The sequence below is a fragment of the Kogia breviceps genome, chromosome 4 (assembly GCF_026419965.1).
Source record: "Kogia breviceps isolate mKogBre1 chromosome 4, mKogBre1 haplotype 1, whole genome shotgun sequence".
NCBI classification, from domain to species: domain Eukaryota; kingdom Metazoa; phylum Chordata; class Mammalia; order Artiodactyla; family Physeteridae; genus Kogia; species Kogia breviceps.
In genome coordinates, this window is record NC_081313.1 from 178,694,745 (window position 1) to 178,967,730 (window position 272,986).

The 272,986-nt window shown below is 55.9% G+C and overlaps 5 protein-coding genes and 1 non-coding gene across 24 annotated transcripts; 4 read left to right on the forward strand and 2 right to left on the reverse strand.

The window, feature by feature from the left end:
- Nucleotides 1-2,299: 2,299 nt before the first annotated feature.
- KDM4B (lysine demethylase 4B) lies at nt 2,300-145,381 on the reverse strand. 9 transcript variants are annotated; one of them, XM_067032973.1, is made up of 25 exons: nt 145,263-145,379; nt 114,798-114,900; nt 103,811-103,976; nt 97,704-97,879; nt 96,680-96,794; nt 88,774-88,967; nt 66,235-66,284; nt 62,266-62,369; nt 57,746-57,883; nt 35,762-35,958; nt 27,740-27,841; nt 27,192-27,391; nt 18,773-19,215; nt 18,185-18,305; nt 16,011-16,189; nt 13,541-13,763; nt 11,792-11,868; nt 11,445-11,500; nt 11,154-11,262; nt 6,623-6,808; nt 6,377-6,541; nt 5,784-5,903; nt 5,184-5,276; nt 4,251-4,635; nt 3,623-4,153 (listed from the first exon to the last, which is right to left on the reverse strand). In XM_067032973.1, exons 3-24 carry the CDS (start codon nt 103,949-103,951, stop codon nt 4,255-4,257), a joined length of 3,570 nt encoding a protein of 1,189 aa, XP_066889074.1. In that variant the 5' UTR covers nt 103,952-103,976; nt 114,798-114,900; nt 145,263-145,379; the 3' UTR covers nt 3,623-4,153; nt 4,251-4,254. The 9 variants fall into 9 exon arrangements, with proteins under 9 accessions (XP_058918013.1, XP_058918009.1, XP_066889076.1 ...); XM_059062026.2 differs by lacking the exon at nt 4,251-4,635 and having other exon boundaries at nt 3,547-4,153; XM_067032975.1 differs by lacking the exon at nt 4,251-4,635 and having other exon boundaries at nt 3,547-4,153; nt 114,794-114,900.
- Nucleotides 145,382-154,491: 9,110 nt separating this feature from the next.
- UHRF1 (ubiquitin like with PHD and ring finger domains 1) lies at nt 154,492-185,492 on the reverse strand. 5 transcript variants are annotated; one of them, XM_067033460.1, is made up of 17 exons: nt 185,349-185,492; nt 183,874-184,040; nt 174,931-175,206; nt 174,164-174,324; nt 171,566-171,781; nt 167,334-167,434; nt 167,054-167,240; nt 166,359-166,482; nt 166,151-166,258; nt 165,764-165,868; nt 164,817-164,923; nt 162,295-162,457; nt 162,085-162,222; nt 160,128-160,269; nt 159,901-160,046; nt 158,258-158,356; nt 154,492-154,769 (listed from the first exon to the last, which is right to left on the reverse strand). In XM_067033460.1, the coding sequence occupies exons 2-17, from the start codon at nt 184,024-184,026 to the stop codon at nt 154,623-154,625; spliced, it is 2,373 nt and encodes a 790-aa protein (XP_066889561.1). In that variant the 5' UTR covers nt 184,027-184,040; nt 185,349-185,492; the 3' UTR covers nt 154,492-154,622. The 5 variants fall into 5 exon arrangements, with proteins under 5 accessions (XP_066889561.1, XP_066889560.1, XP_066889562.1 ...); XM_067033459.1 differs by lacking the exon at nt 185,349-185,492 and adding an exon at nt 184,689-184,796; XM_067033461.1 differs by lacking the exons at nt 183,874-184,040; nt 185,349-185,492 and adding an exon at nt 181,181-181,296.
- Nucleotides 185,493-188,876: 3,384 nt separating this feature from the next.
- On the forward strand, nt 188,877-202,192 carry ARRDC5 (arrestin domain containing 5). Its single transcript, XM_059062078.2, has 3 exons — nt 188,877-189,129; nt 190,581-190,789; nt 201,665-202,192. Exons 1-3 carry the CDS (start codon nt 188,877-188,879, stop codon nt 202,190-202,192), a joined length of 990 nt encoding a protein of 329 aa, XP_058918061.1.
- A 16,018-nt stretch (nt 202,193-218,210) lies between these two features.
- On the forward strand, nt 218,211-243,101 carry PLIN3 (perilipin 3). 3 transcript variants are annotated; one of them, XM_059062070.2, is made up of 8 exons: nt 218,211-218,321; nt 220,918-220,999; nt 224,536-224,734; nt 224,913-224,995; nt 231,023-231,320; nt 237,487-237,686; nt 239,753-239,878; nt 242,305-243,101. In XM_059062070.2, exons 2-8 carry the CDS (start codon nt 220,934-220,936, stop codon nt 242,647-242,649), a joined length of 1,317 nt encoding a protein of 438 aa, XP_058918053.1. In that variant the 5' UTR covers nt 218,211-218,321; nt 220,918-220,933; the 3' UTR covers nt 242,650-243,101. The 3 variants fall into 3 exon arrangements, with proteins under 3 accessions (XP_058918053.1, XP_066889142.1, XP_058918055.1); XM_067033041.1 differs by having other exon boundaries at nt 218,236-218,321; nt 242,350-243,101; XM_059062072.2 differs by having other exon boundaries at nt 218,266-218,321; nt 224,487-224,734.
- A 7,452-nt stretch (nt 243,102-250,553) lies between these two features.
- On the forward strand, nt 250,554-250,626 carry TRNAV-UAC (transfer RNA valine (anticodon UAC)). The gene has a single exon. It is a non-coding gene; the product is annotated as a tRNA-Val (tRNA).
- A 374-nt stretch (nt 250,627-251,000) lies between these two features.
- TICAM1 (TIR domain containing adaptor molecule 1) lies at nt 251,001-266,442 on the forward strand. Of its 5 annotated transcripts, none has more exons than XM_067033027.1 (3): nt 251,001-251,155; nt 253,611-253,789; nt 263,619-266,442. In XM_067033027.1, the coding sequence occupies exon 3, from the start codon at nt 263,761-263,763 to the stop codon at nt 265,945-265,947; it is 2,187 nt and encodes a 728-aa protein (XP_066889128.1). In that variant the 5' UTR covers nt 251,001-251,155; nt 253,611-253,789; nt 263,619-263,760; the 3' UTR covers nt 265,948-266,442. The 5 variants fall into 5 exon arrangements, with proteins under 5 accessions (XP_066889128.1, XP_066889126.1, XP_066889129.1 ...); XM_067033025.1 differs by having other exon boundaries at nt 251,001-251,151; XM_067033028.1 differs by lacking the exon at nt 253,611-253,789.
- Nucleotides 266,443-272,986: the final 6,544 nt, after the last annotated feature.

A 272,986-nucleotide genomic window follows, 5' to 3' on the forward strand; every position in this document is an offset into this window, starting at 1 on the left:
GGAGTGCTTCTGCCGTAGGAACAGAGCGGGTATGTGGAGGCTGTCACCTCTCAGCGGCTCTAAGTCTGAAACGAGCACAATTTTTTTCTGTAATGGGCCAAATACGTCTAGCTTTCGGGCTGCCCGGTGGTCTCTGCCACTGCTCAGCCCTCCCTTGTAGGGCAAAAGCCACCATGGATGGTACTCCGTGAATGGGCGTGCCTGTGCCAATAAAACTTTATTTACAAAAACAAGTGGCGCACCGGATCTGGACTGAGGGCTGTAGGTTGCTGGGGCCTTGCCCTACGAGGCTGCGGTATCCAACGCCACGCACCCCTGGCCCAAATCTGATCGACCTCCCTTGAGGGTCTAAACATCACCTCTTTAGGATCCTGACATCCCACCTGACAGGTCTCTGAGACCACGGCTTACCCTCTCTGTCTCTGCCCTCCTTCTTGTCCTTTAGGACACGTGTCAAAGCTGTATAGACGGTCCCTTACATTTTTGCTTTCCTGAACTCTAAATTCCAGAGAAGCAGAGACCGTGTGCCTCTCTTCCTCAGCCACCTTCCAGGTCCTGGCACAGGGCGGTTGATATGTGCCACCTGATAAATGACTCAAATTCCAGGGCTGGGCACAGAGCCCAGCCCCTGGGGTGCCACCGACCCCACCGCTCCGTGTGGCCGCACGCTTGGGGATCCAGCCTGGTGTCTTAGCCCTGGCCTCAGTCCACAACGGCCTGTCCCAAACTGCCTCCCCATTTTATGACGTTTCAGATAGTGCTGGGAACAGCGGGCCACCTATAGCCTTGCTGAGATCACCGGGGTCAGCCACTTGCACTGCTGTTGTCCGTGGCCCCCTCCTTGGGGCTGAGGACCGGCCGTGTCCGCCAGGCCCCAGGCAGACTCAGAGGATGCGGACCCACCTGGTCAATGTCACAGAGAATCCCCCGTAGCAGTGGGGAAACTGAGTCCCGGTGGCTCTGTTGAGGGCGCTGGAAGCAGCATCTCTACGAAACGGGGTCTGGGAAGTGGGGTGATGGTGGCAATGACTGGATGGAGATTTCAGGACACAGCACCCTGAAGGACACCCGTCCTGCAGAAGAGACACCGAGGCCCAAGGGGGCGCCCTGTCCACAGCCCCGTGCCCCTGACTTCCCCCACGACACCGTCTTGCACAGACACTCCAGGGCCCACCTGTCCAGTAGGTATATCCCCTGGGTGCTGATGTCTCCTAAAGGCCCTCCTCTGGCCCTTGGCCCCATGTCCAGCCACGTACTTTTCATATGGGGGGGGATCGTGCTCAAAGCTGAGCTCCTGGCCTCTCCCCACCCCGAGCCTACCCATCCCAGGTCACGGCAAAAGCCATCTATCCAGATGCTCAGCGCAGCCTCCTCTGCCCTGGTCCCCAGGTCCCACCTCACCCCACGGTCTGTCCTCCTCTCAGTAGCCAGAGGGCACCTGCGAGCGACTAAGTCAGGCCCCGCCGCCCCCCTCGGCCCACAGCCCTCCAGGGCTCCCACCTCCCTGGTGGTAAAAACCACAAGTCCTCCCCGCCTGCCCCGTCCCCTCCCTGCCCTTCCCTCCTCCCTCTCCACCCCCCCGCCCCCCCCCCTCCCCACTCACTCTGCTCCAGACACTCGGGCCTCCTGGCTGTCCCTCCAAAAAGTCAGGCACGGTGCTGCCCCAGGGCCTCTGCACGGGCTGTGCCCCAAGAAGTCCCCACGGCTCAACCTCTCATCTCCTTCAGGACTCCCGGTTCTTCATATCACAGCTGACAGCCCATTTTACGCACTGTTTGACTCTCCCACTGGTGACACACCTACTGCTGTATCCCCAGTATAGGCTGGACGAGCGATACGGTCCTGAATACGGGGGTTCCAGCCTCACCCCACCGTGGGAGACCCCACTGTCTCGCATATGCCCAGCGGCCGCCCTCCACGAGGTGCGCTCCCCGGCTCAGATGTCACAAGAACTGGGTTGAGGCTGGGAGGGCCGGGGGAGAGGGTGGCCGCAGGCCCCTGACAAGCAAGGGGCGGGTCAGACGGAGAGGGTCCCTGACTGCCTCTGATGCGGGGGTTGTGTGCGGAGCTAAGCTTCAGACGTCCGGCTCAGGAAGGAAACTTCTTCCACCCTGGAGGCGGGGAGCAGGGGCTGCGGTGCTGGGCCACGTGCCGCACCCCCTCCCCCGCCCCCCGCCTCCGGGGAGGCTCCACGCCTGTTCCGTCCTGGAGGGGGCGACCGGAGCCCACGCCTGCCAGAGACCGCCGACCGCCCTCCCGGCGCCCACTCAGAAAAGAAGACACTGCAACGACCTGGAGCTGTAATTCGCACTGCTCACGAGCCTTTAATTCATTATGAACCTAGAGGCAGAGGAATTAGGCAAAAATACAGCGCACATCCTTAATCTCGGGTGGGAAAAAAAAAAAACAGGGTGGGCGGGTTCGTTTTTTGCTTTCGCACACAGACACGGATGTATCTTCGCGGGGGAAGTGTGCGTTCCCCTTTGCTGTGAGACCCCTCTGTGTGCGCGAGTTGTCTGGGAACCCACGACCGACGGACAGGGTGCGACCCGGAGGGACCAGCCACGGGGGCCGGCCCACTGCCCAACCCAGGGCCGCAGGGGCTTCTGCCCGCTTCTGTTTATTCTCTTTACAATATAAATAGCATTTTCAAACTACATATGAACATAGTGACAGCGCCCCGGGGCAGGGGCTGCTGCATGCAGAGGAAACCCCGACATTCCGCCGACTCCCCTGGCACCTCCCCCCCCCCCGCCCCTCCAGGGCACCTGCCCCCTCCCCATCAAGGAAGTTGCTGTCCGCTTCCCTTACACGGTTCTCTCTGGCCTGGCAACCGTTAGAGCCTCTTTTTTTAAATTAAAAAAATTCTATACAAGCAAATGACGCCCTCAATCCCTCTACAGGGGACAGCGGGGCAGCTGAGAGGCGGGGGGGGCTAAGAAGCACGTTTTTTGCCTGGAAACTCAACCCACAACCCTTACGAGGCAGATTTCCTCTGAGCTGAAAGCGATTCCCTCTCGTGCTCTCTCTCTCCTGGACACACAAATCCACGCGTCACGGAGAGGATACAGGATGTGCCAGCCCCTCGGGTTCCGGGGAAGACCCCCCTGCACACCTGGGCCGCAGCCGGACCCCCGGAGGGCCGCCCACCCGAGGCCTCAGCTGGGGGATGGGTCTCCCTAGGGGAAGAAGCAAAAGATGGAGCCACCAGAGGAGAGAGCGTTTATTTTGCAAAAGGCCACGCGGACAAGGGGCAGGCCACCCAGGGAGCTGCCGGTCTCCTCCCACTGGGCACTGGCGGCGGTGCCAGCCACCCGGACCTTCTCGATCTCACGATCGGGGAGAGGGTGAGTGACCAGGCGCCACCGTCTGGGATCCCTGGGCGCCCCCAGGCCTCACCGCAGCTACAGTGCATCCCCGCCACTCACAGACCAGCGAGACCAGAAAACACAACAAACGAAAAGACGAGCTGCTTTCACCTCCCGCAGCAATCTTGGTTGGTGCTGAGAAAAAGGACGTTTTGTTTTGTTTTGTTTTGTCGTTTTTAAAGCCACAAATCTAGAAAACAACTTTGGGGCTTGTTTTTCCTTTTCTTTCCTTTTTTTCTTGCATTTTTTTTTTAAAACAATAGGTATTTATAGAAAGAACCTCACAAAGGTGATTTATGTACAGAAGTCACAATCTCAAAGGCTGCTCAGGAGGCAGGCAATGCAGTAGCACCTTTTCGAGAAGAAGAGCTTACGTGGTTTACGAATCTGGGTCGAGGGGGTGGCGCGTGCCCCCGCCGGCCCCCCAGAGCCCACGTGGCCCTGCTCCCTGAGTCCGGGGGCGCGTGTGGCGTCCTGCTTGCTCCTGTCGCCGAGGTAGCCTCTCGGGCCACGGAGGCGAGGACAGGGATTCACAGCAAGCGAACGCCTGGGCCCGCCGCGCCCGCCTTGCTGGGCCAAGGGGTCGCCGGCTGTCTAGGCCGGCTGTCCTAGAACGGGGCTCCGGGCCAGCACTGCGCCTGCAGCAGGCTCTCCATGAAGGCCGGGTAGTCCGGGTTCCGCCCCGAGTCCTCCGCAGCGCGAGGGGTGCCCACCCGCGGGCGTTTGGCGGCCTTTACCTCTTCTCCCGAGAAGACGTTTTCCTGTGGGGCCCCCGTGCTGACCGACTGCAGGAGATCAGACGGCACTGGGGTTAGTGCGGATGGGGTGCTGCGGCCTCAAGGTCTGTGTCCCGCCCCCCAGAGTCCTGTGTTGAAGGCCTACCCTGCTACAGTGTGATGGTATCAGGAGGTGATGAGGTCATGAGGGTGCAGCCCTTGCGAATGGGATCAGTGCCCTTATAAAGGGATCCCAGAGAGCTCTCGCTCGCTCGCTCTCTCCACCATGTGAGCACACCAGAAGGTAGGTGTCTGTAAGCCAGGATCCGGCCCTCACCAGGCGCCGAATCTGCTGATACCTTGATCTTGGACTTCCAGCCTCCGGGACTGTGAGAGGTGGTTTGCTGTGTAAGTTCCCATCTGTGATATTTTGTTATTGCAGCCGGAACAGACTGAAATACAGGCTCAGCTCGGGGGCCTGGCTGGAGGAGATGCCTGCCCTGCTGGGGGTCGAGGGCCCTGGGCTGCTGACCCTCAGCCAATGACAGTGTCTGAGAAACAAACAACGCTCACTGGGGATGGCCCCTCCTGCCTCTGCCTGGACCCCCACCCTGTGAGTGAGCGCCCCATCAGGCAGAGGAGGGGCCCTAAGCTCCCAGTCACTGGCCCCGTAGCAGGACGGGCACCCTGCCATCCACAGAGGGCAGGAGGCAAGGCCAGGCTGCACACAGGCCACTCGTCTGCCTGGCAGCTCCTGTCTGTCCCCCAAGGGAACCTGGCATCTGGGACGCCCCCCCCCCCCACCAGCTCTGACTCAGCTCTTCCACCCATAGCCACGGCCCCCAATCCTCAAAACCTTGGATTAAACACAAAAGAAAGAAGACAGTGAAAGGCTGTGAGAAGAGGCCAGTCTCCCCTGTTCCTTTGTGCATCGCTGATCTGCAGCTCAGATCCACGTGCAGGCGCTTCTGTCTCCTCTTCGCCGGCCGGGCTGACCCTCACGCCCCAGAACGGGCAAAGGCCGAGGCAGGAGGTCAAGGCCACCTGGACGGGTCACTCTCCCAGGCAGCAGCGCTCACCCCCACCCCCAGCCACTTACCAGCCGGGACCGGACCCTCTTGGGGAGCTCCTCGTCCAGGGTGAAGATGTCACCACGCTTCACCGTCAGCTGGGACCCATCCTCGAACTCCACCTGCCAAGGGGACACAGTTGAGCTTGCTGGCTGCTCAGCCTGGCCTGGCTGGGGCCCGACACCTGCACTCTCGCGGCCTGCTTGCCAGACAAGCCGCGGGAAACAGCACAGGGTCAGCAGCTGTCATCTTCCTCGCTGGGATACGGGTGGTTTCTCTTCAAAGATTCCACCCTTTTCAATAATTTCTTTTCCACAATCATGGTGAGAAACTCACAACCGACTTGGTTTTTAAAAAAAACAAGGGCACTGAACTGTACGCTTAGAAATTGGTTAAAACAGTAAGTTTTACGTTATGTATGTTCTACCACACGCACGCACACACACACACACACACACACACACAAATCGGGAAGACACCTCCAAAGGGGATAATACTGGACAGCTGGACAACCTTCCAGCTTGTGCCGACCTTCTCAGTTAGCGGGCAAACGCCAGCATTCCCAGCAGGATCTCGTCGAGGGCCCCGCCCCAGCCCATCCCTGTACCTGGTAAACAGGAGCCCCTCACCTGGTAAATGTGACTGGTCACAGAGGAAATGAACTTGGCCCTGTAGATGTTGCCATCGGTCCACCGGAGCTCAACAAACTCGCCCTCGGGCGGGGGACCCAGCCGGGCACAGTCTCTACTCTGTGGAAGGAAGGACGGGGTGGGGGAGTGGGGCGGTAAGGGGCGCCCTCGGCCTTGGTCACCGCGCTCGCCTGGTCTAAGAAAGGTCTCATTTGGTAGATTTTGCCGCCAGGAGGAAGGCAGTGCTCTCAGCTTGAACTATCAAGGTGAGCTGTGGGCAGGTGCCCAGGCCGGGGGTGCGGGGGCCACCCCAGCCCTGGGGAATCGCCCGCCTGCAGGCGTATCTAGACTGGCCCGGCTCTCTGCTGTTTCTACAGAAACAGGCGGCGCTTTCCAGCAGGGGCCCTACAGCCTGGTCCTGTCCAGCAGGGACAATGGTGACCCTGGATGCAGGGGACCGCTGTGAGGGATCCGGCCGCCTCCCTTCCTAAGGGTAAGGCTTGCCCTGCGCCTGCGCCTGCAACTGCGCCTGCGCCCGCCCTGGCCCCACCCACCGCCCCTGGCCCTGCCCCCTTCGGCCCATCGCTGCTCACGGTGATGCTCTCGGGGTACAGGTTATCGCTGTAGGACCCGTCGTCAAAGTTCACTTCGTAGAAGGTCTGCGTGGTGGTGCCGATGACGCGGCACCGGTAGTAAAGCCCGTTGCGGTTCTTGGTGATGACCACCTGCCCTAAGGACACGGCCCTCAGGATCTGGACCTGGAGGCGGAGCGGGTGTCAGGACACAGCGGGGCGGGTGGGCGGGCACGGGAACAGGGCGGAGGGCAGGCGGGCACTCACAGTGTGACCCCCCGACTTGTGCTTGAAGCAGGTGATGGAAACAACGTAGGGCCAGTCGTCTGGCTCCATGAGGACGCCAGCGGCGTGGGCGCAGGTCACGTGGAAGGAGGTGGAGCAGTGCTCGCAGGAGCATTGGATGCAGGCGCCCGACACCTTCTTCATCCGCTTCCGGCAGTACACACATTTCTGCGGGGACACGGCGGTGGGAATGGGGCTCTGGCCGCTGCCTCTGCCCCCGCCCCCTGGGGCTGGGAGGCCTCCTACTGGGCCCCCAGGTCTGTCTCCTGGGAGTGACTCTGAGACCCAGGGCTGGAGTGCGGAGGCCCGGCAGCCGGCCTTGAGTGGAGGCATCCTGGGAGAGTCTTGACTGCGATGTAGAGCCCCCGCGAACCACCCCAGGCCCACCAAACCGGCCTGCAGCTGCCCCCCAGGAGCACTTCCAAGACTGGAATAGGCACCAACAATCACAAACGTGATTCATCCATGAAAAGGAGAGAAGCACTGACACTTGCTACACCGTGGCTGGACCCCGAGAACACGACGCTCAGTGAGAGAAGCCAGACACAGAAGGACCCACACGTCCAGAACAGGCACATCTACAGACACAGCCAGTGCGTTAGGGGCTGTCAGGGGCTGAGGGAGGGAGATGGCAGTCACTCAATAGGGAGGGGGTTTCTTTCTGGGGTGATGGAATGTTCTGGAACTAGACAGAGGTGATGGTTGCCTAACTCTGTGAATGCACTAAAAGGAAAATGTTCCCTTTAAAATGGGGGATTTTTTTTTTAAGAAAATAAATAAATAAAATGGGGGATTTTATCTTAATTTTGAATGAAAGGCGCTGCAGTGTAGCCCAGCCCTCCAGAAGGAGGGGCAGAGGGCCCACACCGTGGGAACGCCCTGCCTGGGCGACCTGCTCTGCTCGGCGTCAGCCCCCAGGCCGCGAATGCTGCACCCACGCCCACGCCCTGCCACCACTGAGCAACCACCAGCCCGGCACCCTGGGCATTTAACAAGCGGGCCTTTACCGCTCTGTAAAACGCATGCAAAAGCCAGAGAAGCCCCACAGCAAAGGCGCTGCAGGAGTGCTGCCCGGTGCCGATCGATGGCAATGATATCTCATCATTAAGCCGTCGATGCCCGACTCTCCGGCCGGCCCACGGGGAAAGGGCTCCGCATGGCTCCACGGGGAGCGGAAGGTGGAGCACAGCCGCCCTGGAGGCCAGGCCGCGACCCCACAGCCGAGGCCCGGGAGAGACCCGACAGCCCGGCCTGACACGCGGCTCATTCAATCCAGCCTCCGGTGGCAGCTCGTTATTCCGAGTTTCCACGTCACGAGGAATACAGGCCAGGCCCCCATCGGGCCATCTGTCAAGGGCTGAGCTCAGGGCTGCCTTAAGGGTGAGTCCTGTGTCTGGGACTCCCTCTCTGGAGGCAGTGAGGCGGGCGTGGGGATGGGGGGGTGGTACAGGGTGGGGTGTGGAATCGGTGGAGAACCGTGGCCAGGAGGAGGCCAAGGGCTACGGCTGGGTGTGCCATCAGCCATGGAGGCCACAAGGCACCATGTCCTATGTCTCTGGCCTCCCCTCTTCCCCACCGGCCCCTGCCGTCATCCCTCAGCGCCTGCCTGCCAGCCCACCCTCCTTCCCATCAGGATGTGACACCAGCCTCTACACCTCAAGGCAGGGCTGGTTCAAGGCCCCCGCCCCGGCAGCCTCACCTCCACCGGCCCTCACAACCTGACCTGGCCCGGTGAGCGGGCAGCTCGAGGCTCAGGCCGCCAGCAGGCTGGGGCCAGCCCCGCTCACCAGGACCAGTGGCCAGGGAGTCACGGGGACAGAAAGTTGGGCGGATGACCAGGTGTGACCGTTCCCGGGCCTGCGGCCTGCACATGGCCCTGGGAAGGCAGGCGGGCGGCCGGGCACGCAGGAGTTAACCGCTGGCTTCCTTGCGAGGCTCCATTAGGCAATACAAGCGAGCCTCGTGTAAAAGGATTTTTAATTCATCGTTACAAGTGCTGGTAATGAAGAGGCTGCAAGCTGGAAATGTCAGATGATCCATAAAGCGTCTGGGAGGGAGGATCTATCACGGCACAGCGCACCACGCCATCACTCCACCTGAATAATGAGGCCTTTTCCGCCCGCGCTCCTGGAGGAATCACCCGCAGGCACCAGCCTCTTCCTAACGCGCGTCCTCGCTGGGCGGGGCTGGAGCTGGCCCCAGTGCCCCCTGTTTCCTGACCAAGCCCCATCCGTCCCCTCCCCACACGACTCCAGCTGGCTGCCCACTCAGCCCTGCCCGGGGGGCCCCACACCTGTGGGCTCCGCGGTCGGCGTCTCTGTGCCTTCACTGGGACTCCCCGCTGGGTTCAGTGCCCACAGCCCCATTTCTTTGCCTCCTGCCCACTACAGGCCTGGAGGAGCGTCACTAGCCAGGCCTGCTCCAGGCAGCTGGGAAATAAACCAGGCAGGAAAAGCAGCCAGGATGCTGTCCATACCCCTGGGCCAAGGACCTAGCTCCCAGATGCCACAAGACACATCCCATCACCCACATGTCCCCCACACGGCCACCTGCAAACTCACAGGTGATGACCTGAGAGCACATGCTGGTGCTCAGATGGCATGATTAGCGCTTTCTGTTGTGGCCCAGTTGATGTTCCCCACAGAGGGGACTGTTAGCAGCCCCATTTTATGGAGGGGAAGGCTGAGGCACAGAGAGGTCAAGGAATCTGTCCAGAGTCACACAGCTGACTGGTGGCCGAGCTGGGAAGGGAAGCCAGTGTTTGCTCACTGTCTGCCTACTGCCCACTGAGCCAAAGGCTCTCCCAGATGGGGGAGGGGTGTGTGTGTTACTAGCAAGAGCAGGAGGCATGAGCCTTGCAAGACCACACCTGCCCAAGGATGGCCGTGCTCCTCAGAGGGGCCAGTGATGGTACCCCTACAACTCAGGAGCAAAAAAGCCACCAGCCCAGTTCAAAAATGGGCAAAGGACTCGAACAGACATTTCCCTAAAGAAAACACACAGATGGGGCTTCCCTGGTGGCGCAGTGGTTAAGAATCTGCCTGCCACACTGCTTCAAGCGCTGTCCGGGAAGATCCCACATGCCGTGGAGCAACTAAGCCCGTGAGCCACAACTACTGAGCCTGCCCTCTAGAGCCCGTGAGCCACAACTACTGAGCTCGCATGCCACAACTGCTGAAGCCCACGCACCTAGAGCCCGTGCTCCGCAACGAGAAGCCCGCGCACCACAGTGAAGAGCAGCCCCTGCTTGCTGCAGCTAGAGAAAGCCCGTGGGCAGCAATGAAGACCCAACGCAGCCAAAAATAAATAAATAATTTTTTTTAAAAAAGAAGGAAAACATACAGATGGCCAACAGGTACATGAACAGATGTCAACATCACTAATCATCAGGGAAATGCAAATCAAAACCACCTGTTAGAACGTCTATCATCAAGAAGACAAGAGGTATTGTTGAGGACAGGAAGAAAAGGGAACGCACATACGCACTGTTGGTGGGAATGTCACTTGGTGCAGCTGCTATGGAGAACAGTGTGGTGGTTCCTCAAAAAGTTAAAAACAGAACCACCATATCATCTGGCTATTTCACTCCTGGGTTTTTGAAGGAAACAAAATCACTATCTTGAAAAGACACCTGCACCCCCAGGTTCACTGCAGCATCGTTTACAATAGCCAAGACCTGGAAGCAACCTAAGTGTCCCTCGACAGGAAATGGATAAAGAAGACGTGGTGTAGAAATACAATGGAGTATTACTCAGCTATGAAAAAGAAGGAAATCCTGCCATTTGCAGCAGTATGGATGGATGTTGAGGACATTATGCTCAGTGAAAAAGGCCAGACACAGAAGGACCCATGCTGTGTGACTCCACTTCCACGAGGCACAGAAACCAAACTCACAGAAGCAGAGAGCAGAAGTGATGGTTGCAAGGGTGGGGGAGGGGAAATAGGGAGCTGCCATGTAACGTGTGTCAAGTTTCAGTTAGGCATATGATGAAGACATTCTAGAGCCCTGCTCTGTGACCACTGCAACTGGACCGGGTACTTAAAATTCTGTTTGGCGGCATATCGCGGGTTAGGCAAGAAAGAACTGGGCAGAGTGCGGGTGGCTTCCTCTGTGTGAAAAGCAGCTGGAAATAGAGACGGGGAGCGGACCCCTGCTTTTCTCCGGGTACCCCCATGGCTATTCAAAGAGTAACTGCTGGCCAAACTGAAATCATGACTTCTTCTTTTTTTTTTTTTTTTTTTTTTTTTGCAGTACGCGGGCCTCTCGCTGTTGTGGCCTCTCCCTTTGCGGAGCACACAGGCTCCGGACGCGCAGGCTCAGCGGCCACGGCTCACGGGCCCAGCCGCTCCGCGGCACGTGGGATCTTCCCGGTCCGGGGCACGAACCCGAGTCCCCTGCATCGGCAGGCGGACTCTCAACCACTGCGCCACCAGGGAAGCCCTGAAATCATGACTTCTGGCTCCCTGGCAGCTACCCTGCATCCCTGGGGCGTAGGGACTCCAGGGCCCCTACCAGCTTCCACCGCTGCTCGGGGATGGCGCTGATGTCCACGGGGTGGCGCTCCATCACGTTCAGGAACCGCACTTCCGGGACGGCGATGGCGCAGATCACGTGGATCCACCTGGGGCGGGGTGGAGTGGGTGGGGTCAGGGGTCACAGGTGCGTTCCGTCGCCTTGGGGTCATCTCACAATTGTGCGCACCGACTGGCCTGGCCGAGGGGACCTCATCTGCTCCTGCCGGTCCTGCCCCCGCCCCGAATCGCCCCTCAGGACCCCCCAGGAGGAGAGTCCCTTCTAACCCACCTCCTGTCAGTCGTCATCTGCAGGGCGCCTCCCCGGAGGTTGCACAGGCAGCACTCCTACAGGGACCAGACAACAGCTAGGTGAGGGGTGTGCAGGGCAGCGCCGCCTGCCTGCTGCTCCGGGACCTGCTCCGTCCCCCGCCCACGGTCCTTACGTTTCAAACTAGCGGCCACAGGAAGCGATGGGCCAGAGAGTGCGTTGGGCTCCACCCGAGACCCAGGGAGGTGAGGCCGCCAGCCCAAGGTCACCCTGCGGGATCGGGCGAGCCCGGGGCCCAGGACCGGCTCGGCTCCCCCACGGGCCGCGCCAGCTTTCAGCGCACCACCCCAGCTGCAGGGGCGAGTTACCGCAGTCCAGGCGTGGGCCGCGCACCGGGAACACGTCCAGCCCTCGTTGACCAGCTCTGGGCGGATGCCGTAGCAACCTGGAAGACAGGGGCCAGCGCATCTGTCACCGCGGCTGCCCGCGGGCGGCACGGGGGCCCCCGCCGGCGGGGTGAAGGGCGGCTGCGGCATCGAGGGTAAGTGTGCTCAGCAACCGCTCTACCTCAATCCGGGCCACTGCACACAGAGCCGGAGGAAGTCTGGAAACTGACGCGGGGAAGGAGAGCTGGCCCCCAAGAGGGAGCCCTGCCGGGTCTGGAGACTCAGCCTGGCCCTCGCCCCCCACCCCAGCCTGGGAGGCTCGCCCAGGCTCTTCTGAGCTGAGAGAGAGGAAGGTGGCCGAGTGGTGGTGTGAGATGCAAGGTGGGCCTCGGGGAGCCCGGAGTTCAGAGCAGCAGAGCTGGGCCCAGAGTCCACTGTTTCCGAAAGCGCAGTCAGAGGCTCTGGGTTACCAAGGTGTTGGCTTTGGGATGTGGTCCGGGTTTACAGTCGTGGAGGGGGCACGGGGGGAGGGGGCGTGGAGGAGGGGCGGAGGACCACGCCCCGGAGCGCGGGCAGAAGGCACAGCCTGCCCCACGACCCTGCCCCACCCGGGGTCACTGCCCAGCAGTCCTGCGGGGACCCTGAGCCCGCCAGGGCTCGCTGCCCACCAAATGGGCTCTGTGGGCTAGAGGGATCATTGGCCGGGGCTGAGAGGTCCCTGGGGGAAGGACAGGAAGAAAGCAAGACAGCAGGAAGGGGGCGCCCCGAGGGACAGCAAGGCACCCGAGAGCCCGCACCTGGCCCCCTGCTCCAGCCCCTGGGGCCCTCAGCCAAGGTCAGGCCTGGGGGCGTCCCCCTCTGTCTGGTGCCAGGGCTCAAGCAAGATGCCTGTGCTGAGGATTCTGCCTCCCAAGGGCAACAAGGGAGGCTCCTCTCCCCCTGCACGGCTGGACCTCAGGCCCCTCAGGCCCCTTGAGAGCAGCAGGGTGGTGGGCTTGGCTGCTGCCCACCCCCTCCCCCCGCCCAACCCTGACCCCGGGGGGCCCGTCTGCTCAGGAGCACGCCTCACAGCCGGGCCGGGCCGGGCAGAGCAGACGGGCTCCCAGCCAAGAGACAGAGTGAGCTCCGGGCAGGTCTCTGCAGGGCGGGCGCCAGACAGAGATGTACACACGCAAAATTAAGCAGCTTCAGGAAGCTTTCTCCCTGTCCTGGGAGCTTAATCTCACATTCGCTGCCCCCTCCCACCCGAGGAGGGGGACAGACATCCGTCTCCCCGTCTCAGGCTATGGTCGGGCCTTCAGGCTTTGTGGGGGGGGGGGGTAGTCACCGACGGCAGAGATAAGTGAGACCCCTGGACCACTCTAGAATCTCAGCTCTACCACCAGTTCCAACTCCGGCCCCAAAGTGCGGAGTTTAAAAGCGTCACGGCCCCTGACGGGTACCTGATCTCCTGCTGCCTCCCGGGCCCTGGGCGGGGAGGGCAGGCCTCGGTGGAACCTCCCAGAAGGAGGCTGACCAGGCAGTCCTGCCTTGGCCAGGGGGAAGGGCAGGACACCTGCTCCCAAAGGTCAAGACCCCCACCCCATGACGCCAGGTCCCGCTATAGGCCCAAAGCAGCAGCCAGAGGAAGGGGCTTCCGTGCCCCGCAGACGCGAGGGTGGCCGTCTTGGGAGGGTGAAGCGGGGCTGTGTGTGTGGCGGACCCCTCGGCTCCCCCCGCCCCAGCACTCACTGGCATGGACCTGCAGGCAGCACTTGGCACAGGAGATCAGCAGGCTGGTCCCGTCATCGCCGATGTAGGAATTGGCGGGGAGCGGCTCTGTGTTCTCCCCGCTGGAGGTGAAGCACATCTCAGGGATCAGCGGCCGCGTCTTCTGACCGCTTTTGGAAGGCGGTGTGGCCGAGGGGCCCTCCCCGAGGGAGGCCTGGGGAGTCTCCTTCTCGGTCTGTAGGGACTGCAGGAGGGGGGCCGCCATCAGTGGAGAGCCGAGCATGGGGCGGGCGGGGACCCCTGACATCCTTGACTCTATCCTCCACCCCTCCGTCCCCAAGCAGCACACCCCGGGCTGCTCTTTGCCGCACTAGCACCCCTACCAGGACACCTGCAACTGCCCCACCGTGGGTGTCCCTGACGTACCCTCCCAGCCCCCAACCCTGCTTCAGAAGCCCCCGAGAGATCCTCCCCAAAGGCAGTCAGACCCTGTCCCACCCACCCACAAGCCCTCCCACTTAGGGTTACTTGCAGACACAGCACAGACGCTGCCCTGCTGCCCTCATCCCTCTCGCCCTCACCCACTGCCCCCGGCTTGCTCTGCTCCGGCCACGGGGGCCCCCTCACTGTTCCTACCAAACGCCAGGCATGGTCCTGCCCCGGGGCCTTTGCATGTGCCGTTCCCACTGCCTGGGGCACTCAGATCTCTGCTCACGTAACCAGCGGCCCCCAGGCCTTCCTTGCTCTGTCTGTCCTCGTGGTCCTGACCATCACCTGATGCCGTGTTATCTGTGTATCTACGTGGGGCGTTCTCCCCACCTGTGACTCGCACGCGCCCCATGACGGCTGTACCCCCAGTCCCCCCAAATCCAATCAGATGAAGAGACTGTGATGAAAACATCCTGCCCATGGCACCGGGATCCAGCAACCCTGGGCCTGTCACAGGGTGGTGGGGCTCCCAGACGAGCCTCCCCAGCACCCAGAGTGATGGAAGGACTCTGACCGGCTCAGGGCATAAGGAAAGAGGCCACCAGAGACCACTGGCCTGATGCACTGTGTGTGTGGGTGGGGGGGGGGGGCCCTGGGGCGCCCCACCTGGCAACTTGGATTAGGGGACCGGCTGGTTTCCAAACAGGCAGAATGTCCAGCCACAGCCCTTCCCATGATACGGGACAAGCGAAGCCTGGTCCCCAACTCTGAGGGCTCCGGACTGCGGAAGCGGCAGCCCCGCAAGGCCCGCTGATACCCTGGACGTGATTAAGCCGAGTCACAACGCTTCACTTAGCAACCGGGATTAAGGAGATTCGCCTCTTAAGCCAGTGTTCCCAGCGCTGACTTCCAGCAGCGCTGAGGAGGGGCGTGCCTAGAGAAGACATCTGGACGTTTCGTCTGACTTGTTTCCACGACCAGATGTTGGCTCACTTAGGGACCACAGGTCCTGGCAGCTCTGAGCGGCAGGGCCCTCGAGATGGGTGTGCCACCCTCGGCACGGGGCACAGAGCTCGGCTAGCTCAGCTAGTATGTGGAAGATGCCAGGCACTAGGCTGGAAGCCGGGGACCCCGAAACAAGTGAGACCCGGCCCTGTCCTCCAAGGGCTGATAAACAGAGGGCAGGAGCAAGAGCAGAGGAGGGTGGGGGAAGCTGGGGGGCATGCCAGAGTCCACTTGGGATAGCAGGTCCAGGAAGGCTTCCTGGAAGAGATGGCAGCTGGGTGGAATCAAAGAGTGAACAGAAATCCATCTGGCAAGGGAGAGGCCTGGGTGGGTGTGTGGGAGATGCTGGGGGACAGCACGGAGCGTGCTATGTGTGCGTGCAGGGGCAGATATCACAGGAGAGGATGGCCGTGGGGCCTGTGGAGAGGCCAGGGGCCGTGGTGAGCCTGGCGGGCTTTCCAGCCGGGCCGTGTGTGGCCGTGGTGAGGTGCTAACAGGAAGGGCAGGAGGCGGGCAGTGGTCGGGGCTGAGGGAGGGGGACACGGCAGGAAAACAGGTTAAGGGAGAAACCGGGAGGAGCTGGTGGTGGACGGTACGGGGCAGAGTGCGGGGAAAGGCGCCACGATCACAACTTGGAAACTCGGGACAGAGCTGGGGGCCACGTGGCGCCAGGCCCAGCCCCCCATCGCCAGCCCCCATTCACCACGCAGGCGCCTACCTGGACCCACCCCCCGGGCCCCCTGCCTGCGCTGCCCCCGGGGCGGGGCTGGGGGCCTCTCGGAGGACAGCCACCTGAGATGCCTCCGTGCACTCTCATCCTCTTTGAGGCACGTTGATAAATTACCTTCCGGTGAAACGCAGACCCTGGGCTCTCTCCCCACAGCCCTCACAGGGGCCTTCCGTCGGGCTTGCCACCGAGCCCGCTGTGGCTCCAACGGCAAACGGGTTCTTGGTCCCCATCACCCTCCCTTCAGGCGGAGCGAGCCCTGGCGCCACCGGGAGCAGGCAGACGCTGCCTGGCCCGGCGTGGCCCGGGGGCCCCTCAGCACCGGCTCACCTGGCTGTACGGGTAGAAGAGGGTGCAGATGGCACAGTAGGGCTCCGTCAGGGCGGCCGCCGCGTTGAACCTCCTCTCGGCCTGGAAGCTGGCCGCCTTGTTCTTCCACTGCAGGGACAGCAAAGACCTCAAGGCCTCGGGGTCACCCACGTCCTCGTCCCCGGAGAAAGGGAAGGCTTCTGGAGTAAAGTGGGAGGGGGAGGAGCTTCAGCACCCAGGACCCCACCCCACCCAGTGCGCGCTCGAGGGGATGGGTCCCCACTTCTCGGCCCCTGAGCCCCTCCGCAGGGAGGTGCCCTGGTCCCCCTCAGCTCAGGGCTGATCCCATCTGGGGACAGGAGACGGGACGGTCAGGCCTTGGCAGGTCGGGTACAGACTCCCCTGGGAGTCGGGCGGGGGCACTGTTGCCCCCGTGTCCTGTAAGACGGAGGCCACTGACAGATGTCCCTCCCGTCGCCTGTCACCGGGCTGGCCTCCGCCGGCCTCGACTCCCAGCTCACTGTCCCCAGTCCACCACATCCCATTCCTGCACTTCCTGAGGACACAGGGGCGCCACCTGCCCTGGCATCGGCGTCAGCGGTCCCCAGGAACCTGCCCAAGGAGTGGGGTCCTCATCCCTGGGGCCCCAACCTTCCCAGCAGCTGGGCCAGCATGGCTGGTACCACAGCCGTCCCAGCTGTAAGGCCAGAGACTGCCTCGATGCACAGGGACCCTGGGGCCGCATCTGATCTCCAGAGAGGCCCCTCCTGCTCCCAGAGCTCCAGCCCGAGACCCGCTTCTAGAACCCTCCGCGTCCTTGCCCTCAAATTAGTTTCAGAATCAAAGAAGCCACCCAGGCGCTTTTTACATTCCACGTGCGTCTTAAATGGAAGGCTGAAGCGGAAGATGATAAACGGGCTTAGCAGGATTTCTGCACATAAGACAGTCACTCCGACTTTCAGCCGAGTGTTAAATAGAAGCTTCTCCGTCTCTGCCCCTCCAGCTCCAGTGCCACCGCCTCTTATTCCAGCTTCTCCCAGGCGCACGCAGGGTTCACGCAGCAAGGGTCACTTCTGTTGGGACTGGCCGCTCCCCAGTCCGGCGCTGACTTTCCCTGAGGGCGGCTTGGCCGCAGGTCAGAGATCAGAGCCCAGAGCATCGTGAGTCACAGGGGTCTGCGGGGTGACGGCCAAGGGCAAGGTTTCCTCTGTTCTCGAAGCAGCTTCTCCCACTTCAGGGCCACGCAGCCCTGTCTCCAAGGACGGGTGCGGGGAGCGCAAGGCCAGGACGTCTCTGCTGGAAATGGACTTGGAAACGGCCCAGTTCCAGGCCCCATGCTGCTCCGTGGTCCTCTAACCCTGAATCCATTTCTCAAGTCTCTCCCTGGGGGATGCAGCCAGCACCTCTACCATCGCTCGTTGCTGCCCTCTGGAAACGCTCTGCGCCAGGCATCCGAACAGATCCCGAGGCTGTGAGAGGATGAGGTGTGGTCCTCGCTCACCTGGAGGGCCAGGAAGGGACACAAACGCACAAGGGCCACGGCAAGTGTGCTGGGGGTCGTGGGCAAGAGCCTCTGCTGACGGCATCTTCTCAGTTCTCACAGGATAAGGAGGGGGCAGAGGTTACCACGGAGACTGTGAAGGCATCGCACCAGGAGCTCTGGGTGACAACTGGCCTCGGCGTTCCTGGCATTCCCAGCACCCACCGTGTGCCTGGCACCAGGCCACACGCTTTACAGGCCTCAGCCCCGTGCACCTCCCTGGCAGGACCCCTTGAGGGGGCCAGAAGACCCCATTTTTACAGATGGGAAAACCGAGTCACAGAAAGGCAAATGGCACCATGGTCCCCGGCTCTGGGCAGTGGGCCGGGGTGTGAGCCCAGGTGGCTGCACCTGCCCCTCAGAGGCCCCACTGGACATCTGAGGCCCTGGGCCCAGTAGAGCAAGCGCCCCCAGGGAAATGGAGCAAACAAGGGCAGGGCAGAGGCCTGGGGGCAGCCGGGCCTGACCTCGGGAGCTGTGGGCTGGGCAGGGGGCACCCCGGCCGCACGGCACTGGGGGAAAGGGTCTGAGGCTGTGCCGGGGCTGGGTCTGCAGGCCCGACCTCGGCTGGGGGTGGCGGGAGTGGGCAGGCTGGGTGGGTGGGAGAGGGAGACAAGGGCAGGGGCACAGCAGAGCCAGGGGCACCCTCGCTCACCCTCGTCACTTGAGGCCTCCTGCTTGACCACAGACAGCGGGGACCGGGTGGGTGGCCTGCCCAGAGGGTGGCGCCGGCTCTTCTTGATCTCCATCTTCAACTTGGAAAAGGTCGACGGAGCCTAAAACGGCACAGGAGGCCTCTGTGGGAGCAGCCCGATGGGGCCGGAAGCAGAGGCAGTGGAGCCCAGCTCAGAGGGACCCCAGTGCCCTCAGTCGGGGGCAAAAGACCCCGGGAAGGGAGCAGCCAACATCCACAGTGGTTTCTTTTCTTTCTTTCTTTCTTTCTTTTTTTTTTTTTTTTAATATTCGTTTGTTTATTTGGCTGTGCCGGGTCCTCGCTGTGGCCCGTGGGATCTAGTTCCCTGACCAGGGATCCAACCCGGTCCCCCTGCATTGGGAGCGCAGAGTCTTAACCACTGGACCGCCAGGGAAGTCTCCCCACGGTGGTTTCTAAGCCACGTACGTGCCGCTGGCCCCCGGGACGGGATCCACAGGGGCCCTCTGGGACGAGCGGGGCCGTGCCCAGCACGTGGGGCAGGGGGACCCCCGGCCCCAGGGACCCTCGCCGGCACCCACTGCCCCCTACCTGCACCTCGCCGGCTCCGCTCTCCTCCTCGGGCCCCGTCAGCTCCATGGGGGCCGCCTGCTCCTTCCAGGTGGGGCCCTTCTGGCCGAAGTGCTCAGAGGCCTGCTGGCAGGACACGCGGCCCTTGTCGCCTGCCGCCGGGCCGGGCCGCGGCAACACGAACAGCATGGGGATGATGGGGCGCGGCTTCACCTCTGGCTCCTCGCTGGGTGCTTCGGGGGGCACCACGTTGAGGGGCGGTGGCGGGGGGTTCTCCTCGGCGGCCTCAGGGCCGGAGGCCAGTGCCGGGATCTCCAGCAGGGGCACCTCCTCGGAGGGGAACTGGGTGGGCGGGGGCGGCGGCAGCTGGGGCATGAGCGGGTGCTGGAGGTGCGGAGGGCCGTAGCTCTTCTTCTTCCGGTCGCTCTTGGCCTTGGCCGGCCGCAGCTTGCCCCTCCCGTCCTCTGTGGGGACAGAAGAGAGATGAGTCAGAGGCGGGGGCCGGGGCACCCCGGGGGCCAGTGGCCAGGCACCCCCTTCGAGCCCCCCAGCCCGAGAGTGCAGCCGGCTGCACCAGTTGAGGGCGCCCTCTGGCCCAGAGAGGCCTTGCCCCAAGGAAGCCAGGCTTCGGGCAGTCGTCACCGCTGCCAGGGCCCCCTGCCAGGCGGCCGAGCCCTGGAGCAGCAGCGCCCTGGCCTCAGAGTCCTGCCACACGCTCAGAGCACCTTCTGCAATGAGCACGGGGTGCCGGGGCAAGCTGTCCAAAAGCAGCTGGGAAGAGACCGGCTCTGAACATCCTTTCTGAGGGGAGCGGGGAGGAGGCGGGATGCATTTTCTTTTCACGTGTCTGAGTTTCCTCTATTTCTACAGTAAACGCACACGGTTTGTGGGATTTTTAAAAAGCAAAACCTTAAACAACGAACCATAAACAAGTGGTTCTACTCGTGTGAAACAGAAGTGCCAGAGGGGCCTGCGGGGCCCGGAAGACGCGAGGGCTGGCGCTGGGAGGTTTCCTGACAGGTGACGGGGTGGGGAGGGAGGTGGGCAGGGAGTGTCTTCAGCAGCAGTTTAACTCAGGACCACAGTGGGCGTGCAGCTCGTCAAATAAACTGGGATGGGCGGTGTGGCTCGAGGGGTCATGGCCCCCAAAGACGCCCACACTGTAGCCCCGGGACCTGTGCACGCGGAGCCTGACATGGCAATGGGGACCCTGCAGATGAGGCTGAGCTGAGGACCCCAAGGCGGACCCCACGCACTAACAGGGATCCTTAAAAGCAGGGGATCCAGCTGGGGCCAGGGGAGCCGTGACTACAGAAGAAGCCAGAGAGATGTTGCACTGCTGGCTGTAAGGATGGAGGATGGGGCCGAGAGCCAGGGATGTGGCGCCTCTAGAAGCTGGAAAAGGCAGGGAATGATTCCCTCCTGGAGCCTCCAGAGGAGCCAGCCCTGCCTGTGCCTGGATTTTAGTCCAGTGGGACCCATGTTGGACTCCTGACCCCTAGAAATGTCGGAGAATGAGACTGTTGCTTTCAGCCACCGGGTCTGTGGTCACACATCACACGGCCACTGGGGATGCATGCGCGGGGTGGGGGGGGCGCTCCACGAGGCCTGCTGTGCTCAGGGCGAGGTGTGCACGGCCTCAGGGACGCCCGCCCGCAAGGACCAGCGGCGCAGAGCACAGCCCTGGGGCCTTCCCTGCCCAGCTGGAGAATGGGCACACGAGCCCAGGCCCTCACTGCCCGTCCCGGGTCCCCACAGGCTCAGGACGTGTCGCATGAGGTGAGGCAGCAGCTGATACCCGGGGACGGACTGGTCATCCTGCTGAGGGTACCCGTGCACCGCCGGTTCCAAAGCGTCACAGTCTGGGTCCCTGGGGGCCGGGAAAGTAAGGACAGCTCGCAGAAAAGCAGCGGTCCCTCTCCCGGCTAAACCTGTTACAGCGTGACACGTGACAGGCTCTGATGGGCCCCGCGGCATCCACCTTGACCTCTTGCTACGAAAAACTGTCCGTGTCTCACCCCCGTCCCTCAGCCAAAGATAACGACACAGGTGGGATGGTGCTCCGGAGAGCAAGGCCATCTCTTAGTCCTTGACCGGCCCTGACCCAGGAAGGGCTCAGGCAAGGGCCCGCCCTCCCTCCCTTCCTCCAGGCAGACCCCCGGCCCTGAGCGCTAGGAGGGAGACGACTCCCCCCTCCCCGCGGCCCCCACTGGGCGAGCCGCAGAGGCTTGAGCCAGCCTGGCCTTCGTGGAGGTGCCCCCCTGGCCGCTGCTCCCTGCAGCCCACAGGGTCCCGAGCAGGCAGCGGAGCTTTTCAAGAGAGGCTCAGAGGAGGGAGCGCTTGCCAGCGCCCCCCATGCCCTCTGGCCCTGAGCCTTCCAAGGGCAGGGGCGCAGTCAGGATCCCTCCTGTGCCTTTGCCCACCTGGAGGAGCCCAGCACGCTCCCCAGGACCCCCCAACTGCCAGCACCCCAGGAACAGTTATCCGGCCAAGGAAAGGAAACGGGCATTCCACAGACAAAGCTGCTTCTCCCCTACAGATGCTGGACTTGGACGGTCCCGGCCGCTAAAGGTCACCTCCCTGTCCCAGGAGACGTGGGAGAGGGGAGATGGGGGGGGCATTGAAAGGTGGGGGGCAGATGGGGGGCGGGGAGAGGTGTGGGGGGAACACTGCTCGTAAGGTTTGGTGACAGCAGCCCAGCCCCAGGAGGTGACCAAGGGCCCAGGAGATCAGGCTCTTTCCTGCCGCTTCTACTGACATATAGAAATGGCGCCGGGGCAGCCCAGAGCCCTGTTCTGACATGGCAGCAGGGACTTCCAGAGAAATGGCTTTGTTCTCTAAGGAAATCCACCATGCCCTCCTCCCTGACGGCGCGGCCACCCGAATGGAAGTCCAACGACGGCCTCCTGGGCCTCAGGTCAGCAGAGCCTGCGAGCTGCCCCGGCTCCAGATGCTGCTGGGGAAGGACACGTCCCCGGCTCCTTCCTCACGGCCACTAGGCCCTGGGAAGCTGATGGGGGCACACCCAGGGGATCCTGTTAGGGGCCAAGCCCAAGGGCACTAGGGACGCTGCGGGGCCCGGACCCTGTCTGTCCTCCCGCCGTGGGGACCGCCGCAGGCCTAGGGCAGGCAGGCCGCACTTGGAAAGCCCCTTGGTCGGCCCGCCTGAAGGAGCCTCGAAATGGAGCTGGAACGGTGGCTCAGACCCGAGCCGGGTCCCTCCCCAGCACGCAGGGCCTCTCACCGCCCCCGGTGTGCAAGGGGGCGCGGAATGGCAGGGACCCCCTCTGCCCCAGCAGGGTTGCTGAGGCCCGTCTGGCGCTTGTTTTTTTGCGGGGAGGCACAGCCAAGAATCCCCCCCACCGCCGATGGATGTTACAGCCGTGCCAGCTTCCGGGGCCCCCATGCCTCCCTCTCCGACCAAAGTTCTCCCAGGGGAGAGCAGGGGGCGCAGGGCTGCTGCCTGGCTTTGGGACCCTGCTCTGCCTGGCCCAGCCAGCCCGCATCCCTCCTGAGCGGAGCCCAGGCCAGGGGACTGTGGCGTGAGTGTCAATGCCCCGGCCAGCCTGCTGCTCACCGCTGGGTGCGGCCGCCCCCGGGGTCTTGTCCTAACGCCTGTCCAGAAAGGCACCCGAGGGAAGGGGAAGTGACCCAGGGCGGCTGCACACCCATCCCCAGCCCTGCCCTGCCCTGCGGGGGACCACGTGCTCCGGGACCAGCCCTCCTGGGCCCCGCCGCCCCTGGCTCCAGGGCTGCGAGAAAGGACCGTGGCTGTGCTTGGCCAGAGCTGGCCAGGGCCAGGCAGGAGGAGGGAGCCCCTGCGGTCCCAGCGAGCCAGGTGGACACGGGCTGCCTTCCCGCTGGGACCAGGCCTTGCCGTGCTGGAGGCTGCTGGTCCTGTCCTGGGCCAGGCCACGGGGCAGCTGCTCTTGCAGACCCCCGGCAGCGGGAGCCGGAAGGACCCGACAGCCAGGAGGGGAAGCAGCCCCCCTCCCCAGGCCAAGGGGCCCGCAGCCAGCCGGGCCCCCTCCTGCCCCTGTAGAGTCCAGGCCCCTCCATCCTGCCCGCCTCCGCCTACTCCAGTCCGGGAGCTTCCTACGTGAGCAGCAGGCACACACCCCGCCGGCGCAAACTGTCCTGGCGCCGGGACGGGACGCCGCCCCTACTCACAGCCCTGAGGGGCGAGAAGCCGGCATTAGAGGAAGGCTAGAGACCACCGTAACACCTTCCACGTGCTCCCTGGGCGCGGCTGCCGTCACCCCCGACCGTGGGCACTTATTTATTTGATGCCTTCAGAGCGATCTTCCTCCAAGGGCTCCAGCGACAGCCCCCAACTGGGGCGCATGGCTCCCCAGCTGTGGCAGCCTCCTTCTGTCCCCCGAAGGGACCCCTTCCTCTCTAGAGGGGCTGGGGTTCCAGGAGACGTCCCAACACCCCAACTCCTCCTTCCTGGGAACCAGGCTCTGGAGTGGCACAGAGACGGGGTGTCTGGGAGAAGGAAGCAGCCGGCCCCGAGCAGAGACACCTCCCTGGGAAGGTCCCCGCTCTGCGTGGGGTCCACAGCCACGTGACCCTGAGCCCACCACAGAGCCCGGAGCCTGCAGCCCCTTTGGAGGAGCCCTGGGGGTCCTGGGCTGAGGCCCTGGAAGGGGGACAGAGTGGCTGCAGATGCCAGGAAGGAGCGCACATATCCTGCAGGGTTTGGTCTACAGCAGCATGTTTTACTCTCAGCGGACACAGAGACCACCCCCCACCCCGCCCCGTTTTGGTTTAACAATCTGCTTAGAAAAGAGAAAACCGGAGAGGAACCGGGCCTTCGCCGTGAGTGAGCCTGAGGCCAGCTCTTGGGATCCCGAGACACCGAAGCACAGTGTCCCTGTGACGGGGCCGGGTCCAAGCAGGAGGTGACGGGGCATGGGGGGGTGCGGCTGTCTCCATAAACAGTCGATGGGTTTGGGCGAAGGTTCATTTTAACTCAATTCAGTTAATGAAAAGAGAACCATTTTTCCTTTGCTAAGCAGCTGGGTAAACGGTGCGTCTACTCTCGCTGGCTGCCCTGCACCCAGCCTCAGGCCGGCGGCCCCTTGCGCCTGCTCGAGAGGGAGGAGAGATGCCCGTGGTCGCAAGGCATCCTTCCCACCCTTCCCAGGAGGGGTCCCACTAAAACCCTTGTCTCTCGGGACCATCTGAACTCGTCGGCCCAGGAGACCCCACCCTGGCTGGCCACCGACGGGCTGACTCCACTCCTAGAAAAAGTCGCTTCGGGCTGAAGCCAAGACCCTCGGGACGGCGTCCTCCCACAGGCCCCGAGCGGGGTGTGCGTCCTCTCCTTTTACCCTCCAACATCCCCACTGGCCTGCCGAGGCGGCGTCCAGGGCCTGGGTCCCCAAATTTCAACCTGGACTCTTTATTTCCACCTGCTTTTTCTCCCACTTACCCCGCCCCCGTGAGAGCACCGATGCCCCCTGGCAACTTTGCAAGGTGCCACCTGGGGTGGCCCGGGTGCAAAGCCCAGCCTGCTCCTGCCCCGCCCCACGCAGCCCGCCCTGGGGGCAGGGCTGTCACCACCCCAGTCTTCGCCAGTCACACCAGGGACACCCGCCGAGTCTCCCAACCTCTTGGGCCAGAACCCCAACCTAGCCGTGTCAACCACTGTCCTAACCTCCCTACAGCTCAGCTCCATGGCCCCCGGAGTCAGATGCAAACGCCTCACCTGTTGATGGGACTCGGGGGCCCCGGATCCCGGAGCCCACGGCAGAGGGTCCATCATTCACCCACCACGGCCCACGCTCCGACTCGCCCCACGGAACTGGGGCCCGGAGCACTCGCGACACAGGCACAGAGCCGGAAGGACCACGCGCCCCTCCCAGCTGCAGACCACCTGCTCCGAGGGAGCCCCTCTTGGTTTTGGCACGTTTACTCTGTTACAGGCTAAACCGCGTCCCCCAGATTCCTATGTGGAAGTCCCAACCGCGGGGCCTCAGAATGCAGCCGCGTTTGGAAATAGTCATTGCTGATGTCATGAGTTAATAAGATGAGGTCATTAGGGTGGGCCCTCATCCAATGCGGCCGGTGTCCTTCTGAAAGGCAAAATGCAGACAGACTGGCACACAGGGAGAGGCCGTGTGAGCCTGAAGGGGGCCGTTTACGAGCCAAGGAGGGAAGCCTGGACAGACCCTCCCCCTCGCGGTCTCAGAAGGAACCAGCCTCGCCCACACCCTGACCTCGGACTTCCGGCCTCCAGACCGAGAGACAATGAACCTCGGTTCCTGAAGCCGTGTCGGGTGCTTTGTCACACGGCAGCCCCAGCAGACTCGGATGCTTCCCTAAACAGTCCAGTGTCTGCCTGGCGTGTTTTCTGAACTTTAAGTTTTGTTTTTTGTTTTTTTTTTTTGCAGTACGCGGGCCTCTCATTGTTGTGGCCTCTCCCATTGCAGAGCACAGGCTCCGGACGTGCAGGCGCAGCGGCCGTGGCTCACGGGCCCGGCTGCTCCGCGGCACGTGGGATCTTCCCGGACCGGGGCACGAACCCGTGCCCCCTGCATCGGCAGGCGGACTCTCAACCACTGCGCCACCAGGGAAGCCCCTGAACTTTAAGTAAACGGGACACGGGGCGTGGGTGCCAGTGTGACAATTGGGGCTGCATGTGAGGGTCGCCCCGGGGAAGAGGCAGTGGCCTTCACTGCAGCCCAGGACAGTGTCCTTGCTCCTGCCTGCAAGCCGCTGGCCGGTCACGTAGCCCTGACCTCTCCTGACCCCTCTTCCTCGGGCCTTGTTCCCTGCGGTTGCATCGAAATCAACATCCCCCAAGGCCGCTGGCCAGCACCTGTGCAGGGAGTCCCCCTAACACGTGCAGCCCCGTGTATGTTACGGCTCCTCCTTGTCTTTCAAAAATGTCTCTTAATTTTCTCCATAAAGGTCTTTTATTCTCTGTTAGATCTGTTCCAGCCTGCATCACCCTCTGGATGATTTCATTACAGGTAGGCTTTTCTTCAAAACCATGTGTTCTGTGAACGCCCAAGTGTGACAGGTGTGGTGCGGCTCCGTGTGTCCGGCCCGTTCCTGGCAACTCCGCTGGCTCCCTGCGTCACCAGGCCTCCGCCTCTGGGTCCACACTTCCACGGGGCGATCGTGCCTGCGCGCAGACTGTGCCGACGCACACCCCCTCCCCGCCCCCGGCCGCCCGTGTCTTGCCTCCCCGGACTGTCCAGACCCTCCCGTGTGGAGTGGGCTGTTTCGTGATGCCCACCAGGCAAGCGGCATGCCAGGCTGTCGGGGACAGGCCAGCATGCAATTTACCCAGGAAACTTTCCAATCTTCCCTGCCTCCAGCTCCTGGGGCCCCCCCCCCCGCAGGGACACTCCCCCTTCCAGCCCGTGGGAACAGCAGGGGCATGCGCCCGCCCCTCCCGGTGCCTGGTGGACGGTCACCTCGAACGCCACATCATCTGTGACACCGGCCACGAGCGCCCCGGGGAGGGCCTGACCCCAAGCCCGGCAGAGCTGTGCTGGCTCACCTGCTCCAAGACACAATCCCACAGAGGAACCCTCCAGCGACCTATATGGCCTGTGATGGGGGCCTGAGGCACTGCCGCCTGGCAATCTGCCACCAGCCCCCCAGCCCCGCCTGGCCCCTCCTTTACACCTTGGGGGCAGCTGCTAGGTGCAAACGTGTGAGCAGCTGAAGCTGCAAATTAGGCAAATGAGACCAGCCGTGGAAAAGAAAAAGGAGACCATAAAACATGGGAGTGGGGAATGTTCAGACGCTCACGGAGTGATATTCCACGACTAACGAACGGGCCCCGGGCAGCGTAAAGGGTACGGTTCTGAGACACACCCACCATGGTGTCCAGATACATTTTTTTGTTGTTCAACGCCAGCCTGCAGGTGGGGCATCCCCACTGCAGGCACGTCCAGCATCTGGCTGCAAACAGCAGGCCATCCCCTTTCCCAAATCAGCAGAGAACACCTCTGTTACAGACTCATTGCCTGTGTCCCCCTAAGTTCATGCTGAACCCCACCCCTCAGTGGGCTGGTTGGGAGGTGACTGGGTCATGAGGGTGGGGCCCTGGCTAAGGATCAGTGACCTTAGAGGCCAGAGGGCTCACTGGCTCTCTCTTCCCCCTGAGGACACAGCGACAGAGGGTCACATGCAAACCGGGAGGTGGGCCCTCGCCAGCACCAGGCCACACTGGCACCCTGATCTCCCAGCCTCCAGCACCGAGGAATAAAGCCCGCTGTTTCAAGCTGTCCACCTGTGGATTCTGCTTCAGCAGCTGGATGGACTGGGACAGCCTCTCTTCAGTTTCTGGGAGAAGAGGGGCTTTTCACAGCACTCCCAGAAGGCACATTTTTAGAAAACGCCCTCCCTGCCCACACGGCACATGGATCGATTCTGAAAGTGCGGGGCCTGGCCAGCACAGGCGCCAAGCAGGACTGACCTTCGGAGCCCTCGGCCTCCCGGCCCTGCGGCAGCGGCTGGGATTCCTCCTCCTCCTCCTCGGGGTCGGCCTCGGGTGTGGCCTCCTCCTTCATGCCGCCACTGGCCTCCTCCAAGAGGGCCGTCCCAGCTGCCCCCTCACCAGGAGACTTGGGGTCGTCTGGCTTGGACTTCTTGGGCTGGCTCCGCTTCCGGTGAGACCTGGAGAGGGAAGCTCATCAGACGGGAGGCGAAACAACAGAGGGGAGAAGCCCTGGGCTGCGCACCCTGTCCAGCGGACAGAGCCCCCCGGGAGGCCCGGGGAAGCGGGGGCCCTGGGTGGGGTTGGCTCCTGGGGACAGGGGCGGTGGAGGGAGAGAGGCCTGGGGGAGGTGGGGGACGGCAAGGGGGGTGTCAAGCGCGTGCCGATGGCAGCTGGAGATGGGATGGCGGGACGGACGGGCTCCAGGAGCCTCTGTGTGGTGGGGCGGGAGACACGGGGAGCGTGGGCTCAGATGGAAACAGCAGCTCGTGGAAAATGCCTGCGCGACAGACAAAAGGTGCACTTACGACAGCCCCGGCCTCCTGGTCTGCTCTTTCTTCCTCTCTAGACTTGGTTTCCTCTCCTCCTCAGTCTTTTTCCAGTGTCTGTTTTCTTTCAGACTAATTTGTCTAGAACGTAAACGTCAGGGGGTTTTTCTCTAGGACTCGTGTTAACTCCCTAGACGCCGCAGGGCCTCGCGGGGCCCCGGGCTCTCCCTGCATCCTCTCCACCTGCAGGAGCTCCGAGCCCAGAGCCCGCGGCGGCCCCTTCTCTAAGCTGCGCCCCGGCCCCCCTCACCTCCTGCCCACGCCGGCCTCCAGGGCGGGGCCCCGGGCTCAGGGGCTGCGACAGTCCCCGGACGGGATGGAGGGCGGTCCTCGGGCCCCAAGTGAGAATCCCAGCTGAGGCTGAGCTGTGGCTTCTTAGTGAAAACGAGGGGGAATTGGGGTTAAAAAGGAAGAAAGGAAAGCGACAAAGGGAGGGGGGGCTGCAGGTTAGTGGCCAGGACACCCCTGCCGGGTCCTGGGGGGACGTCCTTGCCAGTTCCTGGAAACTTTCCAGGGAGGGGACAGTGCAGCTTTGAGACCTCAGGAGGTGTGTGACCGGCCCGGGAGCCGATGCGGGGGCCAGGGCAGTGGAGAGGCTCAGCCTTGGGCAGGGGACACCAGGACAGCCACAGGCTCCGGGTCTCACAGCCGAGGGGTTGTTTTGGAGAGAGCTGTTGGCGCTGGCCACGGCTTCCCTCCCCCAGGGAGCTCTCCATGTGGCCCCAGCGGGGTCAGACACCAAGACCTTATAGGAGACCCTACAGGGTCCCTGGCAGCCGCACCTCCAAGGACCAAGCGCTTACCAAGGGAAAGCAGGGCTGTCTGACTGGGGACGGGTGGGCAGGGAGGCCCCGAGGGCTCCAGATGCCAGGACCCCCATCTCCTCCCGGGGGCGTCTGTAGCAGGACGCTGGGGCCTCACGGCTTCCTTGCTGCCTCCCTGCCCGATGCTGCTGACCCCTGGGGTGCCTCCTTCTAACTGTCCCCTAACGCTAACCGCTAACCACTGCTGCCGGTCCCTTGCTGCTCAGCTGCCTAACTCGAGGGCCCCTGGCTCTGTGCCCTGAGCCCAGGCAATGCCTGGCACACGACAAGCCCTACTTGATGTCTGCAGCATGAACCACCCTGATGACCAAAGGTGGAAAGCAGGGAGCATTCCGGGGAGGGCGCATCATGGGCAGAGGCATGGCATCACACACAGCATGGCGTGCAAGGGCGCACTGCGAGGGGGAGGGGTGCAGGAGGACAGGCGGGCGGGGACAGGGCGGGGGAGTCGGCAACAGATGGGGGCGGGAGGGGCATGAAAGACTCAGGCCTCCCCGGGTACACTCTCCACACCGAGCGAGTTTGGGAAATGCCAGGTGCAGCCCCGACGCGGACACAGGCGGGAAGCTCCAGGCTTTTCCCCAGCTGTCATCCAGAGGCTTCTCTCGGGGTCTGGGAATGCTGCAGGGCCGGATGCCCACAAGCGAACCCCCATGCTGGCCCCAGCACCCAGCAGAGGGGCACCCTCCTACCGCCAACTCACCTGGCCTCGGTTTCCTGCAGCTGTCCCGCTCCTCACCCCCTCTCCGGCCCTCCCCCACCCCCACCCCCACCAGCCCGGAACTGGCCCGGAGGCCACTTCTGCCCCTGCCTGCCTCAGGGTCCCCAGAGAGCCCAGGCCTTCCTCGGCCCCCGACACACCAGTGGGCTCAGAGCTCTGCCCCCAGCACCAAACCCCCAGCAGCCACCGGGCTGCACTAATGCAGGGATCCCCAGCCCCACCCCCCCGAACGGGTGGAACTAGGTGCAGAGACGTAGGCGAAGGGACAGGCCCTACTGCAGAGGGGAAAGAGAGGTGAACGTCGGCAGGCAAAGGAGAATCTGTTTTGTGAGAACATAAGCTGGGAAATAACACCGGGGGAATCTGGGGTTGACTTGCTGACAGCTGTGGGGAGCTGTGCGCACACCCTAATCGCAGTCTGGCCGTAACAGCATCCCCTGGGTCCACTCCCCAGATGCGATGCCTTCCCCTCTTTTAGCCATTTCTTCTTTTTTTTTTTTTTTTTTTTTGTGCTACGCGGGCCTCTCACTGTTGTGGCCTCTCCCGTTGCGGAGCACAGGCTCCGGACGCACAGGCTCAACGGCCATGGCTCACGGACCCAGCCGCTCCGCTCCACTGCATGTGGGATCTTCCTGGACCGGGGCACGAACCCGTGTCCCCTGCATCGGCAGGCGGATTCTCAACCACTGCGCCACCAGGGAAGCCCAGCCATTTCTTCTTGTACTGACTTCCATGTGTCTCCTCACGCTGCTGCTGTTTTTTGGTTCTGGCTTCTCTGCTGAGTTGCCAGCACAGACACTTAGGCTGTGGCCATCCTGCCCACCTCAGCCCCTCCTGGATTCTCTCCCATTTTGGTTGTGGTGAGATTCTATATTACATTTTTCTGATCCTGTAAATATAGTTCATCCCTGAGCAACAGAGATGCCCGCACTGCATTCTTTGCTCGCTCCTTCTGGAGTCAGTAACCGGCCCCCTCTCTTAGACGCTTAGCTTTCCTGGTTATCTCCAAGATCTTGGCGTGGCCTCCTAGGCAGGGTTCATATGCTCCTCAATGACACCCCGAGGCCCTCCTCTTATCTTGAGACTGCCTTGGACTCTCCTGAGTTGGATCTGGTTTCCTTGATCCCATGTCTTCCTTGGTTGATGCCCTCGTTTAGCTGGAGCACATCCTCCAGCAGCTTTCTCAGAAAGGAGGGGGAACCTGGGACTTTGCTTGTCTAAAAAGATCTTTATTCCCTTCCCACACGAAGTTGGTAATTTGGCTGGGTATTTCTGGGCTTAAATGATTGCTCTCCTGACCTTTAAGACCCTTGTCCTTTGTCTATTAGCTTGTAGCATCATGATCGCCAAGTCCAGGGCTGTTTGGGCCCTGTTGACCTGTTTGTTTGTTCCAGAGGCTTTGCGATCTTCTGTTTAACCTGAGTTGTGAAAAGTCTGCATTCTAGATTTCCTCAAGCTGGCTCCCAACCCACCTCTCACATTTCTTTGCTCTCTTTAAAAATTATTATTATTTTTTTTAGTTGTGTTGGGTCTTCATTGCTGTGCATGGGCTCCCTCTAGTTGCAGCAAGTGGGGGCCACTTGTCGCCACAGTGCACGGGCCTCTCTCACCGCGGTGGCCCCCCCTTGTTGTGGAACACAGGCTCCAGGCATGTGGATCTCAGCAGTTGTGGCTTGCAGGCTCCAGGGCACAGGCTCAGTAGTTGTGGCACACAACAAGGCACAGCCTCAACAGTTGTGGCTCAGCTGTTCCACGGCATGTGGGATCCTCCCGGACCAGGGAACGAACACTTGCCCCCTGCATTGGCAGGCAGACTTCCAACCACTGTGCCACCAGGGAAGTCTTTTGCTCCCTTTTAAATGTCCCAGAGCCATCTCTTTCCTAAAAGCCTTTATGTTTATACAGCAGGTTCTTCCATAAATGCCAAGTCACCTGCCCTCTCGGAGAAGTTAGTTTTCTTCTGCTCACTGCATGGCCTCTCCTGTGGGGTCCCGCTTTTCTTTTTTTTGTTTGAGACTCTTTCACATTGAGTTTCCTCAGGGGTTTAGGGACCACTGGCTGTGATGTACAAGGGACTAAGATGTTTGCTGGTAGCTGTGTGTGAGCAGGGCTCCTAGAAGGGGAGCGGGCAGGTGGGAGCCCTGTCCCTTCACAGGGGACCCCTGATATCACACGTGTGGCTTTGTTCTGTTGAGCCACTCTGACCCGGCCCTGCGGTTGGGGATATGTGAGGCTGGCGGGTCCGATCTCCCCAGCAGTAGGGCCAGCGCCTTCTGCTGGCGGATGAGGCAGAGGAGGAAGCCCTGAGCTCAGCGATGCCTCCAGCACACCACGGTCCCCGCCCCAGCAGGCGCCATGCCTGAGTCCCGGGCCTTGTGGCGTGAACCAGCCCGCTCCCCGTCTGCAGGTCCACGGACTCGAGTTTTCTCTGTGCTGCAAAGTCAGGTGTCACTTGCCCCTCTTGTCCTTCCTTCAGAGTCTGCCGGTGCTGCTCGTCCCCTCTCCTCCTCCCTGTCCCTCCTTTACAGTCGTCGTTTTCATGGCGTTTCAGAGGAGGGTGGACACAAACGTGCACTTTACCTGCCAGGCTTAGCGGGATGTCACTTGGCGAAAATGATAAGAATCAAGTATTGGTACCGAGTCCAAATCCCTACACTGATATTTCCAAGGTGGGAGCAGGTGTCCTTGGACCTCAGGTGGCAGGAGAGGCAGAGTGAGGGGGCTCACTGAGGGGCCCAGGGCACACAGCCCCTTGGGCACCCCAAGGCGGCTGTTGCCCAGAACTTCTGACTCCCCAGGGAGGACTTGGGGCTTCCTGGCCAGGAGTCGCAGCCCCTTCCTCCAGCGTTCCCTGACCCGCGGCGAGTAGGTGTGGCGTTCAGTGGGTTTTCTGGTGAAGGCGCAGGGACAACGAGCTCCAGGGGCCGCAGGGGCTGGCAGGCCCCGTGGTCATGGCCCCTTCTGAGCGGACAGGAGCTGCACTGGGGGAAAGGGCTCAGGAGCGCGGCAGGGTCAGCGTGGCCGCTGACCACCTCCAGTGGGTCGGAGGTGCAGTCGTGTACAGCCTGGCCAGGGCATCAGGCACAGGGGGAGAGGGGAGACCAGACTGGCTCCTCACGGGTCTGGGGGTAGCAGAGGGGGCAGGGATGTGTTCCCTGGCTCCTTGTTTCCATGGTGACCGAGGATGGGAGGTGGAGAGGCGGTGGGCGGGAGCTGCCAGGCTGGGCAAGCGGGGCTAGCGGGCTCTAGCCTCCCGCGTGGGCAGCTGGAGGTCCCGCCAGGGGAGCGGGAAGGGACGGGGTAGGGGGGTCCCGTGGGTCCGGAGGGGAGCACGCTTCCCCTCCCCCACTTCCCTCCAGGCCCGGCTGCTCAGACGCTCTGCACAGAGTGCGTGTGAGTGTCCAGCAGAGTGCACACCTGCTGGAACACGTGGGCGACGCGGAGCATTCCTTGAAGCTCTCCTTGAAAATAATCAGGAGCCGAGAAGAAAACACAGTCTGCGTATGGAGGAAGGCCGCTCAGGCGGGCAGGAGCGGGGGAGGGGAGCAAGGCGAAGACGCCAGCTGGGCAGGGGTCCCACCTGGCGGCAATGGCGAGGGGGCCACACAGCACGGACAAGAAGGTCACAGGTTACGTGACCCCCGCACGGGGCGGGGTCAGTTCACCTGACAAGATTTAGGCGTGGAAGGTAAATCCACGGGAGGGCATCCTTTTCTCCCAAAGGAGCCGACATCTGGGGCGGGGTGCAGGGGGCTGTCGGGAAGGCTGGGCCCTCGAGGGGCGGGGTCCTGGCTGAGCCCGTCTGAGTGAGGACCAAGGAACGGATGCAGCATCCCAGAGAAGGCAAGGCTGCACAGGGATGGGGGCGTGGGAGGGTGCCGACAGCAGGCAAACGAGGAGCCCACCCCAATGCCAAGCCCTCGGGAAGGGACACTGGGAGATGTCTGGGGACATCTGTGGTCGTCTCACTGGGGGGCTGCTCCTGGCATCAAGTGGGTGGGGGTGGGGATGCTGCTCAACCCCCCACAGTGCCTGGCACAGCTGCCCACAGAGGATGCCAGCAGTGCCGAGGGGAGACCCTGGTCTAGGGACAGAGCCAGATTTGCTCTCATCCCCTATCCGGCAGGAGTCAAGGATGCTCGGGTGGTGCCGCCCCTCCCCCCAAACCAACTCTCTTAACAAGGGGAGGCTGAGGGGAGCCGGCAGCCCTGGAGACAAGGCACAGCTGGGCGAGGACAGGGTGGCCACGTGGCCAGGAGAGGAAGTCACAGGGGACTCCTGAGGGCCACTGCCACCGGGGGTGGGAAGGGGGCAGCGGCCTCCAGCTTGGCACTGGGCCTCCAAATGTGAGTCCCCAATCAGCCTCTTAAGAGAAAGCCCCCCAACCAATGACTTTTTAAAAAGGTGGGGGAAAAAATAAAAATAAAATAAAATAAAAATGAAAAGGTGGGGGAATCAGCCTTATTTTACATACTAAAGGCTTTAAAGAGAATTGCATCCTTGGGAACACGACTTAATTTGTTATTCAGTCCCAGGTCGGCACACAGGGAGGGGCGGTGGGAGAGAGGGACGTTCCAGAAAGGACAGTGTGCTGTGCAACATGACGAGGGGACAGGGAGGGGGCACGGGGCTCTTTGTGCACGGAAGTTTCCGGCCAAGGCCCGGCGGCTGGGTCCCCGTCCTCTGGGCAGGCTCCTCTGACAGCCTCTAATCCCATTCCATCCTGGAATGAGGCCCCAGTCCTTGGCTGTCACTCTGTTGACCAATCAGTCTGAGCCATCGCCAGTCAACCATCATGCAAATGCAGGGTCGCTCCGCTCGCTCGCTCGCTCCCTCCCTCCCGCGAGAAAGAGCGGAAAGAGCGGGAGCTGCAGCAGATCAGCCTCACCAAGAAGGTGCTTTTCGGAGAGCAGAGCGGAAAATCAAAAGGAGAGACAACAAAGGAGATCAGAAAAGAGAGACACCTTCACGCGGGCTGTCAGGAGCAGATGGGAAAGCATCCCGGAGCTGAGAGAACATTCTCAGAGAGGGGCCTCGGGTGGGGAAAACACGCGGATGAGGGCGCGTAGAAAGGAGAACAGGCCCCGCGGGGAGAAGGTTCTGGGCTGGGCGTGACCGCTCGGCCAGGATGCTTTCTCCCAGTTTCTGCAGAGCGCTGGGGTGCCACCAAGGATGCCCTGTCCGAGGAACACACTGGCCAAGGCCCCGCCCCTCAGGGACCAGGTCCTGGGGGAGGCGCTGTCCTTGACCAGTGGGGACGAGACCCGCCAGCAGTGACCAAGGGCTACAGGTGGAAACCTCACCCGAGGCCCAGATCCGACTGCAGCCTGTGTGTGCCGCCCACAAGCTAAGCATGATGTTTACGTTTTTAAATGGTTCAAAAGTTAAAAGAATAATAACATTTTGTGGCATGTGAAAATGATATGAAATTCCCACTCCAGTGTCCGTAGGTAAAGTTTTATTGAGACCCGCCACACTCATTGTTTACGGAATGTCTTACTGTCCAGGGCGACCGCCGTGGAGCCAAGTGGTCAAGGGAGAGCCTGCTGAGCCCTTGGAGCCCTAACACCACCACGAAGACGCTCTGGGCCGCCCCGCCCGCCCCAGCCATACCCCAGGCCCAGCGACGACCTGCCAACCGTTCCTTGGGCACGAAGAAGGAATCTGTTTGAACCCTGTTCACAGACAGCTCAGGCCCTGAGAGCCTGGACGTCTCCCAGAGAAAGCACGATGGAGTCGGACGCTTCCGAGGCCGCACGGCACTGCCCCTCGCTCCCCAGCTCCGCCACCCACATCCCGGTGGCCTCGGCGCAGATGCCAAGAGGGGGCGGCCACTCTGCCCTCTCCTTCCCCGCTGGACACCAGGCAGCGGCCGGGCAGGGACCACGCTGGGTGCAAGGTGGGTTGGGAGGGGGGCCTCTGAGATGGAACGGGGTGGCAGAGGGCGTCCGGGGGCAGGTCTCTGTCGTCACCTCCGCGTCCGCGATTCAAGCAACACGCTACCTGAGGCACCAGAACGAGCATCTACAGACGCAAAGGGGCAGGGGCGTGGCTCTCACGGAGGGAGCGCGGGGCCTGTGCCCCACGGCTCCTGCCACAGCTCCGAGTCAAGAAGGGCCACGCGGCCCTGACGCAGAAACGGAGCTCTCGCACCGGGGATGGCGGGATAGTGAGCCGGAAGCCTGAGAGGGACAGTGTGTGGGGTCCTGAGAGGGCTAAAAGGGCCCACCTCCCAGGAGCTGGCAGACAAGGAGTGGGTGGGAGCCTGAGTCCCCTGACAACACAGGCAGCGACGGCGGTGAGTCCCCAACAGCCCGCGGAGGAAGTCAGGCCCGAGAAACACTCTGCCTCTGCAAGAGGGAGAAATGGAGGAGGGAGAGAGGGAAGGGGAGAAGGAAGGAGGAAGTGGAGGGGGGGAGGGGGAGGGAGCGGGTGGGGGGCCGCTGGGTGGCTCACCTGCGGAGCAGCCTGGCCTTGAGCGAGGCCCGGGAGGCGCTCCAGGTGCTCAGCTCGGGGCTGCTCAGGGCCGTGGGCCGCGTGTGGTCCAGCACCGGGAGGTCCTTGCCCTGCTTCCACAGCTCGTAGCGCTCCGGCTGCAGGATGCGCACAAAGACGTCCATGGAGATCTTGACCATGTCCTTCCGGCATGTGCACTGCGTGCGGGCAGGAGAGAGACCACTGAGCCCGCGGGCCAGTCACCCCACACCATGCGGGGCGCCCCGAGCCTACCCCGTCCCTCCCTAGAAATTCTCTCACGAGACAGGAAAGGGGGTCCTCTCATCCCGACGCGGGGGAAGGTGAGGCTGCTGCATGCCCCCAGTGGGAGCCTCTGGCCTTCCCCACGGAGTCGCAGCCCCCCACCTGACCGTGGTCCACCACGGCGCCCCCAGCCGCTCAGGAGCCGAGGCCCCATGCTCTGAGCTTCGGCCGCCTCGAGTCAGTTCAAACCAAAATCTCCCTCCTGTCAGACATGCGTACCCCCGACCAGGTGAAATGCACATGGAATGTCTTATAACAGCGGTAATTCCAAAGGTTAGTTATGAAGAGGGAAAAAGCTGTCGGCCCCCGAAGAGCAAACAAGGAAACACACGTGATCTGGAGAAGGTGCCCCCCTGCCCCCGTGTCCCTGCCTTGGGCTTCACGGGAGGAGGCTGGGGACCCAGGAGACTCAGCACCTGGCCCCAGGGCGGCCGGAACTCGCCTCAAGCCAATGCTGGCCTGGCTAGTAGAGTCCCTGGTGGCTGGGAGCTTCAAGCGCAGGACAAACAAGCATAATGAGGACGGGCTGAAAAGGGGTCCTCCTTCCCCCTCCTCTGCGATCTAGACCCTGAAGACGTCTCCACACGCAAACCCCATGCTCCGGGAGCCTGTCCCTCTATGCCACGGGGTCACGCTGGCCCCCAGGACCGGGCCCCGTGCAGGAGGCGCTGCAGCCGTCCCAGAGGAGTTGGGGGCCGGAGAAGCCAGGCAAGGATTGCAGAAGCCAGGCTCGGGACGGCGAGCCCTCGGTCAAGGGGAGGAAATCAGACAGCCCTGGTGTCCTAGCTACCTGCGGGCTAAGGCCAGGAGCGAGAGGGAAGGAGAGACCGTGGGGACCGCTGGTCTAGGGCAGGGCTGGCGAGCTGCCCACAAAGGACTAAGCAGTATAGATGCTTCCAGCTGTGCGGCTCGCTGATCTCTGTTAACAATCTCTCAGCTCTGTCGTCACTTGGGAGCAGCAAGACCGACTCGACTCGTAGACAAACGGGTGTAGACGAGTGCAGATAAAACTTTATTTACAAAAAAGGCAGAGGGTCTAGACTCTAGAGGACAAAGCAGCACCTGGCGGTGGGCAGCCACCTTCCGGGAGATGAGCTTCCCCGGGGATGGCTCCACGGGGGACCTCGGGGTGGGCCTGACCCTGCGGGGCCGAGCTCGCCTCCCTCTGCAGGGGCACCGTCCTTGCCTCCTTAGGGGGACGAACCTGTCCTGAGCATCGCGACAGGAGGCCGCGGGGCAGTCGCCCCTCGGGGACACCCACACTGCAGCCCCTGCAGCTCTGACTCTAAACGCCCCGCTGTCAGATAAACAGGCTTATCCCTTTTTAAGCCATTCCCCAAACCACAGCTTAAAAAGTGTACTTGGATTTTGTTTTCCCCAGGCTGCGTGTGTGTGTGTGTGTGTGTGTGTGTGTGTTTGCGTGCGCGCGTGCATGCATGCATTTAGAATTGTGTATGCATTCATTTTTCATCCCATGCAATTTCAAAGGACATTATGAACGTGTCTCCGTTTTAAATGCACATCTCGCCTCTGTTTACAACCACCCGTCACTGCCACTTTCTCAAAGGAAATGAAGGAAGCGGAAGGAAAAGACTTAATCGAATGCAGGGATTATGTATCCTGCCCCCGACTAGCCCCTCCCGACTTCCCTCAATTGGCTCAGAAACAGCGAGATATTTATGACCGGGAGCCTGAGGCTGCTGGGGGCGGGTCCCTTGGCATCTCCCGCAGCCCCAGCGCCCCCATCCTGCCCACTCCCAGGCCACATCTGGGAGCTCCGCTTGGGGACAGCAAATAGCCTGACCACACCAAGTGGGAGGGAATATTTATGACCCACCAACTCCCCGCAAACTCAATTCAGTTAATGAGAAACCGCACAGCAGAGAAAGGCTGGTGGTGTGATTTGGCTGTGGAGTGGCGAGAGCACAGATGGCGCCTGGGTTCCAGATTCCTGGCCGGCCGCGGCCTCCCGTCAGCACCGACAGCAGCTTAAGGGATGTGTATCAAGCGGCCTTGCAATTGCTTTTCCTTAAGTAATTAAAGAAAGCACCTGTGTGCACCGTGGAGGGGACGGAGGGGACCCGGAGCACGCTGCCTGTGTCCCGGAGCCCAGCCAGGGTGCAGGGCTGGGAACACTCAGCCTCACGTCTCCTCCGCGGTGGGGTTTGTCGCCGGCGGGGACCGCGGTGTGGGGGGCGTGGGCACCAGGGAGGAAACGGTGGGAAGAAGGCAAGGCCCCTTGGGTCGTGGGGGACAGGAGCGACAGCCCCCGGTTCAGGACACAGCAAAAGTCACCTCCGCAGGCTCAGCAGCTGAGCACCACAGACCCATCGCCTTGTTTCAGCTCACAGTTTGGCAAAAGAATCTGCTAAGTCCAGCGAAGAGATCCGGCTACTTGAAAGCAACTGCCAGGGGCTGAGCGCGCCAGACCCCCCGCAACGGCCCAGCGGACCCTGCACCGTCTTCTGATTTGTGGTCTCTGCCCAGCAGAACTGCCCACACCGCCGTTTCACCTCGGGCCTGCGAGTAAGCACGGGGTCTCCGAGCGGCAGGGCCGTCCTGGAAATGGGGTTCAGGAAGGGCGGGAGGCCGGAGGCTTGGGGCACAACCCTCAGGGCAGCACCCAGGGAGGGGCTGCGTCCTCCCCTCCAGCCCGGCGGGCTCCCAGACCTTCCTGAGGACCTGCTGGAGTCACTATGGCCGAGCGTCTGCCGCTTGCTCTCCAGCTCCTGAGCTCAGCAGCCCCATCAGCCGGAGACCAGCCGGAGCGTGCTCTCCCCGGGACCCGGCCTGGCCATTCGTTCTGATGGGGAAACTGGGCTCGAAGGGGAGGGAGGAGGCCAGAATCGCGTGGGGCGGGGCGCCCGCTCCACGGGCAGCTAGGTAACGGGGACGCTGAGCGTCCTGCTCACACCGGCCAAGGCGGGGGGCGGCTGGTGATCCCATTAGTGCCGAGGGGCCATCTGGGGACAGGAGGAGTAAAGGAAGAGGCGGGGGGCTGGGGGGGACACGCGCTGCGCGTGGCCTGGGTCTCCGCACCAGCCTCTGTGGATGCGAGACAGGCTGCGCTCTCTGTGGGTGCCCACCCTGGGCCTGCCCGCCTGGCTGGGGGTCGGCCTCCCGCCCACAGGGCTCTTGGCCCCCACTGGCTCAGCCCCACCCCCAGATCCTGGGCCTGGAACATTGGTCTCCCCAGGTGATGCGAGCAGAGAGAGGCGGCACCCCGACGCTCAGAGCAGAACTGGCTCTCTGATGAGCGAGCCTTGGGGGGCCTGACAGCCCCGAAAAGTGCACCTCAAAGAGCCCTTGATGGGGGGCCCCCCCGGGAGAGCTGCTGGCACCAAGTTAATTAACACAGAAAGAGCTGTTTAAAGTGACAGTGGAGAAGAGACACGAGCTCCGCCCCCACACCCCTCACAAGAGGTCCCCCCCAGAAGCAGACACCAGCTGCCTGCCGAGCAAAAGGCTGGCAAGGACACAGCCCTGACAAGCCACGGGCGAGCCAGCGAGGCCCTTTCCTCCCCTCCCAGGGACCTCACCCAAGGATGCGAAAAATCCAGACAAAGACCGTCTCTGCTCCATCACAGAGAGAAAATGTGCGCATGCACACACACATGCACCGGCCTGGGGGAAAACTCCAACCACAGATCAACGTCTGTGGACCCCCTGGGTAGGCATCAGAGCCACCCGAGGGCCCCCGCACGGACTGGCGAACCTTGGTCCTAAGAACCGATTCAACTACAGAAACGGTCTTACAATGGATCTGTTGTCAGAAGAAATACAAAACTCAGTCAAGAACACTTTAAAGCCCCAACTGCGACCAAAAACCTTTAGGGAAAGTCAAGGGCATTCATCAGAACCAACCATGGTTCTTTCAGAGGGGGGAGGGGGACTGTCAAACAATTTTGTAGTATTTGTTTTTCTAAATCTCTTTACTGAGCAAGTATATCATTTAAGTTGGTTGGGGGTGGGCAGATTAATGAAATCTGGCCCGCCACCTGTTTTTGTAAATAAAGTTTTATTGGCACACAGCCCGGCACACGGCCCTGCCCACGGCCACACTGGTGCTGCTAGAGCAGAGCTGAGCAATTACACAGCAATTGGATGGCCCCCAAATCCACAAATATCCACTATCTTGTCCTTTACAGAGTTTGCCAAACCTTGATGAGTCACAGAATCATTTTCACAAGGTATCTTGAAGCCCTGACCCCCGCAGCGTGTCTGCATCTGCAGAGAAGGACTTAGGAGGTGATGAAGGTTAAATGAGGTCATAAGGGTGGGGCCCTAATCCTACAGGACTAGTGTCCTTTTCAGAAGAGTAACAGAGACAGATCTGACCCCTGCCCCCCCCGCTGCCCCCAGGTGAGGACACGGCAGGAAGCTGGAGGTCCACATACCAGGACTAGAGTCCTCACAGGAAGCTGACCCCAGTGGCACCCTGATCTCAGGCTCCCAGCCTCCAGAAGTGTGAGGAATAAATGCCTGTTGTTTAAGCCACCCAGTCCCCGGTACCATATTTCTGCAGCCTGAGCCTACAGAAGACAGATGTCTGTCTGGAAACTTACTGCAGTCCCGCTTTTCACTGAGCATAGCAAGCTGCTGCCAGAATCCGACTCTCACCAGGTGCCAGGAAGCACCTAGAACCTGGCACACGGAGGCCTGGCCTCGGGCTCCACCTCCTCAAGGCTGCACCTGCTTTCACACCTGCAGCCCGAGCCGACCACTCTCAGGGGAACGTGCCCCCCACCAGAGCCCCTGGGGACCTGAGCAGTAGGCCTGGGCCAGCTATGCACACCCCCAGCCAGGCCGGGCCCGGACCCCACTTCAGAGGGGACCCGGGGGCCCATAAAAGGGACCAGCCCCATGCTGTCCGGGGTCGCCAAGTCTCCTTCCTACAGAGGCACCAGCTCCTAACCCCGAGCCACAGATCTCACACGTTGTGCCGGGGACGGCCGTAGGTCTTCTGGTTTGTTTTGTTCTGTTTTGGCCGCGCCGCAGCATGCGAGATCTTAGTTCCCCGACCAGGGATCGAACCCATGCCCCCTGCAGTGGAAGCGTGGAGTCTTAACCACTGGACTGCCAGGGAAGTCCCGGTTTTCCATTTTAATGAACTCAGGCGCTCATAAATGGAGGAGGAACGCGGTAATGAAGTTCCCTGAAATGACACCTAAGGAATGAAGGGGTCAGATCCTTGGTCACCTCGCCAGGGCCTATGGCAGGAGATGCAAAAGGGCCAGGCTTGGGGGTGACTTTCTCTTCTATTTTTCATGGTGGTAGGTGTGCAGGTGGGCCCTTTTTCTTACTGAACCCATCCCAATACGCTACATCTACCAGCAGTCACATTCTGTACACAGCTCAGAGACACGTCTAAGATGTGGCCCAAGTTCCAGGCAGGATGGAGACATAAGACTTCCTAGAGCTTCCGAACAGTCTGGCCCACAGTGGAAGCACACTTTAAAGGCTTCAATTTCCCAAGGTTTTGGTTGTTTAAAAAGAAAGGCACTGATCTTAGATTAGATCCAGCAATTGAAGCCATAAAATCCCAGAGCAAAATGGTTTCTCACTTTTAGCTCACAGAGTCTGTCTTCCACGTCTGAACCATTACATGCTCCGAACTAAGCAGGCTGAAGGGCTGTGGCCTCACGGCCCAGCGCCGGGCCCGGCCCTGCAGCAGCTGACAGTGAGATGGGGAGAAATAAACGCACGCAAGGGGGCAGGAATACGGGGGCAAAGAAGGGCCACGTCCCCCCAGCGTCCGCCCGAGCCTTCCTCTCGGCTGCCAGGAACAAGCACCTACTGTGTGCTCTTCTGGTCCTGCCCCTCCAGCCCCAGGCGCTCTCTACCCAGCCAAGGCCCTGGGAGGGTGGGCCCTCCTCCTGCCTCCTCACACCCCCGCAACTGACCCTCATGGACTCGCCAGGGTCCCCAAGGACCCCGGTGTGCACATGGCTGTCCTACTCCAGTTCTGCACGAGGAGGGGGTGCAGAGAGGGAAAGGGGGAGAATACGGGGGGTGCGGGGGGAGAGAACAGACAGAGGGAGGTGGGAAGGAGGGGGCAGGGAGGGGTCGGGGGCAGCAGGAGCCTCACAGGGCAGCACCCCGGCCGCTGGGGCCTGGCCCGTTACCCAGGGAGCCTCCTGTGACATAAATGCCAGCTTATGTGAGGCCCCACCCATGGCCTCATCCCATCACAGCCCCGTACAGAAGGCTGAGGGTCCTGACAGCACCCGCCAGAGGCCCAGTAAGACGCACACTTGTCACTTCCAAACGACGAACGCCGAGAGTTACGACCGTGGAGCTCAGGGACTCTGGGCCTAGTCTGAGCACCCGGCCAGGAGCCGGGAGGCTGTCGCCCGTGTTGGAAGACTGACACATCAAACCGGCGACATTCATGCCTGGGTCTCCCAGGACCCGATTCTAAGTTTGAGGAAAATGAGAAAACAGGGTAGGGCGGAGGCTTGTCTCTGGTTATCAAAGCAGGGGCCCCACACAAAGACAAACAGATTTTTTTTCTCACCGAAGCATGAAAAAATAGAAATTAGAATGTCATGGGGCTCAGGGCGGGTGGCCCCTGGGCCCAGGAGCGCTTGGCTCGAGCTGGGGGGCCCACGGCAACCAGTGGACGGGCACCGGGTGCCCCACACCAAGGGTATGGGGCAGTGGCACCTCCCAGGGACTCCCAAATCCTCTGGGGAAGGAGCCTCGCAGCCTCTGAGCCCCTGGGCCCGAGGGGAGCCGGGCCTCAGGTGGAAGAGGGCAGCGGGGGCCCCCGGTCCCGTTCCTCTGTTCCCCTCGCCCACCCCCACTCATCCCCGGCCTTGATCCTTGGTGACATCCACCTCCACCTGCTGACCCTTCCAGGGGCCCATGAAGGCCTCACCCTTGAGCCACCCCACACCCATGGCTGCAGGGCGGGAGGACGGCACCGTGGGGACAGGTAAGCACCACAGGCCAGCTGTTCGGGGTCTAAATGGGGCTGTGCACAGCTGCCATCTCCTCTTCTCCTGAAACCACAGCTCAGGGACTCGTAAGAAAGGCGCATCGTCAGGCACAGGGAGAGGGAAAGGAAACAAAGAAATGCTCCCAGGCTGGACAGGGGTGAGCGGCCAGGCCAGCGAGGGGTGGGATGCAGGCGCAGGGGAGCTGGACCAGCAGAGAAACTGGCCACCACAGCCAACGCACACCCGGGCCCTCTGGAAATGGGGGGGTAGGGGGCACTAAACGACGGAGGTCAGGGCGAGGGCCACGGGAGGATGCTAACTCCTGCTCCCCTACCCACCTTGCCCACGTGGGGACGCCAGGCAGGGGGAGGATGTGGGCGCCACCCCCGGAACCAGGGGGAAGGGACCACGTCCCTACTGAACCTGGTGGCACAGGCTCCGGCCGCCCTCTGCACCCCCTTCCACATCCTCCCCCGAGGCAGGAGGCCGGGAAGCCCTTCCCTGCACAACCTGGCCAGTCCAAGGGGAGGGACCCAAAGATGCTGGTATTGGGAGACCCCAGCCCCACCCCGGTCACTCCACGGCATAGCCTCAAGCGAAAAAGACCTGCCCCGTGTCCAGAGCTGCCACCAGCTTCAGAGTCCCAACCCACCATCACCCCCGCCAAGTGTCACAGTCCCCACTCACAATCATTGCTGCCAAGCCCCATGGCCCCCACTCATAATTATTAGTGCCAAGCACCTACTGTGGTCTGTGGAGACTGAAACAAATGGAAAATATAATGGGAAAGAAAAGACAGAGAAGTCAATTTCCAGAAGAGTTTAAAATACTCATTGATATCCTCAGAAATGAAAGACACACGGCCTCGGGACTTCCCTGGTGGTCCAGTGGTTAAGACTCTGCGCATCCACCGCAGGGGGTGTGGGTTTGACCCCTGGTCAGGAACTAAGATCCCACATGCCGCACAGCGGGGGCCAAATAAATGAATCAAAAAAAAAAAAAATTAAAGGAAAAAAAAGACATGGCCTCATGAAACAAGAACAGAGCCTACAAAAAAAGAACATACAGAAGACAAAAAAGGGCAGCCATTAAAAACACCAACCCCCCAAAAAAAGCACTGATAGAAAATTTGAGTGAGAAAGTCAAGGAATTCCCTCAGGAAACAGATAAAAAAGACAAGACGGGGAATTCCCTGGTGGTCCAGCGGTTAGAACTCGCCGCTTCCACTGCCGGGGGGCCTGGGTTCAACTCCTGGTCAGGGAACTAAGATCCTGTGGCAAAACAAAGCAAAAAACAAAACAAAACAAGACAAAGTAGAAAAGAGGGAGGAAAAGATAAAGAAAGGGGATCGGGCTTCCCTGGTGGCGCAGTGGTTGAGAATCCGCCTGCCGATGCAGGGGACACGGGTTCGTGCCCCGGTCCGGGAAGATCCCACGTGCCGCGGAGCGGCTGGGCCCGTGAGCCATGGCCGCTGAGCCTGCGCGTCCGGAGCCTGTGCTCCGCAACGGGAGAGGCCACGACGGTGAGAGGCCCGCGTACCACAAAAAAAAAAAAAAAAGAAAGAAAGGGGATCATGAGATCTGAAAATCCACCTAAATGACAGGAGTTTGAAACAGAAGAGAGACTGAAAAGAAAGCCACCTATGAAGTAATTTAGGAAAACTTCCCGGAATCGTTAGTTTCCAGGCCGAAAGGGCCCAAGCAATAGCAGGCGGCTGAAATCAGGCTCACACCAAGTACATAATAAAGAAACTTCAGTACACAAAGAGAGGATCTGAGAAGCTTCTTGAAGGGTGAAATGCACGTCACCTGCCCGGGGTCGGGAATCGGGAAAACGAGCTGGCTTTCTGCCACAGCAGGGAATGAAGACCACAGGCGGGCCAGGCCCTCTAAGTTCTGAGGGAAAACCATCACCCGAGGAGATGTCGATACCCAGCCAAACTGTCAGCCCCTGTCCGCAGCAGAGATTTCTGGGAGAGCGCCGCAAATTCCAGGGTCAGCCTTTCCATTGAGGTGTTTTTCTCTTTTTTTTGTTCCCTCTTTTCAGACGTGGAAAGTCCCAGAAAACGTCACTGCCCCGCTCTTTTCTTGGAAGTCCCCAGAGGATGCGTCCCCCCAACACAAGGTCAGGGCGGGGCGTTTAAAGAGAAAGGGGCCCAATGCTCTTTCCATCACCCCACCATCTTCTTCGCTTCTCAGGACGCGCCCAGCTGCTGATGGCGCTGGAGTTGGTCCCACTGGATCCAGGGGCCCCTCGGCAAGCAATCTGCTACCCGTAAAGAAACCATCAACCCACTGGCTCAGACACGAGCCCTGCGTCTTCCCTGGGAGGCTGGCGCAGTCTTGCCTACGGAAGCAGGGCTGGGGCAAGACGTGAGGAAGTCATCATTAACAGACCCTTCTAGGGGAAGGGGTCCAGCCTCATGCAATCAGGGTTTGAAATGAGATAACGCCCCGAAAGCTCCCAGTCCTGGACCATCCCGATCCTAAAGCAAGACCCCTCCCTCCTATTTCTCCGGCCCCTTCCCCTCCCACTCACCAGACAGTGAAAGCCAACAGGGCTGTTCTCTGTGTCTCATTCCCCAGCCTCTTACTCTATTCTCAATGCCTAAGGAACTATGCTTTGCAAACCATAATAATCCCATGCAAAACTGAAATCACATAAAACGGTGTGCTTTGGGAAAGTGTAATGAGAGACGAAATGAGAACCACGTTGAAAGCCAGACCTTCCTTTAACATCTCAGCTCAGAAGGAAAGCTCGCCCAAATTCCAAGCCCAAACAGTGGGGAAAGGGGACTCCACTGACCACCCCGCCTCTCCCCGTGCAACCCTCCCACCCCCCACCCCCACCCCAGCCTGTCCCCAGTGACCTTGAGGGCTCAGTCTGCGTGTCTCCCTGGATGGAGCTTCAGACAAGATCCTCCGAAGGCACGGCTGGGGGGCTCTTTGGGGAACAAACATACAAAAACCTTCCACAGAGCCTAACAACTCCAGACTGACATCTGGGCCCCCCAGTGCCTGAGATCTAAAGAACGTGGAGGCCCTGGGAGTTGGGCGGACCCTCACCAGAGGAGAGCGAGGGCTCCCATACCCCAGCAGCTGTTCACACACCCCCGCCCCGGGGCCACACACAGAGACAGAGCTCAGGACACACAGCGCGCAGAGTCTGGGAAACAAAGGGCAGCAGACGCCCCCTCCCCTCCCACCCCCGCTGTTCCCACTTTCTGGAGCCTCCTCCCCGGGCAGGCGCAGACTCTGCACCCCAACACACAATGCAGATGTCTTTTCCTCTCCAGAGAAGAGCCGCTCCAGTCGCTGTTTACATGGTGCCTTCCCCCGAGACGCAGGGCGTAACCAGTCCCCGCACGCCTCTCGGGGGTGCACGGCGTTCCAGCGTCCCGAGGGCCCATCCCGCACGTGGGCATTTAGGTTGTTTCCAATCTCCTACTACCTGTTTAAGCACCCACATACATTAGGTTAATACAAAGCTGGCTGCAGTGACAGTTAACTTCGCTTCCCTCGGTTCCCGATGGACGTGACCCGCTTTTACCTTTTCGTTCTACTTTCCTGACTGTTGAGTCCACCGTCTTCAAGACACCAACTCTGACAGAAAACCCCTCAACATCCTTATGGGCCTCCCCGCCACAGGCTATGTGCGCTCGGCTCAGGGTTCCCTCGGCCACTGGGCTGCAGGAGCCATCACGGAAGGGAGAGGAACTTCGATGGCTTCGCTGACGACCGAAGTCACCCCCGACGCCAGCTACGGGAATGCCCCGTCTCACGGAGGTGGAGAACTGGGGTCTGGGGCTGCAGCAGGAGCAGGAAGCCGGCAGCCCCAGGTCCCCCCAGATCCTCCGTTCGGGGTAAGACCCCTCTGTGCTGCCGGAAGCCGGGCGGGAAGGACCCTGGGGGCACTCTGTCAAGACTCACTGTGCCGAACGCTTACCGACACGGGCGTTTCAGGAGGTATCCTCTGCTTCGATAGATTGTTTACCGGCCCCTACACAAAGCTCGCTGGGGACCGCTCCACGCAGCCCGGAAGGGAAGCCTGCCTCTGCAGGCACCTGCCCTGCCCTCTTCCGCCAGGGGCCAGTGGCTAGGGGTCTGGGGAACCTGCTGGAACCTGATTCCTAGGGGGATGCACACATGCTACGGTTCCTCTGTCGGGGGCCACCAGGCCCCCAGGCCCCCAGGAGCCCCAGGTCGAGAAGTCCTGCTGCAGGCTGAGCAGGGCCGGTAGCTTCCTTGGAGTGCCCGTGTCACATCCCTGCTTCTCTGCGCAGCCCCCAACCCCTCCATCCCCAGGCCCCCTTCCCTCCCAGCAGGGCGCTGCCACGCCCGTCGGGCCCCTCCTGCTCTGATCTGAGCTGAGGCACGCGGCACTGACGGCTGGCCACCCCGGCAAAGGTGGAAGTGTCACTGCCGGACCAACAGCAACGCCCGGAGCACCCCCGCTGCCCCCCTCGGGAGCTGCGCTCTGCCCGGGGCTGCTCGGCTCACACAGGCAGCTGGGTACAGAGTACAAGGCCGGGCGGACCCGGGGCCTGGGGGGCTCATCTGCCACATTTCCCCTGATTTAAACAGCACCAAGCTTTAGGAGACCACCTCTTCCTAAAAGGTGGAATAGACACTAGAGTTGGCTCATGTCAGACGGCAAAGCGGGAGAGAGGAGGCCCAGCAACCAGCCTGAAGACTATTGAACGTGGTTCACTGAGATCACCCCTGACAGCTTTGAGGTTGGTGAGGCCGCGGCGCCCGACTCCCTGCCCTCGGGGCTCCTGCCTGCCCTGCTGTGTGCGTGAGGCCGGCCCAGGCCGGAGAGGCCTCAGACCCGACGTGGGGAGGCCGCGCTGGGCGCGGTGCGGCTGGGCCCCGAGCTGCAGACCCCCAAACGTTCGCTGCCCGAGGCACCTCCACGAGGGGCCTCCTCGCACGTTGGAAATGTCCCGTCTGTGTTGTGCCCGAGATCACCACCAGCCCACGTGGCTATGAACGAGCACTTGCTGGTGTGACCGAGGTACAGGACACGTAACTACTTCACTTTAACCAACTTTACGGTTAAAGGGCTGCGCGGGCCGGCGGCTCCGTGCTGGACAGCGCGGCCGGGCAGCCCCGCGTCCCTTCTACTGCCAGCCCCGCAGGCACTGCGCCTAAAACCCCGACCCAGACTGTCCCTCCCGTCCACCCCGCTCCTCCCCCACTGCTCCCCAGGGGACAGGGCTCCACAGTGTCCCCCCATGCATGTCCCCCAGGGACCTCAGAATGAGGCCTTATTCGGGGAAAGAGGGTCTTTTCAGACAAGTTGGCCCAGGTGAGGTCACGCTGGAGCAGGGTGGGTTCTAAATCCATTGACCGAGAGGCCCTTATAAGAAGAGGGGAAGTTGGACCCGGACACGGGGACAGGGTCCCAGGAAGATGGACAGAGACTGGAGTGACGTGTCTACAAACCAGGGACACCAAGGATTACCGGCCACACCAGAGGCTGGAAGGGGCAGGAAGGACCATCCGCTGGAGCCTTCAGCCATGCCACACCTCCATCTCAGACTCCGGGCCGCCAGGGCAGGGCGGGGACATCTTCCCGTTGCTTTCAGCACCCCTCCCCCGTTGATGGCATTTTCCGACCTGAATACACCAGGTCTACAAACTGCCCCGCCCCCCAAGGAGCCCCTGCTGGTTGACGCGCCCCCCGCCCCCCGCCCGCCAGCCGTGCCCTTCGCGGTCTCCCTGGGTCGGAGCACTCCTGGGCGCCCTGTCCCTCATCCGTGTCCTCCTCTGCCACCTCGCCAACTTGCTCCCACGTCCCAGCAACTTGCCGATGACCGGTGCTGAGCGGATGCTGATGTGGGAGCGGCAGGCATGCTTCCCAGGGAACAATCCCGGGGCCAGGGGGCACTGCAGCCCACACGGTAAGTGTTAAGCACCCAGAGGCGGGGCAGAAACCACCCTCCCAGGAGCCTGCATCTGTCAGGACCAGAGCCGGCCCCCTGCTTCTGATGTAATTACCCGCACTGCAGCGGGCGGCGCGGTAACAAACCAGTTCATTAGGAAATCCACTGGAAGCCCTCGGAAGCGCTTCATAAGCAAAACCATTAGGCACAGGGCTCCCGGGGCTCCCCCATCCTCGGCGGGCGGGGCTGCTCCCCAGGGCTGGGCCGGGTCACAGGCCTTTGATCTGCGGGAGGCTGCCCGCCTCCCCGCCAAGGTCGCTCTCTTTCTTCCTCCACATAAAGGAAGCCTCTTCCGTGCGTGCGTGGGGCACTGCGGCTGCAGCCCGGCAGCCTAGACAGTTCTCCCGCCTGCTGTGAAGGGCCCTCCCGCCTCCCCCTCTGCGCGGATGATGATGAACCCAGGCCCTAGGTGCCAGGCACTCCCCAAAGGTGCTCTGCCCGAGGGCCCCGCCAGCCCCTCAGCTCTCTCCCTTCACCCACAGCCCATCCCACTGACCAGGACCCATGGACTCCCTCTCCCTCTGTTCTCCAGGCTCCGAGGGGAGCCAGCCCGCCTGACCTCTGTAACAATCTCGTCATCCAAAGCCGCAAGGCGTTTACTGCGGCCAAGCAACAAACTCCATTCACAGCAGGACGGCAGAAAAGCCCAGATTGAGACTGTAGACTCAATACATGTGGTGTAAGGCAAGTAGAAGGAAAAGGAAAAAGCAGGTCACTGTCCTCTGGAGCGGACCTGCAGGTGGCATCCCCGGGCGACAGGCGCTGGAGACTGTGGCAGGGTGAAGGTGACCCTCGAGGAACCTCGCCAGCCCAAGGCTCTCACCCAGGGGGAAGCCGTTCCAGGGGACACTGCGCGATGTCTGGGAACACCTGTGGCTGTCACGCGGGGGGGGGGGGAGCTCCTGGCACTGAGTGGGTGGGACAGGGAGGCTGCTCCACACCCCACAGCGCCCAGGACGGCCCCCAGAGATGGTTCAGCGCCAGGGTCCACAGTGCCGAGGGAGACAAACTCTGATCTGTGGATCTGAATCACAAGCTCCCAGTTCCACCAGGAAAAGCAGCAAAGCCACGCGACAAGGAGCAGCGGGCCCATCGGCGTGAGCGAGCCCAGCAGCGGCCAGCACCCTTCTCCCGGAGCTGTGCGGTCACGTGTCTGCCAGCGGGGGCCACCCAGAGCTGGGAACCCACCAGGGAGGCGGCCGGCGGAAGCTGTACCGTGATGAGCGGGCAGCACCCCCTCCAGAGAGACTGAGGTGCGAGCACTCGTGTGCATTTCCAGCACCCGCCCTCTGAGCGGGAAGCCTGAACACAGATAGCTGCCTGCAACCCAGGCAGACAACGCCAGGCGCGGGGACAGGAGGGGAAGTAGGAAGGAAGAGACAGGGGCTTTGGGCCGAGGGGGCTGGGATGCCCGCCCATCGCCCACCTGGGGAGAGCCGAGGTCGGCCACGTGCTGAGCCACCTGGCTCTCCCAGAACGACAGCTCAGAACCCCGTGAAGCCAGGGGAGCAGGGAAGGAGCAGGGAAGACGTGAGGGGCTGGTGTGTTCAATTGGGGGGAGGGGGAGGCCTGCAACTACGCTTGAGATTCTTTGCAAGCGTTTCCCAAAGAGACAAACAGGAGGCTCATCAGCTGCAAAGCTGTATTGGAGCGGCTTGGGCCACGGGCAACTCCCACCAGCCCTCCCAGCCACAGCAGCGGGGAGCAGGGTGGCCTCTGAACCCCGGCCCGGGGGAAGTCCCTCCCCAAGGGGGCCCACCAAGCACTCAAGTCCTGCCCACGTCTGAGCTGGCGGGGGCCCCTCTCTCTGCCCCCAAGGCTGCTCCCCTAGACCCGTCCTCTGGGGCGTTTTCACTCGGGGGACACTGCCCCTAAGGGGGTGAAAACTCCTTCTTGGGGGCAGAAAAGCCTCACTGTCTTTGAACAGACATGTGGTGTATCCACGGTGTTAGAATCTCACGGAGGGGCAATGAGGAAGAAAGTGTAAAAGTGTTCTGTTGAGGGGCGTGGGGTGGTGACAGTGAAAAAGAAGGCGGAAGAACGGCCCGCGACCCCGCCCTCGTTAGACCAGGCTCTCATCCAGGACCTGCCCCCGGGGGCACCAGGCCACGACTGGGGAAGCGAAGGGGCTCCTGGCATTGGGAGGGGGTGGGCCGGGGGATGCCAACGCCCAGGCCGCACGAGGTTGCTGTGCCGTGAGGAGACCTTGCTTGAGACCTGTCCTTCCAGATCCAGTGGCACCTGTTCTAGATGGTCAGAGTTTAAGCCAACACAAAACTGAGCCGGAAGCCAGAGCGATGGCACCGCGCTCTCCGCTCCGACCCTCCCCACTATGCTACTGTGCGCATCTGGGCTTGAAGCCGCTGCCAGGGACAGAGTGACAGGAAGCTCTGCGGGAGGCTCCAGGGGAAGCACATTTTATACAGCAATCGACTGCGAACCCCACGCACCGGCCCCCCCCAGCGCCATAAATCAGGGAGCCGGCGAGGCGCAGCAGTGCGCAGGCCGGCACCGCGGAGGTGGGCGGGCCCGAGGAGCGTCCGGGCTGCAGCTCTGTTCCTGCCCTCCTCCGCCCGGCCCCCACCGTCACCCCACCTTCTGTCACCTCCCCTTGGGCTCCAAGTTAATCGCCCAGAGCAGGCGGCAGGCAGCGTTACTGAACAGAAGGCACGCGTTCTGGAGCAGCGGAAACAGTTTGGTTCACGTTTCACAGCAGTGAAGTTCAAGGTGGCCCAGGCTGGGGGGGAGGGGGGGCGGGTTTCAGGAGAGGGGGAGTGGGGGGACGTGGGGGCCGCCCCTGGAAGCGGTGCATCTGGGGACGGGCCTCCCCGCCTTCCGCCTTCCACGTTCAGCAGAAGCCGTGGGGCGCAGACTTTCCCAGGGGCTGAGGGCTGGCAGGCGGCGGCCCAGACAGCTGGTGGAAAACCAGCTAAGTGCACCGGGCTCCCGGCCATTCAAGCCGGCTTCTAAATCTCTCTCGCTCTGTTTAATCCAAAGTCATCTCCTGTACCTTGCGGGGTGGCCGGGACGCCAGTGCGCCCTCGGTGGAGGAAAGAGGCCCTTGTCAGGCTTCACCCGGCGCCACCCACCGGGGGAGCTGGGAGGGCCTCGTGAGCTAATCCAACGTGGCGTGCAGTCTTATAGGACTAATTCGAGCTCAGACCTAAAAAGGCTGATGTGTGCACACTTTATGTTCTCCAGTGAAGCCGGAGCATCCCTCTGATCTCTCTGGTTAGTAATCACACTACAAAGCCTGCCCGGCTGAGCACGTGCCCGGGGAATTCTGTTCTTGGAAACGGAGCATCGACCTCCGGAGGTGGCCCCTGCAGCCACAGCCGAGCCCCGGACACCCGCCTGGGGGAGGCCGCCAGCCTGCGAGACACGCGCGGACGGAGAGAGCGTCTCCCAGAACCCCCGGTGGATGCACTTAACCTCTCTCTGGTCCTTGCAAGGTCATGAGGCCCAGAGTCAGAGCCTGATGCAGGCAGGAGCCATCACTAAAGCCAGAGAGAGACGGAGCGGGGTTGGGGGAGCCCAGGGAGCGGGGATAGAGGGAAGGGACCGCTCAAAACAAAAGCAGCAGCATGTGACCAGAGGCAGGCGTGAGCCTCTGGTCGGGGACTTGCCCACTGCCGGCTCTGATCTCAGGCCCTGTAGAGTCCTTGTTTTTAAGGTATCCCAAATTCCACCCCACAGACCTAATACTGACCAACATTTGGGCAAATCCCCCACCACACACACACACACACACACACACACACACACACACAATGGGATTATACAATAAATAGTGAAACCATTTTTGTGGCTGCGTAATACTACACAGTTCACCCAAACCCCCAGCCACGGGTATAAATTTTTCCACTGTGAAAAGCAACGATGCAATGACTGTCCCCGTATGCGGAAGGCCTGAGGGCCGGAGGAGAGAGACGCACGTGTCCCCCTGACGGCAGACACCCTCCGGGAGCTGCCCCCACGGGTCCCCCCAGTGGCCCACAAAGGGGCCTCCCGGTTCCCAAACCCCTTTCCCAACGCTGTCTCCCGCTTCACAGGCTCCCTAGTGTTTGTGGACCAAGGAAGGGAGGTCTGCTTGGTGAGCACGGCATCCCCCGTGCACCCCGTGGACCCCCCCCACACACCCTGTGCGCTGCTAATCTGGTAATCCAGGCGGTAGGATTTCTTTAACAGCTTCACTGAGCTATAATTCGCATGCCCTACAATCCACCTCCACTCACAGAGCTGTGCATCCAACGCCAAAATCAATTTTCGAACCTTTTCATCACCCCAAAGAGAAACCCCGTACCACTTAGCAGTTCTCCCCAGCGCCTGGCAACCACTAACCCAGTCTCTGTGGGTCTGCCTGTGGCGGACAATTCCCGTCGGTGGAATCACACACGACGTGGCCTTTTGTGTCTGCTTCTCTCACTGAGCATCATGTGTTCAAGGTCCATCCGCGGGGCAGCACCGCTCTGGACCAAGGGGGTGGGAACGGAAGGCCAAGCCGTGTGTGTTCTTCCTCCCACATCTCCCAAACTGGAGGACGAAGCCAGCAGGAAGTCCCCGCCCCCTCCTAGAGTCTGTAAAAGCCTCCATCTGCCATCCTGTCCCTATGGCTACCGCCTCCTCCTCTGGGGCCCAGAGCAGCCCTGCAGCCTCGCCCCTCGCCCTCCCCCCAGGGACTGGGGCGGTCTCTGCCTGCCCCGGCCCCACGGGCTTGGGTTCTAATTCCTTCCACCGACCTCCACTCCGCATGGAGGCCCAGCCCCAGCTCCACTACCAGCTCCGCCATGTGTCCAGAAGCCCAGGAAGCAAGGGGTTTATCCACGTGCCACAGGGCTAGGGCCATGTGGTCCAGAACCCTCGGCGGGAGTCCAGGAGGAAGAAACGGGCAGCCCTGTCATCAGGGAGCGCTTTCCCAGGAGCTGCCGGGCGCTGGTTCGGGTGTGAGCGTGGGTGCCGCCCAGCCCCGAGGATGCTCAGGGTCCCCTCGGGACACGGCGCCCCCTCCTACCCATGGGGGCAGGGGCCCGGCTCCCTCATACCCCGAACGACCCCAAGATAGGGGGCCTCTCTGCCCACGGGCTTGGTAGAGAGCTTCAGATTCCTCGGGGGGCAGTCACCTCTCCAACATCTAGTTCCCGAAAGAGGACCGGTTGCAACAGAGCAGATGCGTCGAAGCCCTGCAGAGTCCTGGTCCCCACAGCCCTGCTGTCGGCCCAGCCCCCCAGCCCGTCCCGGAGAAGAGAGGCACAGGGGGATAACGCACCCACCGCCCCAGAGGTCCGTCCCTCGCTCCCTGTTAAGCGTGGTTCCGTGGCTCTGGCAATAGCTAGCATCTGTCGTGCTTAAGGGACTCCAAACCCCGAGGCTGCGGACCACGGCCACGAAAACTGCCTTTCAGTAGGAAAAGGTGCCGGGCAGATGCGAGGTCTCGCACACGTGCCCGAGGGAGAGGAGCTAAACTGAGCTGACGAAGCCTCACTACCAGAGTCCAAAAAGTACCACCGTACTAACCACCCCCTGCGCCAAAGAGAGAAAGGTCAGCCGGGGCCCTCAGCTGGGCCGGGCACCCTGCCCGCAGTGGGGAAGTTGGGTGGGCTCTGCAGGGGGCCGGCAGTGGCACATCGGCATTTGGCCTGGCCTTTTGGGCACCAAAGCCACCAGTGCCCTCACTGGACCCTCTGGAACCTCCAGAGGCAGTGCCTGGGAACCAACCTGCTGGAGGGAACAGCCCCTCTGATGCCGGAGGCTCTGTGGGCTGCAAAGAAAAGAGCAAAGGAGGCGACCTTCAGCCCTGACTGGCTGCAGCCAGGGCGCCTGCACCCTCGATCCTCTAGACCAGGGACCGCAAACTTCCTAGTAAGGACCAAACGGCAAACATTTTCCGCTTTGCAGGCCGGACGGTCCTGTTACAACTACTCAGTTCCACCGCTGTCGGCAAGCAGCCCTGCAGGGCACATTAATTAATGGGCGCATCTGTGCCAATAAAACTACTTATCAACGTGAAATGTGAGTTTCATCTAGTTTTCAATTGTCACACACTCTTCCTTTGATTTTTTTCTCCCCCAGCTCTTTAAACATCTAAAAATCATTGTTTGCAGACCATACAAAAATAGTCGACCTGCCAGGTTTGGCATGTGGGCCCCCCGTTTGCCAGCCCTGCTCTAGAAGGAAGAACAGGAACACCTGAAATTCACACAGGCTGGTGAGCGTGAGAGCTTAGCCTTTAATGCGTCAGCAGAGGGAGAATGACAGAAACGGACGGTGCGGGGAGTGAGGGGCTCACTGGGTGCCTGAAGAGGTAACGAACCAACAAGTACAGAAGTCTCTAGAATCTGGGAAGTGGACGTTCTCCCCCTTGGCTGCATTCCAAGGAATGTGCTGGAAGGGGACGCAGACGGGACAGGGCACTCAGGCTGCAGGGAGAGGCCCCTGCTCAGCGGGAAGGGGCCCTGGGTCCCCCCGTTGCCCACCCCACCCCCCCTCCCTTAAGTCCACAGGCCCAGCACCCCGGGACCCGAACAGTCCCCTGCCGCCAATGCCCTCAGCTTGTCACCTGCGAGGCCAGGAGCCCGGGCGGCCTCTCCAGCCCAGACTCGTTACAGGGGCAGCGGAGCTTGGAGGGTCGGGACCTGCTGTCCCGTTCCACCACCAAAAGGCCTGGAGGCTGACATCAGGTGGCCACGGAGGGGTGCCCTGTGGCCAGTGGCCACTGCCGGCAGAAGCCGCCGGGCACCCCGGAACCCAGGCCGGCTCGGGGCAACGCTCGTCACTTGTTCAGTAATTTCACGCTCCGCCGCCTGGCGATGTGAGCGCGGAGCCCCATCTAAGGCTGCGCTTCCCAAGTGCCACTTGTTTGTGAACACATGGCTGAACCCCAAATTGCTTTTAATATCCGGGCAATCCCCGCCGGCCCCGCAGCCGGGTCGGCTCCAGCAGCGCCTCCGGGACCAGCCCCGGGCCAGGCTGATAACTCAATCACAGCCGCGGCCGGGCGGTGTCCGCGCACACAGAACCCCCTGCAAACATACCCCGGCAGGTGTAATTACCCCTGTGGATCTAAAGGGACAATCCTGACGACCCCGTCTCTCCTCTTGCAGCGAAGCCAGAGGCTCTGCCAAAGACAATCCCCCCAACAGTTTCCTGAATTAAGTATAAAAAACCCAGCACTTTAAATCCCGGGGCGCCTCTCCAGTCTTCCTGGCTACAAAGCCCGTTTCTTTTTCTCAACTGCACTGACACAGCGAAGTTAGAGAAACAGATCATTAGAAAGACAGAGACGAGCCAGCCCGTCTAGACCGTGCTGCCCAGCGGAGACGTGACGCAAAGCCACCCGTGAAGCTTAATTTTCTTCATCTTAATTTTTCACCCCATCCAAACGTGGAAAGAAGCAGGCGACATTTGCTTTAAGGATGGATCTTGTTTAAGCCCACCTGTTCAAAAGCATCAGTCTGTAACCCCCCTGAACACCCCTGGTGCGGGGTTTCCTGCTCTTTGCCAGGTGCCCTGCCGTGGACTCGGGGTGTTGCACGCCACCGGCTCCCCTCCACTCCATCTGGCCACGTCTCCAGGCTGTGACACCCGATCGTCACGGCCTAGAGCCTCTTCTGCAAGGGTCCAAGGTCTGGGAAACGCTGAACGAATCAGGATCCGGGCTCCAAGTCCTCCGGGTCCAAACTGCCCCCACTCCCGGGCCTGGGAGAAACCCACCATCTGTCCCAACCCTGGGTCCTGACTCATAATGGCTGAGAAATTCCGCGGAGGAACCCCAGGGCTCTGGTTTGGGAGGCTGGTAGGAAGCCCAGCAGGAGAGGCCCCTCCTGTCCCCTGACCCAAGTACCAGAGTGGATGCTTGTGAACAGCCGGGCCCCCTTTTGCAGTGGAGAGAAGGTTAAAGGGGCTGAAACCTGAGAGCCGGGGCCGCTTGGTCTGAGCCCAGCTCAGAGCTGGGCCGAGCTCGCCGGCTTCCTCTGCGGCACCCGCGGTACCAGTCCTGGGTAGGAGGCCCCTGGTCCCGGCAGCCAAGGAAGGGCTGGGCCTGCTGCCTGCCCGACAGCCCTCCCAGCAGCTTCTCCCTCCCAGGGCCCTGCCCGAGCTCAGCCGCTCCCTGGACTCGCCACCACGGGGCCTCGTGCCCCCAAAGCTGGCAAGCAAGACCACAGACAGGTGAGTGCGGGGAAAAGGAATGTGAGAGCAAGCGCTTGGCTCAGATGTCAAAGCTGTTGGCCGATAATCAGCCCTCTGGGACCAGAACGGCAAATGACTGAGGAAAACCAAAGGAGTCTTCCGGCCTTTCAGTGACCTCTGAATGTGGATGGCGAGGCGGCAGCAGGCCCTCGGGCTCGAGCGCAGGGTCTGCCCTGCCAGGGTTCTGCTCTCTCTCTCTCTCTCTCCCCCTGTCTTTCTTGCACCCCGCAGCAGAAAAGCCCAGATGGGGAGGCTGGAGCGGGGCAGAGGCGCTGGGGCCCAAGCAGACCCCACGCCCGGCCAGGTGGCCTCCAAGGGGTCAACTAACAAGGAACAAAATCTTCCCTGATCCCCAGATGATGGGGAACACACCTGGGGTCTGCCAGGAGGAGGGGAGACCCGACCCCAGGCCTGCCCAGACCCCCTCCCCCTGCCTCCAGGTGAGGAACAGTCCGGGAACAAGTTTGCTGAGGACCCAGAAACAGACCCTGACGGAGAGTCGAGCCTCCGGGTGAGGGTAAACGGCTGGCGCCCAGGCCCCGGGCTGCGTGAGCAGGTGGGGGCCGGCCCCGTTTAGACCCTTCCCCAGGGCCTGCGGGCACTCACCTGGGTGGCCACCTTGCCGTAATCAATCCACCGCAGGGTGGCAAAGTTGGTAGACTCCGCGCAGTTGAATCCGTGGTTGAACCCGGCGTGGTAGCCGTAGGGGAACGTGATCATGAACTCCCCAGCCTCCTGCGTGATCTGAGGAGCGAGAGGCCAACAGGTGAGGGGCAAGGCCCGATCAGAAGCAACGCCCGACACAGGGCACCACGGGCTGATGGCAAAGCCACAAGAAGCCACCGAGGAGCACAGCAGGGGGACGTGGGCTCGAGGACGTCCCAGCAAGTGCCAGGGAGCCTGACTTTAGGAGCCGAAGGAGTCGGCCGAGTGACAGGCTGTGGCCTGGTGCTCACATGGCTTGGAAGGTAGGTGAGGCGAGCGGCCAGGGCGGCAGCTGGGCTCCCAGCCCCGCCGCTCACTGAGACCCCGCCGGGCCCCAAGGGGACAGACAGTCTGCACTCTCCAGACGGGTGAGCAGCAATGCTAGGATTCTAGGTATTTCCCGATTGGCGGGGACGGGGGGGGTGTCTCCTGCTTTGGGGGTAGGTGGCCTGTCAAGCCTCCATCCACTGTGAGATGTTCCCACACAGCACCGGGGCTGGCGAGGAGGGCCGGTCGGCACTGGTGGAGCTCGGAGCCCTTGGAGCCCAGGGCAGGTCTGAGCTGGCAGCACGGCGCCCAGCCCTCGTGTGAGGAAGGAGCAGGCCCACCCCCAAAACGTCCCCAGAAGCTGGCCTAAGTGGCCCCACCACCGTGAGCAGGGAATCTGTCCGCTACATCCCAAGACACGGGTCCTTCCAAGCGGGGGCAAAGAGACCGAAGCAACACGTAGGTGGGCTGGGAGGACAAGTGTCAAGGTCACGACACCGCAGGACGAGCGCGTGTTTCCAGGCCTATTCAAAATGGTCTGGACGGCCAACACTCTGGTCCGGCCTCTGCGACAGAGACCCCAAACCAAGAAGTTGGGCGTGAGGGACCGGGGTGGGAGACCCACAGTGACGCCAGACAGAGGCTTCCAGAGGTGCCAGCCCGAGGCCTGGAGAAGGAGGCTGCAGCCTGCTCTCCGGGGCCCTCCCCACCGTGCACTGACTACCCCCGGCCATCGGCAAGCACTCCGACAGACCAGTGTTCCGAAAGACGGGTGACAAAGAGCAGCGGCCACCATCCCCACTCGCTGTGTCCCGGGACGTGACGCGGGGCTGTTGGAACAGAGGCTGTGACGCGGCAGTGACCCTCTGGGGTCAGGAGGGCCAGTCTTCTCCTAGACTGAGCACGTGGTGCACGTCAGGTTGTCTGGAGTTCTGAGGACGGGGCCCCAAACGCACCCGCCCCCCAGCCCCCGACGACGTGTCTCTCTAGGGTTTCACAGGCACGGACCGCGCCGCCCACGCTCTGCGTCTGGCCTCTCCCGCTAGGCGCGTCCCCGGGGTTTATCCGTCCCGCTGGGCACATCAGTCGTCTGCTCCTTTTCGTTCCTAAAGGGGTCTCCTGCTATGAGGATGTGTCACTGTTTGCTCATCTAGCCTCCTGTTCACAGGCCTGTGGCTGTTCCTGGTCTGAGGCTCTATGAGCAGAGCTGGGGGCACCGGTGGACTCATCTTCTCCCGGCGGTTGCTTGCATTTCTCTGGAGTAAACAGACTCCGGAGGGGGCACTGTGGGGTCCCGGGAAACTGCCCAGCGGCTCTTTGCAGTGGCTGCCCGTTTTGCACCCACGTGGTGGGAAGGGCGAGCTCCCCCTGCCCCCTCGGCAGCCTACGGGGTACGGGGTATTCGCACGCACGCAGCGGCCCTGCGGGGTGGGTGCGATGCTCCGGGCCCCTCCCTGAGGTCTGCGGACGCCGCCCACCGCGTCCTGCCGGCGCCTGCGCACGCCTCCTTCTGCAAAGTGTGTCTGCTCAAGCCTTCTGCCCCACTTGGAGGCTCTTCACCACTCTGTCGCTGATTTGTAGTTTTCGGGGCCTGCTGATAACCCCAGAGAGAGGAGCAGGAATCGCAGGATTCATCTAAGTAACCAACGAGGAGTCAAACCCTGGCAGGGGAGGGTGGGTGGCGGGAGGTGGCGACCGGGGGTGGCGGGCGGGGGGAGACTTCCAGAAGCCAACCACAGAGTCAGAAATCAATCAAAACTGACGAAGCCTGGAGAAAAGCCAGTCCTTAAGAACACGGAGATATTTTTCTTTTCAAATAATGAATTGTACCCATCAAGGGAAGTCAGTGTGCATTAAGTTATATTTTTAAATTCCTGTCCAAGTGACAGCCGCATGCGGGGATGAAGCGACGCCAGAAGATGGGAGAGGAGGGGACATGTAGTATCCCCAGGGCCCAGCGGCCAGCATCCTCATTCTCAGGAAGGGTCCCCTGGGCCGGCTTCTGCTGCAGGACTCGGAGCCTCGCCAAGTGAGATAAATAAACTTCAGGTTTGGGGATGTGCTTTTAAATGCAATTACTGGTGTTCTTATCCTACTTGAGCTGATTCTGTAAAGCGCTGTCTCGCTTTCCAGAACGCCTCCGTGCGTGCACTGGCCCGCCTGAGCCTCAGGGATGCAGCAGGGGCCCCGCCACCGAGCTGGAGCCCCCGTGGGGAGAGGCACACTGAGGGCCTGGTCCCCCGCCCGATCCCGCCCATAAATCAAGGCCCAGAACAGAAGATGTGCTCACTCAGAGCAACAAGAAGATTACGTTCCTGTCAGAAACTCTACATCCTGGTGGCTCCATTTCAAACCCACGGTGTCTGTCCTCCGTGACGCCACCGTCACCACTATCCCGACAATAAATTAGAGGGCGCTTGGGATGACGGATAGGCCGTGACGCAAAGCAATCAGTAGCGGAGGGAGCGCAGCCCCAGAGGAAGCCCGCGGTCGGCTGCTGGTGCGAGCTCTCCAAGAATAAATGAGGAAATCTGTGGCAGATCACAGAAATACACACTTTTAATTATTAAAAAGCTCTGCTGCCGACCTGCTTTTTCTTCTAGAAGTAAATACCATTACGAAGATTTATAAGCGGAGCGCGGGGCGCCACTCTGAAGGCCGCCAGGAATTCAAATGAGGGGCTGCGTGTGGAGCCTGACGCCGCAGGGCCCGGAGCCCGGTCCTGAGGCCGGCGGCCCACGGAGGGCTCCCTGCTGCTGGACAAGGGCCTTGGGACGCAGCTGTGTCTGGGCCCTGTGGGCAGCCGCTGTGGCTGCGGAGCCCGGCCTCTCTCCAGTCCCCAGCAGCCCCTCCGGGCCAGGAGGCCGCCGCCGCCTGTGGGTCACGCTCAGGCGTTTCGCATACAGGCCGCAGGGCCACACTGGCCCTGACCCAGGAGAACAGGGGTGCCTGCCAGCTGGCTCCTGCGACCAGCAGCCCTCTCCGGGAAGCGTCACCCTGGAGAACGTCCGCGACAAAGGGATGGGAGAGCAAGTACCTCTCAGTTCCGTTGGCAATGCCGTGATCTGTCTGCGAGGTTCCTGGCAAAGAATGACGTTCCAACCAGGAGCCGGGGGTGGGGGGGGTGGGCGGGAAGAGGGAAGCGTGGAAAGCTGCGTTTCTCAGAGCGGAATGTCCCACCACCTAATGAACGTGAGCAGCAGCTGCGGCCCCGATAGAAAGGCGAATCCCCAACCTGTGTGCTGATGCTGCAGGCGGTTTGACTGAAACGTCAGAACAGCTTCTGACCTGCTGACACCCTTGGCCAGAGAGGCACGAAGGTCCGCCCCCAGAACTCGCTCCTGCAGCCGACGAAGCGCTCTTCGGGGAAACCTGCAGAAGCCGGGTTCCCGGACAGTCCCCTCGGCCCCCTGCCCTCGGTGCCACGGCCCACACGCCTGTCCGCTAAGGTCCGGGCACAGGCCTCTGCCTGGACCCACGCAGGGACCGGGGCGTAGACTCCCCCGTCCAGGAGGGCTGTCTGCGGCGAAGGAACGGCCTGGAGTGACGACAGCTGGGCCCACTCCCGGGGCAGAGGCCGCCTGGCCCCGGTGCCCAGCCCTGCCCGCCACCCTCCACAGGCAGTGGGGTCCCTGCCAACCCGGCTCCCAGCGTGGCCTCACTCCTCACAGCCCCACACGGACCAGAGGAGCAGCCTCCGGAGCAGGAAACTGCGGGAGCACACAGCCTTCGCGCTGTGGGGGGCCAGGTGTTCCATTTCTGAACGGGTATTTGCTCTCTCGAAGGCGTCTGCCCAGGCGGGTGGGCGGGACGGGACCCACTCCCACGAGGAGCGCCGGCTCCTCAGCGCCTCCTGCAGGGTCAGCAGGGGCTGCCCCGGCCGTCCACTCCCCAGCCCGGCCCACAGGACCTGCCCACATTTGCGTTTGGGTTTGGGTGTGAAGGAAAGTCAAGGCCCCTCCTGACTGCCCCTCTTCCATCCTCACTCCCCACCCTGGAAGAGCTGGAGGCCTACGGCCCTGCCCCGGCTTGCCACCGTCCTAGAACCTTCTCCAGGGTTAAGACGCCAGCTTCCTGGGGCACTCGTGGTCACTAGGGCACGGGCCCCAGAAGCCGCTCCACGAGCAGGTGGTCTGTACCCAGCCCCTACGTACCCGGCTGAATGGGATCCCGTACTTCTTGAGGATGATGGGCGAGATGAGGGTCATCTTGTGCCGAAGGAAAGCATCGCAGCCCTGGGAGCTCCCGGGGAAGAAGCCTAGAGCAGAGAAGACCAGCATCAGCCTGGCAGGACGGGGCGGCGGGGCAGCCGGGACACCTCTCTCCGGGCAGCCCTTTCCTCCGAGGCCCCGAGGGAACGAAACACACAGGGGACCGCGGGACGGGGTCCTGGGTGACGAGGTGCGCGCCCACAGCACACACCCGCGGTCGCAGGCAGGGTGCGGCTGCCCAGAGACCGCCGCCCACCCCGAGCTCTCCCCAGACAGAAGCCACCGCGTTGCTTCCACACGGTCACTCGGCCACGTGAGAGCGCGGCCCGGAGACAGGACAGGGGAGCTGCTGCTCTTGACCAGACACACGGTGACCACGAGGAGCGAGTGGGGTCCCCCGCCGCCCCCCAACACCGATGAGTCCGCAACAAAGAGCGGGGCCGCCTGAGTGGCGCAGGCTCTCCACCCACATGGTCCCACCGCCAACAGGCAGGTGAGGACACGGAGGCCCGGGAGACAGCCCGCCTACCCTCGGCCCCAGACGCACGGGGCCGACGCAGGCCGCGCTCACAGCGCCTACGCTCTCTGCCCCACGATGCGCCACGTAACTAGTTTAAGACAGGGATGGGCTCCGCGAGCCTACGGAAAGCCCACCATCAGCTCTACCTGCCCAGAAACCATGCTTCGCTAGCACAGTTCAGGGACGTTCCCACATCCCCCGTTGGCTGAAACTCAAGTCAATGACACGTGCGTCTCGTGGTTAAGGAAAAGCCTGTCCCAGGTTCTGACCGTGGCGGCCAGCCTCCTCAGCACAAACCCGCACAGAGAGCGGGCACAGGAGGGCTGCCACACGGCTCCTCGAGGTGTGGGATGAGTGCCCACAGCAGCGGCACCAGCACACGCTCCCGAGCGTCCACCTCCCTCTGGGACTGATCCCCAGACACAGGCAGCCCCAGGACCCTTCTGGAAGCCGATCCAGACCGGGCCCAGCTTCCAGGCCAGCGCACACCCTAGGCAGGCTGCTGTTTAAAGAGGGCACGTGTGTGTGTGTATGTGTGCGCGTGTGCGTGCGTGTGTGTGTGTGTGTGTACGCACGTGCGCGCCCGCGTGGCCCCAGCCACACGCCAAGGCTGGGGGAGGCTCCTAACCGCAAGGACACAATGGCAAGGCTCTGGAAGGTGCCAGGGATGACTGAATCCAGCAACTCTGCTCTGCACTAAAAGCATTTCAATTAGAGTTACGGGCTGCCTGCCGCCCGGCCCGCCGGCCTCTCTGCAGTTCCTCTTTTTAATGCACAGTTTAAGTGGCTCTCATTAAAGCTCTAATAAAGGAGCACATTTTAAGTGATTAGCACCAATAACGCGCCAACACATTAATGCTCTCCCCGTGGGCCGCACAACTCTCCCAGCAAGCCCATTCGGAGCACGGCTATTCATTTTCCATATTAATCGCAAACCCATTCCACCCATCTCGGTAATGGAGCCCGGGACGCACATCCCCGAAAAGTCTGGAAGGGACGCCTAGGAGGGCAGTGAGTCACTTGCCCTGGAACCTCCCCCATCCTTCCTCCGAGGAGGGGAGAGCAGTCCTGAGTGAGGGGCTGCAGAGGAAGCAGGAGGCTCCCGCCCCTCCTCCGGAGCTGACAGCCCCTTTCCTGAATTCCAGGAGCCGCTTGACATAATGAGTCTGGATTTTTCGAGGAGTAAGGATGGGGTGGCCTCCCTGCTAGCCGGCTCTTCCTCTCCCAGCCCCGGCCACCGAGCCTCCCTCAGACGCCCAGGAAGCGAGCCAGCATCCAGGTCCGGAAGGACGTGGCATCAGAAAGGAGCCGGCAGCAGCCCCGGCTGCGGGGAGTTGGAATTGGTGCTCCAATCACCCAAAACGTCTCTGGTAGGAAACGCGTGCTGAGCGGGGACAGCCAGGCACGGCTAAGTGCGACCCCCTCTGAACAGGAGGAACAGAGAAGCTGCACGCAAGGCCCGGCGGGGTCACCGACGTGGTCCCCAGAGAGCGCCCGCACTGACCCCCGTGGCTCTGCAGGTATGCGGGGCTGAACAGTGGCCCCCAAGATGTCCACGTCCCGATCCCTGCAACCTGTGGCAGGTCCCCTTGGTGGTAAGAGGAACTCTGCAGACGGGATAAAGTTCAGGCCCCCGAGACGGGGATGGGCCTGGATCACCCAGGGGGCCGGTGTCATCCGGAGGGTCCTTGTAAGAGGGGGGCAGAGGGAGACTCGACCACAGACCAGGGAGACAGAAATGAGAGCGACGCAGCCCCACGCCCAGGATGCAGCGCCTCCAAAAGCCATAGAAGCCAGGAATCTACGGGGCTTCCTGAAGGAGCCAGCCCTGCTGATGCCTTGATTTTAGCCCCTAGAGGCTCACTGTGGACTTCTGACCTCCAGAAGTGTAAGAAAATAAATCTGTGGGGTTTTTTAATTAGGTTTCTTTGAGTAGTTTAAGGTTCACAGCAAAACCGAGGGGGGATCTGTGTTGTTTTAAGCCACTGAGTTTGTGGTAACTTCTTACATCAACAGGAAGCTAATACAACAGGAAAAGACATTTTTAATTTGCATTTTAAAAAAATATAATGGGAAAAAAATTAATTCGGTTTTACTTTTGAGCTCAGTAAGTAAGTTAAATCGGCCTTTGCCATGCCCGCCTGCACTGGAATTTCTCCCGGGAGAAGCACGTTCCTGAGAGCGGCTCCAGCCCTGTCCATGAGGTCAAGGTCCAAGTTTCCAACATAAAAGGTGACATGACGATGGTCTCTGCATAGGAACTGGGCCCGGGGGCGCCTGCCCAACTCACCCGAGGGCCTCCCTCCCGCCCGGGACCCCGTCGACCCCTCCAAGCCCGCGGCGAGACTCCGCTGGGCAGAAAGATGGGCCGCGCCCACGCCCAAGTCAAGTGCAGGCAGGGAGGCGGCCACAGAGGCCGGCACAAGGAGCCTCATCAGCGCCAGGCCATGGCTTCCGAAGGTTCCGCGGCCTCCTGGGGGTGCCGGCTGCCCACTGCCGCCACGGGGGTCGGGGTGGCCCGAGGCCCTGTGCTGTCTGCGCGGCAGACTCTCACCCTCAACCGGGTGCTGCCTGAGACGGAGGGGCTGTTCTTGGCTGCACAGCGAGGGCCTGCCCGCCGGGCCAGTGGGGTCTGTGAACGTCCGTCCAGGCATTGACAGCCGTCCGCGCTCAGGACACGAGTCTCCGTGGGGACAGGACAGGTGCGAGACGAGAGCGATGGGGTGGCCGTGGCCCAGCCCCCCACCGGGGCACACAGAGGCCTCCACCCCCCCCAGCCCGGGTGTGCAGCTTGTCTCTAAGGATCCCATGCCCTGAGGGCCGGCCTTTACCCAGATGGTCAGAGCCCCGGACGCAGCCCGGGACCCTCTCCCACAAATCCTGTCAGCCCAAGAGACACTAGCGAGAGTCTCCATCCAGGTGGTGGAGGGAGCCCGGGTGACCCGGCCCTGCACGAGATGAGCAGGTGGCCCTGCAGTGCCCGCACGGGACAGGTGAGGGCCTCCAAACTGGACTTCTCGTGTTCTAGACTGACGAAAGACTCCACAAAGACGGGAAAGTGTGGACGTAGCACCAGGTGCTGAGGGGCGGGGGGGGGGGGGAGCACGGGCTGCCCCCAGGTGGCAAAGCCTGCGGTCCCGTCCCGAACTCTGGGCCAAGGGGCCAGAAAACAAGAGTGCTGAAGCGACGGCATCCGTGTGGCTTTTGTGAAGCGACAGACCCACAGCGGGGGTCCACGACCTGACCGCCAGGGAAGGGAGTGGAACACAGCCAGGATACCTGGAGCACGTCACCCTCTGGGACACCGACCCCCAGACAATAGTGTGAGGCTGGGGAGGGAGAGGCTGCCAGCCCACCGCCCACCCTGGCCCCAGCGGGCCCCAGGCACCTACCGATTGCCAGACGCTCCAGGCGCTTGCCATGCTCTGGGGGGATGGCGTACCTACGAGAGAAGGGAGGCACGTCAGAGGGGAGAGTGTGCGGCCCCTGCACGGCCGAGGGCCCCAGGAGACACGCGGGCCCTGCACAGGGCAGAGCCGGGCGGCTGCGGTCGGCGGAGGGGAGGGGCCGTCGGGGTCGGGGGATGCCACACGGATGGGAGGAGAGGTGAGGTGGAGCTCCAGGACCCAGGACTTGGGGGGCGGTGACACACCCTCGGAATGCCAGGAGCGGAGACATTCCCAGTTAAGCAGCACTAAACCTCAACGAGGCTTAGAAAGCAAAACATAAAGTAAACAGCACTGGATCGGAACCAAGGAGGAGGACGGAAGCATCCCGGCTGTCCCCCCAGCCCCAGGAGCCGAGAGGAAAGAAGCTTCAAGAAGGAGCAAGAATTCATTCGTCACCCGCTTTCATAAGTTGTGTTTTCACACGTTTTTACAACTGAAAGATGATTGCGGTTCTGTCATAAATTTTTTTAAAAATGAAAGGTGAAAGTCTGCAAACAGATGAAGCAGAGTGTCACCCGCTGATGCGAGCCAGCGTGTCGGGATACCGGGACACTTTCCTGGCAGAGGGCAGTGCCAGGAGGGACAGCCAGGGGCCCAGAAGCCCCAACCCAACCGACGTGCCGCCCCCAGACCACCCGAGGGCACCTGGGCAAGATGGAAACCTCCATTTTCTTTTCTTTCTTTCTTTTTTTTGGCCGCACCACGAGGTATGCGGGGAACTTAGTTCCCCGACCAGGGATCGAACCCTCGCCCCCTGCAGCGGAAGCACAGAGTCTTAACCACTGGACCGCCAAGGAAGTCCGGGAAACCTCCATTTTCAAGCAAAGGCGGGGCATGGTAGGGCCACTGTCCAGAGGAGGAGGGAGGGTGGTAAAGTGTCCAACAGTAGAGCTACTAGAGCATCCGAGTCCCGTCCCACCCGGGAGAAACCCCAGGATCCGGCAATCCTGCCCCCTGGGAACACTGGGCCACGTCTGACACATTTCTAGTTGTCATGACTGGGGGAGTGGTCCTGGCATCGAGGGGGTGGGGGAGGGACGCTGCTCCATACCCCACAGCGCCCAGGATGCGCCCTAGTGGAGAATGACCCACCCGATGTCAGCAGCGCTGCAGGGGGCGGGGGCCATGCTCCAGAATAACAACGGCAATCTCTGGAATTCTAGAACGAGTCCACAGGAGGATGTACCCCATCCTGTGAGGAGGGAGGCTGCTCCCTGCTCCCCCACAGGGCAGGAAGCCAAACGGGGAGTGACACGGAACGCGGAAGATCGCCCAGACTCGGTAGCCGGCTGGGTCCACTCCAGCTGCAAGGTTTATTGTTACTTTTAATAAAATAAAAGGGGGCAAGGGTAGGAGATAAGGTGAACATTGTGCTGTCTCTAATCTAACAGGATAAAAATGATTAATTTCTGGGTATGTTTCAGGGCCCTGGAGGTGGCCGTGGCACCTTTAATTCTGCTGTCGTCAGAGAATTGCCCATTATCTGGACAAAGAGGAGGTGACTCTTTTTTAAATGGCCTTTTATCACTTACGTAAAGATGATAAAAATTAATCCCAATCCAAAGCACCTCTGTGGGATTAACGGCCCCCCCCCACCCCACCAAACAGGGAAATGAAACATTCCGTCCCTTCTGGGAAGATGCCCGAGGATGGCTCCCAGGCTGTGATGATTAATGCAATATCGCCAGTCTACAATGCTGCTTTCACTTAATTACCGCCTGTAATTGGGAGTTGTAAAGATAAGATTAATTGAATCTGGTGGATGTTAAAAGTTTAATACATCGGAACGTGGCTCCTCTGTTATCGGAAAGTACAAGCTGCAGGACGCTGGGCCGAGTGTTCAGAGGAGCAGCCCCTGGAGAGATCAGAAAGGACTCGAGGACGGGAAGCCGGCAGCCACGGGGGACGCCTGGGCTCCGACGGCCAAGAGCATGCTGCGCCTCCCACGGCTTGAAAAGACCCGGCGACAGCCTGGGAGGTGCTGAGAAGCCCCTGTGCTCCCCCAGCCCACACCCAGGGATTCAGCAAGCTGAAAGCCTCAGTCTTCGGGGGAAGGCGGGCAGAAGTGGGGTCCTGGTCCTTAATGAAACAAGCGCTGAGCGTAGGCCGTCCATTCAAAGGAGGCAGGGAGGGCGGTAGAGGCTCCATCTGTGCAGCTGTAACGGCTCCCCGACTTCCGCTGGCCTGCCAGCGATGCAGGCGGCAGGTGCCCACAGGGCCCCCTCCCTGCCACGGCCCTCCCCTCCAGGGCCCCAGGCAAGCCCGGAGCAATGGAGGCCCGGGTGAGCCAGCCTGCCAGCACGGCCAACATTCACCACTGAAGGAAAGTCCCCAGACCGAGGGCCCCCGTGGCAGAGCCTTGCATAGTCTCCAGCCTGGGGCGGGGGCGCGTTAACCTTGTTACAGCCCCGCCTGGCCTCACGCCACTGGGTCGGGGCATCCCTGACTCTCAGGCTTGGCTCTGGGAGGACAAAAAAAGAAGGCAAAGCCGCTCTTTGGGCTGAGCAGGGCTGCTCGCTAACTCCCGAAGTAGGCAAGCATCTGTCCGGCCATTAGCGAGCAGGTTCTGGGGCCGTAAAACAGGGTCGGTTCTACTGGTCGCCAATATGCGGGCAGTCTGTCTTGCTCCCTGGGAACTCCGTCCCCATCACAAGGTCAAACCCCACAGGCAAAATCAATCTGCTTTGCCCACCTGCGACCCCAGGCAGCTGCTCTCTGGACGTGGCAGCCCGGGTTGCCTGGGCGGCAAAGGGTGCTGCGTGTTTCCTTGGACAGACGGCCCGCCTGGGTCCACGTCCCCCTCACCACTGGGCCGCTGCGAGGTTTCCCAGCCGGCGGCCAGCCCTGCCCGAGCCCACACAGAGCCCCCCTGGCTCCCCCATCCCGCTCTCCGCCAGCACGAGGCTGGTTTCCCACGTGTCCCGCTACACGGTGGCCGTCTCCTTGGTCCACCAGCCCCCGCCTCCTCCTGGGCTGACCACATCCCCCCCCAGACGGCCCCCGTCACCATGCTCCTCCCCGGGGACCGGGCTGCGGCTGGGTGCCTCCTGGTGGTCAACCCACTCCAGGCCAGCGCAGAAGTCACGGCAGAAGAATCTGGACGTGTCGGGATACAGGAACGGGCAGAGCCACTCCCAGAATCCGGGGAGGGATGGGAGGGACAACAGACCAGAGGCTTCAGGGGGCAGAGTCAGAAATGGGGGAAACCCCTTGGGGGAGTCTGCAGAGGGTCGGGCTGCCCACGCGGGGCCACGCAGGTCCCTCCGGCCACAGCGCAAGAGCCCCGGTCCTGAGACCAGCCAGGCAGGCCCCTCTGGACCTTCTCCACGTATTTTACCAGCCCATCCTGTGCGCCCCTCCCCCTGCCCTTTCTCTCCTCTGGTCAATGTTTACACAAAGCACTTCTGGATGACGCTCAACCAGAAAGTCGTGGAAAATTCGGCGCTGTCAGCTCGGTGTCCCTGGCAACTGCTCCAGGTGACCCCGTGGAGGTTGCTGCAGGACTGGACAGGCTCCATAACTCCGGCTTTAATGTTGTGGAATCGCCGAGAAGGCCGAGAGAGACGAATTCAGGCATCGTTTGCCAGACGTCTTTTTCAGAAAGGTAGTCGTCTGCAAATACCAGCGGCTTCAGCGAAAATATAAAGCAGTTTTAGATCCGCTATACAGCCCAGGAGGTGACGGCAGAGGACACGAGACACATGCAAAGCCACACAATGGTGAAGAGACCGTCCCAGTCCAGCAGTTTCACTGTTCAAACGACCAGCTGATGGGGAAGGCTTCCGGCGGTGACCAGAGTCCAGAGGCCACATTCTGGAAGGAAGTGACCCCCTGGTCTGGGGAGAGATGGGCGGGCTGGCCCTGCCAGGTGGGCATCCCCCAGCGTCTCCTTTCCAGGTTTCTTCTTTTACACTTGACGTCTGGAGTAGTGGATGCACCCCCTCCAATCACGGCCGCCCCCAAAAAGGCAACGCGGAAACCCGCACACCCGGCATAGGCCAAGAGGGAGGCCTGGGGCCGGAGCGGCCAGCGAGCACGTCCAAGACCTGCATCCGGACACGTGTGCAGGGGTTGGACGTGCTTACGGGGGGCCAGAGACAGACCGAGGCTGGGCGCTGGAGGGGTGCACCCCTGGCCAGAGGTGGGTGTCCCGCGGGCCCTGCTGAGGCCAGGCCGGAGTCCAGTCAAGAAGCTCTAGAAGCCAGGGGGCCGTGGGTGCTGGTTGGGCAGAGGCCTCAGTCCAGTGGGAGGGCAGTTCTTGGGCCCAGCAGCAGAGGTATTTGAAAGGAAACACATCCTCTGCGGGCAGGCTCTTGCCTTGGGCAGGGGACAGGCTGCGTCCATCCTCCCAGGACGCTGGCCCGGGAAGGGCTTCCTGTCTGCAGTGGAGGATGCTACTAATGGTGTCATTTGCTTGGTGTTTTGTTTATTCCCCTGGAATGGCTTGATGGATGTGAATAATTATCAGACTATAAAAGCCAGCAAATGTGCTATTTTCTATTGCTCTAAATCATCAAACAAATAAAGTGTGAAACAGCATTTTTGAATATAATTTTCCCCTCTAATGGCTCAGAATTATTATCAAGAACAATGAAAATAAATAAGCAAATGCCTTGTGAGTTAAAAATTAAATGAGTGTGTCAGGAAGAGGAACACGGGCCACCGTGGAGAGCAGGGACCTGCGCGGGGCCGTCGGCTCTGCAGAAGCAGCAAGGGGCTTCAGGTCATGCGGGAGCCCGGGCCTCGGGGTGTGGACTCCCACCGCCCAGTGCCCTCTGGCCCAGGGAGTGGGTGTCTGGGACCACCTCCCGGGGGGAGGGCTGTGCTGAGTGAGGGGTGTGCACCATGGTACCTTGTGCCCAGCTGACCCCCGGGAGGTCCAGGGAGCCCATGTACCGTTGCCCTGGGACGGCCACATGAGACCTCGGGTGGCAAGGTGGGTGGGGCTGGCCGCTGCCCTGCCTCTCCCGGGCCAGGGACAGACAATGCCAGGCGGGCCCGCTGCCTCTCAGGCCAGCAAGAAAACCTGTGGTCCCGGGGCAAGTTGTCAAGACGAGGAACGGGACGCTCCAGTGGAATGGCATCGCACGCCCCCATGGGGCCTGGTTGCTCGGCTGGCCGGCTACCCTGGGCTACAGGACCCGTCAGAGTGGATGGAGTTCCCTGTGAAGAGGGCGTGTTGCCACGGTAACGAGGTAATTCCCACACTCTCCCGCCAGCTGCAAGGGTAACGAGAGTTGATGGGATCCTGACTCTCAAACCCTGCTGCCCATCCCCGAGAGGCCCCCTTGGCCTCTGCCAGGGCCCTGCAGAACCGTTTTGCTCGGAGCCAGGTATGAAGTGTTATAATATGGACTGTATCTTTTCCCCGAGATGCGTGTGACCCTCCTCCGGGTGACAAGAGCACTCAGGATCTCTTCCATCGCCCAGCCTGACAGCTTCCACCGGCGCGAGGCTCGGCTCCCCGCCCTTCCTCTCTGCCGAGGAGAGCATGCCAAGAGCAGGGGTCCAGCCGGGAGCCCTCTGGAAATGTCAGTTCAGCCCGACGCGAGTTGGAGCGTGAGGAAGTTAATTTCACAGAGTCTGCACAAGGCCAGGGCAGACAGGCCCCTCGCCGTTTAACATGCTACAATGACAGCAACGGAAACAAGAAGGCAGAGTCCACGGGAAGTGCCGAGACCACATGTCACGCTGGAGGCCACCTGGCACGAGTGAGCCGCCTGCACGGGCCCAGGAGGCCATGGCAGCTCCGAATGCCAGCGGCCCCCAGCGCCCCGTGTGCTGGGCATAGGGAAAAGCCATTTTTACTGCAATCCTCAAACACACGCCCTGTCTAGCCATGCATCAGTGGGACGGTCCTGGCGCGCTGCCCCGTGGTCTGGGCGGCCAAGCAGAATGAGCTGGTCACAGAGCAGGCTTCCTCTCGCCCCCGAGTTGCCCAGGTACCATCTCTGCGCTGGTTAGAGATGAGCTGGGCCAGAGCGGCCTCTTGCTCTGCTCCTCCGCAGTGAGGAGTGAAAGGGCCCAGAGAAGCACAGTCACAGGCGGTCTCCCCTAATGTGATCACCATGGAGACGAGCCATGACACGTCCAAGCACTGCAGGTGACTTTTACGTGCAGCATTTACATTAAATTCCAAACTATTCTGTATAAAAAATTCTTAGGACTGCCCTGGTGGCGTGGTGGTTGGGAGTCCACCTGCCAATGCAAGGGACATGGGTTTGAGCCCTGGTCCAGGAAGATCCTACACGCTATGGAGCAACTAAGCCCGTGTGCCACAGCTATTGAGCCTGCGAGCCACAACTACTGAGCCCGCGTGCCTCAACTACTGAAGCCTGTGTGCCTAGAGCCCATGCTCCACAACAAGAGAAACCACCACGGTGAGAAGCCTGCACACCACAACAAAGAGTAGCCCCTGTTCGCTGCAACTAGAGAAAGCCCATGCACAGCAATGAAGACCCAAAGCAGTCAAAGATAATAAATTTAAAAAACAAACAAAAAAATTTTTTTTAAAGAAATACGTTAAAAAAAAAATCTTAACCATCCAGGATTAGGAGGGACCTTCCCACAGTCACGGTTCAAGGTGAGGCAGGAGAGGTACTCCAGAAAGTTGGGGGCAAGGCAATCCACAGCAGCGCACTGAAGACGCTAGCCAGTGTAATAAGTCAAGAAAAAGATATAAGGGGAGTAACAATCAAAAGGGAGGAGACAAACTTTTTCATGTCAAGTAATATAACCTTCTACCAGGGAAAACTAAGAGAACGAGCTGGTGAATTAAGAACTAAACAGTCCAGCGAGGATGCAAAATAAAAAAATTAAAAAAAAAAAAAAACCCAACAGACAGCCAGGCTTCCTCTGCATCAGAAAGACATTCACAGAAGACTATAAAACCCACTAAGGTGAACCCTATCCCTTGTCTAGCAGTCCAGAGGCAGGAATTCCTCACCACAAACACAGGCAAACATAAACCTGGGCGTGCACTGGCCACTGACAGAATCGCAGAGTCTGGTCCAGGAGACGGAAGCGCTCTCTGGGAGGCTGACACCGCCAGGAGATACAGCCCCTCGGTGTCTCTGTTTGGAGTAGGACAGGGCAACAAACACACAGGCAGGCCTGGGAGTTGCAGCGGGCTCGGTTCCAGACCACCGCAATAAAGCGAATACCACAATAAAGCTAGTCACACGAAGTTTCTGGTTTCCCAGTGCATAAAAAAAGTTACGTTCACAGTACTGTACAGTACCATAGTCTAACAGTGTGCAATAACAGCATTATGTCTAAAAAAATAGTGCATATACCTTAATTTTAAAATGCTTTACTGCTATAAAGTGCTAACCATCATCTGACAATGCAGGGTTGCCACAAACCTTCAATTTGTAAAAACTGAAGCATCTAAGAAGCACAATAAAACAAGGCGTACCTGTACAGCAAAAAGCCCCCTTGCCCCTGCCCACATCTTTCAGTAAAGGAGGTAACAGGTGTGACCGTGACATCGCCGGGCGACTCCAGGTACACACGTGGCAGGACTAGTTTGTCAGGTACGAGCAGGCCTCATCGTGACAGTTCAAACGCGAAAGACGCACTACTAACAGTCACGCTGACGGCAGGGTTAAAGGGGGACAAGTGGTCACCCGGTACCAGGCTGGAGAAATAAAAGATGTTAGAAAAAGCAGACAGGCTCGCCCTTGAAACACGAGGGAGCAGGTCCAAAGGCCGGGCAAGACAGCCCTGGGACCACCGAGATACCCCGCAGTCCCCTGCCCCACTGGGAGGGGAGGAAGAAGAGCTGTCACCTGCCCAGTTTGCCCGGGAGGGGAGGCTGCAGGGCACCTGGCCCGCGGGAAGGAGGGGAGACTGAGCCCTTTCCTAAATACTCAGGAGAGCAATCCAGCCTGGTGGGGTGGGTCCCCTCCGCATCTCCCCCACCCTGTGCACCCCCATCTGGCCACCATTGCACAAAGGAGCTCGACCTGGGTGGCATGGCTCCCTCCCTGAGAGCGACTAAAACTGCCTGACAGCAAAAGGATGCCTGCCCTGTTTCTATCAGGAAATCCCATCTCACCCTCCGAGGAGGCTGTTCCGCGGGGTGCCGCCTCCCTCATTTGTCCAAGTGCCGGGGCCCTTTATTGGACAGATACGAACACTTGCTGGGGAGATAGGATCAGCCCAAGCCATCAGACAGGGTGGCTTGTCTCCAGGATAGAACCTTATTGAGCTGCGGTGGTTTTATCGTTAATAGATCGTTTTACGGGACAATAAGTGATGGAATTTGGTATCTCACACCAACAGTGTCAATGATTTCAAGTAATGACATTTTTATTGAAACGTGCAAGAGATAAACAGAGTCCAGGGAGCATCCACTCAGAGAAAATGGGGCATCTCAGATGGGGATGCCGGCTGACAGGGATGCCAAAGGACGAGCCTGCTGGCAGGACCAGGTGCTCTGCAGCCAGAGGGGCCGCCCAGGCTTCTCAGGGGGCTGAGGAATGGGGGACGCGCCCTGGTCTCCACGCTCGCTCGCTCGCAGACCGCCCCACCTCCCCGAGGTTCCCAGGGAAACGGAGTGGGTCAGCATCCTGAAGGCCCCCCAGCTCCAGGCCCCGGTTCACGGGAGCCCATAAGCCCACTTTAATTAAGGAACAGACTTGACAAGGTGAGCGGTGTTGAGCTGCAATTAAATGCTGAAGTGGAGGTACCTGATCCCTGGCCCGGGTTTATTTCAGGCCCGTGAATTCTTTTTGTTATAGACAGGACGGAAAATGCCAAGTCACTTACGGGCTGGGTTTTGACGTTGCTTTGGAAGCTGTGGGAGGCCCTTCTCAGGTGAGGTTTTAAAAGGCAAGGCAGGGGCTTCCCTGGTGGCACAGAGGTTGGGAACCCGCCTGCCAACACGGGGGACACGGGTTCGAGCCCCGGTCTGGGAAGATCCCACATGCTGCGGAGCAACTAAGCCCGCAAGCCACAACTACTGAGCCTGCGCTCTAGAGCCCGTGAGCCACAACTACTGAACGCCTAGAGCCTATGCTCTGCAACAAGAGAAGCCACCGCAATGAGAAGCCTGTGTACCACAACAAAGAGTAGCCCCCGCTCGCCGCAACTAGAGAAAGCCCGCGCACAGCAACGAGGACCCAATGCAGCCAAAAATAAAGAAATAAATGAATAAATTTTTTGTTAAAGGCAGGCGCCCATCAACACAATCAACGCACCCTCTAGTGGGAGCTGGGCAAGAGCCTTGTGCTGCCAGCGAAGGGTGGGGGTGGTGTGTGCAGGGTGTCCATTTGCGGGGATGCAGTGCCGGTGAGCGCCCGGTGCTGCTGGTAAAGCCACCACTACCTCCCCCTCGTCGAACTGGCCTCAATTTCCACCTGTAAACTGATGGGCAGGCAGCTCCCATTTCGCCCAGGGCCCACGGCCTGTTTATGCCCCCACCCCCACCCCCGATTTATTTCTGCTGAAACACACAGGAGGGCGGGAATAGGAAAGAACAGAGGGTGGTCCGCTGAGAGTGCACGAGCAGAAACAGTACGGGCCACGCCGGGCTTTGGGGGCTAGCTGCGGGGAGCCGGGGAGGGTGGCTGGGAGTCCAGGTCTGCCCTCGCTCGGGCTGAGAGAGCCGGGCAGCTTCAATGCGGGGAGGCGCCGGGCCCGCTAAATCACTTCCCGCGTGCTCGGTGCTTTTGTGCTCATCAGCAGGCACACCCACAGATGCGTGAGGCCGCCGAACCTCGCTTGGACACACGTTGACAGTGGAGGCCCCCGGCGACTGGGAGGACAGGCCCGGAACTCTCCCTGCCCCACCAGAGGCGGCCCTGGGTGACCGTGACTTGCCCCCTTCGCTACGGGACTGGCTCTGGAGAGCATTCAGGTGACGGTATCTTTACAAGCAGGTCCCGTGACCAGCAGTTCCAGTCTCCGCGTGGAAGACCATCAGGGTCTCGGCTGACTGCCCAGAAGGTGAAGGGCACAGGGCTCTCGGGGTCACTCTCGGGGTGGCTCTGGGCCCTGGTGCTTTGAGGAGGGTTAAGCAGGGGAGAGCAAGGAGACCAAGCCGAGGGGAGCTGCTGAAAGAGGGCCTCCAGCACGCCTCATCCCGGCCATGAGCCTGCTGGTCCCCGCTCCCCAGCTCCCTCTGCTGGGCCCACGCGAGGGGAAAACACACCCTTAGCCAGATTTTGAAGCAAAGCTAACAAAGACTCCCTCAACTCACAGATCTGCAGGAATCTCCCTTCTGGGGAGCTGAAATCGGCCGACAGCAACCTCTCCAATATGGGAAAGATCTGCCACGGAAACCAGACGCTGCACACAGAGCAGGAATCCACAGAACGGATGGGGAGGGTGAGTGACTCCAGGCCAGGACAGCATCGGCCACAGACCCCCGACGCTTCAAGCAGCCCCTCATCCAAACACAGCCAGTGGGAGGACCTCAAGACGGGAACAATGCCCGCCGAAGCCGCTTCTCTCAGAAGAACTGACGGTTTCTTAGAGTGGCGGGATGGGGAAGGATTCTGGCGACTGGCCTGGCGCTCCAGACTGGAGCCAGGAACGCCGGGTGGGCTGGTTTGGCTCCTGCTGCCCTAAAGCAAAAGTCCTGCGGTCTCACAAGCGGCCTGAGCCAGCACAGCGCTATATCGTTCCAACCCCAAAGCGCCCACTTTGAACAAAAGACTCCAAAATGAAGGGCCATCTGCTCCTGCCAGACCAAGCCAGCAGGCTGTGTGACGGGCCAGCCACGCCTGCGGCCACGAGTAACACACAGACAGGAGATGACTGTGCCCACAGAGGCAGGCCGGCCTGCCCAGGAAGCAAGGGCTACCCCGACCTGCCTGCCCAGGGCTCCCACACCCATGCCCTGGACCTTCCCTCTCGCGGCTAACATGCCCCTGGAACGGTGGAGTAACTCGCGCCTCCCTGCGACTGGCCTGGCCACCTGCCCTCCAGCTGAGCCCCTCCACGGGCTGCCCTGCTGCCTCTCCTCCCACAGGTCTCAGCCCAGCGCCTTCCCTGCCTCCATCTCGGGTGTTCCGCTGCCGCGTGCCACCCACCTGGCCCTCCATGCCCACTCGGGGGGGAGTCGGGGGGCACACCACAAGCTCCTGCCCTGACACACGGTGTCTGCCCTGGAGTGGTTCACGCTGGGTCCAGAGCGGGCACTTGGCCAGGGTTTGAGCTGACCCATCTCCTTCTACAACCCTGAAGCCACCTTCATCCAGCACAAGCACGGTAGCAGAGCTAGGGCTCACCTGCCCCTTTCCAGCCCCCTACCTCCGTACACGCAGTCAGACTATGTTTCCTAGGCTCCCGTGCTGGAAGGTGTGGCCACGTGACCTGGCGCTGGCCAATGAGATGTGGGCAGAAGCCACGGGCCTGCCTCCCTGGCCCGCCCATCAGAGTTTCAGGAACACAGCCTCCCCCTGCCCCACCTGGACGCCTATGCCCAGGGTGACCTCAGAAGCCGTGCGCTGAAGGTGGCAGAGCCTCTGGTAGCCTGGGTCCCTGGGTTTCTGCAGCATCTCCTCCATCTCCCACAAGAACCTGCCGGCTTTGATTTCAGCTCAGCAGGGCTTCGTTCAGTGACGTTTTGGGGACTCTAGGAAAAGGGTCCACCCTCTCCCACGCCTGCAAGCTCAGGCCACCTTTCCCAACTGGGACGCCCCCTGTCCCCACGGGGGGGCGCCTGCCCGGGCACGCACTCCCAGAACCCGCCCCCGCTTCTGATTCGCAGGAGGACACTCGGAGGGGCAGGGCGGAGCAGCGGTTAGGAATGCGGGCTCGCACCCGAAGCCCGGGCCCAGCCCTACCACTCCCCAGCTCTGCGGTCTCAAACCGCAGTCTCGCCAATCCGGTCCCACGTGTGAAGGAGGACGGCGTGGGGCAGTGCGTGAGACCAGGAGTCACTCCCAGCAGAGCCTGGCACACAGAAGCATCGGAACGCGGCCACTGCTACCACTATGTCTTCTCACGTTGTCACACTGTCACGTACAGTGACAGATTCTCACACGAGCAGCAGGTAGAAGATGACACGACATCTGCCCCAGCCCCAAACTGGATACAGCCCAAATCTCCACCAACAGTGGAACAGATAACCAGGTGGAGGCGCGGTCACACAACAGAAAACGCTGCAGCATGAAAATGGATAAACTATCACCACACGCGGCGGGAACGAATCCTCCTCGCAGACAGAGCAGAAACGCAAGAGACAAATCAGTCCGTGTGCGTGGGGTTCAAACTCAGCCAGCACTCAGCCACGTCTCCCAGGGACACAGACACACAAAGAAAACGGCCCAGGACAGAGAACAAGGGGGTTCATTTCCCAGCAGCGTTGACTGGGGAGTCAACGCTGTATGACTGTATGTATGTATCCATCTTTCGACCAAGTATAATATTTCACGTATCTTTCTGTACCACGTAACATCTTAGGATAAAAACATGTACCGAAAAGGGAACACACCATGACAGACATAGTCCTCAGGTGCCCCTGAGGCTCACATCCCTGTTCTCGGTCATTCCAACATCCCTCTCGGTGCTGCCGGGAGGGAATTTGGCTGTTATAATTAAGGCCCTAAGTCAGCAGATCCTATAATTGGGAGGTTACCTTGGGTGGGCCTGATCTAACCTGGTGGGCCCTGGAAAGGCATCGGTCCCTAAGTCAGAGGGGCCAAGTGTGAGGGGACCCTCGGTACCAAATGGACCTTCCCCAGAGACCCAGGGAGGGGTCCGTCCCGCCGACACTCGATTCTGCCTCTGAGGCCCTAAACCGAGGCCCCGGCAGGCCCAGGCCTGGGCGCTGAGAGCCAGTCACCTCAAGCCGTCTGTCTACGGGATCAGCTATGCAGTTGTGGAGAACTAAGACTGCCCAGCTGGAGGGAGGAGCAATGAGATCAAAACTATCTGACAGGGCTTCCCTGGTGGCGCAGTGGTTGAGAGTCCACCTGCCGATGCAGGGGACGCGGGTTCGTGCCCCGGTCCAGGAGGATACCCCATGACACAGAGCGGCTGGGCCCGTGAGCCATGGCCGCTGAGCCTGCGCGTCCGGAGCCTGTGCTCCGCAACGGGAGAGGCCACAGCAGTGAGAGGCCCGTGTACTGCCAAAAAAACAAAAACCAAAAAACAAAACTATCTGACAGGAGGACGCCAGATCGTCCACATCTGTCCAATTTGGGTACTGGGCACGAGGCTGTTCTGTTAATTATTCTCTTTCCTTTTCCGAAATTTGAAGTATTAAAAAAGAAAGAAAGAAAGAAAGAGTACACTCTAAAGAGGACAGTACGGAAAGGGGGGAGGTGTGACTTTCCAGTAGAGACACCTGAGCAGCACGACCTCAGCCAGGGGACCGAGGTCGACACCCAGCAGTGATGAGTCACGTGGACGGCAGCCACCCCGAGGGGAAGGGTGAGACGGCCCTTCACAGGTGGCCCTCCTCCCAGCACCCAGCGCCCCAGTGTAACCATGAGAAAAACACCAGACAAGTTCCCACCGAGGGAGATTCTACAAAATCTCTGGCCACAGTCCTCCTCAAACCCGTCAAGGGCTTCGAGAACAAGGCAAGTCTGGGGACCCTCCTACACAGTTGGTGGGAATGTAAACTGGTGCAGTCACTATGGAAAACAGTATGGAGGTTCCTCAAAAAACTAAAAGTAGAGCTACCATATGATCCTGCCATCCCACTCCTGGGCGTATATCCAGAGAAAACTCTAATTAAAAAAGATCCATGCACCCCTATGCTCACAGCAGCACTGTTCACAATAGCCGGGACATGGAAACAATCTGAATATCCATCGACAGATGAATGGATAAAGAAGACGTGGTACATATACACAACGGAATATTACTCAGCCATACAAAAGAATGAAATAATGTCATTTTCAGCAACATGGAAGCAACTAGACATTATCATACCAAGTAAGTCAGAAAGAGAAAGACATACCATATGCTATCACTTATATGTGGAATCTAAAATACAAGACAAATGAACTGATCTGTGAAACAAAAACAGACTCACAGACATAGAGAACAGACTGGTGGCTGCCGGGGTGGGGGGTGGGGGGTGGGGAGGGAAAGATTGGGAGTTTGGGGTTAGCAGTTGCAAGCTATTACATATAGGATGGATAAACAACAAGGTCCTACTGTACAGCACAGAGAACTGTATTCAGTACCCTGTGATACACCACAATGGAAACGAATATGAGAAAGAACATATATATGTATAACTGAATCACTCTGCTGTACAGCAGAAATCAACACAACATTGTAAATCAACCACACTTCAATAAAATAAATTTTAAAAAATTAAAAAGAACAAGGAAAGTCTGAGGAACCATCACAGCCCAGAGGAGCCTGAGGAGACGAGACACCTGAATGTCACAGGGGTCCCAGACGGGGTCCTGGGACAGAAGGGGACACCAGGGACAAACAAGGCAAACTGAATGAAGCAGGACCCTAGTCAACGAGAAGGTACCCATAAGGTTCACTGACTGCAACAAACGTACCCGCCTCATGTAAACTAATAAGGAGGCTGGGTGTGGGGGTGCATGGGAACTCTGTACTGTCTTCTCAGTTTTGCTGTAAAATCTAAAACAGTTCTGAAGAATAAACTCTTTCAAAAAGAGAGAGAGTACACCACCAGAACAGTGGATAAACAGACCAGCCTGTGACAAACACAGAAGGAACAAGGAAACAGTGGACCGTCTGCAGCGGGCACCCTCCGTCATGAACCCTCCCACCCCTGCCCACCTGCCCACCAAGAAGCCAATTTCCAAATCCATCCGCTGTGCTGCTGCCCGGCTGCCCGGGCTCACGGCAAGGCACCAGATCATGGGGAATATCGGCAGACGCCCCCACTCACAGCCCCATCGGCTCTGGAGGAGAGCATATGGTGAGATTTTCCTTCGCAGAAGGCTGACCTTCCGCTGCCGAGCGTGATGTTAAAGTCACTCTGCTTTCCCCGAACAAACACCAACTGCGCCCGTCCCCGCCAGCACTGCGAGATGCAAGGAGGCAGCCTGCGGGAACGGACCCCACTGCCCGGTGAGCGGGAGCCCCTGGGGGAGCACTGGGATCCCCAGGTCCAGGATCTGCCCCGAGCGGCACGCAGCACAGGCTGTCACCTGACGCAGCTGTCCGGCTTTGCTGGGGCAGCACCAGGCTACTGAGTTCAGTGCGGGCGAGGCTTGCAAGAAGCAGTCAGACGTCTGGGCTGATCTGTGATTCAAACCATGCCGTGTCACGCTGCACAAAGATCCTCTGAAGTTGCCCGTTGTCGCACCCGCCAGGTTAATTAATGATGCAATCCTACCCTCACAGCCTGATGACATGACGCCCCAATTTGAGACTCCAGCATCAGGAGTTAATTTTCAAATGCCAAAGCCAGCTTCCGGTTTCACATTTCCGGCACAATCCTGACAAGCAGAAAGGCTGGGCTGTTGGCATCGGGGACGACAGTGTGGTCCCGACAAGAGCAGACCGCGGGCTCTACGAGGAGGGCGGGGAGGGGTACCGGGGTGGGGGGTTAGTAACACGGCTGTGCTTCCCATAAGCCCCCGGGTGCGCAGGCCCTCCTGGGCACGTGCTAAACCACTTCTCCCAGCGCTGCGCCAGCGTCCCCGTGCTGCTGAGCCCCAGGGTGTGTGCGCAGCTGCAAAGCCCAGCTGGAAGCGACAGCTCCAGCAGGGGCTCTCGGTCACCCCGCAGAACGCCGGGTCTCCAGTCTTCTGGGCATGGTCCCCGGGGGTGGCGAGTGGAACCCTGGAGGCTAGACTCACGAACTGCCTGAGTGAGGAGACACACTGTCCTTTCCTGACTAGATGCATGCATGCGTGCTGCCACACACGCAACCCGAGTGCACACGCGTGCACACTCTGGGGTGACCAAGTACCGAGGTCCCCCCGGGTCTGAGAGGGTTTCTAGGACGCGAGACTTTCGGCTCCGAAGCCAGGAAAGTCACACTGGTCACCCTAACGCCAAGGTCACCGTGCACCTTGGAAGGAGGCAGTGGGCACACGGGTCAGGCACACAGGGAATAAACGACAACCAGGCCTGCGGCTGTGGCCAGAGCCACTGTCAAAAGAGGTGACGGAGAAGACGCCCCCTGCTGCCCACAGCCCTTTGCGTCACACAGGGAGTGCACAGCGAGCTCCGGACCAAGGACCCACGAGCCGGGAAGACGGGCCTCGGTCGGTCGTGCTGTTTAGGACCACAGCCATCTTCTCTCAGAATGAGGACCCTTCTGCAGAGACGCGACCCCCCCCCCCCCCATCATAAAGCCTCCGACGTGCAGCTTCAGGCAAGGCTGCATGGACTGAGGACAGGCTCAGCCAGGGCTGCTGGGTCCCGTGTCTCCACAAACAGACTCAAGAAAGCTCAGGGCCTTGGACAGCACGACCCTGCCACCTTATCTGTTGTCTTTTAATAAACAGAGCTCTCTGCTCAAAAACATTCTTTTTGTTGCTGGATTTCTGGTCACCGCAGCCCAGGAGGTAGGGCAGAGGAAGGAGGAGCCTGCTGGTTTCCCCCGCGTGTTTACAAGGTACACACCGAGCCTCCCTGCATCACCCCGGTGCCTCTGTTGCCCTGGCCCCCCAGGTGCTGCGGCCATATAGAGCTGCTGAGCAAAGCTGCTTGGCTGAGCTGTGGCGCCTCTCTCCCCAGAGACCCAGGAGGAAAGGAGGCAGTGCCTCTATCTCGCTCTGGCATCCTGTACGGGGACGGGGCGCAGTGCTGGGAAGCTAAGTTACCAAAGCCAATCTGTGCAGTCATCACACTCCTACCAATCTCCACTCCAGATGGTGCCCAGCCAGCCCTCCCGCCACCGTGGGGCAAGGCAGGGCCGTGCCCGAGTCAGGGAATGAATGGCCCCTGCTGCCCGCCGTGCCAGGCTCTCAGAAGCCACGAGGTCACCCAGGGACCTCCTCCGGGAGTCACCAGCGCTCTCCACCACGGGCCTTCGGAGCTGCTGCCTCCGGTTGCTTTGCTCGGCTCCATCAATCACCAGAATTCCCAATTCTGCCACCAGGGACAAAGCAGAGGCCCTGGCGGCCGCCTGGCATTGTGGTCCAGCAGTGTCACCTGTAGCCAGAGCCAGGGAGCCTGCGGCCAGGAGGCGCCTGTCCCCTAGGGCTCACTGGGGTGATTAATCATCGCCCGCAGGGAGCACGTCTGGGCAATGGGCTGAAGCCGCCTGGGGTGGGCCTGCAGGGAGGTCCCGAGGGGCCGGGAGGGCGCCCGTCAAGGGGGAAGGGAGCAGCCCAGCAGCCCCACCCCGCGCCCGAAGGAGCAACAGACCCCTGAATCCTGAGCCCAGCACGTCCAGCCTCTCTCCCAAGCTGCAGCCAGAGAGAGAGCAGGAAACACAGGAGCTGGGCCACATCTGCACACCAGCTCACGCCCCTCCTGTGCCCCACGGCAGGGAGCACATGCCCTCAAACGTGCACGTGCGCACACACACACACACACACACACAACCATGCCCACGCATGCACACACACTCACACACGTGCAGGCACACCTCCGGAGTACCAAGTATAGGCCGAGATGACTGCCTGCTGGGTGTCAAGTTTCCTGGCAGCAAAAGAAAGGCTGCCCGTTCCCTCTCCTGTGAAAGTCCCTGAGTGAAATGCCGAAGAAAAACTGTAGGTGCGATGGAGTCAAAAGGAGAAATTCTCAACGCACCCTGTGCGGCGCTCAGGCTTCTTAAAGGTCAGGGAGGGAGCGAAGCTCCGGGAAAGGCTCCCCGGCCCCCTCACCAGCAGCCCCTCTACCGACTGCCCTCAGGGACCCGCCCATCACACCCCAGGCCCGTCTACGAGCCAGGGGGGCTCTGTGCCCTTTGTGGGGGCACAATCCAAGAGGCCCTCTCCCCGGCCCCCGCCTTGGGGCACCTGACACCCAGGCCAACAGAAGCCAGAGGGCGGGAGGGAAGCCGAGAGAAAACCAACCGCAGGACCTGCCCAATGGCCAAGGTCACGGCCCAGACAATCCCCGCGGAGAACGCTGTCTGTCCCGTCCTGGGGCCCTCTGGTGGCACGTCCTCCACCCACCCGCCTGTGGGCACACGGCAGTTGCTGCGTGTGGATATGGAGCCCTGCGTCTGGGCAACAGCGTGAAACGACCCCGGGTGGGTGTGTCACACACTCATCTACGGATACAGTTCCTGGTGACGTGCTGCCCACAGGGACCCAGAGGGGCCGTACCAGGGGTGGGTATCCAGGGAGGCCCGGCAGACGGAGCAGCCCCGGGACCGGCTGACCCAGCGCCACCCACGGGCTCCTGGGGGTCCTCTGGATGCTGAGCCCGGGGCCCTGCACCCAGGCCCAGCCCTCCAGGAGGGGGCACCCTGAACCAGGCGGAGCTGCTCTGCCTGCCCCCCCAGGCCCACGACCTCCTGGCCTCGATGACCAACTGTCCCGGCCGCTGCAAGGCTGGGTCTATTTTAAATCCCCGTCTCTAAAGGGATCTGAAGCGCTCACGTGCTGCGGATATTCTTAGCCTCGCTGCCAGAGAGCGCCGCACAATGCCGGCCTTTTGGAGCAAATTCCACGCTTTTATCGACACCAGGCTGTGCGCGTCACTCTGACACACAAATCACACCACCAAAGTAGCAACAGACCCAGAAAGGCTCCAGAAGACGCCGTAAACCTGAGTAAGTTGACACTTTCAAAAAAAAAAGTGCTACTGAAATACCCTGAAACGGTTGCGATCAAGCTACTGCAGACGCAAGAGCACGGTGTGATGCGGGAGACAGACGTGGGAACGGATCTGCCAGAGAACCCCGCCCCACAGGGCCCAGCGGAAGGCAGGGAGCAGGGGCACCACCTTCCAGGGGATCCTGAGTGGCCCCCTGCACCCCCAGCCCAGGGGCAAGAAGGCACCTCACCAGCCCCCACACCTCACCCCTGCGGAGGTCCACGTTGACCCAAGAGGGAGTGCGGTCTCCACACGACGTAAACCTCCATGCACGGGGGCTCCCGGGGGCTATGGGGTCGCTGTGCTCCCAGAACCCTGGTCTCCTGACAGCGTCCATCCCCGCCCCGTGCCAGGCCCCTGCTGGGGATGGGGACATTGTGTTGGGGGGAGGGACACCGAGGGCCCTGCCCCCATGGGGTCCGAGTCTAGCAGGGAGAGGCTGACACCAACCTCAAGCATGGCCAGCACGTGGTCACTCTGAAGGACGAGTATGGGGCGTCCTGCCAACATCTGGGGTCCCCACCCCAGTCCCGGGGAGAGAGCAGGAAGGGCTCCAGCACGGTGTCTCAGCTGAGCTGGCTGGGCACTGGGGGTGGGACAACAGGGCAGGTGGCGCGGAGCCCCTGCGGCCTCACTGGGCAGCATGAGGGACACCCACGTGCAATCCCACCCCTTCAGGACCAGAAACCGAGATCCAGGTCAAGTGCCTTCCGGAATGTTCTTCCCGTAAGGGAAGGACACCCCTGCTGTGGGGCAGCGGGAGGCGGGCGGTGGGTGGACAGCGGGGGCCACCCGAGCAAACCAGGGGTGCAGCTCAGGGGGCTGGGGTGCTGTCCTGGGGGACAGGCAAGCGAGGGGAGCAAGGGGCCAGCCCTGTCACCTGGGGGCCGCTGGCCCTCATGTTCCCAGCATCCTCTCTCTGGGAGACATTCCTCAAACCCAGTCCCACTTCTATCACCCTCGATCCCAGCCGCTTCTCAGAGGCCCCCAGCCGCTCACTCCTCTCTGCGCCCCCAGGCCACGTGTCCCCAGAGAACACACTAGGGCTCCAGTCTCCCGAGGCCTCCCCATCCCCAGGCAGGCCTGCGTCTGAAAGCTCAACCTTCCTTGCCCAGCAAGTGCGGGGACCCAGCAGCAGCTGCTTGCTTACTTTTTCTTTTTTCTTTCTTTCTTTCTTTTTTTTTTTTTTTTTTAAGGAAAAGGTGGGTTTTCTCCCCTTCAGACCCCTCTGGCTGGGAGACCCTGACCAAACCCAGGGCTGAGTTCCCACCGCCCAAGGGCAGAGGCTCCCTCTCCTCCTGCTGCTGTTTCCAGGGGGCCTTCCGAATATCACTGCCACTGCCAGTCCGAGGAGTCCATAAAAGGATGAAAGAACCTGGGAAATTTCCAGCAGCGCACAGAGCCAAGCCAGAGGGAAGGGCGGGAGCGCCATCTAGCGGCCTTCGGGGGAGCCACGCTGCGGCAGGACTGGGACACGGCCACTCAGAGACCCGGGCGGACGTCCCTCCCGCCACCACCCCCACCCCCATGAGACACAGCCCAGGCCGGCGAGCTGGGCCCAGCCGTGCGCGCATGCCCGCGCGCGCGCGCACACGCACACACACACACACACACACACACACAGATAGCTGACACTCGTCGCACATTGGTACCTGATCCACACATATACACAGACTTACATACACAATACAGACGTATAGGTACCTGACAAACATACACACACAGATACCCAACAAACACACTCACATACACACACATAGGTACCTGAGACACATATACACACGCTCATATGCATACTCTCACTGACACACACGTGTATACACTCACACATACACACACTCATATACACTGACACACTCATGTGTATACGCATATACACACTCACAAACACAAATATACACACAAACACACACACACATACTCACAGAAACATACACTCACACACCCCGTTGGACACACACGGACGGACACACACACACGGACACACACACACACACACACACACGCACCCATGCAGCCCCAGCCCGCGGATCTACATGCACGGGGAGCCCGAAGGCCGCTCACCTGCACTCAGCCCGCCAGGCCCACGGGGAGGATGTTGCTGTGCGGAGCGGCGGGCAGAGCCCCCAGGGAAGGGGCAGGTCCACTGCACCACGCAGGTGTGGGCCTGGCGCAGAGCAAGGGCCTCTCCCGCCAGGTCTGGACTGGGGCCTCCGTGCAGTCCTGGCCCAGCCTTGCCGTGGGGAGTCGGGGGGACGGGGCGGCCACGCAGTCGCTGAGGCCCCCTAGGCAGCTCGGGGACAGCACCCTGACCAGGAAAGCCCTCCACTCGGTGCACAGGACCACACTGCAGGCGTGAGGCTCAGGCCTGTGTTCAACCACCATCACCAAACACATCAATCTCTCTCCAAATCTTTCCCCAAAGGCAAATACCTTCCCATGATCAAGGGCTCACGTAAAGCCACAGAAGGCCACAAAAGGAGAGGAGTGGATTGAAAACAGGAAGCCCATGGAATTGTAACAGGATCCCAGCAAACGCACAAAGCAGCACCACGACAGGCCAGAGACCTGGCCTGCGGAGAGACCAGCCCCGCCCACACCTGGATTTAGCCCCGTGAGGCAGAGTCAGCCTCCTGGCTCCAGAACTGTCAGAGAACAAATGTGAGCTGAGTTAAAGCCACCAGATCTGCAGTCCTTTGTTACAGCAGCCCCGGGAAACTCACACGTGTCCCCAGCCTTCCCTGCCCATCTGAGCGGGAACCGCTGCCAGACAGCGGGGCAGGCAGGGGCTTCACTCGGTCCCCGGCAGAGGCGAGGAGAGGGTGGTCACACGGCCGATGGCCGACAGGGAGACCTGGCTTCCCACCTGGGTCCGCTCCTCCGAGGGCCTGCTCCCGCCCCTCAGCACAGGGCCCCAGAATGTCCCTGTTGACTTAAGGGGGTAGGGGGCCCTCCCCCAGGCCGGCAGGCACAGGCTCAGCCACGTGGGGCTCAGCTCTCTGTTGGGACAAGGCAGGGGCGCCTTGGCCAGGGTCCGCCTGGGTCCCTGCTGGGTGGCCCCCCCAATACAAAGGTGAGGGTTCACTGGCTGAGCTCCTGAGCGCCTCTCTCTGCTCCCCAGCTCCTGCTTCCCCTCCTGCTCCCCCGAGCCGCGATGATTATTGTGACAACAGAACCTTCTAACAGCTGGGGAGAGGCAGGGCGATGCGAAGCCCCCAGCTCAGAAGTCTCCGCTGGAAACACAGCGAACAAAGATGGCCTCCTGCCGGCCCCCCGGCAGAGGCTGCGTGTCAGGGGAGTGCTCAGCTGGGAGATTCCTGAACACGACCGCGCTGGCAATCTGACCCAGCCTGGGGGGCCCGTTGCTCACAGAGTGCCCTGCAGGGCCCGGCATGCCCGCCCACACTCTGCAAACAGCTAACCCCACCCCCCAATCTGGAGGCCAAGAGGGAGGCGAGGGGAGGCTCGGGCACAAGGCCGCCCGCTCCCCAGGCCCGCGGCCCCAAGGCCCCCAGCACAGCGCGGCCCTGGGAAGCACTACCGGAAGCCTGGCAGCAGCCATGTTCAGAGTAAGGTGCTCTGAGTGCAAACCACAAGCTCCGGGGATCTGGCAGCACGTTTCCGGGGGGCGTGCACGCCCTCACCTAGCGTGGGCTGGGCCGGCGGAGCCCCTGACCCCGACTTCTGCCCGACAGCCCCAGGTGCAGCCCCGGGAACCGTGTGCAAGGCCTCCCCCCACCACCCCCGCCCATCGGGCATCCCCGCCTCCCTCAGCAGCGGCCCGGCGGGGCTGCGGCCGCCCCTCACCAGGACTTGGGCTCCCCGAAGTGCAGGTAGTTGATGCTATACAGGTCCATGTCCTCCGTGTGCCAGGCGAAGGTGGTCTTCCACATGCCGAAGTACAGGTAGGGGGTGTTGACGCCCTCGATGATGGTGCCGCACTCGCGCTCCACCATGTCCAGGATGGTCCGCAGGTTCCCGATGTTCCACTGGGCCACGTCCTGCATGGCGGCGAGCACACGGTCAGCCTGCCGGCCACCCAGCCTGCCCCACCGTCACTCGCCCTCAGACGCCGGCAGTGAGACACCTGCGTCATTCCCTCCGAGCCCGGGCCGCGGCGTGACCCCTGCCCAGGGCCCAGACAGCATCCTGCCCCACACCTGACGGCTGCCGAGCCTCGCCCACCCCAGGGTCCAAAACCCACCCTGGGCTGCGCGCACCCCACAGTCCCAGGCCCCCTGCCCCGGGCCAGGAGGTCGGGCGAGGCTTCCCCTGGATCCCACGTCGAGCCGTGCGTGAATCACGGGCGGGGAAGGCCACGCTGCGGCCACAGTTGGTGGTGAATAATTCACGTGCCTTGAAGTCAGTGAGACAGAAGGAGGAAGACCATGCAGAGCGGGGCTCCCAGCAACGTGCCAGACAGGCCTTCCCGCACCTTCCCACCGCAGAGACGGGCGCGGCACTCAGAGCCAGGAAAACGAGGGAGGGATCCCCACCCACCAGGCTCATCTATTCCTAACGCCACAAGCAAACAAACCCCGTCTTGTCATAAGAGCTTGTAAAACATGCTTTCATTGACTTCCAGCCCCCGGGGAAGCCTCGGGGCTGCCGAGATGCTGAGTGCACGGCAGCGTTCCTTCATGCCCCAGATCCACCCAGTGCCACCCGCCGCGTCCACGTTTTAGGCCCGACTTGGCAGGTCGGCCTTCGCAAGGTGAGCTGTGGCCAGAGCCCAGGACACGGAGGAGGGCCACGATCAGACCCCCATCGCGATCGCGAGCATGAGAAGCCCAGGGCCGCCTCAAGAGGAAGATGCCCGAGACTGGCGGCACCAGCAACCAGTCACCTCCCCAAAGTCCTGTCACCTGCCACCCGCCCCCATCCAGCCCACACGGACAGGGGAGCCGGGGTCTAGACTCAGCTGGGCAACAACTCATCACGGGCCAAGTCACTCTCTGCTCCAGGCCTCAGTTTCCCCTCAGCACAAGGAGACTGTTGTACTAGGTCAGGAACGGCACACACATGGCGCCAAAGCCCCCAATCCTCGTCCAGAACCCAGGGCAGGCTCACCCACCGAGCTCTGCCTCGGCCCCGCTGAGCCTGCACCGGGCCTCGGAGCCCTCTGAGGGGCCATCACTACAAACGTCAGCAGCACCTCAGAGCAAACCCAGAGGTTCTCAAGGGACAAGCCTCCAATTTTTGAATTTTTATTTAAAAACAAAATTTTGGGGCTTCCCTGGTGGCGCAGTGGTTGGGGGTCCGCCTGCCGATGCAGGGGACACGGGTTCGTGCCCGGGTCCGGGAGGATCCCACGTGCCGCGGAGCGGCTGGGCCCGTGAGCCATGGCCGCTGAGCCTGCGCGTCCGGAGCCTGTGCTCTGCAACGGGAGAGGCCACAGCAGTGAGAGGCCCGCGTACCACACCCACACACACCCCCCCCCCACACACACACACACACAAATTAAAAAATTTAAAAATAAAAACAAAATTTTGGGTCCTCAAGAGAATGAGAACAAAAGCCACAGACTTGGAGAAAATATTTGTAAAACATAAACAACTGTTATCCAAAATATACAAAGAACTCTTAAAACTCAACAATGAGAAAGCAAATAATCCACATAAAAACTGGGCCAAAGACCTGAAGAGACACTTCACCCAAGAAGATACACTGCTGGTAAATCAGCACACGAAAAGATGCTCCACATCATCAGGGAAATGCATATCGAAACCACAATGAGGTGCCACCACACACAGATAAGAACGGCCAAAATCCAGAACACTGACAACGCCAAACGCTGGCGAGGAGGTGGAGCAACAGGAACGCTCATTCATTGCTGGTGGGAATGCAGAATGCTCCAGCCACTCCGGAAGGCAGGTTACAAAACTAAACGTACTCTTACCATACACTGCGGCAATTACGCTCCTTGGTATTTACCCAAAGGAGTCGAACGAAAACTTATGTCCACACAAAAATCTGCAAGGGCCGTTTACAGCAGCCTTATTCGTAACTGCCCAATCTTGGAAGCAACCAAGATATCCTTCAGTAGGTGAACGGTTAGATAAACCATGATATATCCCAACAATGGAATGTTATTCAGATCTAAAAAGACATGCGCTGTCAAGCCATGACAAGACACGGAGGACCCGTAAATATTGGGTTGGCCAAAAAGTTCGTTCGGGTTTTTCCATAAGATGTTACATACAACTAAGTGGAAAAAGCCAGTTTGGAAAGATTATACACTGTATGATTCCAATTATAAGACATTCTGGAAAAAGGCAAAACTATGGAGACAGTAAAAAGATCAGTGGCTGCCAGGGCTTTGGGGGAAGTGGAGTGATGAAGAGCCAGAGCACAGAGGCTTTTTAGGGCAGTGACACTATTCTGTGTGACACCACAGTGGCGGATACTTGCCATTATACACTGGTCCAAGGCCATAGAAGGCATGACACCAAGAGTGAACCTGAATGTCAACTACGGACCCTGGGATCAGAGTCCCAGACGAGGGACTCAATGTAACAAATGCACCGACAAGGCAGCAACGTAGCAAACGCACGGCTCTGGTGGGAATGCTGACAGAGAGCGCAGCTGAGGGTGTAGGGGAGCAAAGCACGTATGGGGACTCCCTGTACCCTTCTCTCGATTGTGCTGTGAATCTGAAACTGCCCTAAAAGAGATACCTATTTAAAACAGTAACAACAATTATTATTAACACTATTATTATTCAGGATCCCACCTAGCACCAAGACTACACAGTGGGGGAAAGAATAGTCTTTTCAATAAATAGTGTTAGGGGCTTCCCAGGTGGCGCAGTGGCTGAGAATCCGCCTGCCGATGCAGGGGACACGGGTTCGTACCCCGGTCCGGGAGGATCCCACATGCTGCGGAGCAACTAAGCCCGTGCGCCACAACTACTGAGCCCGCGCGTCTGGAGCCTGTGCTCCGCGACAAGAGAGGCCGTGATAGCGAGAGGCCCGTGCACCGCGATGAAGAGTGGCCCCCGCTTGCCACAACTAGAGAAAGCCCTCGCACAGCAACGAAGACCCAACACAGCCAAAAATTAAAAATATACATTAAAAAATAAAAAAATAAAAAATAAATAGTGTTAGAACAACTGGTTGTCCACATGCAAAAGAATGAATTTGGACTCCCTCTTCATACCACATAAAAAAACTAACTCAAAATGGATCATAGACCTAAATGTAAGAGCCAAAATTATAAAATTCTTCAAGGAAAACGTAGGGGCAAATCTTCACAACCTTGGAATTGGCAAAGGATTCTTAAATAAGACACCCAAAGCACAAGAAATAAAAGAAAAAATAACAGAAAAATTGGACTTTATTAAAATAAAAACTGCCGTGCTTCAAAGAACACAACCAAGAAGGTAAAAAGACAACCCACAGAACAGGTGAAAATACTCACAAATCATTTATCAAGTGAGGGACTTGTATCCTGAATGCATGAAGAATTCTTACAACTCAATAATGAGAAGACAAATAACCCAATTAAATATGGGCAAAAGATCTGAATAGACATTTCTCCAAAGAAGATATACAAATGGTCAATCAGCATATGAAAAGATCCTCAACATCATTACCACCAGGAAACGCAAATCAAAGCTACAATGAGGGCTTCCCTGGTGGCGCAGTGGTTGAGAATCCGCCTGCCGATGCAGGAGACACGGGTTCGTGCCCTGGTCCGGGAAGATCCCACATGCCGCGGAGCAACTAAGCCCGTGAGCCATGGCCGCTGGGCCTGCGCGTCCGGAGCCTGTGCTCCGCAGCGGGAGAGGCCACAACAGTGAGAGGCCCGCATACCACAAAAAAAAAAAAAAAAAAAAAAAAAGCTACAATGAGATACTACTTCACACTCGCCAGGATGGGTAAAATAAAAAATACAGAAGATAACAAGTGTGGGTGGGGATATGGAAAAATCAGAACCCTCATGCTCGCCTGGTGGAAATGGAAAATGGGGCAGCTGCTTTGGAAAAAAGTCTGGCAGGTCCTCTAAAAGTTAAACACGGGGGCTTCCCTGGTGGCACAGTGGTTGAGAGTCCGCCTGCTGATGCAGGGGACACGGGTTCATGCCCGGGTCCGGGAAGATCCCACGTGCCGCGGAGCGGCTGGGCCCGTGAGCCATGGCTGCTGAGCCTGCGCGTCCGGAGCCTGTGCTCCGCAACGGGAGAGGCCGCGACAGTGAGAGGCCCGCGTACCGCAAAAAAAAAAAAAAAAAAAAAAAAAGGTTAAACATGGAGTTACCATGTGACCTGCAATTCACCCCTCTGTAGCTGTCCAAGAGAAATGAAAACACATGTCCACACACAGACCTGTATGTGAATATTCAGAGCAACATGATTCCTAATAGCTAAAAAGTGGAAACGATCCAAATGTCCATCAACTGGTGAATGGATAAAGAATATATGGTCCATCCATACAGTGGCATATTATTTGGCCATGAAAAGAAGAGAAGCACTGACACTCGCGACAACGTGGACGGACCCTGAGAACACGACGCTCAGCGAGAGAAGCCAGGCGGAGGAGGACCCACAGGGTGTCATTCCATTCATATGAGACGTCCAGGACAGGCACATCCACAGAGACAGACAGTGGGCTCGTCACTGTCGGGGGCTGACGAGGGGGCGGGGAGTGACTGCTAATGGGGGTGGGGCTTCTTTTGGGGGTGATAAGAATGTTCTAAAATTGACTGGTGATGGCTGCACAACTCCGTGAATATACAAAAAAAACACTGAATTACACGCTTTAAATGGGCAAATTGTGTAGTATGTGAATTATATCTCAATAAGGCTTAAAAAAAACCCAGTAAGTCTGATAACCAACAAATAAATAAACCAATCCAACTAGCACTAACTTTCCAAAACTGTACATGGAAAAGGACAGGTCGTTTGACAATCAGGCGTCTGACTCCACGCCCACCTGTACACGAGCACGTGAACTTCAGTTATTCCATCCCATCAGGCTGCTGGGGTCTAATTCCCTTCCAAGAAGTCACGATCCATAAACCGAGCAGCAGAGCCACAAGCTGGGATCGGGCTGGCGCGAGAAGATGCGCAACACCAACCCCCAGGCACCAAGGTCCACACTGTGGCCAAGTCAAGAGGACAGCTGGCCGAGGCCACAGGGCATAGCCAGCTGGGGTCACTGGTCAGACAGCCTAGATTCTAACACCTGCTTGGGACTGGACACAGAGAGTGGGGCTCGGCAACTTTCCCAGCCATGGAGCCTCGACGTCCCCACCTGGAGTTGCGGGGAAATCGAAATCGCCCGGTTGCTCTAAGGACTAAACGTGGTGTTTAAATAACAGAGGCGCAGGACTTCCCTGGTGGCGCAGGGGTTAAGAATCCGCCTGAAAATGCAGGAGACATGGGTTCAAGCCCTGGTCTGGGAAGATCCCACAAGCCTCGGGGGCAACTAAGCCAGTACACCACAACTACTGAGCCTGTGCTCTAGAGCCCGCGAGCCGCAACTACTGAGCCTGCAAGCCACAACTACTGAGCCTGTGTGCTGCAGCTACTGAGCCCACACGCTGCAACTGCTGAAGCCTGTGCACCTAGAGCCCGTGCTCCACAACAAGAGAAGCCACCGCAACGAGAAGCCCACGCACCACAACCAAGAGTAGCCCCCGCTCAACGCAACTAGAGAAAGCCTGTGCACAGCAACAAAGACCCAATGCAGCCAAAAATAAATAAATAAAATTAAATTTAAAAAAAAAAAGAACAGAGGTGCCTTCCTGCCCGGGACCGTGCCAGGCCCTGCCTGCAGAGGCCCAGGGGAAACAGCCCTCCTTGTGTTCAGAGACCAGATGTGTCCCCAGGGACACCCACGGCAGTCCTCCTACCCGAGGAGCTTCCAGGAGGAGCCGCGAACACAATGAAACCGGAGAGGGTTGGAGACCCAGCACTGATCCAGGGCTGCCAGGGAGGGTGGTCCGGGCCTCGGCGGCCTGGCATGGGAAATGGGGGCCCTGGAGGTTGGCCCCTCTCCCGGGGCCTGGACGCCCTCGAAGAAAGCAGAGAAGCAGGGGAGCAGTGGACAGGCCCCACAAGGCCCCGGTCAACCCGACCCACGAACTTCTGCACTGGCCCAAGGGCGAGCTGGCCCACGGTGCTAAAACACACCTGTGTAACCACAAAACCCGCCACGAACAAGGTGACCAATCCTGGCATCCAGAGGTGCACAGCCGGGAGACGGGCGAGGCGCGCCGGGTGCCGGCGGGAGTCGACGGTTAGGGACCCGGGCTGCAGCGCGTGCGACAGGGCCTCTGGGGCCGCATCCTCCGAGCAGGTGCAGCCCTGCTCCTGGGGGCTGCATGCTCGCTGGGAGAAGGCCTGGCCTTGCAGGTCATCTGACCCTTTGGGACCAAGGTCAAGAGTGTGAGCTCAGGGTCCGGGACACGCCCACTGAAGGACTGCCATGCACCCGCCAGGCCCCATGTTACTGATGGGGAAACCGAGGCCCAGGGAGGAGGAAGCAGGACAGGGGCAAACTCGGTCTGGACCCCCGGGGCAAGGGCGTCTCCCTGTGGTTCTGGGGGCAGTGGGTGAGCTCACTTCGAGCTTGACCTGCATCTTCCAGGTAACAAACTAACGCCCTCGGCACCATACACCACAAAGCGGACCCACTAGTGGAAGGTCCGGGCCCAAGTCAGCTGGGCTCCGTGAAGCCGGAGAAGTGAAACACTGGCAGCGATTCGTGTTGGGACCTGAGCGGCAGTCGTTGTGTTTCCCACGCCTTTTGGGAATCACAAGCCACCTGTTCTAACAGGCTCCTCCCCCTGGGTGCCAAGGAGGGTCCCAACCCTTCTCAGGAGGGGACTTTATTCCTGCCCCCACCTCCCCGCTACCCAAGCACAGGTGGCAGCTTCCCTCAGGGGAGAAGGGCTGAGTGGACAAGAGTCCTCCCCCCAGATGACCTTCAGAGGAACGACCGGGGGGAGCACGCAGGGAGGCGGGGGGGGGGGCCCTGGGAGTGGAGAGAGCCAGATCCTAGCCCAGGGCACCCCACGCAGAACACACCCAGGAGAGAGCCAGCCTTCGGAGCGGTGAAATGAACCCTGGTAGATCCATCCCAGGGTTACCCGAGGTCCCATAAATATTTATAAATTGTCCCCCCCAAAACACAATCCCACGCAAACCTCCCTCTGCTTGACACCAGCACCCTCAAGGACCTCGGCATCAAGCCTGGACCAGGGCCTGTCTCGCCCTTGGACAGGCCGCGGGCAGCAGAGGCCCAAAGGCCAAGGAGCAGGGCCCTCCCAGCTCAGCACAGGGACTAGACGTGAGCGGACCCAGGGGTGGCCTGGACGGCTGAGAACTCGGGCTCCCAGGCTTCCAGGAAGATGGAGTGATAGAAACTTGAGAAGAAAAGCACTCAAACAACGGAGAATTTAGAGAGGCCCCTGGGAGAAGGGACGGAACGCTCGATGTCCTCTTTTTAGAACGGCTTTGTGGCCGGGCCGCTAGGTCAGCGGCCGAGCGTGGGATCAGGGCAGGGGCAGCACTACGACCTGGCAGGGAAGATCCTGCGAAACTCTGGCTTCTTCCTTTCACCCTAAGCTGGCACGTGCCTGCAACCAGAGCCCAAACAGAAGGCCCCGGGCGCTTTCCGTGGCATCCAGCCTCTGTGGTCCAAGGTGGCGCCCGCTCGCCCCCCTCCACACCTCCACATCCACCGGGACGCCTGGGGGCCTCGGTACTTACGTCATCGTACAAGGAGCCACTGATGTCGGCCCCATAGATGGGCGACACGAAGGTGAGGTTCTTCCAGTACTTGCGCTCCAGGTCATCGAAGTCCTGGTGCCGGGGGGTGCAGTACCTGGGGACAAACCGGGCGTGTGGGGCTCAGGGCACCTGCCGGACACACCGAGGGAGGGGCTCTGTTCAAATACCCACCCTCCCGGCAAGGGCACGGCCCCGGAGCCCACGGGTGAGCTGTGGTGACTGCCAGGCGGTGAGGTGGATGGAGGGCGAGGGGGCAGCCCTGCCTGGAACGGTGCCCAGGGCTCCCGTCCCGCCAGCTGTTGGGGCCCGGGGCCCCCAGGTCAGACCACACGCCAGGGCCACGGGAGCCGGAGGAGGGACCTGGGTTTTGATGGTTCTTGCCCTCCTACCACCCTGCAGACACCGACAGGCACCGTGGTGGCCAGGGACAGCGCATGAGGGGACAGACGACGCCTGCCCCCATAGGACGGTTGTTTGAGAGCAAAGAGACTGGCAGAGACGCACAGACGATTTCAGCGACTGAGGGGGGCTGGGAGCTGCGCAGAACAGGGGGAGTGGACAGCGGTGCCGTGCGCCAGGGAGCGCGCCCGCACGCCATGAGTGCCCACGGCACGCCCGGAGCTCCCGGGAGCGTGTGTGCATGCCCGAGTGTGCCATGGAGAACCAGGCACTTGGGGAGATGTGCCAGGGAACCCCTCTCTGGGGAGGTGCTGTCAGAGCCGAGACGTCCTGGGGGAGGGGGGAGGTGCTCTGGGGACAGGGGACACGGGCAGGCCCTGAAGGGCCGGCCCCGCAGCCAGCGCTGAGGGCAGCGTGAGGTGGACAGCACGGCCCTGGGTCGGGTAAGGGTCTGGATTTTGCCCCTAAGTACCGGGGGACTGTGAACCGGGGATGCTGAGGCCCACCGAGGGCACACAGAGCGGGCTCTGCGGGGTCTGCGTGTGCGCCGCCCTCTGCACCCCGAGCTGGCGTTTTGCCCGCCACGCCGCCCAGGCCCGCGTACTTCTCGCTGTTGGCCAGGCGCCGGTACTCCCCAACCGTCATGGCCTTCTTCTGGATGTTATACTGCGTGAAGAGGCCCGACTGGCCCGTCACCACCTGCTGGATGGGCGCCGGGATGACCACGTCGTCAATGTCGTCGTACGTCTGCCGCGGCTTCCACTCCTTCGGGGGGATGATCTGCGAGATGGAGCGGGAGGGTGGTCAGCGGCGCCTCCCCTGGGCTCGGCCACTCGGGACTGGGTGCGGGGCAGGGAGAGCCTGGGGGCACCTAGCACCCCCTGTCCGTGTCACCGAGCTCCCAGGAGACCCAGGGCCAGGCCTATATGGGCACCGCCCGGCAGGGTGGGGGGCTGTACCTGCCTCTGCACGGGGCCGGGGCCTGGAGAGGTGGGAGCGGCCCCAGAGGACGTGCGCGATCACAGAGTGAGCAGACATGGGCGGGCTGGGCTGTGTGCGCCCCTCGGCCTGGGATGCACTCGCTGTGTCCCGGGGGCTCTGCTACCGCACCCTCTGGCCACCGCGTGCCCGGCTTGGGACCCCGTGTGGATGAGGCCCCAGAGCAGAGGCCCCGGTGCCACACTGCACACTCATTGCAGCGCCCTCGCTCCAGTGACACCTACCGGGGGCAATCGCAGCTCTAGGTGCTGGGGAGACATGGGGACACAAAGGACTCAGGCAAGGGCCTGAGTCCTGACTGGAGGGCACAGGTGATAAATCCCGGTGAGAAGAAGGAAATTGTACGACAGTAATAAGGGTAAAGCGGGGCTGGGGGAGCTGCCCAGAGGCAGGAGGTGGGGGGCGGGCAGTGGGGGGTGACAATTCCAAGTGGGAGGAGGCCTGAGAAGGTCACACTGCAGCCCCTGCCCCAGCAGGCGTCACCACACCCCTCCCCTAGCAGGTGGCGGCACCCCGGCCCACCCCAGGAGGGGACACGGAGGGCGCCACGGACGGGGATGGACCTCCCCCTCCACGTTTCCTCTCCGCCGGTCAGGGGTGACCACTGAGCAAGCTCCACGGGCCCGGGTGGGAGTTTGCAAGCCCTGAACCTCCTTCCAGGGCATCCAGTGGGCCACCCACCCAACAGCTCTGGAAAAAGGAACTAAACCAACCCGTTTTTGGTGCATCAGCCACGCACCCTGGGGTGGCCAAACCCTCTCCCGGCTCAGGGCCACCAGGGAAGCACAGGGCGCTGAGGCCCGAGTTTGCCGACAGCTCAGGAGCGGCCAAGTCCACTCACCATCCCCGGGATCCCGCTGTCACATGGGTGCAAAGAAATGTTTTGCTTGGCGACGAAAACACTTGACTCTCCAGCTGCCTGCTAAAGAGGGTGCTGCCCACCTACGACTAGCACGCATGGGGGTGTCCACCCACGTAAATCAGTAACGACGACAGCAGCGACGGTGAGAAAGTCAGCGCTCCTCACCCGGGCAGTCCCGCCCCACGGGGGACACTGGGCCACATCTGGGGACGTCTGTGGTTGTCAGGACTTGGGGGGCTCCTGGCATTGAGGGGGTGGGAGCAGGGAGGCTGCTCCACACCCCACAGCGCCCAGGACGGCCCCCCAGAGAGTGACCTGGCCCCCATGTCAGCAGTGCCAGCAGGACCCTCACTTAGAGTTAGATGGGGACGAGCCCCCGCCCGGAAGACACAGCTGCTCAGTCACAATGCCATGGACGCCGGGCGTGACAACAGGGTGCCGGGCTCAGCCTGCCCGTTGACAGTTTTGTTAGATTCCCAGTGAGAAACCCGAGGAGTCAGGTGATGAACTAAAACGCTCAAGGCTAGAAATGCAAAAAATAAAAAGAAGAGAGGGTGACTTGCCTGGTGGCACAGTGGTTAAGACTCCACGCTCCCAATGCAGGGGGACTGGGTTCAATTCCTGATCGGGGAACTAAGATCCCACATGCACGCTGCAACTAAGCGTTTGCACGCCACAACTAAGGAGCCCGCCTGTTGCAACTAAGACCCGGCGCAACCAAATAAATGAATATTTAAAAAAAAAAAAAAAAGAAAAGGAGACGAGGGCCCATGCCTCCAGGATACGGGATGTTCTTGCAGGGAAACGGGTTGTGGGGTGAGGGATCTGGGACCCCGAACTGCTCTTTAACTACGTGGCTGATGCCTCCTCGTTGCAGAAGAGCCCGAGTTTCCTCCTGGGGGAAAGCGCAGCGACCCTGGACCGGCTCCCCCGCCCCAAGTCTGTTGGAGAACCGCCTCCCTAACCAGGCTACGGGGTGAACGGACCACTCCTCAGCCCTCCGCTCTCAGGGGAGAGCCTCGGGCTCAGTCCTGTCCCCACGGGCTCTGCTGTGTGGCATCTGGACACTGGGGAGGAGCTGGCAGACGCTCCCGACACCTGGCTCACGTGTGTGAACCGCACTTTCCCAGGCACATGCTAAGCGGGTTCTGGAAAGGCGCATGAACAGAAGGCCACTGGTCTGGAACCCGAAGCTTCTGGAAAAATCCCTCAGCAAAGCACCACGGCCTAATACCCTCAAGTCTCTGCAGAGCAGGATTTGAAAGGAGGCTCTCCAAGCAGAGGACACCTAAAGGATGTCCCCTAAAGGCCCATGAGCATCCCGACTGCGTGGCCCTGGACGGACCCTGACTCGAAGCTCCTGGGGGGCAAGACTCAGCCAAGGCCAGGAGGATGGAGAGGCCACACACCCAAGCGAACGGCGTGACACCAGGGAGGTGGCCAAGCTGGGAGCGCCGGGCAGCTGGGGCAGGTATGGGAGACCCTTCGAGAGGGAAGGAAGTGAGGGGCCAGCCTCTGCCCCCCAGAACCAGCTGGACCCAAAGTCATTCTGCTGGCAGCAGGCCTGGAGGCTAAGAAGGGCCAGGGCACCACCTGGCAGCAGGGCACTGAGGGCACTGATGCCCCTTGACCCCTCCCCCAGGACCCAAAGCCATGCCCCTTCCTGGCTCCCGCCCTCCCCCAGCCCTTCCCAAGCAGCCTGAGGGGGAAGGAGCCCAGTTGGACACGGGTCCCAGAGCACACTCAGGGTGGGTGAGGAATGTGACCCGCCACCCCGATGGCCCCAGGGTGGGAGCCCCCGTACCCAGAGTCCCCTCAGCTCTGGGCCCCGGCCCAGACGTGCCTGCTGAGTGCCCACCCCGACCTAGCTGCCCCGGGCCCGACAGAGCTTTTGTCGGGGGGCCATCAAATGTAGCTTTGATGGAAAAAGAAACCTCAACACCACACACTCACACACACACACACACACACACACACACACACACACACACACACACAGAAGGGCGGTCAAGGCTGATGAGACCAGGGTGAGGGGGACCCGGGCGACTACAGAACTCATTCAGGCCAGCAGGACACTGTGTCCCTTCTCCAAAGAGGCTGGCAGCCCTCAGGGCTGATGGCCCGCATCGGAAGGAATTGGGGACACTGAGGGCCGTGGCACGTGCCTCCCTGGACCCGTCTGTCCCCGCAGTGGCAGGGAGGCCCCAAGGGGCTAGAGGCACCTGCACACCGTCCCTGCCTGATGGGAGCAGGGATGCGGGTGCACACGTGTGTGTCCGCGTCACTGTCCCCACAGGATCTCTCAGCGACAGCGGGGGAGCTGCTCCCAGCAGCCCCTGCCCGCCCTCACCGTGCCCTTCCAGAGAGAATTGCCCTTGCCAGAGAGAAAACAGCCAAGAAAATACCACTTAAGAAGAGTGGAAAGGAACATGCAAACAAAGGGCAGAGGGGGACTTCCCTGGTGGCGCAGCGGTTGAGAGGGACACGGGGGGACACGGGTTCGAGCTGGTCCGGGAAGATCCCACATGCTGCGGAGCAACTAAGCTCATGCGCCACAACTACTGAGCCCTCGTGCTACAACTACTGAAGCCCACATGCCTGTGCTCCACAATAAGAGGAGCCACTGCTACGAGAAGCCCGCGCACCGCAACGAAGAGTAGCCCCCGTTCGCCACAACTAGAGAAAGCCCGCGCTCAGCAACGAAGACCCAACACAGCCAAAAAAAAAACCCCAAAAAAAACCAAAGGGCAGAGTGAAAATGTGCCCTGAAAACACCTGTCTCACAAAAACATCCAGTCCGAACGGCTTCCTGTTGATTCAAGTAAGTTAGCGGAAAACTGGTCCACGGGAATTAAAGGCTTAAGAGCAGAGGCATGGGGCTCAAAGGAAAGGCAGGAGCCAGCAAAGGAGAAGAAAAGGGAAGGAGCAGAGCCGGGGTGAGGACGTGCAGGGGAGACTCAGTCACGCCACATGAGGCTGCACCCAAAGCAGCCCCGGGACAGAAGGTGCTGGAAACAACCCGGAAGCCGGAGCCGGAGATGACGGAGGAGGAAGGAAAGGAGAGGGGCCGGGGGAAGTGGCAGGTGCTGCCAACGGAGCACTCCAAGAGGTTACCAAGATTCCTGGCACAGGGAACAACTTGGATCCAAAAACAGAACTGGCGCTGCGTCCCGGCAAACACGGAACGAGGTGAGGGACAGGACATGTTCCAGATGAAGGGGGGGCCACCGCATGCCCAGCCCCATGGGCACCAGGCCTCAGAGTCCCCCCCACCGTCCCCAGCTGGGGCATCTGAGGGAAAGGGGCACCTGACAACAGACCCCAGCCAATCGGTCCAGCCCAGAGGGAGGCTCCGAACGTGCAAGAACCCAGGCCCGGGGCTTTCAGAGCCACAGACCCCGATGAGAAGGTTCTGCTGGGTGTGTGCCGTCATGGGGCCCAAGGAACGAAAACCAAGGAGAGGGGAGAGGAGGGAAGATGTCGCAGGCCCACCTCGCTCCTCATCGGCGCGGCTGAGATTAAAGGCATGGATGTCACACAGCCCACCAAACCTGGCAGGGGAGGTGGGCAGAGGGAACGCAGCACACCTGTCCCCTCGCTGCAGACACCGTCTGGCGGACAGGCCACGGTGACCCGCGGCCCAATACCACCCACCACCTGCTTCCGTCCAGCCACGGAGCTGACGCCGGCATTCTTTCTGTTTTTTTTTTTTTTTTTTTTTCATTTTTTGAAAAGAGATTTTTTAATTCTTTTTTTACTTTAAAAAATTTTACTTATTTATTTATTGGCCACCCCATGCGGTTTGTGGGATCCTAGTTCCCCGACCAGGGATCAAACCCAGGCCCTGGGTAGTGAAAGCGCAGAGCCCTCACCAATAGACCGCCAGGGAATTCCCTTTTGTAAAAGGTTTTAAATGGTTGAGGAAAAATAACAAACGAAGACTGTTTCAGGACAGGTGAAAATTCTACGAAATGCACATTTCAGTGTCTATAAATCAGGTTTCCTGTGCTCACAGCCATGCTTGTGGGGCTGTGGGTCATCCCCGGCCGCGGAGCTGAGTGGTGGCCACAGACAGTCCAGCCCAAGAAGCTGAAAATATTTACTATCTGGCTCTTTGCAGAAAAGGCTTAGCGACCCCCAGCTTAAATAATAGAGGGCTGGGTATTAGATAAAGTGCAGGTCATACAGGAAGCAACTAGAAAAACCCAAATCAGGTGACGAATCTCCCAGATTATGTGGTGAGCAGACCCTCACACACAAGTTCACGTGCACATGAAGAAACTCAGCACCCATCCCCAAGGTCTGTTCCCTGCACAGAAGAGGCGTGGGCAGGCACGCTATCTGCCGGTGTGCACACACGCACACACGCACGTGCGCGTCCGCGTGTGATGCTCCGTGGAAAGAGACACGAGGAATCAGTGCCGTGCCGCTCCAGGCAGAGGAGCCGGGGTCAGGGTGGGTGGAGGGGGCACTCATTCTCCCTCCTACCCTGTCGCAATGCTTGAACTCACTTCACACGTGTGTTACGGTCTCAAAAAAAATGTGTTTAAGTAGGAATATAAAGGCAAAAAGTAAGCCCTCCCCGACACCGACTCCCCTGGGACCCCCGTGATGGGGTGAAACGGCTGCGGGTCCCACCATGATGCTCTGTGTCCCACCCAGCATCAGCGCCCTCAGGGACCCCGGTGCCCAGAACGTGCCTGACTTGGGGAAAGAACAAATGTTCATGGATAAACTAGGTCAGAGGGGCTCAGTGAGCAGATTAACAGGTGCCTCTCGGGCCCCTTGCCCCGGGGGGGCACAGGGCAGGGGCTGGGGAGAGGTGCACGGGGGCCTGGGGCATCACCCACCTTGGCCAGGCCCGCCCGGTGGGCCCCCTGGGACTCGATGTAGGCCACGTATTTGTTGAAGTCCTTAAACTCCTCCATGGTTGGGCGAAACGTCATGATTTTACAACTCGGGTTCTGGGCCCCGTGATCCTCGGACCCCATGGCTGCAGCGGAGACACAGCCACACCTACAAGGGAGACAAGAGAGCGTCAGCACCTCCATCACCGCCACGGGCCGGTTCCCTTCTCCCCGGGAGGCACCCAAACCAGCCGGCCCCGAGGACGGAGGCTGTGCAGCCGAGCAGGGCCAAGGGGAGCCTGGGGCCCACTTCATCACTCACTCTGGCACAAAAGACCAAATGACTGCAACGAACTACTAACAGAGGTAGCCCGTTCTAAGAGCCCATGTGATTCTGGAGGCCAGGGCACCTATTTCAAACAAGGGGCCTCAGAAAGAAAACCTTCTCTTATCAGGGCCTCATCCAGGTTCACTGGCATTGACCTCACAGCTGGAATCCAGAGGCAGCAGCACGGGAGGGGCTGGGAAGGTGAGTGAGGTCCTGTGTGTTTCACTAGCAGGGAACCCCCTCCTCGGGCGGGGCCGTGAGCAGGGGAGCAGTGTGTGGGTCCCGTCCCTCCAGCACTGGCCCGGCTGCTGGCAGCGAGCCCAGGCCCCAGTGACCCACGGGCTGCCCGAGGCCGGGACCTGGAACCAGGTAAGCAGGAGGTCCGGCCAGAGAGGCTCGTTTCCCGCCGCGTCTCTCTGGGCTATAACCACGCCTGGCCCATCCAGCCCAGAGCGTGGCACAGGGCAGGGCGGGGGTCGGGCTCCTCTAGGGGACAAGGCTGCAGGCTGGAGAGGCCCCCGCCTGTCCCAAGAGTTACAAGAGTTAGGGGGGCCCAGCAGGGTGGCTGGTGACCCACCCCAATGAGGAAGAGGCTTGGGGGACAGACTCTGAGGAAAGGTCCCTGCTGGGACAAGAGAAGACCAGACTCCCTCCAGGACTGGAAAGAGGTCAGAAGCCAAGTGCACGCAGACCCAGAACTTGGAGGACAATTAACCAAGTCCACCTCCCCCCACCCCAAAGTGAGCTGGGGAGTGAGAAAGGCAGGAAGCCCGCCAGTCCAGGAAGTAGAGAGTGGGGGGGGGGGCGGTCCATGTCGTCAAGACGCAGCCACTGGTTCCCCAAAGACGCTCCCCCGGCAGGCGCTAGAGGGCAGTGCGAGCCTGGGAACGGGAGCCGAGGTGCGCAGCTCCCTGGGACAGACCTGGAGGCCCAGGCGGATACCAGAGCAGGCCCAGGTCCTGCCCTCAACCACCCCCCGCCTGGGCGCACAGGGCAGTGGGTCGGCAGCTGAGGCTGCGCTCTGAAGGTCACACTCACGGCTGGACGGCTGAGGACCCCGGAGGTCCTGGCGCACACGGGGTCACCACTGCATCTGGGCTGGGACCCCTGGGCCCCTCCGCCCCGCGTGCACAGGAACCTCTGTGCAGGGAGCGCCTCCTTGCAGGGCAGCCGGAGCTGCGGTCCACAGGGCAGGCCACAGGTGCCCGGGACCGTGTGACAACAGCTCTGAGGGGGATCACAGGGAACCACCGAGGTCGCACGGGTTTATAAAGGGGAAGCGTCAGCACAAACCTCCCTGTGGACCAGCAGGCACCAGGGGGCCCAGGCCGCGGCCAGGCTGACCGGCCCTCGGGACGGACCACCATGCCGTCCACCTCCTGCTCCCCACCCCACAGCCGGGTCTTGGCACCTGACTCTCCACCTGAGCCCCCAGAAGCCAGCTGCCCTCTCCCCTCCAGCCCGGACCCAGCCACACGGGGCTCACCCTGTCCCGAGGGAGCTGAAGGAGCTCAAGGCCCCGGGGGGACAGGCCCGACCCCGATGATCTGGGAACGTGGGTGTGGACCTGAGTTGGGCTAAGGGCTGCGGAGGGAGGCACAGGGGCGTAGGGAGGGAGGCCTCCCGGGGCAGGGACCCGGGACAGGACACAGCGGAGACAGGACAGACGACCGGCCACAGCCATCGCTCGCTGGCCTTCGTCGTGTGCCCGCCACCCGAGCCGCCCCGTCCTGTCAACCCCACCTCCCCACCCGCCCAGATTCCCTGCACCCACCGCCCCTGCCCGCACAGAGCAGCAGGCTCCCGGCGGAGGGGGTCCCTGCCGCCCACCCATCTTGCGTGGCCATCAAATCCATCCTCTGAGGCCAGCAGCCGGAACACGATCACCCGGGTCTCAGTCCCTCGTCCGCAAAGCCCCCAACGGCCGGGCAAAGGGCCAGAGGCCGGCTCCGCAGCCCGCCGCGGATGGTGCCCAGGTTCAGAAGCAGCGGACACATCAGCACTTAACAGCCCCGGCCTTGTTCTCCACACTTTATGCGGGTGTGTGTCCACTCTGCACAGTTCACGAGGGGGGGTCACGTGCCTGGAAGCCCGACTCTGCTGCGACCACCCCAGTCTCCCAACACACCGCCACCCACCGTGGGCGACGGGCACCAGGACCACCCGCGACAGCAGCTCTCCTCTTGGCCAGGCCGGTCCCAGCAGGGGAGGAGGACACAGGCTCCCCCGCCCAAGGCCAGCTGTGTCACCACGAGAGAAGCCCACCCTGCCACGGATGCTGCCACCTGCCCTCCCGCAAGGCATTGTTGGTGGGAAATGGGGTGGGGCAGGACACCCATCTTCCCCCAGGACCAGCCTGTCCTGGGCAGAGGGGGGAAGCCCCGGGGTCCTGCCCACACGAGTTCTCTCGCCCGTTAAACATAACCACAGGAGCGCTTTTTCCATGGGGGGGAGGGGGAGCGAGCAGGTGACGTGACAGCAGGTAGAGTTTCCTGCACTGCACCTGGCAAGGTACGCTTCTCCAGCCACCGCTGTCATCCAGATTCAGCTCAGCAGTGGATCATGTGCGGTTTTCTTTTTTTTTTGTCTTATTCCTGCCGGTTGCAGTAAAGTTTTTAGCAGGTAAATATAAAGAAGAAAATTAAAATGGTTTATAATCCCAACACTCCATAACCCTTGATGCGTTTCTTGAAGGAGGGCAAGTAAAAATCAGACGTGCACATACTTAAAAAAAAACAAAAGGAATGTGCTCTTTACCAGACGGTGCCACGCCCCAAATGCAAGGTTATAACAACTTCATCGTAAAAAGACAAGCAGCTCAATTAAGAAGTGGGCCAGGGCTTCCCTGGTGGCGCAGTGGTTGAGAGTCCGCCTGCCGATGCGGGGGACGCGGGTTCGTGCCCCGGTCCGGGAAGATCCCACGTGCCGCGGAGCGGCTGGGCCCGTGAGCCGTGGCCGCTGAGCCTGCGCGTCCGGAGCCCGTGCTCCGCAACCGGAGAGGCCACAGCAGTGAGAGGCCTGCGTAACGCAAAACAAAACAAAACAAACAAACAAAAAGAAGTGGGCCAAGGACTTGAACAGACATTTCGCCAAAGAGGAGACTCAAACGGCCAGTAAGCACACGACAAGATGCTTGAGGTGATCAGCCATCAGAGGAATGCAAATCTACACTACAGTGACACACACCTGCCCCGACTGGGGCGGCTAGAGTGAAAAGGCAGATAACAACAAGTGTTGGTGAGAAACTGGAACCCGGACTCCCAGCTGGTGGGAACGTAAAATGGGGCAGCCCCCCCAAAAGTTAAACGTGGAATTGACCACACAAGCCAGCAATCCCACTCCTAGGTAAACACCCAAGAGAAATGAAGACATACGTCCACACAAAAACTTGTGCACAGATGTTCACAGCAGCGTGATTCACAACAGCCAAAAGGTGGAAACAACCCGAGCGCCCGTCAACAGACGACGGTACACAAACTGGTCCCTCCACACACGGGAGCACCACGCAGCCACGAAAGGGAGAGAAGCCCCGACACTCGCCACAAGGTGGACGGACCCTGAGAACACGGTGCTCAGCGAGAGAAGCCAGGCACAGAAGGCCACCGTAGGCTAAGAGGTCTGGGTTTCTTTATGGAGTGATGGAAATGTTCCAAAGTTGACTGTGGTGAAAGCTGCAGGGACTCTGAATTTGCTAAAAACTTTGGAATCGTGTGCTGTAAGTGGGAGAACTGGTTGGCGGGTGGATTCTATCTCAATACAGCTGCTACCCCCAGAAAAGAAACAGAGATTAGGGTAGGGGAGAAGGAAAGAAGAAAGTTCTGCACTTGCCAAAAAAAAATAATAAATAAACATAACCTCTGGCTGCCTGGCAGCGTGGGCGCCTGGAGCCTTCAACTCCTCAGCCAGCAGAAGGGCTCCCCCAGAGCCAAGCCCCCACCCCATGAGAGATGGAGGACACCCCGTAGCCCGGCCACGGAGGAGGCGTCTGCTGGGTTCCTTCTCTAACAGGAAGTGCGGCCTCCAGAGACACTTGGTGGGTCCCTGTCCCCACCCCCGCCCCGGCCCAGCCCTTGAAGCCTCTAACAGGAAAGATAGCGTCCCTTTCTTCCCGCCCCTGATTCTGAGGCTGAGAGCAGGCATGCCTACACATTCTAAATGGATGGAACTGTCTGCTTTGTGAATTACCTCTCAATAAGGCGATGATTTTTCTTAAGTCCTGTGTTCGGGGAGACCCTGCACGCCGTGGCCTTCCTGGCCTGATGCTCGCCCAGCCCTTGCAGCCCGCCGCCTGGGACCGATGAGCGTGATCACGTGTGGAGGGGCGGTTCCCCAGCTGCCCTGGACGGCTCCTCCTCACCCAGAGACAGGTGACAGGAGGGGTCCACCCGCTCCCTGGGTCCCAACGAATGAGTCCAGCCCAGAGAAGCCCTCCCGGGCTGCTGCACCAGCACCTCCCTCAGAGGCCTTCAAACTGGGGGACTCACGGGCCGGGCCGTGGGGGACACTCGGGCCACCCTCGTGGAGGCTACCACCCCACCTGTGCTGCAGCACGGTGACCAGGTGGGGGGTCTTTCCTACCCCACCCTGACAGCTGCCCCTCTTGGGGACAGAAGGCTCTCCAGATCTGGACTCCAGCCTGGGGCTGATGCCCCCCCGCCAGGAGCCCGACAGAGCGGGGTGTGCTGAGCCTGAGAGCCTCAGGAGAGGGGGTGTGAGAGACACCCCAAGGCGTGGGTCTCCCACAGCCGGGTGCACTCTGTCTGTCCGTCTGTGAGCCAGAATTCAGAAAGAAGGTGACTGGTAGAGGACGCCATTTCCCCAACAGGCAGCCTCATCTTCCTGACTGAGGGGCTCTGGGGACTAAGGGTTTCTGAGGCCCAATGGCAGATGTTTCCCAGAAACTGGATGGCTGGAATCTGCAACTCTGGGGTTTTGACAAGAATACAGTATTCAATATGCGGGAAGGTTCGTCCTCTGAAAAAAATGTCACCCTACTAAAAGCTCTACTCCGAGGGGTGCACTGTTTTTGAAAAGGATTCGGGGGCTCTCTGAGCACGAAGTGCCCCAGTTCTTCTCTGCGGGGCCTGTGCCCCAGCCCCGGGGGGCGTCTCTCCCCCAGCTCTCTCCTCCCGGGCCCTCCCCTCCACCTGCCATCAGGTGAAGCCCCAAGCCTCCCCGTGACTCCCAGCCAGCCCCAGGCCCTGCTTCCATCTCGGCCCAGTTCCTGCCACCACAGCCCAGTTCCCAACAGAAGACGATGACTGAGGGGCCCCTGAGCAGGCTCAGGCCCCCGTAGGAGCCAGCACCCCTCCACCGAGACTCAAGAGGAAACCCACCCTGAAGGCAGCACGGGAGGCCCCCAGCCCCCGTCCCCCGCCCCCGGGTGTGGGCCTGGCACTCCATCACCGTGTCCCGAGAGCAGCTCATCAGGTGCCCTCATACAGTGAAAAGCTTGGCGGTAGAACGTCCTCCATTACATCCTTCTCTGCTGGGAGCACCCCCTACGTCCCAGGTTCCCTGCAAGCTGGGCATGCTCCCTCATCACACAGAGCCTGAAGCCCAGGGGGCACTCGGGGCAACCAGTGCTGCCCCACCGTACCCGCCAGCCCCAGTGTCAGAGGACCCTTCGTCCCCCCTGCCCCCTGGCCTGTGGAGCCAGATCGGCATTGGGGGGTCATCGTGCTGGCCCCACGGAGCAGGGGAGCCCGGGATGGGGGGATCACAGGCTCCAGGAGCAGCCCACGAAGGACACAAGGATGCCAGCGTTGATCTGGCTCTACCCCGTGGAACTGGCTGGACTGAAACACAGTGACGAGAGGGACAAAGCAGGCAGAGAGCCCAGAGCCAGGAAGGCGGGAGGCCAAGGTCAGAAGGGCCAACTGAGAAATGTGAGGACAAGAGGCGTGAGGAAGGCAGCTTGACCGGAGGGGGCTGTGTGGACACGGGGCGGGGGCAGATGGGCAGCCCCGCACACAAGGCCAGGACCACCCTAACATTTATCCGAGCGACGCCAACTCCGAAAGGCACAAAGAAAGAATCGCCCGCAGCCCTGCGTGTTCATTCCCTACGGCTGCCAAACGAATCTCCACAAACCTAGTGGCTGAAACAGCACAACTTTATCTTCGAGTTCTGGAGGCCAGGAGTCCCTCCCGGATCTCAAGTGGGCTGTGCTCTTTCCGGAGGCTTCCTGCCTTTTCCAGCTTCTAGAGGCACCGCATCCCTGGCTCGAGGTCCCTTCCCGCATACTCATAGCACCTCCCGGATCTCAAATGGGCTGTGCTCTTTCTGGAGGCTTCCTGCCTTTTCCAGCTTCTAGAGGCACCGCATCCCTGGCTCGAGGCCCCTTCCTGCATACTCACAGCATCTCTGGTCTCTCTCTGCCTCTCCCCTCTGACCACTGCTTCCGTCACCACGCCCCCTTCTCTGACTCTGACCCCCCTGCCTCCCGCTTAGAAGGACCCCCGTGATGACACTGGACAGCCTGGCTAACCCAGGGTGAGCGCCCATCTCCAGATCTTTAACCTCATCCCAGCTGCAGAGTCCCTCTCACGTCAGGGAGCACCTGCACAGGCTCCACAACTAGGGTGTGGGCACCTCAAGGAGCGCTGTTCCCTCTGCCTCAAAAGCCACGTGAAAAACCCATCACACAAAGAGATAAGTAACAGTCGCCATGCCCCTCCCACCAGGGACCGCGGCTGTGAGATGCGTCCTGGAAAGACAAGCACATCAGCCTACTCGCTCAGACAAAAGCAGAGTTTCGAGAAGAGGACGGAGGGGACCGAGCGATACCCAGCGGGCTGCAACGTGACCCCCGCGTCCTCCCCACGACTCAGACGTGCACAGCGCCCCACAGCACAGAGCCTGCAGCCACCCTCTGGCCGCAGAGCTGACTCACGGACACAGCCAGAGGCCCCAGTAATGCCGAAGGAGCCCTTTCTGGCCGCTCGCACCCCAGACAACTTGGCCTGCATCTTCCCGTCGGTGCCAGTGCTCCCACGGGCTGACTCCCAGGTTAAGAGGCTCACACCCCGTCAGCCCCCAGACACTCGGCCGAGCTGTGGGGAGGAGCCAGGAGGCGTGAACTCCAAGCTGGGTTGCATGATGGCCTGGGGAACCCCCGGGAGCCCCACGCCCGGGAGGTCTGAGCATGGGAAGGGCAGGCCCTGGGAATCCCCAGGGGCCCGGCTCGGCCCCAATTCCCTCACATTGCCAGAGCCCCTTCGCCAGTCCCAGAGCAAGCGTGCGACCCCTGGGGACCGCGACGATCAGGGCCACGCTTTCGGAAGATGCTGCAGGGCCAAAAGCGCTGGCCACGGAAGCCTCAAGAAGCCACATGGGGCAAAGTCCCGTGAATATTGCGGTCTGAGTCACAACCTCGCGTGACTCTAAAATGACAGTGTCCTGGTTCAACACCCCATCTTTCCACCTGGGTACCCCCCAAACTGCAGAGGGAAGATGAATGAATGAACAGCAACACGTCGTCCTCAGACGGGGGCAAACGAGGAACGTTCCTCATGCCGCTCCTCCTGAAACCCGGCGCCAAGGCCACCTCCTGCTCTTGATCTTTGGCATACCTTTGAACTTTAAAGAAAAAAAGCTCTCTGTGTCACAACCCTCCCGGAGGAAGTGCCCACGGCAGGGCCGCCCACAGCCCATGACAGGGGCATCTTTTATTAGCCTGGAGACGTCACCTGTCTGTGCCCACGGACGCAAAACTGGGTGTTTTTTTCACACACACACAAAAAAAAGCAGGAAAAAGCTACCAGACCCGAGAAAACAGGCCAAGCAATATGTTGAGGAGGAAGAAATCCTTACAATGAAGTAAATGAGCAAAAAAGCAAAGAACCAGGAGGGCGGTGAGGGGAGGGGGGGCAGGAAGAAGGCTGGGTGAGAAGCCCACCCACGGCCTGCGGCGGCCTGCACTCTCCTTCCCGCCTGGAGCTATTCTGCTTGGAACTGAACCCGCGTGTCTCCAGCTCAGATCCTGCTCCTAACGAGACAGGGTGGAGCAGGATCTGCTGGGAGAGGCTTCTTCACACTCACAGGAACCCAACCACGGTGGCCAGGAGCATGAAAGGCGAAGAAGCATGGAGCCACCATCCGACCCAGCCATCCCACCCACCAGGTGTCGACCCAAGGGAAACAAAAACACACGCCCACCAAGACACCTGAACATTCACAGCAGCATCGTTCATAAAATCCCCAAAGCGGAAACAACACGAGCGCCCATCAACGGATGACAGATACACCAAATGTGGTCCCTCCACACACGGGCACATCACTCCGCCATGAAAAGGGGAGAAGCACTGACACTCGCTGCAACGTGGATGGAGCCTGAGAACGCGATGCTCGGCGAGAGAAGCCAGACGGAGGAGGCCACACAGGGTGTGATTCCAATGATGGGAAACGTCCAGGACAGGCCGATCCACAGACACAGAGAGTGGGTTCCTGGCTGTCAGGGGCTGAGGGAGAGGGAGTGCCTGCTTAATGTACAGTGGTTTGGGGGAGTTGATAACGATGTTCTGGAGTTAGACGGTGGGGTGGCGGCACAGCTCTGTGAACGTACTAAAAACCACTATATTGCATACTTCATTTTAATTAATTTGTCCGCTCCACTGTGCGGCTTGTGAGATCTTAGTTCCCTGACCAGGGATTGAACCTGTGCCCATGGCAGTGAAGGTGTGCAGTCCTAAACACTGGACCGCCAGGGAATTCCCTGAATTGTATACTTTGCGGTGTGACCATTATGGCGTGTAATTACATCTCTATAAAACTTAATTTTTTTCAAGTCCAAGGCAGCCTGTTTGGGACCTGCCAGACCGCAGTCAGCCTGTCCTGTCTGTCCCGAGCACTCTGACCTCCGCGAACGCCTGAGGCCTTTTGGGGAAGGTGCCCGTGACCCCACTCATTTCTGTCTCCCACTCTTCCCCCACCCCAGAACATTCTCACACCTTCCAGGGCTGGCGCTCAGTTTCTCCAGCTATAAAATGGGTTGATAGAGGGAGACGATTAACATCCTTGAGAGGGATTACTAAAAAGTTAACCGCACGGGGCGAGCTACGTACGCAGAACGTGTCATGCAGATGGGGATACAAAGAGGATAACCGAGTTTCAGGGACTTGACAGTCTTGTAAGAAAGCGTGAACTTTAAGGATAAAACAACGCTTTGGGACACACAGTCAGAACTGACCATTTCTAAACCAGTCGACGAGGGCCTGGTCCACCCAGCCCCAGACAGTGACAAGCTGGCAGGGACTGCAGACGGCCCACCTTCTCTGTGCAGGACCACACGGTAAACGTTTGCAGCTCTGCAGGCACGCGGCCTCTGTCACAACCACGCAATTCCACCACCGTGAGGAGGAAGGCTCAAGTGAACAGAAGCAGCTGTGCACCGATAAGGCTTTATTTACAAGAACACACAATGGGCTGAGTGGGCCAAGTGGTCCTCGGGCCGCAGTTTGCCGGCCCCAGACCCAGATGCCTGAAATCTCCCCTTTAAGGAACAAAACCTACACTCACCGCTTGTAAAGGGGAACCTGAGCTCCACGGCCCAATTCCTGGGTTCCTAAATCGTGGCAGAACAGACAAGGCCACGTTCTAGTCCACACTGAGCCCTCATTAGCCATGTGGCCTTGGGAGGAGGCTTCGTCCAAGGTCAACAGCGAACACGAGCCTTTCTCGCTCAGCCAAATTTCCTCGCTGTGGCCAGGAGCACGGGAACCGCTCGCCCCACGCTGAACGCCCCTCCACCCGGGTGCCAGCCAGTAAGGGCTCAGGCTGCTCCCTCTTTTCTGACCAGTGACCCCCTTTGGGCCACCTCCAGAGGCCACCTCTGTGAACCCTCTGTCCCTGGTTAATTAGAAAAGTCCAGGAGAAGGGGGACACCTTGGAGCTGAAACCCAGAAGCAGCTGGGTCATGGGATTCTTTTCAAAGCATTTAAAAATAATCCTGCAGGGTTTCCCTGGTGACTCAGTGGTTAAGAACCTGCCTGCCAATGCAGGGGACACGGGTTCAAACCCTGGTCCGGGAAGATCTCACATGCCGCGGAGCAACTAAGCCCATGCGCCACAACTACTGGAGCCCGCGAGCCACAACTACTGAAGCCCGTGTGCCTAGAGCCTGTACTCCACAACAAGAGAAGCCACCGCAACGAGAAGCCCGCGCACCACAACAAAGAGTAGTCCCCGCTCGCCTCAACTAGAGAAAGCCCGCTCGCAGCAACAGAGACCCAATGCAACCAAAAATAATTAACATTAAAAATAATAATAATAATCCTCCAGTTTTGAAGACTCTCCCCTCTCCTTGTGACTGGTCATCATCTCCCGCAGGGTGTGAGGTGGGGTGAATATGCCCCCAGGTGAAGCCAGAAGTGGTGTCCTGCCCAGGGACACGACACAGATAGGGCAGCTCATCCTGGGCCATCCTGGAGTCCCCCCAAACCCACTATGGTTCTCAGGGCTTCTAGACGTGAGGGATAGGTGTTCAGATGCTGAGGGGCCAGAGTGCAGACGCGGAGAGAAGGCACATCCAGCAGAACCACGCTGAGGGGTCCAGGGTCCTCTAGGGGCATCTGGCCCCTGGACACCCCAGGAACTCAGAACCAAACAGGGCTGCCTTCTCCACCAGCAGCCCTGGGGCCGGGGGCCCACCCACGTACTCACTGCAAAGTTCCTAGTACGCAGTGGGGAGCGAGGGTGCAGGGAGACGGTCCAATAACTGGCTTCTGTTAGGGTTTCTGTCAGGTTCCAGCAATGGCGATGGTTCCTAAAATGTGCAAAACAAAAGCACAATTAACTAAAACGATGGCCTGATTAAGTCTTAACTCCAAATTACACTCCCAGCAGCAGCGTGCAGCCCAGGGATGCCTGCCTCTGTACAGACGTTCCCAAATCCTCGCCACTTTCCAAGAACATGAAAATCCACGACCATGAGCACCTGCCCCACTAAAGCCTTCCAGTGACGGCCCATTTTAAGCTCAGCTCCTAAACATCAGTAGCTGAGGAAGCAGGAGCCTCCAAAAAAACAATCACATCAGACCAATGATGCTTCTGGAAACCTTAAGGTACAGGCCGTCCTGGGAGGTTTACAAGAAGTTCTGCCTCTTTCAAACCCCCGCAGGCAGGGAAGGTGCCCCTCCAAGGAGGACAGTCGGAGAGGAACTGCCGCGTGGTGACCGCCCTCTACACCCCCGGGGGGCAGAGAGCACAGGGCAGAGCGTGGCAGGCGCCGTGCAGCTGAGACCCCACGGGGTGCAGGGTCCCCACCACGGCATTCACAGCCAGGCTCAGGGTCACTTGCCGAATGGACACAGGACAAGACTCTAAACATGGGGTGTGGCCCCAGGGCCTCTGACAATCTGGGCTCCAGCTGCCCCGACTCACTGGGCTCCCCGCCCCTACCTCCTGGACACCTGAGCTGACGGCTCGGCGTCTTCCGGACCCCTCCCTGCCCCTGTGCCTTTGCACATGCTGCCCGAAGCTGGACTAGCTGCTGGGGGCCGACTTGGCTGCAGGGCAGCTCACCCGGGGTGCCCTGGGGGTGTGGAACTCAGTTCTGCACACCTTCCCTAACTCACCAGGAGCTTTAAAAAGCACAAGTCCCACAAACACCCTTTCAACAGGCAACGTGTGCTGACCTTTTCTTTTTTTTAAATCAGTTTTTTAAAATTATTGGGCACAACCCACTGTATTGATTTTACTGTCCTCTAACAGGTGCCAGCCCTGGGCTGAGAGGCCGCACCGAGACATGAAATGACCGGCCCTCGGGCATTCGCCTCTTCCTCTGGACCAGCTAAGCCGACCGGGGCCACGTGTAGTCCCAAGGGCTCCTTGGCCGCTGCCACCTGCCCCGCTCCGCAGCCCCGCCAGCCCCTGACAGGGACAAGAGCGGAAGTCCGGGGGTTCGATCACTCTGGCATGTCTCCTCATGGCTGTGCCTGGTGGAACAATGGCCCCCAAGGATGTCCCCATCCTGATCCCCGGGAGCTGTGACTATGCTCTCCTTGGTAGCAAGAGACTGCAGATGGGGTGAAGTTAAGGATCTCAGCTTCCCGGCCAGGGATGGAACCCGGGCCCCCTGCATTGGGAGCGCGGAGTCTTATCCACTGGACCGCCGGGAAGTCCAAGTTAAGGACCTTGAGATGGAAGATGATCCTGGGTTGTCCGGGGGCTCGGTGCCATCCCCAGAGCCCTTCTAAGAGGGAGGTGAGAGGGTGAGAGTCAGAGAAGAGCTGATGACAGAGGCAGAGGTCAGAGCGATGTGCTCTGACGACGGAGGAGGGGCCCCCAGCCAAGGATGCGGCGCCTCTAGAAGCTGGAAATGGCGAAGAACCGATCCTTGCCTGGCGCCTCCGGGAGGATCAATCAGCCCTGCCCACACCTTGATCCTAGCCCAGTGAGACCCATGTCAGGCTTCTGGCCGCCAGGGCGGTGAGACGATAAACGCACATTGTTTTAAGTCACTGGGTCTGTGGTCACTTGTTACCGCAGCAAAGGGAGACTGATCCGGCGGCTTCCACGTACATCTCCCCGATGACAGAGGAGAGGGACCCTCTCACCCCCACTGCCCGCAGGCCTCCCTGCTGAGAAGAGCCGGCCTGACTTTCACTCACATCTGATGGGGTCACGTATCTCCCCGGTCACCTGTCACTACGTCTTTGCGTACTATCTCCCCAGACGGACGACAGGCTACCCCACGCACAGCACGTGGGCTGCAAGGCGAAGACCACCTAAGCCTGTGGTCCTCGGCTGGACAGACCCCAGTCTGCTGCTGCCAGTGGCCGCGGGGTCCTCCTACCCTCGTGCTCTGGGGGATGACAGCATTGACTGTCATCCCCAAATAGGGGGCTGGAAGCTCTGGGGCTGAGGTTAAGGCTCAGCCCTCAGGCCACAGCCAAGGCAAGGCCTCTGTCCACCCTGACCTACGTCCACGTGGGGCTAGGCTCACCCGCCTCCCCTGCTCCCGCAAGGACTGAGGGCCCCCACAGGCAGCCTGTCACCACCCTGGACGCCCTGAGACACCAGGGGCCTGGCCACAGCCCACTCGGCACAGGGCAGCCAGGGCTGAGGGCATCAGGGGGCCCTTAAGTGTGGGCTGGGCACAGTGACTTCCTCCCAAGAGGGACAGTACGGAAAGGGGGGAGGTGTGACCTTCCAGTGGAGACACCTGAGCAGCACGACCTCAGCCAAGGGACCGAGGTCAACACCCAGCAGTGATGAGTCACGTGGACGGCAGCCACCCCGAGGTGAAGGGTGAGACGGCCCTTCACAGGTGGCCCTCCTCCCAGCACCCAGCACCCCAGTGTAACCATGAGAAAAACACCAGACAAGTTCCCACCGAGGGAGATTCTACAAAATCTCTGGCCACAGTCCTCCTCAAACCCGCCAAGGGCATCGAGGACAAGGAAAGTCTGAGGAACCGTCACAGCCCAGAGGAGCCTGAGGAGACGAGACACCTGAATGTCACAGGGGTCCCAGACGGGGTCCTGGGACAGAAGAGGACAACAGGGGCAAACAAGGCAAATTGAATGAAGCAGGACCCTAGTCAACGAGAATGTACCCATAAGGTTCACTGACTGCAACAAACGTACCCGCCTCATGTAAAACGGAATAATGGGAGACTGGGTGTCGGGGTCAGGGGTGTAGGGAACTCTCCCTAGAGCTCTCAATTTCTCTATAAATCTACAACTGTTTAAATGATAAAGTCTATGTAATTTTTAAAAGGAAAACAAAACAGAAAGGCCCTGGTGCCTCCTGCTGCCCAGGCTGGGCCGCTGGCCTGGTAGCGGTTCCCGGGAAAGCCGGGTGCTGAGAAGAGAACTAAGGGTGGGCAGGGGGTGTCCGGCTGCAGTGAGGAGACAGACTGAAGGGCGGCCCAAGGCCTCAGACACCACCACCCCGAAGAAGCACACTCTGACCATTTATTTCTCCTTTAAAAAGGCGCCGCCTGACGATGGGATGATGTCGCTCTTCCGAGGTGCCCGCCCCGCAGTCGCTGATGGCTCCTCCACCCGCTGCCAAGGGCAGGCAGGTGGGCCGGGAAGCAGCAGCAGGAACGGGGGAAGAGCCAGCTGTCTCCACACGCTGAGGCACCAGGAACTGCCACAGGCTGCTGGCGCCTCTGGGACCCCACAGGCCTGGCCTCCCCACCCCGGGCAGGGGTAGCGGGGCCCCTGGTCCTATCAGCTCCGGGCCACCTAGGGCTGGCCCTCGGGATGGGTCCACCCACACCGCCCACGGTGGCCCGGGAGCTGGGCCCAGGGTCCGGGAGGCAGAGAGCTGACGGGCATCTTCCGCCCACCAAGGCAGGGAGCCCTCGCCTGTGCGTGTTATCTGATCCAGGAGGGCTCAGCGCCCACCTCGGCCTGCTCCCCGCTGCTCCCAAGGTGAGCTGGAGCCCCTCGTGGGAGCAGGGAGGGCGGAAACACTCACAGAAGACGGGGACGGGACTCCCAGGAGAACATGAGCGCCGTGAAGGGGCACCAGACGACCAAAGCGAGGACAGCGAGGACAAGATGAGCAGCGACGGTCCCGACGATACACCCCCAGAGTACTGTAAACACATGCCGGTCCTTACTGGTATGAAGTTCAAATGTAATGTAAATAGGGGAGGAGGGATAGCTCTCTTCTACAAAAAATTCTAGATCATAATGCAGAAGGAGTGAAGGCAACATGAATGCACCGTGAGATCCATACGGTAATCACTGCTGCAGGCGAGATCCACCGCAGACGCTGAAATTGACAGGCAAATGTTTATGAGAAGCAGGTGTGCTGTCGCGAGGTCCCAGGGGAAGAACCTGCAACCTTCTGGCAGAGACTTCAAGCAGGTGCCACCTTAACCGAGGGGTGAAGGTTGACCCCACAGGCAAAGAGACATATCAGCACATCGCCCTGGGGCAGCCTCCCTCAAATGCATAACCTTCGTGTCACCATGAGAAACAAAGCCAAGGAGAGGGACACTACAAAATCCCCCACCGGTGCTCTCTGGCAGTGTCAAGGTCACGACACACAAGGAAAGACTGAGACATGGCCCCAGTCCGGAGGAGCCTGACACCTGCACCGTGTGGTCCCGGGTTGGGTCCTGGGCAGAAAAGGGGCGGAGAGGGACAACCGGCGGGATCCTAATAAAATCTGTTATGACTTCAGGTCATCCTTCCGCAGTTACGCTACGTGTTAGTATCAGGGGAACATGGCTGAAAGGTACATGGGAACTCTTTGTACTGTCTCGGCAACATTTCAATGCCTCTTAAATTATTTCAAAATAAAATATCAAAAGCAAAAAAAAAAAAAACTAAAATAAAACAAACATAAAAATACAACAATCAGGGCTTCCCTGGTGGCGCAGTGGTTGAGAGTCCGCCTGCCGATGCAGGGGATGCGGGTTCGTGCCCCGGTCCGGGAGGATCCCACGTGCCGCGGAGCGGCCGGGCCCGTGAGCCATGGCCGCTGAGCCTGCGCGTCCGGAGCCTGTGCTCCGCAACAGGAGAGGCCACAACAGTGAGAGGCCCGCATACAGGAAAAAAAAAAAAAACAAACACGCACACAACAACCTCTATTTCCGTCCTCTGAAGTTCACTGCACAGCAGGTTTTAGCTGGAAGAGGAGAGACTGGCTGTAAAAAGATCCAAACTGATAAGAAAAGAAAAAGCAAGTTGACGCCAGCCTGCAATCCAGTTTCAAGACTGATTAAAGACCCAACCTGCTGAACACAGGTTTCAGATGCTTCCTGTTTGAGAGACCTGAAGAGCTGACATTTTCATCAGTCTTTACGGACTGGGAAAAGAGCCTCTCGTTTACAAATATCTCACCAAATCCTCTGTATCCTCACAGACAACAAAATCCAACTGCGGAGGTGGCAACGGCTCAGCTAGCGAGGTGGCAGGCACCCTTGGTTGCCTGGATCCCAACCCCAGGAAGGCTCTGATCTCATCTCCTGGAAATGTAAGAACCATATCATTTTTCTTTAACGTCCACCCCAGAGACTAGATATAAAATAACTCGGGGGGACAAAGCTACAGTGATCAAGCCAATGTGGTCCTGGCCTCAGGATGTACAGAGAGCTCAATGGACAAGAGTGCGCAGTCCAGAAATAGACCTGCACATTTAAAGTTAGTTGGTTTTCAGTGAGGTTGCCAAGACCGTCCAAGGGGTAGAGAGCAGTCTTTACCACAACGGTGCTGGCACAACTGGATGTCCACGTGCAAAAGAATGAAGCTGGACCCCTACCTCACGCCAGACAGAAATTAACTCAAAATTAACTCACATAGCTAAACTTTAGAGCTAAACCTCTAAAACTCCTAGAAGAAAACACATGAATTAATCTTTGTGGCCTGGGATTAGGCAACGGTTTCTTGTATCCAGAATAGATAAAGAACTCTTAAGGGTCAACAACAAAGACAACCTAATTCACAAGTGGGTAAAGGAACCGAATGGACACCTCCCTGCAGGAGATATACAAACAGCCAGCAAGCACCTGAGAAGACGCTCGACGTTAGAGCAATGGAGTGAGGGACAAAAAGAGGCTAAACCCCAGAGAGGGGGCCTCCCGAGCCTGCTCCCCAGGGGCAGAGCCTCACACACAGTTCTGTGATCACATTTCCCATGGTACGTCCCACTCCATCCTCTGGAGACTATGGCGGGGCTGCAGAGACCAGCTCAGATGCCCCCGAGGGGTCCCAGCCGGCCGTGTGACCTGGGGCAAGTTCCTAACCTCTGCACCTCCGTTTCTTCATCTGTCAAGTGGGGGTCACCATGCCCTCTTGTGGGGTTGCAGGAGGTTAAACAAGGCCACAGACAAAAGCACGGGAAGGAGACCCTGGCACACGGTAAACCCTCGTAAATGGCAGCTGTCGTGGGCTTTGTCATTTAAGCGCTTCACTCAGGCAAGGAAGGCAGATCTGGTGACATGCCCCCAGTGGCCACCCGGGACTGCTCCCAAGGGCAGTCTGGCAATGTCTCTTTTTAAAAAAATACCCGTCTTCTTCCGCCGGCTGTTCTTAGGCCTTTATGCTCTGGACACACGGCCCACCCGTCCACCCCAACTCCTCTGTAGGACCTGCCTCTGCAGGGTTGGGAGCGCGGGACGGGAAGTTTCCAGCTGGATCTTGAGAACCTGAGATGCCTGGAAGCGATCAACCATGTCCTGCAAGGCACACCCAGCACGGTGCAAAGGAAAGCGCGTGCACGTATCTTTCTAGAGCCTGACCTCCTCCAGGAGCTGGGGGAATCACAGATCAGGGAGTGGGGGGAGAAAAGGGTGGCATCTCAAAACACTGGGTAAGCGTGGAATTGAATCAATGAGGAAACATCAAAAGTCCAACTGAAGGGGCTTCCCTGGTGGCGCAGTGGTTGAGAATCCGCCTGCCAATGCAGGGGACGTGGGTTCGAGCCCTGGCCTGGGAGGATCCCATATGCCGTGGAGCAACTAAGCCCGTGAGCCACAACTACTGAGCCTGCGTGTCTGGAGCCTGTGCTCCGCAACAAGAGAGGCCACGATAGTGAGAGGCCCGCGCACCGCGATGAAGAATGGCCCCTGATTGCCACAACTAGAGAAAGCCCTCGCACAGAAACAAAGACCCAACACAGCAAAAATAAATAAATTAATTTTTTAAAAAAATCCAACTGAAAAGCATAAACAGACTACTCACAGAAAAGATATCAAACTGGCTTTTAACACATGAAATGATGCTCGACCTCACCCCTAATTTCAGAAATGCTCATTGAAACTACACTGAGACCCCGGGACCACCCTGGTGGCACAGTGGTTAAGAATCCACCTGCCAATGCAGGGGACACGGGTTCGAGCCCTGGTCCGGGAAGATCCCACATGCCGCGAACAACTAAGCCCGTGTGCCACAACTACTGATCCTGTGCTCTAGAGCCCACGAGCCACAACTACTGAGCCTGTGTGCCACAACTACTGAAGCCCGCGTGCCCAGAGTCCATGCTCCACAACAAGAGAAGCCACCACGATGAGAAGCCCGCGCACCGCAACGAGGGGCAGCCAGCGCACAGCAATGAAGACCCAATGCAGCCAAAAATAAATTTTTTTTAAAAAGTAAATAAAAAGGAAAAGTAACTATACTGAGGCCCCATCTCTCACGGCTCAGATCCGCAAGTATGTTTCCACTGGAACAGCACACCCTGCTAGTGAGCCTGTGGGACCAGACCCTCTCGGTGCTAGTGAGAGTAAACCCAAACCCATCTGCCCCCACAGGATGGAACGTGCCAGAAACTAACACACATCTTGGCACTTGTCTTTTGAGCCAGCAATCCCACTTCTAGAAATCGACCCTGAAGATACTCTTCCAAGAATATGAAAATACCTCTAGGCCAGGGCATTCACTGCTGCACCGTTTGTACCAGCAGGATACTGGAAACAAGCCCAATGCACGTACAGGGGAGAGGCTGGGTTAACTGTGCTGCAGCCCCCAGTGGATACCACGCAGCTGGGCAGGAGGGCGGGCACAACTCCAAGGCCAGATGAAGCTGTTTCCAGGACACGCCACACAGTGAAAAGAGAAAAGTGCAAGAGTAATCCCCACGGTGCCACCTTCCACGTATAAGAAAATATACTTGGGACTTCCGTGGCAGTCCAGTGGTTAGGACTCCGCGCTTTCACTGCCGGGGACATGGTTTCAATCCCTGGTTGGGGAACTAAGATCCACAAGCCGCAAGGCGTGGCCAAAAAATTTTTTTAAATATATATATATATATGTATACACACACACACACACACACACACACACACACACACACACACACACACTTCTGCATCTGTGAGACATGAGCTCATTCCCTGCAGGAGGGACGGCGAGGAAGGGTGATGGCGCATCTCTCCAGACACCCTTCTGACCCTTGAACCAGGCTAATGTCCCACATACTAAATGAATGAGGGAATGAATGAAATCAGTAAGAATTGGGGGCGGGGGGGCGGGCGGGGAAGAATCCTACCATGAAATATAAACAGAAACAAACCAAAAGGTATTTCAAGTACACAATACAACCACAATAAAGAGGAAAAGAAAGAACTAAGCCATGTCACGTTTAAGCACGGTTTTGGAACTATGTGCCTTTGAGGTAAAGATAAAGCAAATATTGGCTTACTCCAGGGGCTTCTTTTACTGTGGGTGACGCAGGGCTCGCACTGACAGAGACAGAGTTACCGGAAAGGGAAGGGGAGGCCGGCGAGCAGCCTGCACGAACAAAGGGCTGGAAGTGGAGGTGTCGGTGTGAACTCGTGGGCACTAGTGTGTATAGGTAGTAGCAGAAACGGATGTGTGTGTCTGTGCGATACACGTACACACAGACACACTAATGTGTACGCACATGTGTATTTATTTACACACCTATTTCCCGGGCAAAAGGGCCCAGAGGCAAAGACACCCCGTTGGCAACGAGCAAGTGAACACCCAGATCTTGGTTTCTGAACGCGCTGTCCGCAAGAAAAACCAGGGCTCCCTGGAGAAGCAGTCAAGCCTGGAGCTGGGGTGGGAGCGCACAGCATGGGCCTGGAGCACCTCGCCGTGCCCAAAAGTAGGGGGTAGGGGAGTGCCCAGAGGCCGGGGGGCACGCGCCTGAGGACCGGAGGAGCCAGCGGGGGGGAGCTCTAACTCTGGATAAATCTGGGGCCACCAGAGCGACCAAAAACAACGGCAGCAATGGATTACAATCTACTGAATCAGTTAAGGACCCATGCGTCCTCGCTGACATAAATAAACAGATGGGGAAGAAGAGACAGCTGTTCTTCACAGTAGAAAGCAAACTAATAAATGCAGAAGGAATGGTGGAATTAGACAATCCCTACTTGGCAAGAATCAACAATGGCTGCCCAAACAAACAGTGAATGTTGGGGGAACAACGGGGTGTTTACATGGTCCCCAAGGACCTCCCTCCCGCAAGAAACTTACCAATTACAAATGGTAAAATTGTAACTTCAGGGTGGAGAAATCTGGAAGACACCCCCGTACCCAAGTGGGCCAGGTTGATGCCACCAGACGTGAGCTCCAGAGACAATCCTCCGAGAAGGACACCAGACTGCTTCTGGGATGCTCCTGCCAGACGTGAGAGGACCATCAGACAAACCCACACCGAGCGACGCCCCACAGGAGAACGGGCCTGTACCCTCCCAACGTCCAAGCCACGAGCCAGAAGGACAGACTCAGGAACTGACCCAGATGAACAGAAACAAAAGCGACGTGACATATTAACGCGGTGTGTGAGCCTGGACTCTCTGAGAATTTTGAGCATTAACTTCCTGCTTTTGATAATTTGATAAGAGAATCCCTTGTTCAGAAGAGATGTCCACTGAGGTATTTATAGGTAAAGAGGAATGCATGTATGTGGAACAGTTCAGGAAGAAATGCGCAGAGAGAGGATGAGAGGGAAAAGGAACAAGATCAGCTGCAGGGAAAGGGGAACTCCTAGGGAGCCAGGTGAAAGGTGGCTGGGAATTCTTCGTGCCATTCTTGCAACTTTTCTGGAAATCTGAAATTATGTCTCCAAAATTTTTTATTCAAAAAGGAAAAAAAAAAAGAGAAAGGAAGCACTTGGATTGAAAGGATTAAAAAAAAAAAAAGGGAAGCACGTGGGTGAAAGGCCAGGGAGCCAAGGAGGCTGCCAGCACCCGCTTTTGGAACATCGTGGACAAGAACAGGGCCTGCCAGCCCACCTACGTCTTTACTAGGCTCGGGGGGTCAGGGACACAGCCTAGGCAAAGGCCACCACCTGTCCCCCAGCCCACAGCCCAGGCAAGGGGCTGGCGCCACACAGAGAGCGGGGCGGACACCGGCACCCTGGGAGGGGGTGTGGCACCCCAGCAAGCACCCCACACGGCCAGGCCACCCCTGCAGACACTCAAGACACCAGCCCATTCTTTACTCATGTGTACAGGCCTTCAATGTTCCATGACTAACCATTTAAAACCATAACCATTGACAAAATAATCTTCCTATTTCTCTGCAAAGGTACCTCGTCATTTTGTGGGGCCGGACAACACACGTGTGCACACGTTCCGAGCCCGGAGAGGACCCTGCCCCTCACCCACGGCCCTGGGCACCCTGGACAGGCTCCCTGACCTCCCCAAACAGCGTCGTCCTTCTAGAGCTTGCCTGGAGCTTCCCCTGGAGCTAGTGCGAGGGTCAGGGGGGCACAGGTCACCACGTGCGGGCCCGGCTCTAAGCACCGGGCACGTCTGATCAGCCCCAAAACCCTAGAAAGCAGGGACTGTTCTCACAGCCCATTTCACAGATGAGCAAGCTGAGGCGCGGGGCAGTGACCGCACAGCTGGCAGCAGCGGAGCCCAGCTCGAGATCCGTGTCCTAACCACAAGCCTCACCAGCCTGTGCAGACTACAGGAGAGCCGCAGGGAAAGCACACAGCTCTGTCCCCGCCCGGGGCCTCCCGACTGTGGGTCCTTCTCAAACCCATAAAAATGCAGGAGAAAAAAAAAAGTGGGCCAGTGTTTTGGTAATCTCAGGGAAGGGAAGACCTCTGTGGGCAGGCACTTTAAAGGAAATGACAAATTTGGCAATAAGCTTTAAAATATTCTATGTAACAACACATCAAAAATAAAGCCAGGAGATAAATGAGAAACTGAGAAAAAACGTAAAATGCAGGAGATGTTAGCAACCCTAATATAGAAAGGGTTATAATAAAACACTGGTTCTCAACCAGAGGCAAGTCTGTCCCCCAGCGGACACCTGGGGACATCTGGGGACATGTGTGCCTGTCAGGGGAGGGACAAGGGGGAGGGAAGGGGCTCCTGGCATCAAGGGGGTGGGGGTCAGGGATGCTGTTCAACACCTCCCCGTGCCCGGGGCAGCCCCCCTAGAAGGATCCAGCTCAGAGATATCAATAGTGCTGAGGGTGAGAAACCCTGTTATAAGTCAAGAAAAGAAATAAACACCCCAGTGCAACACATGGGCGAGGGCTATGAACTGGCATTTCAAAAACAAGCAGTGACTGGGAGGTGACAGATTAGAAGGAGGCACAAAAGCTGGGGCTGTTGCCAGGATGATGAGAGCCCCCAGCTGCCGCAGGAGCATCCAAGCAGACCACCCTTCTGGGGACAACTGAACAACAGCCTTCAAAACAGAAGGGTGTCCGCCGGGGAGTGTGGAGCCAACAAACTAGAAAGACCTCCACCTGACACACGGCGATGACCAGAGAGCCTTCACCACAATGTCAAGGATGGTTCTATCCGGGTGGCAGGATCTGGGGAAATTTGTAATTCACACAGGCTTCTGTCTCTGCTGACAACACTTATGTACCACTTTTATAAAAAACAAAGGGGACACAGAGCCGCCTCGAGAGCCGTGCCAGGACCCAGAGGTCCCATCCCTTCAGCTCCATTCCCAGCACCTCCCTGGCTGGTCCATCTGCGTGCACGGGAGCTGATCTCAGGGCAAAGAGGCAGCGCGTCCTGGGATTAAACCATCAGCAAAATGATTATGGTCCCCAACCTAATTCAAATCTAAAAATACCAAGCCACACTGGAACGCTCGTACACTGCTGGTGGGATCGTGTCACGGTATAGTCACTGTGAAAGACAATTTGGCAGTTTCCTAAAGCATCAAACACGGACCTTCCATCTGGCCCAGCAATTCCACTCCTGGGTGTCTACCCAAGAGAAATGAAACGTGTCCACATAGAAACTTGTACATGAATGTCCATATTATGCATCGTAGGCATTATTCACGATAGACAAAAAAAGTAGAAACAGCCCAAATGTCCATCGATGGACAAACAGATAAACGAAATGTGGTCCATTCATACAGTGGAATATTATGCAGCCATGGAAGGAGTGAAGCACTGACCCTCGCTACAACACAGATCCTCTGAGAACATGATGGTCAGTGAGAGAAGCCAGACACTGAAGGCCACACAGTGTGTGATTCCCTTTATATAAAGCATCCAGAAGAGGCAAATCCACAGAGACACTACAACATTTGGTTGTCTGGGCTGGGGAATGGAGAGTGACTATTTAATAGGCATGGGGTTTCCTTCCGGAGTGATGAAAATGTTCTAGATTCAATGGTGGTGATGGCTGCACATCCCTGTAAATATACTAACAACCACTGAACTGTACACTTTAAAAGGGTGAATTGTATGGCATGTGAATTACACTTAATAAAGTTGCTATTAAAAAAAAATACCAAGCCAGAAAAAAAATAGCTCCCCAACGTTTGATCAAAGCTTTGATGCTGTTTCGAAGCTTCAACTAAATGCATCCAGAACACTGGGGCCGTTCACACCGTTGGTGACCAGAGGCACCCACTCGGTCTGTCCCTGGCTCTCTGCCCAGTGCCATCCTGACCACCAGCCCTCAGGCCGCCCACCCGGGCTCTCACAAAAAGAGTGACAGCCAACAACCAAGTCACAGCCCAACCATCTTGCTGGCCTTCGCAGACTTATCTCGAGGCCGACCTGGGCCTCCCTGCACCGGGCACTCCTTAACCCCAAAGACCTGCCACCAACTGGGCATGACACACTGACCCCGATTTGGAATCCTGAGGCAGGATCAGGGCTGCAAACCAGTCAGCTTAGTCGGGGCAAGGGAGGAGAAAGGAAGGCCGAAACTACAAGGAGAGTGATGACACAGGAGTCGGGGCCTTCCCAAGCCTGGTCCTGAGAAGGTAGAGCTTCACAAGTATTTTTGATCATTACAGGTCCTTTGAGACATTCATTTCACCAAATGTGAAAAGGAATAAACAAAAGAAGGGCACCACTGAGGCCAACAGATGCATCAGCATCCTCGAAAAACCCAAGTCACCCAAGCCATTTCATTGATCAAATGAGTTTAATCCTGATTAATCACAGTTCAAATGGAATCAGTATAAACTTGCTTCAAATAATACTGGGTATCAGAAGTAGATTCTGGTAAGTTAAGATGTATATGATAAGACCTAGAACAACCACTAAAAATATACTTCCAAAAATATAATGAAAAAAATCATTAAGGGAATTAAAATGTTACACTAGAAAATATTCACTTAATGCAAAAGAAAGCAGTAAAGGAGGAAGAGAGAAACAAAAGACACTGGACAGAAAGCAAAAAGGAAAATGGAAGACTTAAATCCAACTATGTCAATAATGACTTAAATGTGACTAAACAATCCAATCAAAAGACAGAAATTATCAGATTGGAGGAAGAAAAAGATCTTACTATATGTTGTCTATACTCTTTAGATTCAAAAACATAAATAGGCTGAAAATAAAAGGACAGAAAGGGGTATAACATGCAAATAGCAACCATAAGAAAGTGGGAGTGGTTATACTAATATCACACAAAATAGACTTCAAAATAAAAGTGTCATTAGAGATAAAGATGGCCATTTTATAAAGATAAAAGGGCCACTCCATCGGGAAGATATAACAATTATAAACATATACAAACCTAATAACAGAGCCCCAAAATAAGTGAAGCAAAAACTGACAGAAATGAAGGGGGAAATAGACAATTCAATAATAATAGTTGGAGACAGCAATATCTCACTTTCAATAATGAATAAAACAAGGAAGAAGATCAACAAAGAAACAGAAGACTTGAACAATACTACAAACCAACAGACATCTATAGAAATCCCTACCCAAGAGCAGCAAAATATCCTTTCTTCTCAGGACATATGGAACATTTTCCAGGATGCACCAAATATTAGGCTACAAAACAAGCCTCATCAAATTAACAAGAATTCAAATCATACACAGTAGGTTCTCTGACCTCAATGGAAATTAGAGGCCAATAACAGAAGGAAATGTGGGGAGTCACAAATATGTGAAAATTAAACAACACACTCCTAAATAACCAATGGGTCACAGAAGACATCAAAAGTGAAATTAGAAAGTACTTTGAGGTGACTGAAAATGAAGACACAACAAACCAGAACTTATACAGTGCAACTAAAGCAGAACTGAGAGGTAAATTTATAGCTGCCTATATGAAAAAAAGATGAAAGCTCTCAAATCAATCATCTCAACTTCTACCTTGTGGCACTGGAAAGAGAAGAGCAAACTGAACCTAAAGCAAGCAGAAGGAAGGAAATAATAAATATCAGAGCAGAAATTAACAAAATAGAAATAGAAAATAGAAAATAATTAACTAAACCAAAAGATGGTTCTTTGAAAAGATCAACAAAATGGGCAAACCTTTAGGTAGAATGATCAAGAAAAACGAGAGAAGACTCAAAGTGCTAAAATCAGGAATGCCAAATGGGACATTACTACTCCTATCCACCTTATAGAAATAAAAAGGATGATAAAATAATATTGGATAATTAGTTACTACTGAGCACTAAAAAGGAATAAACTGTTGATACACACAACAGTTCAGATGGATCTTATGTGAAAAAGCCAATCCCATAAGGTTACATATGATTCCCTAACACTGTCAAAATGACAAGGTTATAGAGCTGGAAAACAGATCAGTGGTGGCCGGGGGGCTGAGAGTGGGAGGTGGTGGTGACTTTAAAGGGGGATCACGAGGGAATTGGTCTGTGTTGACAAGACAGCTCTGTATCTTTTTTTTTTTGACAGTTCTGTATTTTTATTGTGATGGTGGTTACACAAATCTACACAGCTGATAAGAGATCACACAGACATACCAAAAAATGAGTGCATACTAAAACTAGTGAAATCTGAGTGAGGCCTGTAGTGTACTGTGCCAACATCAACTTCCTAATTCTGACAGTGGACTGTGGTCGTGTAAAATGTCACCACTGGGGGAAGAACACGTGAGACTTCTCCATACTATTTTTGCAACTTCTTGGGAGTCTACAGTTCTTTTTTTTTTTTTGCGGTACGTGGGCCTCTCACTGCTGTGGCCTCTCCCGTTGCGGAGCACAGGCTCCGGACGCGCAGGCGCAGTGGCCATGGCTCACGAACCCAGCCGTTCCACGGCACGTGGGATGTTCCCGGACCGGGGCACGAACTCGCGTCTCCTGCTTCGGCAGGCGGATTCTCAACCACTGTGCCACCAGGGAAGCCCTGCAATTCTTTAAAAACAAAATGTTTTGGGAATTCCCTGGCAGTCCAGTGGTTAAGACTCAGTGCTTCCGGGACTTACCTGGCGGTCCAGTGGTAAAGAATACGCCTTACAATGCAGGGGACACAGGTTTGATCCCTGGTCAGGGAACTAAGATCCCACATGCTGCGGGGTAACTAAGCCTATGCGCCGATCTCACGCACCTCACCTAGAGCCCACGTGATGCTAACTACAGAGCCCACGTGCTCTGTAACTCGTGCGCCACAACTAGAGAAGAGAAAAAAAACCCACACACCACAACTAGAGAGAAGCCCGCACACCGCAACAAAGAGGCCCGCATGCCACAACTAAGACTTGATGCAGCCAAAAATAAATAATAATAAATCTTAAAAAAAAAAACAACTCAGTGCTTCCACTGCAGGGGGACCAGGTTCAACCCTCCCACAAGCCGTGAGGCCTAAATAACTTTAAAAATAAAAAAACTAAAACCAAAATATATAAAAAACAATATGGGGGCTATTTCATCATGGACAGGAGGGCATTGTGCCTTATGGGTTGATGGTTTGAGGCTGGGTGATGAGTATGTGGGGTTCTTTACCCTATTTTGTCTACCTTTGCGCGTGTTCAAATTCCCCGTAATGAAAAGTTCAAAAAATAAAACGAAGGGAACCAGCACAAGGATGGCCGCTAACAGGTGCCTTACCCACTCAGATTTACAAATATGCTTCAGAATGTTCCATCATCAGGACTGCACGCCATCTTGTCTGATACCCTCCCAAAAACGATGGCCAGAGAGGAGACCGGGGCCACCTGAGTGTTTTCACAACACAGATCATAACAAGACGCGGGATTGTCCAAACACCACCTTGAAGAATGACAGCATTACAAAAAGCATTTGAGATGGGGCTGGGGGAGGGCACCCTGGGTTCTACAAGAGGTTTCTCCATTTCAAAGTCCTTGCTTCTGGGTGGAAATGATCTGTTCCAATACCAAGGTCTTGACTCTTTCCAAATGGGAAGCTTAAAAAGGCAGAACAAGAAAGAAAGAGAAGACCAGGTGACACAACCAACAGCACGAGCTAATACGGTCCAAGAACCGGTGCTCCCCCCAGACCTTCTACGCTGGGTCAGGCACCCGAACCACAACACAACCACTCAAGGGAGCTGAGCCCATCGCTTCACACGTACTCACTCTCTTCCGCTCACAGCAATCCTCTCTGGCATTTCCACCTCAGGACCTTTGCACGTGCTCCTTGTGCTTCCATGTGGAGCTTCTTGTCCCTTCGAGTCATTCAGACCTTTGCCCAAACGTCCCCTGGGAGGGGCCCTCCCTGTCCGCCAGTGAAAGAAGCACTGCTCCCCGAGTTCCGCGATCACACCCCTCTCTGGTCCCCATCACACAGGGGCCACGGCTCCTTGCTGGCTCCTGGGCTCCTGGCCTGCAGGATAAACACGGAGCTGGCTGACAGCACAGAGCCCAGGCTTTGGGCGTTGTGGCGAGCCTGCTGTCTTCTCTGCTGGAGCCCAATGTAAGCCGAAGCTTCTCGCTGGCAGCCGGAGTGCGAGCTGAGCACTTATTAACATACGTGCCCTGTTTACAGCTCGCTGGCACCTAACAAGGAGAGCAGGCGAGGACACCGAGGCCCCAAGTCGGTGGCAGTGACAGGGTTTGGGAGCTCGGGTCCCATTATGAGCTCTGGCTCTAGACTCCAAACCAAGCGCTGCCTGGGGCAAAGGCCCGGGAGGGCCCTGGAGGCTGTGGAGAGGCTGGTCACCCCCAAAGTCCCCTGGCCTTCCTGAGCTCCCAGATGGCTGGGGGGGGGTCCCTGTAAGGCAGCACTAGGGGACCCCAGCACAGCCCCACTTTCCAGCGAAGCCTTTATTTGCCATCAATGCCTCCCGTGCCAGCCTCCGCCGAGAGCTGCAAGGGGGTGAGCACCTGAAGGTGCGACGCCGGCACTTAGGGGACCTGGGCGAGGCGCTCCCTACCCCAGGGGAGGGCCGTGGAGCCACTCCACACCCAGCGGGGACATCCCGAATGCAGATCCATGGAGGCAGACAGCCGAGGGTTCTGGCAGGTTCCCGAGACACCCATTCTAGCCAGGCCCATCTCCACAGTCCCAACCCAAGTTCACAGGCTGAGCTCCGAGCCCGGCGGGGCTCAGATGAAACCATGGGTCTGGGGGACAAACGTTCTCAGCCGACGCTGCAGGCAGACGAAGGGGAGCGTGGGTTCAGGCTGTCTCCCCTGTGCGGGGCGGGGTGGGTCACTTAGCAACGCCCTCTCCCTTGCCCTTGACAGCTCCCGACCACGCTGGGGTCCCAGCCCTCCCAGGCTCCCAGCCTGTGTGACAGGACCCCTGCCTGTCAGTCACAGGGCCACATCGCAGGTCCCACACTGGGGTCCTTGCATCCCCGACTACTGCATCAGCCTCTAGGGGTCCTATCACCCCCGAGCCGACCGCTGGACCCCAGGAGCACACAGAGACCCTCACGAATTCCACACCACTTGGACACACGTCAGGGGCTCAGCAGGGACCACAAGCAGCCTTCACTGTCTTGGTTTTGCCTCCGGTAACTGCTGGTTTTTACACCGGAGGATAAATTATTTTTACGGTGAATATCCCTCTAGGAGGCTTGTTAGGAAAACAGCCACTGCAGCTTGGTTGATCCAGTTTTCAGGCCTTCTTTCGGCTAAAGGCCAAATTAGCAAACACAGGGCCTCGGGAGCACAGGTGCTGGAACCCAAGGCAGCAGCTCCGGGTCCCCCTGTCTCGGCGGCCACGCGGAGGACACCTAACCCAGTCCTCCTCCCCACCCGAAGCTGACCGGCAAACTCCACTGTCCCGCCAGGGCCCTGGGGCACCGCTCACCCCAGGACCACAGTCCCCCACCGGGTGGCCCACAGCAGACCCCAAGTCACCAGAGGAGGACCCCGAACGAGGCATGCAGAACAGGCCGCGGGGCTCTGAGCTCTGGACTGGCTGCTCCGGTCCAGCCACCCCCAGGACCACCACCCCGGCTGCCTGGTCCACAAAACCCCAGCCAAACCCTCCGACCCACCCCTTTAAAATAAAGAAGTTCCAGGAGAAGAAGAAACCAGATTTTGTTCTTTGTTTTTTTTGTTTGTTTGTTTTTTGCAGCACGCGGGCCTCTCCCGTTGCATAGCACAGGCTCCGGACGCGCAGGCTCAGCGGCCATGGCTCACGGGCCCAGCCGCTCCGCGGCATGTGGGATCCTCCCAGATCGGGGCACGAACAGGCGGGCTCCCAACCATTGCGCCACCAGGGAAGCCTAAAAACCAGATTATTTTCAAGGTGCCTTCTAATAACCTTGATTGTTCCCCAACTTTCCTCCCTAGACAAATATGGAACAGCAGCGTAAAAAACGCGGGCTATTCTGGAATGCAGAGTGATTTCAGAAACTTCTCTTGCAACATCTTGATTCACACTCAAGGAAAGACAGAAGCCCAGAGTAAAATCGCCCCTGTAATCTCTGAATGCTCTCCCTGGGCCAGGGAGACATTGGGACATCAGAGCCAGGTCACTCTCCATGCGGGGCCGTCTTAGGCGCTGTGGGGTGCTGAGCAACCGCCCCAGCCCCCCCCCCCCAGGTTGTGACAACCACAGATGTCCCCAGACACTGCCCAGTGTCCCCTGGGGACAGAATTACCTCTGGGGTGGGAACTACTTCACTCAGGGATTTTCACGGATTAACTCAGTTAATCTCACCCACCCTTGAAGCAGAGATCGCCACTGTCATCCCCATTTTGGAGATAAGGACACACACCCAGCAGAGGCCGGCTCTGAGCCCAGGCAGGCCAGGCACGTGGGTACCAGCCTCCAACTGCCGATCCCACGGGCCATCTTACCTTGAGACCTCAGGCCATTTAAGACCGTCTGCAGCTGTGGGATGTTATTTCCAAACTATGCATGTACACGGGTCTCGGCTTTCCTATGGCCAAAGAAGCATCCCAAGTTCCTGCAAGTCCCTTCACAGAAACACCTTGGGTCCCAAATTCAGAGCCCCCCAGAACAGCCAGCATCCATGCCACAAATGCACTGCCCTGAGCTCAGCCACAGGACCCATCAGCCTTCACAGCCAGGCCAAGGTTTCAAGCTCCCGTTAAAGATGAGAGGCTGCGTACAAGGTTCCACAGGAAGGATTGAGGCCACGGCTACGCCACCCTGCCCATCGGGGCTGGCCCTCCAGTTGACATCCTGCAGGCCAGGCTGGTGCACTCGCCCCTCACATGGCCCTAGCTGCTTCGTGCTGTGTCTGTCTCGTCTCCCCAGCTAGAGGCTAACAGATCCAGAACTTCTGATGGGCTGGGCAGACAGGAGGGAATGGGATGGGAGGATGGCGGGGGCCAGTCTCCACTGAGCACCAGGCACCCCCTTTATAGCATCCCCGGCCCCAACACAGCACTCAGCTCACCCAGGACCAGCGCTAGGTGTGAAATGCACATAGGATCTCAAAGACAGCGCCACACACACACACAAAAGAGTGGAAAATAACTCATTAACAACTTTTATAATGATTACAAGTTGAAATGATAACATTTTGGGTATACTGGGTTCAATAAAATACATTACTCAAATTAATTTCCCCTGTTTCTTTTCACCTTCTAGAAAATTTAAAGGACACATGGGACTTGCTTTGCGTCCTTACTGGGCAGCGCTGCCTTAGAAAAGCTGTCAGTTTACACTTTCGCCTGTTTTCTTCTGAGGGTTTTGTCGTCTCAGTTCTCACATTCAGGTCTTAGATCCACTGGAGTTTGTTTTGGTGCCTGGCTGGGGGGGTGGGGGGCACCGTACAGAGCCTGATGTTTCACCAGGTGACGTTCCGTTAGCGTCCACGTGTGCCTCCCCTGGTGTCCCCCCGGGTCTCCCATATCCTCTGCTAAGGGGACAGCAAGTCTCTCACACACGTCACCGTCCTCAACACCAGTGGGAGGGCCAGAGCTGGCTGGGCTCTGCCCTGCTGTGAGGCCCCACCCCATCTGTCCCCTCACGGTCCCCAGAGAGCCCAGCTGCATTTCCAAATGGCCCAGCGTGGTGACGGCACTTCCCCTGGAGGGCAAGGGGGCACCCGGCTGCCTCTTTATCCACTGAGGATGCTGTATGCCTGGGCAGGAGCCATGGCCGCCTGCAGAACTCTACTCGGTGGCTCTGTGGGGATATTCACAACCCGGTGGCTACCTTCTAAGGTACAACCCACAACCCTGTCAGGGCCGGGGCCGGCAGACCAGGGAAGGGAAGTGGCCCAGGAAGCAGCTCGCGTTCAAACCTACTGGCCAGACACGTGGGAGCCTGCGGGGGGGGTGGGGCTTGGAAAGGAGGGCACGTGTGGTCTAATCCCGAGCCACGTGAAGCTCTCAGGGAGTCCATTCACGGCTTGGACCACACTCAGCCAATCAGGCCAGCAGGGGGGCAGGCAGCAAACAGGGCACCCCCTTTCTAGCCCTGGTGGACTCTGCGGCAGGGAGCCCCAGCGCTGCCCACTGGGAGGAGAACACACAGGAAACAGACAAGCCCAGGCGGCGGGGGCCGGGGCCACGCTGCTCCGCGGAGCGGACGCACAGAGAGGTCCTACAGGGGACGGAGCCACCAGCGAGGCTGGGCCAGCACAGCCCACCCCCTGGGGGCCCTGCCCAGCACCAGCTGGAGGCAGTGGAGGGCAGACAGGTGAGGATCACTAGTGAACGCTGGATTCCAGAACCTGCGCATGCAAAGGGCGGCCTGAGCGCCTCCTGCAGGTGAGCTGGGGCAGCACGCCTGACGGTCAGGCCTCCTGACTCTGGCCTCCCTCTCCGACCCCTCCCCACCCCAGCCCTCAGGCTGTAGCCCCACAAAGAGGTTTTAGTGCCGCCTCCGCTGGGGGCCGACTGGGTGAGCATTCTGCACGCCACAGCCCTGGAACTCTGGAACTCTGAGACAGTGCGGGAAAAGGAGGGGCAAGAAAACGTAGAAACTACTAGATCCCCACAGGTAGTGGATACAGAGTGTGTCCACCCACACACGGGCACATCGCTCCGCCATGAGGAGAGAAGCACTGACACTCGCTACAACGCGGACGGACCTTGAGGACACGACGCTCAGTGAGAGAAGCCAGCACAGAAGGACACACAGGGTGTGATTCCATTGATGGGAAACGTCCAGAACAGGCAAATCCAGACACAGAGAGTGGGTTCATGTTTGCCAAGGAGGACAGGGGAATGGTGAGTGACTGTTAAACAGGTATGGGGTTTCCTTTTGAGGTGAGGGAAATGTTCTGGAATTTGATAAAGGTGATGGTTGCACAACTCTGTAAATGTTCTAAAAACCACTGAACTGTCCCCTTTAAAAGGATGCATTTGATGGTATATGAATATTATTATACAATTAAAAATATATTTTTAGGGCTTCCCTGGTGGCGCAGTGGTTGGGGGTCCGCCTGCCGATGCAGGGGACACGGGTTCGTGCCCTGGTCCGGGAGGATCCCACGTGCCGCGGAGCGGCCGGGCCCGTGAGCCGTGGCCGCTGCGCCTGCGCGTCCAGAGCCTGTGCTCCGCAACGGGAGAGGCCACAGCGGTGAGAGGCCCACGTACCGCAGAAGGAAAAAAAAAAAAAAAAGTATATATATATGTATATATATGTATGTGTATATATATATGTATGTATATATATATATATATATATATATATATATATATATTTTTTTTTTTTTTTTTTTTTTTTTTAAGGCAGGGCAGGAGCATTTGAAGAGGGGCTGTCCTAGAAAACTCGGGATCTAGTCATCAGCACACCAGAGCCAATCTCTGGGCAGCCATCCATGGCTCCCACGTGACTTGAACACCTCTGGTCTGGCCTTGCTGACTAGACTCTACTACGCTCCTTGAGGGCCGAGCTGCTGGCCCGTTCCGCTTTACCCCTTGGAGCCTGGCACAGGGGGGCCCCAAAGCTGCCCGAGAGACAGACCGAAGGGCTACCCCAGCTTCCCCTGCTTCCTCCAGGAGGGTATCCCAGGCAGGTCCCCGGGCGTCCCCTCCAAGTCCTTGCTCCTCTGCCTGCTGTTCACCTCGCCCACGACGACAAGGCTCGGCCCAGGCAGCAACTCTTCTGCGGCTCCCGGGCCACCAGCCCAGCCGCCACCCGAGCCAGCAAGCGCGGCCCCGGCCCTGTGCTTGGTTTGCATCTGTCTCAGCAGTTTTGCTCCCCCAGGCCCTGCCGTCCCCGCTGCTCGCGGGAGCCCGGCTCTAGGCGTTCATCACGGGCTTGCACCCGCTGCGGGCAAGAGACACTGATCCGCCGGCCTCGTGCGTGCGGGCCAGACGACTGGCGCTCTCTGCTGGGTGACAGCAGACGCACGGATAGGCCCAGGCTCGGCGCATGCCCGACAGGGGCGGGTCTGCTGCAAAGTCAGCCCTGGGGGATCGCACAACCAAGCTGCTGACCGCCCAGCCGAGAGCCACACGGGAGGCCTGCTGGCGGTTCCCGATCTCATATCTTCACCTCGAGACTGGCGGATGGCATGGCTGGGCATTTACAGAGGCCACTCCACTCCTGCTCCCCGCCACGGCCAGCCCGGACCTACCCATGCCACACACACCCCAGCCGCGGCTTGTCCACCAGCCGGCTGACCACCCTTCCATCCGCGGGGCCCAGCACGGGGGCCTGGACGTGCAGAAGCCCATTTCTCAAGAACAACGCTGCCCCTCAGTCTCCAGCTCAGAATGGGCTCGGGTTGCCCGTGGAGCAACCAGGACACGGAGGCAGGCAAACCAGACGCCTTCCTTCCCGAGAGGGTGTCAGAGAGCTCGCTTTCTTCACCGGCTCCCTCCTCTTCCTTGGGGGAAGGAGCTGGAACAAAGCAGTGAATCCGGAGTTTCAACTCCAGGGCCTTCACTCACACGCAAGCTGGAGACAGCAAGGCTCTCTCCCGACCCGTGGCGGATATAATCAGATCCATGCAGCTCCCGAGCCGCGGTAGGAAGCTGGCCCATGGATGCTGGCCTTTCTGATGGAGGGGGTTTAAAGCACAGAACGGAGGACTTCCCTGGCGGTCCAGTGGTTAGGACTCCACGCTTCCATACCGGAGGCCAGAGTTCAATCCCTAGTCAGGAGACTAAGATCCCACAAGCCGAGCGGCATGGCCCTCAAAAAAAGAAATAAAATAAAGGACAGAACGGGCAAAGAGCGGGGATCTGAAGGGGCCAGCGGCAACTCCCAGTCCAGCTGCCTGGCCAGGGTCCTGCATGCATCCTGGGGGCAGCTCCCAGGCTGCCGCCTTCCCAAATGGGCTGCCCAGCACACGGCCCCTCTCTCCACCCAACGCGTGGTCCGGGGCACCCCCGGCACGGCCCTGTCGCCGTCACTGCGCCGGCTGGCGGCTTCAGGCTGGCTCCTGCTCAAAGGAGGCCTCCGGGATCCCTGCTCTCCTTCTGCACAAAGCACAATTCCGGATCCCCTGCCAGCTCATCCTCCACGAATCACTTCTCTCCACGTTCTCTCCCCTGAGACTGGAGCGAGAAGCCACGAAACCATGAAGGTGGGCCCACCTCCACCCCTACCTGCCCGGAAGGTGCCGTCACTTGGGTCCAACTGCAAACACAAGAGGGAAGTGGGTGCTGAGACAGATCCTGCCGCCCCACCCGCAGATCACCTCTTCACAGCTCGCCGTACAGGTTCATCTGAGAATAGGAGCTGTGAACGCTAGTGCTGGCAGCCGGGGCCAAACCCACATTAGCTCTGGTTCCACTCTGTACCCAGGGACCCATTCGGGGTGCAGCAGCCCTTGGCGCCTTGCTTTCTGATTCTTATTCTTTGTCCACTGAACAAAACACACCCGAGGCCCAGAGCGACTCCGCTTGACCAGAGCGACAGGCCTCCCATGGGGCAAAGACGGCAACGCAAACTTTTCATCGACGCCCTCGGGTCCGTGGGAGCCACTGAGATGGGATGAGAAAAGAAAAGAGGGGAGGGAAGGAAGGAGGAAGGGAGAGATGGCGGAGGAGCAAAGAAAGACAGAGACCAGCAAAAAAAAAAAAAAAAAAGGACAGCAACTTTGGAAAGCCAAGAAGTTCTAAGTAATCCTCTCCAGGTTGTTTATTTCAATCAGCTAGAGAAGGCATGACCGTAAATTAACGGTACGCTTCCTTGACAAGTCAGAACACTCCTGGGACAGACCCAGATCTAAGACTCTAACAATTCACCTGGCTGGGAAATCACTCGTCAGCCAGTCTCCACGGTGGGGAGCAAGGCCAAGAGCACGAGGCCAGCACAATCCCGCTCGCGACACAGGCCGGCGCTCAGCCCCACAGTCGTCTCCCATCCACTCGCCCCACAAAGCTCAACTCTCACACACACGAGAGCCCCCTCTCCACGAGCGTTCCCAGGCAGGCCAACGGCGGCTGGCGGCAGCAACCTCCTCCCAGGACTCTGCCACCCCTTCGGAAGGGGCGCTGGTGTTGGTAAACAGGATGGGCCACATGCTTACAAAACAAGAGGATTGGGAAACAGTGTCTTCCTTTTAAACCCTCAGCTTCTGTGAGATCAAAACAAACTCCATAGGCCCAGAACACTCCTTCTCAATCTTCTGCTGCCTGCAGAGGTGCAATACAAAGGGGGCATCACGGAAAGGTGGGGCATTGCCAGCAAAGAAGTATTTGCCCCTGTTTACATCCACTTTTTTTTGGGGGGGGGGGGGGGCTGCACCGTGTGGCATGAGGGATCTTAGTTCCCAGACCAGGGACCGAACCCGCACCCCCGGCAGTTGAAGCGCGGAGTCCTAACCACTGGACCACCAGGGAAGTCCCTGCATCTACTCTTTTCTCAATTTCGAGACTGTTTCGGTGAATGGGATCAGAACATTTTCTTATATTCCCTGCACTTTAAATTTCCTCAAAACAACCCAGGATCCGTTTTTTAACATACAGAGTATGATTCTAAATACTTTGATGTAGGAAAGATGGAAATTCATTCATCCGACAAATGAATGCTTACTGAACACCCACTGTGGGCAGGAACTGCCTGAGGTGCTGGGGATACACGCAGCGACCAAGACAGATGTCGCTCCCACAGCGGGAACCTCACACCCTACTGCGGGTGCTCCCACACTATGGCCCACAGGTCAAATCCAGCCCACTGCCTGTTTCTGTATGGCCCACAAGCCCAGAATGGTTCTGACCGTTTTTAATGGTTCGGTGGGGGGCGGGGGGAATGGAAAGAAGGAAAATAGTTCATCATATGTGAAAAGTATGTGAAATTCACATCTCCGTGTCCATAAATAAAGTTTTATCGGAACAAAGGCACAGTCATTGGTTTCTGTACTTTTGTATTACAACAGCAGAGCGGAGAGGTCAGGATGGAGACAAACCTCACCTACAAAGCGGAAAATAGTTACTTTCTAACCCTTTACAGGAAAAGCTGCTGCCCTAGTGGATGAGATGGACAATAAGTACATAAACAAATTAATACAAATTTCTGGTAGTGCTGAATGCAAAGAAGAAAAGGCAGGTTGGGGAGAGAGAGTAGATGGAAGGGTGAATTTGGGCAGTGAGGTCAGGGATGGCCTCTCTGAGCGGAGACCTGAATGACAAAGAGACCTGAGGGGACAGCGCTCTGGCAGAGGGAACAGCAAGTGCAAAGGCCCTGAGGTGGGGAAAAGTAGGCAGGGAAAGTGGTTTCGACTGAAGGGAGCAGGGATGGGGCAGGGGGGTGGTGGTGTGGAGAGCACCTCAGAGGACAGAACAGGGAGGCCATGGGAAGGATCTGCAACTTTTCCCAAGGACAACAAGAAGCCACTGGAGGGTCCCGACCAAAGGAAGACCGTTTTTCAAGTTTTTAAAGCCCCTTGAGGGAGCAGTAGTGAGAACTGACAGATTAGTTGAGACGCCTTATCCAGCCCCCAAGATGCTCCCAGAACAAATCAAAGCAGGGAGTAAACTCAAAAACCAATCCATGGGACTTCCCTGGTGGCGCAGTGCCTAAGAATCCACCTGCCAATGCAGGGACACGGGTTCGAGCCCTGGTCTGGGAAGATCCCACATGCCACGGAGCAACTAAGCCCATGCGTCACAACTACTGAGCCTGCGCTCTAGAGCCCACGAGCCACAACTACTGAAGCCCCCGCACCTAGAGCCCGTGCTCCCCAACAAAGACAAGCTACCTCAATGAGAAGCCTGCGCACTGCAAGGAAGAATAGCCCCCACTCACCGCAACTAGAGAAAGCCCCCGTGCAGCAACGAAGACCCAATGCAGGTAAAACTCAATCAATCAATAAATATAAATAAATAAATAAAATATATGATCACCTTAAAAAAAAATCCATCCAACCCCACAATCATCAGTTCACGGATCCACTCAGGCCTTAGTCTTGAGGTGGCACAGGCTTTTTTAAGTATCGTAAATTCATTTCATTATGTAAAAGCACCTGCACCTGGCACAGTAACAGTCCCGTGACCTCAGGCATCCTTGCTCATGAAGAGGGAAGATGAAAGGGTGAGTCACCTCAAAGTCGACTTGAAGCAAACTGTTAAAGCCAATGGACAGGCAGGACTCACACAGCTCTAAACCCGCCCACCACGCTTTGAGATCCCGGGAACATGTGGAAGCCTGTGGGGGGCCCTGCAGGGGCTCGGGAGACCCCCACACCACGCCTGGACGGCCCACGGTGGGCGCATCTGCAGGCGAGCACCCTCTCCTCCAGGGGACAGAGTAGGAAAGACGTGTACAACATAGCTTGCAAATATGAGCCCCTCCCTTTTAAACGGGGGAAGGGAGGAAAGGGACAAAGGGACCTGGAACTTGAGGTCAATCAGGGTCATGGCCAAATATCAGGCTGCTGTGGGGTTAAAGGTTAAGTGAGAGAGGGTCACCTGGGGGCAACTGCACCCTCCAGGGGACACCGGGTGATGTCTGGGGATATCGGTGGTTGTCACAACTGTGGGGGTAGGGGTGCTCCTGGCATCAATGGGGTGGGAGCCAGGGATGCTGCTCCACACCCCACAGTGCCCGGGACAGACCGCCCCCCAGAGAATGACCCAGCCCTGAACATGAACGGGGCAGAGTAGGAAGGGACCTGACGTTAGTAAGAAATCAGCACCAGGTTCAGAGCACCCTGGCACTGTGTGAAGCCACAGTGACTCTCATCCCCTTTGACCCCCTCAATGACCCAGCATGGGCTCTTATTATACCCATTTTACAGGTAAGGAAAGCGAGGCCCAGAGTCATGCCCCAGAGGAGGGATGAGAACCGGATCTTTCAGACTCTGTTTGGGGAATGCAGTCAAGGACAGGAATGCAGGGGCACCAACAAGAACACAAGTCAGAAGGGAGTCCAGGTTCAGCCCCTCTCCTCCGTCGGGTGTCCTCAGCCAGAAGTGGAGGGACTGGGGCAGGGCAGGTCAGAGCTGTGGGGGTGAGGTCCCACTGAGCAGCCCGGGGTTGGGTGGGGGGAACAGGTATCTGGAGCGCAGCCAGGAACCCCCCCGGGGCTGGCAGAGAGGCATGGGGTGGGGGCGGGGGGGTGTGACCTCACAGTCATGCAGTCTGCCCCACAGTTCCTTTGCTTTCCTCACCCTTCCCCCAGCCCCTGCCCAGTGGGCTTGGGAAGGTTTAGTGACTGCCCCCCTACCCCCGGCAAGCTTTGTTCTTGAGCAAGTGACTGGCGCAGGGTCTCACAGCTCTGAACCTGCCCCCCACACTTCCAGATCCCGGGAAGAGAGACAGCCGGAAATGGTCATTTGCCCACACCTCGGCCCTCACCCCTCTCACCCCGTGCTGCCCACTCCCTGAGACGGGGCCCTCGGGGCAGTGGGCACCACACCGCCAGCACAGTTGTGCCCACACCTCGGGACACCCATCTCTCCCTTTCCCCCACTAGACCCAAAGGCCCCTGAAGTTAGGGACTCCCTGCAACCTGCCCCAGTGCTCAAAACCCAATGTCCGCAGGTCAGGTGAGTGTCAGAGGGAACCAAGGAACAGATGGGCTCCCCAGGGCTGAGGCTCCGGCTGGGCCCGGCCAGGGGAAGGGGCGGGGCTCAGGAGAGGCAGGGGCAAGACACCACAGAGGAGGAGGGGAAACGCAGGGTCAAGTATAGCAGAGTGGCCAGGCAGCGAGAGAGGGGCATGGAGCGCCCACCGACCACCCCAGAGGAACTGGGGAAGGGTCTTTACTAGGAGACAGAAAAGTACAACAAAGGCAGGGCGGGGTCCTAAATGACTGATCAGCCACACCTTCAAGCTCTTAACACCTCCTTAACAGCCCACTCCCCAAAGTGACAAGGATTAGAAAATGCGAGAAAAACAATTGTTACTAAGACCTGTATAGAAATTGTCTCGACAACGACACACTCGCGCGCGCGCACGCACGCGCACACACACACACACACACACACATGCACACACGCACATGCAGCGAGTGACACAGTATCTGCTTGAATCACCGCAAAACCTGGGAGCATTTATGCAACTGCACCTCTGCACGCGGAGGTGACCTCCCCCAGGGCAGGGCGGTCTGACCGCGGAGGTGCCCCCGGCACAAAAGGGGAGCACCAACGTCTGCCAAGCGTCCAATCAGAAACACGGAAAGAGGGCCAGCGAGTTTCTGAAACCCTCCCCTCAGATGATCACAAGTTGACTCCAGACTTTTACACTCTGTCCTTTGGGATTCCAAGAAGCAAACTACAAAGACCACAGAGGCTGCCCACTGCCTTTGCGAGGGTGGTGAGGAAAAGCTGACCCGGGAGTTGACAAACCCTCCCGACGCCTCATAAGGAAGCTATTACTGGAGAATTAGGGGAGTCACCGGCTCTTGCACGGCAGCGCGGAAAGCCCACAGGAGTCATGTAGTGAGCCCCTTTTAGGGGCTTTCTCCAGCCAGGGGACAGCCAGATAAATGGCTGCTGAGGCAGAGGGGTGAGGCAGGCAACCTCAGACCCTAAGACAGCGCTGGCAGCCAGTGGGAGCCACAGGAGCTTGCTGAATAAATGCCACGGACAGAAACACATGGAAAAGGACACACTCTTTACATATCACAGGACTGTTGGGCTCCATTGCACAGAACAACCTTCTCACTAGTTTCATAACTCGGGAAACAGTTCCCAGGTGCACCTGAATCATTAAAACAAAGGCATCCTCCCCCAACCAAACAGATGGGACACACCAAGAAGCAGTCCACGTCTCCCCAGCACCCAAGGGAAAAAAATCCCCTATAAAACCTTCCACCCTGGCCCCGGCAAACGCGCACCCCATTCTGCCTGGTGTCATTGCGCCCACTGGGCGGAGACCCAGGCCCTTGCAGATCTAGGGCAGGTCCTTTTCAGAATGAAACCGTCCCCCAGATCCCACGGGGCTGGAGAGGACAGCCCAAGGGGTCCCTGCGGGAGCGACACCAGGATTTATTTCTACAGAGAAGGGGCCTTCGAGATGGCGATCGGGCAGAGAGGGGAAGGCCGTGGGGGCACGCGTCTGGAAACTGCTATGTGCATATCAAGTGGATACATTTTTTTATAGGAAATTCTGATTGCATGCTTATTTTAGGGGGGCTCAGGGAAATGGGGTGCTAGTTTGGACGCCGCGATGGCACGGCGGTTGACTCGGGCAGTGGGGTGGGATGCAGTGATGGACATTTCGGGGGACACCGCTGGGAAGCGCCCCGTTAACCCCACCAGTGCCCAAAGGGCCGGAAATGGAGGCGGGTTTCACCCAGGGCCTGGGATCTCTCTCTCTCTCTTTCTCTTTACTATTATTATTTTTTTTAATTATTAGGATTGTTGTGAATAATGGAAGGGGAGGGCCCCGCTACGCAGGGCCAGCCAGGCCGGGCCACCCACGCTGTCATCTTTTGTGCGGGGCCGGCGAGGACGCCCCGGCCCAGCCCCCGCGCGCCCCCGGCCCGGGCAGGGAGCCCCCGCCTCCCGCCCCGCCATTGTCCGGCCGCGCCGCCCCCGCCCGAGGCCCGGCGAGCGCCCGGGGCCGGGCGGTTAACGCCCCCAACCGCCTCGCGGGCCGGGACAAAGCACTGCGGCCGCGGCCCGAGCAGGCCGCGCCCGAGGCCTGGGCCTCGAGTCCCGGGCGCCCGCCCGCCCGCAGCCCCAGGCGCGGCGCGGGGGCGGCGGCGGAGACGGGGCCCGCTCTCGGACGCGGCGGCCGCCTCCCCGCGGGCTCACCTGAGGCGGCGCGCGCGGCCCGGTCCGGAGCTGCGGCGCGCACTCCCCCGCCCTCGGCGTCGCACCCCCAGGCCCTCCTCGGGCCGGGCCCCGCTCGGTCGCTGGCGGCCGAGCCCTCCGCGAGCGCCCCGGGCGGGGCTTATAAGGCCGCGCGCCAGCTCCGCCCCGGCTGCCATTGGCCACCGAGCCCACGCCCGCGCACCCATTGGCTGCCGCTGACAGCTCCGCCCCTCCCCTCCGCGGGGCCCACCAACACCGCACGGCCCGCCCCCTGAGCGCCTCGATTGGGCGGGCGCAGGCGCCGGTCTCGCCTCGCCACTGGACGGCCGGCTAGGACACGCCGGCGCCCACCCACGTGCCCGCTGACCGGCTTGGTTCTCATTGCAGGCTGCGCACGCCAACCAAGAGGCCGCGACCAGCAGGACGGCGCTAGGCCTCAGATTGACAAGGACGCCTCGGGGACCGCCCAACGACCGCACGGGGGCAAGAGAATATTGGCTTACGGGGTCAGCCCCAGGCGCGGACTGGCTGGGGCGGGTGCCAATCACGGCCCGGGCCCCGCCCCAGTTATCAGGCTGCAGCTGAGTACGTGAGATCCAGCACAACATCAGCACCGCGCCTGGCAGGCTCGGAGTGAGGGTTCGAGACCCAGAGCCGGAAATTGGGTTCAGCGTTCTCCAATTCGCAAAGTCCCGAGTTAGGAAACATAGCACCAACGTAACTCAATTTGCAAAGGAGGAAAACTGAGAACTGGTGAAATAAAAGTCAAGCAGCAAGCGCCCCTGCCTCCCCTTCCACCCTCCCCCCGCAAAAAAATTCCAAGTTCATTTCCGTTGCAATCGACAAAACTTTGCAAAGGCGCCAGGCCTTCAGGATAAAGCTAGGTGACCTTCGCCGACTTCCCTAAAACGTAAGGGAGGCAAGGAGTTTGGTGCCTCCTGACTTAGGTTCAAAGCTCAGCTGGGCCCACATGCCTCACTGTGGTTGGCCTCCAGCGAAGTAACCTCACTGGGCCGCAGTTTCCCCTGTGAAATGGATATGACGGCGATACAACCCCTCACCGTCAGCCCCTCTCCTGGGAAGTTTGCGCGAATTAGTGAGAGGAGGAACGACGTAAAGCCTTTGACCATGTGACTTCGCGAAGTGAGCATTTAATTAAGGTTTGCCATTATCATCATCATCATGATTATTAACTTCATACCAGGCAGTAGGCTGGGCACGCCCCCATTTCGTCAGCAGGAATGTGCATCGGACAATTCGATATTTCCTAATAACGTGGCGAGTGCATCTACGCTCTATTCCTGGAGGTCCTGTACCCTGAGAAAGGGTATTCCGGAGCGTGGAGCTTGCCTGGTTCAAGTATGCAGCTGCAGCGCTGTACACAACTGTTTCCAGATTATATAAATAGCTTGTAGCAATCAAAAAGGGGGTAGATCTACATGTACTGTCATGGAATGATTCCCCTACAAGCCATGTGGAGAGCTGCAGAATGGTCCAGAATTCTGAACAATACCGTTATGGAAAGGAATGCAGAGCAACTGTCCTGTGGTTTCTAAGAGCCCACACCTGTGGCAACGCGCAGAACAAGGCCATCCCCAAACTGGGTCAACTAAATCTTTGCGGAGAGGAGGGATCCACTTTGGTAAAAAGTGTAGTTGGTGAGGAGTTTAATCTGCTCTAGGGTGATTTACATCGTCATGGGGCCATATTCAGATATTCCCTCAAGCAGTTAAAATTTAACTTAAAAAGTAGGAACCAGTAACTGCTCCCAAGGAACTCCCTAACCCGTGGGAAAGACAGAAATGTAATCTGATAGCAGTAATATAGACTCAAAAGTGCAATCGTATGGGGATCCCCCTACCCCAAGCCCTTTTTTTCTCTACTTCCCCGTTAACCCCCGTTAGACGGTGAATTCCAGGTGTTTGGATTTCACAGACTCTGGAATTTTTTTTTTTATTAATTGGGCGAACTAAATAGGTTGTCAGCTTTCCAGTTTTGCTTAGGGGGACTTTTGTGTGTGTGTGTGTGGTACGCGGGCCTCTCACTGTTGTGGCCTCTCCCGTTGCGGAGCACAGGCTCCGGACGCGCAGGCTCAGCGGCCATGGCTCACGGGCCCAGCCGCTCCGCGGCACGTGGGATCTTCCCGGACCGGGGCACGAACCCGTGTCCCCTGCATCGGCAGGCGGATTCTCAATCACTGCGCCACCAGGGAAGCCCCCTTAGGGGGACTTTTTATAATTTTTTCTCAAGTTCCTTTTTTTTTTTTTAATTCCAGTATAGTTGATTTACAATGTTATATTAGTTTCTGGTGTACAGCAAAATGATTCAGTTTTAATATGTATACATACATAAATATATATATATTCTTTTTCATATTCTTTTCCATTATGGTTTATTATAGCATACTGAATATAGTTTCCTGTGCTATACAGTAGGACCTTGTTGTTTATTTTATATATAATAGCTTGTATCTGCTAATCCCAAACTCCTAATTTACCCCTCCCCCACCCCCTTTCCCCTTTGGTAACCATCAATTTGTTTTCTAAATCTGTGAGTCTGTTTCTGTTTTGTGAATAAGTTCATTTGTAGCATATTTTAGATTTCACATGTAAGTGATATCATATGTTATTTGTCTTTGTCTGGCTTACTTCACTCAGTATGAGACTCTCTAGGTCCATCCATGTTGCTGCAAATGGCATTATTTCATTCTGTTTTATGGCTAATATCCCATTGTATATATGTACCACATCTTCTTTATCCATTCACCTGTCAGTGGACATTTAGGTTGCTTCCATGTCTTGGCTATTGTAAATAGTGCTGCTATGAACATTGGGGGTGCATGTATATTTTCAAATTAGAGTTTTCTCTGGATATATGCCCAGGAGTGGGATTGCTGGATCATATGGTAGCTCTATTTTTAGCTTTTTAAGGAACCTCCGTACTGTTCACCACAGTGGTACACCAATTCACCAATTTACATTCCCACCCGCAGTGTAGGAGGGTTCTTAGGGGGACTTTTTAAAATGCCATCTACATGTTAAGAAACTTCACAGTTGTAGAATCCAGACAGGAAGTACATTTGACAGTTCACCATACAGTCCTTTCAACTTTTCTACGTTTGAGAGTTTTTATAACAAAATGTTAGGAAAGAAAACTATAATCACTGTCACTTAATTGAAAGGTGTCCTATGCAAAGCAGGAAGGACTCAGTCTCAGAATTTTCAAATGGACAAATAAACTTGAGAACAACTTACTCATCATTTTCCAGTCTTTGCAGACAGGTGCAGATCTCACAAAGGGCTGGGGCTGGGAATCACAGGCATCTGTCCCTAAGTAAGGTCAGGAGGACCTCTGGCACTGGCTTTCAGATGACCCAAGGCCAGCTCGTTTTCTAACCGTTCTTGACATTCCTTTGCTTTCCCAAAACTCCCCTCCAGCTTCCGCTTATGGGCTAGTCTGATGCATGAAAGATAGAGATGGACAGAAAAATAGATCCTCCTATGTCTTTATTTTTATCTTTTGGCTGCACCACGTGGCTTGCGGCTTACTTCCCCGAGCAGGGATCGAACCCATGTCCCCTTGCAGTGGAAGTGCAGAGTCTTAACCACTGGACTGCCAGGGAAGCCCCTAGATCTTCCTATGTCTCTAAAAAATAAATTTTTAGAAATACATTTGGGGGGTAGATCCTTGGCAGTCCAATGGTTAGGACTCAGCACTTTTGCTGCAGTGGCCCGGGTTCAATCCCTGGTCAGGGAACTATGATCCTGCAAGACACGTGGAGCAGCCAAAATAAACATAAAATTTTTTTTTTTAATTTTTTAATAAAAAACATTTTTTAGAAAACAAGTACATTTGGAGGAGGAGTTCTAACATTCCATTTCACGCCAAGCAGATATCGCTAGACACGTGTAGTATACGTTTCACTTTTATGAGCACAGACACATAATGCAAACACCGGACCACAGCTCATGTGTTTGTTTAGGTGCTAGACAAAGCGGGCTACCCCATCAATGAACTGAATAGAAAAGAAAAAATGACACAAAATAGTATATACACTACTGTCCTAATGTCATTCTTTAAATTTGTATATAAAACAAATACTTGGAGGGACTTCCCCAGCAGCACAGTGGAGAGGACTCCTCGATCCCAATGCAGGGGGTCTGGGTTCGATCCCTGGTCAGGGAACTAGATCCCACATGCCTGCTGCAGCTGAGAGTTTGCATGCCACAACTAAGGAGCCCACCTGTTGCAACTAAGACCCCACGCAACCAAATAAATAAATAAATATTTTAAAAGTAATAAATACGTGGAGAAACATCTGTAAACAAATATGTACCATGGCTTTGCCATGTCCTCGAGTAAGCCACCTAACCTGTCTATGCCTCGGTTGTTCTGAGGTTGAATGCTGCAGTACCAACACACATGTATAAATAAAGCCTAAAAATATTAACACTCTCGGGGGCAGGATTATGTGCTTTGGCTTTTTCTTCATATATTCAGTTTCCAAATGTTCTGAAGGGATTATGTATTTATTTTATGACGTGGGGTGGAGGGAGACAAGGAAGTTTTACATTAAGAAAAAAAAAAAAAAACAACCAGGTAGATTTTAAAAGGTGGTCCATCCACACCCTGGAATATTACTCAGCCATAAAAAGGAGTGAAGTGCTGACACTTGCTACAACGTTGGATGGACCTTGAAAACACCAGGGTCAGTGAGAGAAGCCAGACACAAAAAAACTATGTGTTGTATGAATTTCTTTATATGAAACATCCAGAACAGGCAAATCCACAGACAGAAAGTAGGTTAGTGGCTGCCAGAGGCTGGGGAGGGGTGGGAAGTGACTGCTAACGGGGATAGGGCTTCTTTTGAGGGGGGGATGAAATTCTGGAACTAGACAGAGGTGATGACTGCGCAACTGTGCAAATATACTAAAACCCACTGAACTGTATACTCTAAGTGGGTGTTATGGCATGTGCAATATATCTCAATAAAACTGCTTTAAAAAAACTAAAACTACCAAAAGTCTACCAGGAAATGAATACACCTTACATTGTGATTATTTCTGCATAGCAGTGCACATACACTTTTCTGGGGTTTGCTCTGTATTGCGGGCCTCTCACTGTTGTGGCCTCTCCCGTTGCGGAGCACAGGCTCCGGACGCGCAGGCGCAGCGGCCACGGCTCACGGGCCCAGCCGCTCCGCGGCACGTGGGATCTTCCCGGACCGGGGCACCAACCCGCGTCCCCTGTATCGGCAGGCGGACTCTCAACCACTGCGCCACCAGGGAAGCCCTAGGGTTTGCTCATTTTTAAACAATGACATTGTTCTTAACTTTTATGTGAGAAACAAAAAATTCCACAATCTCCACAATTAACGCACCTCAGGGTGTTCTGCCCCTGTGTGTGGCCCACTTGGGGACATTTATGGAGTTTCCTCTGATCCTCATAGCTGGGCATCTTTCCTATTTTTATTTCATGTTCACATTTTGATTTTTTTTGAGATATAACTCGTATACTGTACAGTTCAAAGGATTTTTAGTACATCCAGAGGCATGTGCAATCGTCACCAAATTTAGAACATTTTCATCTCCCCAAAAAGAACCCCGCACCCTCTAGCTCTCACCCCGTCTCCCTCCCTACTGGCTAAGCATCGCTACACTACTCTGCTTTCCATCCCTACAGATCCCTGTGTTGAGCATTTCATGTGAATGAGATCATATCATATACGATCTTCTGATTGCCCTCTTTAACTTAGCATAATGTTTTCAAGGACACACTTCACATATTTGAAGGTCCACAAGAGGCAGATCTTTATTGTTTTTCTTAAGAATTTTTTTTTGACGTGGACCATTTTTAAATGGTCCACGTCAAAAAAAAATTCACTACAATATTGAATTCAGTACAATATTGCTTCTGTTTTACGTTTTGGTTTTTTGGCCACGAGGCAAGCGGGATCTTAACTCCCCGACCAGGGATCAAACCCACGTCCCCTGCATTGGAAGGCGAAGTCCCAACCACTGGACCGCCAGAGAAATCCCTGTTTCTTAAATCAGATCTGCCCACGTCATTGTCTAACCATCCGTACAAGGTGCCAGTGATAGGTTGGTGTGAGTAATGACATCTGCAGAACTTGGCACTATCACCTTCCCTGGAATTGATTGTTAAACTTGCCTCATCCTTGGGGAATTCCCTGGTGGTCCAGTGGTTAGGACTTAACACTTCTATTGCAGGGGGGCAAGAGTGTGATGCCTGGTCAGGGAACTAAGATCCTGCAAGGCAAACCGTGCAGCATGGCCAAAAAAAAGAATGAAAGAAACAAGACAACAAACAAAAACGAAAAAAAAAAAGCCATAAACGAGACAAAAAGACAACCCTCAGAATGGGAGGAAATATTTGCAAACGAAGCAACGGACAAAGGATTAATCTCCAAAATATGCAAGCAGCTCATACATCTCAATATCAAAAAAACAAACAACCCAATCAAATTTGGCAGAAGACCTAAATAGACATTTCTCCAAAGAAGACATACAGATGGCCAAGAAGCACATGGAAAGATGCTCAACATCACTAAGTAGTAGAGAAATGCAGATCAAAATTACAATGAGGTATCACCTCACACCCATCAGAATGGCCATCTACAAACAATAAATGCTGGAGAGGGTGTGGAGCAAAGGGAACCCTCTTGCACTGTTGGTGGGAATGTAAGTTGGTGCAGCCACTATGGAGGTTCCTTAAAAAACTAAAAATAGAACTACCATATGATCCAGCAATCCCACTCCTGGGCTTATACCCTGAGAAAACCATAATTCAAAAAGACACATGCACCCCAATGTTCCTAGCAGCACTATTTACAATAGCCAGGACATGGAAGCAACTTAAACGTCCATCAACAGAGGAATGGATAAAGAAGATGTGGTACATATGTACAATGGAATATTACTCAGCCATAAAAAGGAATGAAATTGGGTCATTTGTAGAGACGTGGATGGACCTAGAGAGTGTCATACAGAGTGAAGTAAGTCAGAAAGAGAAAAGCAAATATCGTATAATAACGCACATATGTGGAATCTAGAAAAATGGTACAGGTGATCTTATTTGCAAAGCAGAAATGGAGACACAGATGCAGAGAACAAATGTATGGATACCAAGGGGGAAAGGGGTGGGGCGGGAGGAACTGGGAGACTGGGATTGACACATATACACTATTGATACTATGTATAAAATAGACAAATGATGGGAACATGCTGTATAGCACAGGGAACTCTGCCTAATGCACTGTGGTAAATGGGAGGGAAATCCAAAAGGGAGGGGATATCCGTGTGTGTGTGTGTGTGTGTGTGTGTGTGTGTGTGTGTGGCTGATTCATTTGGTTGTGCAGTGGAGGCTAACACACCATTGTAAAGCAACTATACTCCAATAAAAATTAATTTAAAAAATAAAAACAAAAAAACCTTGCCTCATACTTGGTCTCTGACTCCTGCTGGAAACAGCATTTCAGGTCACCAGCCTCCACACCCCCATGTACCCCCATCTCCCCAGGCCTGCAGAGGGCCCCCTGGGGTCAAGCAGCTCCTTAGTTGATGACTCAGGCTGCTGACACCCACTCAAGGCAGAGCCAGTCTCCTAGTGGGGGACCACAACAGCCTCTGTTTCTTCTAACGTAAATGGGGACAGTGCCACCCACCTTGGTGACACTAAGTGACATCTGGCTCCAAGCTAGAAGGTCTGGTTTGGCCCCTATGGACCGCTGCACGTCACTTGGACCTTGTGGGCCTCAGTTTTCTCATCTGCAAAGTGGGAACGATGCCACCTGCCTAGTCTGACTCCCGGGGTTTTTGTAAGGAGAAAATGTGTTACTAGCTATAGAAGTGCCTGGTGGGCTACAAAGCACTTTGCAAATAGAAGACACAACCAAATGCATCTGTAAAAGGCATTTATTCTGAGAATCTAAAACCTGGACAGAGAATATTGAACTTCATAGAAAAAGCCTACACAGGATTTCGTCGTTTATTCCTAATACATTAACCACCTAATAATAAGGAAAAAAAGAGAAACTTTTAAAACAATATCGCTCCAGTTTGTCTGCAGTTATGTGATTTAAAATATCCCTGTTCTGTTGAGGTATAAGCTGCAAACTTTGGTCAAGTTAGAAACATTAACAAATCATTCCAAAAACCACAAAACTCCCCCCCCCCGCAAAAAAAAACACAACCAAACCCTAAGTTATTAGCTTTCTCGGTACATATACAGTAACTACAAAAAAAATTTCATTTAGAAAGGGTTTTTTTTGTTTTTTTTTTTTGAAGTTTCCCTCTTGTAATTCCCAATTGGCGAGTTGAAAATTCAACTTCGAGGATCGACAAAAGTCCCATCGTCCCCACTCCCTCACCCGGCGTCTCCAGGGAGGTGCTGGAGGACCACAGTTTGAGATTCTGGTTGGCACTGTCAACAATTCAGTGCTGAGAAAGAGCCCCGCGTTGAATTAGGAAGGAGGGACCAAAGGCACTTGAGCGTGGCCCTAGGCGTTTGCTTCTGTGGCGTCCAGAGGGGACGTCGCCGGGCCGCCCATCGGCCCCCATGGAGGGGAAGAGTCCAGAGGAGGTAGCTTCGGTGTGGCCCCAGCTCTCTGCTCGGGTGACCGGTGGGGACGCAGAAGCAGCCCAGTGGGGGATGGCTTGGAGGCGGGGGGGGGTGGGGCGGGGGGGTTCAACTGGGCCCAACGGGACTCCTCCGCTTTTCCTTTGAACAGCTTTTCCTTTGAACACTTTCCTGCCGGCGAAGCAGGGCCAACACCACACCCAGGGCCACCGCCAGGCGGGATTTCACCTCTGGGGGCCTGACCCACCAACCTTGAAAAGACTGTTCTAGGCAGCCCGGCGCCGTCTTGCGAGTCGGCGGCCAGAACAGCTGAGAACCTGATGCTGGGAATTTCAGTGGCCTTCACGCCAAGTTGTTTCTAATTCCATCCTCAGAAGAAACACAATTTTTTTTTTTTTTTTTTTTTTGGTTTTTGGGGGTTGTTTTTTTTTTTCCCCGCTGATAAATTGCAGGCTATTTATTTATTTATTTATTTTTAAAACCAAAATAAAAACGCGGAGAAGTCCGAGTTTCTTTCTTCCTTTGAGCCATAATACAAATTCCTGGAAAATTTACAGATTAAAAAAAAAAAAAAAAAAAAAAAAAAGACCAAACCGGGAAGACGAGGCTTTTTTTTTTTTTTTTTTTTTTTAGGGAGTGGAGGAAAAACTACATGTTTAAGTTAAGCTCGCTAAAAACAAAATGGGGGCCACAGACCCCCCCACCCCCCACCCCCGATAACGTTTCTTTTAAAAAAGACACCCGGCGAGAAGTGCTTGAGGATCACCGTCCGCTCCCGTAGCCGGGGAAGAGCTGGTTGAGGACAGCCTGCAGCGGCTGGTTCACATGCATGGCGTAGCTCCGGCCCAGGTCACAGCGGCAGGCCGGGCAGCTGAACACCTGGGCCCTGAAGGACCTGTCCAGGCAATCCTGCGGGAGAGCGGGTGGTGAGAGGTGCTCCTGGACACCCACTGTCCCCCTGGGACGGTGTCGGGAGCCCAGAGGCCCCTCCTGACCCTCAGTCTCACTGCTGGCTGCCCTAGGCTCAAAGACTCCAAGGTCGGGACTTCCCTGGCGGTCCAGTGGTTAGGACTCCGCACTGTCACCGCTATGGGAGTGGGTTCAATCCTTGGTCAGGGAACTGAGATCCCACAAGCCGAGCGGTGTGGCAAAAAAAAAAAAAAAAAGACTCCAGGGTCATCCCGGCCACCAGGCCCCTGTACCTGCAGGTCACACCACCTGACATGGACCTGACAGGTCCGTGCCCTGGCTCTCTCGTCACCCGTGCCTCGGCTCAAGTCCCCTCCTCAGAGGACCCCTCCTCGAAGCCCCTGGAACATCCCCACCTCCCCTCACCCTGTCTGCTTTCAAAACGGCACCTTCCGCCTTCTGGAATCATCTCGTCGACTAACCTGGTGGCGTGTAACACGCCAGACGCTGCCCCAGATGGAGGCTGTGTCTCCCTGAATCTCCCGGCACCAAGCACGGGGCCCAACCCAGAGTGGATGCTCAATGAACATGTGTCGGTGAGAAGACGGGAGGAGAGGGAGGAAGGAGGGAGTCCGGACGCTGAGCCAGACTCCTGGGTTCGAGCCCACTTGTCAACCCAGCGATGCCAGGGGAAGAGCCAGGTGGAGCCCGAGCTGTGAGGCTGACGGGCCCTACCTCCCCATCGGAGCAACAGGCCGACGACGCCACGGGGAGCAGGCACCTGTACAGGCGCGCACACCTGAAGGATGGCGCCAGGCAGCCGAGTGAGGGGCAACACCAGGCTGGTGAAAGCCTGCTGCTGCCACGGCACACGACCGCCGGACGCACGCGGCTGCTGTTGGTCCCTATTTTTAAAGACTCCTGGACTTCCCTGGTGGCGCAGTGGTTAAAAATCCACCTGTCGATGCAGGGGACACAGGTTCGAGCCCTGGTCCGGAAAGATCCCACATGCCGCGGAGCAACTAAGCCCGTGCACCACAACTACTGAGCCCGCGCTCCTAGAACCCGCGAGCCACAGCTACTGAGCCTGCGCGCCTAGAGCCCGTGCTCTGCAACAAGAGAAGCCACCTCAATGAGAAGCCCGCGCACCGCAACAAAGAGTAGCCCCCGCTCGCCGCAACTAGAGACAGTGCAAGCACAGCAACGAAGACCCAGCACGGTTGAAAAAATACAACAAAGACAAAAAACAAACAAAAAACAAAAAACTCCTGTGTTCTTTTCCAATATAAAGTCTATATAGCCTGATTCCAGGCACAAGAGGTAGTGCTTTCTGCTCAACACACTAAGACTTGGCTTCAGAGTCAGGTTCTGGACCGCTGCGCGATTCACAATGGCCAAAAGGCAGAAACACCAAGAGTCCATCCACGGATGATGGCTAAACACAATGTGCCCCATCCACACGCTGCCATGTGACTCGGCCTTCAAAAGGAAAGGGGTTCTGCCACACGGGACAATATGGATGAGCCTGAACACGATGCCCGGTGAGAGAAGCACAGATACTGTGTGAATCCGCTCGCAGGAGGTCCCTAGAGAGTCAGATCCACAGAGACAGGAAGTAGATGGTGGGGGCCGGGGGCTGGGGGAGGGGCCGGGGAGTCAGCGTTTCCTGGGGACAGAGTTTCAGTTTGGGAGGATGAGAAAGTTCTGGAGATGATGGTGGGGACAGTTGCACAACAATGAGAAAGTACTTAATGCCACTGAGCTGTGCACCTAAAAAATAGTTAAAACAGTCAAGGTTACGTTATCTGTATATTACCACAGTAAAAATATTTTAATAGAGTAAAAACAAAATCAAACGCTGGGACATCAGGGTGGAGGGTCAAAGCCATTTCCCCACAGCCCCTCAGACGCTGAGCTCACCGGAGACCAGCGACAGTCGTGAGGATGTCCAGGACAGACACGCACTCGCCGGGGCCACCTCCTTCACACTGGCGGCACGGCGGCCGCAGGTGTGGTGACTCCCTGAGCCGCTCGGCCTGACCTCGCACGCACCCCGCGTCTCGGTGCCCGGGCACACCTCAGAGCCAGAAGGGTGCTGCGACGCCCCTTTCCACGGGGCAAAGGGGCTCAGCACGGTTACGGGCTTTCCAAGTTCACACGGCCAGAAAGCGCAAAGCCGGGGGTCAAAGCCACACTGCCAACCCCGACGATGTGTTCTCACCCCGCCCGGCCAAGCCCCTGAGCCCCCTCGGGCTCCACGTGCCCTCAGACACCCAGGGGCATCTCTCCCGGCCACGGGCATCTCTCCCGGCCACACAGCTGAAGGGCCTCGGTCAGGCCACATGGCACGAGTACTGCCCAAGTGTCCATGTTCTCAGAGTCCATCCCCTGGTCTGGTAAGTGACCCGACGCCCTGGACCGAGATGGCCTCAAGGCGAGAGAGCAGCTCAGAGACCCAGGGTGACCGGGAGGCAGGGACGGTCCCTTCTAAATTACGTGCCTGCACCGCCCATGAGTTCCTACTGACCGACTCTGGCCAGAAGGCACTGCAAAGACATCATACCCGCAGACCAGCGCTTCCCAAGTTGGGGGACCCCTGGGACCAAGTGGGTGGGGCCTCGGATGCTGCTCAGCCCCCCAGCACCCAGGACACCCCATGGTGTGTTCACTCTGGTGTCGTTCACCCCACGACAGAGAACGATCTGGCCCCAAACGTCAGCACTGCTTGGGGAGAGACCCTGGTCTGGCCCAATCTCAGCTCCTCCCAATCCCTTCTTTCAAAAGCATCAGATCGGGTACTGTTTCCCTCCTAAGACTGACCACGGGCCGGAGCCCTCCAGCCCCGCCACCCGGCCCCCCTCCCCTGCCCTTGTCCCCAACAGGCCCTGGCTACTCCAACATGCCTGTGGGTCTAAGCTTCTGCACAGGTCACTCTGCCTACCTGGGGATGCTGCCCCAAGGCCCGCCTCAGGTGGCAGGTTAATGCCACCTCCTCCAGGAAGCCTTCCCCCCTGCTCCTCTAGGGGATAAGCGCCTCATGCCTCTCCAGCCCAGCCCACTTAATCATTTAGTATGACCAGATCCCAGGCCAGGACAACAGCCCATCCTCTCCCACACCGGACCTCCAGGCATCTAAGAGGCTGGAGAGGACCAGTGCGTGGCCCCTAAGGAAAGCAGGTGCCAACCTGTTGAAGGCACAGCAGAGGGCCAGTGTGGCTGGAGGTACGGGACGATGGCAGGGTGGGCAGTGGCTGGGCGAGGAGTTTGCATTGGATTCCGGGGCACCAGGAGGGTGGGGAGCAGGGAGCGAGTGACGGGCGCCTGTGATTATGGCTGGGGTGCTACTGTAACCCAGGCTGCCCGGAAAAGAGACCCTCAAGCCCCTCGAAGGGCCGAGGGCGGGAGGTGCAGAAGCAAAACCAGGCTGGCAGCGGGGGTCCGATCACCCCTCCAGGACCTGCCGTCCGGGGCCCCCGGGGCCCACTCACCTTGCACACGGTGTGCTGGCACACGGTCGTGATCGGGCGAAACACCAACTCCTGGCAACAAATACACTGGAACGCCTCCTCCACTTTGCTCAGGAACTTCTGGAAGCAGAGGAGAGGGTGCGTGAGCCCGGCAAAGGCTCAGTTCCCCAGAGCGAACGAGCACGACGGGTCCCTCAGACGCCCTGCTTAGCCCTCGCCCCGGCCCGAATCTCATCCTCTGGCACCGGAGCACACGCAGGCTGGAGGTCAAGACCGCACTCCATGGGCGCTTCTCTCGGCACAGAGCCCGTCCCTGCGACACACAGCACCACCTGCCTGCCGCCCGCTGCTCAGACTCCGGGCTCCAGCGGCCGATGAGACAGAGGAACGCCTGCCTGCTTGGAGCCTGGGGCCCAGCGGGGAAGACCAGAGATTAAGCAGGTGGAAGACAGGAAGGTCACAACAGTGCTGGGAAAAGGACAGCGGGAGCCCCAGAAGGAGGGCGGTCAGAGTCGCCCCCTGGAGAAGGTGACCTGTCAGCAGAGAGACCCGAAGGGCGTGGGGTGGCTGAATCACAGCCTCCTGAGATGTCCACGTTAGACTCCCGGGACCCGTGGACGTGTCACCTCATGGGGCGGAGGGGACTTCGCAGGTGGGGTTAAGGCCCTTGTGGAGCCTCCAGAAGGAGCAGCCCTGCCCACGCCTGGATTTCACCCCTAAGGGCTCACTTGTTAGGGCAGCCACAGTGATTTCATGCCGGAGGGAGACTGAGCCGGGAGGGCTGGGGTGGAAGGTGCTTCGCCAAAGAGGAACCCACGAGGGCAGAGGCCGTGCAGCGGGGTGACCAGGAGGAAGAGCCCAGAGGGAGAGGACGTCAGAGGCAACGGGCCGCTCGCCCAGGGCTCCGAGGATCTGGGTTTGACCCTGACCGTGAGCCACGGAGGGCCAACCCCCACCAGGCAGGGGCAGCCAGAGGACGCCGAGCCACTCAGCTCCAGTGACCCATCAATGTCACTCACCTCACTAAGGCAGGGGGATCAAGAAAAAGACAGCGCCGGCTTGGCGGTTCCTCAGAAATGTGAACACAGAATGACTTTATGATCCGGCAGTCCCACTTCTGGGTTTATGCCCAAGAGAACTGAAGACAGGGCCACAGAGACTTGCCCACCCGTGTGCACAGCAGCACCGTTCACAACAGCCCAAAGCTGGAAGCAACCCAAGTGTCCACTGAGAGATGATGGATACACAAATTCCATCTGTACAGTGGAATATTACGCAGCCTTAAAAAGGAGGGTCTGACACCCGCCACAACACGGATGGACCCTGAGGACATGACCCTCAGTGACATAACTCAGACACAAAAGCACAAATACTGTCTGACTCCACTCATGTGAGGTCCCTAGAGGAGTCACATCCACAGAGACAGGAAGTAGATGGTGGGGGCCGGGGGCTGGGGAGTCAGCGTTTCATGGGGACAGAGTTTCAGTTTGGGAAGATGAGAAAGTTCTGGAGACGGATGGTAGGGATGGTTGCATGACAGGCTTAATGCCACTGAGCTGTGCACTTTAAATAGTTCAGATGGTCAGTTTCATGTTTTCTCTATTTTATCACAATGGAAAGAAAGAAGCCCCCGCCAAGCCCGGGGGAGGGGAGGGGGCGCTCACCGGCCCGTCCTTGAGTGACTTCAGGATCTCCGCCCACAGCTTTGTGTTGCTCTTGTCCTCCTTGATGAGGCTGCTCTGCTGGGTGGTGAGGCTGTAGGGCTCCACCTTGGTCTTCTTGGGTGCCCCTCGCGAGGACCCATCGCCTCCTGGGACAGAGCAGGGCGGGTGAGGGTGGAGGCCCCCACCCGCCACCCCCCGAGCACGAGGACGGCCGCGGAGACACCCACCAGCCGACTTGCTTTTCCGCTTGCCCTTCCTGGGGGATGTGAAGCCCTCCTCTTCGTCCTCCTCCTTCTCCAGGGCTGCCCTCTTGCTGTTTTCCTTCTCCTTCTCCCTCCTGGCCAGGGCCTCCAGGTAGCCTTCCGGGTACTGCGAGGAGGAGAAGACAGGACGGTCACCCCTACGCAGTCCCCAGCCGGGCCCCAGAGACGGACTCTGTGCTCCCTTGGCCTCAGCTCAGGGGCCTCCACCAACTTAACTCTGGAGCAGTAACTAAGCCCAGAAACAAACATTAATGGAGAGCGGCAGTGAGCGAGAGAACGCACAGTGGAGGCCCACCATCAGATCAAGCAAAGAAGACAGTCTTTTTCCTTTTGTTTTATTTTTTGGGCCATGCCACGCGGCTTGTAGGATCTTGGTTCCCTGACCAGGGACTGAACCCTCGGCCTCGTCAGTGAAAGCGCCGAGTCCTAACCACTGGACAGCTAGGGAATTCCCAAGACAGTCTTAGTATCTTTCCACTTCGATGAGAAGTAGGCAAAGTTTTCCAGCCAGGGGCCAGGTAGTAAAAGTTTCGGGCTCTGTGGGGACGAAAGCCGAAAGCCGGCCCAGCCCCTGTGGGATTGAATGGGCGTGGCTGGGCCCCAGGAAGACTTTGTTTACCTACCACTGGCCGAGGGCCTTAGCTCCACAACCCGACTCTGATGGGTCTTGGACTCCTCTGAGCCCCATCAGGCATTACCTAATGAGAAGTGGGGTTCTAAGGCACCTACAACCACATCCAATTCTCCAATGTTTCATCAAGAAACCCTCAAGCTTTTCTAGCAACACAAACTTGCAATGAAGCCTTAAGTTCTAAATAAAAAATCCTCCTCCCACCAAACAGTGACATGCCTGACCCACGGCTGTCTCTCCCCAGTTCCTCCGCTTCTAAAAGTCCCTGTGTTTGTGACCACCTAGAGGGGTGGGACATAGGGAGGGTGGGCGGGAGACCCAAGAGGGAGGAGATATGGGGATACATGTGTATGTAGAGCTGATTCACTTTGCTATAAAGCAGCAACTAACACACCATTGTAAAGCAGTTATACTCCAATAAAGATGTTAGAAAAAAATGAAAAAATAAGTAAATAAATAAAATAAAATACAATTCCCTGTGGAACAACCAGTGTGTTCAAAAGGCAACTCTTTGTGGCCTCGAGGGGGGTAGGTGCTATCAGACTCTCAACAGCAATTAAGATTCCTTAAATAGTCCCACCACGACTTATCAGCTGCAGAAAACACCATAATTATAGTGCAAAAAAGCCATATTCTGCACGCACTGGGTGAACTCTTGAAGATGGAGGGTTCTGCTGCTATAAAGAGGTGAGCGATTGCTCCAGGGGATCAGTCCACCCTATCTTTACATTTAGACCTCGCTCTATTCTATATTTAGACCAATTTTATTGGTTTGTCTGCTTTTGGGGTAGGGAGGGGTGATGGTCAGAGAGGAGAAAGAGAGATGGGGGACTTCCCTGGCGGTCCAGTGGTTAAGGCTCCGCCTTTCAGTGAAGGGGGCACAGGTTCAATCCCTGGTCAGGGAGATCCTGCATGCTGCAAGGTGTGGTCAAAAAAACAGAGACAGGGAAGAGGGGGAGGAGAAGAGGGGAAAGGAGGGGGCTGGTCAAGAGAGAGGAGACCGAACTCCAGATTGATTTCGGATAAGCTCTTCAAACACAGCTCAGATAAGGAAGCCCAGCTCTCAGCTCTAACATCACGAAAGCAAAGACGCAAACCTACCCGAGCCACCCCTCCCCCATATCCACTGGCTGAAGGACAGGGATGGTACAGCCAGCAAGGTGTCACCAGCTCGCAGCCTGGAAGTCGTCCGGGATGAGAAAAATCCCAGAAAGCATGGCTCCCCGCTCCGACGCTCCCCGCCCGGGCCCCGGACGCCAGCTCCAGCTGCGAGCACAGGCCTGGACGCACCTGCATGGTCAGCCCCAGCTTCTTGATCCGGTCCTTCCCCTCCTTGGTCCAAGGCCCCGGCTCGACGTCGTCCCTGCGCAGGAGGAAGCGCCACACCAGGAAGCCGGACTTGCCCTTCTCGGGCCAGTACCTCACGACCTGTGGGAAGAAACGTGGGGTCAGTGACCTGGGGGCCGGGGGCGGGGGGCAGGCACGGGGGCCCCCACTCACCTTGTAGATGCCGTCGTACCGGTTGCCCTCGATGGGGGCGTACTTGCTGTGCTTGCGGCCCTTGACATTCCGCACCACCCGGACGGGCTTCCCCGACCGCCAGTCCTTGGCCTCGGCCCCTTTGAGGTCGTTGATGGGGGCAAAGCAGTTCAGAGCCAGAGCCCTGCGGGGAGAGCCGGGCCCACACGCTGGACTGCGTCCCCCAGAGAGAGGGGGGTCGCGTCCCAAGCCCCCCGGCCCCACGAACACGTGACCTTCTTTGGAAAGACGGTGCTTGCAGATGAGGTCAAGTTTGAGGCTGTCAGAATGGATTAGGGTGGGCCCTGAACCCAATGACCGGTGTCCTTATAAGGAAAGGGGAAACTGAGGGAGTTCCCTGGTGGGAACTCAGCGCTCTCACTGTTGAGGGCCCGGGTTCGATCCCACATCGGGGAACTAAGATCCCACATCCCACAAGCCGCACCGTGACATGGCCCCCAAAAAAGAAACTATTTTAAAAATAAATAATTTAAAAATACAAATTAGGACTTCTCTGGTGGCACAGTGGTTAAGGATCTGCCTGCCAGTGCAGGGGACTCAGGTTCGAGCCCTGGTCCGGGAAGATCCCACATGCCGCAGCGCAACTAAGCCCGTGCGCCACGACTACTGAGCCTGCGCTCTAGAGCCCGCGAGCCACAACTACTGAAGCCCGCGCACCTAGAGCCCGCGCTCCGCAACAAGAGAAGCCACCGCCATGAGAAGCCCGCACACCGCAACGAAGAGTAGCCCCCGCTCGCCACGACTAGAGAAAGCCCGCTCGCAGCAACGAAGACCCAACGCAGCCAAAAATAGATAAATAAATTTATTTTTTTTAAATAATAAATAAGTAAAATAAATACTAAAACTAAAAAAAATAAAAATAAAAAAGGACACACAGGGGACAGGGCCCCATGAAGACTGAGGCAGGGGTTGGAGTGTCACATCTACGAGCCAAGGGACACCAAGGAAGGACCCTCCCCTGGCGGTTCCAGATGGAGGACGGCCCCGAGACACCTTGACTTTGGACTCTGGGCCTCCAGAATTAGGCAAGAATAAATTCCTGTTGTTCTAAACCACCCAGTTTGTGGTGTTTTGGTACTAGAGCCACAGGACACTAACAGGAGGTGGGGGAAGACGTCACCCAGGAGAAAGCAGGTGGCACACAAACGCGGGCTGGGCCGGCAGGCCTATCCCGACAAAGGGCACAGAGGCCTGGGGTCGGTGGACCGGAGGTCAGCTCAGCATCTGATGCAACGCCGCCACCTTCCTCAGGTGAGCGAGAAAGACAGCTGCCACCGCACAGCTGTTCTCCCGTGCAGATGGCAGTTCTTAAAGAACGGACTTCTTAGAGTTTTAAGTCACTGCTCACGAGCAGTTCCTCACACTGTTAAATCTCCTCCGGAGATTTTTTTTTTTTTTTCCTTGGCTGCACCACGTGGCATGCGGGATCTTAGTTCCCCAACCAGGGATCGAACCCACACACCCTGCAGTGGAAGCACGGAGTCTTAACCACTGGCTCACCAGAGAAGTCCCCAAAATGAGATTTTTTAAATGGCTAGTGAAACTTAAATATTTTACTAGACTAATACATGCATGAAAATGAACCCTTCCCTCTTTTCTAAAAAAACATACTTAGGCAAAGAGCTTTCCGGAATGTAAGAAATACCAATTTGTATTTCTACCAACAGTGGAACGCTAGTCTATGCCTTGGCATTTCTCAACACTGGAGAATTTGGGGCCACCTTTACAGGATAAATAAATAGTATCTCATCATTACTACAACGTGTATTTCTTTGATCACTAAAGGTGAACAAATTTTCATGGCCACTGTAGATCTGTGTTACTTGGCAGAATGATTTGCATGTCCTTTGCTTTTCTCTGTTAGTTTTTCTTATTGATTTGCAACACAGCTCTTTACATATAAGGGCATAACCATCATCAGGTGCCATGTTTGTGGCAGACTTTTCCCCCAAGAGTCACCTGCCTTTTCATTGTACTTATGGGTTTTACTGGTGTAATTTATAATAGTTAGGTCATCAAATCTCTGTCTCTTCCTTTGGGCTCTGTGATGCTGTTTATGCTTTATCCCATCCTATAATCGAGGCTCAGCAAACTCCTGCCCACCTCGTAGTGTTGCAGATAAAGTTCTACTGGAACAGAGCCGTCCACACTCTTTTACACGTGCTCTGCGGCTGCTCACGTGCCCTGACGGCAGTTGAGCGGTTGCCTCGGAGGCTGTGCGGCCAGCAAAGCCAAAGACGTTCATTATCTGGCCTTTTGGGGGAAAAGTTTGGTTCGGTGCCTCTGAATGACTCACAGGTGGACAGAGTAGGGTAGAGATGGACATTCGTGGCCCCTACCTTCCATCACACTCTTAATGAGGGTCTAACTTCCTGCACGTGAAAGCCCCAAACGGGACCCACCCCCTCCCCTGTGAAGCCACCAGAGGACAAGGCAGACAGACATGTGCTGGTGAAGAAATAGGAACACTCGATTCTGCAAACCTGTTGGTGTTGGTGAGTTTCTGATCACAGGACTGTTCTGCAGTCCGCTTGTTACCAGAAAGGTCTCGTCCACCGCTACCTGTGTACGTGAACGAGTTCCCGTGGTCCTGAAACAGATACGGAGGGCAGGCTGAACCCTCCACGCGGAGGAGAGGAGAGACCCACTCAAAACAAACCCCCACACACCCATCGGGATGTCAACTGTCCAAGAACCAGGATGTCAGGATCAACTACCAAAGAAACAGATAATAACAAGCGTCGGTGACCATGTAGAGAAACTGGAACCCTGTGCACAGCTGGTGGGGATGGAAAATGGTGCCGCTGCTGTGGAAAACGGTATGGAGGTTCCTCAACAAACTAAAAACAGAATCACCATATGATCCAGCACTCACACTCCTTCATACCCAGAAGAACTGGAAACAGGGACTTGAGATTTTTGCAGATCCAGGTTCACAGAATTACTCACAGTAGCTAAAATGTGGAAACAACCCAGGCATCCACTGAAGTATGACTGGATAAACAAAAATGTGGTCTGTCCACACACTGGAATATTGTTAAGCCTTAAAAAGGAAGGAGATTGTGACACACGCTACACCGCGGATGGACCTCGAGGACACGATGCTCAGTGAGATAATCCAGACACAAAAGGACGAATACTGTTATTCCACTCACAGGAGGTCCCTAGTGAAGTCAGATCCACAGAGACAGGAAGTAGATGGCAAGGACAGGGGCTGGGGGAGGGGCTGGAGAGTCAGCGGTTTCTGGAGACAGAGTCTCGGTTTGGGAAGATGGGCAAGTTCTGGAGACGGACGGTGGGGATGGGTGCACGACAGTGTGAATGTGCTCAGCGTATTGAGCTGTGCTCTTAAAAATAATTACGATGGTTACGTTTTACACTGAGTATTTGCCACAATTGCATAAAAACAAAACCAGCTCCCCACACTTACCACGTCGTCCTCATACCCTCCAGCCAGGACCAGGGAGTACGCCCCATCGTTGCTCCGGCCGTGGATGCCTGCCACGTGAGGTCGATGGACCCCAGACTCGCTGACCTGTGAGCACCACCGAGAAATAAGCGGCACCTCCCGGACCAGCCGCTGCTCCACGGCCCTCCTCGCTCCCGCCTTTGGAGCCAGCGCCTGACCCTCCCACTGAAAGCGTCACTCCTGTTATGAGAACCTCTGCCCCCCGAGAGACCGAGTCCTAGCCACACCGGGGAAGGACCTGGCGTGAATCCGCAGCCTCCCGCCCTTGGGATAGCCCTCCCCAGCGGAGGGGCTCCTGGAAGGCCAGCGGCCGTCGGCCGAGCCCCGGGGCCCAACGCCTGCACGCACCTGGACTCTGAACCTCCACATGGTGCCCACGGGGATGCCCGGGATGGGGCCAAAGTGGTTGGACGGCACGATGGTGCACTCCTTGGTGCGGCCCACGCACGCCATGCCCTGCCCGTTCCAAAACAGAGGGGAGAGCGGCGTGAACGGCCGCGGGGGCGTGGGGGGCGTGGGGGGCGGCGGGGGCGCCCGGGCCGCGGGGCCCCCTCACCTTGCCCCAGTCCCGCTGCGAGGACGACGTGGCCGACGCCATCTTCGCCTTCTTCTTACTCTCCTTCAGCTTCTCGCCGGCCTGCACCACCTCGCTGGAGTCGATCCGGCACTCGGGGCAGTACCTGCGACCGCAGGGACGTCACCCTCTGCCCGTGGCTGCACGGACGCCTCCTTCCCGCCCCCTGACGTCCTGCGCGCCCGAGACCGGGGCGGGGGGGTGGGGTGGGGGCGGCGGCGGCAGGGGCTGTACTTGAATCCACGAGCGTGACATAAGAAAGCGAGTTCCTCGGTCGCACGGGCCACATCTGAAGTAGCCGCGTGTGGCGAGTGGCGCCCGCGGGGGACGACGGACCCTGACGCCCTCCCGCTGGCAAGGGCAGTGCCTCCCACGGCGAGGCCAAGTCCAGCCGGCAGGTGGCAAACGCACAGGGCAGCTCGACGGCATCTGCTCCCTGCCGTGGACTCGGTTTCCCCCACCTCCACGGGGAGGGGATGGTGCAAACGACAGCCACTGCCGTCAGCCCGTCGGGGTCCTCAGACCACAGCCGAGCGTCACAACTGCCCCCTCCAGTGCCGGGGACACCCGCCGCGCTCCTGCCCGCCTCGCCTCCTCCCTGCAGTGAGCTGGGGCCCAGGCCTCGCCCCCGCCCCCCACCGTCATCGCGGGGTCACGGGCAGCCTCCGAGCGCTCACCACTCCTCGTCGGTGGGGATGCTGCTGAGCGGCGGGCACAGGCAGTACGTGTGGAAGGCCATGTCGCACTCGTCGCACAGCAGCTGCTTGTCGGGGTCCTGCTTGCCCCCGCACAGGTGGCAGGCGCACATGCGGCACGGCTTCCGCTCGTCGTCCTTGCAGTGCTTGCAGGAGGGCCCGCTCTTCCCTGGACACGGGAGGATGGGCTCAGCTCGGGCGGGACCCCGCCACGCCGGGCGCCCTGCCCGCCCACCGCAGAGGGGGCGGGATCGGAACTCACTTCTTGTCGGGTTTTCCACCATGGGGTTCCCCTCGCCAGGGCGCTCAATCTTGAAGACCTCATCCACGAAGATGATCCGACAGTCGTTGAGAGAATCGTCCCTGCGAGAGACGGGCCGTTAGGACATCCCACGGGGCCGGCCCCGCCGAAGCGCGCGCCAGAAGACTTCGCCACGTCGACACAGTTCTCAGAGCCTGTGAACAGCTCCGCCTCTAATTGCATCAGAGAAGAGGCTTTTGCAGGGTACTGTGAACTCGATTAGCTACTCCCCTTGCAAATCCAAGTCCTACCAAATCAGGAACAAGGTGAAAACAACAGACAAACCAGAGTTTCATCACGCGATGCTTCTGAGCGAATCATTTCTAACCTGCGGGTAGACAAGGCCCATTTAACAAGGCCCAACGGGCAAAAGCAATAAAGTAAGGTCTGATCGAAATACAAAAACTCCTCTAAGTTAAAACGACCCCAGGGATCATCTCACCACCTACATCATCAGCAACCATCTAGGGAAAGCAAATGCAAGTCAGGTGTATAATTTCACGCTGTCTGGGAACCACAGTCAAATAGTAAAAGCAGATGGAGTCAATTTGAGGATATTTTATGTAACCCAATGTATACAAAACATCATTTCAACATGTAATGAACATTAAGGAATGATTAACAAGCTAGTTTGCATTCTTTTTCAGCGCTAAATCTTTGAAATTCATTGTGCATTTTACACTCAGGACCCATCTTAATGTGTCCCGGCCACATTTCAAGGGCTAGGCAGCACACGTGGCTCGCGGCTGTGAAACTAGATGGGAAGGTCCAGATCTACCCACCGGTTCACAGGAAACACAGGGACAGGGGAACAGAGGAAATGACACCGTGAGGATGCCGGTGGGAAATCCAGACTGTGCAGATTCTGTGGGACAAACAACCAGGCTTCCCAGACAAATAAATCAGTCCGCCTGCCGATGCAGGGGACACGGGTTTGAGCCCTGGTCCGGGAGGATCCCACATGCCGCAGAGCAACTAAGCCCGTGCGCCACAACTACTGAGCCTGCGCTTCTAGAGCCCGCGAGCCACAGCGACTGAAGCCCTCGTGCCACAACTACTGAAGCCCGTGCGCCTAGAGCCCGTGCTCCGCAACAAGAGAAGCCACCACGGTGAGGAGCCCACGCTCACTGCTACCAGAGAAAAGCCCGCGCGCAGCAGTGAAGACCCAACGCAGCCAAAAATAAAATAAATTTTTTTTTAAAAAGAGAGAGAGAGATCTGCCAACCTAACTGAAATCTGTGGACACTACTTAGATCTTAAACAAATAATTTTTAAAAGGAGTGAGCTAATTGGAAGACTGAACAAATGACTGGCTATAGGTTAAGAAATTAGTTAATTTTTATGTTGTAATAATAGCATTAAAACTATGTCCCTTTAAAAGAGTCATTTTGAAGAAATATACTTGAAAATATTAACAGATACAATGAGTCGATGCTTGGGAGCTACTTTAATATGACGGTGGTGGTCATAATCTCAGACGAAGGAAAATTAAAAGAATTCATTGCTAGCCAACACACCTTTAGAGAATAATGAAGGAAGTTTTTCAAATAGATAGGAAATTTAAAAGGAAAGCATCTTGGAGGAAAAAGAAGGAAGGAAGAATAGAGCAGAAATATGGGTCCATACAATAAATTATGCTCCTTACGGGTTTTCCAAATCATATATGATGATTGAAATAAAAACCATAACACCATCTGATGCTCAAGACAGTGCCTATAAAGGAATGTGAATGGAAGAAAGATTTCCACACTTCCCTCAGAGTGGGAAAAGAGACACCAGTATGTCTCACGTTTATATGATAAAATCCAGAGAAACCACTAAGAAAACCGTATAAAGCAACACACTCCAAAAGACCATCAATAAATCAAGATAGAATCCTAAAAAATGCTTACATAACCCACAGGAAGGACAGAAAAAGAGCAACAGGAAAAAGAAACGGAGAAAACAAATAGAAAACAAATAAAATGGCAGGCTCAAGCCCTAACATCCTAATAGTTACCTTACGTGTAAATGGTCTAAATACAACCGCCCTTGACCAACATGAATTTGAACAGCACGAATCCAGTTACAGGCGGGTTTTTTTCAATAGTAAATGTGGCAGTACCACACAATCCCCATTCGGTTGAATCCTCAGATGCAGAACCACGGATACAATGGAACTGCAGAGGTGGAAGGCAGACTGTAAGTTAATGCTCAGATTCTTATTAACTGCACAGAGGTCAGCATCTGTAACCCACGAGTTGTTCAAGGGTCAATAATGTATGCCAAGTGGGACTTCCCTGGGGGTCCAGTAGTTAAGACTACGGCTTCCACTGCAGGGGGCACAGGTTCGATCCCTGGTCAGGGGACTAGATCCCGCACACATGCCACAGCTGAGAGTCCACACGCCACAACTAAATGATCCTGCATGCCATAACTAAGACCCGGCACAGCCAAAATAAATAAATAAATGCTTCTATCAGACCTACAATAATCTAAGTTGCTACCTAAAAAAAAAAAAAAAAAAAAAACCTAGAAAAAGAAAAGCAAAATCAACCCAAAGAAAGGAGAAGGGAGAAAATTACAAAGATGAGACCAGGGAATTCCCTGGCGGTCCGGTCCAGTCCAGCGGTTAGGACTCCACACTTGCACTGCAGGGGGCATGGGTTCGATCCCTAGTCGGGAAGCTAAGATCCCGCATGCTGCAGCCATGACTAACTAACTACATAAATAAAAATATTTTGTAAAAAAAGAGAGAACAGAAATCAAAGAAATGGAAAACATAAAAAAGAAACAAAACAAAAAGCAGGTTACTTTTTAACAATCACCTCACTGTACCAGGGCCGAGCCCTGGGCCCTTGCCCCTCAACGCCCCCATTGGCCTCCTCCCTGGTCTCCCTGCGGCTATGCTGCCCCCTGCAGTCCATTCCCAGCTCGGCTGCCCGAGTGATGATTCCTAATCATAGGTCGAAGCCTGTGGCTCCAGTGCTTTCAGCTCTGATGGCTGCCAGCAACAGAGAACACACACCAGTTCCGCACCACTCCCAGCCATGCCCTGAATGCCTCCTTCCTCCCTCTCTCCCTCCACTCCAGCCCACTGGCCCCCTCGCAAGGCCACCAACGCACCAGGAATGGTCCTGCCCCAGGGCCTTTGCACTTGCGGTGCCTATGCTCAGGACACTGTTGCCCCAATAATCATGTCTATATACAATACATACAATGGAGTATTACTCAGCCACCAAAAAAAGACGTTCATCATGAAACGTGGATGAACCTTGAGAACATGATACTCGGTGAAAAAAGCCAGACACAAAAGGACAAATCCTGTGTGGTCCCACTCACAGGCGGTGCCTAGTCATCACATCCACAGAGAGGGGAAGTAGATGGTGGGGGCCGGGGGCTGGGGGAGGGGCTGAGAAGTCAGTGTTTCCTGGGGACAGAGTTTCGGTTTGGGAAGATGAGAAAGTTCTGGAGACGGACGGTGGGGATGGTTGTCCAGCAATACATATGTACTTCATGCCACCAAGCTGTGCACTTAAAAATGGGTAAGATGGTTAAGTTTTCTACACACACAGAGGCAAGGAAGAACAGGGCTCGGCAAACACTTTCTGCAAAGGGCCAGATGGTAAATATTTTCGGCACTGTGGGCCACACGGTTTGTTTCACAGTTACCCAGCTGTCCTCTTGGTGTCCTCCTAACACTGAGCAGCCACAGTGAATCAGTGAACAGATGGGCGTGGCCTGGTGCCAATAAAACTTTATTTGCCCATCAGGGGCGGGGCCGGCTCTGGCCTGCGGCCAGCAGCCTGCCGATCCCTGACGTGAAGGGCACCTCCATAGTGGGTGTGTGTAGTTCGGTGCACCATTCACGCCTGTTTGTGCACAGAGTGGCCCTGGAAGGCGCCGGGAACCATCGTGTCTCCAGAAAGAGAACCAGGTGACCAGGGGACAGAAGAGAAGGGAGACTATTAACTGTGTGGCCTTCGGTATCTTCTGGATTTTGCCCCTTTTAGGCTTTTCACCTGTTTGCCATATTCAAAACGACAAACAAAAGAGAACAAGGAAGCCTGAAATCTCTGCCTGGGGCCCAGAGACAGTTCCCTAGGCGGGGTGAGCAGGTAGGGCGTGGAGACCCAGAGAGGAGGCAGAGACCAGGCGGAGGCCAGGCAGAGGCCGGGCGGAGGCCAGGCAGAGGCCGGCAGGCACTGACTCACCCGATCCTGACGTTGGCGTGCAGCTCCCGCACCGTCCGGGTCTCGCGTTTCCGCAGGATCTCCGCGTCGTACCAGAAGCCGCGATCTTTGGGGTTGTCAGGGTTGTAGTTGACCATGACCATCTGACCCACCTCCAGGTCCTGCCATTTGATGATGTGTCGGGCGCGAGCCCGGACGTTCTGTGAGTTCATCTGCACCACTCCGTTCTCCGGGTAGCTGGGGGAGGGAGGGGGGAAAGCCCCACGCTCAGACCCCAGATGCCAGGGGACCTCACTCCCTTGACGAGAGAGAGAAGCCCGGCGGAGAGGGCCGCCCGGTGTACGGGTTTGGGTCGTCCTCACAGCGGCCTGGAAAGCCCCCTCCCCGTGATCTCATTTGCTGGTGTCAAAAACACACGGCAACAGTGACACGTTCCAACTACAGAAGGTGTTGTGGGTTGAACTACATCCTCTAAAGGCCTATGCTATGATTCCAACCCCTGGCACCTTGGAGTGGGGCCTAACTTGGAAATAGGGTTGTTGCAGGTATAAGGAGTTCAGGCGACGTCATAATAGAGTGGCCCTAAACCTAGTGACTGATATCCTTACTAGAAGAGAGGATGAGATGCAGACCTAGGAGAACGACACAGGAAGAGGAGGCAGAGGCTGGCGGGATGCGGCCACAAGCCAAGGACTGCCGGTCCCACCAGAAGCTGGAAGAGGCAGGAAGGATTCTCCCCTTCAGGTTCCAGAAGGTTCACAGCCCTGTCGCCACCTTAGTTTTGGACTTCTGGCCTCCAGGACTGTGAGAGAATAAACTGTCGGACCAATGCTAGTGGTAGCTTGTCACGGCAACCATAGGAAACTAAGACAGCAGGAAATGCGGGGAGGGAAGAACTTAGCTTCTTCCACATACATGTGTTGAATGAAAGTGACTTTTGTAGAGGGATATACATGATTTCGTTTATATAAATACAACGTACTAGAGATTAGAAAATGATAGGAAGTCGTTATTCTGGATATGCAGGAATATTCCAGCAGCCTCAAAAGAGGCATAAAATAATTGAGCTAAAAGTAGCACATTCTATTAGCAACAAAGTTAAGCCTCAGCTGTGAGGGGGACAATCCCAAATCTACCGAGACTAGCTCCACCGCCTGGTACTCATTATTTTTGCTAATAAACCACCAAGGACAAGGGCTGCCCAGCTTTTCCTGTGAAGGACCAGATAGTCAATAATATTTTCGGCTTTGTCATCTGGAAGGGGTCTGTTGTGAACATTCAACTCGGCTGCTATTACCACGAGAGCAGTCACAGACAAGATGTAAACAAATGGGTATTGGTGTGTTTTGATAAAGCTTTATTTACAAAAACAGGCTGTGGGACAGATTTGGTCTGAGAACTAGAGTTTGCAACCCCTGACCAAGAGGATGGGAATGTTGCAAAAACTGTGATTCACTCATCCAGTTAATCCCATAATTCTTAGAGGTAAACTTAGGATGTGCCAGAGACCGATGTAGGCAGTAGGGACCCAGCAGAGAACCACAGAATGTGAGCTCCCTGTAGGCAGGCACGCTTGCCCTCTGTTAGGTACTGAACTGTATCCCCCAAATTCACACACTGAAGCCCTAACACCCAATGTGACTGTATTTGGAGATAGGGCCTTTAGGGGGTGTCATCAAAGTTAAATGAGGTCAGGGCTTCCCCGGTGGCACAGTGGTTGAGAGCCCGCCTGCCGATGCAGGGGATGCGGGTTCGTGTCCCGGACCGGGAAGATCCCACATGCTGCGGAGCGGCAGGGCCCGTGAGCCGTGGCCGCTGAGCCTGTGCACGTCCGGAGCCTGTGCTCCGCAACGGGAGAGGCCACAACAGTGAGAGGCCTGCGTACCGCAAAAAAAAAAAAAAAAAAAAAAAAAAAGTTAAATGAGGTCAAAAAGGCAGGGCCCTAATCTAAGGGGATTGGTGTCCTTATCAGAGGAGGAAAAGACACCACCAGAGCTCGCTTGCTCTTGCGCACTCTCTCTTTCTCTCTCTCTCCATACACACAGAGAAAAGGCCATGTGAGGATGCAGTGAGAAGACAGCCGTCTACAAGCCAGGAAGAGAGCCCTCACTGGAAACTAACCCTGACAGCACACTGACCTTGGGACTCTCAGCCTCCAGAACCGTGAGAAAATAAACGTCTGAGATTGAAGCCGCCCAGCCTGTGGTATGGTATGTTGTTACAGCTGCCAGAGCCCACTCAGACACCCTCTGTGTTCACAGACAGGAATCCCCCGTGCCTATCGCAGGGCCTGGCACACAGTGAGTGCTCCATAAGCACTGTGTATTCCGGCGCGGGAGAGAGAGGACACCTAAGATGGTTTCGCACAGTGCTATGTGGGAAGAAGAAGATGGCGCGGGAAACAGGGAGACTGCAACGCCGAGGGGACGACCGGGCAGGGTTCTCCGACGAGGTCCCCACGACGCTGGTCCTCAGGGTGCGGGAGGCCTCCTCCGTGTGGCTTGGGAGCACGAGGGTGGGGTCTCGCATCCTGATCATCACCCCCAAGGAAGCTCCAAACTCCGGGTCCCACATCCACGGAGCCACCGCCCCAGGGCCGCCTGCCCCACAGACACTCACTCATCGTATTTCACGTGATAGACGATGTCGTCCTCGGGCTTTGGGCTGGAGGTGGAGCTGCAGGGCTCGTCCTGGGCCGGCACCTTCCTCGTCACCCTGACGACCTTGGCCTCAAACCAGGCGCCCATGTTCGTGTCCCTCGCGTCCACGTACTCGCCAGCCTGCGGGGGCAGAGAGCTCTCACTCGGCCCAGGGAAGGGATGCCCGGCGAGCAAAACCGCCGAGAGCCCGCCTTGGTTCCCGGGCCCGGATGCTTCTCGCTGTGGCACTGAGGACATGGGGCCTGGGTCGTTCTCCAGAGGGAGGCGGTCCCGGGCCCTGGGGGGGGGTCGGAGCAGCATCCCCGGCCCCACCCACTCGATGCCAGGCGACCCCCAGTCATGACAACCACAGATGTCCCCAGGCGCCGCCCAGTGTCCCTGGGGGCAGAACACCCCTGCTGCGTGGCCCAGGGAGGCCAGAACTGCCCATTTTTCCATAGAAGCTGGGAATCCAGATCCTTCCGTGAAATGTCATGCTGTTAGGGGGAGGATGGCAGTGGATCAGGACTTTGACAGCCCCTGCGAGGACCACAGGGCAGACACCCACAGGCCCGGACACGGGATTCTACTTCAGGGGTTAGGAAGGAACCCCTGGGTACCTATGTTTCCGCCAAGGAACCTTGGGGAGATGGTCACGACGGGGACGGGGCTGCCCAGCCTCGGGGATGGAGGGCTGGGGGCGCTCCGGGCGGGGCGCCGCGAGCCCGGCCTCCGCGGGGGCCCCACCTTGTAGAGGCCCAGCTCCGTCTCGTCCCACTCCTCCTCGTCGGCCTTCCCTTCCGGCTCGGCGGCCGCCTCGCCACTGTTGGAGGACTTGTCGGACTCGCTCTGGGCCAGGCAGCAGCCGGAGTCCGTGTCGGAGAGCTCGGAGTCCCGCTCCTTGCTGCCGCCGCCGGGGCCGCCGCCGCCGGGGGCGGGCAGCGCGAGGCTCTGGCGGACCAGCAGCTGGATGGTGTCGTTCAGGCGGACGTCGTAGTCGAACAGCGTGTGGCCGTCCTCCATCTGCGGGGACACGGGACCAGGTCAGAGACACGGAGGGCTCACCGTGGGCGAAGGGGCGCCCCGGCCCTCGCGGAGGCCCCGCCCTGGAACAGGCCACCGGCCGGTGAAGCCTGCCCACGCCCCGGGGTGCCCAGTGACCCCCTCCTCGGGGTGCCCAGGCCCTCTCAAGTGAGGACGGCTGCTGCCACTCGGGGAACGCTCCCCGTGAGCGCACAGCCTGAGCCCGCCGTGCCGTGGCTACGCATCGGGTATCAGGGGAGGCGTTAATACTTTATGTGCTTTGGAACTTCTGCTACAGTAAACACGCATCACCCGTACCCCTGGCTCTCGATCGAGGGTATTCCCGCCCCCAGGGGGTGTGGGGCGATGCCTTAGGGACGTTTTTGGTTGTCGTGACGGGGCTGGGGGCGCTAAGGGTCCCCGGGACGGCCCCCACAGAGAATGGCCTGCCCTGATGTCCACAGTGCCGGGGAGGGCGAGGGGGGGAAGCTGGCCCGCATGAACCAAAGGGTGGGTGCCCCGTGACATCCATCAGGTGCCTTATAAGGCTCCAGCTCAAACCTCGTCCACTCAGGCCTCCTCTCCATTAACTCCTTTGTGCTAACGGATTCCACCCACACTAGTCACTGGCTGACGGGGAGCCCGGGAGCCGGCAGGGCTCTACAGGCTGCAGCAGGCGCGACTCGTCAGGTGCGTGAAGGAGTTCGTCTTCCGAGCTGCATCTCTAGGGCACCCCTAGGGCACAAAAGGCTTTGCACTGGGCCTCTTATTAGAAACTGCCCCAGGGCACTCCCCCAACACCCAACTGAGGACCCTCAGCCTCCAGAAGACCCTAAGGCGGGCTCTGCTGGCCTCTGGTCATCACCCTCTGTTGGTGGGGGCCATCATGGACACGGCAAGGGGTGAAGGTTGAGCAGCACCCCTGCCCCACCCCCTGGGTGCTGGGAGCACCCCCCGTCGTGACAGCCAGCTGATGGCCTCAGACATCACCCAGTGTCCCCGGGCAGGATGACCCGGACCCGGTGGACCCGGTGGTTCCCAAGCGGTGCCCTAAAGGAAGGAAGAAGAACACACAAAAGATCGACTTTCCCTCCTTCCCACTTTTTAACCCAAAGCTGGTGGTTCAAAGGGCTGATTGCCATTAATATGCAAACAGCACCTGGGGTCACAGGGAAGGCAAGTTCCAGGGCACTCGCTGCTTATTCACCTTATTCACTGCAGCCCCGGGAACCAGATGGCTGACTGACCCCTCTCCCGGAGAGAGGCGCATCTGAACACACCAACACTTGCCTGCAGCTGCAGGGGCCACCAGGGTCCCTCCAAAGCCCGCCCTGGACATCCGGGCCCACGCCACCTGTTCACCCAGAGCGCAGCAAGAGCCTCCAACGCGCCCACCACGGCCCAGATGTCAGAGGGGGCCGGGGAGTGAGAGAGCAGCAGCCCTCCAACACGGGGCCGACCCAGGACAGCCATGCCGGCGGGCAGAGGTGACACGTGTGGTCACGGCAGCATGACACACAGGAGCCCAAGGGTGGAGCGACCCGGGGTCCACTGACGGATGAACGGACCCACACAGGGTGCGGTCATCCTCCCTGAAAAGGGGAGACGCCCTGACACTCGCCCCAACGTGGATGGACCTTGAGAACACGATGATCGGCGACAGAAGCCGGGCACCAAAGGCCAGACACGGCCAGAACCCACGGATAGGACGTCCCTAGAGGAATCAAACAGCAATTGGATCTGCCGTGGCCACGGGCTGGGGAGGCGGGTGAGGGAGTGATCAATAAACGGTGCAGGAATTCCTTCGAAGGCGATGAAAATGTCCCCACGTCGACCATGGTGATGGTCCAAGTCCCCGTGAATACACTGAAATCCAGTGAATTGCACCCTTTAAGTGGGTACATTGCATGGTATGCAAATTATACCCCAATAAAGATTTTTTTTTTTTTTTTTTAAAGAAGAATCTGAAAAGGCTAGAGACTGCATGATGCCAACTCTAAGACGTTCTAGAAGAAGGCACGAGGATGGAGACATTAAGAGGATCAGTGGCGGCCAGGAGGTGAAGGGAGGGAGGGACGAGCCGGCGGAACACAGAGGCTTTTTAGGGCAGTGACACTATTCTGTATGACACCAAAAGGGTGGATCCACATCATTACACATTTGTCCAAACCCACAGAGTGTACAACACCAAGAGTGAACCCAAATGTAATCTATGGACTCTGGGTGATGTTAATACGTCAACACAGGTTCATCAGTTGTACCAAATGCACCATCTGGTGGGAGACAGGTGTGCAGAGTGGGGGTGGGGGCAGGCGGCGCAGGGCAGGGGGTATATGGGCAATCTGTGTACCTTCCTCTTAATTCTGCTGTGAACCTAAAACTGCTCTAAAAATATAAAGTTTGTTGATTTCTGAAAAAAAAAAAATAGATGGAAAAAATAAAAATAGATGGAGAAAGACAAGTGTCTCCAGCACCACTATCATGAGGACACCAGCAGAGAGTAAGCCAAACGTCATTAAAAACGATTACAGGATGCAGGCCCAGTGCCTCCACAGCTAGGGAGACACCCCTCAGCACTGCGGACATTCGGGGCCGGTCGTTCCCTGTGCGGGGCCATCCTGTGCGCCGTGGGGTTCGAGCAGCCTCCCTGGCCCCGTCCACTCGATGCCAGGAGCAGCGTCCCAGCCGTGACAACCACAGACGTCCCCAGACACCGCCCAGCGTCCCCAGCGGGGCCGCACAGCCCCCCGTGAGGACCGCTGAGCTAGAGGCCCTCGGGCGCGCACCGGAGGGACGGGTAGCCCAGCGCCCACTACGCTCACGGCAGCATCGTCTGCAGGCAAAACCGTGACTCGTTCCCACCAAGGCATGTTACACAGCTGCGTGTGACAGTTAAACGCAGGAAAGTAGATGCGTCTGCCACACACGTCAAGGGAGGGAGGATGGTCTCAAAGGATGGGAAATAAACGGAAGCACCTGGACGGCGTTGGCGTTGGCGTTGGCGTTGGCGGGGTGGGTGGGTGGGGGGGAGCCGGGGTGAGGAGGGAGCGCGTGGTCGGGCTTCTGTTTTGCAAGGAGCACTGGGACGGAGGTCAAGCGGGAGATGGGGCAGCAGGGCTAAGGGGGGAAGCGGAATGCACCAGAATGGCAGTGGGGGGTGCGCGGGGAGCAGCGGGGAGCAGGGGTGGTCAGGACCTGGCCAAGGGCCCGCGGCTAAAGACGGTGGGGGGGCGGGGAATCCTGAGGGAGCCGTGGAGGAGCTGGGTTGCATACCCACTCGTCTCCTCTCTCCCGGCATTTTCTACCCACGATGCCAGCCCCACACGTCTGTGACGGGTCTGAGAGCCAGAGAGACAAGAGGCACTCACACCCACACCCACACTCCCCCTCCCAGTGCGAGGGCAAAGCGACAGAGGCACAAGCAGGGTGGGCTGGGTATGGAAGGGGCCACGCGCTGGGCCGGGCTGGCCAAGGGCTCTGCCTACAGGACGGAACGCCTGGGCTGGTCCGACTGCTTCCTCTGGAACATTCCACAAGGGCCCCGCAGTGGGCAGGAATGCACTTGCCATGGTGAGAGGGTGTGTGTCGGGTGCCCCTCTCCCCAACGCTGCTGGCCCGAAGCTGTGCACAGCCGGTCGGGAAGCGCGGGGGGAGGGCTGGCCCCAGGCAAGGGGACCAAATGTGCCGAGTCTAGGTTCCTTCTAAGACCCTAAAACTCCAACTGAGGCTACAGGCATTAATAAAAGCTGCGCAGAGTGAATGACAGGCGAGCTGTACCTGAGGTCGCAGGTTCTCATGTTAAAACTAAACGTGCGGGTTAAAATCCTGCACAACCAAAATTCCAGGTGAAAATCCCTTAAACTGCCTGTAGTAAAACATATACACATGGTTTGGGGCAGGTGGCTCTGCTCGGCTGATTCAGGTGTAAAGGCAAAGCCGCCCAGGGCACTTAGATCACACCCCTCTCTCTTTTAATCGGGAAGCTTCCCGGACATCGGGAACTCTGGGCACACGCGTGGCACAAAGTGAAATTAAAAACACAGAGGCCGCTTGACAACGCAGCTTCCCCTCCGAAGCCTGGATTCAAAGCTCACCACAGTGACACTTTCTGCTCACTTTCTGCCCTCTCGGGGCATTTTGTGGGGATACTTTTCAGGCGCTGAGTGCTGCCCAGAGGCAAAGAGCACAGGCTAGAAACACCCCTGGGCTTGGCAAGGGGTGGTTCTCCTGTAGGCTTAGAGGCGGCCATCAGGAGCAGTGGAGGGTGTAAACCAGACCACAGGCCCCCGGAGGAGGGCGCGTGAGCTCCAGGCCGAGACGGACCTCCGGCCAGAGGAGGGCAGGGGGGTCTGCAACGCCCGATGGCCGGGCTGGGAGAGAAAGCAAGTGAGACACCACGCGGCCTCCCCTCCTGGGGCTATGGCCCCAGCCCACACCTTCCCATCTAGGCCTCCAGGCCTCCGCAGCAACCTGGGGTTCAGGTGAGACAGACTCATGGATGGACAGAGAGGGGAGGGAAGAAAAGTTACGAAGAGGGTTCCCGGCCGTGGCACAGGGTCACACTTCCCACCAGGGCGGGGTGTGGGGGCTCAACACAGAGGCACGTCCCAGCCCATCCATGGGTAGGTCCTGACCAGTGAACTCTGCTCTCTGACCCCGCCGGGCCACAGCCGAGGCTACGCCCTGGAGCGGCATTTCGGGGATCTGCAAGGCCTAGGCTCTCTATCGCATGGTGACATCGTGATGTCACAGGCCATCTTTGGCCTCGTGATCCAGCAGGGGTACCAGAGCCTGTGCCTAAGGGAACATGCCCTCGTGTTTTCTCGAGCTGTGAACTTTTCTCAGCTTCCAATTTCTAATAGGATAAAAAACGACAAGACATGATGAACGTCCACAACACTCGCTGGGCTCCTCCATCGCTTTGGAGGGTGGAAAGGGGTCCTCAGTCCAAACAGGGTGAGCACCCATGCCCTGGAGAGAGACGCGGTCCAGCACAGCCCACGGCTGCCTGCTCCTGGCGTGCCACCTGGATCCACCACCCCAGGAGGAAGCCTGCAAGTAACTGCCACACCCTGGCCAGCGGGACAGTTCCAGCTGTCCCTGTTTTGTAAATAAAGTTCTACTACCACCTGAATCGGGACACACCCATTCATTTGTGCTCTGTGTTCAGTTCAGGACTTTCGATGGCAGAGGTGAGCAGACAGACCGCACGGCCCACAAACAGTTACCGCTGGGTCCTTAACAGAAAGGGTTTGCTAATCCCTGACCCAGAGGGCATGTCTCCAGCCAGGAGCTCTGGGGGTGGGGAGGGAGGGACCCTCCCTCATGCAGCCCAGCCGGGAGGACAGGTGTCCAGGAGGGGACTGTCTTATTTGCCACCTAACCCCGTCCTTTGGGAAAACAGGCTGACATTCAGGAAAAGCCAATCCAGCAGGAACATCTGGTGAAGCACTGGGACATGAGTGACCCTCCAAAGGCCACTCCTAGGATGCCATTTCACCTGATCTTTCAGACTGCTTTCCTTAAGTAAATTACCTACTAAATCATCAGTTCTCAACTGGGGACAATTTTGCCCCCAGGGAGCACTTGGCAACATCTGGGGCCTGTGATATTTATGACTGGGGGGGGGCGGGGAGGGCTCCTGGCATCAAGTGGGTTAGACCAGGGAGGCTGCTCCACACCCCACAGCGCCCAGGATGGCCCCCCACGGAGGATGATCTGGCCCTGATGTCAGCAGTGCCCAGGGGAAGGTCCTGCACCAAATGATTTATCGTTCCTTCACCGTGAACCAGGCGCGGAGCTCAAACACCGGCCCCCTCCCCGCACGCCCCTGCATCCGTGACCTCACTGAATTCTCACCGCGCACATGTGGCGGGTCCGCAATTAGCCCCACCTGACGGGAAAGCACGGAGACTGTCCTGGCCAGAGACACTTGGCCAGGGCACTTGGGGAGGATTAAGCTCAACCGTTGTACCTGACTGCGTGAAAGGCACCACAAACGACAGCTACTGCTATTCTTGCCGGCAGCCAAAGAGAAAAGAGGCGCCAGATGCCTCTCGCCTTCGCCCAGGCTGGGCCAGCCGCCTGGCGTCCCTTCCCCCATTCGGCTCCCTGCATTTCCGCCAATCAAGTGACATAACCGCCAACCTATTCAGGGCCACGAAACCCTCCCATATCCTGAAGAAAGACTCAACTCTTGTTCTGCTTTATTGGCTCCCTCGACCTCACTGCAGACCTTGGACTGAGATGCCGTTTCTTTATAAAGGAAAAACAAAAGAAAGGAAAGGGTCTTGAACACTCTCTAGAACATTCCGTAAGAACAACAGCTCTCTTGCACCCGCTGGAAATTGCACTGCTTCCTATCGTGATGAGCCCAGTCTGTTTGTAGACGTGACTTGCTTCAAGGTGCTACTGCTGTGTGCCTCTGCTCCCCACCCTCCTGGCACTGTCCACACCTCCTGTGAGGCTGGGCCACTTCCTGGTAGCGCAACCTTGGGGAAATTGCATCACGGCTGAGGCCTGGCCTCCTTACCCGGAAGACAGAACCGGCTACGCACTGGCCCGCCGAGCGGGCTGAACGCTGGGTGAGCGCAGGGAAGGGGGTGAGCATCAGTAAGAGGTCCCGTGGGAACGTGGAACCTTCTGAGAACTTCGAAAGCTGCGCTGCAAGAAAGGCAGGGTTCAGAGCTGTCTCTCAGTGCCGATATCCTGATGATTAGAGGCACGATGCTTATCATCACACTTTTTAACTCACACAGACGTTACGAAGGCTTTCAGAAGCTTTCGTGTGGATCACCTATTATGTTCCCGATGCAGGGAGATAGGGGTTTGGTTACGTGGGTGTAGACATTTGTCAAAACGCCAAAAAGTCCGCTTAAGACGTGTCTCTCACTATATGCAAGTTACATCTAAAGGAACAAGGACCACAAACAAACATTGTACTCTAGTTAAGGACAGGCAATGCTGAAGGGTTTAGGGGGTGATGTGAACCAGCGCCTGGAACTTTCTCTGCAATGCATCCCCCAAAATAAGATGGACTGGTGGACAGATAAGAGGCAAGGGAGACAGCTGCAGTGATAAAGCAAACGTGGGAAATGTCAGTGCTAAAAGCCACGGGTAGGTGTTTAGGTGTTCATGGCTCTTTCAACTCTTCTGCACGTCTTTGAATGTAAAGATTAAAATGCACGGTGCCCAGCCCACAGCAGGCACCCAGAAATATTCACTGCCTTGAACTTAAGAGGACTCGATCCAACCGCCTTTGGACGATGCCACGAACTGTTCAGCCGGTGCCCGCAGGCGGTCTTCAGAAACTCGGTGGAAGGACCTTCTGCTGAACACAAAGACTGAGAGGCAAATCGAAATCAGTTTGGATGCTGCCAAAATGAGCCCCCGCTGGAGGAGAGGGGAGAGAAACAGCATCCCATCCCAGGGGAGCTCCACTCGCGGCCCTGCCTTTTCTCCACCGGCGCCACGCACGTGACCCGCAGTCAAATCCCCGAGTTCACCGGCTCGGCTTTCCCTCCCTAGGCGGAGCGCATTCACTCAGATGCTTAAGACATTCAAGTCCTCGTATCTCACACAGGAAGGAGGCTAAAGGTCTCGGAGGGCACCTCGAGCCCAAGAAATTAATCATCAGGTCTCATTTCCAGGAGGCAGGCAGGATCCTCCCAGCCCCCAAAAATTCCTGGCCAGGCGGGGAGCATTTATTCTTCAATCTAGACACCAGATGGCGGCAGCACCCAGTTCAAAACGCGACAACAACAAAGTCAGAGCCCGACTGAACACTTTTAATCCCATGCGCTGTCTATGCCGACCGAGGTCCCTACAGGCCACCCAACTCCAGGGTGGCCCCAGCAGATGAGAACAACACTTTCTGTCAGACCATCTCCCACTCATGGAAATCCCACTCACAGCCTGGCCTGCCGTCCCCCCTGCCCACGAACCAACAAGAATGGACACCCTCAGGGGCGCCACTAGAGAAAATGTCCCCAAAGTGGGCAGCCCACAAACCAAGGGTGGCCATTTTCAATTGCTACAGGGGCTGGGGGTGGGGTGGGGGAATCTCGAAGAAAGGGAACCTAGGAGCAGGGCCAGCTGAGCCCGCGAAAAGCACAAACCCCTGATCAGGGGCGGCCCCGCTGCCGCCAGAGAGGAGGCCCAGAAGTGGCGGAAATTCCTGATTAGCAAGCGCCATCTCCAACTCTGAATAAGCTGATCCAAATTTCTAGAAAACCCTGTGGGGGTCGGAAGCTAAATAGGTGCAGACCGTGGGCCCTAAGCGTGTGTGTTTCAAAGAAAAACATGGTCCCTTCCGTCCTAACGTCTGAGTATTGATTCTAGGCTCTTCCTAGAAATTCATCAGCCCTCCATCGGCCACCTCCAACTTATTTTTTCCAGAAATTATTTTGAGGGGAGGGTCAAAAAAAAAAAGGCGGGGGGGGGGGGTTGGGAGTTTAAAAGCCCCCAGACGCAACAGATTCGAGTGCCTGATGTGGCAGTCTAGGAGTCGAGAGCCTTTGTTCCTCGCTCAGACATTGGAGGTTTCTGTGGAGAAGCGGACCGGACAAGGGGGGAAGAGTGTGTGTGCGGTGCCTGGATTGAGGCAAGAACAAAGGTGCTGGGCGGGCAGGCGGGCAAGCCGGCGGGCAGCCTGCAGGGCGGGTTTACCTGCTTGCCCCGGTAGAAAAGCCTCTGCAGGCCTGGCTCCACATGGAACAGCTCCTGGATCTTCTTCCTCAGCTCTTCCACTTTAGTCAGCCTGGACAAGGAGTCCACAGTGTGGGCCACCTTCCCATCCATGGTGCGAACCTGGATCCACATGGTGCCTGCTGGTGCTAGGAGGACAAGAGAGCAGGACCCCTCGGTCAGTTCTGCCGTCACCACCACCACCGGACTGTGCCACACTCGGGTCATCCTTGCTATTACTGTCCCGACTGTGGACACCAGGCAACTCCTGGAACGCCCTCCCAGCCCCGTAATACCCCTAGACTGCCACGGCTGGCCCAGGGCCTGGCTGAGTGAATTAAGGAGTTAATGCATTAATGAATAGCAACGGTGGAGGACTGAGGAGGGAGGGGAAATTAGCGGAGAGGAAAAAGCATCCTGGACTACTCAGTCAACCCACCCTGCCTTTCACAGAGGGAAAAAAAAAAACCACCAGCGTCCAGAGGAAGAAGGGGGACACAGCCAAACGGTCAGGGGCCAAGTTTGTTCATTCATCCATTCATTCATTCCCTGGATGAATACTGACGCAAGAGGAACCCAAAAGTCCGGCTCGGGTTGGAACTTCAGAAGTCCCAGGGAACTCAGCTAAGTGTGACCGAAGGGGAAGAAGCCCACCAGAGACCCAAGAGCTCCGGACCCCCGGTGCTCGCGGCCCCCCGCCGCCGCCCCCGCGCGCGTGCGCGACGCACCCGCCCCGCGGTGGCCATGGCAACCGGCCGCCCCGTCCCGCTCGCCCCCGCGCGCGCAGCGCCACTCACCTCGGCCCCACGGCTGTCCCGAGCTCCAGCCTGCGTTTCCCGGACCCCGACGCACGGCCCCGGAGCCCCTCTTGTTCTCCCGCCCGCCCGCGCGGGCCAAGCCGGCGAGCCCACGCCCACTCCCACCGCCAGGACCTGCCGAGGGGCCCGCGCGCCAAGTCCCGCCCCCTTCACTTGAGCCGCCTCGATCATTGGCTCCGCCGCAGCCGGCCGCCCCGCCCTGCTCGCTCCCCATTGGCCCAGACGCGCCCGGGGAACTAAGGGCGCGCGAAATCGGGCTCGGGCGCGACAATTGAATCGCGGGGCACCCCGCGCGCAGGCGCGGAGCCTGACATCCTCCCCCGCGGCTCGCCGGGCCCTCCCCCACCCAGCCGGCGCGACCCCCGCGGGGCGCCAGGGATGTCCCGCTCGCCCCTGCCCGAGCCCGGGCTGCCAGGGGCGACTCCTAAGGGCCGGCAGGGCTGGGGGCAGAGCCCGAGACCGAGTGTAGGGCAGCCCTGGCACGGGGGACGCGTGCGCCCGTGCTGGCCGAGAGTCCCGGAAAGTTTTGCAAAGTCAAGGCCCCGGGTGCGCCGAGTCCTGCCCGCCGCCCCCCCCGCCCACCCGCGCCCTGGACCGGGCTGGCACCCCAATCCGCCTGACTGCTCAAGATTCACTCGCCTGATTGTGCGCCGGCCCTTCTGAGGATGGCAAAGGAACCGCGTGTGTGGCTGGGACCCCGCGCGGGCGTGCGTGCGATCCCGAGCCCCCGGACGGCCACCACTGCCCGCTGCGCTGCCAGCTGCTCTGATTTTTTTCCCGCGAAAACTTGGCGTTTGGGAGTTGCGGGGCCACAGGAGGCCGCGCCGGGGGCGGGCGCCTGTCTGGTGATTGGCCGCCGCAGTGGCGGGAAGCGAGAAAGCGGGTGGGGGGCGCCCCCGCCTCTGTCCACCGCCCCCCTCCGCCCAGCGGGCCACGGCCCCGCCCAGCCCTGCGCGCTCTGCTGGGCACGCCCAGCGTGTAATGGGGTCGGGTGGCGGGACCTGAGTCCCCCCCCACCGTGGGTGCCCTTCAGGAGCCCTAGGGATCCCCCCGGGGGCAGAGGCCCCCAGCGTAGAGACCCCCGACCTCCTAAGTCCGTTGCTTCAGCCCCTCTCCCCAGGCATGCACTGACCAGTAGGGCAGGAAGGTGGGAATCCATGCCTAAATTCTGCCGGAGAATTTGGGGGGACCCCCCCCAGGAGACCGCCTGCACCCGATGACGGGCCTCATCGCCCCAGCCTGATTTCCTAGCGTCAGGGCTCGCCAGCGCTCCCCACCCTACCCACCCGCAGGGCTTGTTTGCTGGTTTTTCCCGCCTCGTTTTCCCGCCTTCTCCGGGCTGTCCAGGCGGGCAGAGCTGCCCTCCCCCCTCCGCCCTGCCTGCTCTGCTCTGGCCAGTCTTGGCGGGCATACAGTGACCCATGCTAGACACCTACATAGTGGCTGAACGGGGTGCTCAGAGCTGGTAGCGCAAGAGTGGGCAAGGTCGACCCTGTTGGTGGTCTCCTGGGACGTTACATTCTTATCTGGGGAGACCAAGAAATGAATAAATAAAGCAAATCATTTCAGATACCGCACATGCAATGAAGACAGGACAAGAGCTGGAGAGTGACCAGCGGCCGTATGGGGGGTGGGGAGAGAGAGTACTCTGGTTAAGGTGGAGAGGTGGGCCTCTCTGAGCAGATGACATTTGAGCTGAGCTCTGAGATGAGAAACCAAGGACAGATGGGTCAAGGCGGAAAGAGCAAACTCAGAGGCCGGAAAAGGCTTAGCGATGGACGGAGAGCAGGGCAGACACAGCAAAGGGGAGGGCAGGCGGGAGCTGAGGAGGTCAGAGGGGTGTCTGTAAGACCTCGCAGGCCACCAGGAGGACTTTGGTCTTTCTCCTGAGAGCAGTGGGTAGCATGGGAGGGCTGTGAGCAGAAAAGCGATGAGCTCCAATTTATGTTTTTACAAGATTTCTCTCGCCACGTGTAGAGTTCCTTCTGTCTTGGCGCTGGTACTTCTGCTTTTGTTTCCCCTGGCGGTAGACAGATTAATGGCCCCCCAAAGATGTCCACATCTTAATCCCTGGAGCCTGTGAATATAGAACCTTCCATGGCAAAGGGGACTTTGCAGAGGGCATTAAATTAAAGATCGTCAGATGAGGAGATTAACCTAGGTTATCTGGGCTGGCCCAATGTCATCACAAGGGTCCTAATAAATGACAAAGAAGGGCAGGAGGGAGGGTCGAGTCAGACACATAACGATGGAAAGAGAGGATGGAGTGATGAAACCAAAAGGCAAGGACTGTGAGAAGCCTCTAGAAGCTGGAAAAGGCAAGGGACAGATCCCCTCCTAGAACCCTAGAATGTAATCCTGCCAACACCTTGATTTTAGCTCCATGTCAGACTTCCGACCTCCAGAACTGTAAGAGAATTAATTTGTGTGGTTTTAAAGCACGGAATTTGTGGACATTTGTTATAGCAGCCAGAGGAAACTAATACACGAAGTCCAGGTGCTCCTGTTAATTTTCTCCACCTTCAGGACTTCCTCAGTGCAACTGATTGCATTTCTGGACGCTCAGCCATCAGCCATGTGGAGACCACGTCACAGGTGTGAACAGGTAGGCAGGCCTCCCAGAGCTTGTGAGGCAGATGAAATCTTCCACATTGACAACACCTGCCCCAGGGACCCAGCCTGCTCCTGGCGAGAGCACAGCATCCATTTGTGCCTGCTGTTGCTGAAACTCAACGTGGCCGAAAGAAGAAATAGACCGTATATTCTTCACGTACATTTGGTGCAGGGCACAGCCCAGGCTCCTTGGATGTCTGAGGTTAACTGACACAGAAAGAGGTGTCTGGCTTTCCCTGAAGGAAAGACCTGGAATGGTGGGGATGCAGGGCCCCATTTCTCTAGTCATTTCAAGAAAGTCAGAGGGGTTGCTTGGGTTAATTTACAACCATGAGCAAGAGACTATGCTAAGCATCTTCCAAAGAAGCTTAGTAACCAGTTAGGAAGACAAGACATCGATGTCCGCAAAAGACATCACATCCCATAAAGCAAGATACGACAAAGAGTAAATGAGGCCTACCGGAGCCTGGAGAACAGGTACTTTGTAGAGCCTCTTCTGCTTCAGACCCTCCCGCTTAGGCACCGGCCCACGCATGAATTGGGCACCACGAATAACTTCTAGGGGGCCAAGGGCCCCAGTTTACCTTTTGCAGAACAATATGCTCTCGACAGTCATTAAGTCATTCAACAAACTTTAATTGTCCTCCCTTGCTTGAACCAGGCTCTGGGTTCGGCAAAGTCCTGCCCTAGAGGGACTTCCCAACCAATGGAGGAGACGCTGGCATAAAGACAAGTGTCAGCTGTGCAGAGAGAGAGACTGCTTCGTGTTGGTATCCATGTTCACATGGAGCCCACTGTGCTCTGATCATCTTCAAGACACAGCAGATTCCATGTCCTGGCCATGGCTATCATTTTCCTTCTGACACACACTGATATAAATATAGAGCTCTTAAGGTGGAAACGATTGGGAATTCCCTGGCAGTCCAGTGGTTAAGACTCAGATTTCACTGCTGAGGGCACGGGTTCAATCCCTGGTCTGGGAGCTAAGATCCCACAAGCTTCATGGTGTGGCCAAAACAAACAAACGAACAAAAGGTGAAAACCATTATCTGCCTGCGTAGGACCCAGCATCCATCTGTGAACCCTGAGAAGGGGGTGCACACACCCACATTTGGGGGCCATCAGATGGGGCAGAAAATACCCCTGGGCTCATGCCCTGTGCCTCTCCATCTGTAAATAGAGTTCATGATCCCTGTCTCACCACGGGGCCTGGAAGAATTCTTCCCACCCAGGCCCCTAGACCTCTGGCAGGATGACAGTTGTTCCCTAGTCGGCAGCAATGTTGGGATCTTGTGGTTTTCTTGTTCGTTTGTTTGTTATTTACTAGGAAAAAAGAGGTCAGGCTACCATTTCACCAACCAGTGAGGACTTTGGGATTCCCAAGCGGCCGCCCACTCCCAGCAGCCTTGCCTCTCATCCTGGCCATTGGGAATCCCTTCCCGGAACCCTGGCTGGATGATGTCACAGACGGATGACATCACTGCGGCCAAGGAACCGGGGATCTCAGTGACACGGGGGAGGGGGGAGGATGTTTCTGCGTCACCCCAACCCCCTATGTCTGTGGTGAAGTCCATTGAATTAGTGCTGCCCAAGGATGCGGTCTACCTGGCCGGCTCCAGCATAAGAGGGCAGGTGGTTCTAACTCTGAACAGCACCCTGGTGGACCCCATCGTGAAGGTGGAGCTCGTGGGAAGAGGTTACGTGGAGTGGAATGAAGAAATTGGCGCATCCCGCGATTATAGCCGAGATGTTATTTGCAGCAACAAGGCTGACTATGTGCACAAGACAAAGACATTCCCAGTGGAGGGTAAGGACAAGGCCGGCCGCCACCCTTAGCCAGAATAGGAACCGGGGTCTGGAAGGTAAACACATCTGTTAGTCAATCAACAAACCCCCGGGGATATCAGAAATGGGCAGAGGTTCCCGTGGTCACGGGGAAAGAGATAGGAGGGAGAAGGCTAGGAAAGCTCTCCGTGGGAAGGAATGACTAGTCTCCAACTCTGCCAGGTTCAAATCTAAAGTCTGGACAGATATCAGGAAGACTGAGCTGCCAGGAAACTAACTATATGTCCTTTCCAAACTGTGTCCATGGGGGTGTTTCCAGGTAGTCCACAATCAAGCAGAACACTTGGCCAATGCTTGGCTGCACAAAGTTCAATTGTAGATTTTTTTTTTTTAATTTTAGATATGGTAGCTTGGGAAGGTCTCTCCAAAGAGGTGACTTACCAAGCTCAGATCTAGTGATGGGAGGAGGGGAACCTGACCAGATATCCAAGAGAGGAACAGCAACCTGCTGGGCCTTCATACTCAGCAATTAGGCCGCCTCTCTGGGTCCCAGTTAACCCACCTGGAAAATGGGAATAGGAAAAAGTTCTGCCTCCTAAGACTGTCTTGAGTACTTAATGATTTAATGGCATGTCGAGGGGAGGGCTCAGAATAGCGGGGGGGGGGGGTATACAGTAAGTGCTTGTTAGGTGTTCGTTTTTTCAACCAAAACACTCCCCCGCCCCTCACCACCCACATTATCAGCTATCACCCTTCTCCATTTCCAAGGGAAGCATCCTTTCCCCTCAGAAGCATCAGCCCCAAGCCTGCGATGGGTTCACTCATTTACTTCACAAACGTGTATTAAGCACCTACTGTGCACAACAACCATGCCAGATGCTGGGGATACAACAGCGAAGAAAACAGACAGGGTCCCTGGCCTCGCTGGGGTTGCCATCAGGCAGGGAAAACACTCTAATAAGAGGGTTTTGGAGAAGTGCAAAAAAAATAAAACAGGGAGGTCACAGAGATGGGGGGGGAGTGTGAGTCCCTCCCAGGTCTTCCGTCACCACTCAATCAACAAATATTAAGCACCTACTGTATGCTGTGCACTGAAGGCCAAGCCCTGCCAGGGCAGGGAGATTTGCCTGCCTTGGGACCCAAGATGTGTTTGTTGAATGCATATGTGATCGAATCCTGCAGCCGGACCTCCAGTTTCCCAGGCCCAGAGCAGGGGTGAGCAAGTCCCGGTCGGTGGTTTTGGGTGACCACCCCAGTCGCATCACCTACCCAGGGCATCGGTCTCCAGCCCAGCTGAGACCTAATATTTATGGGCCTAGGCTTTTTCGATCCCTAAAAATCACAGAGCTAGGCCTAGCTCAGGGATAAACAGGCCAGGTCCAGAACAAGCCCCCTGCCAAAACAATAAAGAAAGAAAAGAGGGAAGAAAAGATTCTAGAACCTTCTGATGGCATCGGTGTGTTTTGCTTTCAGATAATTGGTTAAGTGCAGGCAGCCGCACCTTTGACTTCCATTTCAACTTACCTCCCAGGCTCCCTTCTACCTTTACCAGCAAAATTGGCCACGTCTTTTACTTCGTGCAGGCCTCCTGCATGGGTCGGGAGCATATTCTAGCCAAGAAGAGAAGGTACTTGTTGGTTCAAGGGACTTCTTCGGATTTCCACGCAGAAAACACATTGCAGGTAGTGATGTAGGAGGAGCAGGGGTAGGGCATGTCCTTAAAGCTCCCCGGAGGCACGGGGAGGTGGGCAGCCAGGAGACAGGGGAGGCCGTGACCCGGAAGAAGGGAAGGTGTTGGCCGCTCCTCCAGCCCAGTGATTTCGCAAACGGGGAATCAGAAACCAGGGCAGGAACTAAACCAGCGGCTCTCAACTGGGGTGATTCTGCCCCTGCGGGGGACACTGGGAGATGTCTGGGAACATTTTTGGTTGTTTCAACTGGGGAGGGGGGATGAGTGGGATATAGAGAGAGTGGGCCAGGGATGATGCTCCAGACCCCGCAGTGCCCCCCACAGAGAATGATATGGGCCCTGAATGTCCTTGACATTCAAGAATCAACAGTGAGCCGAGGGCTTCCCTGGTGGCGCAGTGGTTGAGAATCCGCCTGCCGATGCAGGGGACACGGGTTCGTGCCCCGGTCCGGGAAGATCCCACATGCCGCGGAGCGGCTGGGCCCGTGAGCCATGGCCGCTGAGCCTGCGCATCCGGAGCCTGTGCTCCGCAACGGGAGAGGCCACAGCAGTGAGAGGCCCGCGTACCACAATTAAAAAAAAAAAAAAAAAAGTGAGCCGAGGGGCTTCCCTGGTGGTGCAGTGGTTAAGAATCCGCCTGCCAATGCAGGGGACACAGGTTCGAGCCCTGTTCCGGGAAGATCCCACATGCCGCAGAGCAGCTAAGTCCATGCGCCACAACTACCAAGCCCACGAGCCACAACTGCTAGCCCGCATGCCACAACTACTGAAGCCCTTGCGCCTAGAGCCCATGGTCTGCAACAAAGAGAAGCCACTGCAATGAAAAACCCATGCACCAGGACGAAGAGTAGCCCCCGCTCGCCCCAACTAGAGAAAGCCCGCGTGCAGCAACGAAGACCAAACGCAGCCAAAAATAAGTAAATAAATAAATATATATATTATATTTAAAAAAGAGTGAGCAGAGGCCCCGCTGTGACCCCTGACTGAGGGTCCTGGGCATTCGGTGACTCTCCAGGAACTGATAATGGAGGTGGTACCCCCCACCAAGAAGCACGGAAAGGGGATGCCCTCCATTCAGGGGGAAGGAAGGGACTGTGGCATCAGTCAGCTGAGCGGAGGAAGTTTTTGGACAGCTTGTGGAGGGCAGGTGCAGAGGTGGAAGTAAGGGAGGATGGATTTACATTGGCCAAAGTCACTTCAACTCCCTGGGGACCCATTTGTCATCAGAGTGTTGTGGCTGAGAGGGCTGGCATTTTAGCTTTCAAGGTCCAAGTTAAAAACCCCAGCATCTCCACCTACCTGCTGTGTGACCCTCTGCAAGTGATGTGGCCTCTCTGTGCCTGCATTTCCTCATGTGTCAAATGGGCACAGAGATGGCGCCTGTCTCCTAGATCTCAGAAGAGCGGTGAGTGGACTTCATGCAAGTTCTGGACCTCGCACAGTGGCTGGCAGTGGTGGTAGGAGAGAGCCCCAGAATGTTTAGGCCCCATAAATCTTGTCACTGCTGCTGCTGCCACAGGTAGCCTTTGTTTTTGGCTGCACCGCATGGCATGTGGGATCTTAATTCCCTGACCAGGGATCACACGTGCGCCTCCTGCATTGGAAGCATGGAGTCGTGGATCAGATGAAGCAGACCTGAGCTCAAGGCCCGCTTGGCCACCTGCTCCCTGTGAGAACCTGAGCGGGCTCTGGCCCTGCTCTGGCTCTTCTCTCAAGTGTTAATCGAGGGTGCAGGGGGCACAAGGCAGGAATTGGGGCAAAATGCTGGTATGGGACCAGACCTAGCTTGAGATCTCTGCCACCAGGTCCTTCACTAGCCGATGGCCTTGGGCAATTAACAGCACCTCCCAGACCCTCAATTGTCCTGATCTGTACAATGGGACTACTACTACCAAAAACAATCTTTCCTCGATTGTGGGGATCACGAAGCATCCAGCACGATGTGTACACGTAGGGGATGCCTGGTAAGTGGGAAGAGCTCAAATCGTTATTATAACAGCGAAGAGAGTTATTACAGATACGTTTTCTTATTTATTTATTTATTTATTTATGGCTACATTGGGTCTTCATTGCTGCGCACGGGCTTTCTCTAGTTGCGGCGAGCGGGGGGCTACTCTTCAGTGAGGTGCGCGGGCTTCTCATTGCGGTGGCTTCTCTTGTTGCGGAGCACGGGCTCTAGGCGCGCGGGCTTCAGGAGTGTGGCGTGCAGGCACCGTAGCTGCGGCTCGCGGGCTCTAGAGCACGGGCTCTTGAGCGCAGGCTCAGTAGTTGTGGCCCACGGGCTTAGTTGCTCCATGGCATGTGGCATCTTCCCAGACCAGGGCTCAGACCCGTGCCCCGTGCATTGGCAGGCGGATTCTTAACCACTGCGCCACCAGGGGAGTCCCTGCAGATATGTTTTGAGAGTACAAAAACATGGTGTTTTCTTCAGCTAGTCAGTACTGTTTTAATCAGACTGTAGGGGGCAGGGTGAGGGCAGGAGCTGGTGGACCAGGTCAGGAGCTACTGCTCTGGTCCAAGTAGACACGGAGTCTTGACTCCTACAATCTGTCCTTCTCATAGCAGCTGAAAGGATTCAGGTGATCAACCTGCTCGGCCTTCCAGGGCTCTCACCTCTCACGGGGTAAAAGCTCAAGGCTTCCCTGCGGCCCCCAAGGCCCTGCACCGCCTGCCCCATCCCCTCCCTGCCCTCCCCTCCTCCCTCTCTCCCCCTCGCTCACTCTGCTCCAGACACACAGGCCTCCTCGCTGTTCCTCCAACACGCCAGGCATTGTGCTGCCCCAGGGCCTTTGCACAGGCTGTGCCCTCTGCCTGGAACCCTGTGATAGGATCTTCCTATCCCTCCCCCTCATCCTTCAGATCTTTGCTCAGAAGCCAGGTCTTCAATCACCGGCATTGCTGATGCCCCAATGAACCACCACAACCCCCACAGAAGGCAATATCCATATTAAAATGAACACCCACTTTGCCCCATCCATTTCCCTTCTAGAAAATTCTCCCATCACTATCCTTTCATGTGTGTGACATGACCTCTCACTGCACTGTTTGTGGTGGCCAGAAACTGGCAACAGCTTAAATGTTTGTTGCTAAGGCAATTCAAGTAGCAGTACGCAAAGGTCAACTCTACAGGTACAGCAGAGAGAAAGAGAGAGAGAGACCAAGACACAGAGACAGAGAATGAGGCAGCTCTCTGTCTCAGCACCTCCAAGTTACTGGGTTGAATGAATAAAGCAAAGTTCAGAACAGCGTGTCTAGCCTGCACCGTTGGTGGTAAAAACAAAAAATGCACAGAACTTCCTTGCAGGTGTAACAAACAGACGACTCTTTCCAGAGACCAGAGAAACCAGCAACAGACACTGCCTCCTGGGAGGGAGCAAGGAAGGGGCAAAACTTTTCCCCTTCCAATTTTTTTTTTTTTTTTTTTTGCGGTACGCGGGCCTCTCACTGTTTTGGCCTCTCCCATTGCGGAGCACAGGCTCCGGACGCGCAGGCCCAGCGGCCATGGCTCACGGGCCCAGCCCCTCCGCGGCACGTGGGATCCTCCCGGACCGGGGCACGAACCCGCGTCCCCTGCATCGGCAGGCGGACTCTCAACCACTGCGCCACCAGGGAAGCCCCCACTTTTTTTTTTACCATCTTTATTGATATACAACTCACATACCTTATAATTCACCCCTTTAAAATGTCCAAATCAGGACTTCGCTGGCAGTCCGGTGGTTAATGTTCCATGCTTCCAACGCAAGGGGCGTGGGTTTGATCCCTCGTGGGGGAAGTACAATCCCATGTGCTAAGCGGTGCGGCCAAATAAAAAATAAATAAACAAATAAAAATGTCCAAGTCGATGGCTTTCAGTGCATGCACACAGCTGTACAGCCCTCACCACCGTCAGTTTTAGAACACTTTTATTATCCCCCAGAGAAGTCTTGCATCCCTTAGCTGTCACCCCCAAACCTCTCTGTCCCCTCCCCCAGCCACCACTAAATCCATTCTCTGTCTCTGTGGATTTGCCTGGTCTGGACGTCCCTCCCTTCACCTTTTGATGGACCCTGGATTGTTTCCCCATCTTGGCTATTAGGAACCATGCTGCTACGAACGTACGTGTGCAAGTTTTTACATGGACACAAGTTTTCATTTCTCTTGGGTACACACCTAGGAGTAGAACTGGGAAAGATGGTAACTCTACGTTCTACCTTTTGAGGAGCGGCCAGACTCTTTTCCACAGCGGCCACCCCATTTTACATTCCCACCAGCCATGCACGAGGGTTCCAGTTTTTCCACATTCACTCCTCTCTGTGTACCTTTAGAATTTTGAAAGACGTGACCCACTGTCTCTTCCAACGAGCAGTACCATTGGGTAGAGGACATGTCTCCAAGACCTTTCCTAACCGAGAAATCTGAAAGAGTTGACATCCTGACTCCCCTTACCTCACCCCCTTGCCTAACCTCATAGCTTATCCCTATCAGAAATGTACCATTAGGGCTTCCCTGGTGGCTCAGTGGTTAAGAATCCACCTGCCAATGTAGGACACCTGGGTTCAAACCCTGGTCCGGGAAGATCCCACATGCCGCGGAGCAACTAAGCCCGTGCGCCACAACTACTCAGCCTGTGCTCTAGAGCCCATGAGCCACAACTGTGAAGCCCACGTGCCTAGAGCCGGTGCTCCGCAACAAGAGAAGCCACCGCCATGAGAAGCCCGCGCACCGCAACAAAGAGTAGCCCCCGCTTGCCGCAACTAGAGAAATCCCGTGCGCAGCAGCAGAGACCCAACGCAGACAAAAATAAATAAATAAATAAATAAATAAACAACAACAAAAGAAATGCACCATTAAACATTTTTTTTTAAAAAAAGGAATATACCATTTATATGTCCATCTCCAGACCAGAGCAGGGACTAGACTGGTCTTTACTGCTATGGGTTTTCCTTGAACTTCGCACCAAGTTGATACAAACGAATACTGATTGAATGAATGAATCCCCCCAAAGTTTCATATATGCCAAAGGAATATGGGGTCCCAAAAAACTCCTGGGTACGGAAAATCAATGTTGAGTTTGTGCCCTAATATGCTTGGAAATCAGAGCCCTGTGGCCACCCCCACCTGGCCTGGCGCGGGGGTCTCTCTGATGGGCTACCCCCGATACCTCTCGGCACCTCCTCCAGGATCAGGACAGAACTGCTGGCTTGGTCTTGAGTTAGGGCAGTGAGTCCTTTCATGCCTGCAGGGTCCTAACGCATGCAATGAATTTTCGAATAAGACTGGAGGGGTTTAGAATGAAATGGGCTGCAATTAGCCTTCCAAGAGGAGGGAAAGAGTGGGAAGGCTGAAGATAGGCAGGGGCCAGAGGCAGAGGGTAGGAGGTGAGGCTGAACGGGTCGGGGGAGGAGGGGGGAGTCAGCCTGAGGTCTCCAAGAGGAAAGGCATTGGACCTAGAGCAGTGTTTTTCAAACCTGGGGTCATGACCCGCTAGTGGGGTGCAAATTCCATGTAGCAGGTTGCAAAGCATATTTCTACAAAATGAAAGGATAGGCAGGACCAAAATAGAAAAATATCAAAAAATATCAATTTTGTGGGTTGCAAACGTTGTTGTTCTTAATATAAAATAGGAAAACAGAACCGAGAATAAAATAAGTAGAATAGAAAATATCAGAAAAAGTCCACTTGGTGGGTTGCCATTAATTTTTTTTAATGAAAACATAGAATAGAATATGTCAGAAAATAGAAATTTGGTGGCTTGCAACAGACTTTGTTTTTATAAAATCAATGTGTAGGACTGAATAGAATAGTATCGAATAAGTAAAAGGGGATAGAATTTACCAGAAAAAATACATTCGGTGGGTTACAACATTTTCATTTTATTTATTTTACTTTACTTTTTTGGTTGTTGTGTCTTCGTTTCCGTGCGAGGGCTTTCTCTAGTTGTGGCAGGCGGGGGCCACTCTTCATCGCTGTGCGCGGGCCTCTCACTGTCGCGGCCTCTCTTGTTGCGGAGCACAGGCTCCAGACGCGCAGGCTCAGTAGTTGTGGCTCACGGGCCTAGTTGCTCCCCGGCATGTGGGATCTTCCCAGACCAGGGCTCGAGCCCGTGTCCCCTGCATTAGCGGGCAGATTCTCAACCACTGCGCCACCAGGTAAGCCCCCAACATTTTTGTTTTATATAAAACAAAATGATAGAACAGAATGGCGTAAGTAGACTAGAAATAACAGAAAAATCAATTCAGAGGGTCCAATCAACAGTTTTTAAAACAATAGATTAAGTAGAATAGAATAGGATAGAAGAGGAATTCTCAGCAGGCATGTAGCAAGGATAAGCATTATTTCATGAAACTTTTTTTTCTTTCATAGATTTAGATGTCGATGGATATATAGATGTGTTTTTCACCACAATATTAAAATCTACGCTTTAACTATGAGTTGTGGTTTTTTAAAAAAGAATAATATGTAACAAATACTCTGTGGCCTGCAGAGTCTAAAAGATTTATCTCAGGCTCTTTACAGAAAAAAAAATCATCAACCTTATGTCCTAGACCAACTTTTTCTTTTAAATTGTAGTATAGTTGATTTACAATATTATATTAGTTTCTGGTGTATAACAGTGATTCAATAGTTTTATAGACTATACTCCATTTAAAGTTATTACAAAATAATGGCTATATTTCCCTGTGCTGTATAATATATCCTTGTTCATCATTATATAGTAGCTTGTGTCTCTCCCTCTTTTTTTTTTTAATTGGAGTATAGTTGCTTTACAATGTTGTGTTAGTGTCTGCGGTATAGCAAAGTGAATCAGCGACATGAATACATGTGTCCCCTCTTCCTTGGATATCCGTCCCATTTAGGTCACCACAGAGCACTGAGTAGAGTTCCCTGTGCTATACAGTAGGTTCTCATTAGTTATCTATCTTATACCTAGTAGTATACATATGTCACCCCTAATCTCCCAATCCTTCCCACCCTCCCCTTCTCCCATTGGTATCCATATGTCTGTTCTCTATGTCTGTGTCTCCATTCCTGCTCTGCAAGTAAGTTCATCTATACCATTTTTCTAGACTCCACATATATGCGTCAATATATGATATTTGTTTTTCTCCTACTGACTTACTTCACTCTGTATGACAGTCTCTAGGTCCATCCATGTCTCTGCAAATGGTGAAGTTTCATTCCTTTCTATGACTGAGTAATAGTCCATTGTATATATGTACTACATCTTCTTTATCCATTCCTCTGTTGATGGACATTTAGGTTGTTTCCATGACCTGGCTATTGTAAATAGTGCTGCAATGAACATTTGGGTGCATGTGTCTTTTTGAATTTTCTCCAGGTATATGCCCAGGAGTGGGATTGCTGGGTCATATGGTAGTTCTATTTTTGGTTTTTTAAGGAACCTCCACACTGTTCTCCATAGTGACTGTATCGATTTGCATTCCCACCAACAGTGTAAGAATGTTCCCTTTTCTCCACACCCTCTCTAGCATTTATTGTTTGTAGACTTTTTAATGATGGCCATTCTGACTGGTGTGAGGTGATACCTCATTGTAGTTTTGATTTGCATTTCTCTCATGATTAACGATGTTGAGCATCCTTTCATGTGTTTGTTGGCCATCTGCATATCTTCTTTGGAGAAATGTCTATTTAGGTCTTCTGCCCATTTCTTGATTGGGTCGTTTGTTTTTTTGATATTGAGCTGCATGAGCTGTTTGTATACTTTGGAGATTAATCCCTTGTGAGTCGCTTTGTTTGCAAATATTTTCTCCCATTCTGTGGGTTGTCTTTTTGTTTTGTTTATGGTTTCCTTTGCTGCGCAAAAGCTTTTGAGTTTCATCAGGTCCCATTTGTTTATTTTTGTTTTTATTTCATTACACTAGGAGGTGGGTCACAAAAGATCTTGCTGCGATTTATGTCAAAGAGTGTTCTTCCTATGTTTTCTTCTAAGAGTTTTATAGTGTCTGGCCTTACATTTAGGTCTTTAATCCATTTTGAGTTTATTTTCGTGTATGGTGTTGGGGAGTGTTCTAATTTCATTCTTTTACATGTAGCTGTCCAGTTTTCCCAGCACCACTTATGGAAGAGGCTGTCTCTCCTCCATTGTATATTGTTTTTTTAAAAAAACTAATTAATTAATTTATTTATTAGCTGCGTTGGGTCTTTGTTGCTACGCGCGGGCTTTCTCTAGTTGCGGTGAGCGGGCTTCTCATTGCGGTGGCTTCTCTTGTAGAGGAGCACACGCTCTGGGTGTGCGGGCTTCAGTAGTTGTGGCTCATGGGCTCTAGAGCGCAGGCCCAGTAGTTGAGGTGCACGGGCTTAGCTGCTCCGCAGCATGTGGGATCTTCCCGGACCAGAGCTTGAACCCGTGTCCCCTGCATTGGCAGGTGGATTCTTAACAACTGTGCCACCAAGGAAGCCCAACCACTAGTTTTTAAGATTCCATATAGAAGTGATAATATAGAGTGTCTGTCTTTCTCTTCCTGACTTATTTCACTAAGTGTGATACCCTCTAGGTTCATCCACATTGTTGCAAATAGCAGAATTTCATTCTTTTTATGGCTGACTAGTACTCCATTCCATTCCATATATATGACACATCCTCTTTATCCATTCCTCTGTTGACGGACGCTTAAGTTGCTTCCATAGCTTGGCAATTGCAAATAAGGCTGCTATGAACCTTGGGATGCATATATCTTTTCAAATTCGTGTTTTTGCTTTCTTCGGATATATACCCAGGAGTGAGATTGCTGGATCATACGGCAACTTTACTTTTAGTTTTTTGAGGAAGCTCCATACTGTTCTCCGCAGCGGCTGCACCAATTTACATTCCCACCAACAGTGTACGAGGGTTCCCTTTTCTCCACATCCTGGCCAACATTTGTCGTTTGTATAATTTTTGATGATACCCATTCTGACAGGTGTGAGGTGCTATCTCATTGTGGTTTTGATTTGCATTTCTCTGATGATTAGCCACGTTGAGGCTTGTTTCATGTGCCTATTGGCCATCTGTCCATCTTCTTTGGTAGAGCAACTCTTTCTTGTATGTAAGCCCGAGAAGTGTCTTCAGATGCTCCTTCCAGCTCTTTTATGATATCAAACACACATGGAAACAATATAAATGTCTATCCTTCCCTAGCGGTCCAGTGGTTAGGACTCCACGCTTCCACTTCAGTGGGAGAGGGTTCAATCCCTGGTCAGGGAACTAGGATCCTGCAAGCTGCACAGCACGGCAAAAAAATAAATAACTAAAAATAAAAACAATATATATACATAAAATATACATATTATATATATATATATAAATGTCTATCATGGAGGGGGAAGGGTAAATTAACTATTTTGCAGCACATTCCATTGCCATCGTGGAAACAAATGAATCAGCATGACAGGCACCGACACGAATGCCTTTCAAACACAGAATGTTAAGCTAGAAAAGCAGGTTGCTGGAAAAGATATGAGGCTCGATTTATTTAAAGCATTCAAATACGTCAAACAATACTGTGTACTTCTACCACAAATAAATAAATGTATTCCTAAACAATACAAACATTTGCATGAGCATGACAAATGCCCCCCCCCACACACACACACACACACGCACGCACGCTTGTAAAAGTATCAAGTTCCTCTGGAAGAAGATACAGGAAGTCAGCAGAAGTGGAGAGCAAATCACTGTAAGCGCACCCCACGCCACATCAAATCTTTTATTTTATTTTATTTCATTTATATATTTATTTTTTGGTCACATGGCTTGCAGGATCTTAGTTCCCTGACCAGGGATCAAACCTGGGCCCTGGCAGTGACACAAGCACAAAGTCCTAGCCCCTGGACGGCCAGAGAATTCCCTTGAATCTTTTTTTTTTTTTGCGGTATGCGGGCCTCTCACTGTTGTGGCCTCTCCCGTTGCGGAGCACAGGCTCCGGACGCACAGGCTCAGCGGCCATGGCTCATGGGCTTAGTTGCTCCGCGGCATGTGGGATCTTCCCGGACCGGGGCATGAACCCGTGTCTCCTGCATCGGCAGGCGGATTCTCAACCACTGCGCCACCAGGGAAGCCCTCCCTTGAATCTTTTACAGTAGTACCCACAAATAAAAAGCCAAATGTTGCCCAAGCCACACATTAAACATGAGGTATATGTGACTTTATTTGCAATCCAGCAGCTAACCAATTGATATAAAGGCTGCTTTTTGAAGCGTTTATTTAAACATGTTACATAATTTCAACTCTACAGTTTCCATGATTCAGAGCCCATAATATTTTCTCCTTAAGTCTGAACTACTTGGGTAAGCCCTAGGTCTGGGCTTAGACCATAAGACATTACCTGTCTTCCAGAAAGCTAAGACTCAGAGAAGTCAAGGTACTGGTTCAAGGTCACACAGCAAGTGAGTTATGGAGCTGGGGATAAAGCCAGGGTTTTGTGAATTTCTTAGGTCTATTTTACAGACAAGGAAATTGACAATCAAAGTGGTTTTTTTGGTTGTTTTCTTTTTTTTGCGGTACGCAGGCCTCTCACCGTTGTGGCCTCTCCCATCGTGGAGCACAGGCTCTGGACGCGCAGGCTCAGCGGCCACGGCTCACGGGCCCAGCCGCTCAGTGGCATGTGGGATCTTCCCGGACCGGGGCACGAACCCGCGTCCCCTGCATCGGCAGACAGACTCTCAACCACTGCGCCACCAGGGAAGCCCCAAGGGTTTTGATTAAATGGCAAAGCTGGGAGTGACTTTGGGCTGCAAGATCCCCAAGACTCCAGATTCCATCCCAGTGTCTCCTACTAGGAAAGTCCCAAAGGCTCAAGGCTTTGGTGGACCGTTAGGTGAGCAAGTGGATCTTGTGGCCGCAACGCCTCACAATTGTCCATTCTCCCCGCCCCCAACTCCCTTCTAGAATCCTCTGTTCGTGGAGGCTGAGAAAAAGATCTCCTACAATTGCTGCAGCCAGGGCACCGTCTGCCTGCAGATCCAGATGGAGAAGAACACCTTCACGCCAGGGGAGAGGGTCATTTTCACCACGGAAATCAACAACCAGACCGGCAAGTGCATCAAGACGGTCATCTTCGCCCTCTACGCCCACGTGCGGTGCGAGGGCTTCACAGCCAACGCAGAGCGACGCTCGAGGGTGGACAGCATCGAGCTGCTGCGGCAGGAGGCCCACACCCGAATCACACCCTTCAACACCACCAAGATCGTCAGCACTTTCCACCTCCCGCCCGTGCTGTCCGTGAGCGGCGGCACACAGGACAGCGAGATCATGAGCACCCACTACGTGCTGGTCGGCACCGCCCACCTGCCCTGGTCCCTGACCAGCGTCAAGGTCGAGGTGCCTGTCGTTATCACCAGAGCCCCCGTGGACTCAGACGGCCGCGGGCGGCTAGACGGGAGCCCTGTGACCGTGAGCCTGGATCATCAGAATTAAATGCCCAAACGTCTGAATACTTAAAGTTTTATCAGGCTCTAAGGCAGGGCCTTCCTTTGCCTTGTGCAGATGGCCTTCACACGAGTCCAGGCTGGGGCGGCATGTAGCCTGCAACTTGCCAAGCTCCAGCCGTGCGGTCGTCCATGTCTCCCGGCCCAAGAAAGAGCACTCAGTACCGGTAGAGGACAAAGCCTTCCAGACTGACAGAGCCTTCCAGGACCGCACCCCGCTTAGCACCCCAGACCCGTCTGCTTGCTGGCTCTCACAGTGCCAAGACCAGGGATCCCCAACTGGGAGCGACTCTGCCCTCCAGGGGACACTGGCAAAGCCTGGTTCTCTTGGTTATCCCAGTTGAGGGGAGCAGAGGTGCGCTTCTGGCATCGGGGGGTGGGGGCCAGGGATGCTGCTCCGGCCCGCACAGTGCCCGGGACGGTCTCCCACAGAGAACGGCCCGGCTCCGGATGTCAGCAGTGCCGAGGTGGGGAGACCAGGGCTGGGGCCATTTATGGGGACAGATGGTTGTTGAGTCCCCAGGCTGGGTCTGGGAGCGTCTTATCCAAGTCATATCCCTCCTCTACTCACAGTGCCCCCTCCCCGGCTCACCCACCTCATTCAGGGTAAAAGCCCAAGTCCTCCCAGCACATCCGCCCACGTCCAATCCATCAGCAAGCCATAGGGGCCCCTCTCCAAAATCTCCCCAGAAGCCTCCTATTTCTCTGCCCTCCTCTGCATCCAGCTTTCCTCCCATCCATCCCCTGCACCAGGGCGGTCACCTGCACCCGGGTCTCCTGACCCCTGACCTGGATCCCCACGTTCTGTCCTTCCTGCACATAAAAATCCAGGACCCCCAATTAGACTTGAATTTCAGAAGAATAATTTTTTAGCATAAGTATGTCCCTCACCACAGTTGGTATCCACTTATGCTTTAAAAAAATCATTCGTTGTTTATCTGATAAGCCAGTTTAACTGAACATCTTGTATTTTATCTGGTCATCCGATTCCCCAAGCAACTAAAAGACCGGGCACAAGTCAGGCCACCATACGCCTTGGCTTAAAATCTTAAACCTCCGTCGGGTCCCCAGAGCACCCGCTGCAGCCCGCCAGGTCCTGGGTGGTCAGGAATGAAGGAATGGGCCGGAGTGCTTCTTCTGGGCTAATGACTCTGAAATATTTCTCCAAGCACCCGCAGGCGACAAAATACCCGCACCTGCCTCACCCCTGCCTCGGGCCCTCCATAAACCATGCAGACGGGAGGCATATACACTTGAATGGCGGGCCCAAGGCATCCCGGAACATTCTGAGATGCTGTTTCAGATCAAACTTTTTTGAGGACAGGCGGTGCAGATAGAATGCACAGATTTCATTTGTTATTTCGCTCTTTAAAAAAAAAAAAAAATGTTTCACGAGAGAGATCTCTCACTTTCAGCCACGTTTACAGGGTGTCTCCAAAAGAGTTTCTGTGGCAGTCCTGGCGGCTCACTGCTGGGCCTGGGTGGGGATGTACCCCTGCTGATTTGGGTATGTAATCTTCCTTTTGCAGTGGACAAAAGGATCCAACCCTGAGGCGGTGTCATTCCGCCCGCCCTAATTCCCAAAAATTCAAAAAGTTTTATTTTAGGGAGGAAGGGGATGATCTTGCTTGCCATAACGTCCTTGGCCTCAGCCTGAGCATCCCTGCGGCTCTGGAGACCAGGTCTGGACCATCCTCACCTCCCCAGAACTAGAAGGGCTGTGTTCTTCAAAGCTGCAGAGCCAATGTCGCCTCCTCCAGGAAGCCTTCCAGCCATGCCTCTTGCCCTCCAAAGGGCTCCCCAGTCCCAGACCCTTCCTCCATCTGGTCCTGACCTCATACACCACAAAGGCCTTTGTCCAGCTCTGTTCCACGTGTGGGGGAAATTAAGGTGGGGATATCACAGCAGAGTCCTCCTCAGGGCCCCGGCACCACTCCAGCCCCCAAGTGGTTGTTAAAGACATAACAAGCGATTGTTAATGTATAACAACAGTGTTCGGGATTCTGCTCCTCTTGGATGGTGGGACAGAGCGTTTCAAGAATCCCAGAGGTGGATCATAAGACAGCTGGTGTCTGCCCCTCACAGCTGGGGTGTCATCAGGCCGGAAGGGGGCGTCTGTGAACCTGGGGGGGCTCCGATTCTTTCCCACCATACTATCCTTACCTCCTTCTGTTTGGGACAAGGGATTTCTCCTCTCTGGGCCTCAGTTTCCCCATCTGTAAAATGGAAAAAACAAAAGTTGTTACCCCTAGAGTTTGGAGAAGGTTAAAAGGATTAGGGACTTCCCTGACAGTCCAGTGGTTAAGACTCTGCGCTTCCACTGCAGGGGGCGGGGGTTCCATCCCGGTCGGGGGAACTAAGATCTCATATTGCTGTGCGGTCAAAAAATTAAAATAAAAGGGCTAGCACGCGCACACCTTTTAGGAGAACTTCTGGAACACAACAAGTGCCGGCCAGATGCTAATTATGAATTTTAGGATTCATTTCCCTTCCATGGACTTCTCCAACTCCAACAGCTCACCAATCAGGTCTCAGTGACCTCCAGGTCACTGCGCCTAGGGTCACCTCACTGTCCTTGTCCTTCTTAGACTTTTTATTTGGAAAAATTCCAATTCCTGTGGGAAAAGCTTGAAACAATGATACCATGGACAGGTGATCATCCACCCCAAGCCTTCTGTTGTAGATTTTGGCCACATTTGCTCTTTTCCTCTTTTTCTCTCTCCCAGATTGTTTTGCAGTAAATTGTAGGATCACGGTGCTGGGTCCCTGTACTTTGCACTTCTTCCAGTATCCTGAGAATTAGAAGCGTCTAGATAATCACAGTAACACGATCACTCCCAGGGCAGTTCCATCCTCTCACCTATATATACTCCATATTCCAGTACCCTCACTCTTCCAATATGTATCTTTTTTATTGTGGTAAAATACGCACAGCATAAGATTTACCATCTTCACCATTTTTTAGACGTACAGCACACTGTAGTGCAACCACAACTAGCTTTCCTAGCTTCCCAAACTGAAACTGTCTCCATTAACCGCTAACCATTAACCATTCCCCTCACCACCAGCCCCCTTTTTTATTAAAGGCTGAAAAATATTCCATGGTCTGTATACGTCACAATTTGTCTATCCATTCACCCGTCGGTGGACGTTTGTTTCCATCTTTGGGCTACTGTGAAAAATGCTGCTACGAACACAGTACACACATAAACATCTCTTTGAGACCCTGCTTTCCATTATTTTGTGTATATACGCAGAAGTGGCCTTGCTGGATCATATGGCAATGCTATGTTTAATTTTTTGAGGACCTGGTATACTGTTTTCTTTCTTTTTTTAAAATATATTTTATTTACTTATTTTTGGCCGTGTTGGGTCTTCATTGCTGCGTGGGGGCTTTCTCTAGCTGCGGCGAGCAGGGACTACTCTTCGTTGCGGTGCGTGGGCTTCTTATTGCGGTGGCTTCTCGTTGTGGCGCGCGGGCTCTAAAGCGCAGGCTCAGTAGTTGTGGCGCACGGGCTTAGTTGCTCCGTGGCATGTGGGATCTTCCCGGACCAGGGTTCCAACCTGTGTCCCCTGCGTTGGCAGGCGGATTCTTAACCTCTGCGCCACCAGGGAAGTCCCGACCATTTCCTCTTTACGCAAACATCCACTTCCCTTGATTTCACTGATGCCACACCCTTCTCATTCTTCTCCCGCTCCTCGGATTTTGGACAAGGGGCTTCTGTTTTCTTCAAAGTCACAGCACCCAGGCCTCCTCTTCCAGGAGGACTTCCAGTCCTGCCGAGCAGAGCCTCTCACCCTCCTCTACCAGGTCCTGAAACACAGATGAGCCTCAGTGTTCATTTCTGCAGACATCCATATCCCACTGCTTGGTCAACATTTTGAACTCTGGAAATGCTAGGTCAAGGGCATTGGACTTGATCCTATGGCTTATGCGGAAATGTGTGGAGTGCTTTTCTTTGGAGACGGGCTAGAGAGTGAGGATTTGAGAAAGGAGATTTGAAAAATCACTCCACTGACCCTGTGGATGGAATACAAGGGTAGAAATACATCCAGGAAGCCGCTAGGTCGGAATGACATCAGAAATAATGAGGACTATGATAATAATACCGTGGCACAAACTGCCTCCTTTCTCATCAAACCGTTTCCTTCTTCCTCCTGGGGATGTGGCTGGACTACATTTCCCAGCACCCCTTGCACTTAGGCAAGACCATGGGACTGATCTGGCCAATGGGGTGTAAGAGGAAGTGATGAAAAGTCACTTCCGGCCTGATCTTTTAAAATCTTCCCCTGAGAGACTTATTCACTCTACCCTTTTGCCAGCTGCTTGGAGAAGTTTGGAGGCGAGCTGCCCAGGAAACTGGATCTGTACTTGATTGTTGCATATCCAAGAAATAAAACTTTACTGAATAAACGACCTCCACTGAAGTTGGGATTGTCTTTATTTATTTTTTAATTGAACTATAGTTTGTTGTGCCAGTCTCTACTGTACGACAAAGTGACTTAGTTACACACATACATTCTTTTTTTTTTATATTCTTTTCCATCATGGTTTATCCCAGGATGTTGAATACAGTTCCCTGTGCTATAAAGTAGGACCTTGTTGTTTACCCATCCTACATATAAATAGTTGGCATCTGCTAATTCCAAACTCCCAATCTCTCCCTCCCCCACCTCCTCCCCTTGGCAACCACCAGTCTGTTCTCTATGTCTGTGAGTCTGTTTCTGTTTCGCAGATAGGTTCATTTGTGCCATATTTTAGATTCCACATATAAGTGATATCATATGGTATTGGTCTTTCTCGTTCTGACTTACTTAGTATGATAATCTCTAGTTACATCATGTTGCTTGCTGCAAATGGCATTATTTTGTTCTTTTTTTATGGCTGAGTCGTATTCCATTGTGTGTATATATATATATATATGTATATATATATATACATATATATATATATATATATATACATACCACATCGTAGATTTTCTTATTCCAGCCATAGGATTTCTCCACCACCATACAACTGACATTTGGGGTCAGATAAATCTTTTTATGGGGAACAGCCCTGTGCATTGTAGGATGTTAAGCAGCATCTCTGTCTTTTACCCAATAGATGCCAGTAGCATCCCCACCCACCCCACCCCCACCTGGCCACAGTTGTGACAACAGAAATTTCCCCAGATGTTGTCAAATGGGCAGAATCACCCCCAGTGGAGAGCCTCTAGTCTATTCTTATCATGCAAGTAGCTACGTTTATGGACACCCTTGCACATTTTGGGAACATGGACTCAATGTGGCCACAGCTAAACCTGCCATCATATATTCCTCCATCCCTGCCTCCACCAGCTCCTCCTTCCGTTTCATTGAAGACCGCACCTGAGGGTCATCACGGAACTTCTATTCTCCCAAGTCCTGTTTGTCTTACTTCCCAAATAACTATTAAATCCGTCCATCTAATTCTCTCCATCTCCCCTGCCACCATCAAGGCTTGCCTGGACTATTGCAGTAGCCACCTCCCAGGTGGCCCTGCTTTCATTCCTGCCCCCTACAGTCCATTCTCCACACAGCAGTCAGAGAGACAGCTTTTCAAAACGCAGTTGTGATTATAGGCTCAGCTGGGTGGGGGAAGCTGCTTCCAAGAAGACTCCCTCACATGGCTGTTGGTGGGAGACCTCAATTCTTTGCTATCTGGGCTTCTGGGGCATCCTCACAACATGGCACCTGGCTTCCCCTGGAGCGACTGACACGAGAGAGAGAGAGAGAGAGAGAGAGAGAGAGAGAGAGCAAGAAGGCTATGATGGCTTTTATGACCTAAAGCTCACGGGTATTGGACACAATCACTTCTGCCATATTTTGTTTGTGAGAAACAATTCACTAAATTCAGCCCATACTCACAGGGAATAGACTTAGGCTCCACCTTTTTAAAGCAGTGTCCAAAATGTGTGGACATATTTTTAAAAATCACATTCCCTTCATGAAGCTCAATATCAAAAAAAAACAACCCAATCCATAAATGGGCAGAAGAGCTAAATAGACATTTTTCCAAAGAAGATATACAGATTGCCAACAAACACATGAAAGACTGCTCAACATCATTAATCATTAGAGAAATGCAAATCAAAACTACAATGAGAGGGCTTCCCTGGTGGCGCAGTGGTTGAGAGTCCACCTGCCGATGCAGGGGACACGGGTTCGTGCCCCGGTCCGGGAAGACCCCACATGCCGCGGAGCAGCTGGGCCCGTGAGCCGTGGCCGCTGAGCCTGCGGGTCCAGAGCCTGTGCTCCGCAACGGGAGAGGCCACAACAGTGAGAGGCCCGCGTACCACAAAAAACAAAAAAAACACAAAAAACAAAACTACAATGAGATATCATCTCACACCGGTCAGAATGGCCATCATCAAAAACTCTAGAAACAATAAATGCCGGAGAGGGTGTGGAGAAAAGGGAACCCTCTTGCCCTGTTGGTGGGAATGTAAATTGATACCGTCACTATGGAGAACAGTATGGAGGTTCCTTAAATACTACAAATAGAACTACCGTACGACCCAGCAATCCCACTACGAGGCATATACCCTGAGAAATCCATAAATCAAAAAGAGTCATGTACCAAAATGTTCATTGCAGCTCTATTTACGATAGCCAGGACATGGAAGCAACCTAAGTGTCCATCAACAGATGAATGGATAAAGAAGATGTGGCACACATATACAATGGAATATTACTCAGCCATAAAAAGAAATGAAATTGAGTTATTTGTAGTGAGGTGGATGGACCTAGAGACTGTCATAGAGAGTGAAGTAAGTCAGAAAGAGAAAAACAAATACCGTATGCTAACACATATATATGGAATCTAAGAAAAAAAAAAGGTCATGAACATCATGTCCTCAAGGATCATCCATGCTAGGGGCAAGATGGGAATAAAGACACAGACCTACTAGAGAATGGACTTGCGGATATGGGGAGGGGGAAGGGTAAGCTGGGACAAAGTGAAAGAGTGGCATGGACATATATATGCTACTGGGCTTCCCTGGTGGCGCAGTGGTTGAGAGTCCGCCTGCCGATGCAGGGGACGCGGGTTCGTGCCCCGGTCCGGGAAGATCCCACGTGCCGCGGAGCGGCTGGGCCCGTGAGCCGTGGCCGCTGAGCCTGCGCGTCCGGAACCTGTGCTCCGCAACGGGAGAGGCCGCAACATTGAGAGGCCCGCGTACCGCCAAAGAAAAAAAAAAAAAAAAAAAAATATATATATATATATATATACACTACCAACGGTAAAATAGATAGCTAGTGGGAAGCAGCCGCATAGCACAGGGAGATCAGCTCGGTGCTTTGTGACCACCTAGAGGGGTGGGATAGGGAGGGTGGGTGGGTGGGAGGGAGATGCAAGAGGGAAGAGATATGGGAACATATGTATATGTATAACTGATTCACTTTGTTATAAAGCAGAAACTAACACACCATTGTAAAGCAATTATACTCCCATAAAGATGGTAAAAAAAAAATAATAAAAAAATAAATAAAAACCACATTCCCCAACCAATTCCTTGGCAAATTCTATTGAATCCACTTTCAAATTCCTTCTAGACTATTACCCTTTCTCTTATCACCACCCTGGTTCAGCAACCCGAGTGTCCATCAATGAATGAATAAATAAATGCTGTCCATCCATACAATGGAATATTACTCAGCTTTGAAAAGGAAATTCTGACAACTGCTACAGTAGGGATGATCCTGGAGGACATGATGCTCAGAGAAAGAAGCCAGACACGAAAGGGCGAATACTGTCTGATTCCACTCGCAGGAGGTCCCCAGAGGAGTCAGATCCACAGAGACAGGAAGTCGATGGTGGGGGCCGGGGGCTGGGGGAGGGGCCGGGGAGTCAGTGTTTCCCGGGGACAGAGTTTCAGTTTGGGAAGATGAGAAAGTTCTGGAGATGGTCGGTGGGGATGGTTGCACGACAGTGTGAATGTACCTAATGCCACTGCGCTGTGCTCTTTAAAATGCTTTAACTGATACACTTTATGCTCTGTGTATTTTACCACAGTTAAAAAAATTTCTTTTTTAATATCCGACCCTGATATGGTGCTTCCCACGTCCCAGGCACCATGCTGAGCTATGTGTTACCTCATTGGATACCCTCCATCATCTGTGACTTAGGGACAATGATCGTCACCCCATTTTACAGTTGAGACAACTGAGGCTCAGAGAAGAGCAGCGATTTGCTCAGGTGCTTGCGGCCAGGATTAGATGCCTTAACCCCTGTACGTGCTGCTTCTCCATGAACCACGGCGGTTATCACTACTGCTTCAGCTGAGAAGGAAGACACACAGCTGAGGCCGTTGACATTGCCTGCTAGGGTCCCTGGGTGTCAGTGAGTGGCTGTGCTGGGCTGTGGGTTCCAGTCTTCACTTATATCTCCTCTCCGGGCCTCAGCTTCCCTTACTGCAAAGCTTGAAAGGACAGTAAGGAAGCAGCCAAGGGAAATGGGTACCTGGGGTCCAGGAGTCCAAAACAGAGGCTCTCTGGGCCTCAGTTTCCTCATCTTTAAAGTGAAGATTAAGGGGACCTCCCCGGCGGCCCAGCGGTTCAGACTTCGCCTTCCAGTGCACGGGCTGTAGGTTCCAGCCCTGGTCAGGGAGCTAAGATCCCACGTGCCTCGCGGCCAAAAAACCGAAACATAAAACAGAAGCAATATTGTAACCAATTCAATAAAGACTTTAAAAAATAAATAAATAAAATGAAGATCAGCGAGTTCCCTGGTTGCCTAGTGGTTAGGATTCTAGACTTTCGCTGCCCAGGGCTTGGGTTCAATGTCTGATTGTCAGGGAACTGACATCGCACAAGCTGTGAGGTGCGGCCCCCCCCAAAAAACAAACCAACCTTGTTTAAAAATAAAATAAAATGAAGATTATCCTTAATAATAATTAATAATATTATTATTATTTTTCACCTCAGCAAGATTCTACTTTGGGGCTGGACCGTTTCTGGGGGAGGCGTCCTGGCCCTGGCCCCGCCCACTGGATGCCAGGTGTCCCTCCAATCGAGACAACCAAAAATGTCTCCAGACACCCCAAGGATCGCCCCGATTGGGACCCCCTGTCCACACTATCAGGTTGGAGGCCTATGTTGAGTTAGTGTACCTGATCCTAAATGCTACTGAGATTCCCAGCTCTGCGGTGTCTGTGCTGTGTGACCTTGGGGGAGTCACTTCTGTTTCTGAGTCTCAGTTTCCTCATCTGTAGAACTCGGATTCATCAACAGCCCCTCCCTCCCGAAGTCTCTGGATTAACGTCTATAACCGGTATCAGCCACAGTAAGCACTCACTCCAGAGGCACCGTTGCTACCCCAGTGGGGGGGGTCTTCTGGAAGATTCTGGCCCACAACAGCGGGCCCCTGCACCCTCCCTGCTGGCCGCCTCCCCTCTGGGCCTCCGATTGGGGGACCACACAGGCGGGCGTTGGGAACACTTCCTGTGCGGTGGCCGCCAGTGCCCGCTGGGCCAGGTGTGCCAACGGGAGAACGCAGCTGGGGCCGCCCCACTTCCTGCCCTGGGTGGAGGCGCCTCTCAAGCTCCTTTGCCATCACCCCAAAAATAACATTCCCCCCCCCCCCTGCAAACCAAAGCCACCCGCGCCAGCTGCAGCCTCCAACTTAGGGGACGCAGGACAGGCGGGGGCCAGCAGCTGCCACCATGGCGTCTGTCCCGCTGCTGCCACCTCTGGCATTCCAGTCCCGAGGGGGTGACCTGGGCTCCCCCAAGGTCCAGACACAGGAGCTCTGAGCAGGCGGGGCTGGCTGGGGGGGAGGGGACTCCTCTGCCATGCTGGGTGACAAGGGACCCTCTCCGGCCAGAACCCCCAGACCCGAGGTGCCTCCGATCTTCACCTCAAGGGACCGTTTGAGGGGGGAGGGGCTGGCTGCCAGGACAAAAGCCCCCTCCTCTTCCCGGGAACAAAGGGGAGGCCGGGAGAGCCAAGGACTGCATGTTCTTTCCCCGACAACGTGACTGGCACATCCTGGCAGCTGGCACTCGGAGAGCTGGGCCAGAGCCTCCGGGCCTGCCACCCTACACAAGGCCACTCAGTATGGGGGCCCTGGGCTGGAGTGACTGCGGTCCTGAGGGATCTGGTTCCTGGTCAGCTGCCCGTAGGCCTCTGTGCTTCCAGGACATTCTGACAAGGAAGTCTGCCGGCTCTGCCTGCAGAACTTCACAGAAAGGCCAGGGGTCCTCCGAGGTCGGGCTCCGAGCTGGATGGGCCACCAGGATGGAGGGGGGCAAAGGCCACATGGAGGCCTTGCTGCTGCCCGCAGCCCTGGCCCTGCATTCCGGGGCCGGGGGTACCCAGTGGGATACCCCCCCCCGTCCCCCCCACCGCCCCCGGCCCAGGAGAGGCTGGCCCAGGGGACAGTGGCTCTGGGAGCAGCTCCCCTCCCCCAAGCCACGCAGGGGGCAGCGGGCAGCTGGCGCCACCAGGGCGGGGGGGGCGGGGATGGGCCAGGGCCTGCATGTTAAAAGACCCCCAGCTTCCTGCGGCGAGCTGGCCAAGGAGACAAAACCTTGTCTTCCGGCCATCCATCGGGGCCACAATCGGTCAGGCTGTCCACCCACCGGCCAGAGCTGAGGTTTGGGGGGACATCGTGGGCAGATCTGTCCTGGCTGGGGTAGGGTTGCCAGAAAAAAGTACAGGTCCCACAGGTAAACAAGTAATTACTCAGCGTATGTCCCTTGCAATACTTGGGACATACTTATGCTAAAAAAAATTTCACTGTGTATCTGAAATTCACATTTAACTGGGGGTCCTATATTTTTATTTGCTAAATCTACTCCCTGAGGCCAGGGGCTCTGGGAGAAGCAAAACTGCTTACGGACACCCCCCCAGACTTGCTCCTCTGTTGGTCCCAGCCTCAGGGGGTCGTCCCAATGTCCCTCCACCCTCACCCCTCACTGGATTCCCAGCCAGAGGCCCGTGTCAGCCTCACCTTCCAAACCTTGGCCCGTCACTCTCCTGCTGCAGTCTCTCTCCCATCTGCCCCTCGTTCTCAGCAGAGGGGGCCATGAGTTCCTGCCTGGCCCCCAGATATCCGGCCCCCCTTCCCTGAATCTCAAAGGTTCCACGCCTCCATCCCCAGAGATCTGAACGGGGCCCCTCCTCTGCTCTGAATCTGACAGTGGCTCCCCACTGTTCCCACAATAAAGGCCCCAAACCTCTGCTGGACATTGGAAGCCCCTTCCCCAGCAGGGCTCCGACAAACCCCTATACCCAACTCCCAGCCCCACCTCTCCTCAAATGAGCTGTGGCTTCCCCAAAGCTGCCTGTTCTCTCAGGTCCCCAGGTATGGCCCGTCACCCCCAGCCTGAGTCAGGTCCCATCCTTCCTCTGTTCACAGGCCTCCATGGCTCCCACCTTCCTGAGAGTAAAGACCCAAGTCCTCCCCGGGGTCGACAATGTCCTGCACGCCCTGCCCCTGTCCCCTCCCTGCCCTTACCTCCTCCCTCTCTTCCCCCTTGCTCTCTGCTCCAGACACACAGGTCCCTTGCTGTTCCTCCAACACACCAGGCGCAGTCCTGCCCCAGGGCCTTTGCACATGCTGTTACTGCTGCCTGGACACACCTCCTCCTAAAAGCTACACAGTCCAACAGCCTTCTCTCCTCCAGGTCTCGGCTCAACTGTCACCTCCTCGGTGAGGTCTCCCTGGTCTACCTTAAATTTATTTAATTTGGGTGCACCGGGTCTTAGTTGCAGCACGCGGGATCTTTAGTTGCATGCAGACTCTTAGTTGTGGCATGCATGCAGGATCTAGTTCCCTGACCAGGGATTGAACTCGGGTCCCCTGCATTGGGAGCGCAGAGTCTTACCCACTGGACCCCAGGGAAGTCCCTGGTCTACCTTATTTAAAACTGTAAACCACCTGACTCCCCATTTTCTTTCCTGCTCTATTTTTCTCCACAACGCTTATCATCTTCTAATATACTATGCATTGACTGTTGCACGTGGTCTGTTTCCCCATCTAGGATATCAGCTCCGTGAGGGCAGGGGTGTTCTGTCTGGTTCACTGCTATATCCTGAGCAGGGTACACAAGGGGTGTTTAATAAATACTTCCGGAATGAAAAACCATCACTGTTTCTGGAACAGCCTCCTGCACACCCCCCTTCCACCTTTCAAGACTTACCTGAAGCAGGTGGGCTCGTGTTCCTCTCCCAGGTTTCCTTTATCCACAGGATGGCCCAAGATAGCTTTCGAATGCTCCAACATGCCCCTGCTGACCTTGCTCCAGAACCTTCTGTGGCTCCCCAGTGCCCTCAGGACTCTGTTAGCCTGGCCCTTGCCAACCTGTCTAGCTCTATCTCTCCGCTACCGATACTCCCCATCCCCCGGCCACGGTCTACCCTCCAGCCTCATTCTGCACCTTCACCCTCTCTGTTCCCTCCACCTGGAACAGCTTCTCCCGTACCTTCACCTGACTTCATCTCTCAGGCCTCAGATTAGACATCACCTCCTCCTAGAAGCCTGCCGGGACCACCACCCACACCTAAGTCCAGCACCTCCTCTGGGCTCCACCATGCCTGAGCATCCCCATCACAGCCCTGACCACTTCTATTTTATCCACCTGGTCACCAGAGGCAACTTGTCATCAGACACAGGAGACCCCGGGTCCACAGCACTTTCAGGAACCCACAAAATGGCTTCATTTTAATTTCTCTTAAAATCAAAAGAAACAATGAATAAAATAATACCAATTCAATTGTAAGAGATCATTTGTAATATTTTTTCATGAAGGGAGGCGTCAAGTGCCTCAGGCCCGTGAAGGTTTTTTGTTGCTGTTGTTGTTTTGTTTTTCTTGGTTTTTTTTTTTTTTTTTTTTTGGTCACGCCTCGTGGCATGTGGGATCCTAGTTCCCTGACCAGGGATCGAACCCTGCAGTGGAAACCTGGAGTCCTAAACACTGGACCGCCCGGGAATTCCCCCGTGACGTTCTTAAAGGGGCTCTGCTGATCCCATATGGGTCTCCCCACTGGACTGTGAGTGCTGCAGAGGCAGAGGTCGAGACTGGGTCCCCACGGCTGCCTGGCAGTGGCCTGGCATACAGCAGGCACTTAATAAGTGCCAGTGAATCGCTGGGTCCTCACAGCTAGGCCTGGCTCACACAGCATAGGAGATGCTTGATAAATGGATGGATGGATGGACGGATGGACGGACGGACGGACGGAGGGAGGGTCAGAAGGCAGATTGACCAGGACACCAATCTGGGACCAGCAGCGCCGCCTTGTGGCACACTGCTTGCCTGCCTCTCCCTCTCTTAGGTTTCAGTGGAAAAGTTCTGAGGAGTTTTCAGAGCCTTTCCACTGGAAGGGGATGGAGAGGAGGAAAAGGAGGAGGAGGAAGAGGAGGAGGAAGCAGCAGGCAGCGAACTTAGAAACAAAGACCTTGGGTCCAAATCCCGCAGCCACCCATTTGTGGCTGTGTGTCCCAGGGAAAGCTACATCACCTCTTGATTCTTCAGCTTCCTCACCCAGAAAATGGGGGAAATCCAAATCTGGCCTCTGAATGATGTAATGAAATAGCTCAGAAACAGCACCGATTTCTTACCTCCCACCCTAGGACTCCTGGACAGGTGCTGTCCTCAAGGAGCCCCCCACGGCTGGGAAGTGACAGAGTCTTCATGAAGGACATGTGGGAGGCAGAGAAGTGGGCATGGGTTTGGGCTTAGGGTTGTCAGGTTTAGTAAAAACAACAAAATAAATAGGATGCCCCGCTCAATTTGAATTTCAGATCACCAATGACTAATTTTTTAGTATAAGTATATCCCAAATAGTGCATGGAATACACTTAAACCCCCAAAAGGTATTTGTTGTTGACCTGAAATTCAAATTTAATCGGGAATTCTGTATTTTATCTGGCAACTTTAGCCTGGGGGAGCCTGGCGAGGCAGGCAGGAAGGCTTCCAGGAGGAAGGGGCAGTGGTGCTAAGAGCTGATGGTGTGGCCACCTTTCCTTCCCCTCCCCCACCTACACGTGCACCCTTGACTGGGCTCACAGGGGACTGGAGGTGGGGTTGATCTCCACACCAGGGAAGAAGGGGAGCCAGGCTGCTCTCCTTTTGTTCAGAAGATGTGGGGCAAAATCATCAGGACTTTATATTCCAAATCAGAATTGAGTTACATCCCCTTGACCAGGGATATTTTGACCACATCCCAGCACTGAAGGCCACTTGGGAAGCTGAAGGCTACCAGGCATATCTCCCGGTGACTTTCCAGCTGTATGACCTTGGACAAGTCACTTTACCTCTTTGAGCTCTACCCGTCGTCGCAGACCCGTTCTCCTCCAGTGCTCTCCCTCCCCTCACTCTGTCTCAGCCACATAGGGTTTTGGCTGCATCTCCAATTCACCAGGCGTGGTTCAGCCTCAGGGCCTTTGCACGTGCTGTTGCCGGCATGAGGAATACCCTTCTCCGGATCTCTATGGGGCTCCCTCCTCTCCTCCCTCATTTCTGTGCTCAAACGGCACCCTGAAAGGCCACCCCTGACCACCCTACTAAAAAGTGTAGCCCCCACATTCTCAATCCCAGTCCTTTGCTTTTCTTGGTAGCATTTATCAACACCTGACCCGTATGCATTTCACTCATTTATCTAGTTTATCATCCATTTCCCCACTGGGTGGTGAGCATCACAAGGCTGGGATCTATTTTACTCACTTCTGTGCTCCCCTCCCCAGCACAGCAGCTCAGTAAGAATTGTTGAATGAACGAGTAGGAAAAATGAATGAATGAGTGGGAAAAAAGGCCTGCCGCAAATGTGAAATTTTTATCTGCTATAATTTTACATAACTGCTTTAATCATTGGGGGGTTTCAGAGCCACTTAGGAATCGGACAGGCTGCATGTGGTTACTTAAATATGTATATTCAGTTTCTTAGTGGGCAACAGCCATATGGTGCCAGTGGCCACTATATTGGGTGGCACAGAGTTCTAGAACATTCCTCTAATCTCAGAAAGCTCTATCACACAGTGCTAGTATAGACCCTCTCAAAAAAAAAAAAAAGAAAAAAAATGCACTAGTCACAGACACCCAATTTTTTCCATGTTCTTTCCAGAGGTTCCAGAATTCCCACCCCAACATACATAATCTAGCAGAGGTGGCAAACTTGTGGCCCCTGGACTGGATATGGCTCCACTGGGTTTTATTTGGTCCAGAGGTGTTCTTTTTTAAGAGGCAGGACACTTTGTCTACAGTCTGGAATCCCCATGGATCTGTGAATACGTGGGTGGGTCTCCCCCAAGGTAAAGCTCTGCTCCCTCTAGGCAGGGCATGCTGTCACTTTTTTTAGCAGAGGCATTTACCTCCTGCCTGGCCCCTGGGGCCATCTGAGTTTGAGACCTTGGTTTATAGACAAAGAGAATAAAGGATTTTTTTTTTTTTGGTGGGGGGTGGTGAAAATCCAAGTGAGTACCTTCAGGAAGGGATTGATCCAGGAGTCAGAGATCCAAGAGTTGGCCCCTGCACTGTCCCTGGATGACTGTCTCTGGGCCTCGGTTTTCTCATCTGTAAAACGGGGATGATAAAGGGATACACAGTGTTGGGAGGATAAAATGGCATGACGCAGGTCAGGGCAAGTTGCTCATATCTCCATCACCCTCACGCGGAGTGGGGAGAGGGTGAGTTGGGGCGGAGGGGAGGAGGTGGCCCCTGACACGCGGGAGGTATCACGCAACGCTCTCTGAGTTCCCACGGCCTCGATCTGGCCACTGGAGAAAGAAGGGCGGGGGACTCCAGGATCGCACTCACCTCCCAGGGCCGAATTCCTAGGGTCCCTGTCAGGGAGGGGCGTCCCTTGGCTGGATCCGGCGTCGTACAGGGGTCGCCCACTGGGTGCACAGTTGGCAGGGCGCGCGCCCGAGAAATTCCAGCCCTTCCCGCACTTCACTTGTTGCCCCAACGTCCGGAGCTGGGCGAGGGGCGTGGCCTGGCGGCGGGCGGGCCCCCGCCAACCAGATTGGTCCTTCAGCCCGTCAGTCCCGGGCGCCCGCCCCCAAGCATAAAAGGCTGCCTTGGGCTGGCCCAGGACGGTTTTGGAGCTGGCTTTGAAGTAGTGGACACCGCGCCCTGGATATCCCGTTGACCACGGTGAGAGGCGAGGGCCCCCGATTAAGTGGGGGCGGGGGCCGCCGAGTCCTGGGGTGCTCCAGGGGAGGAAGGGCAGGAAGGGTCTTCCTGGGGGCTCGGCTTGTCTTCGCGGCCTGGGGAGGGGTCTCCAGCCTGGGCTGAGCACACTCCCCCCCCCCCAAAAAAAAATCCAACTTCTGGAACAGGCTCAGACTTTCAGACTGTCTTCTCTCAATATCTAGGACTTTCGGGGGGGGGGTGCGCGAAAGAGTCCCCTAGAAGTGGCAGTGTCAAGCGGTGGGGGAGGGTTAAGTCTCCAGTCCCAACCACATCCTCTTGCTTTGCAAACGCACTTTGGAGGCAAGCCACAGCCCATTCCGCACAGGAGTTCCGCCCTCTCTGGGTCTTCAGAGCGGGCCCCCTCCCTCCCCCCACCAGGGGGCAGTCCCTCCGCCAAGCAAAGCCCTTTCCCCTCCAAATGGTTTTGCCGCCTGGCGACTCGGCCCCTCCCTTGATCTTCTGACCGCCCCCGGCTGACCCTGGCGAGGTCTTGGGGCAAACCCCGCCCCCTTTTCCTGGGTGGGTATGGCCAGTGGGTTGCACAAAGTGGTGGTGGGAAGGCCTATCCCCTTGTCTGAGTCCTTGGGACCTTTGTAAAACCAGAGCCTAGGCCTGGGGTCCGTGCCTGGGAACTTTGGAAGTTGGATCTTCACATTCCCTGGCTGCAGCTGGACGACTGCGTGACTCCAGCCAGTTTCAGCCAGTTCTTGCTCTTGCTGCTGGGGCCAGCTGCAAGCAGGTTGCTGACCCCAAGGACTTTAATGGGGGTGCTGACATCTGCAATGGGTGTCCTTGGTTAAACCATTTCCAAAGGAGTTGATGGACAAAAGGGATGGGAGGGAGGACCTCTGAGCTGCCCAGGTGAGCTCAGGCTGCAGGGAAGGTAAGGGGAAGAACAGGAGTCAGGTGATGATCACTAGGGGTAGGTGTGCCTCCTTGCCCCACTTCCCAGTTGGGGGACCTTTGGACCAAGCAGAAGCTCAATCCTGGCTAGTTTCACCCGTTTCTTTGTGGCAGGCAGAGTGGTGTGAAATGGATCTGTTTATTGAGCACCTACTGTGTGCCAGGCACCAAGCTACATTCCAGACTCTCCTCCAGTCTACAGCGGCTCTGTGCTAAGAATGGTTATCCCCATTTCATAGACATGGCAAATGAGGCTGCGAGAGGGGTTGCTGCCTTCCCAATCTCCCACAGCTAGGGAGTTGCAAAGCTGGGATTAGAACCCAGTTTGGACTATAGAACTGGTGCTCTCAAAGCATCAGTTTGCTGGGTTCCAGAAACTTGGGGGATAGCAAAACATGGTGTCTGGAAGGAAATGCTCAAACTCAAGGTCAGGGGTTCACCACAGGCTTATCCCAGAATGACCTGGGGTGGGCTGGCTTCCATGGCAGTCCAGTGGTTAAGACTCTGTGCTTCCACTGCAGGGGGCATGAGTTCGATCCCTGGTCAGCTAAGATCCCACATGCTGTGAGGTGCAGCCAAAAAAAAAAAAAAAAAAGGACCTGGAGAACCAGACTTAAGGCAGGTTTAGCCCCATTTTGCAGAAAGAAGACTGAGGCTAGGGGAGAGGAAGCTCCTTGCCCAACATAGCACAGCATGGGTGGAGCTGGGACTCCTGAAATGTAATCTGACAGTGCTCTAGCTGTCTCATCTCATTTGGCCAGGAAAAGGGAGCACACCTGTGGCTGCCATCTTGCTTGCAAATGTGTGCATTAGATTCACCCAGGGAGCCTCCCTTGCCTTCCCTACATCCCTGAGACTGACTTGACTGTCTGCAGAGGAGCCAGGAACAGTCTCTCTCTTTTTTTTAAAATTTAACTTAAAAAACACTTAACTTTTTTTTGAGCAGGTAATGTTATCTACCTGGCTCAAAAGTCAGAGGCCTGCCCCAGCTACCCGATCTTCCTCCCTGAAAGGTGGCCACTGTAACAGTTTCCTGTGTCTCTTTAAAGATTCTGTCAAATACAAGCAAAAACTTTAGCCCCACTCACACCTTTTGTCTCTTAACAATATGTTGGTCCCAGTCAATTACATGCAAGCTTCCACACTTAAGCCACTGCCCTGGGCTACCGGTGTTATTTCCTTTAGTCCCCTTCTGGTGGGCAACCAGACTGTTGCCAGTGTCTGTGGCCAACACAGGTACACACATCTCCGTCCACGTGGCAGTACCAGCGTGGGACTGTCCCAGCAGTGAGGTTTCTGGGTCAAAGGGAAGATGCCTCTTAAAACCCAGTAGTAATCGACAAATTGCCGTCTACGGGGGTTTTGCACCATAGTATTGATAGAGGTGAGCCCTGTGGAGGGCTGCGCACAGACCTTGCCCTTTAAGACGTGGCCCCGGGATCAGCTGCACGAGCAGCACCTGGGAGCTGGTTAGACTTTTGCTCTGCTGAATCAGCACCTGTTTTGAACAGGCTCACAGGTATGTGTCAACAATTGAGAGGCAGGGCTCTAGGAAATTGGGGGCGGGGGGGTGGTCAGAGGGCAGGTGTGAACCCGGACATCCCCCTGGAGGGAAGAGAGAAGCAGGCTGTACCCTGACTAGTCCTGTTCACAGTGCCTGCTTCTGAGAAATGTCTACCAACGAGACAGAAGCCACTGCCAGCACCCAGGTGTCAGCGGAAGAACCGGTACAGCAGGTGAGAAAGGTCTGGGATCTGTGAGATGAGGCTTCCCACCTGGTGGTGCCTTGGCAGGGAGCTGATGGCAGCACGGTGGGGGGGGCGGGTCAAGAGACACCCTTCCGAGTAGCCCCTAACAGGTGCCCCACTGATAGGTGGAGGTGGGAGAGCTGGGGATTCCAAGGGCTCTTGGGAGAGCAGGGGTACAGCTCTGTTTGAAACTGCCTGGCTCCCCCCAGGCAGACCTTCCCTGTCTCTGCAGGTTCTCTTAGGCTCCTCCTTTTAGGAAGCCAGTTTCTATTCCACCTCCTTTCCCCAGTATAATTAAATAAAAGCCCTTTTTAACAAACAGCTTTTTAAAAGTTAGGTATCATTCACATACCATAAAATTCACCCTTATGAAGAGTACTACTCAGTGATTTTTAGTAAACTACTCAGTTATGCAGCCATGACCACCACAGCGGAAACTTTTCATCTCCCCCAAAAGAGACCCCATACCCATTAGCAGTCACTCCCCATTTTCTCTCCTCCTGGGAACCCCTCTTCTGGGTTCTGTCTCTATGGATTTGCCTATTTTGGACATTTCATAGAAATGAAAACATACACCACGAGACCCTTTCGTATCTGGCTTCTCTCAATGAGCGTAATCTTTTTGAGGTTCATCTGCATTGTAATATCTGTCGGTGCTTTGTTCCTTTTTTATTTATTTTTATTTTAAAATTAATTTTTATTGGAGTATAGTTATTTTTACAATGTTGTGTTAGTTTCAGGTGTACAGCAAAGTGATTCAGTTTACATATACATATATCCACTCTTTTTTAGATTCTATTCCCGTTTAAGTCATTACAGAACATTCAGCAGAGTTTCCCTGTACTGTACATTAGGTTCTTATTAATTATCGTGTTCCTTTTTTAAACTTGTGGTAAAATACACGTAACATAAAAATATACTATTTTAACTGTTTTGAAGTGTGTAGGTCAGTGGCATTAAGTATATTCACAGTGTACAGCCATCATCACTATCTAATTCCAGAACTTTTTCACTACCCCAAATCAAAACCCCATATCCATTAATAGTCACGCCCATTCCCCTCTGCCCCAGCCCTTGGCAACCACTAATCTGCTTCCTGCTGATGGATTTACCTTTTCTGGACATCTCATATGAGTAGAGTAAGTGGAATCAGTTTATAAAAGTAGAACCTTCTGTGTTAGGTACCACATAAGTGGATCATACAGTATTTGTCCTTTTGTGTCTGGCTTAGTTCACTGAGTATAATGTCCTCAAGGTTCTTCCATGTTGTAGGTCTTGTCAGAATTGCCTTTTTCTTTTTTTTTTTTTTTTTGGTGCCTTCTCTGAGGCACGAACAGAATTGCCTTTTTAAAAAATAAATTTGCTTATGTATTTATTTTTGGCTGTGTTGGGCTTTAGTTGCTGCCCACGGGCTTTCTCTAGTTGCGGAGAGCAGGGGCTACTCTTCGTTGCAGTGCGCGGGCTTCTCATTGCAGTGACTTCTCTTGTTGCAGAGCACGGGCTCTAGGCGCGCAGGCTTCAGTAGGGCTCTAGAGCACAGGCTCAGTAGTTGTGGCGCACGGGCTTAGTTGCTCCACAGCATGTGGGATCTTCCCGGACCAGGACTCAAACCTGTGTCCCCTCCATTGGCAGGTGGATTCTTAACCACTGTGCCACCAGGGAAGTCCCTACTTTTCGTTTTTTGAGGAATCACCATAATGTTGTCCATAATGGCCGCACCATTTTTCATTCCCACCAACATCATACAAAGGTTCCAATTTCTCCACATCTTCACCATGACTTTTTAATTTCTGTTCACTTGATAGTAGCCATCCCAGCGAGCGCAGGGTGTGAGGTTGTAGCTCATTGTAGTTTTGACTTGCATTTCCCTAATGATTTGTGATGTGGAGAATCTTTTCTTGTACCTGTTAGCCATTTGGAGACTATGTAGTTTTAAAAACATGCTTTAGACCACATTTTCTTTATCCATTCACCAACTGGTGGACATTTGGGTTGTTTCCACTTCTTGGCCATTGTGAATAAGGCAGCTACAAACATTCGTATACAAGTCTTGTGTGGACGTGTGTTTTCCTGTCTCTAGGGTAGAATCTTAGGAGCAGAATTGCTGGATTGTGTGGTAAGTTTGTCATTAATTTCTGAAGAGACCTCCTGGGCAAGCCCTGGAGGAGGACTGCCTGAGTCCAAGGTCTAGCTTTGCCACTGGCTTGTTTTGTGATCTTGGGTGACTTCCTTAGCCTCTCCATGCCTCAGTTTACCCTTCCATAAAGTTGGAATAATACTCCCAATCTCCCGGGACTGGCGATTAAGTGAGCTAAAACACAGATTCTACAAATAGCCCCTGTGAGAGTTAAGTCTTCTGCCTGCGTCTTCACACGGGTCATCTTTGCAACTCCTTCAGGACAGAAATGACTTCCCATTTTATGGATTGGGAAACCGAGGCTCAGAAGGCCCGTCCTGAGTACTCAGTTCTGCTCCTGTAGGGTAAGAGTGGCCGTATTCAATATGTAAATGAATGGGTGTGGCCATGTGCAGTAAATGTGGGTAAACCTTGAAGATATGGTCAGTGAGAGAAGCCAGACACAAGTGGACGAATCTTGTGTGATCCCACTCACAGGAGGCCCCTAGAGGACTCAAATCTATAGAGACAGGAAGTAGATGGTTGGGGGCCAGGGGCTGGGGGAGGGGATTGGGAGTCAGTGTTTTCAGGGGGACAGAGTTTCAGTTTGGGAAGATGAGAAAGTTCTGGAGACGGATGGTGGGGACGGTTGCACAACAGTGTGAATGTACTTAATGCCACTGCTCTGTGCGCTTAAAAATGATTTGAATGGTAAATTTTAAGTTATGTGTATTTTGCCACACTTTAAAAAAAAAAGTAATGAAGCACTGAGACACGCTACTACATGGGTGAACCTTGAAAATGTTAACTCAGTGAAAGAGGCCATACACAAAAGGCCACGTGTGTGATTCCATTGATGTGAAATGTCCAGAACAGGCAAAATCCACCAGAGACAGAAAGTGGATTCATGGTTATCAGGGGCTGGGAGGCAGGGGCGTGACAGCCAGGGGGGGGCAGGGTTTCTTTCTGGAGTGATGAAAAAGTTACAGAATTAGACAGTGAATGTTGCACAACCTTGTGAATATACTAAAAACTTCTGACTTGTGCATTTCAAAATGGTGAAATTTTATGACGTGTGAACTAGATTTCAATAGTGCTGCTAGGAAAAAAAAAAAAAAAAAACAGGCAAGAAGAAAAAGGTAAGGTGGTGGACTGGACTTCGCCCCCAGGGGTCCGTAGCTTCCTGGCTTCAGTTGTAGACCCTGAGCTCCAGGACAATGGCGTTCTTGTGTCATGTCACTGCCTGGCGCACAGTGGGTGGCAAGGTCATGTTCAAACAAGTGGGCTGTGGGGACCAAGATACAGGAAGCGCCCGGTGGAACCCCGGAGTTTCTGACTTGTGCAACCGCGTGGGTGCAGAGGGAGGGGAGCCGAGCTGTTTCCCTGGCCTAAGCTGCCCTGCCCATAGCCCAGCGTGTTGGACCGCGTGGCCGGCATGCCGCTCATCAGCTCCACCTGCAACATGGTGTCCGCCACCTACATGTCCACCAAGGAGAGCCACCCCCACGTCAAGACTGTGTGCGACGCGGCCGAGAAGGGCGTGAAGACCCTCACGGCGGTCGCCGTCAGCGGGGCGCAGCCCATCCTGTCCAAACTGGAGCCCCAGCGTGAGTGAAGTGAAGCCTGGGAGAGCCCGGACCCGCCTCTCCTGGCTATTTCCCAGGCGGGGGGGGGCGGGGGGGGGGGGGAAGGAGGCGGAGCAGCGATCTGAGGACCTTCCCAGCCCAGGGATGCGCATGCGCGGTAACATCAGCTGTCTGTCTCCCCACCCCCGCTGCTCCGCAGTCACATCGGCCAGTGAATACGCCCACAGGGGGCTGGACAAGCTGGAGGAGAATCTGCCCATCTTGCAGCAGCCACCGGAGAAGGTGACTGACCGCCGCCCGTGGGGGGAAGCGAGGGGGGGTGGGGTGCTCAGCTGAGACGGGGGCCTGCCTAGGTATCGAGTCTGTGGTCCCACCTTAACCAGAGCAGATGAGTGGGACAGCGTCCTCCCTGACCCCTCCTCTGTCTGTCCCCAGACCCCCACCAGGCAGCTGCAGGAGCATTCTGAACACCAGCCAGATGTGCCCTAAACCCCCTCATGTCTCCCACCTGGCCCAGAGCAAAAGCCAAAACCTTACTCATGCCCCCGCCAGACCTGGCCTCGCAGCCTCTCTGCCCTCCCCGCCCACCTCACTTGCTTCATTCCATCTGCGCTGGCCTCCATCCTCCTGTTCAGTCACGTCAGTGCCCATAGGTACCAGACACGGTGATGGAAACAGACTCCTTGCCCTCATGGAACTTTCATTCCAGGGAGGCAGGGAAAGCAAACACAGTGAACACACCCATCTCAGTGCTACCCCAGGATCTTTGCACCTGCTGTTCCTTCTTCGTTGGACCAGGCTTCTGGGTCTCTGTTCTAATCTCACCTCTTCAGAGTCCTTCCCTTCCCTCTTAAAGAAGGTCCTTCCAGTTCAGCTCTGCCCAGTAGAACTTCTTCTGTACACCTTCCTTCTATGCCTCATCCAATATGGAAACCAACAACTATATGTGGCTGCTGGGCCCTTAGAATGTGGCGAGTGTGACTGAGGAACTCGGATACTAATTTTAGTTATTTTTATTTATTTTTTTAACATTGGGATTATTCTCTTTTTAAAAAATTTATTTTTATTTATTTTTAAAAATTTGGTTGCACCGAGTCTTAGTTGCAGCAGGCGGGCTCCTCAGTTGCAGCAGGTGGGCTCCTTAGTTGTGGCTCGAGGGCTCCTTAGTTGTGGCATGCAAACTCTTAGTTGCGGCATGCATGTGGGATCTAGTTCCCTGACCAGGGATCGATCCCAGGCCCCCCAAATTGGGAGTGCGGAGTCTTAACCCCTGCACCACCAGGGAAGTCCCTAATTTTAATTATTTTTAAATTTTAAATAGCTAATTTTAATTATTTTAAATTGAAATAGCCACATGTGGCTTGTGGCTCCTGTATTAGCATCATTCACACTACATCAGCTTGTTTGTTTGTTTGTTTTTAATGTTTATTGGAACATAGTTGCCCTACGATGTTGTGTTAGTTTCTGCTGTACAGCAAAGTGAATCAGTTATACGTATATCCCCACTTTTTCAGATTTCCTTCCTATTCAGGTCACCACAAAGCACTGAGCAGAGTTCCCTGTGCTGTACAGTAGATTCTCATTAGTTATCTATCTTATACATAGTAGTGTATATATGTCAATCCCAGTCTCCCAGTTCATCCCACTGACCCTCCCTCCAGTTTTTTGGTTTAATAGCTTTCAATGAGATATAACTCATGTACCATATATCTCGCCCATTTAAAATGTACAACCCGGTGGTTTTGGTACATTCAGATTGTGCAGCCACTATCCTCCCTTTTTAGAACATTTTCATCACCCCAGAAACAAATCCCACATCCCTTAGCTCCTTCCCATCAACCCCCAGGCCCTGGCCTCCACCATCTACTTCCTGTTTCCATGGATCTGACTCCTCTAGGGACCTCCTCTGAGTGGAATCAGGCAGTATTTGTGCTTTTGTGTCTGGATTATTTCACTAAGGATCACGTCCTCAGGGTTCATCCACGTTGTAGCAGGTGTCAGAATTTCTGGGTGGACCACGTTTTGTTTCTCCATACTTCCGTCAGTGAACTCTTGGGTTGTTTTCACCTTTGGGCTGTTATATACCCGTGCTCATTGCAGCAGCATTCACAAGTTGCGTTAACTTTTTTTTTTTTTTTTTAAGAAGATGTTGGGGGTAGGAGTTTATTAATTAATTTATTTATTTTTGGCTGTGTTGGGTCTTCGTTTCCGTGCGAGGGCTTTCTCTAGTTGCGGCAAGCGGGGCCACCCTTCATCGCGGTGCGCGGGCCTCTCTCCGTCGCGGCCTCTCTCATTGCGGAGCACAAGCTCCAGACGCGCAGGCTCAGTAGTTGTGGCTCACGGGCCCAGTTGCTCCGCGGCATGTGGGATCCTCCCAGACCGGGGCTCGAACCCGTGTCCCCTGCATCGGCAGGCAGATTCTCAACCACTGCGCCACCAGGGAAGCCCCAACGTTAACTTTTTTTTTTTTTTGGCCGTGCCACACAGCTTGCGAGATCTTAGTTCCCGGGCGAGGGATCGAACCCCAGCCCCCTGCAGTGGAAACGTGGAGTCCTAACCACTGGACCACCAGTGAATTCCGTGCATTAACTTTTAAAAAACGTTTCAGATAGTGTGTTACATAACTGCTTCTTTGTCTCCCCAGCTGGGGTGCGGGCACAGACTGTCCGCTTTGTTGCTGTGCCGAGACGCTTATTAAACACTCACGGGCTTCATCGCCCCTTTTTCCCGGTGGGACGGAAGTGCCGCACTAAGGCAAACCTGTTCACGTTGAGAATCCTCCCACCAGAAATAGGTGTTCCCTGGTCGGGAGCAGTGGGACACGCCAGCCACTCGTCCCGTTCCCTTAGGCTTTCTGCTGAGACCACCTGCTTTGTCAGGCAGCTTATTCACCCGCTAGCTCTCAAGCGCCTCCCGTCAGCCAGGGACCACGATGTGTCGTGTCCCCCAAGGGCAGCCCCGTTACACAGAAACGGAGTGGGCTGGGGAAGCATTGGAACAGAACCTGAACCCGTGTCTTACCACGAAGGGCGTTAACAAGTTGGGCGTGTGGAAGGTGAAAACGGCCACACCCAAAGAAGGGTGGACAGGGCTTCCCTGGTGGCGCAGTGGTTGAGAATCCGCCTGCCGATGCTGGGGTCACGGGTTCGTGCCCCGGTCCGGGAAGATCCCACGTGCCGCGGAGCGGCTGGGCCCGTGAGCCATGGCCGCTGAGCCTGCGCGTCCGGAGCCTGCGCTCCGCAACGGAAGAGGCCACGACAGTGAGAGGCCCGCGTACCGCAAAAAAAAACAAAGAAGGGTGGACAGTCACCGCCCAGGAGCCACCTCCTTAGGGCTGAGTGCTTGCATTCGCCTCCTGTCCTGCCGGTGTCACCAGGCCAGCATTCCTTCTGTTTATAGACAGGATGAGCTCAGAGTGACACTGGACAAGGTTTTCCAACAGAGCGGCTGCTCTGAGCTCCTGACTTCCTGGGAGGCTCTCTCGTCTTTTTTTTTTTTTTTTTTTTTTTTTTTTTGGCCCTGCCATGCACTTTGCAGGATCTAAGCTCCCCAACCGGGGACTGAACCACCCAGGCCCTTGGCAGTGAACGCCCCAGGTCCTAACCGCTGGACCGCCGGGGAATTCCCATTGTGGGAGGCTCTCTCGATTCTGGGCCTTGTGAGGTTCCCCTTCACAATGAGGCAGCTCTCCCTGGTCCTGTTGTCGGAGCTGGGATTTGAACCCGGGCCAGCGCGAGCTACGTGACAGCTCCACTGTGTGTTCAGTGAGCTTAGGGCTGGTGTTCAAATCTGACAACGGTGCCCTCTCCCCCACCCAAAAAAAAGAGACTGATTCCCATGAATAGGAGGGTTTAGGTGTTAAGAGGGGCGCCAGCTTAGAAGGGTAGGATGGGAGGGGGCGTGGTTTTTAACTTGCCAGAGTGCTCTGTGGGTAGACATCTATTTAAAGACTTAGATTCAAGAACACCAGGCGTGGATCAACCAGCATCCACTGTATGGCGAAGTGGCTTCTCCAAGGATGCAATGCAAAGCTAGTCCAGAGGTGGGCACATCTGGCCTTCTGCCTGTTTTTGTAAATAACGTTTTATTGGCACACAGCCGCAAACAGTGGCTCACGCGTCATCTATGGCTGCTTTTGCCCGAACACCGGCAGGATTGAGTCGTTGGGACAGAGGCCCTCTGGCCTGCAAAGCTGAAGATAGTTACCATCTGGCCCTTCCTGGAGAAAGTTGCTGACCCCCTTTGACCGGTCAAGGTTACAGGCAAGAGAATCAAAATACCAGGTTAAAATTCAGGTTCTGCTCCTTGGCAGCTGGACAGCCCTCAACACAAGCTGTTCAGCCTCTCTTGGCCTTGCTTTCCCTTCTGGGGAACGTGAAGTGCGTTCATCACCTGAAGGCCGAGAACGTACTAAGTGTTGGTTCTTTTTTCTTTTTTTTTTTAAATTAATTTTCATTGGAGTCGAGTTGATTTACAATGTGGTGTTAGTTTCTGCTGTACAGCAAAGTGAATCAGTTACGCATAGACACATATCCACTCTTTTTTAGATTCTTTTCCCATATAGGCCATTACAGAGAATTGAGTGCTACGCATTAGGTCCTTACTGGTTATCTATTTTATACATGGTAGTGTGTATATGTCGATCCCAATCTCCCAATGTATCGCCCACCACTGAGTGTTGGTTCTTAACGTCTTGACACGAGCTTTGGGGACCCACAAAACGCTCTGATGTTTTGGGCACATCTCCAGTTCGCAATGGGGAGTTTAAGGTAGTTAACGTGTTAAATTGGCAGTTAATGGAGACAAACTGGTTATTTGGGCACGTGCATAAAATCCCTCTTGTTGCTTTATTTTTGTTTGTTTGCCTGCTTTGGGGCTTTTGGGGTTTTTATTTTGGTTGCATTGGGTCTTCGTTGCTGCACGCGGGCTCTGTCTAGTTGCGGCGAGCAGGGGCCACTCTTCGTTGCGGTGCGTGGGCTTCTCGTTGCGGTGGCTTCTCTTGTTGTGGAGCACGGGCTCTAGGCGTGTGGGCTCAGTAGTTGTGGTTCACGGGCTCCAGAGCACAGGCCCAGCAGTTGTGGCGCACGGGCCTAGTTGCTCCACAGCATGTGGGATCTTCCCGGGCCGGGGCTCGAACCCACGTCCCCTGATTGGCAGATGGATTCTTAACCACTGCGCCACCAGGGAAGCCCTGCTTTGGGGGTTTTTTTGGCCGCACCATGCGGCTTGTGGGATCTTAGTTCCCCAGCCAGGGATTGAACCTGCCCCCTCGGCAGTGAAGCACGGAGTCCTAACCACTGGACCACCAGGAAAGTCCCCTCCTGTTGCTTTAGGGTAGCTCTGGGCGTCTCACTCTAAAGCGGGGTCCCTCTCCCTCAGCACCCCTGACACTGGGACCAGTCCTTCTCTGTGGGGGCCATCCCAGGAGCTGTAGGGGGTTCAGCAGCATCCCTGGCCCCCACCTGCTCAATGCCAGGAGCCCCTCCCCCCTGCAAGTCGTGAAGACCACAGATGTCCCCAGACACCGCCCAGTGTTCCCTGGGGGCTGAAACACCCTGGATGAGTAGAGCTGTCCTGAGGGACTTAACATACTGATTACCTGTTCAAACAGGATTGCAGTTCTTAATACAGGGTTGGAGTGGTCCCCTCCAGGGATGTCGCTAGTTTCCGGTGTCACACTGGTTCAGAGCTTGAGCCAAACAATGTTCTAACCCTGTGATTTAGCCGGTTAGGGCTGCTGTACCAAGTACCCGTAACAGCAGGCATTAATGCTCGCACAATTCTGGAGGGTGGAATCCCGAGACGAGGTGTCGGCAGGGCTGGTTTCTCCGAGGCTCCTCTCCTTGGCTTGTAGATGGCCATCTTTTCCGTGTGTCCTCACGTGGTCCTCCCTCTGTGCGTGTCTGTGTCCTAATCTCTTTGTATAAGGACACCAGTCAGACTGGATTAGGATCCACTCTAATGGCCTCATTTTACCTTAATTACTGCTTTAAAGGTCTCCTCTCCAAGTACAGTCACATTCTGAGGTCCTGGGAGTTAGCGCTTCAACACTGTTCGGCCCGGAACACCATGGGGAGAGGAAATGGAGGCCCAGAGAGGTCGAGTGACTTGCTTGAGGCCACACAGCTAGGCTCTATCAAGCCAACGACTCGAACCAGGCTGTCCGGCTCCAGAGCACATGATCTTAACTGCTTTCACCCTTCAGGGTCATTCTGGAGCTGGAACTCCCTCCCTTTGGCCCAGGGTGCAGGGTGGGGGTACCCAGGTATGAAGGGAGGATGGAGATGCTGATGCTGTCCTTTCTCATAGGTCCTGGCAGACACCAAGGAGCTCGTGTCGTCCAAAGTGTCGGGAGCCCGAGAAGCTGTGTCCAACACCGTGTCCAGCGCCAAGGACACCATGGCCTCCCGGGTGACCGAGGCGGTGGATGTGACCCGGGGTGCCGTGCAGAGTGGCGTGGACATGACCAAGTCCGTGGTGACCAGTGGCGTCCACTCGGTCATGGGCTCCCGCGTGGGCCAGATGGTGCTGAGCGGGGTGGACACGGTGCTGGGCAAATCGGAGGAGTGGATGGACCACCACCTGCCCATGACAGACGCTGAGCTTGGTGAGTGCAGCCCACGGGGCTGGGACCCCTCCCCAGGCCACCCGACGTGGGGTCCCTCTCAGCCACCAGCAGTCTGTCCATCGCATGCTGTCATCTCATCCCTGCCCCCTCTCCCCACCTGTCTTAGCCCACCTGGGACCAGCTCGGTTCCCTCTGCCCTGGTCTGTGGTGCCTGTCCTCCCTGAAGCAGCCTCCAGGGGGCGCCTGTGAGCACTCAAGTCAGGCCCCTCCAAGCCTCCCACCTCACGTGGGTCAAAGCCCAGATCCTCCTGGAAGCTCCCTTGTACTTACCTGCCTGCTCTCATCCATTCTACTCCAGGCGCATTGGCCTCCTTGCCCATCCCGGACTCTGTTCCCATCCCAGGGCCTTTGCACTGGCTGTTTCTTCTACCAGGAACTCTGCCCTGACATCCGGATGTCTCGTTCCTTTGTACCTCCAGCTCTGTGCTCAAATGCCACCTCCCAATAAGGCCTCTGAAATTGCACCGTCCCTCGTGCATGTTGTGTCCTGAAACCTCCCCCCAGGCCCAGCTCTGATTTTTCTCTTCAGCCCTGGTCGTCAATGCCACAAAGCAGAAGCTCTTTCCTTCTTGAGTCTAGAACGGGGCCTGGCACTTAGCAGGTGCTGAAATCCCCAAATAAAATCACTCAAACTCTTCTGTATCATTCCCCCACCCCACCCTAGGCATATATCTGTTTGTTCAGATGTTCCTTGAGTACTGGCTGTATGCCAAGCCCTCTCTAGGTCCTAGGGATACGTCAGTGAACAAAGTTCTGCCTTCGTAGAACCTAAAGTCTAACGTGTACAGAAATCAGATTTAAGGAGACTTTGCCCTGTCGTGCATGGAGGGAGGGAATGAGCTGTGCAGATGTCAGGGCAGAGACGCAGGGAACGCAGACCCGGGCGCAGGGGCGTACCTGGTCTGTTGGAGGGACGGCCAGGAGGCCCGTGTGGATGGAGCAGAGTGAGGGAGGGGGAGAGAGGGAGGAGGGGAGGGCAGGGAGGGGGCGGGGCAGGCCGTGCAGAGCCTCGTGGACCACGGGGAGGACTTGGGCTATTACCCCAGGGAGGTGGGAGCTCTGGAGGGCTGTGGGCAGGCGGCAGGGGCGGTGGGGCCTGACTCGGTGCTCACTCACGCCCTCTGGTGGCTGATTTTGGGAGGACAGACTCCGGGTGAGGAGAGGGTGGGAGCCCGGGGAGTCCGGGTTCAGGTGAGCTTTGATGGGGCTGGACCAGGTGGTGGTAGGAACAAAGAGAAATAGACAAACTGGGGATAAAAATGTTGAGACAAAGCAGCCGGTCTTCCTCATGGTCTCATACCCATGGCTCTTGGGGTTGGCCTTGACCCCCGCCTTCTAGAGACGGCCTTCCTTTGCACACGTACCGGAAACTTCCAGCCGGGCCAGCAGTTGCAGACTCCAGTGCCCACAGCAGCAAGGGCCCACGGGGGCCATGTGTAACCAGACACCATGCTCCGTCCAGAGGGAGCAGCCTCTCTCGGCTCTGGCCAACTTTAAGCTAGAGCTGGTCTGTTTGAATGAGACGCCAGATATTTGGGATGAGTGGAAAGAGTTGAAGACAGACTAGATCAGGGTTTCCCACTGTCAACTGGAGCCAGGTCCTCCCCTGCGGGGGGCTGTCCTGGGCACTGTGGGGTGTGGAGCAGAGCCTCCCTGACCCCACCCACTCGATGCCAGGAGCGCCCCCAACTGTGACAACCACAGGTGTCCCCAGACATCGCCCAGTGTACCCTGGGGGGCAGGATCACCCCCAGGTGAGAACCAGTGCTTTGCCTGTTCTAGAACTTCATATAAAGGGAATCATGTGGGAATTCCCTGGCGGTCCAGTGGTTAGGGCTCCACGCTTTCACTGCCAAGGGCGCGGGTGCAGTCCCTGGTCGGGGACGCTCCAAGCCACGTGGTGCTATATCGTGATTCCCTCACGGGTAGACAGCTCCAAATCATCATCCTCAATCTCTTTTTCCATTGGGATTGCAACGTGTCACTGTTCTAGCTGTTAGCTGGAAAACTTCCATGGACAAAGTTCTCTGTTGCGATCTTGATTACCCCAAGGTACGGTTTATAGAGGAAGAGCAGGGCAAGTAGTTAACGTTCCCCCTTTTTATTTATTGTGGCATCACAGGCTGGTTCACCAGCACCCTCCAGGAGTGCGTAGTGAGTTTTTACATTATAGGTTTGAACACGAAGATTAACACGACGTATTGCGATCCGAGGTATTTATTTTATTGACGCTTCACTTGTCCTATTATTTTCGATTGCTTGGAGCCCTCCTTGAGCTGACTCTGAGACCCCATGATTCTCCCTGGGAGCCCTCGGCAGAAAGTCATGGTCCCTTGCCTTCTGGAGAAGCTCGATGTGCTAGGTGGGGTGATGTTCCTGGTGGGGCGACATTCCAGGCAAATGATCTTAAGCCCTGCAGCGTGTGGCTTGAGCATAGCGTGTGTTTTCAAAACTTGACTCCAAAGCTCTTGAAGGAAGGGACCTGGCTGATGTCTTCCGTCCTGTATCCCAAGTTCAGTGCCTGTTGCCCTCTTCTGGTGCTCAGACCAAGTAACACTTGGCTGTGTCTTGGGCCCCCCGAAGTAGGGGGAGAAGCAGGGTTTGCTGGGAGGCAGGTTGTGAAGCAAGCCTGGGGGCCACTTCAGAGAACAGATCTGTCTGAGCAGCTTTGACTTTCTGTGCTTTCCTTCGTGTCCATCCACTAAGGGTGAAATCACTGTGCACAGTGGTGCTTGAGGTACTGGGGAGGTCTGTGAGTAGAGGTGCCGTGGTAGAGCTAGGATATTACTCGTGGGCTCGGGGCAGGGGCACAGCCCTGCTCCCCCTTTTTCCCAGTTCTCCCCTTTGCCAAGGGCACCGCCCCCTCCAGGGGCCCTGCCGGCTTGCTCTGACATGCCTAGGCTCTGCCAGACATCCTTGGCCTAAATAACAAAGCTGCTTTCACTTCCAAGGGCAGAGCTCCCGGGTTCCCAGAGGGCCGTGGAGAAGTTCTGGCCATTGGGATGGGTTCAAAATGTTGCTGGTTTGGGTTTAGTCTTTGCAAACCTGCCTTTGGTGGGAGAATGGGGCAGAGTCTGTTTTTCCCAAGATGCCAGCTTTTATTTTCGCTGCCTCTGCATGTCCCAGGTGTTTGCGTTTTTTGTTCAGTTTTTAATTTATTTTTTAATCTTTTTGTAATTCATTTTTATTTTTTTTTAATTAAAAAAATTTTTTTAAATTGAAATTTAGTTGATTTACAATGTTGTGTTAGTTTCAGGTGTACGGCAAAGTGATTCAGTTATATCTATTCTTTTTTAGATTCTTTTCCATTATAGGTTGCTACAAGATATTGAATATAGTTCCCTGTGCTATACCGTAGGTCCTTGTTGGTTATCTGTTTTGTTCAGTTTTTAAGCAAGAGGAGAGAGATATGGGAACATGTGTGTGTGTATAACTGATTCACTTTGTTGTAAAGCAGAAACTAACTCACCATTGTAAAACAATTATACTCCAATAAAGATGTTAAAAAAAAAAATGTCATCATGAAATGACTCTTCTGTGACATCCTTGTCCCCCAGCCGGCTATGCTAGACTGCCTCCAGGCCGTCTCCTGCTTTTGTAAATAAAGTTTTATTGGCACACAGCCATGCCTATTCATTTACATTTACTCTATGGCTGCTTTTGAATACCAATGGCAGAATCGATTAATTGCACAGCAGAGCCTGCAAAGCTGAAAATATTGACTGAACTGGCCTCTTACAGAAAAAGTTTATTAATCCCTGGATAAGAGTATGTTCTTCCAAAATTTTGTAATGTTCATAGTGTCAACGAAAATCAATAAACAGCCAATAATAAGAAGAGAAAAGAGTTTTATTTGAGCCAAACTGAGGACTATACTCCGGAAGCCTGCTTCCCAGATTCCTCTGAGAAACTGCTCCTGAGAAGCAGACTTTTCAGCACAGTTTTTTTATCTTGTCAGAACAAAAAAACATTAAACAAGTCAGGGTTACATTTCTTCAGGGTTTCAAAAAAAAGAAAAAGAAAGGAACAGACCAGCATGTACACGAGTCAGTATGGCCTTGGCACCTAGGAAGGAATCTTATCATCAAAGGAGGACCAGCATTTTGGTGTCCCAGGAAGGGAGGCATTTAATCTTGATTTTGAACATGGACGTTCTTTACTTCTGACCAACGTGCCCTTTTCTTTAATAATTACAGCAGATGTACAATGTAGGTATAAGCCAGAATGACTTCCCTATCTATATCTTTTTTTTTTTTTTTTTTTTTTTTGCGGTACGCGGGCCTCTCACTGTTGTGGCCTCTCCCGTTGCGGAGCACAGGCTCCGGACGCGCAGGCTCAGCGGCCATGGCTCACGGGCCCAGCCGCTCCGCGGCACGTGGGATCTTCCCGGACCGGGGCACGAACCCGCGTCCCCTGCATCGGCAGGCGGACTCTCAACCACTGCGCCACCAGGGAAGCCCCCTCCCCTATCTATATCTTAATATGTGAAAATTTCTTTTATCAATAGAAACAACCGAATTCCCCTGACTGAAGTCTTACCTTGATCGAAAAAGGGGTCGATTTTGTTGCTTGATTTTCCCCTTTCTTTCATTTCTGGAGCAGTGCCCAATCCAAAGGAGAGACGTATTTAGGTGGCTAAAGTGGAGATCTCACTCATCAGACCAGCCCCACTGTTCCTGCCTGACCAGAGCACATTTCTTGCGTTATCTTGGTCATGTGTATTCCCTGTTCTGTTTATTTGCTATTCTTTCAACCAACTTTGCCAGATTCTTTTAGAAAGGGAACTTTATCACTTACTAGAAACAGATGAACTACAAATAGGTAATAAGAATAGCTAAACACTCATTCATTTGCGTGCCTTTCTGAAGGCAGTGAAATCGCAGAGTCCTAACCCCTGGACTGCCAGGGAATTCCCCAGATTTCACATTTTAGGCATTTCTAACACGGGTGGTCCTACAGGAGAGAAACCGAGGCTTATTGGCCAAATCACTTCTGCATCCAGGGGGCCACAAACATTTTCTTGACAGGCCAGGTAATAAATAATTTTGGCTTTTTGGGGTCATACAGTCTCTGTTGCAACTATGCAATTCTGCCATTGTAGCACAAAAGCACAGACTGTAGGTAAATGAATGGTTGTGATTTTGTGTCAATAAAACTACGCAGGTGGCATTCAGCTCAGGGGCTGTAGTTTGCAGACCCTGCCATAGGGCCTTACAAAGCCAGTGATTTATTAGGACCGGATTGAAACTCTGATCGGGTTACTTACAAAGCTCACGCTTTTATCACTACTATAGTAAAGTCAAAAGGGAGCAGGATAAGATAGGATCAAATTATCAAGACAGGTGGATTTCCATCCTGTTGCCTTGTAACTTTGTGAGTATTTTCTGGACTTTCCCTTAACGGCTGTAAAGATGGTCCTGCTATGGCTCAGACTTCTCCTCCTTTTAAGTATCATGGTTAAGAACGTGGGGCCTGGCTTCAAATCCTGATTTGTGACGTCCCAGCTGTGTGACCTTCGGCAAGTCGCTTAACCTCTCTGAGTCCCCGTTTCCCCGTCTGTAAAAATGGGATAACAGTGTCTCCCTCTTAGAACTGTTATGATTTAACAAGAATGTCCACAAACCACCTAGAACATTGTGAAAGATTGGCCACTATTAATGTATGTTAGGTGCTAACACAGGCAGGATTGGCCAGCTTTTTTCTGTAAAGGACCATATAACGAATATTTTAATCTCTGCAGGCTAAGAGGCCAGAGGCCACCTCTGTTGTTTGAGAGCAGCCATAGACGATGTATAATGAACATAGACGGTTGTATTCATGGGTCGGGTTGTCCCGAGGGCCGTAGTTTTCAGACTCTCACACTAGTCTAAGGCCTCTTTTTATTTGCCATGCCTCACAGCATGTGGGATCTTAGTTCCCTGACCTGGGATAGAACCCATGCCCCCTGCGTTGGAAGTGTGGAATCTTAACCACTGGACTGCCAGGGAAGTCCCTAGGATAAGGCCTCTTCATCCTGGGATATTCAGTCCCTCTCATACCCATTTCGCAGATGGGGAAAACCAAGGCAGGGAAATCCTTTTACACTTGCAGACCCGGGGCACACAAACTCGGCCTTCACAGTGTTTCTCCTGCCTTCCCCCCGCAGCCCGCCTCGCCACGTCCCTGGAGGGCTTCGACGTCGCCTCCGTGGCCCAGCAGCGGCAGGAACAGAGCTACTTTGTGCGTCTGGGCTCCCTGTCAGAGAGGCTGCGCCACCACGCCTACGAACACTCTCTGGGCAAGCTGCAGAGCACCAGGCAGAGGGCCCAGGAGGCCCTGCTACAGCTCTCGCAGACACTCAGCCTGGTGAGGCCCGCGGTGACGGGGGCGCTGGCCAGCAGCGTGTGTGCCAGCGAACCCCTCCCCAGCCTAGTGGCTTATTCCTCCCCACACATCCACCTGGGCTCGCTCACGGGGCCGCGGTCCTGGATGAGTTTGCTGGGGCAGCTGTACCAAAGTCCCCCACACTGGGCAGCTTAAACACAGACGTTTATTGCCTCACAGTTCTAGAGGCTGGGAGTCCAAGATCAAGGTGTTGGCAGGGTGGTTCCTTTTGAGGCCTCTCTCCTTGGTGTGTAGACGACTGTCTTCTCTCTCTGTTCTCACCTGGTCATCCCTCCATGCATGTCTGTGTCCTAATATCCCCTTTTTATAAGGACACCAGTCATATAGGTTTAAGGGCCCACCCTAATGACCTCATTTTATCTTAAGACCCATCTCCAAATACGGTCCCATCCTGAGGTCCTGGGGGTCAGGGCTCCAACCTATGAATTTGAAGGGGACACGGTTCAGCCCATGACAGGTTGGCTGGAGGCTGGGTCTCTTGGTGTGGTCTCTTCCTCCACCAGGGTACCTCAGGCTCTCCCCCGGCTGTGGCCTGAGGGATCCAGGTACAGCGGGAACACGTGAGCACTTTTTTTTTTTTTTTAATTTATTTTTGGCTGTGTTGGGTCTTTGCGGCACGCGGGATCTTTCGTTGCGGTGCGCGGGCTTCTCTCTAATTGTGGCACTCGGGATGAGCACTTTTTTTGTTCATTTACTTTTTTTTTTTTTTTTTTTTTTTTTTTTTGCGGTACGCGGGCCTCTCACTGCTCTGGCCCCTCCCGCTGCGGAGCACAGGCTCCGGACGCGCAGGCGCAGCGGCCACGGCTCACGGGCCCAGCTGCTCCGGACGCGCAGGCGCAGCGGCCACGGCTCACGGGCCCAGCCGCTCCGCGGCACGTGGGATCCTCCCGGACCAGGACACGAACCCGTGTCCCCTGCATCGGCAGGCGGACTCCCAACCACTGCGCCACTAGGGAAGCCCCTTTTTGTTCGTTTAAAGTCAGTTTTATTTGAGGTATAACTTACATTTTACATACAATGAACATCACCCCTTTTAAAGTATACAGTTTGAGGAGTTTTACAAATATAAACAGACATGTAACCACCACTGCAGTCAAGATGTGGAACATGTCCATCACCCCAAAAAGTTCCCTCCTGCTTCTTTGCAGTCAAATCCTGCCCCCTGAAGTTTTTTATTTTTCTATTCTCTAAAGAGGGAAATTTCTGATTTCTTTCCCTGTTTGCTTAGCTTCTAACTCAGTACTGTCTCCTCTTTTTAAAAAAATTTTAATTGTAAAATACACATAAAATTTACCATTTTAACCAATTTTAAGTGTATAGTTCAGTGGCATTCAGTACCTTCACATTGTTGTGCAACAGTCCCCACCATCATCTCCAGAACTTTCTCATCCTCCCAAACTGAAACTCTGTCCCCATGAAACCCTCACTCCCCAGCCCCTCCCCCAGCCCCTGGAACACACCATCTACTACTTCCTGTCTCAATGGATGTGACTCCTCTAGGACCTCATGTGAGTGGAATCCGACAGTATTTGTCCTTTTGTGTCTGGCTCCTCTCACTGAGCATCATGTCCTCAGGTCCATCCATGTTGTAATGAGTGTCAGAATCTCGTTCCTTTTTAAGACTGAGTAAAATATTCCATTGCAAGTGCTTTTTAAGCCTCTGCGCTCCATCTGCTTGTGTCCCATTGGCCAAAGCCCGTCACATGACCGGGCCCAGTTGCAGGGCTGGGGGGGGTGGGCGGGGAACAGGCAAGATGGGAGGACCCGCAGAGAATCTGGCCACTTTCTTTGCACGTACCACACGGGGCACAAGCATGTTGATGACCCTGAAACCCACAGCCTGTGGAAACACTCTGAGAAAAGCAGCATCCCTCCCCCTTCTCTCCCCGTCTCAGATGAAAGGACCGCCCCCGCTCCCTCTGGAATCCCACATCTCCCAGGATTCCTGTGGATTCCCATGCTCTCTGCTGGTTTTGGTCAAGTGCCAAGGCAGCCACCCTCTCTCTCTCTCTCTCTCTCTGCTCCAGATGGAAACCGTCAAGCAGGGCGTCGACCAGAAGCTAGTGGAGGGTCAGGAGAAACTACACCAGATGTGGCTCAGCTGGAACCAGAAGCAGCTCCAGGGCCCAGAGGAGGATGCGGCCAAGCCAGAGGTACCCACCAGGGGGGCGGCATGGGATACCTGGGGCTCTGACTTCCCTCTCCCCACCTCTGCTTGATGGACCTACCTGCCCGGAATGCTTTCCCCAGCCTCGCCTCCCATTAACTGCCTTCAGGACCTGAGGACACCTCCTCCAGGAAGCCTGCCTGGATTTCCACTGTTGGGTACAGGCATTGCTTCTGAACCCTGGGATGCCTGATAGTGGTGGGTCTCAACCTGCTGAATTCTAAGCCATGTCCCATTTACTTGAGTCCCGACTCCTTCCCTACGCCATCCCAGTGTCCCGTCGAATCCTTCAAATTCACCTACCCGGTTCTGAGCGTCAGCTTCTCACCAACGTGCTCCGGCCCCTCCAATGTATCCCAGGCATTGGCCTCTTGAACGAGCCCTGACTTTTGCCACCTGTGCTGTCACTCATCTAAGCTTTCACTGAATCAGTGCCTTAGACAATTCTCATGCCTCATTCTGACCCATAGTCCCTCTGTCTTAGGGACTCACAATAGCCTAGCACAATAGCTTCTCAGCTTTACCTCTCTGGGCCTCGATTTCCCCATCTGTGAAGGGGATATAGGACCGTCTGCCAGGTTGTTAAGGTGAAATGAACACGCATGTCACAGCAGCACGAGTCACGTCAGCCGAAAAAGTGGAAACGGCCCAAATGTCCATGAACAGATGATGGACAGATGTGGTCCCTCCACATACGGGCACATCACTCATCCATGAAAAGGAGAGAAGCACGGACACTCACTACCACACGGACAGACCTCGAAGACACGATGCTCAGTGAGAGAAGCCAGACACAGAAGGACCCACGGTGTGTGATTCCACTGATGGGAAACGTCCAGAACAGGCAAATACACAGACACAGAAAAAGTGGGTTAGTGTTTGTTGGGAGCTGGGAGAGGGGGAATGGAGAGAGAGTTTCTTCTGGGGTGATGGGATATTCTGGAATTAGAGGTGCTGGTTGCAGAACCTGGTAAATGTACTAAAAAAATGTACACTTAAAAGGGTGAATTTTCTGGTATGTGAGTTATTTTATATACATACATATACACACACACATGGACATGTAAGGCACATAGTAAGTGCTAAAAAATAATATTTATAAGGTATGGTGAATGTCCCTATAAATGCAAAACTGTTCAGTATTCAGACCCCAACCGCAGAAAACCGTCTCTCTCCCCCCCTCAACTGCTGAATGCAGCAGCCAGCAAATAGATATTGATTCTGTCGGCACCTCCCTGCCAGGTTCAAAGCCAGAGTCCTCAGGTGACCAAGCTCAGGGCAAAGTCTTGCCTCCCAGCCTGCTTTGATCTCCTCCCTGGCCTGGGGAATTTTCAAAGACCCAATCTCAACTGCAGTCTCCCCCACTGCTTACGACTTCTGCCTAGAAAGTTCTTCCAGACCTTCTCATTTTTTTAAACTTAAAAAAAAAACAATTTTACGGAGATATAAAATTCAGAACCTTGGACTTTAAAAAAGTTTTGAGGTAATAATTCACATACTGTACAATTGACCCATTTAAATGGTACAATTCATGGGTTGTGTGGCTATCACTGTAATTCAGAGTATCCCTATCACCCCAAAAGGAGATGTTTTCCCCAATAGCGGTCAGGCCCCGTTTCCACACCCTCCTCCATTCCTGGCAACCACAAGTGTACTTTGTCTCTGTGGACATTTCATGTAAACAGAATCACACCCTGTGTGTCCTCCTGTGTCTGGCTTCTCTCACTGAGCATTGTGTTCTCAGGGTCCGTCCACGGTGTAGCGAGTGTCAGTGCTTCACCCCTTTTTATGGCTGTGAAGACTGTTCCGTGTGTGGATGGACCACATTTTGCGTCTCCATTTGCCAGTTGATGGGCATTTGGGTTGTTTCCACTTTGGGCTACTGTGAATAACACCCCTTTGAGCATTTGCGTACAAGTCTTTGCATGGACGTTTATTTTCGTTTCTCTTGGCTGGATGCCTAGTGGACTTGCTGGGTCATATGGTAACTCTACAGTTTACCATTTTGAGGAACTGCTAGACCATCTGCCAAAGGGACTGCACAAGATACGAGGGTTCCAATTTCTCCCCATCCTTGCCAGCACGGGGGTGAGAGGGTATCTGCCTGTGGGTTTGAGTTGCACTTCCCCGATGATTTACGACGTTGAACATCTTTTCATGTGCTTCTCGGCCATCTGCGTATTTCTTTGAAAAAAATGTCTATACCTGTTTTTCAATTTGATCAGTGATTATCTTGCCCGGTTGGAAACTCAAGAGAGCCCGTATTCTGAACCACCTGTGCCCGACATCCTCTCCTGGGGAAAGGTTTTCCCCAAGGTGGGCGGTAGAACCCCCATTTTCTCTTTCCCGGGCTTTGGGTCCAGTTTCCCCTGACTCGAAGGGTCCTGATGGTCGCCCTCCGCGCCTTTGCAGCAGGTTGAGTCCCAGACACTCACCATGTTCCGTGACATCGCCCAGCAGCTGCAGACCACCTGCGCCTCGCTGGGCTCCAGCCTCCAGGGGCTGCCCGCCCACGTCAAGGACCAGGCGCTGCAGGCTCGCCGCCAGGTGGAGGACCTCCAAGCCACCTTCTCCGGCATCCACTCCTTCAAGGACCTGTCCAGCAGCATCCTGACGCAGAGCCACGGGCAAGTGGCCAGGGCCCGAGAGGCCCTCGACCACATGGTGGAGTATGTGGCCCAGAACACTCCCATCACGTGGCTGGTGGGACCCTTCGCCCCCGGAATCACCGAGAAAGCCCCAGAAGAGAAGAAATAGGAGGAGCAGGAGGGAGGCTCCTAGGGCTCAGGACCCCTCACTGGGAACACACGTCTCTGACCCTTCCAGCTCACCTCAGCTGCCACCTTGGGAAGCCGAGGTCCCCAAAACCAACCAGTCCCTCACCCTGTCTGAGCTTGGAGGAGGCATGTCCTGAGCATCACAGGGGTCGTTAGGACGAGATTTCCAGAAAAAAAAAAAATTTTTTTTTTCTAGAAGGTTCCAGAAAAACTTTTTGGAAACCAGGAATATAGCTCTTACATCCCACTCCTTTTTCTACATCAAGGCCCCTGGATATCAGCCTTGAGCTAAGGGACTTGGACTTCTGTGAAGTGGGCCTCCTGGGGGTGGGGTAGGGACAGAACAGCTGATACTCATTCTAGAGCTGAAGGGAGCTGAGGCCTGCCTGGTGGGGCTTCACTGTTGCCTTAATAAATTTTACCTGCAGCTGAGTCCAGGTTTTGTGTGTGTGTGTGTGTGTGTGTGTGTGTTTATTTTTCAGCAGCTGAAAAGTGTGTGTGACCTTCTCGGCCCCTTCTTTGCTTTGCTCCCAAGGGCATGAACGGGACAGGGCTGGACCTGAAGGTCTGTGCCCAGTGCCTTGGACAAGGCCTGTCTGGGTTGTCAGAGATGCACTCACCACGCTTGCTTGGCTTGGAGAGAACCAGGCTGTGGGGGTCTTTCATCTCCCCCTGCCCACGTGCCAGAGTCTTACCCCTTGTGTTGTGTTCTGTTCACCTTGTGTCGTGTTCAGCCAGCAGAAGGAAGAAGCCTGCTGCTTTTCCTGTCCTGGGCCTCCCCGGCCATGTTGGGGAACCGTGTGGCAGGCCGACCCCCAAAGATGTCCACGACCTGATCCCTGGGCCCTGTGACTACATTCCCTCACGTGGCAAAGGAGATTTTGCAGATGGGATTCAGTTAAGGATCTGAAGACAGAGAGATGGTCCTGGATTATCCGGGTGGACCCTAAACATCATCACAAGGGTCCTTTTAAGAGGGAGGCTGGAGGACTTCCCCGGCGGTCCAGTGGTTAAGACTCCGTGCTTCCAATGCAGGGGGCTGCAAGTTCGATCCCTGGTCAGGAACTAAGATCCCACATGCATACCAGAACTAAGAGTTCGCATGCCACGACTAAGAAGTCTGCGTGCTGCGACTAAGGCCCGGTGCAGCCAAAAATAAATAAATAATAATTTTTAAGAAAAAGATGAACAAGTCTGGGGTTATAAAGTACAGCTTGGTGACTGCAGTTAACAATATTGCATTGTGCATTTGCTAATTTTTTTAAAAAAATTTATTTATTTTTGGCCACTTTGGGTCTTCATTGACGCGTGCGGGCTTTCTCTAGTTGCAGCAAGCAGGGGCTACTCTTCCTTGCGGTGCGCGGGCTTCTCATTGCGGTGGCTTCTCATTGCAGAGCACGGGCTCTGGGCACGTGGGCTTCAGGAGTCAGGGCAGGCAGGCTCGGTAGTTGTGGCTCGCGGGCTCTAGAGCTCAGGCTCAGTAATTGTGGTGCACGGGCTTAGTTGCTCCGTGGCATGTGGGATCTTCCCGGACCAGGGCTCGAACCCGTGTCCCCTGCATTGGCAGGTGGATTCTTAACCACTGCACCACCAGGGAGGTCCCTGCATTGTGTATTTGAAAGTTGCTAAGAGGGTAGGTCTTAAAAGTTCTCATTTCAAGAAAAGAAATATTTGTAACCGTGTGAGGTGATGGATGTTAACTAGACTTATTGTGGTCATTTCACAGTATATATTGAATACATATATCAAATCATTATGTTGTACACTTAAGACTAATGCTATGTTATATGTCAATTACATCTCAAAAAAAAAACAAACAAAAGGTTAGACATTTGGGGGAAATAGTATGAAAAAGAACATGCAATGACAAATTCAAAATTAGGTGCCACAGAAAACTTGCCTGTCGACGCTTAGTGATAGATACTTGCTGTATGTCAGGCACTGTGGTAAAATGATTTAGACTCAAAGTCTGCAAACTATAGCCTGAGGGCCAAAAGTACCCAAAGAGTTATCTGTTTGTTTGTTGGCATGGCTCACAAGATAAGAGGATTATATGCTTGGTTTTTTGTTTGTTTGTTTTGTTTTGTGTGTGTGTATGTGTGTGTGTGGTACGCGGGCCTCTCACTGTTGTGGCCTCTCCCGCTGCGGAGCACAGGCTCCGGACGCGCAGGCTCAGCGGCCATGGCTCACGGGCCCAGCCGCTCCGCGGCACGTGGGATCTTCCCGGACCGGGGCACGAACCCGCGTCCCCCGCATCAGCAGGCCAATTCTCAACCACTGCGCCACCAGGGAAGCCCGCTAAGAGGGTTTTAAAGCAAACAAAGATACACAACAGAGACCTCCTGTATCCCGCAAAGCTGAAAATATTTACTATCTAACCCTTTATAGGAATAGCTTGCCAACCTGTTTTGAGACCACTGTACTGGACTTCTTCCTGTTACATCTTACTGCTTAGACTTAAATATTTCTCCCAGTCCATAGAAGATGTGAACAAGGGTGAATTACTGATATTCACAATAATGTGGCTGAAACTCACAAGCATGATGTTGAGTGAGAGGAGGCAGACACAAACACATCCACACGCTGATTCTCTTTGGATGAAGTTTCAAAATCAAAACTAAACTATGACCAAAAAAACCCTAAACTACGGGACTTCCCTGGTGGCGTAGTGGTTAAGAATCTGCCTGCCAATGGGGCAGGGGACACGGGTTCAAGCCCTGGTCCAGGAAGATCCCACATGCCGCGGAGCAATAAGCCCATGCGCCGCAACTACTGAAGCCCCCTGGCCTAGAGCCCGTGCTCCGCAACAAGAGAAGCCACCACAACGAGAACCCCTTGCACTGCGACGCAACAGAGAGTAGCCCCTACTCGTCGCAACTAGAGAAAGCCTGCGCACAGCAACGGAGCCCAACGCAGCAAAAATAAATAATTCAATTAATAAAAAAAATAAAAACCTAAACTATGATGAGAAACCAGAAGGGTGGTTGCCCGGTGGGTAGGGACGGAAAAGGGGCCCTTGGGGACTTCTAGGGGATGGAAATGACCTCTGTATCTCAGTCAGGGAGTTGGCTACAGGGAGTGTGTACATACCCAAAAAAAGCACTGAGCTGCCTGTCCCTTTAAGCTTTATAGACTTTGGTGCCTATGAATTACATGTCAACACAAATTAAGACAGAGAAAGTAGCATGAGGCGGTGGTGGGGGAAATGAGCCCTTTTGTCCACTTCCAGGGGGAGTGCAAACAGGGACACTTTTGGACAAAATCTGGCGGTGTTTAGTAAGAGTGAGAATGTACTCTACATCTGAAAAGTCCTAGAAGTTCCCCTTCTCTGCAGCCACCCTAGAGAAACCCTGTCAACGGAGTCACATAATCCTTTTTTTTTTTTTTTTTTTTGGCCCAAGGCATGCAGGATCTTAGTTCCCGGACCAGGGATGGAACCTGTGCCCCCTGCAATGGAAACACAGAGTCTTAACCACTGCACCGCCAGGGATGTCCCATCACCTAATCCTTTTTATCAACCCCAAGAGGCAGGTGCTGTAATGATCGCTGTGTTACAAGAGAGGGAAGCTGAGGCAGGGTTCAGCGGGCCCCCCTGTGGCCCCACCTCACGGCAAGTGTCAGAAGGATTTGAACCCAGCACTCAGACTACCCTCCCCCTCACCCCATCCCCGCACTGTTCATAACCACCAACTTATAAGGTGTTAATGCCTGCCTGGGAGGAAGAGTGGCAGGAACCAGCATGTCCAATGACAGGGGACTCAACAAAATGTGATATGGCAAGTGTATTATGGTGAGACCATAATACACTTAAAAAGAACAAGGTTAGGGGACTTCCCTGGAGGTCCAGTGGTTAGGACTCCGTGCTTCCACTGCAGGGGGCACGGGTTCGATCCCTGGTCAGGGAACTAGGATCCCGCAAGCCGCGTGGCACAGCCAAAAAAAGAAAAAAAAAAAGAACAAGGTCGGGCTACATATATTGGCTTGGAAAAATGTTGGAGACATCTTCAACAGAATAAAGCTAAGAATTCGTACCATCTATATCCAGGGTCAGCAAAGCAGCAAACCACGGCCACTGTCTGGCCTGAGGCCTGGTTGTTGTTGTTGTGTTTTTTTGGCTGCCTGGGGTCTTGGTTGCTGTGCGCCAGCTTTCTCTGGAGCAGGGGCTGCTCTTCGTTGCGGTGCGCGGGTTTCTCATCGCGGTGGCGTCTCTCGCTTCGGAGCACGGGCTCTAGGCGCGCGGGCATCGGTAGTTGTGTGTGGCGCACCAGCGAAGTTGTTCCACAGCTTGTGGGATCCCTAGGGATCCAACCTGCATTGGCGGGTGGATTCTTAACCGCTGCGCCACGAGGGAAGTCCCTGCCACCTGGTTTTGTAAATAAAGTTTTATTGACACACAGCGGACACCCATTTACTGAGGTATCACCTGTGACTGCTTTGGGGCTACAGCGGCAGCATAGGTAGTTGTAATAAAGACACCATGGTGCCTAAGACCGACAATATTTTACTAGCTGGTCCTTTACAGAAAAAAGTTTGCTGACTTCTGGCCAATTTGAATAAAAAGCAAAGCCAGACCAAAGGCTACTAAATACCACATTCATGGACGCGTGTAAACATGTGTGCAAAAGCAGAAAATGGAACGAATGGGCCCCCAAGTGGGAGTAGGATTGTGGACCTCAACCAGGACCTTCTTTTTTCTTTAAATGAAGGGAGGTGCACAACGACATCTGTCTGCAGGTGGTCAAATTTATCCATCTGCAGCCCATGGCTTCCCGTGGAAACCTCGGATGTTGCAGCTGTGTTACCGTCTCTGAGCCTCAGTTTTCTCACCTATAAAATGGGCACGGTCCAAGCTACCAGGAACCCTTGTTTTAAGACATGGATAAGGATTTTCCTGGCAGTCCCGTGGTTAAGACTCCACAATTCCACTGCAGGGGGCACGGGTTCCATCCCGGGTCCGGGAACTAAAGATCCCACATGCCACAGAGTGCAACCAAAAAATAAATAAACAGATAAAAGACATGGATCAGATGACCACCAAGATGTGTTTGGCCTGGGAACAGGCACCTACCTAATGGATGCTCCAAAAATTGGTGATGGGTGTGGGGTGGAGAGGCATATGGGAAGATGGGTTTCATGCCTGCTCCGCCTCCAGCTCAGGAGGCCCTAAAGGCAGGGACCACTTCTTCCCCCACCCCCACCCCGATGTATCCCCAGAACCTAGACATGCTTGGCACACAGTAGGCGGTCAAGAAAATTTCTCCCTCACAGGCAACAGGCACCAAGTGAGGCATTGAGTTGGGGGGACAGGGCGGGGGTGGGGGACTTAGCATCCTGATAACTACCATTTGTATTTCCCTCCCAAGAACCTTTCAGTGAACTTTGGCCTGGAATCCATGCACCGTTTGGGAGAGCTGATGGTAAAATTCAGGGTGTCCAATGAACCGATGGGAAAAAACCCTCACATCTTCATTTGCACTGACTCTAACTGATATTTGCCATTTCCTCAATTATGAGTGAAGGACTTGTGGCTTTGTTTCTGGTAGAAAACCACAGGCATTTCCATATCAGATCAAAGTGCTACAGGTGGCTCAAAATACAGCTGACCCTCATTATTACTGAAAAATCACTGTGGGGATTGGGTTTTGTTAGTTAATGTGGTGATACACACAGAGGTAGAACCCTAAGCCTGTTTGTTTCGGTAAAGCTCTATTTCAAAAGTCTTTTTTTTTTTTCGGTACGCGGGCCTCTCACCGCTGTGGCCTCTCCCATTGCAGAGCACAGGCTCCGGACGCGCAGGCTCAGCGGCCATGGCTCACGGGCCCAGCCGCTCCACGGCATGTGGGATCTTCCCGGACCGGGGCACGAACCCGCGTTCCCTGCATCGGCAGGCAGACTCTCAACCACTGCGCCACCAGGGAAGCCCTCAAAAGTCTTTTTGAAGTGACTGTCTTGCAAGTATTTGAAAACAATTTTTTGTGGTGGTAAAATATACTAAACATGAAATTTACCTTTTAACTTTTTTTTTTTTTTTTTTTTGGTTTTGACTGCACGGTGTGGCATATGGGATCTTAGCTCCCCGACCAGCAATTGAACCCACATCCCCTGTGGTGGAAGTGGGAGTCTTAACCACTGGACCACCAGGGAAGTACCACCTTTTAACCATTTTTAGGGGCACAGCTCAGTGGCACTAAACACATTCACATTGTTGTGCAACCATCCCCACCATCCGTCTCCAGAGCTTTCTCATCTTCCCCAACTGAAACTCTGTCCCCAGGAAACACTGTCTCCCTCCTCGGAACTGGTGGCACCCACCACCTACTTTCTGTTTCTGTGAATCTGACCTCCCTAGGGACCTCCTGTGAGTGGAATCTCGGTTTGTCTCTCCCTCTCTGGCTTATCTCACTGAGCACAATGCCTTCAAGGTTTATTCACGTTGTAGCCTGTGTCAGAATTTCCTTCCTTTTTAACATCGGATAATATTCCACTGTGTGGGTGGACCCCATTCATCCAAGGATGGATCACTAAGTTGTTGTTAAATAAATTTCTTTTTTTACTTATAAGACTCTTGTTATCTCACCAGAACAAAACTACCAAATTAAGTTCTTAAGAGAGATATATTTTCCCCATTTCATTACAAATTCCCCCCAAAAGAAATTTTTAATAAGTATATTTCAACATAATGGACTTCCCTGTAACCTCCTACATTGGGCTTGATGCTTCTAACAAATGGTATATTTTTTTTTAATTGAAGTATCGTTGATTTACAATGTCATGTTAGTTTCAGGTGTACAGCAAACGGATTCAGTTTTATATATATATATATATATTTTTTTTTCAGATTCTTTTCCGTTACAGGTTATTACAGGATATTGAATATAGTTCCCTGTGCGATACAGTAGGACCTTGTTGGTTATCTATTTTATTATTTTTAAAAATATTTATTTATTTTGCCGCTCCAGATCTTAGTTGCGGCACACGGGATCTTTGTCACCGCGTGCGGGATCTTTCGTTGCAGCATGTGGGATCTAATTCCCAGACCAGGGATCGAACCGGGGTCCCCTGCATTGGGAGTACGGAGTCTTAGCAACTGGACCACCAGGGAAGACCTGGTTATCTATTTTATATATAGTAGTGTGTATCTGTTAATCCCAGACTCCTAATTTATCCCTTCCCCCACCCCCTTTCCCCTTTGGTAACCAGAAATTTGTTTTCTATAGCAAATGGTATTTTGACAAGAGGTTCCGGGTGACAAAGGCGCCCAACCAAAGGTATATTATTTATGGCTTTTGTGGGCCTCTTCCTACACTAAAAAAAAAAAAATTAAATTACATTTTACAACTGTTGGTACAAAGACACATAGAATTCAGGCTGGATTATATTCACTTTCTTTTTTTTCTTTCCTTTCTGATTTTAAGAGAAATGAAAACATTTTCGTGGGTCCCAGAAGTATGACGAGCTCTGAGTACCGTGATTTAACTATGCCCAATAGATATATAAGCCCTGGGTTCAGGACCCCTGTGAATTTTATTTTATATATATATTTATTTTTTAGTTACAGGCTTTAGTTAGCTCTGCTCCCTGTGAATTTTAAAATGTCATGTTTGCAGCTTCAAGATACGCCATCTATGGGCTTCCCTGGTGGCGCAGTGGTTGAGAGTCTGCCTGCCGATGCAGGGGACACGGGTTCGTGCCCCGGTCCAGGAAGATCCCACGTGCCGCGGAGCAGCTGGGCCCGTGAGCCATGGCCACTGGGCCTGCGCGTCCGGAGCCTGTGCTCTGCAATGAGAGAGGCCACAGCAGTGAGAGGCCCGCGTACCGCAAAATAAATAAATTTAATTTAATTTAATTTAAAAAAATAATAATAAGATATGCCATCTTGGGAATTCCCTCGCGGTCCAGTGGTTAGGACTCTGCGCTTACATTGCGGAGGGCCCAGGTTCAATCCCTGGTGGGGGAACTAAGATCCCGCAAGCTGCACTGCTCGGCCAAAGGGGTATATGCCATCTTTCTGTCCCTTTGCCAGCCACGTGGGCGTCCCCAAATCCCTCCAGGGTGGCCATGTTCCCACCCCCGTCGCCCCCAATTATCCCCTCTGTTCGGTGTCCTGGAAAACATGAATTACTAATCGAGGTGAACTAATTTAAACACTGTGGTTCTTTCTCACCAGACGGTGGGCTCACGAGGCCTGTGGTCCCCAGCGCCCGGGCGCCCCGGAGGTGCCCAAACGTCCCCTAAGTGGCGGGGACAGAGGGCGTCGCTCGGGGCGTCTCAGGGACTTTCCCGGTCCCGCTGGGAAAGCGTGATCTCAGCCCCCTCCTCCCTCCCCTCCGGACGCGGAAGGGGCGGTCGGAGGCCTTGCGCCTGGAGCCACTAGCGCGCCCTCCGCGCTCTGCCATCTGCCGGCGCCGCCGCCAGGCCGTCCGGCCACCAGCCCCAGCCCCGAGGACACGAGCGGCGCGGCCAGCCGCCCCCGCGATCCCTGGTAGGTGAGGAAGGGGCGAGGGCCGGCTGGGGAGGGGCAGGGGACCCCCGCAGGCCTGCAGGGGGCCCGGCTGCCTACGCCCCTCGCCAGGGTTCGAAGCCAGCCGCCCCGCGCTGGGAGCTTTGGACGTCCTTGCGCCGCTTGTTCAGGGCCCCCCGCCCCCCAATGCTCCAACTCCCCTCCCTGGTCCAAGTCCTCCCCACCCGCCCAAATCTTCCCCAACACCCCGAATCCTCCCCAACAGGACGTACTACCTCCCAATACTGCTTTCCTCCTCCGCGTTTCTGATTTCTTCCCCAAACTGGGCGCTCTCTCTGCCCCAGCCCCCGTTCTTCCTGCCCGGTGATCGCCACCCACCCCTGCCGCTCCCCCCCGCTCCTCCAGGGCCCCGAATGCCCACTTTATCCCGGGGCTTCCGTGACCCCCCCCCCTCCCACTGGGGGAGCGCGCTTCCCTCAGCGGGTCCCATCCGTCAGCTGAGATGGGTCTCGGGGAATCTTCAAACCCCCGCTCCCCACCCCTTCCCGTGGGGAACGGGGTTGGTTGGTTCCTGCCCAGGAGCCGATCCAAGTCTGGCCAGGCCGCTGGCACCACTCGGCTGGGCCCAGGACTTCTTCACGGTACCTGGGTTTGGGGGAGGGGACACCACAGTGTGACCCAGGCAGGCTGAGGTCTGGGTTCCAGAGTTTGGGGGAGGGTTGGTCGGTGCCCCAGGCTCCAGAACCTGCCTGGGCCTCTGTGTCCTCCTCCGAATAAGGGCCATTCATTCATTCTTCAACAAACATTTATGGAGCACCTGCTGTGTGCCAGGAGACACCGTTCAGTACACTGGGCACACAGTAGGGGCCAAATCGTGTCCTCATGGAGCCACAGGGAGCAAAAGTGTGACCTGTCACAGTAACGTGTGCCAAATGCAGAGGGCAGCTATCCAGTACCTTGGCCAGGCTCGAGGATTCCTCAGATCCAGGCATGGGAGGGGTACTGCACGTAGTAGGTGCTCAGTGAATAAAGGCAGGGGCCCCGCAGCCACGCTGCCTGGTTTAAATTACCACCCCTTTACTTTCTACCTGTGTGATCCCAGGCAAGTCACTCTACCTTTCTGTGCCTCCCTTTTCTACTGGTAAACAGGCAGTCAAAATAGTCTTAACTCGCAGCGTTGTCCTTTGCTTTGCACAGTGCCCGGCACATAGTAGGTGCTCGGTAAACACTTAGTTTTTTAAAAATATTTATTTGGCTGCCCCGGGTGTTAGTTGCAGCACGTGGGATCTTCGTTGCAGCGTGCGGGATCTTTAGTTGTGGCATGAGAACTGTTAGTTGTGGCATGCATGTGGGATCTAGTTCCCTGACCAGGGATGAAACCTGGGCCCCTGGGTTGGGAGCGTGGAGTCTTAGCCACTTGACCACCAGGGAAGTCCTCTGGAACATTTCTTAATTAGCCAAAAGGAGTGAAGTGTGCCCCTACTATGTGCCAGTCCTGGTAGGAGCCGATTAGGCTGTCTTCTTGGGGTGGGGGGATTCAAGCAGAAAACATTTATTGGGTGCCTACTGTGTGCCAGGCACTGCTCTGTCCACTCACTGATTTATTCAGCCAATAAGTATTTATTTATAAGGTATACTTATTTATTTATGTAACTATCCACCCATGTCCCCTCCCCACCCTCTCTCCTGCCCTCACCACCCCACCCCCAAATCCTCGCTGAAGTAGCCAGAGGGCACCTGTGAGCACCTGAGTTAGGTCCCTTCCCAGCTCCGCATGCAGCTCTCCAGGGCTCCCTCCTCTGTCTCACAAGGCCCTGCCCGACCTGCCCTGTCCCCTCCCTGCCCTCCCCTCCTCCCTCTCTCCCCCTCCCTCACTCTGCTCCAGACACGTGGGCCTCCTCGCTGTTCCGCCAACACATCAGGTCCAGTCCCACCCCAGGACCTTTGCACGTGCTGTGCCCACTGCCTGAAACGCTCTTCCCCCAGATCTGCACCTGAGTTGCTTCCTCACCTCCTTCAGGTCTCAGCTCCCATGTGTCACGTCCTCCCAGAGGTCTCCCTTGATCTCCAGTTCTTGGCAGCCTTTTCCACAGTCCTTGCCTTCCTCCCCCACCCTGGCTCATTTTCTTGATAGCTCTTTGCGTTCTCTGCAATGAACTACTTTCTCATTCATCCCGGGTCTCCCCCAACTAGACTGTGAGCTTCAAGAGGGCGGGGGGTCTGCAGCAGCACCTACAATAGCTCTTGGCACACAGTAGGTGCTCAGCAGCACCTACAATAGCTCTTGGCACACAGTAGGTGCTCAATTAATATTCCCTCTGTGCATGAAGAGATTGCCCAAGAGTGTAGACAGGAGAGGAGGGGGTAGGCAGATTCCAGACTTGGTGAACAAATAAAAAAGAAGAGAAAAAAGAAATTCTGCCAGTATTTATTTCTGATTTGTACGGTTTCTTATGTTGTTATTCTGAACTCTCGCTCAGGACGAGGGCCACTCTCCTGCTCGTTTTACACACGAGGAAACTGAGGCTGAGAAAACAGGCTCCACCAGCTGGCAGGTGGCAGAGCGGGGTCCCTCACTCTGGTGGGTGCTCCCCCACCCCGCCGTCCCCGGCACCCACGGTCAGGTGCAGAGTGGACTTTGCCCTGGAGGCTGTGGAAGGTGCGCAGAATGAAAGCCAGGTTTCTGGAAGGTTGGGGTGGCCGCTGGGCAGGGCAGATGGAGTGGACGGGGGACATGCCAGGGCACAGTGTCTGGGGAGGGGGCGCTGCGTCGGGGCTCAGGCTGGCGGGCGGGGAGACGGATCAGAAACACGGTGTGACTTTAGGTAATTTGCCAGGAGTGCAGGCAGGGGAGGGCCTGCCTGGCTGATTCTTTTTCTCTTTTAATATTTATTTACGTGGCTGTGCTGGGTCTCAGCTGCAGCACTCAGGATCTTTAGTTACGGCACATGGATCTAGTTCCCTGACCAGAGATCAAACCCGGGCCCCCTGCATTAGGAGTGTATTTATTTATTTGTTTGTTTGTTTGTTTGTTTGTTTTTGGCTGCGTTGGGTCTTCATTGCTGCCCGCAGGCTTTCTCTAGTTGCGGTGAGTGGGGGCTACTCTGTTGCAGTGCGCAGGTTTCTTATTGCGGTGGCTTCTCTTGTTGCAGAGCACGGGCTCTAGGTACACAGGCTTAGTTGCTCTGCGGTATGTGGGTTCTTCCCAGACCAGGGCTCAAACCCGTGTCCCCTGCATCGGCAGGTGGATTCTTAACCACTGAGCCACCCGGGAAGTCCCCGGGAGCGTAGAGTCTTATCCACTGAACCACCAGGGGAGTCCCTGCTTGGCTGATTCTGAGTCTGGCTGTGAGCTTTTCCACAAGCCCAGCCCTGAGCCTCTGCTGCGGGGGCCTCCAGCTCGGGTGCTGCTGGGGGCAGACAGCCGTCAGGTACCCTAAGGCTCACAGAGCACCGAGGGTGTGCCAGGCACTGCTCTGTACCATTCCTCCACGGATTAACTCATTCGACCTGTGGCAGTCCTCGCAGGAAGAGCTCATCCTTGTACCCAGTCCACAGAGGAGGAGACTGAGGCACCAGTGTGCCTGTGGCCTGTCCAAGGTCACAGCCTGGAAGCCATACGGCTGAGATTTGAATCCCAAGCGCTGCTCTCTCTTGCCCTGGAGCTGACTCATTTCGAGTGGGTGTCCCATAAAGGGGGCAGGCTGTGGCCAAGGGCAGGACAAGGGCAGCTGGCACTCTGTTCTTGCTGACCGTCTGGATTCCAAGAGAACCCAGAACACCAGAGTTTCACACAGCACCTCCTCTGTTCAGTGTTGGCTGCTAATTCCAATTTTCTTCTCACACTGCTGCCCGTGGTGTAGTTGCGGGAGTTGGAGAACGTTTCTTCCTTTTAACATTTTACTGACTTAGAACCTGAATTCAGAATAGGACACAGATCCTAAGTACTGAACTTGAATTGTCAGAGTAAACAGTGCGGGATGCAGAACTTAATGTCTGGCCCCGTTCATGCCCTGTCCTTCACACTTTATCAGCTGTGCCCTTTATTCGTTAAAAATTGGAAGGTGCGGGCTTCCCTGGTGGCGCAGTGGTTGAGAGTCCGCCTGCCGATGCAGGGGACGCGGGTTCGTGCCCCGGTCCGGGAAGATCCCACGTGCCGCGGAGCGGCTGGGCCCGTGAGCCATGGCCGCTGAGCCTGCGCGTCCGGAGCCTGTGCTCCGCAACGGGAGAGGCCGCAGCAGTGAGAGGCCCACGTACTGAAAAAAAAAAAAAAAAGAAAAAATTGGAGGGTGCATGTCACCGCGTGATTGATTTTCTCTCTCTCTCTTTTTTTTTTTTATTGGGGTATAGTTGCTTTACAATGTTGTGTTACTTTCTGCTGTGCAGCAAAGCGAATCAGCTCTACGTATACATATATCCCCTCCTTTTTGGATTTCCTTCCCATTTAGGTCACCACAGAGCATTGAGTAGAGTTCCCTGTGCTATACAGTAGGTTCTCATTAGTTACGTATTTTTTTTTATACTTTGTTTTTTTTTTGGCTGCGACACGTGGCATGCGGGATCTTAGTTCCCCGACCAGGGATCGAACCCGGGCCCCCTGCACTGGGAGCATGGAGTCTTAACCACTGGACCACCAGGGAAGTCCCCTTAGTTACCTATTTTATACATAGTAGTGTATATACGTCAGTCCCAATCTCCCAATTTATCCCACCTGCCCTGCCCTCCTTGGTGTCCATACGTTTATTCTCTACATCTGTGTCTCTATTTCTGCTTTGCAGATAGGCTCATCTGTACCATTTTTCTAGATTCCACATATTTGTGTTAATATACATGTGTCTTTGTCTCTCTGACTTACCTCACTCTGTATGACAGTCTCTAGGTCCATCCATCTTTTTTTTAAAATTAATTTTTATTGGAGTAGAGTTGCTTTACAATGTTGTGTTAGTTTCTGCTGTACAGCAAAGTGAATCAGTTACACATATACATACATCCACTCTTTTTAAGATTCTATTCCCATATAGGTCATTGCAGAGTACTGAGTAGAGTTCCCAGTGATTTTCTCCGGACGCGCAGGCTCAGCGGCCATGGCTCACGGGCCCAGCCGCTCCGCGGCATGTGGGATCTTCCCGGACCGGGGCACGAACCCGCGTCCCCTGCATCGGCAGGCGGACTCTCAACCACTGCGCCACCAGGGGGAAGCCCCTGATTTTTTTCTTTTTAAGTTACTATATACGCACCTGTTCCCAGGAGCCACTGAGAGGTGGAAAGAACAGTTGATCCGAGGGTCATTGCTGTAGAGGCAGATATCTGATACTTCAAGGAGTTTTGATATTTCAGTAAGTTTTGTCTAACTTGTGGTGCTACCTAATCGTCATCGTTTTTATCCCATTTTGTTGCCGACAGCAAGCTCACATCAGAGATAGGAGAAACTATACACTTTTGCCTTTCTCTTTTTTAAAAAAAATTAATTTATTTTATTTTTATTATTTATTGTTTGGCTGCGCTGGGTCTTCGTTGCTGCGCGGGCTTTCTCTAGTTGTGGCGAGCGGGGGCTACTCTTGGTTGCGGTGCACGGGCTTCTCACTGTGGTGGCTCCTCTTGTTGTGGAGCACGGGCTCTAGGCTCATGGCCTCTAGAGCGCAGGCTCAGTAGTTGTGGCGCACGGGCTTAGTTGCTCCACGGCATGTGGGATCTTCCCAGACCAGGGCTCGAACCTGTGTCCCCTTAATTGGCAGGCGGATTCTGAACAGCTGCGCCACCAGGGAAGCCCCACTTTGCCTTTCTCTTACTGCTCACTTGTGCCTGCATTATGGCAACAATGTCTGTCCTCCACTTTCTTCCAGAAGTAGTCTGGCCATGAGCTCATTTCAGGGGCTGTTTCAATTAAAACTAGATAAGTCTGTTTCTCAGGCCATATAACCAGGTCCATGTAAGCTGGAATCTCTGGCAATACACTTTGGAGACCACAGGCTCAGTGGGTTCTAGGGCCAGGCAGCCTGGCTTCCAGTCCAGCTGTGGCCTTTACATACCTTTTCTCGTACTAATTCTTCAAGATCTGGTGTGCATTTTTTCAGATCTCAATTCAGATGCTACATTTTTCACAGTTTAGGTGAAATCTGATCCTACCAAAACAAAGGTGGGTTTTATTTTTTAAAGAGGAGATAATAGTACTTACAGAATTTATTTTTTAATACATACAATTATATAAATGCATTGTATTTTACACACGGTAAAGCCTTGATAATTATTTTTATTTATTTATTTATTATTTAGCGGTACTCGGGCCTCTCACTGCTGTGGCCTCTCCTATTGTGGAGCACAGGCTCTGGAGCACAGCAGGCTCAGCGGCCATGGCTCACGGGCCCAGCCGCTCCGCGGCATGTGGGATCTTCTCGGACCGGGGCACGAACCCACGTCCCCTGCATCGGCAGGCGGATTCTCAACCACTGCGCCACCAGGGAAGCCCTAATTATTTTTCAAAATATCTATTTATTTATTTATTTGGTTGCTCCGGGTCTTAGTTGTGGAAGGCGGGCTCCTTAGTTGTGGCATGTGGGCTCTTAGTTGAGGCATGCATGTGGGATCTAGTTCCCTGACCAGGGATCGAACCTGGGCCACCTGCATTGGGAGCATGGAGACGTAACCACTGTGCCACCAGGGAAGTCCCCAAAGTTGGGTTTAATGAGGGAACATTTTTTTTTTACACTGCCCCGGTTTTTCCATTTTAATGAATTAAATATGAATAAAATTTAATATTTACTTTCTCCCCAGTAGCTGTAGCCACATTTCCAGTACTCAGTAGCCACATGGAGCTGGGGCTGCCGTAACAAATCCCACAGGCTGGGGGGCTTAAAACCGGAAATTTATTGCCTGACAGTCTGGAGGCTGGAAGTCCAAGATCAAAGTGTCGGCAGGGTTGGTTCCTTCTGAGGCCTCTCTCCTTGGCTTGCAGACGGCCGCCTTCTCCCTGTGTCCTCACATGGTCCTCCCTCTGTGGGTGTCTGTGTCCTAGTCTCCCCTTCTTATAAGGACACCAGTCTTATTGGACTAGGACCCCCCCCCCTTATGACCTCATTTTTACTTGATGACCTCTGTAAAGACCATATCTCCAAATGTAATCACACCCTGAGGTCCTGGGGGTTAGGGTTTTAACATCTGAACCTGGTGAGGGGGGAACCCAGTTCAACCAATAGCAGCCAGTTATCCCCCATAATAATTATATGGGCAGGAGAGCCAGGCATCTGGTCTTAGGGTTCCAAACATTGGTGCCATAGGGCTGTTCTGCCCGTTGTTAGCTGTGCAATGTAAGTTCGCCCCTCTATGGAATGGGGGGAAAAAATCATATGCCTGTTTCGTAGCCCAGGTGTTGGCAAACTTTTCTCTGGAAGGGACCAGAGAGTGAATATTTTCATCTTTATGGGCTACATGGTGTCTGTTGCAGCTACTCAGCTCTGCCATTGTAGCCTCAAAGCAGCCATGGACCCTGTGTAAATGAGTGAGCATGTCTGTGTTCCAAGGAAACTTTATTGACTGTAACAGCCCATGGGTCATACTTTGTGACCCCTTCCTAGGAAGTTGTGCAGTGTCATCAGGGCAGGCTTGACAAAAAACTTGAAGGAAGGTAGGGAGTGAGCTGTGGGGATACATGGGGGAAACGGTGTTCCAGGCAGGAGCAGCCAGTGCAAACGCCCTGAGGCAGGACTGTGCCTGGCAAGTTTGAAGGATAACAGGCAGGCCAGTGGGGCAATTAAGAGATATGATATACTAGGTTGTATATTATATATACATATACCCACTTTGTTGCCGTAAGTTGCCATATATTGATGTTTTTGAAAGATGCAAAAAAGTTTATGAAAAGAAAAAAGGAACTCTTCTCTGCAGTAATATATGGCTCATATTTAGTCTTTCTTTATGGAAAAATAATTCAGGAACTAAGGAAGCACTTAAGCAATAATTATCTTCCTTCTTTTTATAGTTACAACTTTAGTACTGACTTTAGAAATGAAACATGGAAATGTCAACCTTCACTGTAGTGGATGGAATTTGTTTTGTTGCTTTGCTTTTGCCATATATCATATATAATAATATTATATTGTATATAATTTATATACCCACAGGACTGTCAGCTCCTAGAGGGAAGAGTATTCCTGTTTTATTCTTCTTTCTGTCCTGATACAGTCAGTGTCCAATACATGGCAGATGCTGGAAAATTACTTCTTGAATGAATGCTGTGTATTTATAACTTTCGCCTCTTCACACACTTCCTTTATTTATTATTTGCAACAAATATGTTCAGAGTTTTTACTCTGCGTATGGCACACTGGCTTGCTTTTTTTTGTTTTTCTTTTAAGCTCACAAGGTCTCTTTAAAATATTTGAATCGATTGCTAACTTGACACAACTGAGAAGACTCCTGAAAATCTGCGTTTCTGGCTCCTCTTGAAAAGTTAGCAGATGTGGCCCCACTGAGCCCATTTTCCTTCTCGGCAACACACGTGAGGCAAGACCACGGCATTTAGACAGGTCAAGGTGGTTCTAGGTTTTCAGGTAAAAGCCCAAGTGCCCCCGTTTCCCCCTACTTAGGCCCACAAGTTCCTGCACAACCTGCCCCGTCCCCTCCCTGCCCTCCCCTCCTCCCTCTCTCCCCCTCGCTCCCTCTGCTCCAGACACACGGGCCTCCTGGCTGTTCCTCCAACACACCAGGCATGGTCCTGCCCCAGGGCCTTTGCACGGGCTGTTTCCTCTGCCTGGATCTCTCTTCCTTCAGATGTCCCCACTCTCTCCCCATGTTTATGTCCTGTCGAAATCTCTCTTCTCATCAAGACCTTCCTAAACTACGTTGTTTAAAACTGCACACAGGGACTTACCTGGTGGCACAGTGGCTCAGACTCCACACTCCCAGTGCAGGGGGCCTGGGGTTCCATCCCTGGTCAGGGAACTAGATCCCGCATGCATGCCACAACTGGAAGTTGGCGTGCCACAACTGAGGAGCCCACGTGCCGTAACTAAGACCCGGCACAACCAAATAAACAAAACAAAACAAAAAAACCTCACAACTGCACCCCGCCACCCCATTCTTGGCGTTCATGACTCTCCTTCCCTCCTTGTTTCTCCGCGGCATTTATACTGTGATATACCATGAATTTCACTCATGTATCCACCGATCATTTGTCCCCCCATACTAGGAAGTCAGCTTCATTTTGGGGTCTCTGCTATTTCCCCGTCCCTATCAGCATTTCAATATGTCAGGCCACTTTCATTTTCGAAACAGCCAGACAGCCGCTCATCTCCTTGCCTCCTTCCTCCCCCCGCCCCTCCGCCCCTCCCCCCCCCCCCCCCACGGCACCGCCTCTCTCTCTGACGCTTCTCGGCCACTTCTCCTCTGCCCACTCTGCTCGGTCACATCCCCGTCACAGCTCTGGAACCATCGACCTTGGTCCTGGGCCATTTGACATCCGCTCAGAATGAATTAAAAAAAAAAAAAAAAAAAAAAAGCTGAGTCATGTATACAGTGACGTCTGTGATTTATCAGCAAAGGGGGTTGATGGATGAATCAGCTCTTCCTCTAGACCAGGCATCCTCAGCGTCAGCGCTTAGCAACATCTGGGGCTGGGTCACTCTCTTGAAGGGCTGTCCTGGGCACTGTGGGATGTTGAGCTGCTTCCTGGGCCCCACCCACTCAATGCCAGGAGCACTTTTCCACGCAGTCGTGACAACAGAAATGTCCCCAGATGTTGCCACGTGTCTTCTGGGGGGATAGAGTTGTCCCTGGTGCAGATGCACTGTTCTTGGCTCGCGGGTGGGGTGGGTCCCAACGTGGGCACCGGCGGGGAGCAGGCAGTCGACCTAGCTGAGGGGCAGAGAAAGTGTTCTCGGCCCCCTGGACTGGACGTGAGGCTATGCTTTGTCCAAGTCTGGACGTGATGTAAATTGAGCACCTGGCGATTTAAATTTGGGGGTTTGGGACACTCTCCATGTCTTTGTTCTGTGTCCTAGGGAAAGACCTTTTCTCTGCGTGTGTTTTCTTTCTTTCTTTTACATTTTTATTGGAGTAGAGTTGATTTACAATATTGTGTTAGTTTCTGCTGTACAGCAAAGTGAATCAGTTATACAGATACACATATCCACTCTTTTTAAGATTCTTTCCCGATACAGGTCATTACAAAGTATTGAGCAGAGCTCCCTGTGCTATGCAGTAGGTCCTTATTAGTTATCTATTTTATATCTAGTAGTGTGTATGTGTCAATCCCAGTCTCCCAATTTATCCCTCCCCGCCTTTCCCCCCCTGATAACCACAGGTTTGTTTTCTACATCTGTAACTCTATTTCTGTTTTGTAAGTAAGTTCATTTGTACCATTTTTTTAGATTCCACGTATAAGTGATATGATATGCTTTTGTCCTTCTCTGTTTCACTTACTTTGCTCAGTATGACAATCTCTGGGTCCATCCATGTTGCTGCAGATGGCATTATTTCATTCTTTTTTTATGGCTGAGTAATAGTCCATTATATATATATGTACCACATCTTTAGCCATTCCTCTGTTGATGGACATTTAGGTTGCTTCCATGTCCTGGCTATTGTAAACAGTGCTGCAATGAATATTGGGGTGCATGTGTCTTTTCAAATTATGGTTTTCGCCAGGTATATGCTTAGGAGTGGAATTGCTGGATCATATGGTAGCTCTCTTTTTAGTTTTTAAGGAACGTCCGTACTGTTCTCCGTAGTGGCTGTACCAATTTACATTCCTACCAACAGTGTAGGAGGGGTTCCCTTCTTCTCCACACCTTCTCCAGCATTTATTGTTTGTAGATTTTTTGATGATGGCCATTCTGACTGGTGTGAGGTGATACTTCGTTGTAGTTTTGATTTGCATTTCTCTAGTAATTCGTGATGTTGAGCATCTTTTCATGTGCTTTTTGGCCATCTGTATGTTTTCTTTGGAGAAATTTCTGTTTAGATCTTCTGCCCATTTTTTTGATTGGATTGTTTGGGGGTTTTTTTGTTATTGAGCTGCATGAGCTGTTTGTATATTTGGGGGATTAATCCCTTGTGGGTTGCTTCGTTTGCAAATATTTTCTCCCATTCTGTGGGTTGCCTTTTCATTTTGTTTATGGTTTCCTTTGCTGTGCAAAAGCTTTTGAGTTTCATTAGGTCCCATTTGTTTATTTTTGGTTTTGTTCTCATTACTCTAGGAGGTGGGTCGAAAAAGATCTTGCTGTGATTTATGTCAAAGAGTGTTCTGCCTGTGTTTTCCTCTAAGAGTTTTATAGTGTGTGGCCTTACATTTAGGTCTTTAATCCATTTTGAGTTTATATCATTTTATTTTTTAAGGGATTGGGTTTTTAAAAATTTCATTAGTTAGTTTTGGCTGGGTTGAATCTTCATTGCAGTGGGCAGGCTTCTCATTGCAGTGGCTTCTCTTATTGTGGAACATGGGCTCCAGGCGTGTGGGCTTCAGTAGTTGTGGCACACAGGCTCAGTAGTTGTGGCTCATGGGCTCTCTAGAGCTCAGGCTCCGTAGTTTTGGCACATGGGCTTAGCTGCTCCGCGGCATGTGGGATCTTCCCGGACCAGGGCTCGAACCTGTGTCCCCTGCATCGGCAGGCAGATCCTTAACCACTGCACCACCAGGGAAGTCCCCTAATTTCATTCTTTTACATGGACTTGTCCAGTTTTCCCAGCACCACTTATTGAAGAGACTGTCTTTTCTCCGTTGTATAGTCTTTACCTCCTTTGTCATAGATTAGTTGACCGTAGGGTGACACCCTATCACTTCTGCCATATTCTATCAATCTCACAGAACTCTTGGACAACATTGGAAGGACCACCCATGGCTTGAATGCCAGGATGTGGGGTCACTGGGGGCTGTCTAGGAGGCTGACGCTTCCTGTGTGACTTCCAGTAGTTGGGCTCAGAGCTTTCCATACGTTAACGCAGCTCAGCTCCCTGAAACAATCCCATAAGTGGGCCTATTATCATCCTCATAGGCAGTATAGTCTTGTAGTTATGCATATAGCCTCAGCCTCTAGAGCCAGACAGCTTGGGCTCGAATCCCAGCTCTGGGAATTCCCTGGCCGTCCAGTGGTTCGGACTCCATGCCTCCACTGCAGGGGGTGCAGGTTTGATCCCTGGTTAGGGAATTAAGATCCCGCATGCCTTTTGGACGAAACAAACAAACAAACAAATCCCAGATCTATCACCGGCTGTGTGACTTGGGGCAAATGACTTCACTTCTCTGGCTCACCTTCCTCCTCTGTGAACGGGGAAAATAGGAGCAGCTACCCGCTGGGCGACACCAGACAGGTGCCTCTGCTGTCCTCTTGCAGAGGAGGAGAGGGAAGGTAGGGGAGGTGAGAAGTCTCGCTCGAGGTCAAGGTCTGCTGGTAGGTCTGGTGGGTTTTGAAGGCATGCGGGGCGGTGGGGGGGTTTGTCTGGGCCACCTCCCAGAGTCCCCTTTCTGGTGATAACCATGTCTTTCTGCTTCACAGGTCTGCTCTGCAGCCCCCAGGGGACCTAGTACCCGTGAGCAGGTAGGGACACCGGGCCTGCAGCACAGGGGGGCGGCGTGTGGAACATGACTCCATCACCCAGTGCTTCTCCCGCCGCCGGAGGCCACACCCACCTGCGCCCATGGCCAGCACAGGCCCCTCGCTTTCTGGCGCCTTTGACATTCTAGGCGCAGCGGGCCAGGATAAGCTCTTGTATCTTAAGCACAAGCTTAAGACCCTGCGGCCAGGCTGCCGGGGGGCGGACCTCCTGCACGCCATGGCGCTCCTAAAGCTGGGCCAGGAGACCGAGGCCAGGATCTCCCTGGAGGCGCTGAAGGCGGACGCTGTGGCAAAGCTGGTGGCCCACCAGTGGGCCGGTGTGGACAGCACTGAGGCCCCAGAGGAGCCCCCAGACGTGTCCCGGGCCGTTGCCAGGGTGTACCACCTTCTTGCCGAGGAGAGGCTGTGTCCAGCGTCAATGCGGGAGGAGGCCTACCGTGCAGCCGTCCGTGCTTTCAGGTCCAGGGACGACCCCCAGCTGGAGGAGCTTCAGGAAGAGGCACGAGACCGGTGCGGATGGGATGTCCTTAGCGACCTGGGGGACATCCAAACTCTCCACTCCGATCTGGGGTGCCTCCTGCCGTCCTCGGCATCACCCTCCAGGACCCGCAGCGATCCGCGGCCCATCAAGGACCTTTCGGACTGGAGCACGGGGCATTCCCTGAGATCCACCGGCAGCCCGGCCTCCCTGGCCAGCAACTTGGAAATTAGCCAGTCGCCCACCGTGGCCCTCCTCAGCAGTCACCACAGCCCCCACGGGCCCAGCAAGCTGTGTGACAAGCCCCGGGCCAGCCCGGTGCCCGAGCCTGCCCCTATGGGCTGCCAGGAGCCCGAGGAGATGAGCTGGCCCCCATCAGTGGAGGCTGCCAGGCCCCCAGAGCGGCCAAACGGCCCAGCCCCCAGGCTTCCCGAGGTGGCCGTAGATGCATGCCCCGCCAGCCTGCACGACCCCCCGGAAGCTCCGAAAACCAGCACTCACTACTCGGTGGAGTGCGTGGATGTGCCAGCAGCTCCCAAATCTCTCCCCTCGCCTTCCGGAACCGCCTGCCCTGTCGCGGATCAGACGCCAGTCCAACTTTCAGAGGAAGACACCACTTACCTGGTCGCTCAGCCACGTCCACCGACTCCATCGGCCCCCCAAGCGTCCCCTCCCTTTTCGTCTCCATCGACCCCTCCGAAGGCTCACCCTACCGTCTCGAAGCCGGGGCCCCCTCCCTTTTCGTCTCCATCGACCCCTCCTAAGGCTCACCCTACTGTCTCGAAGCCGGGCCCCCCTCCTCCCGAGCGGGAGTCGCAGGAGCAGAAATTCTATAACTTTGTGGTGCTGCACGCTGGCGCTGACGAGCACATCGCGCTGCGCGTGCGCGAGAGGCTGGAGGCCCTGGGCGTGAGCGACGGCGCCACCTTCTGCGAAGATTTCCAGGTGCCAGGGCGCGGCGAGCTGCACTGCCTGCAGGACGCCTTAGACCACTCGGCCTTCACCATCCTGCTGCTCACCTCCAACTTCGACTGCCGGCTGAGCCAGCACCAGGCGAACCAGTCTCTGATGAGCAGCCTCACGCGGCACGGGTGGCAGGATTGCGTGATCCCCTTCCTGCCCCTGGAGAGTTCCCTGACCCAGCTCAGCCCCAGCACGTCCAGCCTGCTCACCGCCCTGGTGTGGCTGGATGAGCACTCCCCGATCTTCGCCAGGAAGGTGGCCAATACCTTCAAGTCCCAGAAGCTGCAGGCCCGCAAGGCCAAGTGGAGGAAGGAACAGGATGTCCGGGCCCTGCAGGAGCAGAGCCAACACCTGGAGGGCGAGCGGCAGCAGGCGGCGGCGTGGAGTGCTGCTCACTCGGCTTACCTCCATAACTACCTGTCCTACCAGACGCAGATGGAGAAGCTCCAGGTAGCTTTCGGGAGCTACATGCCATTTGGGACTCAGCGGCCTTCTGCGCCTCAGGTGCCCTTTGGGGGACCGGGGCCCCTGGGAGCCCCACCACCACCTTTTCCCACCTGGCCGGGCCATCAGCCGCCGCCCTGGCCTCCTTGGCTGGCGGGCATGCCCCCACCGGCCTTCCCGCAGCCCCCGGTGGCTTTCCCGCAGCCCCAGGCCTTCCCTCAGCCCCCGGACTTCCAACAGACTTCACCCGTGCACTCTCAGAGCCCTGGGCTGCAGCCCCTCATCATACACCATGCACAGATGGTACAACTGGGACTCAACAACCACATGTGGAACCAGAGAGGGACGCAGGCGCCCGAGGACAAGACGCCAGAAACGGAATGACCAAGTAACTGGACCTGATGACCTCGGCCTTGATTCCCCATCTCCAGGGGTCAGTGGAACATGGGGTCATTTGCTACTTTCAGGACACTGCCGGGAAAATTGACCCCATGCCTTTCTGGCCCTCAAGGTAGCCAGAATTGGATGTGTTTACAAATTCTCAGTCAATCCCTCCCTCTTGTTTTTTTTTTTTTTTTTTTTTTCTTTTTTTTTTTTTTTGCTGTACGCGGGCCTCACTGCTGTGGCCTCTCCCGTTGCGGGGCACAGGCTCCGGACGCGCAGGCGCAGCGGCCACGGCTCACGGGCCCAGCCGCTCCGGATGCGCAGGCGCAGCGGCCACGGCTCACGGGCCCAGCCGCTCCGCGGCATGTGGAATCCTCCCGGACCGGGGCACGAACCTGTGTTCCCTGCATCGGCAGGCGGACTCTTAACCACTGCGCCACCAGGGAAGCTCCTGGGTATGGTGTTTTAATTGTAATAAATATTTATTGAATGTTTTGACAGCGCCATTGTCCTCTGGGAGACCTCTGCCTGGCCATTTGTCAGTATAAAAATGTGGCTGCTATTGCCATAAAAGGGACAGGAGCCAAAAGTTGCGCACGTTTGCTTTCATTTCATTGGTCAGGATGTAGTCGCGTGGTGCATCTCCGGCTGCAAGGGAAGCTGGGAAATGTAGTCTTCTGATGGGTCACGTGCTTTGCCCCAAGTGTCTGCTCTAATGCCAAAGAAGGTGGAGAGAAAAAACGTTGTGAGTACATTTAGCTGTTTCTGTTGCAGCCCTTTTTGGGGGGAAGCAGGGGTCTGCTTTGATGCTTCCACCAAGGCTGGGCTCTGATCACACTGTGTAATCTTCAGCAAGTGCCTTCACCTCTCTGAGCCTCTGCTTTCTTATCTGAGAAATGGGTTTATGAGGCCATTGTTCCAAGGTCATCAGCAGATCGTGTGCGATAACAGTGAAATACCAGGAACACTGTACGTGCTCATTAACTTTGTGCCCGGTATGAAGGGGATTAATCTTTTTCAGGGTCTCAGACCTTTTGAGAGTAAGAATAGAATTATTCGTTGAGCACTTACCGTTTATCCGTCTTGGAGGCTTTAAATCCAAACCTTAAAAAAAATTTATTTTAATTTTTGGACTCACTACACTGTGTGGAATCTCCCTGACCAGGGATCTCCCCGACCAGGGAATCGAACCCACACCTCCTGCAGCGGAAGCACAGTCTTAACCACTGGACCACCAGGGAAGTCCCATCTAAACGTATTTTAATCCTCAAAAATGACCCCCCCCCGACGGTAGAAGCTTCTGTTGCTGGTCCCCATTTTACAGATGGGCCGAGGCAGAGAGAGGTGAATTCTAGTCCCCAAAGTCACACAGATCGGAAGTGGGGAGATTGCAAGGAAGTACTCGGATTTCCAAGGGAGGGAATGAAGACCAGCCCAGGAAGGGCGTATGTGGGCCAGGTGAGCCGGGAAGCTGCAGGCCTCCGCTCGCCCAACAGCATGATTTGAACGCTGGCTTAGCATGTCCTTTCGTCCTCCAGCAGCCACCCCAAAGGGCGGGCCTGGTGTGAGTCACCCAGACTGTCACGCACCCCTTACTGTTTTAGTCGCTGACTCAGATTTTGTCGAAGGTCTGCTTCCGGCTTCCTTGCCATGACATGCAACTTGGGGAGATTGGATTCTCCGGGTGGGGCTGTGGAAACAGACAGTTTTTTTTTTTTTTTTTTCATTTTGGCTGCTCTGGCGTGGCTTGCAGGATCTTATTTCCCCGACCAGGGAACGAACTTAGGCCATGGCAGTGAAAATGCCGTCTCAACCATTGGAACACCAGGGATTTCCCAAACAGACGGTTTCGGATCACTAAGGCTAGAGTCAGCTGCAGTTAACAGGACATTTTTGCAGTTGACCAATATTTTTTGAGCTCCTACTGTGTGCCAGGATTGTCCCAGACACTGGGGTGCAGTGGGCACGAAGACAGATGTGAATCATCCCCTGCTCTCTTTTCTTTTTTTTTTTTTTTTTTTTCCGGTACGCGGGCCTCTCACTGTTGTGGCCTCTCCCGTTGCAGAGCACAGGCTCTGGACGCGCAGGCTCAGCGGCCATGGCTCACGGGCCCAGCAGCTCCGCGGCACGTGGGATCTTCCCGGACCGGGGCACGAACCCGCGTCCCCTGCATCGGCAGGCGGGCTCTCAACCACTGCGCCACCAGGGAAGCCCCCCTGCTCTCTTTTCAATCGCAGGTAGAGGCGGAGGGAAGGGAGCGGTGAATGAATCGTCAAATGAGGAAGCAAGATAATTTCAGAAACTGAGGAGACTTCAGAAGTAATAAACTGGGCGTGCAGGGTGATGGGGGTGCCTCAGGAGGAAGAACTTTGGCCCAGATGGCCAGGAAGGCCTCTCTGAGGAGGTGGCGTTAGAGCCAAGACCTGGAGGAAGAGTTTGGGAAGGAAGGGTTAGATCTTCTGGGCTGAGGAAACAGGCAGTGCAAGGCCCTGGGGCAGGACCCTGCCTGCGTTGTTGCATGAACAGCAAGGATAGGCAGAGTGAGTGAGGAGGAGAGAGGGAGGTGAGGACCCGGAGGGGATGGAGCAGTTCATGCAGGACCTTGTGGATCTCAGGGGGGACTTGGGCTTTTTTTTTTGTGTGTGTGTGTGTGCTATGCGGGCCTCTCACTGCTGTGGCCTCTCCTGCTGCGGAGCACAGGCTCCGGACGCACAGGCTCAGCGGCCATGGCTCACGGGACCAGCCTCTCCGCGGCATGTGGGATCTTCCCGGACCAGGACACGAACCCGTGTCCCCTGCATTGGCAGGCGGACTCTCAACCACTGCGCCACCAGGGAAGCCCGGGACCCGGAGGGGATGGAGCAGTTCATGCAGGACCTTGTGGATCTCAGGGGGGACTTGGGCTTTTACCCCCAGGGAGGTGGGACCTTGGAGGGCTGTGGGCAGAGGAGGGGCGGGGCCTGACTCAGGTGTTCATGGGCGACCTCTGGCTGGCTGCTTCGGGGAGGACAGACGGGGGAGCAAGGGTGGAAGTTGGGGTCCCAGAGGGGACTGGTCCAGGCCAGTGAGGATGGGGGCTGGACCGAGTGGAGGCAGAGGAGGGAGAAGTGGGCCCATTCAGAATGTGAGCCCCTATTTCATCCCTGAGATGTTGTGAGTCGCAAGTCACAGCCCTTTTCTGGGCCTCATCTTTCTCACCTGTACCATGGACATAGTGACCTCCAGTCTGGAACTCCAGTACCTACATGTCCCTGTGTCAACTCAGTACATTTATTTATTTTTATAAATTCATTTATTTATTTATTTTTAATTTGTGGCTGCATTGGGTCTTCGTCGCTGTGCGTGGGCTTTCTCTAGTTGCGGCGAGCAGGGGCTACTCTTTGTTGTGGTATGCGGGCTTCTCATTGCAGTGGCTTCTCTTGTTGCAGAGCATAGGCTCTAGGCGTTCAGTAGTTGTGGCTCACGGGCTTAGTTGCTCCGCGGCATGTGGGATCTTCCCGGACCAGGGTTCAAACCCATGTCCCCTGCATTGGCAGGCGGATTCTTTCTTAACCACTGTGCCACCAGAGAAGTCCCCAACCCCGGTATAGTTAAAGGATGACCATTTTGAAATCCGTGGGCTGAGGGCTTTACGTGCTGGATGAACACACTCAATCCTCTCAACAGCCCCAGGAGCTAGAAACAATGTTCCCAATTTACAGATGAGGAAACTGAGGCCAGGAGGGGTGATGTCATTTATCCAAGGTCACACAGCTTATAAGTAGCCTTCTGGGGCAGGAGAAGGAGCCAGGCATCTCTCTGCTGGATTCTAGCCCATACGGAGACTCTCCAGCCTGTTAATTTATGACCTCTGTTTTTTACTTTTATTTTTATTTTATTTTATTTTTTGGCTGTGCTGCACAGCATGTGGGATCTTAGTTCCCCAACCAGGGATCGAACCGGTGCCCCCTGCGCTGGAAGTGCAGAGTCTTAACCACTGGACTGCCGGGGAAGTCCCTAGATTTTTTTAAATTCTTGGAAATATTCCTGTTCATTTTGTTACTTGTTAATTTGTGGCTTCTACACAACACCCTGCCCACCCTGAGAGAGCTGGGGGCCCACGTGTCTTGGTCACTGCAGTATTTTCAGAGCCCAGTACAGGACGTGGCACACGATAACTGTTCAGTAAAGTGAATCCTTCTGACAGACAATTAGTGAGCACCTACTGTGTGCAGACCATGATGGGTGCCCTGGACACAGACCTGGTCCCTGCCCCCATGGAGCTCACTGGGCAGTGAGTGGAGAGGACATGGATCTCTCCATCCATTTAGCCAACCAACATTTATTGAGCTCCTGCTGTGTGCAGGCCCTTGGGCACAGGGATGACTGAGTAGTCACCCTCTTGGGTGACCTGAGACACCCCCATTCTGTCCTCTCAGGGCTCACTGTCCAGTGCCAGAGACAGAGTTACGGGGAGATCAGGCCTGTGATAAAGTGTAGGGGGCTGTGGAGGCCCAAAGGGGACCCTTGACCACCCTGGGGGGAATTAAGAGAATCTTCTGGAAGGAGGAAGTAAGCTGACACCAGAGGCCTAAGTCGGAATGAGCCATGGGTGGGGAAAATTGTCCTTGGCGGGGTGGGGGTGGTGGTGGCGGGGCACAGCACGGCCAAAGGCCTGGAGGGGAGACCAGGTAGGGAAGGGCAACTTCGCACAGGGCCACAATTCCTGCTGCCCCAGCGCCCCCTGGTGGCAGCCATCACCTCGGAGGCCAGCCTACCCCACGTGGCCCCGTGGGCCTGGGGTATTTTCTGGAGAAGTCCCATGCCCCCTCTTGGCCAAACAGCCTTAAAGAACAATAGGAGGAAATTTTTTTGAAAAGTTTCCCCTTTTTTCTTTATATATTTTAGATTGTGACTTTTTTTTTTTCTTGCCCATGCGGCATGGCACGTGGGATCTTAATTCCCTGACCAGGGATGGAACCCGGGCCCTTGGCAATGGGAGCACAGAGTTCCTACCACTAGACCACCAAGGAATTCCTTAAAATCCGTTTTAAATTGCACTGCTCCAATCCTCTCCTCTGCTCTGACTTACTTTATATAAGATAATAATAATAACAAGCACAAACACTTGGAGAAAACTTACTATGGGCCAAGGATCGCTCTAAGAGCTTTAGTGTAATCCTTACCACATCCTTACAATACCCTTAAGAGGTGGATCTCATTATTCCCATTTTACAGATGTGGAAACAGGCTCAGAGAGTTTAAGTAATCTGGCCAAGGTCACACAGCCTATAAGAAACAGAGATTCTAATGAAATATATAACGTGAATTTTTTTTTGTTATGAGAATTATGTTATTTTTTAAGTGTACACTTCAGTGGTTTTTAGTATATTTCACTATATTGTGCAACCATCACCACTATGTAATTCCAGAACATTCTCATCGCTCCCAAAAGAAGCCAAGTCCCCATTAACAGTCACTGGGCATTCCCCTCCTCAACCCCTGGCAATCACAAATCTGCTTTCTGTCTCTGTGGATTTGCCTATTCTGGACGTTTCAGATAAATGGGGTCACACACTATGTGGCCTTTGGCGTCTGGCTTCTTTTATTCAGCAGAATATAAACTTGCATTCCTAAGCCACCCCCATTATCGGGAGCACTGGTCACCACTCTGTGTGTCTGCGTTCTTTTTCGTGGCTGCATAGTATTCCATCGCCAGAGAGCCCCTTCATAACCAGTGTGAGAAACCCTTGGAACCTGCATTGCTAGAGCAGAGGGGTGCCTAGGGGTCAGTTAGGCAATCCACTGCAAAGCAGAACAAAACTATAAGAAATCCTACTTTTACATTTATTTTCTGGTTGTACCATATATACCTGGTGTGCCCAGGCTCTCGGGTCAGTGAGATTATCAATGAACAAACACACATCTGGGCAGAGTTGTTTGCCAGGGTGCTGGTGTGGAGGTTTGCAGATGGCCCACGATGAGGCAATGAGCGTCTGTTTATTCTCATTCTTCTAGAAGCATCTGCTTCCTGCCAGGGCCTGGCACTTGTGCTGGGCCTTTGCCAGGGGTCGTTGTGACACTGGAGCTCAAGGTTACCCTGACCCAGACCCCGGCCAGGCAGGGCCTCGGGACACTGAAAGTCCAGTGGAGCCAGAAGGAGGAAGTTTCTGCAGGCTCTGCAGCCGACACCCACCTCCACCCCCCACTCCTCTGCCCATGCTAATAAAGGGCCTTCTGGAAGGTAGGGTCAGCCCTGAGAAGGGCCAGGGTGGGATTTTTCCGGCAGTGTTTGCTCCAGTATCAGCCCTCTTTCCTCCCAAGGCTGCAGAAACTGCCCTGGTCAACGTCATGGGTACCCTTGAGTTGTTAAGTCCAGCGGTCACTTCTCTGTCCTCCTCCTCCTCTCGGAGGTGTCTGACCGGGCCGGTCGGCCTCGTTCTAAGAACTGCATTCTCACATGGTACCTGGGCCCCATACTCCTCCTCCCCCCTCCCTGCCCCGCTCTCCCTCCCACCCACTTACCTCTCCTGGACCCCCTCGGGCTTCTCCCCTCCCCCACCCCACCCCTCCCTGGCGGCCTCGTCTATGCCCTCAGCCCTGTCTCCAGCTCGGACCTCCTCTGAGCTCCAGACTCAGAGTGCAGCTGCCCCTCTACATCTCCACTTGGGGGGTTCACGGGGGTCTCACACTCAACACCGCCACGCAGTGTCTGACCATCCTCGCTAACCTGCTCCTCCCACGTCTCATCTTTGCTGACGGAAGCTCCGTCCTGGCAGTTGCTCAGCGAGAACCTGGGAGTCACCCTAAACTGACCTGTCAGCCAGTCCTCCTGCTTCTGCTTTCAAAAAACTGTGCAGAATCCACCCACTTCTCTCCCCTCCTCTGCCCCCACCCGGACCAGCACGGTCAGCTGCACCCTGGTCCTTGGACTCCCTTCCTTGTCCCCACAGTCTGTCCTCCCTGTAGCAGCCACCAGAGGGAGCCCGTGAGCACCTGAGTCAGGCCCCGCCCCCTCCTCTGCTCACGGCCCTCCAGGGCTCCCACCTCTTTTGCGGGA

What these genes read in the sequence shown, in the direction of transcription:
- UHRF1 (XM_067033457.1), bottom strand. Translation starts at nt 184,026, where the DNA reads ATGTGGATCCAGGTTCGCACCATGGATGGGAAGGTGGCCCACACTGTG. An exon ending in ATCCCCACCGACGAGGAGTG is followed by an intron (nt 166,483 to 167,053) that starts GTGAGCGCTCGG and finishes CTGCGGTCGCAG; the next exon opens with GTACTGCCCCGAGTGCCGGA. An exon ending in AGTCACTCAAGGACGGGCCG is followed by an intron (nt 158,357 to 159,900) that starts GTGAGCGCCCCC and finishes CTCTGCTTCCAG; the next exon opens with AAGTTCCTGAGCAAAGTGGA.
- TICAM1 (XM_067033027.1), top strand. Translation starts at nt 263,761, where the DNA reads ATGGCCAGCACAGGCCCCTCGCTTTCTGGCGCCTTTGACATTCTAGGC.
- PLIN3 (XM_059062070.2), top strand. Translation starts at nt 220,934, where the DNA reads ATGTCTACCAACGAGACAGAAGCCACTGCCAGCACCCAGGTGTCAGCG. An exon ending in CATGACAGACGCTGAGCTTG is followed by an intron (nt 231,321 to 237,486) that starts GTGAGTGCAGCC and finishes TTCCCCCCGCAG; the next exon opens with CCCGCCTCGCCACGTCCCTG. An exon ending in AGGATGCGGCCAAGCCAGAG is followed by an intron (nt 239,879 to 242,304) that starts GTACCCACCAGG and finishes GCGCCTTTGCAG; the next exon opens with CAGGTTGAGTCCCAGACACT.
- ARRDC5 (XM_059062078.2), top strand. Translation starts at nt 188,877, where the DNA reads ATGTCTGTGGTGAAGTCCATTGAATTAGTGCTGCCCAAGGATGCGGTC. An exon ending in AAAGACATTCCCAGTGGAGG is followed by an intron (nt 189,130 to 190,580) that starts GTAAGGACAAGG and finishes TTTTGCTTTCAG; the next exon opens with ATAATTGGTTAAGTGCAGGC. An exon ending in ACGCAGAAAACACATTGCAG is followed by an intron (nt 190,790 to 201,664) that starts GTAGTGATGTAG and finishes ACTCCCTTCTAG; the next exon opens with AATCCTCTGTTCGTGGAGGC.
- KDM4B (XM_067032973.1), bottom strand. Translation starts at nt 103,951, where the DNA reads ATGGGGTCCGAGGATCACGGGGCCCAGAACCCGAGTTGTAAAATCATG. An exon ending in ACCGGGCGGGCCTGGCCAAG is followed by an intron (nt 97,880 to 103,810) that starts GTGGGTGATGCC and finishes TCCATCTCGCAG; the next exon opens with ATCATCCCCCCGAAGGAGTG. An exon ending in CGGCCCACGCCTGGACTGCG is followed by an intron (nt 11,501 to 11,791) that starts GTAACTCGCCCC and finishes TGGTCCCTGTAG; the next exon opens with GAGTGCTGCCTGTGCAACCT.